Source organism: Anastrepha obliqua, chromosome 4 (assembly GCF_027943255.1).
Source record: "Anastrepha obliqua isolate idAnaObli1 chromosome 4, idAnaObli1_1.0, whole genome shotgun sequence".
Lineage (NCBI taxonomy): Eukaryota > Metazoa > Arthropoda > Insecta > Diptera > Tephritidae > Anastrepha > Anastrepha obliqua.
In genome coordinates, this window is record NC_072895.1 from 37,751,253 (window position 1) to 38,004,827 (window position 253,575).

A 253,575-nucleotide genomic window follows, 5' to 3' on the forward strand; every position below is an offset into this window, starting at 1 on the left:
AATAAAGAGTTAAACCTAGGAGAGTGAGATCGTAGTTCTTTTACGTCTATCGCCACAAATATTTAAAGTCCTATGATTTCAGAGTATGCATCTGGAATGCCTGGTTTTTAAATGGGAAGGCGCCCATACTCAGCTGATTGATGTTCTCGAGAAGCTAAAGGCTCATGTCATTAGTAAAGGGGCTCAAATTCAAATGAGATTGGACCCGTGGCTTCCAAGACGGTGATTTTACTGTTGACGACCGTCCGCGTGAAGGAAGGCCAAAAACCTTCGAAGACGCTGAATTGGAAGTATTGCTCAATGAGGATCCATGCCAAACGCAAGAAGAGCTTACTTCTGTATTAGGAGTTACCCCCAATCCATTTCCAAGCGATTGCATGCTTTGGGAATGATTCAGAAACAGGGAACTTCAGTTCGTCGTTTTTTTGCCTGTGAACAACTGCTCCACCGGCAAAAAAGGAAGGGTTTTCTTCATCGCATAGTGACGGGTGATGAAAAATGGATTCATTACAGCAATCCAAAGAAAAGAAAGTCATGGGGACTGCCCGTTCATGCTTCTACGTCGTCGCCTCGGCCGAATATTTACGCTGCGAAGGTTATGCTATGTATTTGGTGGGACCAAGTTGGTGTTATTTATTATGAACTGTTAAAACCAAGCGAAACCATCACTGGGGATCGGTATCGACTTCAATTGATGCGATTGAGCCGAGCATTGCGCGAGAAGCGGCCGCAATACGCGGAGAGGCACGAAAAAGTGATTTTACAGTATGATAACGCTCGACCTCACATTGCCAAACCTACCCCACCCCCCATATTCTCCAGATATTGCGCCGTCCGATTATCACCTGTTTCGATCGATGGCACATGGTCTAGCTGACCAGCAGTTCCATTCATATGAAGACATCAAAAAAAAGCTTGATCCGTGGATAGCTTCAAAAGATGAACAGTTTTACCGGTATACGAGATCTACCAGAAAGATGGGAAAAAGTAGTAGCCAGCGATGATTCACTTGTAACCATTTTTTTTAGAATAAAGTTGTATTTTCATAAAAAAAACAGGGAGAACTTAGTTGCGCACCTAATAACTTCAAATTTTCTTACTTAGCTTCTGCTCAAATATGAACGAGACGGTATCAATAAAACGGTCCGCGGATGACATATGGCAAAAATAAATTTTTTGTTTTTTGTTAGGACTGTTATAAGCTTACATGGCAAATTTCAGCGTGATATGTCACATAGTTAAGTTAAAATAGTTAAGTTAAAGTAAAGGAAATTGTGCTTGAAAATCGCACAAATCGCAAAATCGGTTAACGCTGAATATTATTTAGACGTTTTAAAGCGTTTGCGCGAGAACATTCGTCTTAAAAGGAAGGAATTGTGGGACAACAAGTCATGGTTCTTGCATCACGATAATGCACCAGCTAACACATCACGTCTTGTTCGCGATTATTTGAACAAAAATAATGTTAATATCGTTCCGCAAGCACCGTATTCGCCTGATATGGCTCCATGTGACTTTTTCCTGTTTCCCAAGCTCAAGTTGCCGCTCCGTCTAAAACATTTTGAGACAATTGAAGTCATAAAAAAGAATTCGAAGAACACACTCGAGCTTGACTTGTTTACAGTAGCACAGAAAACAAACTATGTGACATATCACGCTGAAATTTGCCATGTAAGCTTATATGTAACAGTCCTACCAAAAAACAAAAAATTTATTTTTGCCATATGTCATCCGCGGACCGTTTTATTAATACCGTCTCGTTCATATTTGAGTAGAAGGTACTTACGTTCTCTGACTAATATTTATGAATTTTGCTATTTTTCGTATTCTCACAACTTTATTTTTAGTTTATATAGTTCTTAAGTCCAAGATAGTTTTATGATATAATTTTTTTTGGAACGCAAAGCCTATTACTAATGACAAGATTCTTTATGTGAATAAAATCCAAGGATGCTATTATATTATCTGATATCTTTGAAGAAAGTATAAATAAAAACTTTAACTCTGGTTGTTGAAAAAGTTTATGAAGTGGAGAGAAACTTACCTCAGTGTGTCGTTTGCGCCAAGGGATTGCAAAATCTCAACTCCTGTATAATCGAACCTTAAACGTTAGAAATTCTGCTGTCAAAGTATTCTTAGCGTTAATTATGGTGGTTGAGGATATCATAGCCAACAAGAGTTCCATTGTGAGCAACAGGTGATAGAAAATTGTTTCTAATAGCGGTCACACAACGCATGCAGTGGCTACACCCCTTGGGTATTTCGGCCATGAAGAAAAGATTCGTTTTAAAATTCATTCAATGGATTCAACTAAAGAATTGTTATTTAATCATTAAAAGTTTAGATGTTTATGGCTCATTTTCTAAACGATTTTGGTTTATCTTAACATTTCGATAATGGCGGTATTCCTTTTGTATCTGACCTGTAAAAGAACACTAGGAAATTTAAAGAACTACGTAAAAACCAACAACTCAAAATAACCTACATGAGTTGATATAACGATTTTGAGTTAAAGGCGAAATGATTCGTTTTGTAGTAAAGTTAAGGAAATGGAAAGAACTCGGTAAATTTCAGCTAAACGTCAAACTACTGGATACACACCTAATAATAGCCTAGACACACCGCGCCATTAATCGGGACTACCTTCGCTGATTTGCTTATTGGATAGTTTTGTCAGTAAAACATTGATCGCAGGCAACAAATACGGATATTGCAATTTCTCAAACTGTTCCGAAATATCAAAACAATTGATATAATTTCGAACGTGTTAGTGTAAACACTAGCATTGCATCCAGTCTCTCTTGTTTTTTAAAAGTTTCATTATTTTTCATTCACAATAGATAACAACTGTAATTTTTCGCCAAATTATGAGAATTCAAAGTACGTTCACATATGCATTAATTACTAATAAATCTACAAAATTAATCTACCCTTTCACATATGGCAGATTACCTGCAAAACTGACCAGCTGTCAATACTGTTGTGAAAGATTTTCCCTCATAGAAATTATTTTGGTGTTTTTGGTTCGTTTAATTATTTTTAACGATATGAAGAAAATACAAGGATAAGATATAGCTAATTTAAATGCGCAATCGGCTGCTGATAATAAACAGTTGGAGGAAATCCGAAAACGAGGTTTACCGAGGTTTCAAAAAATTATGGCATGCGTATTGATGCGAAAGTCGATATTTCTTTTTATAATAAGTAATGAGAGGACACACGTTTGTGGACACACGCTTTTTTCCTATTATATGAATGCATAATTAATAATATTTAACAAAAATTTTATTAGAATTATGTCTAGAAACCTATTTTCTTCATCGGCATACATTTTATTTAGGTTTTACTTTGCCGTTTTTTCTTTACACTCGTAAAAATAATGATCTATTCCACAGAAAACACAGGGTTGTATGTCAAAAAGTATGGACTAGGATTATTTTATAATCTCAGATTTTGGGAGAGAAATTTTGTATGGGAAATCTCGCTTTTTAATTACGGATTGGGAGTTAAGCACGAAAAAGTAGATCATCTACTTATATGTGTACGTATTATAAGTCTAGTTGTCAATTCGCATGAGTTGCATTTAATTTCTGAGATAATTCCGAATCAAGTCTTTAATCCCGATTAGCGTTACCTTCTGTCTAGGCTATAAACCAAGGCGCATCCATACTAGGTGATAGCAGTATAACAGCTGATTACCGATTTGGTGGTTTCAATGTCAAAGTGATTTGCTTTTCTGTTGTTTCACTTGTATGTTTACATTTTGATTGAAATTTTGACACTCAAAAAGAGCTTTGTACTACTGTTATCTCTTTGTATGGATTTGCCTTGAATAATACGAAACGACCAACTGTTGAATACACAAATAAAACAAAGCAAAATGGAACAACTGTAAGTAAATGTAAAATATAACCAACTTCTGGTTTTCTTTTTGCGGCTCGAATGCAGCAAATGTATGTATTGAAAAATTCCCTGAACCGCATATTTTTATTTCTATTAAAATAAAATATTATGGCCTTACCTGGTGGTCGCCGCTTTACAAGCTACTAATTTCTTATTCCTTTCAGGTTCTTCCAAGGACTGAGACCAGGTAAGCGAAAAAAACTATGGTATATGGATAGAGACAAGATAATCGAATACAAGCAAACGATATAATCAGCATTTCCCGCTCAAAGTAAAAATATCCCAAAAATAGTTTTCGCCGTTTGGATTACATGACTGAATTTGTAGATATGAAAATTCAAACTTTCTGTAATTAAAACGTTTGTGAACAGTTTTCAGGACTTAAATTCTCTATACAGTTATATAACAACTTTCATTGAGCAACAAGAGTATTTATTTAAGTTAAATTTATGCGAAAGCGCAATAAGTATTTATAATACATTTTAATGCAGCTACGGTTGTATATGAAATGAGGTTGGTTTTAAAACTAAACATTTTCAAACCTATTTCACTGAAACAATGATCAAAAAATATATGAAGGCTCGTTTACAACTTTTTCATTCATTTGTATTTTTCATATTTAAATTTATTTAAACATATATTTACAAATTATATGATTTATGTAACTTATCTCTTTAACGTATATATAATCAAACAAACTCCTTCTAATTTTTCTTTATTATAATTTACAAATTTCTCTTAATTACTACTGTTGTTCGTTTGCTAAAAAGCATGGTAAGCATGTGTATCTTATATTGAATTCTCTAATTTGTTTTTAATATTTTTCATAACTTATGATTGGAAGTTAGCCATGTTAAACCTTCATAAAGGCCATCTCCTGTGGTTGCACATGATGGTTGAACATACCAGTTGCGATCTCTTATTCTAGTTAAACCTAGTTTCTCCTGAATTTCGTGTGGTTTCATTGCTGTAAAAGAAATAATTCACCAAGTATTAGCATAAACATGGTTTAATGGCAAATATTATATGAACTATGTAATTATATCTAACTTTGAATGTACGACACGTCGTATGAGACTAAATAAGTTTTTAAAAATTTTCTGTTGACGGTGGTATACATTTTCTCTATATAAGGAGTGCTTGAAATTTTTTCGCATGGGGAAAGTTCAGAAGACCACCAGCAAAAAAAAATTGTCAATAATCGACTTTGGAGCCAAGTTAAACTTGCACCTTATTATACCAAAATATAAATATAAAAATTTGTACTCGAAATTTTTTTTAAATTCTGATTAAAAAGGTTGATATTTTGATGAAGATTTGTTGAATTTTTTTCATTTTGTGCAAAAAAAAAAATTCAATACCAAATATCTACGATTTAAGGGATAAGAGATTTCAGATGTATAGAGTTTATCTGAATAAATCTGGCAACTACGCAAATAACGGTTATTTTTAGCGTCGTTATGTTTTTTATTAATAAAATTTTGCAACGATTTAGACGAAAATATATTTTTTATTATCTATGTGTATTTTTTTAAATTTTAGTTCGAGATTCTGATATTGAGAGCAAATGGAAGATTTGACAGTCATACAAAATTTTGTTTATGTTCTGCAAAAATGATTTCAAGTGCAACCAAATTTGTGAAAAATCCGGAAAAAGAAGAGGAAAACGTAATATTTTCCTGCAAGACAATCACAGAACTCCAAGGTCCCATGAAGTCAGCCATACTAATTGAAAAAAGAGGTGAACTTCAATTTTTCAGACTAAAAGAGTGCGGGAAGCTGGATTAGTAGCTCGAAACCTACGAAAAAAGCCGCTTCAGATACGAAAGCATAAGGCAAAACGTTTGGAAATATGGACTGACGAGTCTTAAATAGTTTTGTAAGCCACAATACACCCTAAAAACCATTAAACATAAGGGTTCAAAAATAATGGTATAAAGATGTTTTTCATATTATGGCCCAGGCCACATACACAAAATGGACAAGGACATAATGAACACCATTATTTATGTAGAAATAATGCCGAATGTTAAGTTGCCATATTGCAGAGAGGAAGTGCCAATAAAGAGTGTCTACCAGCAGGATAATGATCCTAAACACACGAGACGGAAAGCCAAGGATTGGTTTCGCGCAAACAAAATTTAGGTTATGGAATGGCCAGCTCAATCTCCCGACTTCAATCTTATAGGAAAATCTGTAGCGAACTTAAAAAAGCTGTACATAATACCAAATCGAGTAACAATCAACAACTTTGGGGAATTGTTAAAGATGCGTGGCTGAAGATTCCGAAGCAGCGATGTGAAAAATTGGTGGGCACAATGCCCCGCCTTTAGCTGCCGTAATAAAAAAATTGGGAAATTCAACTGCAGCGCACTCGCGAAAACTCGAACACACGATAACTCGAACATTCGGAAACTTGAACATTTTTTTTATCCATTGACTACTTTAAAACTCGAACAAAATGTAGCTACTCCAAAACTCGAACAATTATTTTCTTTTTTCATGGAAAAACATGCGAGAAACTGTCGTTTTGCATGTGCTGTAACGGCCAGTATTCAAATTTTTGTCGTTATGTGCGTCTTTTGTTTCATTCTAAGGCGCCGCACTGGCTAGGTTTCTTGCTAATTACGGAACTTTTCTTTTAAATTGATTGATATTTGTTAGTGATACACGGGATTTTGCGCGGTTAAGATCAAATTTATTTGCGTTTTATAATGGGACGAAAACTAAATGTTTTGAGTTTATCAAAAAAGGCTGAAATAATTAACGAGGCCAAGAATGGCGGTAGTATCACAGCTCTATCCAAAAAATATAACACTGCCAAGTCCACAATTTGTGGAATTGTGAAAAATGAAAACAAAATTTTGGAATGCGTTAAAACACGCTATCGGGACCCGAAAAACGTAAAACCCTTCGCGCTTCAGAATTGCCAAAAATGGAAAAAAGCTTTACATGTGGTTTAATTACAAGGCAGCAAGAATTATCCTATAAATGGATTAATTTTGAAAGAGAAAGCTAAGGAGTTACATGCCAAATATGGCGAGAATTGCTCAACCTTCTTTGCCAGCGATGGATGGCTACAAAATTTAAAAAAATGGCATGGCATACGATTGATTTCAATCTCAGGGGAAAAACTATCCTCGCGACCAGAGTTAGTGGAGCCTTTCAAAACTCAGTTACAAGCTAAAATTCAGGAGCTTGAACTATGCCCAGAACAAATTTACAACGCAGATGAATCCGGGTTATATTGGAAGCTCCTTCCGGGAAAATCATACGTTTATAGAATGGAAAAGCAGGCACCGGGAAACAAATCTGAAAAACAGCGCATCACATTTCTGGCGTGTGCGAATGCTACTGGGAAACACAAGGTTAAAATGCTTGGCATTGGAAAAGCCGAAAATCCGCGTGCATTTAGGCATTTTAACTGCCCAGTGGAGTACCGAAGCTCAAAATCAGATGGTGTAATTAGGGTGATGTTTATGCCGCCGAATGTAACTCCTTTGATTCAACCAATGGATCAAAACGCAATAAGAATAACAAAGCTACATTACCGAAATTCTCTCTTGGCAGCTATTTTCTCCGATGATTGCGATTTGATCCAATCATTCAAAAAAATTACAATAGCTTGAGAGATGCTGTTACATTTTTGGATAGAGCTTGGAATAAATTGAGACAGGAGACGTTGGCGAAATGCTCGACAAATATTTTAAACTTTACAAACCTGAAAGACGATGACGACGATGTCATTCCACTTAGTGTCTTGAAAAAGCAAATAGAAGCTGAAGCTAAAAGTATGGAAAAAGAAGCTGCCGAAATTCTCGAACACTTACATCCTGAGGTAATTATGGTTTTGATGTAAATAAAAAAATACACGATAACAATAATAAATATTTATTAAGGCTACTTTCACAGAAGAAGAAATAAGAGACTGGAATAACGACGACTTGATTGAAGAGGTTGAAGCTATTGAAGAAAGCGAATCCGAAGATGAAGTTGAAGCTACAGGTGGAAATGAACAAAAGCGCATAAGTTCATCCGAAGCCGTAACAATTTTCAACAAAGCTATAGCATGGGCAACTGCTGAAAAAATTAACCCGAGGAAAATTAATGTGCTGCAATCACTGCGCGAAAAGGCTGTATTGAATGCGGTAGAAAATAAGAAACATCAAACCAAGATCACTGTTTTTTTTTCTAATAATTTGTAATCATCATTCATATTTGCTAACATTTTTTATTAAATAAACTGGCAATGAACTACAAAACATGAAACCAGATAATCTCTTTGATTAACTATGCCATAAAAATGGGCAGGGTATAAAAACTGTTAAAACGAATACATATATGTATATGTAAAAATACATAACGTTCGAAGACTCGAACATTTCGATAACTCGGACAGGGCTGGTTTTCATTAGTTCGAGTTTTCGCGAGTGCACTGTAATTTAAAAACTTAAATTTTTTGTAAACTTAGGTACAATGCGTTACTTAAGGGGTTAGGGGTAGTCAGAATTTTCAAAAAAAATTGTTGTTTTTTGCATTTTCTTTAAGTATAATATTTTAAAAATATTGGGTAAGAATTTGAAGCGAATCTGACAAATACTTTTTGAGTTTTTCAACAATTAACAAAGGGCGTTGCGGAGCTCGATAGCAAAACTTTAAATCCCGCAACTATGGTTTTGAACTGGTGATCACTGTAACTTAAAAACCGCTTAGTAGATTTCAGTAAAATTCATACTGCTTTTGAAAAACATAAAAAAGTCGTGCCTGATCGAAGGATTTTTTTTCCAAAATTTCCTTTTTTTTAACAATTACCTGTCGGTTTTTTCTTGAAAATCTGAAAAATATTTCCTGAGGTCCTGATTATTAATTAAAATTTTGAAAAAAAAAGCTTAGATCAGGGACAAGATTATCTATTAATAAAACTAATTTCTCTTCTCCGATGGGTTTTAGATGAATATCCAAGGATTTGTGATGATCACCGCAAGGGACTTCTGGAGAAACGGGCTTCACACAAACAGCGGTAACTTTTACACAAACATGTTAAATTCCAATTAGAATTAGCAATTGATGCAATTGGTTTATATTCTCTAATTCATCAAACAATTAGAATGAGTTCAACTAATTCCCATTAGATAATTGAAATTTTTATTCCAATGGTAAAACTAATTGCAATTAGTTGCCATTAGCAAAAAAAATTGGTTTACCTTTACAATTAGAAATCTAATTGACTTCTGCTAATGCAATTAGATATTTAATTAGCTCGAATTAGAATTAACTAATTGAATATCTAATTGCATTAGCAGAAGTCAATTAGATTTCTAATTGTAAAGGTAAACCAATTTTTTTTGCCAATGGCAACTAATTGCAATTAGTTTTACCATTGGAATAAAAATTTGAATTATCTAATGGGAATTAGTTGAACTAATTCTAATTGTTTAATGAATTAGAGAATTTCACAAAAGAAGGCTAATTAGCAATCATTAGCATTATCTAATCATTATTTAACATCTATGCTTTTACATTACATTATTAATTTTTGTTTTTTCTTTTTGAAATTTTGCTTAAGTCAAGTCGAAACATGATGTACCTATTAATGCTATGTTTTTATTTTCGTAAAATAAAGCAATTGACTAGCAAAAAAAAAATTTTTGAAAATCATAATTTTTTCGAGCCTCAGACTACCCCTAACCCCTTCAATGGCCACTCCTTTTTTAATGTTAACCCTGTATTTCTATATTTTATTATAAAAAAAAAACTTTCAATCACATCATAGATTTGTTTTTTTAATCTAATTTTTTTTTTTTGGTACTGCTATTTTCGTGTAAGCAACTGTATTTATATCTCCCGAAACATATGTATGTGCCTTCTATCATGTTACAAATGCCTTCTATCATGCCACAATATTATAATGTTACACACAGGTACAATTCCTTAGATAAAAATATATGTTTACGAACACCGTGTTGTAGGATGTAGCAGGAAGTGAACTACTGAACAGCTAGAGCTGGACCAGGAGAATAAGGGTGCCAGACAAGCATGTGAAGAGGTGCTGAGTGCGTGTTTTTAAATGCGAATGGCGTTCAAAGCCGGTCTGCATTCATTCGGATCCAGTGGTTGCTTTATTTAAATCCGGACCTCATCAGTAGTCTGAAATTTCTGAAGTGCCTAATAAGTGGCACTAGCCCATCAGCTGCTAGTAAGACTAGTTTGACCTCCTTCGCACATTTCCCTATTTACCACATATAAAAAACCGCCTCCAAATTGCTTCTTAGCATCTCGCCCGCCATCGAGCAACACGCGGTCTCAAACAGCGCTTTTTGTACCGAATCGTCACGGGGACGAAAAATTTTGCCTATACATCAATATGCAGCAAAGAAAAGAGTGGGTAGCTCCAGGAGATACATCAAAGCCGAGTGTCAAGCCGAATCTTCATCCGAATAATCATGATATGTGTTTGGTGAGACTGGGGGGGAATGGTGTACTGTGAAGCGCTCACGGTCGACAAGGAGCTCTACATTGAATGAATGAGACTATTCGACTGAAAAGACCTGATCGACATGGTCAAACCATCCTCCTTCACGAAAACGCCAGGCCCCAAGTTGCACAAGTCGTCAAAGCCGCACTCCAATAGCGCGAATGGAAGGTCCTTCAACATTCACCGTAGTCTCCGCACATCCCACCGACCGATTACCATCTTTCTCACTCCCTCTCAAACTATATGAAGGGCGTTACCTTCGATAACAAAGAGGTCCTTAAAAACTGGCTCAACAACTTCTTTGACACCAGACTGGCATCAACATATTGGTCGAGAGGTGGGAAGAGGTTGTAAACAGCAACAGCGAATATATTATTAATTAACTTATTGATATAATTATTGTTCTTTGTTTAAATAAAAGTCTTCTGTAAATTCACCGTTAACTAATTCCCCAACCTAATAAATCAAATTTCAATGGTAAAAAAAAAGTATCGTGAAGAAGCATACGCGAAGTGCATGATTAAAAAACAAAATTTTGTGAGCGTGCGGGAACGTGAGTCAAACTGACTTCACGCTCATCTCTAATTGATACCTCCCTAGGTGTTAGACACTATATCTGTCATAAAATTCCGATGCCAAAAGACATGGTTTAATTAATCTATCAGCTCTGTATTCATTAACAGTTTTAAAGTTAATGTGAAAGAGAAGAAAGTAAGCAAGAAATCTTACCATCTGCAAGGTCCTGCTTGTTAGCAAATATCAGAATAATGGCGTCTCTCATTTCTCTATCATTAATTATTCTATGAAGTTCCGTTCGCGCTTCATCTATCCGGTCGCGATCAGCGCAATCAACTACAAATATTAGGCCTTGCGTACCTACAAGCAAATACGTTGATTATTAGTGTAAAACAAAGTGTAGGATTAATAACATACCTGTGTAGTAATGCCGCCATAGGGGTCGAATTTTATCTTGGCCGCCCACATCCCACACGTTGAATTTTACATTTTTGTAGGTTACAGTCTCGACGTTAAACCCTACCGTTGGAATTGTCGTAACAGACTGTCCCAATTTAAGCTTATACAGAATTGCTTTATGTACAATAATTATTAAGGAAAACGTCGAAAATTTAGGTTTTGAATAGAATTTATACTATAATCACAACCTTCGCAATTAAGGAATTTTCAAAAAAAAAAATTTTTTCTGGTACATTTTGTACCCCACTAATAAATTCAACTTGTAAGGTAAACTCGATATCGTAGATACATCAATATTTTCCAACCAAGTTCTTAGTTTTTGCTGCGTTTTCATAGCTCTAAAAATGTTCTGATTTCTTTCGGCTTCTGAAGATTTTCACAGATGGGAATTTGGTATATTAAATTTTTACCCTTAATTGCACAGTGCAGTAAAATAAAAAATTATTTCTGTGGTTTCATAGTATTTGTCCGATAGGTGATGTTCGACCGCCATAGCCGAATAGGTTGGTGGGTGACTACCATTCGGAATTCAGAGAGAACATAGATTCGAATCTCGGTAAAAGACCAAAACGAAGAAAAAGTTTTTTTTAATAGCGGTCGCCCCTCGGCAGGCAATGGCAAACCTCCGAGTACATTTCTGCCATGAAAAAATTTCTGCCGTTCGAAGTCGACTTGAAACTGTAGGTCCCTCCATTTGTAAACACCCAGAAAGGGTATACGCGACAATTACATATATAATCATATAAAGGGCCCGCCATCTATCGTTACGGATTTGAACTAGGTATTATTTGAAGAATGGTAACATTTAGCTGTAATCTGATTTGACAGAAAATTAGTTTTATTCTTCCGCTGAACGAAAATGGTTGTGTATACGCTCAAAGAACGCTGGGAAATATTGAGACATTACTTTGAAAATCATGGTAATGTTGCAGAATGTGTACGAAAATTATGTACGGCAATGGGAAGAAGAAAAGCACCGAATGAAGCGTATGTGCGTTACTTTGCGAAAAAAGTAAGAGAAACTGGGTTGCTTATTGACAAACCAATGCGTGACCGACCAAAAACCGCAACCAGCCAAACCCGCAACAATTGATGCACTGAAGACCAACATACGCGATATCATAGCTGAAATACAGCCGCATACAATCGAAAATGTGTTGAAAAATTGGACCGATCGTATGGGATGGTGCATGGCTAGCCGAGGCAGCCATATGGATGAAGATGTGTTCCATCATTAACCGGAAGGATTGTGCTTCAAAAAAGAAAAAATAACACTTTGGAAAAATATTGAGTATTTTCTTTTTTATAGCATTTTTAATTCCGTAAAGTTATATGGCGGACCCTGTATACTATATGGAAAATAAAAAAACACGTATTTTACCAAATATTTGTAACAGTATTTTATTCTTTCATTTTCTGTCACCTCAAAGTTAAGTTCTCATAAATAAAAGCCGGAAAAAGTGCGGAAAGTTAGTCAATAGCGAGCAGAGAAGTGGCAAATAGAAGAGGCCTAATATAATCAAATTTCGTCTTAATGTTTTTTCATAGAATAAACGGAATTTTGAACTTGAAATCTTGACATAAAGTCAATATCATATTTCCGCGGAACGTAATGGATCGTTTTAAGCTTGAACCGTGCGAAATTTACATAACTTGTTTCTAAAGTCAATGTTATGAACCCCAAAGAGTGCGTTTATTGAAAATAAGTCAAAATCATATTTTCTGACGAAGCGGATTTTCATACCGACTGCTATGTTAACAAGCGAAACTGACGCCAATGCATGCTCAGAGTGTGGCAGACAATGGTGGGTGCTACATAGGTATGATAAACGGTTCTTTCCTGCCGGAAATTGAGTTTCGCGAGTTTATATTTTATGCGCGAGGTTCGATAATCGAGTTGTCAGCCGTCTCGGTGATGTTAATTGACCACGTCGAAGCTGCGATCTGACACCGTTAAACTGTTTTGTGGGCTGTACATTCTAACTCATCATAATATGCTTACCTAGGAAGTATACTATCTATATTTTAATGTTTTAGGTACTTCCATACAATTATTTGTAATTTCAACCAATATGGGTTGAATAGAAATTTATGCAAAAAGGATACTTGTTTTGCCTGCGGCATCTAGACCAAGCATTAAAATCCGCATTTCCTTGTTGCCAAATATTTTAGAAAGTAGTTTCCCCATTGTGGAGCGTCATCAACTGCTGCAATATATCTGCGAATAAATATGGAGAAAAAAACATCCCCTGTGTGAAAAAATATATTATTATTACTGCAGAAGCTGAAATTAAGCCTAATTGACATTATGAAATTGGTTGCATAAAATTAATTTCATGGGTGAAAGTAAACATTTCAAAGCAAGCTGATGCCAAAACAGTTTTATGTCGGGCGCTATTCTGTAATAGAACAAATGAACGCAACTAATTCCACTGTGCAAAATGCGTCGAAACTAGTGTCGCGAAAGCGCGTGCGCGGAGTGGGCATATGGTTATCACAGTGCAGGCTATTATACGCTTGTGAAATAGTAGTAGTATATAAAAAAAATTGGAAAAGGACAATAAATTCCTAAAACTTACAAATGTACAAAAAGAAATCTGTATCTGTACTAAAGTTTCTTACGGTCTTATATTTAAAAAACGAAAAAAAAAAAAAAACAAATCAGCTGATTTACCGACACCACCTTTAATAGATCCGCCTTGATAGAACAGCTGATATGACTTTTTTATTTGTCTTGTATTCGGGGTTGTCAAATTGAGATGTTGATTTACATTTTATTCCTTTAAATTTTAATTTGATTTACATTTAATTATTCCTTTAGCTTTGAATTATGTTGGCATATTTTTATGAAAATTAATTTTAAAAACTTGTAATAAAAATATCGTTTTGATATGGGAATGGACCATTTTTCCTAGTTCCGTTGGTCCAGCATATATTAAATTATAACGGAAGAAGCGCCTGTCAACAATTTTGTGAATAGTTTATGAACCAGCCATACAAATTGCTCGTTTATTTGGTAATGTATCCCTGTACCTCATCCAATTCCTCAGTCGTTTACAAATAACCGCGGCATGCTTAATGGGTTGCGGCATATCTTCCGGTATTTATAAAAAATTTTATTTGCATTTTTGAATCCAATCATCAGTAATCAAGGCGCGTTCATTGAAGGTGGTGGCACTAGACCAACAACAATGTTCTGTACTTTTGATTGTCAAAGCAAAGTATTGAGAAACTAGAAAACAAATAATGAATTCGCAAAAAAAAAAAACTCAGCTGATTTACCAACACCACCTTTAATAGATTCGCCTTGTCAGCTTTGCTATGAAAATAAATCAATTCTGCCGAAACGAATTCATCCGCCTTAGACATAATCAGCTTGCTTTGACAATCTGAATACCAAAAGCAAAAACAAAATACATGTAAAATCGTAAAACTATTAATACCGTGGAAATATCTTTATACACTTTCTGCCAAGATTTGCAGAGGAAGATAGTAGTCAGATGTGACTAAAAAAAGAACACTATATGGACCATCCTGTATGTAATTTATTCCTGTTATTGTGGTAGCATAAACATTCCCCATACATATACGGGAAATGCTGCTGAAGTGACAGTCTTTGGTCGGATATAAATCCGGAACGTTGCTTTTGTTGTTGTTGAATCAGTTTTGAAAAGCTCTCTAATCCCACGGCGTATCACTATTCCTCGGGAATGGGCGCTGCATTATTTAAAATGAACCAAACGGTTGCCTTAAATATCGCCATTACGTTGTTTTATCTTTGTGCCAAGAGCTACTGGCTAGCGACTTGCGGACCTTCTTGCAGCCGGAATTGGCGTGTCGACGACTTTTCCTTCCAGTAAGTGTTTGACCTTGTTCTTCCAGGTGGTAAATAAGTTTCCCATGGATTTATTGAGAAAATTTTTACGATGCTCTCTCAAAAAAAAGTGAGAAGGATTGGAGATAGCTGGTTTCTTTTGATCACAAGTAAATCAATATCTTTGCCGAACGCCAATATCAAGCAACCATTAGCGTATGGGATCAAGCAAATTCAGTTCAGTCATTGAAGGAGCTTCGAGATGTATAAGTTGAAAAACAATGGATTAAGGACGCCACCTCTTTATTTATTTTTCTGTGTTTGGAAATTTGATTTCGAAATATTACAGACGAGTAATGACCACAAGAAGACTTTGGAAATAAAATCTTTCGCGGTGGAACTTAGGTTTTCAGATTGATTACCTAATTAGCTCTCTTGAACTCCATCGCTGGTGAAAGCAAGCATTGCACTGTAATTTGACAAATAGTGCAGTTTTCGGTGGCACAACACTTTCCCCTTCACACCTACACAATCACCGAATGGGTTTGGTAATGGTAAGCGGTCTGATGCCAGGGATAGGAACTTGTTAGGTCAAATGAAAGCTGCGATTAACAAAACTCTCCTAAACGCATTGAAGTCATTGGCAATTGTCGTCGTCTATCTCATCAACGGTAGGCCCAAGAAATGAAAGCGTGGGGCCAGAGGGAAGAGCCTCAGATGAGCAGGTATAAGTGGGCATGCGAAGAGGTGGTTAGTGTTATGCTGTGTGCATTAAAACCTGAAGTGGTCTTAAAATACCTTTGGTGGCATCTAACCGAAGTTTGGATTCACTTTGCATTTCCCGGACGCGCGATTTAAAATTTTGTTTTAACAGATTTAGTAAGTCCGTGAAATTGGAACTGCTAGAGCGGCCTTAATGAAAATTAGTAAACTACTGACACGCCCAAAAAGGGTGCACCCGCCAATTATACAAATATATGTAGAAGCCTTCGAAATGGCTGACAAAGTATCAAATGGCATAGTCGTAAATAGGCTGAAAACCTCAGGAGCCACGATAACGGTAACTAAATTACCTTGCAGGTGATACGGTATTTTACAACTGCTGATAACATAACAAAAAGGACGAACACGTATTGACAAGGAAAACTTGATTTGACAACAACATAGAGTGGACAGATACAGCGGAACTCAAATTAAATTATATCATTAATTACATGACTTGGCAACCGTACGGCCAAGATCAATTTAAGAGCTGGCTCTAATCGAAAAAACCGATTCTAACTCGCCTATGACTTATACGCTACTCACTTATACGCTACCTTGGCTGTGATTAAGCGTCTCTGTTTTAGGCTTATATTTGGTGTTCTTTTTAAAGTTGTTAAAAGGGGCAGTTACGGCCTACGACCTATCAAAGTGTGGATATCTTTTAACAAAGCAAAACATATTCAGAAATATGCGAATATGTTTTTTTACATGGCAATTTCGCTTTGTATTTCTAACACATATTTGCAAATTGAAGATATGTAACAAATACACAACCAAGTAAAGATAAATCCGTTTTTCATATGTATATTAATTGAACTTCCGGAAGCGCGCTCAGTTTTATCACTGAGCTCTTACATATATACAATTGTGAATTATTGGATGATTTGCTTATACTTCTTGGAAATGAGTTTTAATAATGATTTACATGAAACCTTCACAAATTATATGGAGTAAAAGACATTTCATGTCTTGCGTCAGCATGACCCTATATACATATTCGCGTTGTTTTTAGTAAATATCTACCAACACACCTGATAAACAATTTTCAACCTTAATACTCCAATGTAATGTTTAATGCCACCGATGCCTTTACACGTCACTTCAAATTCCAAAAAGTGATCGCCAAATTTAACAATATCTGCTCTGGCCCATACTTTTAAGGTAATAAATACATTAAAACTTTAATTTCTTTCATTAAATATTAATTTACATTTTCAATACTATCAGATCTCTTTTTTTCTATTAACATTCACTCATTTTCGACACACGCCTTTATTAAACTTCATAAAATACCACATTAATGAAATCGAGAACAGCACAGTGAACGAAATTGGAAATGGAATGAAACGGGTGAAGCTATAAACCCAAATAAATACGCTATCACAAATCCTAATAAGAGGTTCACACACAGCACCTATGCCAATCAGTGGAAAAGTTCTGTGGTGAATAAAACTTTTTACTTTGATGAGAAAATTCAACATTTTTGCTGCACCAGTTCCAAACGTTTCACTGTTGGATATTACTGACAGCTGCTTTGTTTCCAAAGATCAGTAGCGAGTTAAACGATTCAAAAATGAAGAAATAATAAGAAAATATGTATTTGACTTTGCTGATTTTAATTCTTCTGCCTTCTTCGTGATTATGCTTAAACTCAAATTTTTCACTAAAGCAGTTGCTTAGCTGAACGAAGTAAAAACTTCCAATCCTACAAAGTACTTTTTTATCAATTGGAATAGGCCCAGGCATGAAATATGTGGGGTATTCGTTTAAATGGCTTGTATGTTGAGTATACGTCCAGAGAGGTAGACGAGGAAAGGGGAGGAGCATTAAGTTGCTCATGTAACTCGCTTTATGTTTGTATTCTTCTCAATGTTGTTCTTGGCTGTAGACTAAAAACTAAAGCAATTATAAGCAACGGAGTTTCCCTATATGAACGACACGGACAACATCAAAAGAGAATTCGCTAAGTTAAAACAACACAAATTTCTCTGCATGAATATGATCTTAGCAAAATTTAAATATGTGAATGAAACACTACATTGGCCTGGTCTGATGTAAACAGCCAATCAATCAACCCCACTATTGTCAAATTGCTTTGCTTTGAGCATATAGTCCACATCAAGGTGGATTTATTAAGGTGACAGCATTCACCCAGCTGAATTTTTCACCGTAGGTATGGCTTACGTCAAAATGATATGCTTTGTTTGTATGTATTGGTATGTTTACATTCGTATGTTTACATTTGCTTGCTGATTTTGACGTGATGGTTGGACCAAACGCAACAACAAATACATGTAGGGTTTTACTTATATGAGTTTGCTGTCACCTGTAATAAATTCGTCTTGGTCCACATATACAAATGTATGTTTAAATATATCTTTAGGCGCCTTCGCTTCGCTACTTCTCTGCTCGCTCTGCTTGTTTGACGAAATATTTGCACGTGAAAGCAACAAGAAAATTATCGAGCAAGATACGCGCTAGCGAGTATGGCTATGCCTCATAAAACTGGCATAGCTAACTATTTTCAATGTGGCTACCTCTGTTTTCTGATATTAGGCAAGTTTCATAAGAACTTTGCAACTCCTTTGCTTGCAATTCTTCAGTTTTTGTTCAGTCAAAAACAACAACCACGTTGAGAAGAACAAGAACACAAAGGGTGTTGACAGAGCACGAACATCGCATTTAACGAGTTGAAGCAACAAATGCATAGATAATAAGATGGGAAACTTTTTCATTTTGAGAGAGAGCGCGCCCATGAGGACGTTTCAAAACTTGGCAGCACTCACACATTATGGGATTTTGAACAGCTGATAGGCGAAATGGCAGACTGCCAGAAGAAACGCGCCAAAAATAACAGACGAAAACAGTTCGTTTTTGCTTAATGGAGAAATGACGTGTTGAAATGTTTATAATTATTTGTCCTGAAACTAATTCAATTGAAATGTAATAATTTGAATTGAAGTGAGTTTGTAGAATCCAAAGCTCGGTGTATCCTTTTCGACTTCTACTTTTAATTAGTCTTATGTCTATGGTTGAAAAACGTAGGTAGGGGAATTGAATTTGTGTTTGAGATATTTTACAAAAATTAAAGGTAATCTGCTTTAACTTATTCTGTTCGTTGTTTGAGAGTTTTTTTTTTTTGTTACCCACTTTCTGTGTTATATTAAAAAATCGCAATAAGTAATGTTTTTAATTATAACTTATGTTTTTCGGGTTCATAACTTTATTATTGTTAAATTACTTATGTATATCAGTTTTAAATAATTTCATTTACATATACATTTTTTAAATTTTTTGCTTATTTATTGTACATATATCATACGGATTGTGCTTATTTTTAATATGTGTAGGTGTTTACGAGTGATATAAGGCTATTGGGCAACCCCACACTAAATACTAACCTCAATGGTGGTGTGGAAACTAAAATTTCCCAATTTTTGTTTAAAAAATACCCAATTCATGCCATTCATACCCAAAAGAGTTTCCCATCTAGTCATCTATGACAAATGTATCCCTATATGAACGCGCTTCTACTAATACTCATTAGGTGCTTCCAAACAAATTTAATTTATGGCCGCTCTTTTCCAGTGCATACTTATTTATATAAGTTTGAAGCAATACTACTATTCAACATTTGTCACTTGCTAATAGTGCCGACACTCACCGACGTGTACGTATGCCGTGTCTGCTTGGCATGAGATACACAAAATTGAGGATAACTTATGCTCGTATGGCTACGTAAACAACAGCTGATTTCGTTTGCTTACATATTTATAAACTACATCAGAGTTTGCTTGTATTGACACAATTTTGCTGCATTCATACATTTTAAGTGTGTGGCATTAACAATTACAATTTTCCATTCATTTCAACAGTGCTGGCTGGTTGCTCTGTCATCAGCTGATATGGCTATAGTGCAGATCCATAAGTAAAAACATTCTCAGCTGGTTGTCAAAAAATATCCAGAGCTGAGATCACCTGATTCCAAAACGCGATTTTTTGTAACATGGTTGGCATAATTCAATTTCATAGAAAATCGTATCAAAAAGCCTTAAAAATTACGTAAAAATGCATAGATTTCTCAATAAAATACATATTATAGTATAGCTAAGAAATATATTAAAAATATTTATTATTGTAAATTTTATAAAGCCAAAGATAATATTTTAGTTTTTTTTTTGTCGATATTCTATAGTTTTTAATGTTTAAAAATTCTAATTTGACCTAGCAACCCCGCCAATACGCTCAGCAAACTTAGGCCTGTCAAAAAATAGGAAGAAGAAGAGCGCGTTTACTTGTACTTTTGTACAATGGTCATGGCTTAACAGCAAAAATCAAAATTTCTCGGATTTCATATGTACTTTATATAAATTTTAATCACATATAAATGAAAATCGCTCGTTATCTTAACATTTTATAAATATTGATATTTTTCATATTGTAAGGGTGTCAAATGCTCACATCAATTTCAAAAGTTGAGGCACGCGTGCGCCTTTAAGCTTCACAAAACGCACGGTGGGCTTGAACGAGAGATGCATAGGTTTGACAAAAATGCCATACAAAACGGCCAGCGATGATTTTTTTACTGGCTACTAATATACATATGTGAAATCAGATAAATTTGAAATTAAATTTGGGTAAATTACAGTTCCCGATAATATGTACATAATATTGTAAATTCGAAGTAAGGGATATGATACAAATCGGTACATTCACTTACATATTTACTATACTCGTCATAATTATTTATATATATAATTGGCGCGTACACCCTTTTTGGGTGTTTGGTCGAGCTCCTCCTCCTATTTGTGGTGTGCGTCTTGATGTTGTTGCACAAATGGAGGGGCCTACAGTTTCAAGCCGACTCCGAACGGCAGATATTTTTACGAGGAGCTTTTTCATGGCAGAAATACACTCGGAGGTTTTCCATTTTTTTTAATTATTATTTTATTACTTATTAATAATCATAATAGACCACTGAAAACTCACAGTAAGTTTGGAGACTTTACTTTTATTTAAGAAAATTAAAACTTAAATGATAACATGAAAAGAATTATGTAAAATTTAAATAAATAAATCGTAAATACTACTTTATTCGCATTGTAAATAATGAAACAATAATTTTTAATCATCAAAAATATTTTAATTAATCAATAAGAAACTAAAACATTTGAATGCCTTTTTTCAGAAGTTCTCAATAAAAAAATGTATGCAATAACATTTGACTCAATAAATAATACATAATATTACCTTTTAAACATTGAAAATAGTCAAGCACTATAATAAAATAAGCCTAAAATATTATTATTATTTTCAAATTCTGTCAATATAAAATATTTTTAATTTTCGGCTTTTCGACAAAAATTTAGACATTTGAGTTTAGATGCGCGTAGAATTTCAAACTAAACTGATTTCACATACATATGTACTTATATGAGTAGCCGGCAACGAATGCCCGTTTTGTATGACATTTTTGTCAAACCTATCTCATTCTCAACGGGAGCAATTATCTATAATATTTTGTGTTCTTGCACCGTGTATGTTCGCTTTTGCAAATATTGAAAGCGTTTGCATATTTATTATTAAAAAAATTGAGTATGTATTAGTTTCCATTCAATTCTTGCAGAGACGTGACAAAACACTTACATATGGAAATCGATCTTATTTGTATTTTCTCTTCTTTTGCACATGAATGTATATTAGAAATTTCACAAAATTAATCAAACATTCGAATTTCTCTATATTTTTCCTCCAACCGCCGCCACTGTGATTTGTTTTGAATTCATGTGTCATTTTCTACTTACGACTACTTGATTTTGCCTTTCTTTATCTGATACATCCGCACTGTAATGTTTGTTGATACTACCAATATATACATTAACTTTCCAGCAGGCAATTCAGTGTAATAGTGCATCAAAGCAACAAGTTTATTTATAAGAAAATGGATGAAATATTTGCTAACATAAATGGAGAAATAAACATAAAGGAGTACAAAAAAGAGTACATGTGCCATTTAGAGCATTTACGTGATAACATTTTTAAAAGCTTAAAGAAAGATGCAGTTTTTTCAAGACTATATAATGGCGTGTATCTGAAAGGTAATATTCTCTTTGATAGAAATTTACACGTATGTATGTACTTACATATATAATGTCTGATAGAATGTGAAGCAAGTTCATTGCCATTTCTAAACAATGGCCGGCATTTCATAACACAAATGTACATACATATAATACAAGGTGGAGCAAAATGAATCATCAATTTGGTTTTTGATCATTTTTTTTACTAAATAAAGAAAATATTTTTGGTAATCTTTATTTTGATCTTTGCGCGCTCCATTGCTTGTATATTTGTATATAGCAGCAGTCTAGTTCAAAAGTGTCAAATATGATTGACGTACGACGCCATTTACAAAAATTATAAATCGTCCGATGGGGTGAGTAATTTTGCGCCAGCTTGTAGTATAAACAGAATCAAATCGCTGAGCGAATTTTGTTGTGCGGAGCGTTGCCGCCGAGTGATATTCGCCGCAGCATTTCGCCCAGTTGAACAGAACCAAAGCGAAATTCGTATCAAAAACAAGAAGATTAACCCCAAAATTCTTAATTAATATTCAATAAAATATATTAATTCAAATTATCAAAGACCTTAAGGGGTATTCTGGTCTAGATGCCTTAATTTTAGGTATTTTTAAAACTAAGATACAAAATGGAAAACATTTTTACTTTCCATTTTTTTATGGTTTTTATTAATATTGGAAAAGTATAAAAAAAATTTATAACAAAAAAAAAAAAATTGTGGAATTGTAGGCCGGCGGAGTGGGGGATACATAAAAAACAGTGCTCCATGGTTGACATGATTCCAACAAAATTCTAAAACAAACAAATTAAAAAAATGTTTTGCCTTATTTTTTACCTTTTCAATTTTTTTAAAAATCCTTCAAACTTAAATTTTTCAGAATCCGAGGCAGGCGTGATAGACAGATGTATAATAAAAAAAATCTTATCAAACTTTAAAGTGATCGGTCAAATAGAACTTGAGATATCATGACGACTATCTCAAAAAAATAGTTTTCAGAAAATCGCGTTGGAAGTTTGAGCAACAATTCCAATAAAATAACTTAGATCATAATATTTACTACTCACTCTGGATTAATCGGCGATATATTTCCAGGTATATATTATAGAAGTATAAAGTATATATATAGTAGTACCTCGATTCTTGCACATAATGAAAACAGGGCTCGGTGCAAGAATTGAGGTTGTCGCAAGTAGCGAGTATTGTTTTTTTTTGTATGAAATAAAAGTCAATTTCATGAAAGAATTTGGTTGGAAAATAAGTTCATTATTATTAATATGTATTTTAATTCAATACGCTTAAATTTAATTCGTTCATATACATACATAAATATAGAAAGACTCACATACTTTATGGTGAACTAAAAAAATTTGAAATTTTTGTTTGTTTTGTGCAAGCTCGGTTGTTCAGTACTACGCTGCTTCTAAGTCTCTGGAGCGTGATAATATCGTCTAAAGAGGCATTATTTTGATCAGCCCATTCTAAGCAAATATTGTATGCTGATATAGTCTCCTCCTGTGTAACTTTCTTCGTATCTACTACCACGTTGTTTGTTTCTTCACCATCAGTAAGGTCACAATTGATACAGGGATCTTTATTTTGTTCAAAAGACTCCAAAATAGGTTCAGCAATCTATTGCTCAATTTCAGAATCGGATATTTGCTGCAATGGTTCTATTTCTTGAAGCAAATTTGAAATTGCTTGAATATTGGATGTATCTTCAAAAAGCTGTAAGCGTAACTCTGAAAGAGGGATGAAATCTTCACTATCCCATTCGGATGTTACCTCAAACAGTTTTTGAAATGATGACTGAATGGAGGTCACATTAACAGCGAAAAACGGGCACATTACGCTATACGAGCTAAGGGCGACCACTTGCGCGATATCATATTCAAAAAGTGATGTAAACGAATCTCCTTGAACTAAATTAAATGTTTTTCACAATGAAACACAAAAAAATGTTTCTTTTTCCATATTTTTTTAATAATCACATGGGTCAGTTTAATATGGCCAACCCTGTACATCCATACTATTTATAAATACATATATATCACAATCCCGGAGCCAAACCGAACCGGTCTAAGCGTGTGGAAGTTTTCTTTGGGCACTTTCTTTTTCTTTGGATAGTTTCCTTTTCCTCCATTTGAGTACAACTATGGCAGCGCATATTGTATGGGATACCCATTTTGGCTGCCTACTCTCCCATAAATCAGAGACCATGACCGCTTTTTCATCTCTTTCAATGTTCCGATGTCCCGAGACCCAGATTTGAATGATCCCACTATTCGTATTAGGATACAGTCCTAATGCTATTACCACAACATCATCAGCATACGTCACCGCTTTTACCCCACCTCTACTAAGTTCAATCAAGATTTTGCTTACCCCACATAACAAAAGAAGTGGAGATATTACCCCTCGTTGTGAAGTTCCTCTATTTATCCTCTTAGTTATGTTGATATTTCCCATATTAGCTTTGATAATCTTGGTTTCTAGCATAGAGATTACCCAACTACTAATGCAATTTTCCACCCTAAATATAGCCTTAGTTTAAACACGCTTTGAAAATTTCCACTAGCCGTGAGAGAAAACAGTCACATGTTTCTTGGAATTATCCCATCAAGGTCCGGAGGTTTAAAAGGTGAAAGGTAATGCTCTTAAAAAGTATTAAACAGTTTCGAATATCATTACTAGTTTTAGAAAATATTCGTTTGTCTTTTTCTATAGCCGACGTGTTTTAGTACTACTAACCGAGTTGAACTTATGTATAAAAGTTATTAAAACGATTTTTACTTTTGAGGAAATTTGTTTATCTTTATTTTTTATATGAAGTGTGCCATATGTATTTGATTAATTTCGTATATTCTAGGAAGTTACGGCGACAACTTGAAAGTAAAGTACCCTGACGAGTACGATCTGGTTTTCCGCCTTAAGCTACCAGAAAGTCATCGAATTATTGTTGTAAAGGATCGAAACGTACCAGGAAATGTTATACTAGATTTGACAGAAGTGTTCCGAACTATTGCAAACCAAAAGCAACATGCTGATATCTTTAAATATTTGAAAAAATGGGTAACGGACAAGAATCTACTTTCAATAAAACTACTACAAAGTTGGCTAGAACGCTGTTTTACCAAAGCCTTGGACGATCTAAACAAGCAAATTATCTACAAAAATATCGTATCAACTATAATCTATAGAAAGCAAGGTCCAGCACATACGATCTTTATCTATACCCCCTACAAATATTCAGTAGATTTCGTGCCAGCGATTGTTTTGAACTCTTCGCAAGCTGTGTTAAAGAATATCCCGGGCAATTGGGACGCTGTGCCCAAACCGCTAAAGGATACACCAAGCATAACGTCATTTCGAGCTTCATATGACTCGCTCGAGAATGAAATTATAAAAGATAAAAAAAATTTAAAAAATGCGCTGAGGATTATGAAAAAATTTCGCGATAGACATCAAAATATGAGCAACTTAAAGAGTTACTATATAAAAACGATATTTCTATGGAGAGCATCAGCAGAACCTACTTGTTTTTGGAATAAGTCCATAAATTTCGTTATAATGGAAGTAAGTATAAACATGTAAAGCATACTCCTGTATTTGAACATATCACTCATTTATTTTGCAGAAATAACTATTAACTTTTGTTTTATCTTGTACCAAAATTGTATTATATTTTCTCTTTATCCTCATTTTATTTCGCTTATCCTATAAGGATATTTTAAAACCAATTTATGCTCGTATGCATGCACATTTAAATCCCGACTGATAGATTACAAGATTTGCCCCTCCGAAGCGAAATTGTGAGAGTAACTTTAGCTGCTACGTCATAGGGGACTTGACAGCAGGATTATCTGCTTATTTCACAAGGATTCTTACGAACTTCCAACAACTCGTTGTTCAGAACATAGACCACAATCAGACGGCAACGAAGTAACATGACTAGTAGCTACGTTAATTTTGCCGTTCTCAGTTTTTGAAGATCTCTGTTGTAAATAAGTCGCTGCCATCTCCCTTATTACGTCAGCAAATTAGCTGATTCGTTCAAATTCGCTGAGACCCGATTAACGGTTTGATATTGTCCACACCTTCTGTACGTCGTAGGTCGGTGATTCTGCTTCGTACTGTAAGCCCGCTTAGTTTATGCAACGGCTAAAGTTTGGTCGTGAAAAGGTTCACCGGTAATGTTAATCCCGTGATCCCTAAAATATGTGAAATATCGAATTCACAGAAGTATAAACTTATTTAGTACAAAATTTGATTGCAATAAAAGCGTTTCACTATCCAAGAAGCTTGTTTTAATTTATTTAGTGAAGCTTTATGCACAAAGAGTTGAATTTATACAAACATTATATGTTTACGATTAACTATATTTGTTTTATGGAATAAACACCCTTTTTGGGTGTTTGGCCGAGCTCCTCTCCTACAGTTTCAAGCCGACTCCGAATGGCAGATATTTTTATGAGGAGCTTTTTCATGGCAGAAACACACTTGGAGGTTTGCCATTGCCTGCCGAAGGGTGACCGCTATTAAAAAAATCTTTTTCTTTATTTTGGCTACGGTTACCGCCAGTAAGTATAGTGGCTGCCAATTGACGCACCTAGGCTCATTGTGATTACACCTGGGCTGTTCCCCTCCTCACTCTACGCTGTCTTCATTGCACTAGTCTTTGGCTTTGATGAATCTTACAATCTTTGCTAGTTTTAAATTGGCAATTTCTGCCAAATTATTCAAAAAACTTTTTCCGTTACAGCTCGTTACAGCTTCTGCAGTAGTCGTTATAGGGTGCTCCCTGTCTGCTGGCATGCCTGCCTATAAGACAATGCTGTGTTAGAACCCCAAAAAGATTTCTCACGTCCTTCCTTCGTTCCTTGAAACTTCAACAGTCGTTTTGTGCGGCCCATACTCGATTCTGGCCACGTCATCCTACATGTTTTACAGGTCAGGAACTGAGTCCATAGCACGTTCGAAGATTGGATGGTGTGCTTATCTTTTAGTAGCTTACAAGTTGGTAGAGGTATTAGTACCCAAGGTAGAGGTGGTACCCAAACTCGTTAGATCATGATTGTAGTGATTTCAGGGCCAATTGGCTTCTTAAGTATATATATATTTCTCTTGTAGTGAGGACACTTTTCTTTAAAACCAACAGGCTTTCCCTGATAGCCAGAATTTCAGCTTGAAATACGCCACAATGCTCCGGTAGCCGGAAGGAAATGCCTGCTATCACCTCCTCAAAGTGCAAGCCTCCGCCTTCGTCTTCATTGAGCTTGGAACCATCTATATAGATACTGACTCCACTTCCCTTGTCCATTACCCCATTGTCCCAATCTGCTCTCGTTGGGAAAGTTGTGGTAAAGAATGCATTTAAGTGTAGCTCTGTTGAGTTACAAAAGTATGTTGTGTGTGTCTGGGGTATGAAGGGGAATTCACCTACTATTTTTGCGTGTCCCTTTCTGTTAGTGCCTAAGTGAGAAGATTCTCTTAACTGAGCGCCGATTTTGCCGCCAGTAGTTTTCTGTGGGCCTCAATCGGTAATAGATCCAATATGAAATTCATAGCTGCCGTGGGCGTAGTCTTTAGTGTCCCGCCTATGCAGAGATTCGCACCTCTTTGCATACTTTCCATACGTTTACCATAGTCTTTTTCTCAAGTGCCGACCACCAGACCAATGCACCTTTTGTCATGACTGGATTAATAAATATGCCTGGAAGTATTGTTTTTGTTCCATGTTTTTTTTATATTAATTATTACGTGAAAAAGATCCTCGTAGTTACATCCTTTTTTGTAACATATTAAATCACATGGTTTTTAAGTAGCATTTGAAATATGCAATGCATTACGATTTGTAAATATGTGAATTTAAAATCAGTTTATCTTAAACTTCAAATGGTTTATTTCATAGTACGGTTAAATGCTTTCAGTTATTGCATTTGTACCCATATTTAAAAGCTTATGTCCCAGTGTGATTCCCAGAATGAATACCGGGATATTCCGAAATCCCGGAATCAAAATTTCTCGGTGATTAGGCATCCCTTCTTCTTCCCTTCTTAATTGGCGCGATAACCGCTTACGCGATTTTGCCCGAGTTTAACATAGCGCGCCAGTCGTTTCTTTCTCGTGCTAACCGGTGCCAATTGGACACACCAAGTGAAGCCAAGTCCTTCTCCACCTGATCTTTCCAACGCAGAGGAGGCCTTCCTCTTTCTCTGCTACCACCAGCTGGTACCGCATCGAATACTTTCAGAGCCAGAGCGTTTGAATCCATTCGGTCGACATGACCCAGCCAGCGTAGCCGCTGGATCTTTATTCGCTGCGCTATGTCTATGTCGTCGTAAGGCTCATGCAGCTCATCGTTCTATCGCCTGCGATATTCGCCTTTGCCAAACGAGTAAACGTCCAAAAATCTTGGGCAGAATCTTTCTCTCAAACACTCCAAGCATCGCTTCATCGACTGTTGTCATTGTCCACGCTTCTGCGCCATACGTTAGGACGGGCATGATGAGAGTCTTGTAGAATGTTAGTTTTGTTCGTCGAGAGAGTACTTTACTGCTCAATTGCCTACTGAGTCCAAAGTAGCACTTGTTGGCAAGATTTTACGTTGGATTTCAAGGCTGACATTGTTATCGGTGTTAATGCTGGTTCCTAAATATACGAAGTCTTTTACAACCTCGATCATAGCTGTCAATTATGACGTGGTTGCCGATGCACGAGTGCGCCGACTGTTTGTTTGAAGACAGGAGACATCCCTACTTACAATCAATGGTAACATCAGACACACATATCCCGGTGAAACGGCTTCAATCTCTAATTTCAATCAATAAATCCCAAGTGCAGGCAAAATAAATTTATGAGCTGGACGTACAAAACCCGTGTTTCTTTTGTTTCCAATTGTACGTTGCCTGCTCACGTATGGATGAATCATCAACTCTCATCATATTGGCAAAAGATGGATTAACCTAAAACACTGTTCACCAAATTACACTTCATTAAATAAAAATTTGATACTGCAACTCAAAATAACAATATAATTTAGACTTAAAAATCAACCTCTAATTTAGGAATTTAATTTTAATAATTACACCTAATATTATTAGAATAAATTAAAATGTATTATATATTAAAACATTTTTCTTTGTATTGCAATCATACGGTAACCTCCCACACTCTTCCGCAACTTTAAGGAATTCTCAAATGTTTCCCTGACTCCACATTGAGGAATCGCGGTTGATCCTCTACATATTCAACTGTACCTTCGCGGTAAAGCGCCTTCAACAGAAATGTGATCAATTGGACACCATCCAATGTTACCCATCCAACCGAAACTAGAAATAGTTGTTTTCTATCGTAACGAACAATAAGCACAATCTTTTGTAAAATTCTATATTAAATGAAACATCACAATGATATCTCCAATACATGTGACCTGTCTATGTATTGTACCCGACTAAAACGAGATAAAAGGTGATCAACATACAAAATATCCAATCTACCATATACAGAAGGCGGCGTGCAGCAGGACAACGTTTGCCCAGCCTACTAGTACATATACTCGTATAATACATATAAATACTTATAATCCGTATCTACGAAGGTGTAAACAAATTAAATGTTTCCGGTTTGTTTATTTGCAGATGTTTAACGACTTAAAAACGAGCCTTGTGAAATGTAAGCTTCCTTACTTCTGGGATGCTGGCTTAAACTTGTACGACAAAATTGGTGCGCCCGGATTATTAGAGATGAGAAAATGTGTGGAGAGTAAAGTAGTTGCTCTCGAAAGGTATCAAAGATTGCAAGTGAAAACAGATAATGATGCTTACAAGGTGTATGAAATATTCCGTAAGTAAATCTGAATTATTAATACTTAAAATTAAACTTCTTCTTAAGCGAAAATTTTTTAATATAAATGTTTTATGTGATTAGCTATAAATATTAATGGTATACAGTATGGTGTACAACTTAATTTGATTATTTCCTTAGCCAAAGGCTTGCTTTTATCTTTGTTTTAATTAATACCATTATATTTGTATTGTTTTTTCACCAACAATATTGAGAGAGGTTTTGCAAATTTACTAAACCTTAAATATTAAAAAATGATTGCGCAAAGGTATGTATGACTTGTTGCTGCTTTAGTGTTAGATCAAGCGCCTTTTGGATCTTGTAAGGCTTGACTTTGATATCATTTTTCAGTATGCGACGGATGTTACGGTCAGATATTTTCAATTCTTTCGCCATTTGATTGGCACTTCGTCGGTGATTTCGCTTAAGTTGCTTCTTCACTTTTTGAACCATTTCACGTGACGTTGCAGTCTTTTGATGACCACCTCCATGACGTTTCGCGATGCTACCAGTATCATTGTAACGAGTAATGGTGCGATAAACAAAAACGTTATTTACTTTAAGGTGCTCGAACTCACGAGCAATCGCTGGTAGTGATTTTCCAACCAAATATAATGCAATCACACTATTACGTTTGAAATCCATCACTGATTTTCTTGTTTTGCGTTTACTCTCGGCAAAATCCTTCCGCGCGCTTGTAAACAATAGTCTGGACTGTCATTTAGCCAACTAGCCCATGCATCAGCTGCGCGAGCGGTCTGAAGTTGGTTACACTTCGTCCGGCACTTGAATTCCATTTAATACTCATCTAAGCTACAACATTGCTAAGTCGTATTCAGTGCTTCCTCGCTTCCTACATCCCAATTTTTTTCTCCTGATTACTCCTTTGGGCAGCATAGGGCCTCTGCAGCTAGATGCTATCCTCTTAGCATTGTCCCAGCTTGTGGGCTGCACCTTCTGCTTCCCTAAGGATTCCAATTTAGGGCCATTGTTGTGATGCCGTTGGACGGTTTTCTAAGAGCGTGGCCCATCCAACTCTATTTTCTGCGTGTTAGCTGGCGTAAGTTGGACTCCTCGTTCGTTTGTCTCCAGAGTTCTTCATTACTTATTATTTTGGGCCAGAATATTCTGCATATTATACTCAAGCATTTGTTGGTGAATCATTGAAGTTTCTGCGTGATCGTTTTCGAAACAATATGCTGAGTTTGGTGTTTCGGAAAATTTGTGAGTTTGCTCAAATTTTCAAATTTTCCACAAGCGCCCGGATGTAGCCTTCGTCTTGCTCAATCTGGTGTTGACATCTTCCTCTACTCCGCCGTCCGCTGCTATAGTGCAGTCCAGGTAGCAGAAACTATCAACAAACTCCATTTCTTTGCAATCTATCATTCGTTTTTGTTAGTGTAGTTGATTCTCATTCCCATTGTGCTGTACTGCCAGTTCAGAACCCTCATACAGCGTTTTGATCAGGCGAATTATCTATAGATTCCTATACTCTTGAGCTATTATTTACATATGTCGCTCGTATGCTCCAAGCTGAAATATGCTCTTTTATCTTGAGACCTTATCAGTTATCTTAATCCAGCAAGTTTGAAAAAAGTTCGTTCTGCACTTCGCTCATTAAATTTTGTCATTCCAATTCCCTGAAAATCCTCCCTGAAACCATAGGAAATAATATTAAACTTCCTCATGCATACTAGATGCACTAATTAACTTTAAATCTCTGCAAAGCAGAAAAATTGTTTTCTCGCTCACTTTTATTTTTGGTATTATTAAGGGTGTTATTGATTCACAGAAGATATGGTGCATTTGTTGCTCTTTAATAGGGATATTTTTTGCACACAGTGTATCCGAACTCTCTATGCCTCTAACGCTCTTATTTCTACAGCCTTGAATGAGTTTAATATTCTCTGAAATTGTTTAGCCATAGATTTTTCTTTGCCTAAGTCTGAAATGAAATTTTGTTGAGTGTAAGTTTATAATGTGTAACTCCTTTCGCTGAGTAGTCTGTGAAAGTATGTTCACATAAGCAGCGATTAGCAATAAATCCCACGGTGGTGATATCAGTTACCCTTTCTTCATTTGAGGGTATATCCAACAAATACCCTCAAATGACATCAATTGCAATTGCATACATCAGAACTTGTTCGAATTTTGCTTCCCTAAAACAATTTGTTTGTAATTTGGCATAGTATGTAAAGGTCTATTAAATTTTTTATTTTCTCGGTCGCGAAGAGTTACTCGACAACATTCACATATACCCAATAGAATTTGGGAATTTGTAGTACAACAATTTTATTGATAAACTTACAAAGAGTTTCTTTCACGTGTAACTTTAGTATGGATCTTTTCTAAATACTAAAATTATATTTATTAAATGTGTTTTATTTTATTTTTATTTTGCAGTGACCGAAACGGAACGAAGGAAAATGGGTATACAAAAAATCAAATCACCAACTGTAGAAGACACAAGAAAGGATTCCACACAACCTAACGAAATAAAAAGCCAAAATGACTCAAATATGTCTAAATGTACAATAAGTTAAAATGTAATCGTACTTTAAAAAGCATGTATCCTTCATTTGGACCGGACCGAACTTTATATACACGCGCACATCTTGGTAAAATTTTATTTCGGCTGGCTGTTCATTTTTGGAATCAAACAAACTCAAAAACAATAAGAGTTATAGCTCGTAACATCAGATGGATGGACGCAAATTTAGTCTTAACCTATAAAAAGTGGGATTGGTTTCTATTCGGTATCAATGCAATTCATGACGCATATAAATGAGGAGGGAATCAAAACATGTACCAAATTTAACCGAGTTTTATCAAGTCGTTATCGAGATACATGCATTTATCCAAAAGTGGGCGCGGTACTCCCCATTTTTTCAAAATTTTATTAACAACGTTTTTCTATTGTTGGATTCATCATTTGAGTAGTTTCACTTCAGTTAACTATAGCAATAAGACAGTTCCGTAAGAGAATAGAAAAAATATTTACCTAGATTAAAATATTTAAAGGCTAAGCAGTTCCTATGTACTTTTCCTATTTATCTGCGACCATAGTAGCCTAGCTGTTTCGCATAATAATAATAATTTATAATTTTACTATCTGTATCCAATGCACGAGACTTCGACCTGAAAGATCTTTTGTGTTCTGTTACATATTTTAGGCGTTGTTTTTACTTATATAATTGGCTAGCACTACTAGTATTAAATGTGTTACATCAGGTTCTACTTAATCTACTTATAGATGTGCCCTGCCTCAGACTTTTGACCCATACTGTTGTCTCCTTAAATATTTTACATTCCTTTTTTTAACATCGCGTATTGGAGATTATATCGTCCTACATTGAGAAATTCGTCTGTACCCAAGCACATCGATCAGCTAGTAGGAGTAGAGCAAAAACAACAAGGCCAATGTGTTTTGTTTTTGCTTTTGGTCTATAGAAAGTCTAAATATATAAACAAAGATTGACAGTTTAGAGTAATTCAAAAGGAATTTTGTCATGCTGTACTATTACTATCTTTTCAATGTGCCTTGGCTTGTACTGATTACTGACATGCATATATAACTTTTATTTTTATTTTCAAAATTGCTATCAATTGGCAAATGGAGGTGACTATTGACCAATTTCACTTATTTTGCATAGGTGACTTTATTTGCTCATATAATATATATATATATATATATATATATATATATGTAATTGGCGCGTACACCCTTTCTGGGTGTTTGGCCGAGCTCCTCCTCTTATTTGTTGTGTGCGTCTTGATGTTGTTCCACAAATGGAGGGACCTACAGTTTCAAGCCGACTCCGAACGGCAGATATTTTTATGAGGAGCTTTTTCATGGCAGAAATACATTCGGAGGTTTGCCATTGCCTGCCGAGAGGCAACCGCTATTATAAAAAACTTTTTTCTTAATTTTTGGTGTTTCACCGAGATTTGAACCTACGTTCTCTCTGTGACTTCCGAATGGTAGTCACGCACCAACCCATTCGGCTATGGCGGCTTGCTCTTAGCCAAGTACTTTCTGTGCGTGTTGTTTGTATAGTTGTAAAAAGCTGTGCATTTGTAAAGGGTGATCAATTTAGAGGTATCGGATTTTAATTTGAAATAAAACAACAAAAATTCAAATTGTTGGGCAATCTTTATTATTTTTGTGTGTCATGACATTTATGTTTTAAAGATAATCCCTTTCAAAAGATGACTGCAACTGCACCGTAATTCGGCTATCCGCAAACAGCGACTTTGAATGACTCGCTAGAGGACTTCGGTCGGTATCTCGTGAATAACTTTAGTAATGTTGGCTTCCAATGTCTCAATCGAAGCTGGTTGGTCCACAAAGCATTTAGACTTCACATACCCCCACAAATAAAAGTCCAAAGGTATCATATCACACGATCTCGGTGGTCCGAAAGGAGAGATAAATTGCTCACCGAAATGACGACGCAGTAAATCCATTGTTTCATGGACATTACGGCGAGTAGCACAGTCTTGTTAGATAATACCCCACCCGTGTTTTAGAGATCACTGGTGTCAATTTCCGGCATGAAAATAGCGTTCGCCATTCACTGTTACATTAGCGCCAACCTCGTCTTTGAAGAAATATGGCCCAATGATTCCTCCAGCCCATAGGCCGCACCAAACGATTGTTTTCAATGGATGTAATGGCTATTCTTGAATAGCTCGGGTTGCTTTTTTACCTAGCTTTTTGCTTATTGACGTAGCCATTAAGCCAAAACTGGGCCTCAAAGCTGAACAAAATTCGAGTCCCAAAATGTGGATCTTCGACGAGTTTTTCAAGAACCCAATGATTGGAATTATGACACTTTGGAAGATCGGACTGCTTCAAGTTTTGGACTAGCTGTACTTTATACGCTTTCAAACCAAGATCTTTGCGTGCAATCACCATAAGTTGTTGAGATCGGCTTCGAATCGATTCTTCCGGGTCTTCGGCAAAATTCTCATTTACAGCCGCAATATTCTCTTCAGTTCGGACTGTAAGTGGTTTAATCGGTGTAGTATCATCCAATGATCCAATAATGTAAAATTATTTTCAATTTTGCCGATGGTTTGCCGAATAGTGCGTTCGATAGAACGGCTATGTACATCATTAGTTGGAGAATTTGTCGATTTGTAAACGTTGTTAAGACGTAAATCTTTCCATGATGAAATGTCAATGAATACTAAAAAAATTATGTATTTAGTTTGACAGTAGTCACGCGGGGTCCGTCAAAAAACCCCTATTGGAAAAAGTACCTCTAATCTGATCACCCGTTACATAGACCAACATTCGTTAAGACATCACAATTTACCTTTGAATTATTTGTTGTAAACTTGTATATAGAACGTACAAACAGACTTATCGACGGAAACAAAATTAGATTTCATTTATTTTCAAATTCAAATATTTTTAGTATCTATAGTCTATATTTCTATTGTTCAAACCCTCCCTCTTACGAAACTTAAGCAATTTTTAAAATTACCGTTACATGGTCATGACATAATTATTTGCCTTAGTCTAAGTAAAACTTTGGTACTACTAAACTTGGTTACCGTGCACGTAGACGGACAGCAGATAATAATACATTTGGTGGCCAGTTGTAAGAACCTAGTGGGTATAAATATAAGAATAATATTGTCAAATACATACATTTGTAATAGTATTAAGTTTTTCGCAAAAGTTTATTAGGAGATTTTGAAATCTGAAAAAAATATTTTGTGATGAGGCTAATTAACTCCCCTACCCACACAAGCAAATGCAAATCGGTGCAATCCGTGCCAAAATTTGAGGGCCAAAATATGAGGGCATTGGTAAAAAATAGCACGGATTTGCACTTGCAAAGCTACTGACCACGAAATTATTTATATAATATATATATATATATAGGCCGGGTCGATTTGTGGGGAGGCAAAAAAATCGCCCATTGCTTTGTGAAAATCATATTCTAGGGATCAAAATAAGAAACTTTGCCGAAGGAACCATACCTCTAAAACGAATTCTGATGTCCCCCAATTTGGGTCGAACTTTTAGTGTCTTTTGTGGGGAGGCAAAAAAATCGCCCATTGCTCTGTGAAAATCATATTCTAGGGATCAAAATAAGAAACTTTGCCGAAGAAACCATGCCTCTAAAACGAATTCTGATGTCCCCCAATTTGGGTCGAACTTTTAGTGTCTTTTGTGGGGAGGCAAAAAAATCGCCCATTGCTCTGTGAAAATCATATTCTAGGGATCAAAATAAGAAACTTTGCCGAAGAAACCATGCCTCTAAAACGAATTCTGATGTCCCCCAATTTGGGTCGAACTTTTTAGTTTCTTTTCTCATGTAAAGGCCAAAAATGGTGATATTTTGAGATGATTGTATGGGGAACCCCCCAGGGGAGTTCCAGGGGGTGTGCCACTGGCATGGGTGGATCGGCCGTCCAAAGTTAGTGGGGGTCGGTCATACATTGTTTGTAAAAGTAAAAACAAAGCTATCGAGCAAGATTCGCCGCTAGCCAGTATGGCTATAGCTCATTAGACTGGTATAACTCACTGTCGTACAAACAAATGTAATTTAAGGGAGCTCAATGACTGCGTTACTTCATCTATTTGCCACTTGCTAACTCTTGGCGAAAAGAAGAGGCCTTAAGACTAAAACTTAAAGACAATTACAACGAAGTTCTTTCTTAGAATTGTAAGCTTTAATTATAATGAATTTTTTACTGAAAACTAGATCTCATTTAAGTTACCCGTATAATGACACCCAATTTCAGTAGAAAATACATGTGGATGGCGCAAAATTAATCACCCTGTCGGAAGATTTACTATATCATTTTTGCAACTAGCAACAATCATCTATTTATTAGCAAGAAATTTCTCTATAAATAATTACATTACATGAATAAGGCAACTGGAACTATCGGCCTTACGTCAGTTTTATTTGACACTTATGAACTGACAGCTGCAGTATAGACAGTAGAGACAAGCAATGGAGTGCATAAAGTCAAAACTAAGATTTCCTTCACTAAAAATCATTTGTTTTTTTTTATTAAAAAAGTTATTCAAAAACAAAGTTAGATGATTAATTTTGCGCCACGTTACATTTTATTTAACTTACAAACTTTGTGATGTATTTTGGCGACCTTTCTGCCAATTTGTGTTGTGTGCCTTAATATTGTTCCACAAATAGAGGAACAGTTTTGTACAGTGCCACACAGATTACAAGATCTTCACGCCATTTGGAGCTGCCAAAAGCCCGAGATCATGCTCGATTATTAATGTAATAAAAATATATGTAAAATAAAGTAAATTTCAGGGATACAACAATTTGTTTGCATTTTATTTTCAATCAAGTTTCTCCACCTTAAAATAACACGTTCTGCAAAAGATCAACAGGCTTCGATGTGTTAGCAATTTTAGTGAATACTTTTCTTTGCCGTTTTTTACTTCAGTCTTAACCATAGATACTTCCAGAACTCTGTGAATATTTTCATTACAAATATTCCACGATACTCCTGTCAGTGTTTTAAGCATTTTGGAATAAAACATTTGTATTAAATCAATTTGTGTTAGCACATGCCATACCCCTGAGCTTAGTGGCATACATCCAGATTGTCTTTGTGAAGATGTAGCAGTTTCGCAAACAACAACGAACCAGCATCGAATACATAAATAAAAATTAGTTTTTGAATCGCGAGGCGCATTTATACAAGGTGATATCACTAGAACAGCTGATTTGTGTTTTTCTTCTTGCGATTTAGTATTTTTAATATCAAAATCATCTGTGTCCTTAGCTGTTACTTTGCTTGCTTTTTTGCAAAAACAAAAGGGCAAATTGTTGTTGTTGCTCTAGTGCCAACACCTGGTTTGAATTCGCCTTTTTTTATATGTTATCAATAAGTTAGAAAACGAGCATCGTTTAAGAATATAAAAAAGTTGCTTAAATTTTGACAACGAGAGGCATTTACCACCTTCGTGAACTCTCATTCCGCGAATGTCGTTTTCTGCATTCATCGCATATGAAGAGCTTCAGTTCCCCAGTGAGATCTGCCGTGTGAACATATCCGACATGTGAAGATGCTCCGTATGGCACTAACCACCTCATCACAAACTCACTCATCTAACACACAACTCACCCTGGTCCTACCTTGTCGAAACAGCTTGTTTCCGTTAAATAAGATAGACCACGAGCGATGACCTTATCGCGCTGGGCAGGGTTTAGTGAATTGCTGCAACAACAAGGACATGTCATGCTATTGCAATTCTTACCCCAAGGACTTCAGGTCAATGTAGCTGCCTGCATTGAGTTTTTACAAATACTTGTTTAGGGTACGTTATGAGAGGTCATGCGTGTTCCAAACAAGCTTCTAAATAGTTGGGAATATTACGTGTGGAGCTTTATTGAAAGGAATACTAAAAAACATCGATACAATACAATAACATCAATAACTGCAACTACAACCTCACATATGATAAACATGGACGAATACAGCTTCATTTAGGGAACCCATACGTTTTCGGCAAAGAATTGGAGAAGAAGATGGTGATTTTATTGAATACATCTTTAATTTATAAATTACGTTATTAACTAAAAATTTCCGGCCCTTCACTTTTTTGATGACCTGTTGCTGATACTCAGCTGACATGCCACCGCATGATTGCATAAGTTATTTCACCCCAAAAACATGTTGTTTGAAAATATGGAAACTTGGACCAATAACTGCGTTTCATTTCAACTTAATTTTACGCTAAGCCCAATACATAAACAATATTAAACTTGAAAGTAGTATTTATTAAATAAGAGCTAACTTTTCCTCTTCCATTTCAACTCCGCAGTTTCGCTGGGTTCTTCTCCAGAACAATTCAAGTGTTCAGCGTGTAAACTAAACCATGTGAAATGTAAAAAACTTTTATTTCTGACAATTTTGAAAAGGTGCAACTCTTTTTTCGCTTTTTTACATATGTACATTCAGCCCATTGCGACACAAGCCAATTTTCTTGACAGTTTAGTTTTGAGATTTTTTGGTTGTAGACTCCAAAAATACCAATTAGTAGAAACTTCACCCTAAGTTATAATGAGTTTGTTTAAGTATTATCGTCTTTTCTTTAAGAAACATATACATACATATGTATATTTACAAGTAAATATTTCTTTCGATTAACAATTAAATAATAAATATATGTAATTTTTCAAAAAAGTTCAACCAAAGTAAATATCGCTTATAATCCACCTCCTGAGCGATCAACACTGATTTTTTGCTTAAGTTGAGCAGCCTCATGTTTTTGTTCTTCCAATTCCGCCATTCTAGCAAAGCGAGAGTATGCCACATCTCCAGTCTTTATGGCCGACATCATCTGCAATAAAAATTTATATATGGTGAAGATCAATTTGTGATTTAAATAAAATTTTTGAATGAAGAATATGGGGGCTTAGCGGAAAGAACACCGCGGGTTGAGGTATTAAACAAAAACGCAAATTTTATTCCAATTATAAATTTACCTGCAAATATTCATCAAGTTCAACTTGTCCATTCATATTAGTATCGATTTCTCTAAGTATCTCGTGAAGTTGTTCTCCAGAAACATCGCCATCTCCGAAAGTCTGCCAAAATAATACAATAGAAAGTACGTATTTATTTATAAAAATATTTAATTATATTAAAAATGTTTATGCCTATTGTGAAAAGTTGTAAATATTTTCAAAACAAATATTTATGTGTACGAGTATACATATACACATATATTACATATATACATACATAGTTCGAGGTGAATTTTATCACTTAATTCTTACCTTAAGAGCTCGGCGAATATCATTGATTGACACGTAGCCTTTTTTATCTTTATCAATAAGTTGAAATCGTTTAACGTAGGTTTGAATTTCGTCTTTGGATAGTTTTATTGGTATTCTTTCCTTTGATGTTCTATTTACCATCTGACCCATTTCATGAGCTAAGAATTCGTTGGCGTGTTTCAATTGTTTCTAAAATTAGATAAGAGAAATTATGTAAAAATAATATTTTCTTTAAGGCGCAGGTATACTTTTTAATCTTTAAAAATATTAAAACGGAAATTGCTTCCCTCTATCGGAAGATAAAATACAACAAAAAACAAAAATTAAATAAAACTTTTTTAACTTGCCTCCAAGGTTCGGGTACATAAACAGATACAAGGTGACGCAAAATTAATGACCAGATCCTAAGACTTCTATAATAATTTTTGAAAATGTTGTTGTACGTCAATTATATATGTATGGCATTTGTGAATTAGACAGCTGCATCATACAAACAGACATTCAACGGAGCGCATAAAGGTCGAATTAAGGATTTCTGTCACTCAAAATAATTTGATGTATTTAGTAAAAAAGTCATTGAAAAACAAAATTGGATAATTAATTGTGTGCCACCTTGTATTCGAGTACACCTTTCTCCGAGTATTATTGTTGTTGTACAAATGAGAAGATCTATAATTTAATTTTGTCTTCGAAGTGCAGACGTTTTTTTATAAAAAGCTTCCGACTAAGGACCGCTGTTAGAAAATCTCTTTTTCTAATATATAATTTCATTTATTATGTACAGTGGGTTTTTAATCCGGGCCCTGTCGAGTGGTACGCACACACGAATCTGTTCAACATTAGAATCGTCTCCACTCATGCCACACTTCTATTTTTTGAATAACCAAAAATTCGTCTTTTAGTTTATCAAAATTACTTAGGACAGCTTATATTGGCGATTACATTCTTTTTGAATGTTTGGCCGAGCTCTTTTTCCTAATTGTGGCGTGCGTCCTGACGAGAAAGAAACGACTGCCGTGCTTTGTTAGGCTCGGCCAAAATAGCTTAAGCGACTATCGCACCAATCAAAAAGAAGATTTAGAAATATACCAAATAGGCAGCAATTTGGTGTGGTTTATTATTTTACTATCAATATTATTTTCATATAAAAACAAAGCATTTACAAATTTCTTCGTTCTCTGTTTGGATCAAACAATACGGCCATGGAGAAGGCAAGTACGATACTATCTTGATCAAGAAACCGACCTTAAAATAAACAACTAGTTCAAGTGCTTTTTTTGTTAATGAAGAGTAATTTTTACCACCAAGAGGTGAATGTTTATTATACCAAAGGTATTTTATCAAAAGAACGAACAGGGCAATATTGACTAACTTTCTTTCTTACCTGTATAATATAATATATTATATTAATCATATTTTATTCGTTAGTATAATTTTCATAGTTTTATTCTCTAACTTTTTCATATTTTTCGGTTCGAATTTTATTAAAGATTTTGTATTGTGGAAAACAACTTACAAATAAAAATCTTAGCAGTGCCCCCAATCTGCAATTTAGCTACTACTTTCAATGAGAGGGAAAGTAAACTCAATGCACGGCTAGTGAAGTGGCGGGTTTATCAAATAAAATGTATATTTTGAACTATTTCGCTAAATACTGAAATACTAGCTTTACTTACCTCTTTCTCGTCCTTAGACCAATGCAGTTCCTCACCCATTAAGTCAACAATAACCGGCAGGGCTTCTGACGCTGCTTGCACATTTAAAAATGCCAAACGTAGTCGCCGAGCAATCATATCCACTGCCGTGCAAGCGTACTCACGAACGCCATATCGTATTTCAGCATCAATGTAGGGAAACTCTGGATGTACGCGGTTTCCGATGATGGGCCAACGCTTGCCTGTCAGTGACGCCATTTTCGAAACAGCAAACGCCCTGTCACCATAAGATTTTGCCAAATGTTGTGCGACTTCACATTCTAGACCAAAATCTTGTACTAAACGAATATACATTGTAGGTGTCCAACCTTGTCCGCCTTCGATTTTCAAGTAAGATGTTACGGCTTCCGGACGTTCAGGCTTTAAGTTGCAAGCTATCAAAAATTACATTAATTATACTTTAAACATTATGTATATGCACTTGCATTCTTTCTAACCTTTGATCGCCGCATCAATTGTGTGTTCTGCCATAGCTCTATATGTAGTCCACTTTCCACCAGCGATTGTAACCAAATTCGAAGGACTCACATGCACAATGTGATTTCTAGCCAAGGATTGCGTGTCTTCTTTATTTGGGTCCGATACAAGCGGTCTAATACCACTCCAAGCCGACAACACATCACCACGTCGAACCTCAACGTCCGTATTTAAGTAATTTTTAATTTCACTTAAGATAAACTGAATTTCGTCTTCAGTCGGGCTTGGATTGTGAGTAATGTCACAAGGCAGATCTGTGGTACCAGCGATAGTTTGCCTCTGCCAAGGCAAGAAGAAAATGACACGCCCATCTGATGTGGAAGGATCTAGGAGCCCCATTTGATCTGGACTATAATAACCAGGAAGCACAATATGCACACCTGAGCTTGGACAGCAAATGGTCTTTACGTTGGGATCATCCATTTTACGTATAAAATCGGTAAATGGTCCAGTTGCGTTAATAATACACTTAGCTTTTACTGTGAATTCTTTTCCTGAAATGTTATCTTTGACTTTTGCTCCACACAACACTTGTTTTCCATTTTCGTCTTTTTTTAACAATTCTTTAACTTCCACATGATTGCAAACAGTCGCTCCATGTCTTGCAGCGGTAAGAGCCACCGCTAAACACATTCTCGCATCATCTTGCTGGCCTAAAAGTATAGGTAATCAAATTTTCAATAAAATTAATATATAAGACACACAAGACTAATAATCCGTCATTTTAAGTGGCAAGTGACCAGTTTTTAAGTGCAAGTTAACTCTGTTTGATATTTAAACCCATAATACTTTTTTTCAGTTAACCAAGTTTAGTCAGCTGTTCGACTTTGGCTGAGAAAAATTCTCTTACATCAAAATATCAAATCAATTTGTTACATCATTTAATTCGCTAATACAATATAATCGTATTCTTTTTAATCAAGTTGTATTTTAGTTTTAGATCGCTTTTTGTCATTCTATTAATATATTGCTTATGTTATATTAGTCCTTAGGCAGTAGTCAGTAAGAACATTTGCGTTTTGGACTAAATTTAAATAAATAAATAAATGATTCGCGCATCACTGTAAATGTGTCATACAAGCGCAAGACACATAGCCACCATAGGTTGGAATATTACAGTTTTTTACTGCAACTCTGAATCGATAAATATTTCAAAAATTCAAATTTTAGATCGTTGTAAATATCCTAAAAAATTTGATCAAATTCGAAAATTATTCGCACATACATATAAAAAATAAGAAACACGCATATGCATCTGCGTATATGTATGTACATATGTATGTATATGTATTATGTTATTATGAGTATAAATGCATAAGGTGACTTATGGCCAAAGTGATACAGCTAAATTTCTACACAAACACACATTTTTTTATGCTTTTGTTTAATTTATCTATGTATGTATGTATGTCCATCTATTTATGCATTTCGGAAAAATAATTAGATTTTGTGTACGTGACCACAACAAGCACGAAAAATGCACACGTTTGATGCGCAAGCTCTAATGTACGAGTATCATAGTTATTGTTGGTCGCGACAAAGCGGTGCCAAACTTTTAATGCGCGGCAATTGATTTTAGGCAGAAGTCAACGAACGAATTGCCAAAATTGTCCAATTAAGTCCCGCCACTTTTTACGAGTATTGAGGGTCATCTGCGCGAAAACAGAGTGTAAAATAACGCAAACATTGGCATAGCAACATTTCCAATGACTATTTACTGACGGATTGATTATAGATGCGCCACTTCGGCTGCCAGATGCCTTCTTAATTTAGGTTATGTTTTTATATACTGTATATTATTTAGTGAATATTCGAAAATATATTTTTTCATGCTTTAAATAAAAACATATTTCACTTCCGAGTGATATTTTGATTTTCCCAAAATAAAATTTTTTTTCCAGTAATCTCAATATTTGATTAAACAAATTATCTACACTCTTTTGGTTATTAGCCACAAGGTGGCGCAAAATTAATCACCTTATCCAAAGATTTATAATTTTGCAAATGGCCCCGTACTTCTTGTGACAAACAGACAAGCAATGGAGCGCGTGAAGTTTGCGGTAAAGATTTCCATTCAAACACCAACAATTGGATGATTAACTTGGTGCCACCTTGTATTAATGTTTTTTGTACGTACCATCATAGTACACTAAAGCGCCGCAAAGTTTATCTTTTTTTAGCATAGGAAATAGCTCCAACGCATCATTCTTTGTGAGATAGTATGAGCTTTTCACGTTTCTATCACCAGCAACGATATCATAACACTTGATACCTACCCAATAGTAGGGCACTTGCCACCACCTGAAAAAATGGTATTTTGTTAATTTTAGTAAAAGCCGTAAGGGTAACTAATATCATTTCAATTCAATAAATTCATTAATTTTGGACAATCAGTTCAATAAATATTGTGTAATACAACAAAATCAGTTTTATATTCAAATTAATTAGCCAAACTTCAAGCCATACCAACTTTCAGACTTTCAATAAACATAAATGGATTAAATGCAGTAGCGGGTTGTTTATAGCTTAGTATATTTTCATGAAATTACATATGTACAAATATAATGGAAAATTGGATGGTCGGGTTATGTTTTATGCTGTGATAGAATTCCAGAATTCCACGAACTTATACATATGGAATGAGTTGAAAATTAACGTATCTAAGCAAAATGTTGATGATTACTGACTTTTTGTGTACTGAAATGTGTCACAGACATTAATTTGCGCCCAAATTACGGCAAATAGCCGTTTTGGAGATTTCCATTTGCCCCCTTGCAGGTGCGATTTGACCGTAATATATTGGGTCGTTAACGATCGATATTATGCGAATATCCTAGGAATAATCTAAACTTGCAAAGCCTTAGGCGTGAAAATTTTCATACAACATAACTAATGCAATTTATAAAGACTGAAGTTGATTATTTTCAATTTTTTTTTAATGGGCTCGTACATTTTTTTCCACAAGAAATTCATTTATATTTTAAAGAAAGTGCAATAAGCTGTCAGAAAAAAATTATTAAAAATCCAATCGATTATTAGACGCTTCAAACAGGCGATTTCTTTGGGGTGTTGTAATAAAAAACAGACAATTCCTCAATTATTCTATATTTATCATATATATTATTTTGTTCGAAAAAAATCCTCTCAATGGAGCGTAAACAGTCCAGATGCATTAGAACACAAAAAATCCATTTCTTGGACTAAACAAAATGACGAAGTGAGAAAGTAACACAAAATGGGCAGTTCCGGAACGACTGCGGGCGAGCAAAGCAACAGAAGGAATAATACGGAAATATTAATATATAATACAGACATTAATAATACTACATACAATAACAGCTTCTCTGAGTTTGTTTGTTTTTTATCATCTCTTGTTTTACATGAAGCCTGTTCCAAAGGAATCTGCAAATTTAATAGATAAGTTGCTGCGTGACGGTCAAAAAGGCGAGCCAAGATGCATCGAGAGAATGGTAGCTACTAAAACACTCAAGCTAAAAAGGCCATTGTACTCAAAGCTGTGGAAAATAAAATGGTAGATAGTCAAGGTAGGAAAGGAGAGAAGTAACAGGTAGAAAGAGAAAGATGGCATAGAGACCAAGCTAGTCCTGTCAGAATTTCACAGATTATTTGGCAAATTTTTTCTCCAGTTTGAGAGAACAAATATTACTCATTCTCATGGCATCGGAGCCCTTGCCTAGTTTTGCTCTAGCAAAGACAGGACACTCACAGAGAAAATGCTTAGTGCTATCCGGTTGAGCTAAAGAGAACCTCAGTAGCAAGCGAGAATGCTTCTCACACCCTGCTTGTATGACAACCAATGGGAACAAAATAGTAAATATTTTTCTAAGAGCGAAATATATTCTTATTTTATTTTTATCAGTTAAACGGAAACTTGCTGAACATTTCTTTCTTTCCACTTCTTATAAACATTTATGACTGCGAAAATGTATTATTGACTTTTTCATAGCTTCAATATGAACAGGAATGAGCACCACTGATCCCTAGTGTGATATAGTCAAATGTAAACACTGCAGGATCTTCATGCAGAATTCGGTAATATTACTATTCGATAACTGAGTAGACTTTCTAAACTCGAACGCACTCTTTTCTCTGTTCCTCGGTATCCTAACAAATTAGTTGATTTACTATAATTTCTTCAAAGCAAACTAAAACCAATAATTATGTATATACATACATATGTTAAAATAAACTAAATGTAATACTTAATATATTATTTTAAAGATCTCGCAGAGGTTCACGGAACAAATAAGTTAATAAAATAAATGTCAAAACAAAACAGCTGATGCAATACCTAGTTGGTTTGCCACTTTATCAGGTTTGTCACCTCGGTAACTCGGTATTAGTTTATCCGATATACGGCACATTTTACAAAAACAAAATACGAACTCGATCTGAATACTCTTAGTGCTTTCCAAACATGCATACGAGAATGAATATGCGAAATTACATTAGTGCACACGCATGTGTATGTAAGTATACTTGTACATGTTAAATTTATTTGTTAAAATGATACATATGTAAGTATGGGTAGCATATAACCTAATATTACTTACTGATATACAGGCAACATTATTGGTAAAGGATGAGCAAGATGTGGTGCTGATTCAAGCATAGATGCTCGTTCTTGAAGCGCTTCTTTTACCATTCTATACTGTTCAAAGTCTAGCTAAAAATAAGATATTCGAAAGTTCTAGTTAAATATTTATAAATTTAATGGAGTTTAGTACTAAATATTCATACACATTCGGATGGAAACTAAAAAAGCATTTTCAGGCGTTTCCAAAAACAAAATAACAATGAATATAGAAGATAGCTTATAAAATAAAATACTTTTAAACACTTTGAGCTCTCATTAGCAAAAAATTATACTTGTTTATAGTATGCATATAGAAAAATTATGTTTGGAATTTTTAATATTCCCAGAAAATATTTTGGTTGTTTCATATCAGTCTGATTACATTACCGATATTAGTAATTTTATTTTTTTTTTATTAGTAAGCCTCGATATAATATAATATATTTTGGAAGTTGTCAAGCTTTATCGTTAATGCATATCCATGAAATCAAAGTGGTAAGAAAAAACAAAAGGGTATTGAAATGGAGGGGGAGTGGCTCATTGAAAATAAAGTGGTTGCATTATGAAAAATCTTATAAACGTGATATGACGTTTATTTCGAGTAACATTTTCAAAAATATGCCCAAATACAAAATAAATAATTATACTTTATGAAAATGTGAAAACAACAAATAGCAAGTCTTGTTTTTTTAGAGATAAATTTGCATATGTCCATATACATATGTACATATGTACATATCGTTACGAACCAAGACTATTCGCGAACAGACTAACGACTGGCAACAATAGCGAGCGAATGAAATATCAAAAAACAAAAAATTAATTCGCCGTGATGGCGACAGCAGATGGCGAGGTACAACAGGCCAGAAGATACGTGTTGCTACATCTAGAAATTACGGTAATTATTAAGAGGATTACGTACATGCAGAGGTGCATGCGCAAAGGGCATCCAGTCGTAAGTTAAAAGTGTAAGCGAGTAGACGAAATAGGAGGAGGAGCTCGGTCAAACACCCAAAAAGGGTGTACGCGCCAATTATATATATTTATTATATATATATAATACATGCAACAAGCTCAATGAAGCATTCCTTTACCTGTGCTTAGTATTATAAAAAATATGTAACGATTTATGCCTCGTAAGATTATGAATCTAGCAGACAATTTGGTGGAAAAAAAATATTATTGCCATTGAACAAGCTTGGAACGAGATAATGCTGTACTAATTGACCAAGTTGTATGATTCAGTACCAAGCAGACTATGTACATCTAAGTATTCAAGTATACATAAATTATTGTGTGCCATGCACTAAATATCAAGTAAACTAAATAAAAAATGCTTTTATTTGCTTATAATCTTTTTTGAAATTTTTGTTAGTTTCGCTGTTAATAGTTTTTTTTTTATTCAAACGAAATATTCATTTCAAACGAAATGAAACGAACTCTCTGTTTTGCCATGGTACACTTATCACTAGCAAAAACCGTTAGAAGACATATCAGCTGAGTTTGCTTAAAAATTTTTGTGTTGCCCAAAACAATTACCATTTTGTAGAAAATTACCGAACTTCAGCGAGGTTCGGCCACACAAGTTCAGTTGATAACATTGGCCGAACATTTCTTAATTTATATTCCTTCAGAAAAACTTCAAAGAAAGTATTCCGAATTCATATGATAGCGATCTAGTTTACCGTTATAATGTTGAAAAAAGTATATTTCATTAAATAATGAATTATATATGTACATATCTGGTCCATCGAGTGCGGCTGGTGGTAATTGTTCAGTGATGTAGGTCGACTCTATACTAGGGGTGGGATTATTTTCGAATAATATTCGAATAAACATTATTCGAATAAAACGAATAATATATTACTATTCGTTTCAAATAATTCGAATAGTTCATTATTCGAATACCTTACTATTCGAATACCTCACTATATATGTATTCATTTACATCAGGGAGAAAATGCTTTTAAAAATATAAAAATTACATTGGCTCTTCTCATAGTGCATGCACTTGTACATAAACCGATTAGTAGTCCGCTAATCTAAATAAATATTTACCAAAAATGTTCGAATAGTGAAGTATTCGAATAGTGATGTATTCGAATAGTAAGGTATTCGAATAGTAAGGTATTCGAATAGTAAGGTATTCGAATAGTAAGGTATTCGAATAGTGAGGTATTCGAATAGTGAGGTATTCGAATAGCATTATTCGAATAAACGAATAAAAAATTCGAATAAATATTATTCGAATTACGAATACCTCTCGAATAAAAGATTTTATTATTCGAATAGTCCCACCCCTACTCGATACCGATCGACAGTACTATGCAATAGTTAATTCAACTCTGCATTAAATTTCAATTTTTATCTGGGCATGTATGTACATACATACATACATTCTACTTTTAAGCTAGAGTGGTCGAGCATATAAACATTTGCATACATACTACCTACCCTACAAGACACTGCTGAGCACTTTAATGACACTGAGGAATTTATGATGGCAACAATGAGCAGTTGTTTAAATTTCTTAATTTTAGATATAAATAAAAATTATTAGTTGAATTGCCTGTTTGGAGAAATGTAGATATATTTTTCGCTTGGATTGCGGTATCAAGAATATACTTATACACATGTATATGTACATAAGATCACAAAGGGAAAATAAGTACTGTTTTTTCCGAGGCTAAAACAAAAATTATTGGTTTGCTAAGTATTTTTGCAATGACTTATAATGATAATATAAGCACCTATTTGATACTCAGCCGCCTTTCAGGGTATATTCATTGAAATACGCACATATGAATATATTCAAAAGGTAATTTGATTATACTTGTACTTGTAATTTGATTATACTTGTACTTGTAATATGTACATATGTATTTTTATACAATGAACGTGTTTTCTAATTAATTTTTTTTTTTAACAATCGATTCTTACCCCAAGTATAGCCTTTTGCAAATAACGAACACCTCCATGAATAAGTTTCGTAGACCGAGAAGAAGTTCCGCTAGCAAAGTCGTCCGCTTCCACCAGAGCGGTTTTCAAACCTCTGGTAACAGCGTCCAGTGCACAACCAGCCCCTGTTGCACCTCCACCAATAATTAAAACATCGTATTCTTCACCGCTTTGAATACTCTTCATTTGCTCAGAGCGTGGAGGTAGAGTACGCTTTCTCTTCGGCGCCCGTACAGTATCATTATGAACCTTTGATATAGAAACAAATAAAATATGTAACTTAGTAAAATGTTTTATGTTCAACTCGTATGTTTATTACATTTTCTTACCACATATGGAGAGTTCTTTCTGTCTGTACAAACCCAAGTGGCAGCAAGTGAGCCCACACAAGCACTCAAGGCAGTCACACCGAATTTATAAAAGCGTGATGTCATTTTTCCGGCAACTCCTGTAAAATAATAAAAACTTGCACTTACTATAGTTAAAAAAGTGTTGTTGGTGTTATGGAATTTATCTAAACATTATATACATGTGTATTGCAAAGGCTGCAGACAGAGTCAACTAAACTTAATTTATCTCTAAAAATGTGTGTTCACATTATGTTGATTTTTATCAAGCAACATTGCTCATGCGCATGTAGAAAACTTGGATACACAAACGCCATAAAGCATAAAGCAATTCACTGATAGATGTCTCCAGTTTTGAATAGTGTGTACGCAATCCCACAACAACGACTTGGCAGCATTGGTGTACTGCGAAAATTTAAACTTAAAACTTTTAATTCGAAAAACCAATACAAATTTTAAGATTTTCAGTATATTATGAATAGGGTATCAACAAAGGTGAAGCCATAAAGATGACTTCGGTAGAGTAACAAAAATATTTACATTGTATGTCTACTGTTTTTGCAATGCCGAAACTTTAATGAGAATGTAAACAAACAAACAAGGCAGTAACAAAGAAGCAGGGGCTTTTGCATTCCAACCAGCAAGTCGCAAGGAAATAAATAAATCAATGTCCTTTTCACGAAAATCGGTTCCAAGTTACCGGAACGACCCGGATTTGTAACCGGCCAAGGACTGGCACTCCAGCACCATTCCCCAAACATTTATGGGATATGTTATAAACATTACAGCGTCATACAATGTCATAAACATATAAACGTTACAACAACAACGCAACAACAAAATAAATAAATAAATCAGCTGATGTACCGAAGTCACCTTGCGTGGATTTGGCTTTGGTATAATTAGAAGGTGGCATAAGAAGAGCAATACAGACTATTTAACACTGCCTTAGTGGTTTCTCTTGTTTTGTTTTTTTATAGATAATGGAGCAAAAGTTCACACAAATGTTTCGCTTTTTAAGTAAGAATAGCATAATAATTTTAATTTTATCAAATATAATATTTTTACGGATAATGTCAAACAATTTTAAACTTCAAATAGCCTGTTATTTCTCGTTGCGGCTTACTTATGGCGTGTAAGTTGAACATTGAGCTTTGATATATTAAGACACTTATAATAGAATTGTATGGCAAAAATTGTCAGGATTTTTTACTTTCCCCAAAAAAGATGAAAAAAGTTCCATCTATTGAGGAACTTATTGTAGACAGACCTTCACGGTTTCAGTGCATTATTCAGCTGTAAGTTATGTTGGCTTAACAAAGCTCTGAAGGCGTCAATACCTAAAACGTTGGATATATAAATTCAGCTTATATTGTATTCCATAACAATCTGAAAAATTTTGATTTCGTTTTCTCCACTTAAATATTTATTTAAATAAAAAATTAAATACTTATTTAAATAAAAAATTAAATATTTATTTACAAAAGCCTGTTGTTCAAAAGTAAACATTCTCTTAAAATACTAAAATGTAAAGAAAGCGTGACCGGCAAAATTCAAACTTAGAGTTTCGTTATAAGAAAATGTGAATGCTGATATATAGATGTATCCCTTTGCAATGAGCTTTGGACAACTTATAAGTTCTGTGAGAAATTTAGAAGGAGTACTTTGTTTTTACAAAATTAGTTCCGCGTATGAAAGACGATTTGAAGAAGTGCTCCCATGTACACACCCAAAAAAAGGTCCGAAAATGTCACGGGCATCTGCAGCAAAATATTTGAAGAAGTCTAAAATATTCATAAATAAATAGGTGCAACGATAAAGATATTAAAAACGGTGACAACTTCCCCGGACGAGGTCAAAATATGTATCCAAAGCAAGATCAGAAGATCGCTGATTTGTTTGTGACAAAGCCGAACTTATAGTTGCGTGAAGCTGAAGCAGTTTTAAGGAAAAGTGGTGCTAATGTATCCAAAGACACGATCCGAAGACATTTACGTGCAGAAGACCTCAAATTCCGGAGCGCATTGAAAAACCACTGCTGTCATTATTATTATCATACATTTAAAAAATATAATACTTGCATGGGCTAAGGCAAATTCAGAACTGAATTGGGAAAATGTAATGTTCATGGATGGATCCTCTTTTTGGGCGAATATTTGCATAAGCTGGTCCTGGGGTACTGCTGATAATCGGTAGCTTAAACGGACTATTAAGCATCCAGTGAAGGTTCATGCTTGGGGCTGCTTCTCCGAAAAAGGATTTTGTCGTTTATTTAGATGTACCGCCAATTTGAATGCAGTTTGATAAATAAAATTTACCAAAAAGCATTATTACCGTCAGTTGCGAAGATATTCGGAAGAACTAATCAACCTTAGATTTTACGAGAAGACAACGATTTTAAGCATCGAAGTGGAAGGTGTATAGAGTGGAAACAGCAAAATGGGATTGAAATGTTCAATGGGCCTTTACAGTCGCCTGATGCTAAACCTAGACAATGGAGCATTAGATGACTGGAAATGAATTTCAACAATTCTCAATTCTTTGTTTTCTCGACTCAAAGACAAAACGATAGAACTATATATAAATTTATTCCCTCAAAAGCTTCAATGACTGGCGGCAGGAATTTTATACATAGTTCTAATTCTTCATCAAACGAAGCCCATCTCGAAGAACACAGCTTCCGTAAATCTTTTCCCATCATTTAAATTTCTTCATTCAAAACGTTTTGACCTTTCTTCTTGATTGGTGGGATAACGCTTACGCGAATTTGGCCGAGTTTAACAAAGCGCGCCATTCGTTTCTCTGTCATGCTAACCGGCGCCAGTTGGACACACCAAGTGAAGGCAAGTCCTATAGGAGCCCTTTCTCTATCTCTGCTACCACCAGTTGGTACCGCATCGTATACTTTTAGAGCCGGAGTGTTTGTAACAACTCAATGGCATGACCCAGACAACGAAACCGCTGAATATTTATTCGCTGCGCTATGTCTCTGTCGTCGTAAAGCTCATACAGTTCATTGTTCCATCGCCTGTGATACTCGCCATCGCTAACGGGCAAAGGTCCAAAAATCTTCCGCAGAATCTTTCTCTCAAACACCCCAAGGGACGCAATAGCTAAACAAAAACTCAAAGGAACACAAATATGGGCGCTCAAAAAGTTATCAAGGCGAATTCGGCTGATTTGAAGCCGATCACCACAAAATATGACTCCAAAATTGAAGCCATTATAGCTAAAGTTGTCGGCTATACATTTTATTGAATATATTGTGTGTAATAAGTATCATAAGCCCATACAATGCAGTTTGTTATAAAAGGTTTTTCAGTAAGAGCGCTTCAACTTTTGAACTTTTTTGAATAAAACACAAACGGTTTGACTTTTTGACTCGGCCAATATTGGCTCTGAGCTCACAAATCGTCGCCGGCTTGTTACTGTAGACCAAATGGACCGTAAAATGGCCGTAATGCTCTTAAAGTAGCAGCAACAGAACGATTATTTTCATAAAAAATTTGCACGATTTGCAATCGTTGCTCAAGTGTGTAGCGTTCTATGATGAAATGTATACTAATGAAGTTTACAAATGACAAGCGAAAAATAAAAAATATTGCGTCGTTCGCCCTCCCTATCGGAAAAAAGTTGAAGCGCACCTATTGAATAACCCTATATTTGAATTGATAAAATAGTTTCTAGGTTATGGCGGTCACTCTTTATTAGACAGACTGTAACTGCAAAAAAGGGGCTATTATTGTAGATTTAGTTGAAAAGCAGAAGTTTCATCACGAATCGTATTCAAATATGGGATCGGAAAAATGTACGTTTGTCAAAAACGTAAAATAAGCAATACCTATTATGTAATATTTATTATCATATTATAAAATTTATGTATTATATTAAATCATTAAATCTAACAAAATACAAGATAGCGCAAAATTAGTCATCCAATTTTGTTTTTGAATAACTTTTTTATTAAATAAATAATATAAATTATGTTGAGTGATGGAAATATTTATTTAGACCTTTACTCTCTCCCTTGCTTGTCTGTTTGTATACTGAGGCTGTCGAATTCGCAAGTGTTAAATATCAACTTTATATAATATATTTATCGCTTTAATAATACCTCTGTGGTAATAAAAATAAGTCATTATAGAAACGAATAATGTTTGTTTGATAGCGGAACAGACATCACAACACAGCGAAATGCTGGCATAAAATTTTCCATAATTCCAAAACAAATCGCCGTCTTAACACATATAATAATTATTAAATATATGGGTTTCAATTCAATTATTTTTGTTTTTTGTGACATGTGTGAAAGTTATTTAAAAGCGAAGCCTTTAATGCTGGCCTTGCCGAACTTTCGATTTTCGTTCAGTAATCAGATCTCCCAGCATGCATAAATTTTAGAACGCATGCAACGATTTATGCAAACATTTCTTAAAAAAAAGGTTGTATAATTTAAGTTCACTGTTTTGTAATTGCTAATTATTTAATACGAAATTGAACAAATGCAGGCATACGCCCAAAAAACACGAATAGATCACGCTTGCAATTTTACCGTGGCAGGTAAATCCCGATACGTACAATATTATGCATCGCGAAGTGTATAGATCTTAAGATAGACAATTATTAATTAATATATTTCGATAAAGGAGGGAAATTACAGAATGCTAAGCACGTGTTAACAGTTGAAATTCACGCATCCGCATGCTATGACTAAGTAAGTTTTATAGAAGATCCGAAAAATTAGCAAAAGATAAGATTATTAAATTGATGCTACCAACGATTCAAACTACAAAACACTCCACTGAAATAAAATTGCGTTCAGTATTTACATATGTATGTGTATGTATTTGCATGCTGTCGTTTACGTAAATGCGCTGATTACTTGTGTTTTGGGGCTTCGGAAATGAAATTCATGACCTTGGATAAAATTCAGTTAGTTATCAATTGAATTGAGCTCGAATTTTTCTGAACCGCTGAATTTCAAGAGCAGGATTCTATCAATGTGAACTGACTAGATCTACTCTTCATAATTAGGTTAAGTGATGTGTTAATTAATAATATCAATGATAACAATCACCTTAAAGTTTGCTCTAAAAACTCCAAATAAGAAGACAATGGAGCACTAGATGACTGGAAGTGAATTTCAACAATTCTCAATTCTTTGTTTTCTCGACTGAAAGACAAAACGATAAAACTATTGGATTCCATTATATGCGAGGTTAATATAAATTTATTCCCTCAAAAGCTTCAATGACTGGCGGTTGGAATTTTATACATAATTCTAATTCTTCATCAAACTAAGCCCATCTCGTAGAACACATAACCTTTTCCCGTCTTTTCAACTTCCTCATTCAAAACGTTTTGACCTTTCTTCTTAATTGGTCGGATAACGCTTACGCGATTTAGACCGAGTTTAACAAAGCGCGCCATTCGTTTATCTGCCATGCTAACCGGCGCCAGTTGGACACACCAAGTGAAGGCAAGTCCTATAGCAGGCCTTCCTCTATCTCTGCTACCACCAGTTGGTACCGCATCGAATACTTTTAAAGCCGGAGCGTTTGTATCCATTCAGATGACATGACCGAGCTAATGAAGACGCTAAATCTTTATTCGCTGCGCTATATCTCTGTTGTCGTAAAGCTCATACAGTTCATTGTTCCATCGCCTGCGATACTCGCCATCGCTAACGTGCAAGTAAAAAAAATCGAGTAATTATCATTGTGTTTTCATTCTTCTCCACTAAAATTATAACAGCAATAGTAACAACAGTAAAACATTAGCTGTCGTGGGCCATATTGATGACACTAGTCTTAAGCTGTTGCGGGCGGTATGGATGCCCCTAGCGGGCCGGATTTGGCCCGCCGGCCGTAGTTTGGAGACACCTGCTCTATAGTTTTATTCGTCGAGAAAGGACGATACTACTCAATTGCCTATTTAGTCCAAAGTAGCACTTGTTGACAAGAAAGATTCTACGTTGAGTTTCAAGGTGACATGATTATCGGTGTTAATGCTGGTTCCTAGATAAACCAAGTCTTTTACAACCTCGAAATCATAACTGTCAACAGTGACGTAGGTACGTGGGATGACGTTAGTATACAAATAATAAGGACGACGTGCCCCCAACACTTCGAAAATTACCACTGAATTCCCAATGGGGAAAATGCGCTTTTCTGTAAGTGTGCGATAAAACGTTTACAAATCGATATTATTTAATGGTCGTCTAATATATTGTACTCTATGGTTCTTTAAAAAAAATTTATGTAAACTGTTTTTATAGAGAAGTTCTTTAATTTCTAAAACTTTTTTAAATTTTAGGGGGTTTTGGAAGAAATGCCTCATTAAATTTTTTATTTCCAATCTCAGACAATCTCATTTTTTATTTCCAATCTCGGCAATGCTTCAGAAGCTCAACAAGTGCCACTTCGTGATATATGTATGTATGTATTTGTACAGATAGTCTTTAAACGGAACACTCCGCTGCTCTGTTATAGTAAATTTGCTGACTGTAGAATTGATCTCCCTATTATAGATAAGCGATTCGTGACAAGTACTATAATTCGTCGACGCAGACCTTATCATAGATGCATATGACATTAAAGATTAATAAGGTTGCACGTTTCTATGGTCGATATACTTTTGTTGTTGCCGCCGAAAAAGGAGTTTTTTTCCACCTACGAGTGGCGAGTTGTTATTGTTATTTTAAAATTATAAATTTGTACAACTAATGCTCGAGCCCAAGATTTGCTGCTTCTTGTATTTGTATGTGACCATAAAGTACACTACGGTACCGTGAGAATATTAGAGCAATTCGCAATTAGGTGTCTGGTATCTTGACATTTGTAAATTATGACGGCAAATGTAGGTATGTATATATATATATATATATATGCATATGTATGTGTGTATATATGTATATATAATGGCTCACAGCCAAAACCGATGCAGCAATCACTTATGGCAACATTAAGTTAAAATATTGAAAGTATATTACCTCAACAATTTTTTTTGCTATTTTTATTTAGTTTCATATAATAATGTATTTTGGAAATCAAGCACGAAAAATATACATTTGTACGTTCATTGACACGCAAATGTGTAGTCACAGCCAAAATTATGCACACTCATTTGCTGCCAGTTGTGTCAAAGCGATGACAAATTTTAAACGCGCATGTATGTATGTATCTAAACGCGTGAATTTGTATCTAAGAGCAAACCAAAAGATTGAAGTCGCGTGCGGAAAATTAAAATGTATCGTCAAATATCTGTTGACATGCGTGAAATAGTATTGAATTATTGTAAAGACGACAAAAGCCAACGAAAAATCTCGAAAATGATTAAATTAAGTCCCAACACACACATTATGTGAACAAATCCGTGCGCAAAATAAGGCTTAAACTGCGCATAAAAACATTTTCAATGAAAATGATTCTGGATGGATCTTGCGAGAGTGCATGAAAATCCACATGAAAGGGTTCCAACAATTACAAATGAAGGTGGAAAATATTCTTAATAGCACACAGCGTGCCAAACACGTAATACCAGGTTGAAGTTTGCAAGAGACATTTAATTAAGAATGAGAACTTCAGGAACACCTTTTCAGATAAGACGGCAAAAGTTGTGTTTAGAGAAAATCAAATGCAGAGCTACAACCACAAAACCTACAGTCAAACATGGTGGAAGCATGTAATGATATGAGGATGCATGTCATCTGAAGTAACCGAACATTCTACTCTTATTCAAAGTAATATGGATAGGTGTAAATATTTGGGTATCTTAAAGGTAAATTGGCCACAAAGTCCCACAAAATTACACTTTCGGAAAAATGTTCGCTCCCATCATGAGAATGATACGAAGCGATTGTACAGAATTGACTCTTTTGGAGTTATCCGCATATCGTCCATATACCAGCGCAATACCCAGATTTCATTGCTATTGATAACCTGAGGTCGGTTCTGTATAAAGAGATTCGAAAACATGAAATCCGAAACGAATTTGAGCTTAAAAAGGTGTTAAAAGAGGAATGTCAAAAAATTTCTTCGGAATATACTAAAAAGTAATCGATTTCAAAAGGGATCCAAGCTGTTATTGGCCAAAGGGAATACTCTACAAAATACTTATTTGCTACCATATTAAGGTGTTTATTACTATAATAGTTATAAGTAATTTTTTTTTGGAATGCATCATTTTAGCTGTAGGTTGACTTTTTATTTTGTGTTATGTTTTTGTACTATACTACTATACGCTTTTCTTTATATTTTAAATAAAAATATATTCTAGTACCAACTGGCATATCAAATTTGTCAAAAATGTGTTTTATTTTTCGTTAAACTTCTTGGGTTTAAAAATTTGCAAAAACTGTATCACTTTGAGGGGATTACTTGTGTACATACATATGTCTAGCATTATTGCACAACAGCATGAAATGCAAAAAAATAGTCAAGAGTACGAGAGTACAAATATTGCACACCGCAAAGTTACAATAAAAGAATAAAACCAACAACTGACAGAGGATCACATTTGATATACTGCAATTCACAGCGTGAAAATATACATAGGTACATGCGACTCGTTGTACCACACTTTGCAGCTATTGCAAAAATTATATCTTTTAGCATGCTTTGTTGTTGTGTGTTTGTGTGAGACATAATTCGTACAATCGGTGTACAGTTCAAGGGTTTTGTAGGACTGAGAGAACCCTCGAACAAAAAAATCGAATATTTTTGTTGTTATATTTATTTGCAAATGTCATAATGTCTGACTATTTTGCGCACATTTTTTAAATCTCTTAAGCAATTTGTAAATAAGCCGCATGTGGCTCTGCTCCGTATAATTGTGTGTCACTCTGTGTTGCCTTATCAATTCAATTCGATTAATTGTTGTCGGTGGCGTAACAGTTTCACCTGGCTTTAGAAGTACATACCGAATTACAAAAACACAAAACTCTAAGTTATAGTACAGGAAAACTGTGATGTGAAGAGAAATTTATGTTGAATCACTTTGCAAATTCATGCATACATTTGTATCTAGCGCCATCTATACACGATTCCCGGTTTTATAGATAGTACATTGCCATTTTATTTGCATTTCGGCATTTTAACCACAAGACTCCAACAAACATTTTTGAAACTTTTTAAACCGTTATGGATTTAAAGTCGGAACAAACGCGGCTGTGGAGTTTACTCAGATTAAAATCTTTCTGTTAGGTTTAATTAATTATGCAAATGCAAATGCAAACCATAATCGGGATGCTATTCATTAATTCATTTGCTTATCATTCAGATGCTTATTCATTAATTCATCCACACTTTCGACCACCACTTGACGCAGCCAATTCACATGTAGGTACACACTTACAGTTATATTTACATACTATTAGTTATATTTACCAACAGACCTACCGCAATAGTAGATGTCAGACACTGCACACTGCTTTCAAAATATTTCAAATACACAATATACTCTACATTATATTATATTGGCACTAAGCTTTCTGCTGTGATAAAGCTCAAATAATTTCCGGGCAAGTACACTGACGAGCTCACAGAGAGCATACATGTTTCAGTACTTTACTACACTTTAAAGATTTGCCATCCTTTGGGAATATCTATTTTTTATCTTGTAACTAAACAAAAAAAATCAACGTAGCTTATAAAACTTTGAGAGCTTTTGCTTAGTAAAGTTTCACACGTTGTGTTTTTTTATCACTGACTTGAAAATTTAATTTAATTTTTTAAAATCGAGCGGTAATGAATTTGTTAATTGAAAATACTTACACATGTAATACCACTGCGTTTATTTATGTACATATTTTAATTGTTTTAAATTTATGTTCAACAAATTATTGTCCCATTATTCATTGCAAGTAGCGGGTTTATGAAAGAACACAAAGTATAATACATTCATGTGTTTTCACGTCCTATGTGGTAAGTCTAGTCTGTAAATATGTACATATGCACATACAAATATATAGTATGTGATATATTCTCCGCCAACACATACATATGTATTATAGTAGTTTCTCTCAGAACATTTGCCGACATTTACGCATGATTATTCGCGGCAATCACTTCACGCATGAGAGTAATGTACAATTCACTCCCATATATGTACTTACATATGTACTTATGTATGGCAAATATTTAAATGTGTATGTAGCAAGTCTGAGTTTATAGTAACCTGTGCATACAAGCTTTCTTATACACTATGGCCGTAGATGCATATGTACACAGTGTATGTTTGCTCAACATGAATGATACATGACAATTTTTAACTGTTTATCTGACCTCTAAGGTGTTAAATTCTAACACATTTATTAGAAAATAAAAAATCATTACATAGCTGTTGCTACCAATAGCTTTTTTTATCGAGAATCACAAACCTAAAATTATTACATAAAACCGCGCACAAGTACATTTTATAAAAGTTCAGGTAGCACCGATTACATCAGAGCAAGCAACAGAATCAAAGCGGGGTATTGGAATAAGTATATTTAAGGCACTCACTTTTTAACTGTTATTATGCGATTGACTATACTTTAAAGGCAAACTAATAATTGCCTTAATATAATATATTTCTTGCTTTTGTAGGTACCGTTTCACTTGGTCGGAGAATGCAAGTCGTTGCAATTTGTGCACCTTCTCACTCACTAGCGGTTGTGCAACTAAAAAAGTAGCGAAATGGATTCACCAACAGTGGCTAATATTGCTGTTGTTAGCTTCGTGCGAAGCGAGTTGATACAGAAAAACGCCATTTGAACACAAAAGAGAGCTAATCAAATAACACTTACAATAAACATCATTATCTAAGATCATTCTAACAAATTTATATGCCTTTCATTCACAATTATAAAAGCTTTAGAATTCCGCCAATTTAGCCTATTTGCAAAGCTTCAAAGTAATTATTTATAAGCCATTGAATCAAAACTTACTTTTATTTAGATTTAGAAGATAAAAAGTTATATGACCTTGGCAGAAGGGTCACTCTCACCAATTTCGCTAATATTGAAGAGTTATAAGCGTCTGTAGTAGAGTTTTTAATACGAACAAAGTAGAGTTTTTAATATGACAGCAAAAATCTTAAGTGAATCAAGGTGCAAGGGCAAACGAAGAAATGTACCACATGTTTGTACCAATGTTTCAACTTTACGTGATACCACAATGGGGTAGCCAGTTACAGTACACCTCTATAGATAAAGTATACAACAGTCACCTCAACTTAACCTAACGAGTCAATGTGAAGTATTACTCAATTAATATATGCGGCCGCCGTAGCCGAATGGTTGATGCGTGACTACCATTCGAGAGTGTGTAGGTGCGAATTTCCGTGTATGAAGCAGCAAAATGATAGAAAAAGATTTTTTTATTAGTGGTCGCCCCTCGGCAGGCAATGGCCAACCTCCGAGTGTATTTCTGCCATGAAAAAGCTCCTCATAAAAACCGTTTGCCATTAGGAGGAGGAGCTCAGCCAAACACTCAAAAAAAGTGTAAGCGCTAATTATATTTATATAAATATAATATATAATATATGTAACTATTAAGGTAGGAAAAAAATTCTTTGTGAAAAAAAAAATTCAAAAATCACTACAATTAAAAAGTTCAAAATCTTGACGATAATTTTTTGGAATTTGTAAAATTTTTGTGAGTTTTGCACAAAGTTTGAAAAATATTAGGATCATTGTAAAAGGATCAAGTATCGTGTTCAAAGAATCAATTCCCGAAATTTGGGAATTTTCAAAATTTCTGCGTTGATAATTCAATGCCTCATTGTTGATAACATCGAGATATCGATGTTGAAGGTTGTTCAGCAACACTTTCCGCTACAGCAGCAATATTGAACGATTGATCATTTTCATAATATCAGAGTTTCAATAATTGTAACGCGTTGTAAAATTGTACATCTGCCTACTTGACAAATGTCAAAGGTTGCATAGAAAAAGATACGATTTGGGAATTATTCACTACTGGCATCCAGACGTCACTTTTGAAAGACCCTTTATAAAAGACTGTATAAACCTTAAAGTAGATCTTAATAGTGAACGCTGAATCACCTACATTTGAACACTGACAAACTCTATTTGATCACATACAAGAAAAACTATAAACATGTTTTTACGATTAATATTTAAATAATCGTAAATTAACTTAGTACTTAGGCATAATATACACAATATTGACATTAAACCCGGTTCCATCATAGGGTATTCGGAACAATTACTCATCTGACTTTGAAATTTGGTGTGACGTCATATCGATGGGAGATTCGTATAATAAGGCATATATAAATGAGTTTATAAGAGAGAGAGTAGCCCATAGGCGTGAAATTTTTCTAATCAACATGACAAGGACGTAAGACTTTCCTGAAGTTAGAAAAAATTAGCAAACTCCACTCATTGAAGCGTCTTTTGCTATTTCAGCAACTCTTCTGCCAGGAGGATGAGAAGAGCCCATGCTACTTTCAAGCTCCCTTTAAACTACAAAAATTACCGACATGCAATATTAGTAAAAGAACGGGCTTTGCAGAAGGGCTATAACGATGACGGACAGTCTGAGATGAATGCACTATGGCTCACAAAGCCATTAGACCGAAATTCGAAGAATATTTGCAGCAACAATTTGTTGAAATTTGGCAATAGTGAGCTACAAATCGGCTCTGAAGACGAACTTGATCTTGATCATTAAGGTCACCATTGTTGAGAAACTTTGATAATCTTGGAAATTTAAAATAATGCGCACTATCAATGGTTCCCTTATTAGCTGTTCTAGCTTAGAAAAATTTCACGATGAAAAACATCAACTTTTAGGTTCTCTAACAGGTCCATTGTACTGCGCGAATGCACAAATCTATGAATACTATACCAAACCAAGTGGAATGTGCACATTGCCCAGTGGAGTTTTTGAACTCACTCGAGCCCTCAAGATTTCCCCTTCCCATAATCTAAATTTATTAATTGGAACGCCTGCTATTCTTTCGCGTAAACCAGATCCATCTAAACATTGTAATGGAACAAAACTGCTAGTAAACAGTAAATGATGATCAATATAATTGAAACAATAATTATTTCTGGATGCTGCCAAGGAGAAAACGTTTTTCTGCTCTGCCAAGAATGAAATTAATTCCCACTGATCTTCCATCTAAATTTAAAAGGCTTCAGATTCCTCTGAAAACTTTGCCTAGCCATGTCGATAACCCAAAGGTAAGGCCAAATGTTTAAGGTTGCCGGCCTTCCGTTGGAATAACCCTGCTTTACCCACGGTCAATTGCATGTCGGATGCACACGAGTGAGAGACCGAGTAGTATTTATGTTTACGCCCACTAAAAATATTATTTATAAGGCCTTCAATTAAATAAAAAGAGAAATTTACCTCAGTTCTAAATAGTTTACCCTATATATAATTGACTGCTTTCTTCGACTTCAAAGGAGTAGTGCACCATGAGTGCCTTCCATCGGGCCAGACAGTCAATAAAGAATATTATTTATCGGTTTTGAAGCGTTTAAGAGATGCTGTACGTCGCAAACGGTCGGAAATATGGGCAAACAATTCTGGGATTTTGCATGATGATCACGCGCCATCGCACCGAGCCCAAATTGTGCTTGGTACAAGCACCGTATTTACCTGATATGTCCCCGTTGGACTTATTTTTGTTCCCCAAGTTGAAGTTACCACAAAATAAATTTGCCTGAAATTTAACTCTGTTTTGTTTTATTTAAACATTATCTTCGTGGGTATACCACTTGATCATAGGGTACACCACTTTTTAATTAATGCTAAAGGTAAGGTTTGCATTATTGTCCCCCCGAGCTTTGCTAATATATACACAGTGGAATCGCGATAATTCATAACAAAGTTCGGTAACTCGGATAATTCGTACAAAACTTATGTAATTTGCTCCCCCTCGTATTTTTTTCTCAGCCGAACTTCGTTAATTTTTCTCTAGTCACTATCTATCACTCGCTCTTGTTATTCGTGTGGGCTATTTCGTCGTGTGCACGCAATTGAAGCATATTTAAAGGCCAATCACCTTGCAATATTCGACGTTTACGTGATGCCTCGAGTGAATATTTGATTCGTTCATAGATGGAAGAATCCGGAAAACAAGATCGGTGGCAAACATCCCATAACCGCGGCCCAGCCGGACATCAAGAACAAAAGAAAATATTGAACTCGGTGCTACAACTTAGTCCCTGTCAGTCCATGAGGAAGAGAGCCGCTGCTCAGGGACTTCCGAAAATTATAGTGCATGAAATATGGTGGAAGGATCTTAAACTTCACGCCTTCAAAATTCAAATAGTGCAACCGTTTAAGCCTGATTACAATTTGCTTCAAAATTTCTGCAAGACAATCTTGGCGCGATTTCATACGGTAGTATGAAGTGGGCTTCATTACTTTTTTTTCATTTAAAAGCAAATATAAATAAGCAAATTGCCGTTATTAGTCACCTAAAGGACAGAACCCACACAGCAAATGCACAGTTCTAAAGTGTTGGTTTGGTGTGCGTTGTCGAGCAGTGGAAAATTTGAACCATATTTTTTTTTTTTTTTTGAAAATCGTTGAGGCCACGCAATTTCTGTTGACTGTGCCTTTTATATCGGCGCATGCTGAAGGATTATTTTCTGCCAATAATGAGAGAACATCCTTCCTTCAGTACACTCTGATGGTTTCAGCAAGATGGCACCACCCCGCACACGGCCGGAGAGACCTTGGTGAACCCGCGATTTCTTCCCTAACAAATTGATAAGTCGCTTCGATGACATATTCTGGCCACCCAGATCGGTCGATCTTACCTATATGGATTTTTTTTCGGTGAGGGTACCTCAAAAGTAAAAAGTCTATGAAACAAACCCAGCGACGATCTCAGCACTACAAGAAAATATCGTTCGCGAGGTTAATGCCATCCCGACATCACTTCTCCAGCGAGTGGTATGGAGTGTGGAGCCCGGACCCCAAGGGCGTTTCCGCCCAACAACATTTAGAGGAAATAATTAAAAAAAATAAAACCGCACTTGTCTTCTTTGAAAGAGTTATTGAAACGAAATTTTATCATTAGTTTTACTTTTTTAATTTAGCTTTGATTCCTAATTCTGACACTGGATACGCTGTATAAAAAAGTAGCTCAAAAATTAAGTTTTATTCCACCATGGGAAAAATAATAATTGGATTCCAACTCAATAACTATATTTATAATTAAGATGATCTTCATGCGTAGCACTACAGCTCGCTGTGAGCCTTAGCTTCCCCCACAATTGTTCTCCATGCATCTCGGTCCATAGTCGCACCACTCATCGTCCTCAACGTGGCGTTCCCACGACAGTCGGTTCTACGTTACCGGAACGACCCGGATTTATATCCAGCCAAGAACTGTCAATTCAGCAGCATTCCCCATATATGTATGGGAAATGTTTTTGCTACTACAACATGATGATACTACTGTGTTAAGGGGTAACACCACTGTAGAAATTTCAAAAAATTGATTTTTTTTTATAAACTTAAAAAAATCTTTGAACCTTTTAAAATACAGAACAAAAAGTTTTATACGTTACCAAAGTCTATTTCATAAATATTTTAAGCTTTTAACCAAGCGTTAGTGATTGCTACCTAACGACTTCTCCAAATTTCCAAACTTTAAACGCGTTTCTCTCAAAACACGTTTTCTGAAATTGGCACGCAGCATAAGTCAAACAATTTTAAATATTTTTAATCAGGTTTTTCACTACGTCTGTATATTAACCTTCTTAAGAGAAGAGCGTAGGGGATTTTCGATAGATTAATTTAAACGATTGTTATAATTATTTAAGTGCCGTTTTTTTAGTCCAAAATAGAGTTTTTTCCTTCAAATGCTTGCTAATTCCACAAAAATAAATATTTTTTAAATCCCCTACGTGTTTCTCTAGCTATTCTTATCTAGATTAAGAAAAAAAATGTTTCTTTGTTCCAGATTAAAATTTGCACCCTCTGTGCTGCGTGCCGCGGAGCTCCTTCAAGAGAAACCACATTACAAAAATGTCTCCAATGCCGCCATTTTGTAAAATTTTTCGATCAAACTTTGTAGTTTTGTATTTTAGTATATAAGTAATAACTTCCCAAATCAGAGTGATTGTTTCCCCTTTCCTTCTATACAAAAAAATTCTTTAAAAATCGTGTTTATTCTACGCGGGTACAGTGGTGTTACCCCTTAAGTGCATAAATAATGTTTCTTTAGTTTTTAGCTTTAGTACATATATTTCCAAAACCAATCGTATTTCATTATTAAAAAATAATCTGAATGAATTAATTAGGAAAAGTGTTTTTTAGGTTAGGGAAAATTTTGCTAAATTTATACAACTCACATTACGCTTCCCTGATAACAAAATAAAATAATTTTATTGGCCAAATTAAGAAACTTTATTTTTCTTATATTATATGTACATAGCATGTATGAATATTCTTTCGCCATAGACAAGTTTACATGGTCATTTAAAGCTAGGCATTATAGGTTAGATGAAGAATCTATGGCGGCTTCTGAAACTGTTGCAGAACTTGTTTTGTCCATGGATCGCATGCGCAACAAAGTATTAATCACATCCAGAATATCGGCATCTTTTAAGCTGATGCTACTCAATATTGTTTGAACAAACTTTAAGCGCTCCGCGTCTTGTTTGCAATGCTTTAAGATATCCGGAACTTGTAGCAATACATTTGCTCTACAAGTCGTATTAATTTTTGACTTTTCACATACGTATTCAATAACTGAGGGTAAATTCAGCCGATCGCATACCACCGATGCAAGATTTTCTCTTATTGCATGATCTAGAAAATCTTTTGAATGGTTTTCGGAAAGCGCTTCGAGAACGCTACCTTTTATCTTAGAATCGCCACTCATACCTTTCGATATCATTTTCGACATTGTATTATAGCACTTTAATTTTGAATCAGTACCAGAATCTAAGTATTTTTCCAAGAGTTCTTCTAGAGAATACTTTTGTATCGCCATTTCAAGTAAATTATTTGAATTTCCTAAGCCAATGTTATTTTCCCCAGCTATTTGATTATATCTGTTATGAGCAATTTCTCCAGCAGTTTTCTCACTAGGTCTGTTCTCTTCACCCAAAGGATCCAAGCAACAAACATTGTCATCTTCCAACACTTCTGATCGAACGCCAGAATTCGTGGGCTGATCTTGTGCTTTGCTAGATTGGTGAAATCCAAATTTTTCAATCTCAATAATGCTATCCAGTTTACTTCGCCGCTTCAGTGCATATTTATTTTCTGAAATTTTCTCAGCACTCGATTGAACTTTATCCATCATAAGGCATCTATAACGGTTAAACAATCGAATGGATATTTCAATAAATAGTAGACATTTATTTTATCATAGTGCACTAAACTTACCGCTTAGGTTTACTTTTGTTTTCATCATTGAATTTTATATATTCCTTGGTCACTGAAACCGGAGGATCATGAAAACTCACTCTCTTCTTCTTACATGCTGGCGAATCCATAGCTATTTCTTCCAGGCTATCCCTGCGAAGACTTCGTTTCAAAATACTTGTTGACGGGCTGGCAGAAGGCGACGGTAGTCGTTTAGTGAATGTTAAAATATCTTTGTTGTGCAGCGGGGTTGACGTATGCTCAATCCCTGCCATGTCCGCATCAGACACAATACGCTCCATACTATCATTTCTAGCCAAAGATAATCTGGGTATCGCAGTTTGCGGTGATTGTGCGTCTATTTTCCTATTACGTATCATGTTAATGAGCTGCGCACCTCGTCCGGTGAGGTGTGCTGGTGGCTTCGGTCGTAACTTTGGGCTACTGTTGTTATTTGTTAGTTTGCGATCTGGTGGTGATAGCTATAAGAGATAAAGATTTCAAATAAGGCAGACGTTCACTATACCACTTAGTTCAATTATACCAAGAGGGAATTCTTTGTTGAAGTCCTTTTAGGCGACATTTCCTTTGATGTTTCTGGCCCATAAGAGCTTGGCAAGTCCGCACCACCGCCATCAATACAATCCAGGTGCCGATCTTGACGAATATCATTGGATTGTCCCCTCGTTACATCATCAAGTGTACATTTGGCCGGTTCGTGAGCTATTGGCGCTAATAAAGAGAAGTAAAGTAATCAATGTATAAACGTACGATAGGAGGTAATTAAAATTATTATTTATTTATTTATTTATTTATTTAACAAACGCCAATCGGCAATATACATACAAATAAAAAGAGGGTACAGAAACAGAACTTATAGAGGGCTGGTAAGTAATACAATGATAAAGAAAATGGGCCAGACGGTTCTTGAGAAAAATCTATAGGATGATATTTTTGGCATTTCGCAGAAAAGTATCGTAGGTTCCACCATAGAAGTCGAGAACACCATGAAGTGAGTTGACACTGATGGCTATTCTATTGCACGGGCCGTGATAGACGTAGCTTTTGTAAGTAGCGACTGTTTTCAGTAGACGACTATTCCTAAGAGTGAGACCAGCCGGGGCAAGCTCGAAGGAGCTGCGTACTTCCGGGGCATCAATAATACCATTTACCACTTTATAGAAGAATGCCAGATCAGTTATGCGACGGCGAGCCCGCAGACTGTTGATGTTGTACCGAATGTAGATATCTTCTGTAGCTGAAGCGGTTGATGATGAATGTCGGAAGGCTAAGGTCTTGCAGAGCTTACGCTGCACTCTTTCAAGTCTAGTAATGCCTGCTTCAGTGTATGGAGACCAGATTATGGATCCGTACTCCAGTATTGGAAGAACTTGAGTTTTGAAAAGACAAATCAGGGAGTAGGGATTCTTGAAGTCCTTGCTATTCCTAGTTATAAAACCGAGTATCTTAAAAGCTCTCTGAGTTATTCCGTCTATATGCTTGTGGAAAGTTAGTTTTGTGTCAATCGTGACACCGAGGTCTTTGATGTCATCCACCTCCCTTATTTTATCACCATTGAGTGTGTACACTGCAGGTAAGGGAGTGCGCGATCTCGAGAAGCACATCACAGCACACTTTTTAAAGTTGAGATCCAGTTTGTTCCTTGCACACCAGCCAGAGAGATTATCGACGTCCTGTTGTAGTAGATGACTATCCAGCACACTAGTAATTGATCGATAAACTTTAAGATCGTCTGCAAAAAGTAGGTATTCCGAGTTGAAGTCGTTACCAATATCATTCACGAATATGCTGAAAAGAATCGGACCGAGGTGAGAACCTTGCGGAACACCCGAGTTAGCCACATATTCATCGGATAGGTGGCCATCCACTTTGACCTGCAGGTGCCTACCAGCTAGATATGACCTAAGCCAGTCTAACGCTTTGCCGCAGACGCCATATTTCCTGAGCTTGTATAGCAAGATGTCATGGTCAACTCGATCGAACGCTTTTCTGAAGTCAGTATAGATGCTATGAACACAGGTGTTGGTATTCAGTGAGTTCAATAGATAGTTGGTGTAGGCGAAGAGGTTGGTTGACGTTGAACGGCTACTAATAAAACCATGCTGTCTTGTGGTAATGATTGGACCAAAAGCAGCAGAGAGTTTCGGTAGGATCAGCTTTTCAAAAAGTTTAGCCAAGGCCGACTGAATGCAGATTGGCCGATAATTCGTGACTGTATTCTTTGGACCTTCTTTATGAATGGGGCTGATGTACGAGAGTTTCCAGTCTGTAGGAAAAACACCACACTGCAGAGACGATTGGAAAATGTGTGTCAGCGGTTCACAGAGGCCATTGGCGCAGTTCTTAAGAAAGGCATTCGGTAGGCCATCAGGTCCCGCACCTTTACTAGGATCTACCGAGTTCAGTTGCTTGAAGACATTGTCAAAGGTAACCTCAAAGTCATTTATTATGGGCCTGTAAAGTCTTAGTGAGTTGGTCGTACAGGCCAAATACCACCATAACCCAACCTAAACTTTACTTAAGTTTTGTGAATGCAAAAATTAGTATTTTTATTCTCATACGAATCACTTTTATATCTATAGAAGACTTTTTTCAATCATTGTTTAAATTTTTTCTAGATACTTAAGAATGATGCGTTAGCATGGATCCGTAATGGTACTTTTTGTGATCTAATACTTGCATTGATTTTTTACGTTTTAGTAGGAGCAGTCCATTTTTTTGGGCGAAATATACTTAAGAACGATTCGGTCTTCGTCAAAAATTTTATGAATGGTTTTTTTTTATATTGTAACTGGTAAAAAAAAGTAAAAAATTAAAAGGCAAAATAGCACCCTAGCTCTTCGAAAAGCAATCGTAGAGTTGAAAAAGACAGGATTGCACCACAGTGATTTTTCAACAAAATTAAACGTTTCAAAAACGATGGTTTTTAATGCTAAAGTAGTTTTCTGAGTATAAAACTGCAGAAAACGTTTCCAGAAAAAAAAGCACGAAATACTACTAGCCAAATTCATAGGATGATCATTAGAATGTTAAAACAGGATCCCAGGAAGAGTGTTGCTGACATCCATCGAGAAATGTTTGTTCACCTGGAAAAGCCAATAATGAAAAGAACACCTGCGTTTCGATTGGCAGAAGCTGGGCTTCACGGTCGATTAGCATTGGTAACAGCATCGCAACGACCTACCCGAATTGAGTTTGCTCGAGAGCACATATCCTGGACTCAAAATCAGTGGCGTTATATTCTATGCAGCGATGACACGAAAGCAAATAGAGTTGGTCCACATGGATGGAACCACGTTCGTCTCACCAATCATAAAGCACAGGGAGGCTCAATAATGGTATGAGGCTGCTTTTCGTGGAACGGTGTCGAGCCAATTCATCGTATTGAAGGTAATATAGATGCAGTCCATTACGTTCAGATACTTCAAAAAGTAATGCTACCTTATGCGGAAGAGAATTTACCGGTGATGTGGAAATTTCAACAAGGCAATGATCCGATCGTGTGGCAAAACAATTTTTCGAAGACAATTTGAACGATCACCCGACGCTGTGGCTAAATGACCCAAAATTACGAGTAATGATTGGAAACGGTCTGAAAGTACGCCTAAAAGGTTGAAGCCAGTTATCAAAAACAAAAAACTGGTCAATGATGTATTAAAAATAAATAAATTTGTGAAGATACACAAAATAACTGAAAGAATATTATTATAGTTTTTGTTAGTATATTTGGCACTACTTTCTAATGCGTTGGCGGTGAACTAAATATGCATCCACACATACATACGCGCATACATACATAGGTATACATGGTTCAAATACTTACATAATTCACGACTTAATGCCTGCGCGCTTTTTGGATCCGTTATATTTGCTTTTAAGAGTTCATCATCACATTCGTTAGTCTGGAAAAAATTTTGTTTGTTAAAAATGTATTATTGCGTTTGCGTGTCAGAACTAATATTTTTTGCGTTTTCTGCTATGAGTAAAAAATATTTTTTCCCTTCCTGTGATGTATTAATATTGCAATTTTATGTCTGTGATAATAACATCCATTAATTAGATTATCGCAGCTATATCGTTTTAAGAAACTATTTTTGGTACTTTTCTGTGGGATATTTGGATTCTTATAGTAATATTCAATGTATTTTACGATAAGATATTTTATGTCGAGCAAGCCTCTTACACTCAAAATGTGTCCCGTTTGAGTAAAGGAAATCAATCTTTGCCTCCGCATCTCAGAATTCAACAAAAATGTATATGGAGTGTTTTGCGCTTCGAAATATTACTTTTTGATTTTATCGTTTTGTATTTGTATGGCGGCCGCCGTAGCCGAATGGGTTGGTGCGTGATTACCATTCGGAATTCACAGAGAGGTCGTTGGTTCGAATCTCGGTGAAAGCAAAATTAATAAAAACATTTTTCTAATAGCGGTCGCCCCTCGGCAGGCAATGGCAAACCTCCGAGTGTATTCCTGCCATGAAAAAGCTCCTCAGTCGGCTTGAAACTGTAGGTCCCTCCATTTGTGGAACAACATCAAAACGCACACCACAAATAGGAGGAGGAGCTCGGCCAAACACCTAACAGAAGTGTACGCCCCAATTATTTATTTATTTTTTTTTTTTTTGGTATGTCACCAAAGCGACCATATCCGAGCCAGAACAGGCTTTATCCGAAAACAACCCCACGCCGCCTATCGGAATCATTATTGTTTTATAACCATACTGCCATCGAAATATGATGAAATAGGAAGGGAGTAACGCATGGAAAAGTTAATTTAAAATAGATTACAAAAGCGACCTAATAAAAACACAACCTCTACACGAAGTGTAACACAACAAATTCATGCGGCATTAGGTCAGCAGTGCATCGCAAAAATATATAGTCTATAAATATTTATTTAAACTATGTTTTTTAAAATATAGATTTAAATAGTTACAAAATAACCACTTACCTGTTTTGAACATTCTGATGGGTTCTTTTCGGGAATTTTTATGTCTTTTAATTTGTCCGTTGTACCGTTAGGCAAGTCTTGCACATTTTCTTTGTTAATAGTCGACGACAACAAAAGACTTACTTCCATATTCCGTTGACTTGCAGAATTATCCAACTTAGCCTTTGGTATACTGAATGAAGTGCTGCTTTGGAAAGCTTCCATTTTATTCGTATTAGTTTCTTTTTGACGCATATTCGAACCCTCTATAACTATTTCATTTTGATCTTCCTTCGCAATAACTATTTTTTTCGGCGTCCAAGGTTTTATTAGCGAATCCTGCGACTGACTCATGTCGTTATATAGAGCAGGAATATTAGTTTTCTCGGCTAAACGCTCCTTTTGCCTATCGGTTAATTTTTCAGGCTTAAGACTCCACACTGAGGGTATTATAACATACACATCATCTTTGAACAATTCCGCCACCTGACTTATATAATTTTTGTCCATTGAAGCACGTGCTATGTTTAAAATAGAATTTTTCCACTCCCCGAAAAATTTAGGATCCATGCTTTCTTTTGTTGAATTACGTATGGCATGTTTAAGGGTGGATTTAATTATCTCCATCAAAGAGCTACGCTCTGAGGATTTTAAACTATGCAGCACACATCTTAATATTGTGAGTAATTTTTCCTTTTCTTTCTGCTGCACATTTTTTTGTATTACTTCGCTTAGAATTGAAAATAATTGCTCGTACTGTTTTAAGAAGCTACTACAATCGTGTTTTATTACCTCCTCAGCGTAGGCGTTAAAAAGATTAATAAAAATTCCCCACTCGTAACCAGACTTTGAAATTGCATTTAAAACTTCGCCGACTTCTGTCAAATGTTTAGATCTGTGCATGGTATTATCAGTAAGTTGCAGCAAGTTATGCCAGAGTGAATAGAAATGCTCATCAAAAATAGAACTGTTACGACGTCCAGTAAATTCCATAATCATACGCAATGGCCACAAGCTCCAAGATATTAAAATATGAGCAAACTCCTCAGCAGATCGACCGAATGTATTACTCCTTATATGATGTACCATTTCAGATGAGATGTAGCGCCATATTAAAAATTTTACTTCAAAATGTACAAAACCTTCATCATTTGGCATGCTTAAAAGATAATCAGCTATGACTTCCACAGCACGATAGCAATGTCCTTTATCCAAAAAAGCATCCAAATTGAAAATTAGAGTAATGCAACGCTCAATAATACCAAGGTCTACAGCTTCAAACCCTGATGCCAAAAATTTTATTAGACATTGCAATACTTTAGCATAATTATCCAAATCTATTAATGATCGTGAAAAACGAAGACCTTCAGTTGCAATCACATTGGGGACTATTGTCAGCGGCCGGCAACTCTTTATGGCTATTTGCGTTAAGCCAGAACAAAAATACTCATATAACGGGGCCACATCACTCCTAATCATTAACTGAGTTCCACTTTTTATGAGCACATTTAAAAGCCGATGTTCAAGATCACTCTGCTTTTCACTTTCGACTAGCGAGCTAGTCGCCTCCAACACCGAGAATAATATTGGCTTCCAATGCTTCTCTACAATATTAAAACTTATTATTGGTGAGCGTTGACACGTTTCCAACTCATATTCGCGTAGCAATCGTTGTAAAAACTCGTCCTGCTCTGTGGTTACAATTGAAGCTAAACAAGTTAGTGCCATTTCCCTGACGGATACGTACTGCTGAGCCACGCCAGGTGTACTTTTCGATTCTGATCCAAAGCAAAATATAAGAAATGCCTCAACGACATTTTCAAAATGATCTTCTATGTGTGGACCCAAGCATGTTATCAAATACCACCATATACGTAACTTTACGGCTGCCACATATGGGGTTTTTGACTGCGACGATTTAAGGGGAATGCAAACCAGCTTTAGCCTTTTGGAGGAAGACAACTGATTATGATTAGCAAATATTTGAATTAGAAGATGCCAGCATGTAAAAGCTTCTGCACGCACATTATTATCCGGGCTACGAAATCCAAGCTCAACAATCGACAGAAACAAGTTTATTGTGCTGGCGCTTTTCAAAATTTCACGATCCAGCAATCGAATAAGTATACACCAAACTCGATGCCAGTATTGGCTGCGGTCGTCTCTCAAGCGATGTAAACGAGAAGCATATTCTTTCACAATTATGTTCTTAACACTATTCCACTCACTACAGCCTTGAATGTGCCCAATATCTAGTGTCGATAAACCTTGTTCCAAAGCTGATACAGCACATCCCTGTATAGACGGATCTTCGTCGAAAGCTAATGGTAGTACATCTTCTATCCAAAATCGAACCAAATCGTCAGCAGGCATTATCTTAGCAACCACTGCAGCTGGAGTACTCTTACTAGTGTTGGACAAAAGATCCAACATCTGCAAACATATAATTCGGTAATTAAATTCTCTCAAGTCATTTGCCTACTTACATTACAAAACAAATGCCTTTGTTTATTCTTTAGTATTTCTTTAGAGGAACAATAAACCTCATAAAATCCACGTCCTAAGTTAGAATCCATTTTCAAAGAATATATTATTGGGAGTATAGCTTTTTATATGTAAGCTAAATTTAAGCGCGCCAAACATATAGAAGGTATGTTCAATAGTTTGACACATGCAAGTGGTGCCAAGAGCAGAAAAACCAGAGCTGCCAAGTTTTGTGCGTGTTTACTCAGAAGGCGGAAGAGGGCTTTAAAAAAATATTTATGTGGGGAATTTATTTAAGACCGGATCTTCAAAATTTATGATTGGTTTCTAAATGAGCTTCAGCGACTCCCAAGTTAAATTTTCAAATACAGTTACATCTAAAACTAGAGCCATACTGACAAACCGATGGAGTTTAAAAGGCCACAATTAAGTTAGATCAACTATCAAAACCTTTCCACCCCCCCAAAAAAAATTCTTAGTCCGAATGTTATTAACATATAATGTAGTTTTTTTTTTATTGTAGCTATACGATTTAGAATGACATTCACATATGCACAATCATATTATTTTTCTGAGAATTTTATAAATACATTTTGGGTTAAATATTTTAAATTACTTACATTGCTTTAAATTTAAAATAACAGTGTTTGTAGATGCCATCTGGTTGTAACGATGTGGAAATAAGTAAACAAGAGAAGTGCCTACGTAAAACTAAAACATTAAATTTTCTAAAAACAACCTCGTTTTGCCAAATGAGCTAAGATAAAAAAACATCTTATATACATACTCGAAGGTGGGAGTGCCAACGGGATGAAGATTTTTTAAATAGGTCCAAAATTTCAGAACCATAAATTCTTATTTTTTTAACTTTTTTCGCACGGTTTTGTTTATGGCTTCTGTTTTTATTTTTCCAACATATTTAGCAGTAGTCCGGGAAATCATGAAAAAATGTGCCGGGTTCTCTTCACAAACTTTCTGCTAGAAAAGGCCATAATTTAATCAGTGAAACCTTTTGCAATAACTTCGCTTTTTGGTGGCAATTCAAAAAACTGGACGAAGATGACTTTCAGAAGTATATTTCATCAACACATACAAATCAGTCCCCATTGAAATAGAATAAATAATTAATATAGAAATCATCTAAAAAGTTAGTTTCGAAACGGATTTTCCATACTCGTTTCACCAAGCACAATTTTTTCTTAAATTCGAGACAATTTTGCATAAAACCTCTAATATAGCAGGTGCTGAATATTCCTCCCCCAGAGCAAAGAACTTGCATCAATCGTGTTGTAAACAAGAGCTGTGGTTATTCTTTGTTTGCAGTTAAATCCCAATAATATAAATCACTACTAGCCACGCAGCAAGAAAGGCTCGTATATAAAAAGTACTAAGGGTCAAAATATGCAGTTATAATTTGGAATATATCAGCTTGTCCTATATATATTTTAATCAACAGTTTAATAAAAATAAATTATAGAAATAAGTATTTTTCCACAATTCCGCTAAAAATTATTCTCTCTTCTTCTATTCGTTCAAAGATTGAATGTCTCTCTAAGTCCCTAATATAATAAAATTAATTTACTAGAGCAGATGAGTTTTCTCTCCATGGTCCCACACATTATTTCTATCATCCAACAATATATCCCAATTAAGCTTAACTCCTCAAATTGGAATGCACTATTAAGACACATTGTTAAGTTTAAAAAACAAAAGCAAGCCTTCTATTAATAAAAATATTTAATCTACACTTCTTCAGCATAATTTATAATTTTTATTTTTTTGGGCCTGTTGTCGCCGCTTGTGCAGCTACTTCATCTTCCTTAGCATGTAGTTTGGAGAGTTCCTGCTTTTTGGCAGCAATTCTCTCTTCACGGCGTTTTCTAGCTTCGCGAACTTTGTGCCTTCTGGCCTCCGCTTGGTCAGCAAGCATTTTACTGCGTTGTTTCTCCGCCTTCTTCTTGTGAATGTATTCCATCAACACACGCTTGTTTTTGAAAACATTACCCTTGCACTTCATGTACAAGTCGTGGTACAAGTGACGATCAATCTTCTTGTTGTCTCTATACTTCTTAAGTAAACGCCTCAAGACACGTTGACGTTGCATCCACAAGAACTTTGTAGGCATACGAGCATTTGCAGTACCCTTGCGCTTACCAAATCCGCAATGACGTCCTTTGCGACGAGCCTCTGTGTTCTTGCGTACCCGATAACGGGAGTGCACGACGACAGGTTTCTTGATAATTAGACCATCTTTGATCAACTTGCGGATGTTTTGACCTAAAATTATATTCGAAAATAATAAATCATATTCCTCACAATGATAGTCAGTTACTTACGAGAATTCGTGTTGGCGATTTCGTTAATTTCATTAGGATCCAACCAAACCTTTTTCTTACCGCATCGCATAACAGAGGCGGCAAGCCTTTTTTGCAACTTAAGGGAACTGAAAATAATGCATTGCTATAATTCACACAGGCAATTCAGAAAATGGTACATAAAAATAACACAGAACACAATAAACTACAATATATGAATATTTTTCGAGCCATACCTCATGTCGACTTGCTCTCGATGAATTTCGTAAAGGAAAGAAAGACAGCGAAACGGAAACGATAACCATGCTTGTTGGGGACCATGCAAACACACTTTACATTAGTTTCACTTATTTGCACAACACTGACAAAATTTCCGTGTTCATACAGGGCAACTTTTGTAGCGTCAGTTTGAGACATGCGAAGTGCAGACAAGGGGAAGAAGAAGAAATGTCAAAATATGCTTAAACTTTATACTTTAATAGTTTTGTTCATGCATTTGTTGTCACAATTTAACAATTTAACACAATTTAAATAGGAAACTTGGTGGAACTAACCATCTGAATAAGTGGAAAATTCAAGGGTTGGTGAAAAAATTTCAAGAACATACATATCTGTTGAGGATAGAAAAAGGTCTGGCAGACCAAAAACTGGACGTTCTGTTGATAATATTGCTGCTACAGCCGTAGTTTTGCTGAAAAACCTTGAACATCAATATGTCGACGTTCTCAACTAATAGATATTCATGGTGTACATAAAATATAATTCATATAATTCTTAACCCCCCATAATTGTTCACATATAAGTGCTAAGAGTCGTATTCTGAATAAAAATAATAACACCTTAAAGAAAGAATCTAAATTTGTACGTGTTTAATTTCAATACAACATCTAAGCCTGTCTTTTAAAGACTTTTTAGTTGCCCAAAAATTTTAAGGAAATGTATTCGGCATAGACAAAGGTTATAATAGTTGATCTGACTTATTCTGGGTATTCTAAATACATTGACATTGAAAATTAGTTAAGTCAAAGCGGAAAGTGTGTAAAGGTTGATTTTGTTAGTGTGTATTGAACTGTTCCAGTTTATTTCCATAATTAGCACATATTGTTTTCAACGTAATACATGATTCATTTTTCAATATGAAAATAACCATTTATCATTATTCTCGCATGTATCCGTTTTGTAATGAAGAAATTATACTCATAAAAATTGAACAAGACACCAAAATAACCAAACAATTCTGTTATTAATGTGATTAAGATTTATTATAAAAATTTAAAGTATTAAAACAATAAGAATCAAATTGTTATCAAAACAACTCAGATTTTTTCTACAAATACAATAGAAATACATTATTAAAATATTCAATCTTGTTATGTTGTTCCCCCACTACGTTCGACTACTAATTGCTAAATAAAAATTACAAACTATTGGCAACATAACGTGTTTGCCTCATTAAATTTCAATGCTTAATAACTTTATTTTAAGTTTACACTTTATGACTTGAGGCAGATAAAAAGAAAAATTTCATACATTGCAATTTTTCTTATGTGCCTAGAACAAAGACATACTGCCTTGGTTTGGTTTGCGCAAACTCGTAATTAGCGTCAAGTTATCTGTAGTGTGCACAAAATGAAATCCTAAATTTTATGAAAAAGGGCTTTGGAACCGCCGCCGAAGAAAATAGAGTCCGGCGTAAATTTGGCAGTGTTTATGAAATATACATAAGACATATTGATAAGTGTAAAGAGTTTATTTAAGTCAATTATGTTGCGTTTGGTACATTTTCGTCAAACTTTAATTACTGCCAGCAAATTAAAGGTTCTGTAAAGAAATATTATTTAATATTTCATATAAAAGCAATTTATATTTTTAGACCTCGAATCAATGCAATAGTTTGGTGGCTAGTACTCGACGCTATTCTCAAACACCTAATCCGGATCATGGTGATTTTCATATGGATGGATCACGGAGTCTACCTCGACTAATGGATTTCCCAGAAATATTATGGCCATCTACAATTAACACTTTAAAAAATTGGATCTTAATACAATTTATAATACGGCCTTACTTCGACAGAGATTTCACCATTAGAGATTTTGTATTTGGTGCTAAACATGCTCTTCAGGTGATCTAGATGGTACTTCTGAGATAAATAGTTATAACTTGAATTTCTTCAAATATTCCGATTTACGTACTTGGCACCAGGAGATCTATCGAAAATGTGTTTATTTAGGAAAAGCTTGTTTGCATTATTGTTGATTTAGCACTATCAATAATGGTCTGTCTTAATGGCTACAGAGTTAAGTAATTTTCATCTCCAGACGCTCATCTATTTGCTGGATTTTCGCGATTACGGATATACATTATTTGGATTCAAATATATTTGTCAACTCAAATTATTATATAGAATTTGGTGCTGCGTCTAACAAGTTCGCCGATTGTCTAAACGTATTCTGTGCATACACTTCATTTGTCTTCAAGCCAATTCCTCTAAGATAACCAAAATTATGTCAAGAAGATCCGATTTCAAACTTTGTATTGTATGTAATTTCCAGTGAAATATTGCTGATGATATTCTCTTTTTTACGTATACTCGTAGGCATCTTTTAATACACTTTTTTCGCACTAGACTATGTTGTTGTAGCAGCATAAACATTCCCCATACTTACATACGGTGAATGCTGTTGGAGTGACAGTCCTTGGCCGGATATAAATCCGGGTCATTTCGGTAACGTAGAACCGACTGTCGTGGAAACACTAGACTATCTTATCGGGCGGTGCGTACCACTGATGGTACGCATTCGACGCATTCGATTGTGCTATTAGAAAAAAAGAAATTAATGGAAATTTAAAGTATATTCATTAAAAACATTTATTTTTAATAACAACGCGCCGACAGATGAAGCGTCTCATAGCAAAAAACATGAAAATAGGCCCCGGTGTGAACGTGTTAAGTACGCTTACTTATAGAAGGTTCGTTGCAGGCAGTTTTATGTTTAAAATAGCATTTGAACATATCTGTGCTTAAATTGAGAACACGCTAATCGACAATTGACCATAACCGATGAAAAAGTTGATTTTATCCACAACTATTTCATAAGTGCATATAAAACTGTGCACTTATCGCTCTATACAATTAATTAAAAAACAGTTGGCCAAATTTGACTATTTTTAGCCCATAGTTAGGCCGAACAAACATTACTGCCATCAATACTCTTTTACAATTTTCCTTAAGTTGCCTGTGGGATTAATGTTTGGGACATTGTAGAGGTTATTCCGTTACGTCCACTTTACTGCTCTGGAACCACGATCTTAGGGCCTATGCTGTATGCTTCGAGTTATTGCCTTGGTGGAAACGCATTCTAGTGGCTAAGACCATACTTTTCTGACGTTTGGCCCTTATTTTGCTTAGCTAGGGGAAGGTGAATACGTAAATAAAAATGGAGTTTTCTGTAAATCGATTCTTGATTATTTCGAGCCCCTAATTGTCCATTGTATCATTAATACCATGAAGCGGTCCCAACCAAAAACATCCCCAGACCATAACATGGCTCCTATGTTTGACTGACTTAACACAGCACGGTTTTTGAAAATCTTTGTATCCTGGTCGTCGGACCTAGCGTATACCATGATTGGTTGGTTGGTTGACTCTCCAAGAATACAATTAGTGTTTTCTCATCAATTTGTTGCCACATCCTTGTTACCAACAAGTTATACGGGTTATTCCTTCACGACTACAGGGTCCGACACTCGAAGTGTAACCAATTAAAAAGGCCATACATTTAGTTTGGAAAATTACTTTTATTCAATTCAAAGTAAAAAATGTGTGAAAGTAATACAAAATTAAGAATCAGTTTACTTTTCCTCGATATGACCACCTTTTACCTTGACTATGGCCTTGAGGCAGTCCAAAAACGAATCGCAAGCCGGCCGAATGTGGTTTGCAGGAATTTTAGTCCACTCACGGACAATGGCTTTTTTCAGCGCCTCGAGATTGGTGAATCTTTTAGTTCGGACCTTGCTCTCCAAAATGGTCCAAAGAGAATAATCCATCGGATTCGCGTCTGAACGTTATGAAATTCGGACCATTTTTCTTTTGCCATTCTTGGTTCACTCGAGCTTTGTGAGACGGTGTCCAGTCCTGTTGAAACGTCCATGCTCTGCCACCGAAATGTCTGTCTGGGCACGGCTTCAAATCAACCTCCAGAATACTTTCCCGATAATATTTCGCATTTATCCTGACGCCAGGCTCGATGAAAACGATTGGAGAGCGCCCATCTGCGGTTACAGCGGCCCAAACCATTACCTGTGGCGGGTGCTGCCTCCCAATTGATGACTCAAATTCTCGTACGAACCGTCGGTCAAATAAACCCTATCGTTTTAGGACTTTCGAATTGCTCACTTAAAAAATTTTCTCGTCAGAAAACACAATGTTCGAAAATTTACCGCTTTCGGCCAAGCGAAGCAACTCCTTCACTTTCTCAAGTCTGACTTGTTGCTGCTTTGGTGTTAGATCAAGCGCCTTTTGGATCTTGTAAGGCTTGACTTTGATATCATTTTTCAGTATGCGACGGATGTTACGGTCAGATATTTTCAATTCTTTCGCCATTTGATTGGCTTTTCGTCGGGGATTTCGCTCAAGTCGCTTCTTCACTTTTTTAACCCTTTCACGTGACGTTGCAGTCTTTTTATGACCACCTCCATGACGTTTCCCGATGCTACCAGTATCATTGTAACGAGTAATGGTGCGATAAAAAAAAACTTTATTTACTTTAAGGAGTTCGAGCTAACGAACAATCGCTGGTTGTGATTTTCCAGCCAAATATAATGCAATCACACTATTACATTTGAAATCAATTACTGATTTTCTTTTTTAGACAACTAACAGATAAGTAATTTGAGCTCTTTTTACAAATTGTGGAACATGTTTAAAGTGATATTTCTTTATATTTCTTAAAATCGTGCTTCAAATTCATCAATAGCACTACAGTCTTGTGCCGGCCATTGCTTCCACAACTACGGTTCTCCACTCCGATCGATCCTCTGCTACTCGTTTCCAGTTTCCGCAAGTCGGCTGTGACCTCATCAATCCAGCGGTTTTTTGGTTTCCCTCGACCTTTCCGTCCAACCACTTGCCTACGGAACGCTCTACTGGCAGCTCTTCATTTGGGCATTCTGTGTATGTGCCCCAGCCATCTGATTCGTTGACTTTTTATAAGGCGTATTGCATATTTGGTCGATGTCTGTTGTTTTAAGTACCCATACCTCGCTGCTGTATGTTAGTATGTGTCGAACAAGTGCTTTATAAATTGCCATCTTGCTATGCAATATAGGAAACCAAACAAAATTGGAAATGTTTTAACGCGCAGTAATGCTTATTTTAAGTGTTCTTTAAATAAAACCGAAAAAAAAGAAAAATATAATTAAAGCTTTGCGCCACTGCAGTAAGAAACCATTTTAATTTTATGGTGTATTTTTAGAATTAACCAATCTTGTTTATCCTTCATAATCTCACATGTTAGGTGTCACTGCACTTTCAACGATTAACAACCAGTACGCCACCCATGTCCAAATTTAATACGACCGGAAAGGGCTAAAGAGAAATTTGGAAGTATGTTAACGAAAATCTGTAGTTTCTGAATCATGCAATAAGAAGAATTTCAAGCGGAAAAAATATTTGTTAGAGAAAAACTGCCTAACGATGTGTTCTAGTAGCAAATGTTTTGTCCGAAATTGTACATTTTTTATATATTACAGTATAATTGGTATAAGTTTTTTAATGAAAGTCGTTATTTGCAAACGACGCTTATATGAAAAATCATGCTTTTGCTTTTTATAATGGAAGATTTTACGCTAGAGGGTAGGATCATGTAAACAAGTTTTAAGTACCACCACATTTTGAAAAACGACACGAAAAATGAACTGATTTATTTATTTACTTTGCGCTTCTTTAGACCTTAGGTGTGAAGGTCATAAAGGTTTGAAAAAATATTAAAAATATACTTCATAATAACTTTTTTTTAACAAGTTATTATTTTTAAATTAGAATTAAATCTCTGCACTTTGAACCAGCTTCGCATTTTTGGAATCATGCCATACGACTGCTGATACATACATACATACATATGTGTGCATTCGTACAATGTGTTAGCTGCGGTTATAATCCCCAATTCTTGTTATTCGCTTATCAATTTGCTTCCTTGTTTTATGAGACTTTTAAATTGTATTTTACATTCTTTGGTGCCAATATTAAAAAAAACCGCACGAACTTATTTTTTTTTAATTACTCATAACTTAGTCAAAAATAAGCCGATTTGAATGATTCTGGGTTCATCGTAATTACTTACGCGAGTGACTTCATGCAGAAACAATTGCAAAAAAGAAGTTGAAAATGTTTTATTTTGCAAAAAACAAAAAGTGCGAAACAGGGTTTTTACTCAAAAATTCATTAATCAAAAACAACTCATTTTAGCTACTAGGCATTCAGCTCAATTAAAGTTTGAGATGTCCTTTTGATTTGGAAAAAGTTATAAAAAAAATACACTTTTTGAAATATTGAATTTCGAAAAAATTTCATTTTTTTTCTTTTTTGCTAAATAAAAAATTTTTAACTACTTTTTTGCAATTTTTTCTACATTAAGTCGCTCCTGTAAGTAATGACGGTCATTTTGAACCCAGAATTATTAAAATCGGATCATTTTTGACTAAGTTATGGGCATTTAAAAAAAAATTTTCTTATATAATTAAAAAAAATCGAGTTTGAGCCGAAAAACAAAATTGCCGATAACTCTTGAAAAAAAATTTTTTGGGGCGAACAAAAAAATACGTGTCTCATTATTTTGACCAGAGAGCAACATATTTGAGTTACATCGAAATCGAAGAACATGTCTCAAATAGCCCTTTTGAATTGAAATGGAAAGAATCTATATAAGAAAATTTTTTTTAATTACTCATAACTTAGTCAAAAATAAGCCGATTTGAATGATTCTGGGTTCATCGTAATTACTTACGCGAGTGACTTCATGCAGAAACAATTGCAAAAAAGAAGTTGAAAATGTTTTATTTTGCAAAAAACAAAAAGTGCGAAACAGGGTTTTTACTCAAAAATTCATTAATCAAAAACAACTCATTTTAGCTACTAGGCATTCAGCTCAATTAAAGTTTGAGATGTCCTTTTGATTTGGAAAAAGTTATAAAAAAAAATACACTTTTTGAAATATTGAATTTCGAAAAAATTTCATTTTTTTTCTTTTTTGCTAAATAAAAAATTTTTAACTACTTTTTTGCAATTTTTTCTACATTAAGTCGCTCCTGTAAGTAATGACGATCATTTTGAACCTAGAATTATTAAAATCGGTTCATTTTTGACTAAGTTATGGGCATTTAAAAAAAAATTTTCTTATATAATTAAAAAAAATCGAGTTTGAGCCGAAAAACAAAATTGCCGATAACTCTTGAAAAAAAATTTTTTGGGGCGAACAAAAAAATACGTGTCTCATTATTTTGACCAGAGAGCAACATATTTGAGTTACATCGAAATCGAAGAACATGTCTCAAATAGCCCTTTTGAATTGAAATGGAAAGAATCTAATGGTCTATGGATAAGTTCGTGCGGTTTTACAACAGATGGCGTAACTTGATTATTATTCCATCGATCCACATTTCCAAACATTCATTGGAGAGCTACTGTCGTAAGGCACAAACGTCAGTATAAGTTTTTTATTTGAAGCGTAAACAACAATATTTTTACCATACTTGAAAATGTCGAATTTCGTGCCAAATAATGTGTTTTTGCGGGGAATTCTTTAATATGAAGAAAAAAGCAGCCGAAAGTCATCGTATCTTGGTGGAAGTTTATGGTGAGCATGCTCTAGCTGAGCGAACGTGCCAGAAGTGGTTTGCACGCTTTAAAAGTGGTGATTTTGGCCGCGCCGCCAAAGTTCATGGATACCGAATTGGAGGAATTGCTCGATCAAGATCCGGCTCAAACGCAAGAAGAGGTTGCAAAAACTTTGGGAGTTGATCAATCAACCATTTCCAAACGTTTAAAAGCCATGGGAATGATCCGAAATTCAAATTTCGAAAAAAAACCGCACGAACTTATTCATAGACCTATATATATAAGAAAATTTTTTTTAATTACTCATAACTTAGTCAAAAATAAGCCGATTTGAATGATTCTGGGTTCATCGTAATTACTTACGCGAGTGACTTCATGCAGAAGCAATTGCAAAAAAGAAGTTGAAAATGTTTTATTTTGCAAAAAACAAAAAGTGCGAAACAGGGTTTTTACTCAAAAATTCATTAATCAAAAACAACTCATTTTAGCTACTAGGCATTCAGCTCAATTAAAGTTTGAGATGTCCTTTTGATTTGGAAAAAGTTATAAAAAAAAATACACTTTTTGAAATATTGAATTTCGAAAAAATTTCATTTTTTTTCTTTTTTGCTAAATAAAAAATTTTTAACTACTTTTTTGCAATTTTTTCTACATTAAGTCGCTCCTGTAAGTAATGACGATCATTTTGAACCCAGAATTATTAAAATCGGTTCATTTTTGACTAAGTTATGGGCATTTAAAAAAAAATTTTTCTTATATAATTAAAAAAAATCGAGTTTGAGCCGAAAAACAAAATTGCCGATAACTTTTGAAAAAAATTTTTTTTGGGCGAACAAAAAAATACGTGTCTCATTATTTTGACCAGAGAGCAACATATTTGAGTTACATCGAAATCGAAGAATATGACCCGAATAGCCCGGTTGAATTGAAATGGAAAGCATCTACATTTGAAATCAATTACTGATTTTCTTTTTTAGACAACTAACAGACAGCTGATGCCTATGATGAGTAATTTGAGCTCTTTTTACAAATTTTAGAACATGTTTAAAGTGATATTTCTTTATATTTCTTAAAATCGTGCTTCAAATTCATCAATAGCACTACAGTCTTGTGCCGGCCATTGCTTCCACAACTACTGTTCTCCCTCGACCTTTCCGTCCAACCACTTGCCTACGGAACGCTCTACTGGCAGCTCTTCATTTGGGCATTCTGTGTATGTGCCCCAGCCATCTGATTCGTTGACTTTTTATAAGGCGTATTGCATATTTGGTCGATGTCTGTTGTTTTAAGTACCCATACCTCGCTGCTGTATGTTAGTATGTGTCGAACAAGTGCTTTATAAATTGCCATCTTGCTATGCAATATAGGAAACCAAACAAAATTGGAAATGTTTTAACGCGCAGTAATGCTTATTTTAAGTGTTCTTTAAATAAAACCGAAAAAAAAGAAAAATATAATTAAAGCTTTGCGCCACTGCAGTAAGAAACCATTTTAATTTTATGGTGTATTTTTAGAATTAACCAATCTTGTTTATCCTTCATAATCTCACATGTTAGGTGTCACTGCACTTTCAACGATTAACAACCAGTACGCCACCCATGTCCAAATTTAATACGACCGGAAAGGGCTAAAGAGAAATTTGGAAGTATGTTAACGAAAATCTGTAGTTTCTGAATCATGCAATAAGAAGAATTTCAAGCGGAAAAAATATTTGTTAGAGAAAAACTGCCTAACGATGTGTTCTAGTAGCAAATGTTTTGTCCGAAATTGTACATTTTTTATATATTACAGTATAATTGGTATAAGTTTTTTAATGAAAGTCGTTATTTGCAAACGACGCTTATATGAAAAATCATGCTTTTGTTTTTACAATGGAAGATTTTACGCTAGAGGGTAGGATCATGTAAACAAGTTTTAAGTACCACCACATTTTGAAAAACGACACGAAAAATGAACTGATTTATTTATTTACTTTGCGCTTCTTTAGACCTTAGGTGTGAAGGTCATAAAGGTTTGAAAAAATATTAAAAATATACTTCATAATAACTTTTTTTTAACAAGTTATTATTTTTAAATTAGAATTAAATCTCTGCACTTTGAACCAGCTTCGCATTTTTGGAATCATGCCATACGACTGCTGATACATACATACATACATATGTGTGCATTCGTACAATGTGTTAGCTGCGGTTATAATCCCCAATTCTTGTTATTCGCTTATCAATTTGCTTCCTTGTTTTATGAGACTTTTAAATTGTATTTTACATTCTTTGGTGCCAATATTAAAAAAAACTCGATTTTTTCCTTTGCAGATTATTTCATCTAAACTAGTAAATGGAGAATTTGGTACGTTAAAGAATTTCGTAGCTAACGAAGCCATCAATGAATTGAAGCCCACAATACAGAAATTATCAGTGGCTCAGAGAAAACAGTTAGAAATTAATAAGGCGGATATATACTTTGCATTTCCTTATCAAGTGGGAATAATTTTAGATGAAGAGCAAGAGAAAGTTCAAAAACGCTGGGTTGAAATTACTATGGTTTTCCACGTACTTCGAGGACTAACAGAAATGCGAAATCGCGGTGAGGAAATTCCTTGGAATATGGGGTAAGTATTTCATAATCCTTTTTAAAAATCAATTTTCATTTTACAGGAAACAAATTAGCTGAGCACAGATTTAGGCAGGTATCATCTGTAGTATTTTATGATACACTATTTACTTGGAGTATTCTTTAAAGTATGTTAAAAAATTCATTCCAAGGTTTCTTTCTAAATTGATCTCCGTACGATACTAACCATCTATTCACATGCCTTCTCAAACGCACTCATCTAACACACCCAATCTATCGAAACGGCACATTTCCTGGGTATACTGTTAGATGAGTCAGACGATGACGATCGGTGACTACATCGCACTCGCAGGACTTAGTGAACTGCTACAATAACAATTTCAGCTATTTAACCCGTTTTAGATCTCGTCGGATCCTATTCTGCCTAGGAGTTGACGTAGGTAGCTTTTACGATTTTCGCTGCTGCATTTGAATAGCACAATTGGTAATCCGTCGGTTCCTTGAAACCTTTTAAAGCAGTGGAACTGCCTGATAGAATTAATTTTCGAGCGTTTTTCCTGGCGACGAGCATCTTCCAACTCATCTTCCTTTATCAATTTCTACGCATAATCGCAGTGTGGCTTTGAAGGCAATGCTTTTCAATGCGGCAGTGTGGTGTTCCTCGTCGTATCAGTTGTTTTTTGGGTTCGCCCACTTAGCTTTGTCTGAGAGCAAGGCTGAGTGTCACAACTTTTAAGTAACTAAATTAAACAATTTGAACAGCTCGGAGGGTAAAACAACTAATGCATGCAGAAGGGAATATCAATATGGTTACGCATTTGTTCACCATTAAAACTTAGGGTTTGGATAATGCTTTATAATAGGATTAAGTGTACAAACCGATTTAAGTAATCTCATAGATAAATTTGAGATTTACAATCATATCATTTTTTAACTATACTTTAATGATCTATTTTCAGGACACTCCCAGAATATCAGGATAAAGTGTTTGTGTGCAATTACCGCTTCAAAAAAGAGTTTACTAGCGAAAATGAATCAGACTGGACAGTTAATGCCTTGAATCATTTTAAGCCAATTGATTTGGTGAGAGAAAAGTAAGAATTTGGTATATTTTTAAATGCTAACAGCACACATTTTGTCACAACTGTTAGTTAAAAACTGTAAACTGTTTGCGTTAGTATGAGTTAATAAAATTTGTAATGCTTATTATAATTGTTGTTCCTTTTACTTATATTATTAAAAATATTATTGGCAATGGAGCCCACTAGTTTGGCTTGTTCAAGTATACCTTGAATAAAATAAACAAATAAAATTTTGTACCACGATTAAATGAAATTACAATTTTACAGCTTTTCAGTAAAATACGTCTTCCGGGAAACAATTTTTTTCCGCAGCGAACCCTAACTACGATTTTTCTCTGCTGACGGCAGCTGATTATAACACCCCTTCTTTGAACTAGCTTAGCTGGAGGTGCATTTGATATCATCTTCCCATTATTATAGGGTCAAAATTGTTCTAATTATACGAAGATAGTACTTACCATTTAACGACATGAGCTTATTGCTTAATTTATTGTATTTTTGACTCTTAACTTAGTTAACTATGGCAAACTCGCAGTTCGGCTCAAGGATGATAGATTACTAGGTTTGGCCATTAGCTATGGTCAAAAACGAAATTAAGGGTGTGACATCGGCTGCCACGTCACCGGGGACTCGGTAGAAGATTCCTTCAAAATTGTTGACAGCCGGTTAACAGTCTCATCTTGGTCATACCTCTAAATTTGTCATCATGGTTTGCCTAATGAAAAGCTGTATGCCAAAATTGGTTCTGCAAAAATGAATGAGCAACATGCAACTAAAGGGTGGTCAGATGGAAATGATAGTTTTTCTAATTGTTATTCCTCAGCAGCTGTCAAAGTTACCACTGAAATCCAGTGAGAGTTGCCATTTCATTGGGCATCGTTTCCCGCTTGCCGAACGTGTGGGAATTGTTGGAAAATATCGAAATTTTGACTCAGTTCTAATACACAACACGAATTTCGTCGTGGTGCTGTGGAAAAGTTTAAGCTTGAGTATACTCTTTGGGATCTTAAGCCACCAAGCACACAAAAAAATGGTGCAAAGGGAAGAAAACATAGCCCCGCATAGTGCTAGATTCGATAAATCTAGCCTCAGAATTTTGTGTAACTCCGAAATCAGACGACTTTCAACAATTGACTGTTAAGCTCATTTCGTAAGCGTAAATCAATTTCTAATTATTCTAATATGATATATGATTTCAGCCACAGCAATCTTACCACTTTGAGAGGACAATTGATACCATTCACCTGGGTATAGCACGTGGCATGACACTAAATAATGACCAGATTGACTTCCTTCAACATCAAATAAATTGACTTTTTAATTTACTTTCCGAGTCAGGTCCTAGGAAGACTTCTCGTATTTGCTGAATGGTGGCAATAGTGGATATCACAGAGAAGATAAAGACACACTACCTGACCATGATGATATAAGAATATCAACAACGCGGTAAAAGAACTACGAAGCCGCTGCAGCCGACGGACGATGGATGATTTTGTTAGTTCTGCCTTTTCTAAAGAAAGCGAATGGGTCTGGTGGTAGGCAAAGACAAGACGAAAGACCTCCTTTCATCAAATAAAGTCGGCGTACCTGCGTATCCGCACTCATGTCACTGTTGACAGTTTTAATTTCGGAGTAGTAAGAGACTTCGTCTATATAGGAACCAGACTAAATAAGAAAATCTTTTTTCCTAGCCTCATAAAACTAGTCTTGATAAGTTTTGATTTTAAAACTTTAGCCTAAGCCATTATAAACTATTTATTAGATTTGCAATGAAAGACATGGGTCGCTAAAACTGATTTACCATCCTATTCCAACCAATTAAGAAATAGGTGTGAAACTGAAATGGGTGTATCAAAATGTGAAAATAAAACAATGCAAGAAGAAGAAGAAATTACATAAACAACACACATGCACATTCTGGCACATTCACTGAGAGCGGGATAGAGGAACGACTCTCGTGCAATTGAGAGCGACACTAAATAGTTTTTGTTTCTCACTTCTCCAAGCACGCTCGGACTTTGAACGAGTTTATACAAACTGCCAAACGGACGAAGGCGATTAAATATTCAATTTTGTAAATTTTATTTATTATATGTATGTATTTATTTATAATTTATTCAGTTCAATACCCATCTCTTTTTCTACTTTTAATTTTAGAGAACTAAAATTTAATTTCAAATACGACAAGAAAGTCCCAGTTATTTCACACTTTGTAACAACAAAATTTGTGTTTCGAGATTCCGCGCAGTTTTGTCATGATAAAAAGATTTTTAGAGGTGTGCTCTTTAATATACCGTTATTCGGCTCTGAGAGAATTTCACAGAATCAGCTAATGTGCTAACGTTACTTGGGATGTGTTTTTACAAAAAAACTGAGATTGTGTTGCTGATATACGAAACAAATCAACCAATGACACTTCCCTGCTTTTTGAACAACGACTGATTGGACGAGTGTGTGAATATATGTGAAATGATCGTGCAGAATTCGGCTGCCGAGTAGGTACTCGGTGGCGTAATCTGGTAATCTAACAACCTTGTTGAAAAACACTCTATCAATGATTTAATGAACATTTCATGATGTACTTTACAAGTACCAAATCTCCGGATAAATTTTAGTTACTTAAATAAAAAAAATACTGCGGCATCTTACAAGGAAAAAGGTAGTCTATGGTATAAGCGGAAATATTTTCGAATGTAATCGGAAATAAACGAAATTTAAAAAAAAAATGTAATATAAATGTGAATGTATGTACATATGCGTGTATATTTTTTTACGCAAACGTCCGTTGGCCGATCATAATAGGCGCAGTGTGATAAAAACAGGTTAAAAGCAACGTATAAGTTCAGTAACCCGACTAATTAATACTTGTATATTAGGGTACTATTTATTTGCTGATATTATTTTCAATTTTAATTTTTCGTTGAACATAAACATATATGTATTTATATTTAAAAATTATTATTTAAACTTAAACCAGCTGAAAAATCATGAAAATGAAGTTTAACCTTGTTTTTCATATTTAGATCTATAAACTCCTTTCGAATCATATTTGTCCAGTAGTAATTTCCATTCTCCGGGTCGATTTGCTCGAAGAAAGTTAATAACTTTTTGAGAATTTTTCCTTTGAGTTTCGGTGCATTTCGAGCACTCACTTTGCAGGGCATCAGGTAACAGTTCTAGAAGAAAAAGTTTTCTTAGTTCACCATAAAAGGTCGATATGGATTAAAAACAAGTTTTACTTTTTAGTTCACGCCCCTCAGGAGTGCAGGGTCCTTTATCCATAAGGCATTTTATGTAGTTGGTTAGAATACGATTATTTGACAAAACTCCGTCCACGTCCACGTTATCAAATTTATTTGTGTACTGCTTTTGTGCTGATACCAGTTGAACGGCGATGATTGCCAATAATACTAAGATTGCCTTCATGTTGTCCTGAAAGAGTCGAGAAATAGCTATATCAATGGTGTAGTAAAAAATCTTAAAAATTCTGTGCAGAAAAAAATTTTAAAAGATATGTACTTACTATATGTACATATGTATGTAGAGAAAATAATTGTTTCTCCTAGCAAAGCAGAAAAAAACTCACCAAAACTGAAAAAGTCTTCCTAGTGATAAAACTGTCTACTAACAATCGCTTGTTTGCGATTTGAAAAAAACTGGGAAATTAGTGAAAAAATCTGTTACCATATCGTACACATATATGAATGGTGTATATGCTTGTATGTTTATGTATGTATGTATGTTTATGCATGTATGTATGTTCATTTCTTGATATTGCTAAACACTAACATAATTCATTCTCACCTACTACCAAAGCTTCAAAAAGTTCAACACTGTTTGAAGTAGAACATTTTTTTGCGATATTTTTGAGGTATACTCGTATATCCTTCTTGGTTATATTATTTAACAACTGCCCATACTATTGGGTGGGGAAATTATTGGTCATGGATTATTATAAGAGAAACTCCCTCTCTCTGCTTTCTGCATTGGCTTATGCGTCTTTTCTGGGAAGATCAGTTGCTCCACTTGCCATTTTCGTCGGACTTACAGTATCATAGGAACAGTAGTTCTTCCTTTTAAAGCCGTATTTATGTTTCATATACATACATACATACATGCCTGTATGTATAAGCCTAAGCATGACAATTTTATTTTCACATAAAAAGTGTTGAAATTCCAGTTTGCGCCGAGTGAGTCGATTAATTTTCAAAGAGCATATTTTAATGATATTCATTATGGCTTGTTTAAAACGGAATATATCAGAATTTTGAAACTTTTTTTCACATCTTGCAACATATGAAGCTGTGTATTTTGCAAACCAATACTTAACTGGTGAAGTGTTTGAGTTAATATCAGTTGATGGGAAAGAAATGATGTCTGTAAAATTGGTTGATTGAATGGAAAAAGTGATTAAAATAACACCTAAATAAATAAAAAATAAATAAATAAGACTAAGTTTTTTTATTTTAATATATAATTTTTTTAATTTGAGTTTTTTTGTATGATTTTAGTTTGATGTAAGAAGAAGATCCATCCTCCATAAACACACATAAACACGATAAACATCTAACCGCGTACGTTGGAGAAGCCTTGTAGAGGCCATATGATCCTCAAAGGAGTAATCAGGAGAAAAAAAAAATTAGATACTCTCACCATAGGTTCGTCGGAATTGAAAAAAACTATTATGCCCCGTTATATAAGCGTACTTTCTCCAATGACTTATTTCACTTATTCTTACAAATTTGTTGCTGATTTCGAAGGGAGCCTCACTTATTATCTAGCAACTGCATTTGAGACACTCGTTCCTTTATAGTTTTGTTTTCTTATATGTATTGCAAATTGTTACGAATTTCGAAGTAAATAGTTAACCAGATTATTTTCTGTTTCATTTGTGATGCGTATAGTATGTCTTTTATTGACGCCACGTGAATGTACCTGACCTTGTTAAGCCAGTATGCAAGAACTGCTTTGGGAACACATTTGAAATATGCAAATGTCATTGAATTCTAAATTTGGTGCACCAAAGATATGCTGAACCTTTGGAATAGAAAATCCAATTAGAAAATACCAGTTTTGAAGCACAATAATCTAATGTGAACAGTCAAACCAAGGCGAATCTATTCAAGGCGGTAGCATTCGAGCAACAAAAACATTTTTTAAATTAGAACAGTTAAGGGAAAGAGAATAAACGAATAGACGAATGGAATGAATGTCAAATAGATAAAATTAGTTTGTCGCGCATTCACAACACAACAACAACTTTTCGTCATTCCGTTTTACTGACATTTCAAAATTTAAGGCGAGTTGAAGAACTAGAAATCAAGTACGCTAATCACACCACCTTCTATTCTTATAGATACGCCTTGAGTCAAATCATCTAAATCTAAATATGTGTAAGAAAACGAAAAAAAAAAAAATAATGCCCTTTTAAAAATGTTTTGATTTTTTAAGATCTGTTTGTGCTGAATTCTTCACTAATGCAAAATACCGAATAACATTTAGTACTAGAAAAATTAATACTGTTGTTTTTTATGTTTTTTTTGGAAATTAATTGTTAGTTATTATGTGTTTTTTACTGCAAAAATTTTATAATTATTTATGTAGAAAAAAGTACGAAAATAAAAAACTATATATGTATGTATTTCAATGCATCAAAAAAGTGTTTTTATAATGAATTTTTACTAGTTTACTTGATCGTGATTATCGACGCACTTAATTCTGATTAAAATTGTGTGTGACAGATCGTTGTTATGCGGATTAATGCATAGCTGATTTGTTTATTGGATAGTTTTGTCAGTAAAAGGTGGATCGCAAGCGACGATTAGTTGCCCTGATACTAAAAAATAATTATTAAAAAAAATGTATATTGCAATTTCATAAACTGCTCCGAAATATCAAAACAATTAATGTAATTTCGAATGGGTTAGTGCAAACTAGCATTGCATCTAGTTTTTCTTGTTCTTCGCTTAAAAAGATTCATTATTTTTCACTCACAATAGATGTTAACTGTAATTTTGCGGTTATGTTGCCATCGAAAATTTCCCTAATCCGCTTAAATTCTGAAAACTAAGTCTAGTTGTCAATCCGCATTAGTTGCACTTAATTCCTGAGCTAATTCCGAAATAAGTCTTTAATCCCCATTAACGCAACCGTTCGTCTTCGCTATAAAACTCTCGATGCTGTAATTGACTAGAATTTTCTGCCATTTCGCCAATATTTTAGTTGACAACTCTGCTCGATTTAGGCACTTTTTCTTTAAATAGCGCGGGTTCTGTGTTGCTATCTCTCTAAATTTTCAGCAGTCGTATTGTAGCTTTATGCACCTTAGTTTTAGTATCCATCATCTTGATAGATGTTGCTTAGCAAAGTCGTAACTTTTAACACAATCTTTGGCATTTAAAAACTCAACTCTTCAACCCCTTTATAAGTGGAAATTATTTTACGATTTTCTTATGCTTTAAGTGTCTGTGCGGCAGCATTAATTGTGTAATGCGTTGAGAGTAGTTAGCCGACTTTGTTCCCCTAAAAATTTCACTATTCAAATGAATTCATTCCACGCGTATTTGTCAACAGCTGTTAGTACTCGTTGATATGAAATTTGTATATAAAGAAAAAATGCTAAAATTTAATTTTCTTTGAATTCATTATATGTATGTAATTACGGCGATATTTAGGATTACATGACTACCACAAGTATTATGTATTTATGTATGTTTAAGTATGCATTTAAGTATGAAATTTTTTCATATGAATATGAAATGTTTCGAATAATTTTAAGAGAAAGAAAATCTTGAACGCAATGCAATCGTTGCATAAGTTGAATTTATATGATAATATGTTTTTACATGTGTGTATGTAAATATAGAGATAAATACACATTAACTGAAAACAGATATTGTTTTGCCACCTTCAATTCGTTTTCTGATATGGCATATCCAAAACTCTGAGTCACATTCAGCAAAAACTACTTTTTATTTGAAAAATGTAAGCGTATATAAACAAATAGCTTTAAATATACATACATATGTATGGTAGATATATTTACTTGGTAGTCTACCATTTCGTACACTCTGCACTAAGTGCAAGCGCAAACATAATTTTGTATTTAACAGTCACAATTGCTTCATACATTTGGACTTGCATCCAATATATATATATATATGTATGTACATCCATATTACATGCATAAATACATGTGAATATTCAAACATGTTGTATGCAATACATGATGTACTACGTAGATGTATGTATGTATATGCCCATATGTATAGTGCTCATTTTATATAACCGGTAAGTTTTTTAGCAGTCGATATTGAAGCACTCAACACGCACCAGTATATCTCTATGGATAAATTGCTTAGAAGATGGGACGTGACAATTTTACTAATTTTTATCACTCATTTAAATTTCTGCACACATGTATAGCTACATAAGCACTATCTATGTACACGTGTACATATGTATGTGTATTCACTTTGTAGTGCATATGTACATACGCATGTATATACATATATAATATTCGAAAATTTCAACACATTCGTATGGCAATAAGATGTACTATCTAAAATATCTTTAAACTGACTTGAAAGGCGTAAAACTCTGACTAAAAAAGATCGCGTTGAATGATGCTTTATTCTACTTATTGACACTACCACTTCACTTCACTTTTGCAGAGCAGAAAACTTTAAATAAATACAAAAATTAACTTGAATCTCTTAAAATTTTGTTGTGCACAAACGATTTAACTGGTTACAACAGCTTTTCACTCACTTTTAAAATACGTACTCAAGGGCTTTGAATTTCACACTGGACAACTGGACAGCTGGTCTATAATTACATGAAGGCGGCATTTTACCACTTTATATAGCCCAAAAATTGGCAGTATGCATTACACGTAAAACAATGCCTACGAAATGTTAACGCAATCTGTTTATGTTACTAACTTGGCGGGGATTTTTTTCTGTTTTTTAGCAATTGGTACATAAGTAGTATATATTTATGCGTATATATGAAAATGTATATATGTGTACATAGTAAGTATATATAATTATATACATTAATGTTACATGCATATGTAGTATAAGCAAGAATTCGGTTAGAGGTTAGGTTAGGTTGGAGGGAGGGGTTGTCCACTGTGGGCCACACTCAGGTTCATAGCCCATTGTAATGTCGCATGGGGAACATGTCCTTATCGGTTACAGCTACAGGAGCTGTTTCTAATTGAGGTTTGATGTTTTTTGAGGTAATACACATATGTATAGAGCACAAAATAATTAAAAAAAAAAATTATTTACATAAATTTTACTAAACATGGCAATAATATGAGGGCGCACATATATATTATATATTGCAGCCTATAAGATATACATACACATATATGAGACTTGTAGCTACAGAAATTAACAGTAGGTACAAAACTGAAATGTTGTTAAATGTACTTTGAAAATATTCACAGTGTATAATGCTCACAGCCAAAACCGGATTTCAAAATAAATAAAAAAAAGTTTTTTTTTTTTTCTTTTTTCTTCCTTATGTAATTAAAATATTGTTTTCTTTACTTTTATTGTTTTATCTGTCTGTGCTAAAATGACTTGCCATTGAAATTTCGAAGAAAACATATATAATATGTAAAAGGGACTTTGACATGGAAGTAAAATAAAAGTAAAAAAACCTATTGAAATTTTAGTATTGCATATAATAAAATCGTAAGTACCAACCAACGTTTATACTCGTACAAACAGTATACATATGTATATAAGTCTATATGTAGACATACATATGTATGTATAAATGGTAATGTTCAAATGAAAGAACCGAGTTTTTGAACTGAAGCTCGTCGCAAGTAAGCCAGTGGAATTTTCCAAATTGCTTAAAATAAATTAATAATTAAATAATAATAAATATTAAACCAAATATGTAAATCGAGTTACATTCTTAATTTTGATCAATAAAGGTTGACACTCTGGTTACGTTGGTGGCAGCATCTTGGTCGAAAGACCTTGGGGATATCTTTACATATAAAGCATTTACATACACATATGAAACTGCAAAAGACTACAAATATACACAAATCATGTAACCTATGAAAACAAAAAACAAACAAAATCGTGAAAATACATGTACCTCTTACCTTTCTCTGGAAACATTTCATACAAATGGTTAATTCAAAGCGATCGATAAAAAAATTCGTTTTTTACTTAAAAATTTTAGTTAATTATACGCTGATGACTTGAAAATTTACTCGTTAATGAATTCCATTGAGGATATGTTGAATATGTTGAGATTGGCAGTCTTTATTCGTAGTACGCCAGATCTCATCTTTGCTTAAATGTAAAAAATGCCTTCAAGCTTACTCAAAATTGCGTTTCATTTCTGAAAACTCCTATATAAGATATTGCTAGCCATGCCCTGCAGACTGTAAATCAAATAAAAGACCTCGGCGTTATTTTTTTATACGAAATTTACTTTCATTAATCACATTAAGTTTATCATTTCAAAATTTTATGCGAGGACTGGTTTCATTCGGCGGAATAGTTCGGATTTCTCGGACACATTAAAATTGTTTAATTATACTCTCTCACCTTGAGTATGTCACTATTATTTGGTGGCCTTATCATCAATTCTCAATAAATAGTATTGAGAAATTTCAAAAGGTTTTCCTAAAGTAGGTTTTGCGGTCTTTACAATTTACTGAACCTCTTCCATCATAAAATGCTTGTTTACTTCTTTTAAATCTCAAACCTCTAGAAAGTAGTAAATCTGTATCTGTCTTAACTTTTGTATATGGCATTATAAAGGGAAATTTTGACTGTACCGCCCTTCTGGAAAAAATGAACTTTAATGTTCCAAGAAGACAACTGCGAAGTTCCTACGCGTTTTATGGAAGTAATAACAAAACAAATTATGCCCGAAACGCGACAATTAATGCAAAATGTACTGCATATTGATTCGTAGAACTCGCCTTTAGCCAATGAAAACTATTTTTAGAATAGTGGACAATTATTGTGTAAAATAGCTATAAAGACCACCAATACCTAATCTTGCTGAGGACTGGGAGCGATACCGTCATGCTCAGAGGAGCTACAAGTAGCTAATTCAGGGCTTCTTTTAGTGAATTATGCGACGGTATTGAATCTTTAAGCGACACGGCGAAATTGGTTAGGATCCTGAAAAGGAATCCAAGCGCAAAGCTTGGGTAACTTAGGAAATCTGATGGCTCCTTCACGGAGAAGCAAAGTGAGACATTCAGCTTGCTGATGGACTTTCCAGGTAATCAGATAAGCATTGGCCGGCAACAGTGCTAACCGATCTGTGGTGAATGAAGCCGCCATTAGATTTGCCATCAAATCTTTTGAAGGCTACAAGTCTCCCAAAGGCAGTAGAGTCCGTGATTGGCTGTATACCACGCTCTTGGAGGATGGTGAGGGTTGCCTTCATCCCTAAGGTTGGGAAAGATGACTATACCAGCCCAATAGGCTTTAGACCCATCATCCTGTGAGTCGGCACTGCAAAACCTTGCTGCTAGGGTAGAGCAGGCCATCGACAGTAGGGATACAGAAGGGGCTTTTGGTAGTGCCACTATCGACAGTTTGTGCAGCTCTACCAGTAGGCATGGGTCCTATTGAATTGGATTCGTTCAATGCTAGCCCGAAGAATCGTCACGGTGCGGGTGGATGAGGATCTGCTGGTGTCATCGGGGGTTAATAGAGACTGTCTCCATTGCCCTGGTGCATGGTAATCGATCCTCTACTCACGTGGAATCTACACACAAGCATACGCGGACGACATTGCCTGTTTGTTAACGACCCCTTCGCTTAGGAGCATCTGTAGAGAAGTGCAGAAAACTCTGGATATGATTGACAATTGGTGCTGTGCAAATGGGCTATCGGCAAACCCCACCAAAGCTGGTATTGCCCTCTTTACCAGAAAGAGGAAGCTTTATGGACTCGTTCTACCTTAGCTAAAAGGAGTCACAATCCAGCTATCCAAATAAATCAAATATTTTGGAGTAATCCTCGATAGTGAACTTCTTTGGAAGTCACACGTTGAAACAAAGACATCCAAAGCACTGACAACTTTTTGGCGGTGCAAGGGTGTCTTTGGGAAAACGTGGGGTCTTTCTCCTAGCAAGATCCTATAGATCTACACGGCTATGATAAGACCTATTATCACCTATGCATCAGGATGCGCAGACTCTTTCTCGTGGCAGTCAGGAGGATCTGATCAAGACTACAACGCAATGTGGCCATCTGTTGCACCGGAGCTTTTCCGACTACTTCAGGCCCGACATTAGATGCTCTGGTTGGTCTACCACCACTTGATGCTTTCATCCAAGGAGAGGCCTTGGAGGCCCTCTGCAGGCTGAAACACAATGGGGACTGGTACGGCTCCTGTCCGGCATTATAACATAGAGAAGGCATGGACTTCGATTTAACGATTCTCTCTCTACCACTCGACTCTATGCCATAAAAAGTCGTACTTGAAAAGAGATACAGTGTGGTGCTGCCAGAGGTTCATTTGTGGTCAAACTCTGAAAATGAGCCCGGCAAACACTGTTTTCGCATTTTCACGGATGGCTCCAGGACCGAGCACGGCTCCGACTCTGGGGTCTATGTGGAATCCAGCGGGACTAAACTGCACTTTGCTATTGGAATGCATGCATCTGTGTTTCAAGCGGAGGTCAATGCTGTTCAAGAAGTGATGAGCTTTGCTGGGGAAAACAGATGGAGAGGCAGATCTATATGTGTCTGCAGTCACAGCCAAGCTGTGCGCATGGCCTTAGACAGCCCCCCAACCACATCAAAGATAGCCGAGTCCTGTAAATCCAGGCTGAACTATGTCGGTAGACATAATAGTCTAATGCTAACATGGGTCCCGGGACACGTGGGTATCGTGGGTACCTCTGACTCCTTAGCTAGGATGGGCTCTGAGGACAACTTCTTTAGCGCGGAGTCCGTTCTACAACCCACAAGTGAGCTTGGCAGGCTGAGAGAGGCTGCAGATGGACTAAACTGATGTTACCTGTCATGTTCAATCGACTGTCGCAAATTCTCCTGTGATTAAGCAGAAGGGACTGCAGGCAACTGGTTGGACTGATCACGGACCACTTTCTGTGGGCGATGCACATAGAAAAGGTAGGCCCAGCTTGTGAATAGGAGGATGAGACGGCGGACCAATTTCTGTGTGTTTGCCTTCGCTCGAATCAGGCTTGAGGTCTTTGGTACTAATGTGTTAAGAAGCGACCACCTGGCTCCTTGGCACCACAAGATCTACTCAGATTTCTTCGGAAGTCAGGTAGATTTAAAAATAATATATTAAAAGGGAATCCGCAGTACAATGGACGTAATTGCGTCTGAATGCTGTACTTGCTACTTATTCCGACAAAAAAAATGTTTTGTGGGAATACCAAATGTAGACATGGCGACAGTGAGGCAACTTCTTCCCGTGCTGTTAAATGGGGCTTTTTAACCGTCGAAGAGATGGTGTGGGTCGATTTTGCTTTCATGGATATTTTCCAAGGCTCTGCATATTGTGAATATCTGGTCAATTGTGGATTTTTCAGGTCTAAAGCCACACTGATATAATGTTGTTGTTTTTGTAGCAGTCTCTAAACCTTGTCAGTGAAATGTAAATCACCGGTCGCTTTCGTCTATCACATCTAACGGTAGGCCCAGAAAACTTGCTGTCTCGACAGGTTGAGTCCAGAGGGAGAGAGGTGTGAGATGAGTGGGTTTGGTGGAGCATGTGAAAAAATGGTTAGTATCATGCGGGGTGCCTTCACATGCTAGCACACTGATATGATTCAATTAGTTGGTTGATAGTGGGCTTCAGCCTTTCGCACAACACGATCGATAGAACCTTGTACACGATGTTTGAAGGGCATACGCACTGTTGGCACTGATTGCAGGATTTTACTTCTTAAATCGAAAGGTGTGCATTAATCCGACCATATTTTGTTTAGGAGCTGATGGATGATGCACGCATCTTATCAGCTTCTCGCCGCCATGTTTAAATAGCTCAGTTGGCAGTCCGCCGGCTTCGGTTGATTTGTTGTTCTTTATTTATCACTATTGGCACTTCGTCATGATCGGTTAGCGGAACGACAGTCCCTCGTCAACGATTGGGGGTTGCGATCTTCGCATTAGGATCTATCTTAATGATGTCAAGAAACTATGAATGAAGAATATGAAGAATGATGAGAAATTTTTAAAGCACAGCTGGCTAGATTTAAAGCATCTTTAGTTTCGGAAGGGGTTTCATTTAGCTTATGCCAAAAAATATTGCCTTTTCACTGCCCTTCTCTTTTTTCATGCTCGATTCTAAAATAATTTTAATTTAGCAAAAAAATATGTGTTTGACTCTAAAAATGCCACACTGAACGAAGGCGAAGGTGCGAAATTTTCTCCATTGAGAAGCTTTCCCAGGGGAGTTTGTTGCCCTTAAAATATACACCGTTAATCGGCGCTAAGCGAATTTGAAACTACCAGCTGATTGGCTGACTTAAATAAATGCGAATTCGCGGTAAATAATGCAACTGATGCGGCAAACATTCAAACGGAGATGCAAAGGTAAACTGATTATTTGGTGCCAAAAGTCTCGCCTATAACTAAATGTTATATTAAAAAATGCTTTCGTAATAGTTGGGTTGAGATCATAACTTCGAGATCGAGACCCACATTCATTTTTCAGGACAACTTGGTTAAGCCTAGCCTTTTCTCTACTCTTTCAAGCCTTTAGAGTGCATTTGAATTGTCTCAATTAATTTAAATTCCATTTATGCATTTATTTTGATATAATAAAAAACACCATCGATTAAAATTTGCGCGACTGTTCTTTTTTTAAACAGTTGTCATTTTCGTCACACTTGCCGTACGGCACAACTAGAAAGTTGTATATTCCGTGACGGCCCTATAAGAGCCCACGAAATGTGGCATTCCATTGTCTGAACGTTAATACGGACATACTCGCTAAAAAAAACGACTTTAGCGAAATTGCGGTCTAATGCAAATAGGAAATTCGATGGGGAAGAGCAACCCGATTTCCTTTGGAAGACATTTGTTTAGCACATCGCATTTCTTTTCGTTACGTTTATTGTCTCAATTTATTTTTGCAGCTGCACTAATCAAGAACAGATAGTTAGTTTTCAAGAGTGACATTTAGGTTAAAATATTTTGACATCTGTGAGAGCATTTCTTCCTGTGATGTAACAATTGAATAAACAAGAATAAATCCGCTCGTGAATAGCAATAAAAATGAAAAACAATACAACAATAAAATGTATACAAATCTTATATTAATATGGCAGCAAATCAGCTGATTCCATCAAATTCGCTGAGAGCAGGTTAACGTTCGAGGATGTCTCCACCTCTGAATTCTTTCCACCGTGGTCAGTTTTTGCTCTATTGAATTGTTTCCTACAAGATTTTCGGATGTCGGCTGTATGTCGTTTCCCACTTAAATAAATAAATGAATAATTAGCGCATACACTTTTGTTAGGCGTTTGGTCGAGCTCCTCCTCCTATTTGTGGTGTGCGTCTTGATGTTGTTCCACAAATGGAGTCTTAAGCCGACTCCGAACTTCAGATATTTTTTATGCCTAGCCTTTCGGAGGTTTGTCATTGAGATTCGAACCTACATACGTACTCTGAATAGTAGTTCTCGAGACGAAGGAATGATGCTAAACGAACGCAGCAGCAAGAACAACTGCCGTTTTGATAAAACGCAGCAAGACGGACAGCAGATTAATGTAACTGACGATTGAGTTTATTGCTCACGACGGCCTCCAGACGTGATTACCAAATTGGTATCTCTGTAGGATGACTACTGCACAGTCTAAGACTTTCGAATACTTTAACACCTCGTAAAAAAAATATAGGTTACTAGAACGATTGTTATGGGCTCAGACCCTAAATACATTTACAGAAATAATATATTATATGTGTAATAAGTGGGGGCCGTGGCCGAATTGTTTGGTGCCATTCGGTAGATTCCGGGTTCGAGACTCCGGGCATGAGACCCCAAACCGGTCGGCCCTCGGCACGTAATGGTAAATCTTCGAGTTGGCGTAAGGTTGTACAAAAACATCATGGTACGCACCTTAAATAAGAGGAGTAACTCGGCCCAACTCTAAGCAGCGGGTATTTAATATGCAATAATAATTATAAGCAAAACTGATCACATGGAGATATACATATGTAGATATAGAATCAGTATGCATTCGATTATTGGGAGAGAGAGAGCACATCCTATGCATACTTCGTTTAAAGCAGATTGCTACGTTTAATTTGAAATATTCGTGTTGTACTAAGTATAACAAACTACAAGTAAGCTGGCATAGAGCATGAACACGACTCTAATCTTTTCATCTAACCTTATGATACCACTTGTACAGGGTGTTAAATAATAGCGTGGCGTTTCAGAGTGGCACTTTAAAGTTTGCCGGCATATGTATAACGGTAAGCAAATGCGAATATTAGGCCTTTTCCATTCGCCACTTCTCTGTTCGCTATCTCTCTTTGAAAGCAACAACTATGGTATCGAGCAAGATACGCCGCTAGCGTACTCGTAAAACTGGTATAACTCACTATTTTTAGGCAGCTCTATTTCAGCGCTGTCAGATATGTTATTTATACCAGTTACTTCATCTACTCGCCACTTGCTAACGCTTGGCGAAGAGAAGAGGCCTAAAATTATATAAGTTTAATAAAAAAAAAAAAAATTAATAGCACTGTTTCTATATCCGTTCTATGAATAAAGTGGAAATCTGTAGGTAGTGTGCGCTTATGACAAATATTTGGTTTTATTAATTTTTCCTAAAATATTGTTTCATTATTAAAGCACCCTGTTCAATAATGTCTAGCTGAGATAAGAATAATTCGTGATTTCTTGTAAAACATTTACGAACATCTCATTCATTTGATTTTCGAAGCCATTAGGCAATTAAATGCACTACCAATTATCGAATTTATAAACATTTTGTGTATAAAAGTATATTTTTTCTATAGCGCATATTATGCCAGTGAATACGTGTTTTTGGTGTAAGGAAATATTTTTTCTAACTTTTATTAGCAATTGAATTCATAAGTTTTTAAATACGCAGGTAAAATTTTAACAGTGACTTTGTTGGGCGCAATCAGCTCCATCCTATTTGTTGTTTCGCTCAAAGCTAACTATCAATGGGCTCTATCGCACGAGCACATACGTTTTCGCAAGGGCTTTCCTTCGCAAAAAAATTGGATAGATTCGCCGTATGGGACGCTTAAAAGTTACTTGTTTAACGTTACAAACGGCGAAGCATTTCTTAACGGTACCGATGCTAAACTTAAAGTAGAAGAGATAGGACCGATCGTGTATCGCATCAAGGGGAGAAATGACATTTTGAATCAAACCGACGATACTCTTACATATCAAAAATTACCTTATGAGGATATACAGTTTGATCCGATTGCCAGCTGTGCCCCCGATATACTTAATCAAACCATTATTTTGCCGAATTTCATTTTATTTGGCACTGCTGCGAAATTCCATGACTGGGTTTTTCTAGTCAGACACGCCTTCAACGCTATCACTATTAATGAGCCAGTTTTAATAAAGCAATCAATTTATTACTTCTTGTGGAATTTTACAACGCCTGCCTTGAGTTCGCTTTCGAGCTATGTACCAAATATCGTTTCCAATTGTGGAATGCTGCATAATGTAAATATGGCGAAATTTAAAAACTACTTTTGGTTTCCATATATTGTATTATATTATTTTTAATGCCATTTTAGGCGCTCAGGAAGAAAGAGGAAATATACAATGTGAAGATAGGAGACAAAAATGGAGTGGACAACTTTTTTCAAGTGAATACCTTAAATAATAAAACTTACTTTCCTGAGCAAAGTAATCGACTGAGGCTTGTGAAGCAGAAAAAATATTACACGTATTGCCCGATCGAGGTGCCGGGTACCTTCGATAATTCATTGTTCACACCATTTTTGGATCCTGAACGCGAATTAACAATTATCGCTAGCGAAGCGTGCAGGACACACCGGCTAACATACTCTGATATAGCATATCATTTAGGCTTCAGAGGTTATCGCTACACCATTGCTGACAACGCTGAAGAGTCGAGTTGTTTAGATAATGCCATGGGTATAAAGCTGCACAAAGGAATGTTTGATGTTTCGAAATGTCTTTTCAGTAAGTAAAATTTTACATCCTTTTCATCCATTGAGCAACTTCTCATATTTGTGGTGTGCATCAATTTGTGATTTTATAAATTTTTCGTGGCAATATGTATTATATGTATTATAGTTTCGAAATAAGATGTGTAACCAATGTTTTAGTTATCTACCAATCCAATTACTTCGATATTGTGTGTTCAATATGTGCATGTGTTCTCAATTGAAATGTGTACATATAAAAATCCAACGAAAATATCGGCTGATCTGATTTTCGTTATCAGGATGTACTGAGGCGAAATGCTGATTTTAAATGAAGGTTGAAAAAATGAGATCTTAGCAATCATTTCGTTTGAAACCGCCACGTAATCTCCGATTTGAAATCGCTCTAGATCATTTTTATATCGCAGACACCAGTATGTGGCAGCGGAAAATGCAAGTGCATGTGTGTGTGTGCAATTTCTGCGAATAAGTTGGGTATGCGTGTGCAGTAGGCTCAAAGCAGAACCGATTGCAAGCATTGTACGACAGCTTTCTGGTATGGCACAATCTGTAGTGTATATATGTATGTGTAAGAGCTCATGAGCAGTTTTCGCTCGTGAGCTTAAGCGCTGGGCATACCTGACGTACAGTAATGTGTATACTTCTTCCTACAGTTTCTATCTTTATTTTGATTTATGCTTTGGGTTTATTTTCTCGTTTAAAACCTTCAACTCTCTCGTCAACCATTGTTTTCTGTTATTTAAAGTATCAAGTTTTATTCCGAGTCTTGAAGGGCTTTATTGCGACAGCGAGTATGAGCTTTACGAGCTCATAGGCTTTGTTTGCTGGGTAATGTCGTCCGAATGGATTCAAACGCTCCGTCTCTGAAAGCATTCGATGCGGTACCGGCTGGTGGTAGCAAAGGAAGTGGAAAACCTCGTTTGCGTTTGAAATAGCAGATGGGGAAGGACTTGGCTTTACTTGATGTGTCCAACTGGCGGCGGTTAGCACGAGAAAGAAACGACTGGTGCGCTTGGCTAAACTCGGTCAAAATCGCGTAAGCGTTTATCGCAACAAGAAAGAACAATAGAATTTGTTCATTGTATTTTCAAATAACAAAAACAACGAACGAGCAACGCTGTCGTTGTCAACAAACACTTGTCAAATTGGCATAAAAAGTCGGAAAAATCTACAATGAAAATGAAGAAGTTGAAGCTGTTGTCTTCCATTAGGTTTCTTTCATTACAACCAGCGACATAGTTTTATTTTCATATTTTAATACAATATATATGTATGACTTTTCCACCCTTTATTGAGTGTTTGGCCGAGCTCCCCCTCCTATTTATGGCGTGCGTCTTGATATTGCTCCACAAATGGAGGGACCTACAGTTTTAAGTCGACTTCAAACGGCAAATAGTTTTTTGTGAGGAGCTATTCATGGCAGAAATACACTCGAAAGTTTGCCATTGTTTGCGGAGGGGTGACCGCTATTAGAAAAAACTGTGATATGTAATTTGGTGTTTCATGAACGGAGATGCGAACCAGTGCACTTCCGAATGATAGTCACGCACTAACCATTCCGCTACGGCGGTCGCCTCGAGCGAAAATATTTCTCCTCGTTTCAAGAGGCTGGAGACTAATTAGAAGCAAACGTGAATTGTAAGAAAGCTGTCGTAGTTTTATTTACTTTTAGATATATTGTTATTACTTAACATTATATTAAATACGTATACATATATATACGATATTTAATGCTAAACATATTTATGGTTGCAGATGATGTGCCCTCTGCTTTTTCTTCACCACATTTCTATGGTTCAACATACAATTGGAGTGAACATTTTGAAGGATTATCTCCAAATCAGAAGGACCACGAAGCTACAGTAATAATTGAACCAATAACTGGTATACCTATTGAAGAAAAATACAGGTTCCAATCAAACATTCCTCTACCGGATATGTCTGGTTACAGCAAGGAGTTGCAGCGCTTCAGTAAAATGGTTATACCAACCTTTTGGTATGAATACGTAAGTAAAGCATGGTGTTATTAATGATGGAATAATAATCAGTTTAAAAGCCTACGAGTAAGATTTCTTCTTCATCAAATTGATGTCAGGAAATTGAAGGAAAATTGAAATTTCCTAATAAGCGATCATAGTGAAAACATCTAAAATATATTGAACCCGGTACTTTGGGTTGCGTCAAGATGTGAAGTGGTGTTAAATTTTGCTCTGTGTCTTTTTAATTTAAAAAATGTATATGCCTCTACCTAAATACAACAGCCTCATTCTCTATTAGGAACGAAATCGTCTCCCGCCTCCCGACGATTTCGTTTACCTTGGCATTCCGTACGTTGTTCGCCAACGCTTACGTTGTAGCAGAATGTGAGACGTAAGCATTTCTCATAAGCGTAGTTACCGTATGTAATTAATTTAAGTATTAAAAAAAATCAGTATTCTTTTCAAAGTTTGTATCTTTTTTAAGCTAACTTTTGAATTTATGGCAGGGCTCGTCTGCATTGTTTACATGTGGCCTCTTCTTTTCGCAAGGCGTTAGCAAGTGGGGAATAGATGAAGCAACTGGTATAAATGAACATACATTGGCAACGCGGGAATAGAGCCGCCTTAAATTACATGTGTAAGGCAGTGAGTTATATCAATCTAAAGAGTCATAACCACACTCGCTAGCGCCGAATCTTACTCGATAACTTTGTTGTTGCTTTCGCATGCAAATTTTTCGTCAAGTTAATCGTGCATAGAGAAAGCGAGCGGGGAAATGGCGAATAGAAGAGGTTTATACTTATTTCTTTATACATATAATCGTTTGTTTACATACGCTTTTGCTTGTTTTCATTATTGGCGGTACTATGCTTGTAGAAGCTATTGTCCACAGTTGTTGGTTATAAATGGTGTTGGACTCCATTTCAAATATGATATGTATAGCACAACGAAAGCAAGATTACTTTCGTTTGAATTTGACATTACTCTTCGTTGTTTTGCCCACTATTGTCATAGGGAATGTTACGATATAGCCTCAACTAAGGCGGATCTATTCCAGGTGGTAGCGTTCAAGTAACAACAACATTTGAAGAGAATAGAAGAATGGAATGAATGACAAATATACAAAATTAGTTTGTTGCAACACAACAACAACTTACTGTCATTCCAGTTTACTGACATTTCTAAAGGCCAGTTGAAGAACAAGTAATCAACTACTTTAATCACACCACCTTCTTCTCCTTTACCCCGCCTTTTTTTGTGTTTGAATTGCGGAGTACAAACACGAAACGAACGTTCGCTTCGCAATAGAAAATGATGGCATAATTATGATTAAATGTAGTGAACAACGATTTGGACCCATTCAAACCTAAGATGGATCTTATATACTGACCATCGAACTGGTGGAAACATGAATAAAACGAATCAAAATGAATAAACTAAGAAAATCGCGCATTAATTTCGAATAAAATAGGATTTATATTTCGGAATTTATTTACCAAATATTTTAATCGGAATTAAAAAAATTTATTTTAAAAATAGGTTCTTAAGAAGCTCTCATTTCGTTTCGTTTTCGTTTTACAAATTTTACAAACAGCCCAAGTTCTTTGACAGCTGACACCATGGTTGAAACCTTGTTGTTTTTTGTTGTGTTAAAGGTTTGATAAATGTTGACAGCTAAGCTCCCTTACAAAAAGTTGCATTTGCGAAGGGAAATTGGAGTTTACTAACGCTTTTGAATATTTCTAATTTTTTGCGTTTTGCTCCAACGCTGGTGATCTTTATTAGGTTCTCTTGCTGGGCACATGGGATGCTAAATGTTCTGCGATTCGTCCCTTTCTTCCTCACCGGTGGTATTTTAAGTCCACGACAGTACTTAGAGTAGGTAAAATAAATAAGCGAAACAGTTGAAGTTGGGATCACTTGTATCGTCTGTCAATTGCAAATTTCTGCAACCTTCCAGCGAACGATTGTAAATTTTTGTTAATACCTTTTTTTTATTGAATTTGATTTATTATATATATTTCTTTGATTACAGGATCTGGATGACTTGCCTGCGATTGTACTATTTTTGATGAAATTCAACATTTATGTAGTGCCAATAGCACAGCCAATTTGTATCGGCGTTTTCTTTATTTCGACGCTGTGGTGTTTTATTTATGTATGCCTTACTCTCAAAGGTATTAAAATGTCTCATTTACTTTTTAGAATTATAAGTGAAAAAAATATAAAATAAAATAACATGCCAACTCAAAAATGTGTTAGTAAATCCTTTTTCTTGCTGAAAAGGAGCCGTACATCTTCGGTGTGGTGATTATTTGGGTCTTGACCGGAAAAAGGAGAGTAGGTAATGTGCGCCAGAGCCGTTCCATCTTACTTCAGCGAATCCCAAGATCTCTAAATTTAGGCGCTTAAGTTCAGCTGCGTCCTGTTGTAGGTTGCCGCATTGGAAAAGAGTTCTGACGTTCCACGTTGCGATGTTTGGTCGAAATTTGAAAGATACCGTGTATTTTAGGGTTTCAGTTATATTTGAATTTTCGTTGAGTATACATACCGCCGCGGTCGCCGTAGCCGAATGGGTTGGTGCGTGATTACCATTCGGAATTCAGAGAGAACGTAGGTTCAAATCTCGGTGAAACACCAAAATGAGGAAAAAGGTTTTTCTAATAGCGGTCGCCCCTCGGCAGGCAATGGCAAACCCCGAGTGTTTTTCTGCCATGAAAAAGCTCCTCATAAAAAATATCTGCCGTTCCGAGTCGGTTTGAAACTGTAGGTCCCTCCATTTGTGAAACAACATCAAGACGCACGTCACAAATAGGAGGAGGAGCTCGGCCAAACACCCGAAAAGGGTGTACGCGCCAATAATATATAATATTATATATATATACATGAATTTCGCACCCCCAAATCCGTTGTGCTTGCTACCGAAACAGGGGGACTCCTCACAACTTGAGTACCCCTTGGAGACAATTTTCCCGTAACGTTTTAATTCATGTTTGCTAAACTAGATTACAAGGCTTAGACGAGCCTCTTGCTGAAATACCGACGCCCGTTTTCAGCCGCATCTAACATGGTAAGCCGCGCTGCAGTCCTGATAAGCCCTTAAACTGGATATGTCGGAGTGGTCTCATCAGGATTACCTTCTTCCGCCTTCTCACATTAGTTTGCTCTCGAACGGATGTTCGGAAGCTACCCAGCGGATACTTGGGAGAAGCCCGGAAGTTGTAAGCTGCTTGGACCATATGCAGAAAAAATGTCCTGGCCACTCTCAAGTGAATGGCGATCAGGGACTTTCTCCACTTGCGGGGACTTCTACACCTAGTCTCCAGTGCGAGAAACAGAGGCAATTGGTAGAAATGATCATATGTTTATTGGCAATGCTGGAATGCCTTAAATTACATGTGTCTGTACGACAGTCTAATGAGCCATAGCCATACTCGCTAGTGGCGAATCTTGCTCGATAACTTTGTTCGTGCTTCAACATAGAAAATTTTCGTTAAGTTAGCAGAGCCCGGAGATAGCGAGCAGAGAAGTGGCGAATCGAAAGCACTTAATGTCGTAGAGTAAAAAAAAAACAATTCTGAATGGCCCGCTGGAAAGTACTTAAGAAGTTTCAGTTAAACAAGCCAACAAATTACAAAAACAAAATATGTGCAAAAAGGCTTCTAAATTTTAGATTTTGTACTACTGGCATCGATGAACTTTAGAATTGGGGAATTGGAATAGTATTTTTCATGCAAAAGTTCTCTGGGTAAGGGGAGCTTGCAGGATAATTAGAAACCATCCACAACAACTATTAAAAGTATATATTGTTTCAGATAGTCAAGCAGCCCTCTTAGCTTTAAAGTCACCTATAAACAATTCAAAAATCGTCAGACAATGCAAAGAAGAACTTCATGCTTCAGCCTTCACGACAGACATCATTCTCATCTGGGTACCTGGCCATAGAAACACAGAAGGATATGAGAATGTTTATAAACTGGCAAGATAGGGGGCGTCCTATAACGATTCCAAAGCGGTAGAAATAGGCTGTCCCCAAGGCGTGCGCAAAAGGGTGATCTTCTCGCTATTTGAGAAGAGGGCCGTTGACAGATGGGCTAACGCGGATACCTGCAATATAACTAAAGATAATGACGAGTTGTTAAGAAGGCCACGAGCAGACATATTCAGAATTACGTAATAACTGCCGACTGACCTTTGGGAGACCTTCCTGGAAGACGAGGTAGCCGTACAACGATAGATGTAGAAGCTGGAAAGAGTATTTCACTATCTGTGTGAGTGTCCAAATCTGGGAGGTTTACGACGTAGAATGATGGGAGAATTCTCGATGATTTACTTGAAAAAAAATTGCAGAAAAGAAAATAAACGACATAGGCAGATAAAAATAATAATAAAAAGAAATGGTTCTACAAGTGGCGTATCCAAATGGCACCTTTTAATTACGTTTTAATTAATTATATAAAATTATACATGCTTTACTCGCGGAGTTAAGATATGGGCCTTCGGCACCATTCACAATTATTTTTGAAACAAAAACTTCTTTCTTGCTAATCCGTTTTATCACCAATTACAATAAAGTCCATAGCTAACTGCTCTAACATTTTTTTGGGTATCAATTTTTTTTTGCGCAACTAAGTATCTATCCAAGCTCATTTTGGAGACGTTCGACTGTAGATCCATACACAAATGGGTCAAATGGGTTTTAGTGGTGTTTCTGCGGTATAGTCGGTTTACGTGAGACGATAACAAGCCCGCGTGGAGCCATATGCCACGCTAGAAAGAGAAAGAGCTTTAGTGGGGTTACTACGATTCATTTGGTTTTAGAGTCCAATAAAGTAAGCATCGCCTGTTTACCAAGAGGTGCCGCTGGCATCGGCATCGAACGTCTGTGTTGTAACTATATAAAAGGTTACCCGAAATTTGGATCTCCCTGAGTTTGGGACTCGCCATGTAAACCAACTTTCCCGTAAAAATAAAAACAAAGCGGCGGATGACAACCCAAAAAAGCCGATTCGACCAAATACAGCTTCTATGAGCGCCTGGAACTCACCTACGAGCGCTTATAACCATTTTTCCAAAACCTTCCATAGAGTTCCTCAAAAAACTTTGATCGAAAACTTAGTCTGAAGGGGGTTTCTTAGCCATTTCCGGTGTCTCTCAAGGTACCATTTTTTCAATGCCATCTTATTCAATGTTTTTTTCTTTTGTTGACCACCTACTTTATGCGGATGACCTTAAAATATTATCGGTAATCAAAGTACATCCTATACCCTTTTGCTGCAATTTAGATTTTAATTTTAGTGTTCGAAATCGTCCTCCTTAAACTATTAATACATTTTTTAGTACAGGGATGCACATTCAGAAGCTTAGTTGGTTCCCATTGGTACACACACAATCTGATCGCCAGCCGATTTCTGCACAATCATTTCACATCTATTCACACACTCGTCCAATCAGTCATTGTTCAGATATCAACGAAGAGACATTGTGTTGATTTTTTTCGTATATCACCAACACAATCTCAGTTTTTTTATAAACACACTCCGGGTGACGTCAGTCCATCAGCTGTTTCTCTCAAATTCGCTCAGAGCCGAATATTGGTCTAATAATCTTTTCACCATGAAGGAATGCGAAAGCATGCAAGCGCGATGCAAGAATCCGACGGGGAACTTCTACGTTTGCTGGGAGAGAGAATAAAAGGGCTTATCAGCATGATGGAGGTACAGAGGCATATCAATGAGAGATAGCTTCAGAGAACACTGGCCATGCGAACAGAGCAACACTACCCGCTGTGTACACCAATGAAAGCATACAAACCAAATTAGCTGAGAACGACCTCAAAAAGAGGCGAAAGAGAGCACGCATGGCTCTCGATAATGGACGTCATGCAATTCGCCACAGCAATCCTTTAGAATAGCCAAAAGGATCAATAGACGTGAAACCCAGGCAGCAACAACGGCGACCTAACCAATCAAAAGACGAGGAGGAGGTTGCTGTAGGGGAACAAAGAGTGGCGACTACATGCATGAATGCACATATAAAAGTTGTAAGGTCAAAAGTAAGAAAAGCCAACGCCAGATACCTTAATCTTGAAGAAAGTCAGTGAATATTCATATGCGGAAATATTGAAAAATACTAACTAATCTGAGTTAAAGAAGCGTAAGGAATATCAGAGATATGCAAAGGACGAAATCTTATATTAATTGAAACGGCTACTGAAAAACCCAAGGAAGCAATAGAAATTTTTTCGCACTTTGGTTAACTCCGTAGCTCAAGAAACTGCCATTGAAATTAGTACATCAATGAAGTCACTTCTAAGGGGAAATTCGTTAGAGAAAGTTCCTATTTCGGCAATTCGCTAAATGCGCACAATATACGGTGTAACGCATTCACGGACAATTAGTATGTCATCAGTTTTCGCACAAAAACTTTCCTACTTTCCCTATTTCTAAAAAACAGTAATAGCGCAGACACGCGGTAATAGCGAAGTCCTCAAATTTAGTAAAGTCCTCAACCATCTGTGCGATCTTTCTGCCAGAAAATTTTGAAACACAGATGGCACTCCAAGCAGTAAGAAGGCGTTGTTCTTAAGCAACACCAGGTGAGCATTTCCACCACTTAGGACTGGTAGCAGGCTACCCTGTCAGAAATCAAATAGATTAACGAAACCAACTCAAGACAAGTCTTGCCGAGGAATGAACAAGGAAAAAAATAAGAAAAAGGACAACATGTTTAAACTGGACATCCGCGTATGTGGTGCAACCAACATGTCCAGCTCTCTTGATCCAAATTATGCGATAGCTCGGACTTCGTTAGAAACCCGAGTAATGAATCAGGGTAAATTCCAACGGTAAATGCGTACTCGAGGCAAGTTACTTATTGCCTTGAAAACCTCAGGACCTGACGGTGTTGAATATTGAGCTGAAAGCGGTGTCACAAGATCCGTCCATGCAGATAAAGTCCTGTCAAGCAACCAGTTCGGCTTTAAAAAAAGAGATACGATTCCGGTCGTAAAAGCAATTGCCGAAAAGGCGATTCTTAGGTGGCAGTGATGAATACTGTCTGGTGTTCACGTCAGGTGTTAAAAATGCATTCAACAGAGCTAGTCGGATGGAAATATTCCACGCTCCCCCATGCCGCAAGTGCTTAGCTGTGTGCTGCATAAAATCTCTAGCTATCTGCCCAATGGAATGCTGGGCTACGATAGTGGATGGATATTTCAATTATTGTGAACACAAAGATGCTCGCGGAAGTGGAAAACATTGCGGAACATGCTATAGAAGTGGCTCAGGAATGGCTGGCGTGAAAAGTCTAAGGATGGCTGCCCATAAGACGGAAGCCGTACACAACAGCAACCGTAAATGGGTCGAGCTTAGATTTGGTGATACGACGACAGCGACATAATACAGATAAAGATAAAAATTCTGTGGAAAGTTTTTGGACTATTGCACGTTAGTTGAGTGGAGTAGAGTATCGTAAGCGATGAAAGAATAAGCTGTATGAGCTTTACAACGACAGCGACATAATACAGCGAATAAAGATCCAGCGTCTTCGTTTGCTGGGTCATGTCGTCCGAATGGACACAAACGCTCTGAAAGTATTCCGGTTAGCACGAGGAAGAAACGAATAGTGTTATTTGTTAAACTCGGAAAAATTAAGCGTTAAATTCAACAACCAGAATAGATCAGACATATCGCATTGCATAATCTTTAAACAAAGCTTGGTTGAGAGAAGCGCGGAAATCAAACTCCCAGAGCAAGTGTGATTTTTCTTTTTCAAGTGTACGACTCAGTCGCGTACGAAATGTAGGCAAATCCTGAAAAATCCCGAAAGCCAAGCAATGTGTTATAAAAAATTAATAAAAACTAACCTTTGAATATACTTACACACTTTGATTCTTTTAACTTTGTTATATAATATATTTACATATATACATAAAACAACGTCTCTGAAACACGACTTGGATGTTGATGGTAATTTGTTGGAGGTGCTTGCTAAAAATACCTGAATTCAAAATTCGGAACTAAAAAGAATCATCTGCAAAATAAATATTATTATGAGTTTTTATTGCAGAACTAAGCGCTATTAGCGACCCATTCAGGTGTTTTCCTTGTTCACTCCGTGTGGGAGCAGAGAGCCTCGACAAGGGTCTTCCATCGCACACGGTTCTGGGCTGTTGTTCTTGTGCCGTCCTATGTGATCGACCTTCTCTAAGTATTCTTTGGCCGACCGGGATCTCTGCTCCCTTGCGGGTTCCAGTCCAGTGCCAATCTCGTGATACTATCTGGTGGTTCTCTAAGTGCGTGACCTATCCATAACCACTTTCTGCGTTTGATTTGCCATTTCTCATTCGAGCGCGTTGTTGCTGACGGCGTTCGGCCAGAATATTCTACAGATGACATCTTCATCTGCTCTACCGTTTGCCGTGATATTGCTGTCGAGGTAGCAGAAGCTTTCCATCGGGCCACCATCATATGTATTGCTTTATTATAAAGGGTGAATCGTCTTTCAAACGAACAACGCTTGCAAATCATTGAATTTTATTATAAAAATGCGTGTTCTGTTAAGAAAGTTTTAAGTCGAAAAATTGTGTTCAGCGAAGAAGCTCATTTTTGGATCAATGGGTATGTAAATAAGCAGAATTGTCGCTTTTGGAGTGAAGATCAGCCAGAAGAATTTCAAGAACTACCAATGTATCCAGAAAAGGTCACAGTTTGGTGCGGTTTATCGGCTGGAGGTATCATTGGACCGTACTTCTTCAAAGATACTGCAAATCGTAACGTAACTGTGAATGGTGAGCACTACCGTGAAATGATATCCCACTTTTTTTTGCCCAAAATGCAAGAGCTTCACTTGCATGACATGTGGTTTCAGCAAGACGGTGCCACATGCCACACACACATAACAATGGACTTGTTGAGAGGCGAGTTCGAGATTGAGCCACTAATGAAAAGCTGAAACGTCTGGCACACATCAATTAGCCTGCTGCCGTTGTTGTTGCGTGCCATGCACGCCCATACTTTAGACCAAAGTTATTGTTACCTATTTTCGCGTTGAAGTCACGCATCAGGAAGGTTATGCTATTTCTGCGGCATCCAGTGTAGGCATCCATAGACCGAGCTTATTCTTGTGATGAGCCTTATCTTCGAAGCCACCGCACTGGTGTTGCATTTGGAACAGTATTCAACTAAATATATTGTAGCTTAGCGCAGGTTTCGACTTTCCTCCTTGTCGTAGTGGTATTGGAACTCTGGAGAACAACAAGCTTCATTAAGCATAAGAGTTTTTTTGAAATATTAGTTTGGGGGAAAAAAAATCCATTATTTTTACGCAAATGGTTTAAAACTGTTTTATGGTCGATTTTTAGCTCCTGGGTGGTGCTACGACCACTAACATGCCGATAAAATTCGATTATTTCTGTGAGTTTATCGACATTATCGATATTTTCTTTAGCATCATAAACACCTGAACGGAATTAACGAAACCGAAATTGCTCGTAATTAGCTGTTACAGTATCGGCACCATACACACACTTTCAGCGGCCTATCTTGCATTTTCGCCATTATCAAAGCAAAACTGTAAAATGTATCAAATTTTCTCCTTGTTGACTTCCATTGTTACCACCCTGTTATCGTGTAGCTCTCAACTGAATGAAACAAACAAAAAATGGGAAAGGAAATGTGAAATGCTACCTTGACAAGGAGGATAAACTTTAAATATTTTGATCGATAGTTGACGAGATATCGATCACTACAGCCATCTACCGAGAAAATAATGGATTTCTTTTTCCCCAAATGTATTTTAGCGCCTACTTCGACTTTCCTCCTTGTCGTATTGGTATTGGAACTTTGGAAAGCACAACTAGCTTCATTAAACATAAACGAGTTTTTGAAATATAATGTCACCTTTAAATCGCCATATTCTATAATATGATCCGATTCATTGTATACTCGTATGCCCCTAAAGACATCTAGCGGAAAATGGTCAGAACTTCCCACTTTTTGGGCATGAGTAGTGCTAGTTTGATCAAATTATTGTTTTCCTACACTTGACTGCTTGAATGAAATTCCTAATTTTTAATGAAATTTCTCGAAAAGATATTATTTCCACAGGTGACATGCCCATTTCAGTATTTAAAAAGTTGAATTATAGATCCTAAATACAAAACAAAAGATTTCAATAAAGCGACAAACTTGTTATGATGCGTAAGTTTTCTTAAATGTGCACCAAAGTTATACGAGTGTCATATCAGTAGAGATAGAGAGAAAAATACAGTATAAGAGAGTTTACAAGTAAATAACTAAAAGCGAGCTTACTTTAAATGCAAAAATATTCGACATATTAATTAATTTTTATTTAAATGTTTAAAAGCTCGAGCGCTTACGCTATGCCTATGCATGTATGGGTATGCGTAATTATCTCTTATCCAAAACTACGGTATTGCATGATAGTCGTTGTAAAAGTATTGAGCAAAGTACAACCTGCCGAGCTGGTTTTGATTTTCAACACTACAATGTTCAATCTGCAACCGACGTCTTGTCTTTAGTCTTTCAGAGACATCGGTGGCATCGTATGCCAAGTGGTTTTGCTCGCTAAAGTTATTTAACGTGTTTCTGAAGTGTACACAGTTTCTAAATTATTGTGATCCGCGAGAGGGGAAATATCTTAAGAAATTGCTTAAGCAGAGGTAGATTTATGTGCATTATCGTATTGCATGTGAGATGTGCCAAAAAATATATACATATGCATATATATATATATATATATATTTAAAAACCAAAAATTCATGGCTGAAAGCCCGGAAAATTTTCGTATAAACGAAAAGCTTCATTTATGCACATTTTACACGGCTTAATATTTTCACTTTTGTTCATTTTTTTATGTGCATACTGCAGTATATAATACAACGTCTACACATGTGCACATATGTATCTATATGTATAGATAAGTGCACTTAAAGACAGTGCCTGACTTTAAGAAATACTACTTGCATATGTGCACAATTCGCGAGTACATGGGCAAGCATGTATTTCTCTGTATTACATTCAATAGAAAGGTGTAACTATGTGTGCATGTACATATATCTGCATATGTATGAACTTGTTATTTATTGAAATTAAGCTTTCAGTCGTATTTCGATAATAGTCGATATGTACGTTTTTGTATATTATGTGCCATACAAAATGAAAAGTTCAAGAAAGTAAATATAAATCATAGAAACTGCGAGTAAATATACGTTTGTTTATACATGTAAGTATGTATGCATGTACGTAAATGTACCCGCTTACTAAGGGACGGTCCAAAGTCTTTCCGAGACAACAACTAAACCTCTTTCGTACGTGAAGATCATTCTCTGAAGTGAATTACCGAACACACTTGCCCGCACATACAATTCAATGTAGTATGTGCCTGTAAGCCAATTTAAAAATATCTACATTTGTATATCGCATAAGTTGTGTTGAAATGCTTCTTGATCACCTTGGAATTTGATTGCACACCACTTTTGTTCGCTTTTGGCTTTCTTCTGTGTCGCTTCTTTATTCATAACTTTTTATGAGTATACATACATAAATGGTTATGCATATGCATGTATGCATGTATATGTAGCTTTACTGATATTGTCACTTTTTTGCTTTGTGCGTTATCGTAAAAGATATTGAGCTGAAACAAAACGTACTCAGTTGGGAATTATAAACTTGAGTCACAACCTCGAAGGAAACGTGATTAGGATACAAATCGTGTTATATCAGCCACATAATGCAACAAATACAATAAAAATTCCTTTAAAGCCACAAAAATCAACTTGCGAATAAACGGATGAATATTTTTATTATGTATGGCTATGAGTAGATTTTAAAATATTCAAAATTATTTGCTTGATGAACGCGAATTTGTGACCCCGGTCAAGGTGGTCAATACGCATACATATTCATTAGACATAGCACCTTGTACTGATGTTTTCATGTTTTTATGTTTCTACTGATTCTTATTTCAACATATATCACATACATGCATATTCTCGTACATACATATACATTTGTGTGTGCTTTTATTGTGCTTATATCGTTAGTTTGTTATTAGCTTATTTTTGTAAATTAAAAATTCATGCTTGCTCGTGGATACGAGTTAAATTTTTAGCTCTAAATTTTCCTACTAGGCTTTTAGCTCGCATTTATTTATTTTTAACTGAGAAAAATTGTTTTAGGATTACTAACATGCATACTTACATAATTAATGGATGATCTTTGAGCAAAAAAACCACCTGTAACTAATGATAATGTGGGGCAAGTGACCCTGACATAAAAGGTCGAGATTCTCGCTCTAATTTTTATTTTATTTGTACTTATATAGTAAATTGTGGGGTCCGTTTCGTGGCGGAATGTTACCCGGAAGCTCATAAGATTTGTTAAGTGCTGCAATACATGAATGGGGTTGTCTCTATGATAGAGTGAATCAAAATGGTATTGGATGGTTTAGATTCGTGTAAATCATCACGTAATCTTGAATTTTACATTTCGAAATATTTGTGTTTATTTGCTGGCATAAAATAAATACCATCCGCTTTTCACCTTCTTATGAACGCTGATACGTTTTTTCTTTGAAGTCTGGAGCGCAAAATTTCATTAAGCTTGGAACACATAAATTAATTTGAAGGCAAAACTTTCCATTGATACTTGTAAAGGGATATTTTAAATTTATAAATCTTTTAAAAGTAGATGGCATCTCTTTGTTCAAGCTAGAGATCGAAACTAAGAGTTATTTTTAAAATTTCAATTCAAAAGGCAGTCGGAAAAAATTTTTCTATTTAAAATTTGTAGCTTCGTGATACTTATTTTTTTTTATTTCCTAGACAATAAATTTAATACAAAAAAATAAATGAATATAACGTTACAATTTATTTGTCGTTCTTAGTCGGAACATAACGCGAAGACTAACGCATTTCATCAATAACGATTTTGTGCAATTTCTCGAATACAAGGCCAGCTACCAGTTTGTTTACACTCAGCTTGTACCGTGCTTATCCATGAACTTTTGGGTCGTCCTCTCTTGCGTAAACCTTGGGGGTTCCACTCCAGGCCATTTTAGCGATGCCATTATTTTTCTTTCTAACGCCATTTCCGGCGTTTAATCTCGACATTAGCAAGTTCTGGTTCAGGTTGTCATTCATTATAACTCTGGGTAGGAAATTCGGAAAGTTCGTCGACGACATTTGTTTACAAAATTTTGCATACTCTGGCAAATTTTGTTAGTAACTTTCCAGGTTTCACAACCATACAAGACGACTGATTTTACATTTACACTCGTACTACAAAATTATAGTTTCGTACCTCTACTAATATTTCGTGAAGCCCAAATTTTGTTCAAATTATAAAAAATTATAAAAATTGAGCAAAATTTGTGATGCTTATTAGACAAGGAATATTACTCTCATTTGATTTGATTTTTTTATTTTTTCCAACAAAGTCAGCAATTACCGTTATTTTGAGACCGATATTTTTTTAACAAAAAGAAATCATTTAAATTTTGACTTTTATGTTTAAAAAATTATATTTGACTGAAAATTAAAAGTCAGATTTTAACTTAAATATTTGATCGAAAAAATAAAAGTCAGATTCTAACTTAAATGTTTGACTGAGAAAATAAAAGTCAAATTTTAGTAACAACATTCTTACCATTATCATAAATTACTAGTCTGGAATATAGGGCCAGTGTGAACTTCTTCCATTCGGGTATGTTTTGCGCAAATCTTTTAATTTCATTCTATCGAAGGCACATGGCGCAAGTTTTTGAATTCAGTAGGCGTCTCCAGGTGTTCGCTGACAATTGCATCCCTCCCCTTGTTATGTCGGCAACATTTTGATGCTTTCTTCTATATTTTGCTAATAGCCGTTTTTGCATATTTGATTTTTTCTATCGGGTAGAAAATGTTGCACTTTAGCCCGGTTAGTGCGCATAACTTCCAGAAAAGCACGCGAAATCTTATGGATATGCAAAAATTTTACAGCCCTGACGCAGAGCAGAATAAACTAGAAAAAGAAACGCTATAAAACACTAGAATCCTTTCTGCCGCCTACGATAACAAATCGACTTATTTCCATTTTTTTGCTTACTTGAAATATCTTTTAACAGACGACTTCGCTGACAAAGGCTTTTTGTTGGAATCTGAATTTATCGATTGTTAGGCCAAAGGCCCTTTCCTCATTGCCAGAACGCTCATAAGTGCTATACAAGTACTTGTAGAAGTTGTCTTGTGTCGTGTCTTTCTTTTTTCTTTTCTATCGTGGCGTTGACAAAAATGAACAACCTGTAGAATAAAATCAGCTTGATGAAGATTGCGGCGATGTGATCCGTCACAGACGTGAGCGGCACAAAATCTATCTACGATTATGAAAGCCCCACATTAAATTGCGCTGTTATACTTAGTTTTATAAAAAGCTTTAGTTAATTTTTTCAATTAGCATCAATCGCATTGCCAACCCAACAACTAGATAAACAGAAGACAAATTAAGCCCGACGTTTTTGAAGTTCAAATTGTTGTTATTTCTTAATAAATAAATATATATATATATATATACATATACATATATATGTGCATTTAATACTATATATTATGACGAAAATCGTATATGTAAAGGCTGTCAATTTTTATTTCTAGGAAGCTGCAATGCAGGGCCGAAAGCACAAATTTTGCACAAAACTTTACAGTACTTATCTGCGGAAATGGTGTAAGTATCGGCATTCCTTAAAATAAGTTTTTATGTTTCCGCTTTAACATATTTATTATATAATAACTAACAAATTTGTAGTAATATTTATGATAGAAACGAATAATCTTTGTATATCAGTGCTGCGAACACCCATAAAGAGTATGCCCATCATTGAAGTGGGAATAGACACTGAGATGCCTAGCCGAAGGAAGCACACTGTAAGGAAGGAAACAAGAGGCATAGTTTTTAACACACTTTTATTAGGTCGGGTTGTATGTATGTATGTATGAATGTAGCTATGTATGTAACGGAATCTTTAAGCTTAATTTACGCGCAAGCTGCGCACTCTTCTAAAAATCTGATCGACTTGAAATTTTGCCCACCTATCAAGGACCGATGACAATGCAATAATTTGATAAAAGTTTTCCACTATCCTTATTAGGATTGCCAGGATTAATATTTTCTTTTTTTCACTGTGGGCAAAAAGTAAGGGGAATTTGGTTGTAAAATGAAAAATCTTTATTTATTCTTGTAAATCAGTTTCTCAGGCTCCCTCCACGAAATAAGTTCTTCATCCCGATTACTTCTTTATCACGGCCGATAACTGCATAGCTTTAGACTCACAGTCGATAAGAAAGGAATTAAATATAACACGAATATATCGAATCATTTATTCACTGACTGCAATGATAACAATAATTTTCATTCATAATAAAAAAAAATAGTTTAAAGAAACTAAAAAACACGATTTTTTGCTAATTGAACTAAAAAGTAGAAAATAAATTTTAATGACAAAGAGACCTATAATGAAGTAATAGCAAATCGAACGATCAGTCATAGTCAACTACCTCAGAACAAAATTATAACAAAAATTAAGATACAAATAGAATAATTAACACACTTTTATTAGCTCGGGTTGTATGTATGAATGAATGTAACGGAATCTTTGAGCTTAACTTTCACTGGCTTCTAAAAATCTGATCGACTCGGAACACACAACATAGATGACTAGATGGGAAACTCTTTTTCTCGTGACAGCGCTGAAAAATGTGCATTTTTTATAACATTTGCCAATATTGCCACACCGGTAGAAACATGAATTGGATATTTTTTTAAACAAAAATTGGGAATGGTGGTGTGGACCATTGAGGTTAGTATTTAGTGTGCGGTTGTGTAATAGTATATTACTCGTAAACTCCTACATATACTAAAAATAAAAAATAGTTAAAAAAAAATACCAGTCTAACGGTTAGACGCGATAGAAGTGAAACCTTCCGTAAAACAAACTGAGAGAGAATGAGACGAAAACAGCATTAGGGGCGGGATAATTATAGCTTCATTATAATATTGATATAAAGTTCATATTTTATTTTCTTCATTTTATTATTATTCATCCTCAATGTTTTCAATTTCAACAAATGATACGAGTGGCTTATGATAGCTAAAATATGATACAAATGCTTTGGTTTCGATGTTGTCAACATATCTTTGAAATACCGCGTCAATTGTTGTTTTTGATCGTGTTGTCGATTCAGTGCGATTGTTACACATTTTTAAATTGAATGTTGTATTGAGAAAGTCAATTGAAGAACCGCTGTGTCCAATGCAAAATTTACGTTGAAATCACCTCTTAAAATCATTGGAACTTTATCGTATCCGCGATACTTCTGGTGTATACTTTATTAAATTTTCGTGAATGAATTCCGTGATGCTATTTATTGATTTTGGTTCTCCGTCACCTTTGGAAAATGTGTAAACAGTAAGCAAACTTTATTCAAATATTTTCCCTCATTTTTGCATCAGTAAAATTAAACAAACGCCGTAGCCGAATGGGTTGGTGCGTGACTACTATTCAGAATTCACAGAGAGAACGTCAGTTCGAATCTCGGTGAAAACACCAAAATTAAGAAAAACATTTTTCTAATAGCGCTCACCCCTCAGCAGGCAATGGCAAAACACCGAGTGTATTTCTGCCATGAAAAAAAGCTCCTCATAAACATATCATAAAAAAAAAAATAACTGTATAAAAAAATTTTTTTTCTTGTGATTCGAACCAAGGATTTTGGATCGGAAGCTCACATTGCTAGTCGCTCGGCTACCGCGCCATGCTGTCGGCGCTGGCCTAAAAGTTATTTAGTTCGTCGCTACGTTTATATCAACATATAATATAACGCTTCGTAGCTAAATAACTTTTAGGCCAGCGCCGACAGCATGGCGCGGTAGCCGAGCGGCTAGCAATGTGAGCTTCCGATCCAAAATCCTTGGTTCGAATCACAAGAGAAAATAAAAGTTATTTAGTTCGTCGCTACGTTTATATCAACATATAATATAACGCTTCGTAGCCAAGAGGGTCGCTATTTCCGTTTCACTTTTTCTCAAATCACTCCCAACGATTCTAAAGAAGTTTTCACTTCAAAAACTAAAAAACACGCTTTTTTGCTAATCGAACTAAAAAGTAAAAAATAAAAAATAGTTTAAAAAAACCAAAAAAACACGCTTTTATTGCTAATCGAACTAAAAAGTAGAAAATAAATTTTAATGACAAAGGGACCTATAATGAAGTAATAGCAAATCGAAGGATCAGTCATAGTCAACTACCTCAGAACAAAATTATAACAAAAATTAAGATACAAATAGAGTAATTCAAATTAGAGTTAAAAGCGTGGGATTCTTGATATAGTAAATATTACAATCATTCTATTGGCAACTACCTATGTACAGAGGGTTATGAAAGTGAAGCAAAATGCAAAATGTTTTTTGGTTTTTTTAAACTATTTTTTATTTTTCAATCTGTTGTTCATTCTGCGTGGCAAAGCAAAATTCTGGGTTTTACAGACAAAGATCAATCATCACATTAAGTACAGTTGATTTCCTTTATTACGCGCAAGCTGCGCACTGTTCGTCTTTGTTCAACATTTATCTGTGTCGGACTAAGAGTAATACAACGCACGAACAAATTATAAGACCAAGATGATTCTGATGATATCTACTAATGCCATTATAAAATCTCATATGGAAATTATTCGGCACTTATTGCTGGTATTTTACTAACAGACAAATTCTTGTTCTGTGCGAAACGAAATAATTATAAAACCAAAAGCGCTTGCTTTAAATTTAAAGGCGTACAATGCAAGTTATTACGAAATTTATTATATAAAAAGTGTTTTTGATAGCTTCATCGCGTTCTCATATTTATGTGCTTGTTTTGGTTTAGAAACAAAAAATATGCCACGCGGAAATCTCTATTTGAATTGGAGCAGGGACACATTTTTGTATGGACAGAGAGTTTAAAATGCGAGTGATTGCTTCAAAATTACAATAAAAAAGGCAAAACTGGGATTTTCTATTACTTCCATTTGAAAGAAAAGTTCGAATGTACCAAAAGAAGTGATAGAAAACCAAAACTAGAAATGCTAGAGATTTTCGGGAAATCAAACGTTTAGCTATAAATAAATCAAATAGGCTGCTGAAATTCAATTCATTCTTAATTTGGAAGTTACCACCAGTCATGTGCAAAGAATTTTGCAAGTATATTCCCGCCTCGAATATGTAAAACGGGTACCTAAACTTAAGCTAGCCATACGACACAAGCAGGCCAGATTGACATTTGCAGAAAAGTACCAATTTTGGGAGGATTAATGGGAAAGAAAAATTTTTTCCTATGTAAAAAAATACAATCTGGACGGATCAGATGATTCCCAAACGCATTGGTATGATAAACGGAAGAGAAATGAGGAGAAAATGGCGCTTGATTTCGGAGGGGATTCTGTCATGGTTTGAGTCAAAGACAAAACGCCTATATGTTTCTTCTAGACGAAGTACTTATTACTTTTTTGATGATATTTTCGATGAGGACTGGATTTTCCAACATGACAACGCAGTCGTTCATGCTTCCAAAGCAACAAAAGAGTTTTTGGCAACGAAAAGAATACCAATTTTCGAATGGCCAGCCTGCAGTCCTGACCTCAACCCAATCGAAAATGTATGCGATATATTTGTCAATCGGTTGCAAAAATGGAAGACAAATCGATAGCGCTAAAAGCCTTAGAAGTGCGACCAATGTCGAATGGTCAAAAATTGATCAAAATATTATAAACAACTTAATCAAATCGATGCTTCGACGACTTCAACCAGTTGTCAAAAGAGGATCCCACACAAATGACTACGCTCCAAATTATAAACTAACCCGAAGAATTCTATTTCTTAGTTAAAATATAATTACGTTGGTCTTATACTTTTTTCGTTCTGTAGATTTTACATTTCTTAATAATTAATTTAAGTTTCGTGAAGTGTGCACTTATTTCTGGATATTTTTAAAACATTTATCGTTAAAAGTTTAAATATTAAAAACATAAATTGTTAGGCATAAACTGATAAAAAAATATAAGAAATATAGTAGGTCTTATATATATTTCGTGTGGTGTATGTGTATCAAGTTTCTTCTAAATACATTAATATTTGCTCGCGTTATGTCGACAGATGAACGACAGTTATGACTAGAGCGATTTCTCTCGTAATTCTTGGCCTTTTTGTATATATGTATGTCCAAATTCCTCTACGTTGTTACATTCAACTGTTATATGAACAAAATCAAAACACTCTTCTGCACACTAGAGCTCGCCTGTGTACGAAGTTATGTAGTTAAGTTTTGTGTTTTCGTTTTGTATTTTATATTCTTACTTAAGTATATTTAATTCAAATTATCGTTTATTTCATATTTATATTGTTGCAATAACATGTTAGCTATATATATTTTTTCCTTTTGTTTTTTTAGGGATTACGATAGCTATTGCAATATGCTTCCTTATTCTTGGAATTTTGGTCACTTGTGAATTCACTGCGTTAGTAAATTTAATTATTAACTACCAAGTTGCACTTCGACCAGGCAGTCAAACTTTTGGTTGGTGGGCTAAACCTCCAGTGGAACCTAAAATTCAAGTTTATGTGTATAATGTCACAAATGCAAACGAATTTTTGAACAATGCATCTAAGCCAATTCTGGATGAAGTGGGTCCATATGTTTACACGTAAGTTATTTGAAAGAATTAATAATACTAGGTTGTTCAATAAGTTTAGCGGCTCGCTAACTACTACTTGCTACTAGTCTAAGTTCTTTTTTTGTTATGTTTGTTATGAACGGATGCGAAGTTTCATTACAATCTGTCAACTCATTCTTTGTTTATAAGCCATTTACTACCGAGGTATTCCAGTACGTTCTACAATGCAAAAAATCAAATGTCGGGCAGTGATAGAATAGATAGAATAGAATAGATATTTTTGGAAGGTTTAAAAGTAGAAGAAAACTAAGAACGAATGTTCAAAGAATTTTTCACCATTAATTAGTACAGTAGAAAAAATAATGGGTTGCTGAATTTAAACGTGGTTGCACAAGCCCTGAAGTCAATCCACGACAAGGACGTCCAAAAATAGCAACAATAACAGAAATTGTAGGAAAAGAGTCGAGTGACTGAAAGAAATTTAGCAGAAGCCCTAGGCATCTCATTGGGCAGTGTAAGCAATATTTTCACTGAAAACTGAAATAAAGGATGCCAGGAAAGAGCAGCAAAATGTTAGGGTTTGGAAATAAACGAAGCCAAAACTAAAGCGCTAGTTTTAACTACATCGGGATCTGTCAGACACGATGTGGGTCAAATACTAAAAATCGATGACTATTGGAAGTAGTGAAGGAATTTAAATACCTTGGAGTAATCATTAATCATGATAACAAAACTTTTGCAGAAATCGGCTATCCTTATGGCCAACCGCTGCTATTTTTCGCTGTGTCAATACCTAAAGAGACGCCTCCTAGGCAGAAAAACAAAGATTTCACTGTATCGCTCAATTATTATTTCCATCTTGCTATATGGCAGTGAAACGTGGACATACGGATAAACAGATTAATTTTCGAGAGGAGAGTTCTGCGAAAATTTTTTGGCGTGATATGTGATAAAGGCGAGTGGCGCAAACGGTACAATCATGAACTAAAAACTATATGCGCACCCATCTGTGATAACCACAATCATGATCAACAGATTCAGATGGACAGGTCACATATTGCGTGCTAATACGGATTACGGGCTGTCCGCCGCTTAGATGGATTGACGGTGTAGAAGAAGACGCCTATTGGGATTTCGGGCATGGGGGACACAGGCACGAAACCGAGACAATTAGAGGCATATGCTACAGCAGGCGAAGATCTGACCAGGGTTATCCAGTCAACTATGATGATGATGAAAGGTTTAAGAAAGCCGGGAACAAAAACACATTCGAACGCAACTTTCTCAGAAACATTTAGTGCATTTTCGAAAGGACAAAGTGGATTTTGTACGTCGCTTCACCACTATGGATTAGTCTTGAGTCCATCAACATGATCCTAAATCAAAACAAGAGGCTAAGGAGTGGTGTGAACCTGCTTCTTCGAGTTCGTATCCAGAAATAACCCAAGAATTTGTTAGCATCAGTTTTTGTGATGCGAAAGAAATTTTGTTTGTGGATTACTTGCGAACTGGTAAAACAATCAATTTTATTGTAACCTTTTAGAACAGCTGAAGAAAAAAATTCGTGAAAAAAGACTAAGTTTGCAAAAGAAACAAAATATTTTTCATCAGGATAATGCACTGTGACACAAGGTCATTTTGAAAATGGTCAACAAAATAACAAAATCCATGAATTAAAGTTCGAATTGTCAGAGCATCCACCGTATTCATCAGATTTGGCCACTAGCGACTTTTATCTGTTTCCAGACGTTAGAAAAATCATGCGTGGAGAGAGTTTTTATCAAATGATCATCAGAACAGCTGTAAGCGTAACGTATTTGCTGCCCTTCCAGATTCTCACTTCAGAGATGGAATTTATAAATTAGAATCTCGTTGGAATAAGTATATAAATGTGCAGGGAAACTGTTCAGAATAATAAAGTGTATTTCAAACCATAAGTGTGTATTTTTCTTATCGAACCGCAAAATTTATTGAACAACTTAGTATGTAGTAGATTTATGTACAATATTATATTTAAGGAAAAATTCCTCAATAACATTTTGCTCAAATTTTATTAATTTTTTTATATTAATCTATTTGTAATCGTACCATCGTCAACAGTTTTACGACACTAAATCTATTATGCGGTCTTTCAAATTGTTCTACAAGGTGACGCAAAATTAATCAGAAGATATCAACTTTTTACAAATGGCGTCGTACGTGAATTATATTTTACATTTGTGAACTAGACATCCGCAGTATACAAAAAGTCAAGCAATGGAGCGCGTAATAGCCTAGTGGCGTTAATCGTTCACTCAAAATTATTGTTTTTCATTTAGTAAAAGTGTTATTAAAAACAAAATTTTATGATTAATTTTGCGCCACCTTGTACATGCGATAAATATATGTGTGTAAATATGTATGTATTTTTGTAGATGTAAATTTGTAAAAATTGTTTCTCTTTTCACAGAGAGTCGTGGGAAAAGGTCAACATTGTGGAAAACGAAAATGGTACATTAAGTTATAACTTGAGAAAGATTTACACATTCCGTGAGGAATTATCAGTAGGAATGGAAGACGATGTGGTAATCGTTCCCAATATTCCAATGCTGAGTGCAACATCTCAAAGTAAACACGCTGCACGGTAAGTTTTTAGTTTTGAAAAATAAGTTTGACCTTTATTTTAAGTGAAATACAAAGAGTTTTCGCCGCATTCATTTCACTCTACGCTCACTCACTTGTCGACTATTAAACTAGAAATAATTAAATACTATATGTACGCACCCTTAGTTCAATCGTTATATTTATAGTAGTTCATTCCCCAGAATTTCTATTGATATTCATGAACAAATATATTTTCATTTTATTTAATTAATGTTTCGATCCTAACACAACAAGGGTAAGCCTTATAATTATATATTATTATATTAATTATATATATACAAGTATATATATATATGTATATATATATATAATTGGCACGTACACCCTTTTTGGGTGTTTGGCCGAGCTTCTCCTTCTATTTGTGTCGTGCGTTTTGATGTTGTTCCACAAATGGACGGACCTACAGTTTCAAGCCAACTCCGTACGACATATATTTTTTATGAGGATCTTTTTCGTGGCAGAAATACACTCGAAGGTTTTCCATTGCCTGTCAAGGGGCGACCGCTATTAGAAAAAACCTTTTTCTTCATTTTGGTGTTTCTGCGAGATTCGAACCTACGCCACCGTAGCCGAATAGGTTGGTGGGCGTGATGTTAGATTTTAAGTTCGCGTCGAAATGAGTTCATGCTACTTATAGATACTAAATTTTGGGTAAGGGCATTCCAAAATCGAGGCACCAAGAATTGTCTTTCTGAGGTTAGTGTTTTGTATCTAGCAGCGAGATGTTTAGAGTTTCTTACTGATTTCGTGACAGTTATTTTGAGGGCGAGTTATCCAGGGTACTTTCGAGTAGTAGATTTTGTGCAAAAGTAAGAGGGATCTAAACTGGAAAAGCTTCTCAAAGGACATGGAGTAGATCACGTTAGAAAGATGAGAAACGTGGTATTTTGCCTTGATCCCGAACACATAACGAGTAATAAAGGGGTTTTCAGTAAGAGCGCTTCAACTTTTGAACTTTTTTGAATAAAACACAAACGGTTTGACTTTTTTAACTAATTTTTTTTTTTATTATCGAGTTTGAACATATACATTTAAGTATGAAATTCGATTTCTTTTGCATGACCACCGCGTGCACGTTTTACGAAGTCCAATCGTTGAACCCAATTTTCGACCACTCTTTTGCATAAATCGGCCGAAATTCCAGCAATTTCGGGTTCAATATTGGCTCTGAGCTCACAAATCGTCGCCGGCTTGTTACTGTAGAACAATGACTTCACATAACCCCAAAACGTGACGGCTTGTTAAATGGACCGTAAAATGGCCGTAATGCTCTTAAAGTAGCAGCAACAGAACGATTATTTTCATAAAAAATTTGCACGATTTGCAATCGTTGCTCAAGTGTGTAGCGTTCCATGATGAAATGTATACTAATGAAGTTTACAAATGACAAGCGAAAAATAAAAAATATTGCGTCTTTCGCCCTCCCTATCGGAAAAAAGTTGAAGTGCACCTATTGAATAACCCTATATTATTAAACAATACATTAAACTTGTGTTTACACGCATAACCACAATTTACAATTTAAAATTAAACAACCATCCATTAACGATGGCATAACATATGTTTTGATAATTAGAATACTAATGCGTAGAGGAATAAGGGGTTGCATAGTCCAGAGCGCGCAACGCCTTACGCACAACTTACGAGTACTTACGACTAAATTAACAAGCACATAAGGCTTCTTAGGATTAAGCGGCAGTACCTGTCGGATGTCCATTTGTATAAATTTTGGTTGATTTTAAGAACACGGTCATTTACTTGTATATCATTGAGTTTGCAAGATCTATAAGTCTGGGCATCATTTCCATATAAGTGAGAATGTATTTCAGTAAGAATTGCTGGTGGGTTGTTGATGCAACGAGAACCAAGAATATATTCTTGCGGAACTCTCCTGTGCGATTCTAAAACAGATGATGTCAGTGGCCCCCCCAGACCTTCCTTGTGACCTATTTTTTTAGAAAAGTAGTAAGTAACTGTATAGAAGTAGAGGAAACCCCAAGAACTTTGCCGAGTTTTGGCAATAAGATACTCTGGTGAACTGCATCGCATGCCTTTATGTGTTCATGTAGGGTAAGGAATGTGACGCTTTCCTCTTCAATGGACTCACGACTATCTTCGTAGTTAGAAGCGTAGTTATACAATTTTTTCCTTTTCGAAAACCTGATTGCCGTTTGTGTAACAGGGAGTTCTTAGAAAGAAAAGCGGCTTATGTTGTAAGTAAACACACATTTTATTTGTAACTCTGCCGCAAGAGTAACAACATGTCAATCGTTGCTTGACATATTGTAGAAAAGTAAAGCTGCAAATCTTCTTTAGTTGCTCACTCTAACATTTGAACTTCTACGAAAATGTCATCGATCTGATTATTTATACATTTTAATATTATATCCATATTGAAGCAATAAAATTATTGCCTTGCAATTGTGGAACCAGCAAATTAGTCCACTTTTTAAGGGCTATGGTCTCTAGCTGCTGGTACCTTAGCTTTAAATTTACTTTTATAACTTATTCATACAAAAAAATGATAATAATAATAGCCCACCATTTTATACAATATTTTATATTTCAGATTTTTGCGACTAGCAATGGCCAGCATAATGGATATTTTAAAAATAAAACCTTTTGTGCAAGTCTCGGTTGGACAATTATTATGGGGTTACGAGGACCCGCTTCTCAAATTAGCTAAAGATGTTGTACCAAAAGAGCAAAAGCTACCATATGAAGAATTTGGTTTAATGTATGGCAAAAATGGAACATCTGCGGTAAGTACATAATTTTATGAGAAGTTATTCTTTCGCAAAGCCCATTCGGATACGGCAATGGTAGTTTAGTTACGTATGTATATTATATTCGGTTGGGGAATAAGTTCGTAGCGTTTTTACGGAAAACTTTTATTTAAACAAAAAACAATAATTATATCAATAAGTTAATCAATTATATATTTATCTTTGCTTTTTACAATCTCTTCCCACCTTTCGACCAATTTGTTGATGAGTGTCCGTCAAAAATCGCCTGGTCTGGTGCCAAAGAAGTTGTTGAGCCAGTTTTTAAGGACCTATTTGTTACCGAAGGTAACGTCCTTCATATGGTTTGACAGGGAGCGGAAAATATTGCAATCGATTGGTGCAAGGTCTGGGGAATACTGCGGATGCTAAAGGACCTCTCATTCGAGCTCTTGGAGGGCGGCTTTGCGACTTGTGTAACATGGGACCTGACGTTGTCGTGAAGGGGTATAGTTTGACCATTTCGATCAGGGGTTTTCAGTGTAATAGCCTCATTCACGCGGTGTAGCTGGGCAATGTAGAGCTCCTTGTTGCCCGTGACATTCTTTTCGAGTATTTCCCAATACACCATGCCCTCCAAGTCCCACCAAACACATGTTGTGATCTTCTTTGGATGAAGATCCAGTATGACTCTCGGCTTTGACATATCTCCTGGAGCCACCCACTCCTTTTTTTGCTTCATAATGATATATAAGTGCCATTCAAAGGTCTCATCTTCTGTGATGATTCGGTACGAAAAGCGCTGTTTATGACCGGGTGTTGCTGGATGGCGAAAATGTTGAGTTTTGCCTTCCATTTCAAAGCCTCAAAACTAATAAAAAATTAAACAACTCAACATACAATTAACATAGCTTTGTAGAGCAGAAAGACTTCTATCGAATGAATGCTTACCCTTTACCAAACAGCAATGAACTTATTCCCCAACCCAATATTAAGTATATAATAGGACCTGTGAACCATTGCTCGGGCTTGGCCGATCATCTCCTCCTATTTATAGTGGGCTTCATAATGTTTTCCCAAAAAGAGCCTAACGTTCTATGCCGCCGCCGAACGACAGATGGGTTTTCATGGCAGAAAAAGCTTTTTCTATCATTTGGTATTTCACGACCGGAGTTTCGAACGCAGGTACTGCCGAGTGGTAGTCGCGCACGTACCTATTTGGCTACGGTGGCTGACTTGTAATTTAATTAGAAGCATAAACTTATTAAATAATTAGGTTAATAAGTTTTTAATTTTATTCGCAAGCAAATTAAATGCAATCATGTAGATTTTATTGCGAATAATAATTAATTATTCGATAAACCAAATGGAAGTGACTAATCGAAGTCTTCCACGACATTAAGCCGAACCAGTAAGCACCAGTGCGCCAGGCCAAATTCCGTAACTTGACTTAAGTATTTCAATTATCTCTGAAATTGAGAAAGTCATGTTTAGTAATTTCTAAGATATTCGATTGTGAAAATCGCTTATTTGTCTTCACACTCATCTGAACTATGATGCACTTCCATACCAAATGAAAACTGTACATTTTTACATTTTTACGGAGCTTCCCACGCAAATATTTCAGGGCTGAATAGACCAATTTAATAGTATCGGACAAATGCACTCGTCAAGGACTCTCAAAAGCACTCTCAAAGGGCTTATGAAATGGTACATTTAAAGCGTTCATACTCCAAACATGATAAATGTACTAACACATCGCCTTATGAACCACCTCTACGAGCATAAACGTCCCAGGAGTCTCCCAAAACGTAACAGAACTTTCCACATTGAAAAAATAGAATAACGAATAAAAATTAACTCAGCAAATGGGGAAGTCCATTCACAAAATCGACAGATGATGGTTTCAGCGAGGCAAATATTGCTTTTGTGGTATCTCAGGCTACAGTGGCCCGTAAAGTAACCAGATGAAGGTCTTAAATGTACTCTGCTGAGTGAAAGTAGCTATTCAGAAATTCCTCTGTCCGGCGTTAGGAATTGTACCTGACCAATAGATTCTCGCTAGTGTTCAACGAGTTTCTTCTCCTCCCTACTCCTGAGAAATTCACTAATATAGACCTTTGTAAGTCCCCAGAAAGGCATACGACCTATTAGAGTCATGTTTGCCTATTTTTTAGATAAATGGTCCGCTATTTAATTTTCCTCATATCCCCCTTATCCAGGAGCCCGACATATCCATTATTACCTATCCATTAGTGCGATAGTTGATATCATTCCCGGGCACTACCTAATGGGAACCGATGGAAATCGTGTCTAGTCTCTTACAATTTGGATGTCTGGCAAACTTAGAATCCAAAGCCTTTCACAATATTTCATATATTATTGGAGGGATGAAATGAGTCCAACCAAGCGCCATCACAATGGATGGCCTGGAGATCAATGTTGATCCATTAGTATGCCCCTCTATATGCAGAGTGGCAGCCGTCGTAAACTAACCTGGTTAATAGTCTCATTTTACTTTATGAGATAAATTTTAAGCGTATTGCAAAAAGTTAGCACTGGTAAAACCAATTGAAATGCAGCGTATTCACTGCTGGAACGGACAAAGGTCACAACAGCAATGTATGCGTCATTACCAATCGGCTGGTTTGTGGCCAATCAAAAAGAGGGCTCTCGTTCATAAGAAAGCTTTCATTGCGGCATCTCTCCACGTTTTATACCGACCTAAAGCATCCGTGTTCACTTGAAGCCGTGTTTCGTACCAGTTTTAATTATACGAGTAATTAAACTGTAATTTTATAGTTAACATATCTACACCTCTACAAGAAAACAAAATTATAATAATTAGTCTATAAATTAGAATATTATAGCACAAGTCGACAACAACTAGTATATATATATAATATAGATATCAAGGCACATTCACAAGGGTGATTTTGACATTTCTGTATTTTGCACTGCATGTTCGCATATAATTATAATATATATATAATTAAATATATATTATAATTAAAAATCTTAATTTTTTAATTTTAATTTCAAATTTTGAGCTACGTGACTGATTTTAAATAAGAAAATGAAAAGGAATTACGAACGATGTGCTGTATATGGTAAGGGCCGTACAAAGTGCCTAATTGTCAAGTCAGCGGTAACGGCGGACGAATAGCAGCGATGTTTCATTAGGAGACTATTCGTATAAAAAAAATAGAAGTAGTTATTTATAAATTTAATGGAAAGAAAATCTCGCGTTGTAAAAAAATAATAAATAAAATAATAAATAAAATTGTTTCAGTTAAGTTCTGAAAGAATAAAAACATGTTTTTATAAATTTGGAACTCAGTATTTAAATAACAAATTGAATGCTCAAAAACATTCTTCTTCTTAATTGGTGCGTAAGAAAAATTTACGCGTTTTTGGCCGAGTTTAACAAAGCGCGCCACTCATTTCTTTCTCGTGCTAAACGACGCCAGTTGGACACACCAAGTGAAGCCAAGTCCTTGTCCACCTGATCTTTCCAACGAAGAGGAGGCCTTCCTCTTCCTCTGCTACGACTAGCTGATACCGCGTCGAATACTTTCAGAGCCGGAGCGTCTGTATCCATTCGAACGAAATGAAGCCGCTAGATCTTCATTCACTGCAGTACGTCTATGTCGCGAAATTTTTCGAATCGTAGCTCTTTTTGAAGCTTAATTATCTTTAAAAATAACATACATATGCAAATATAATTTTATATCTGTAATTACAACGTAGTCACTTTTCCTTTCAGGATCGCGTAACAATATTCACTGGAGTAGATGACATTACACAGTACGGAATAATCGATAAATACAACGGAAGATCATTTTTGCCTCACTGGTTAAGTGATGACTGCAACAGATTAAACGGCACAGATGGGTCGATATTCCCGCCACATATTGACACAAATCGGGTTCTGTACATATATGACAAAGATCTGTGCAGACTTTTGCCGCTTGTCTATGAAAAGGAAGTTGAAGCCAAAAAGAATGTAATTGGCTATAGGTTCACGCCACCACAAAATGTATTTTCTGACGTTGAAAGTAACCCGGAAAATATGTGTTTCTGCCCAGCAGGCCCACCTTCTTGTTCACCAAATGGATTGTTCAATGTCTCACTTTGCCAATACGGTAAAAATAATTAAAATATTTGTGTTTGTATATATGTATGTATATATATTTTAATGCATTTAAATATGTGTTTTAGATTCCCCAATTATGCTAAGTTTTCCTCACTTTTATTTGGGAGATGAAAGTTTACTAACTGCAGTGGAAGGCATTACTCCACCCGAGAAGGAAAAACATGGATTTTTTATAGATGTTCATCCTGTAAGTTTAATTAAATATGATACATCATTAAAGTACCTACCATCAAACAAAAATTTAGCAGGGACAAAAATAACTGTTATTTAACATTTCAGAGCTAAAAAATTTGTCAAAATTTTGGCATATAAAAAAATTGTCTCATAAAAGTGTCTCTAATAAGTGTTAGTGAATAAAGTTTTTACGTGTCTATAAGTCATTTTCCAACTCTTATTTTTTACGCAGCCTGATAAGTGTTATGCGGAAGATTTTTTTTTTTTGTGGTATTATTGATTTGTAACAGTTACAAAAATGTTATTTTTAGAATTTCAAATCATACATATAGTATGTATGTGTGAGACAAATGCCACATCGATTCAGAACTTTGAATTTCTTCTGAAAATATTTCCTGTTCATATTTCTCCTAACACAAGAACTAAATGTTGAAAAATAACACAATAAAAATAAATTAACGAAGTGAAATTCCTCGTCCGCTGAAAAAATCCACATAATTCTTTTTCTATCAAGTAGTTTTTGTAATATCACCAAATAAAAGATTTTGGATTAAAGGAAACAGAGCCATTTTGAAAATGAAAATTTGAAATTAAAAGAATATTTAAGCAGTCCATCGCACATGAAGAAGGTGGTAGCAGTAGAGCAGTTGATCTGATTTTTTTATAACTTTATATGTTCTCTAAATAATCAAACTCTGCTTAACTTTTACTTTGTTGTTGTCTAGAGAAATAGAAAAGAAACAACAAAATGCACACCAGTGACAAATTTGACATTTCGAATTTGATATTAGGATTGTTCATGTAAAAATTATCCAGTAACTTGCCAGTAACTTAATTTCCGAGAATTCTCTCTCGAAGAGAAAAATATCAAAAAAAGTACATGAGCGCAGTAACAATTCGCAAGTTGTACGAATATGTTAATGCATGTATGTACTCGTATATATATTGTCAAATTCGTTAATAACCAAGAAGTAAAAGCATAAAACACGAAAGACACCTTCAACGTTTTCGATTTGTATTTCGGAAACTGCATTAACGGAGACTGGTGAAGTACATACCACTATATCATTGGTTGATTCCGATTCGAATATATGACTTCAAATAAAATTTATAAACTTTATCTAAAATATATTTATTTACATTCTCCACTTTAATAACCTTTTTTATTCAAATTTAGAACTTTGACTCAATTCGCAAGTTTTAATTCCTGTTTAGTTTTAATTTGCGATCAGCCGCTTTTTTCACTTGCAAACTCTTAGAAGTAAAACTGTGTACAATAAAAAATTGCAACTTCCCCTGCAAATGAAAAGTAATTTTGGGTTGTTAAATAACGCATGCAACTATTTGAGAGTGAGAAAAAAGTATGAAATTAAAGCAATAAGGTTTATATGAACACTTTTGGAATCAATTTTCTTTGCGTTGTAGCAGTTTTACCATAATATTTTTCCGCTAGATGTAGCTTCTCTTTTTTTGCGTTTAGTCACAAAAATTTTCACTTTCTCTGGAACGTATATTAGTGTTTTTAAATCCTGTATATGTTTCTTACACGCTTAAATTCAACTCTCTTGTAAAAAATGTAAAAATGTTTAACCTATTGATATTGCTTAATATTTACTACAAAAAACCATCGAAAAATTCGGTGTGCAAAGCCAATCAGATCCGATACAAATAAATTTCATTATTAGAACTTAAAATTATAAAACTGAAATTATTACCAATATTTTTTAACAATTCAGAAAACAAAATTATCCTACTCTACAAGAAGTACCTGAGGCAACAATGTGATAATATTCATCCTTAGGCCAATCATATGCTTCTGATTTTTATGGAACCTGTTTCTTTGGGGTTCTGCTCACTTTTCGAACCGAAAGCATTATCACCAACCTCTCACAGTATCTCAAAAAGCAAATCCGAAGTGAAATCACCCGACCCTAAAATAATGAATTTCCAAACTAATAAATATATGTATACGAGTATATGTATGTTAGATATTGTCCCATATATGAAGGTTTCATGGCAGAAATGTGTTACACTTGGGGGTTTGTCATTGCCTGCCCAGGGGCACAAACTATTTTTATGATTATACATTTCACACAAAGGTGATATACTTCAGCAAGACTCATATGGATATATAAATACTAGTATGTTGATATGTTTCTAGCTGGATTATAATAATATTTTTTTTATGTGTAAGAAGCTTTGAAATTTGTTTAAAGAGGCGGCTTCAGGTATTCATAAGCATCTGTATAAAGCTCATGTCACTACCTTTTTAATATTTTTCCATCTAAACAAAAGTTAATTTTCACTTTTTACTTCTTTGCAGACTTTGGGAACTACTTTGAGGGCCCGTGCTCGAGTTCAGATCAACTTGGCTGTGAGTCAAGTTTTCGATATAAAACAAGTGGCTAATTTCCCAGACATCGTGTTTCCCATATTGTGGTTTGAGGAAGGTATAGAGGGGCTACCGGATGAAATAACCGATTTAATGAGCTTCGCTGAGACTGTGCCGCCGAAAATACGTTTGGGCTTCATAATTGCCCTATTTGTTTTGGGTGCTTCACTTCTCTTGCTTTCTCTATTTTGTTTAATAAGAAGTTCGCATAGACAAAGTACGCTGCATTTAGAAGGTTCCAATTATTTAGCAACGGCACAATTCGATTTAACGAAAAAGAAGGCCAAGGAACCTAAACATTGAAAATACTCTAATCTTGATATGTATATTTACAATATTTAGTAGAAAGTTAGATAAGGAGGCGGGACATGTACTATACCTGAATTATTGCAATTAAGAAAATATACAATACATACATACATACATGCATATGTACATTGTATATGCTTAAGATGCAAACATTTGCGTATAATTTACTTACCTATATAATTAAAGACAGGAATAGGGACAATATTTTTAAATACAATTTTGAGTTACGATCCGTTTTACTATAGAGTATTGTGATGATATACGTACATACATATACCCTTTCTTTTTAGGTCTGCATACACATGTACGCTTGTCGTACTACACATTTTCCAACACTACCTATACTATGCAATATATTATATAATATTTCATACAAACGTTGTAAATAAATAATTATTCTTTTAATTGTCCGAAACCATGGGAAGGAAGCCCAAAAATGCAACATGTAAATTTGAAATTTTTTTATCAATCCTAATTAAGTCTACTGTACTCCAGGGTATTAGAATAGATAAGTGTGTGCTTAAATTGTGACTGTAAAAAAAAAATAAAATATTCAAGACTGAATTATTAAAGTGAAGGAAAGGGTCGCCTCTTTTTTCTCTCTGCACTCGTTTTATTTTGTATGTATGTCAAAGCATATGCATACATACAACTGTACATATATTTTTGTACACTGTCTTAGCAATGCTTTATAGTGAAATGATCAATATCTATATAAATAAGTGTTTTTGTTTTAATTTTTGTAACTTTGTAAATAAATTTAGTTGAATTCGAATATATATTTAACAAATATGTAAAATATGCTGTATCCTGAAAATATTGCTTCAATAATGGACCTTGAACGCCGCAGGTACACATACATGATGCAAAAGCACATTAATATTCCACCATAGTCTCAAGAGTAAATGAGGTAACGGTTTCCACTTAAATACGTAGTGAGAAAATCGAAGTTAAGGGAAAAGTCAACAATTCACAAGATAGAACGCGTCAACGGTTGCCACTTAATTAAACTTAAGTGAAAAAGTTGAAGTTAATGGGAAAGTCAACAATTTTTTTGCTGACGGTGTGTTTTCTTCGATACAAAAAAATTTCTAGTATTCGCTGCGTACAGAAAATGCACAATAGCGCCAACAAAAAAGAAATCCCAAAAATCAACGCGATTTTGAGTTGCTTGAAACTTGCACTTTATTATACCAAAATTCATTTGGTTATAAAACTGCATACCCGAAAATTTTCTTGGGTTTATATCATTTTTGTAGGAGAATGAACTATATAAATAAAAAGAAATAAATTGTTAAAACTTGTCAATAAATCTAGTGCTACAGTTGTTTAATGCAGTGTATTTTACTGGACTTATTTGGAGTAGATTAAAAAAAATAACCATTAAAAGAGTAAAGAGAGTGTATTTGTGTGTATGTGTACCTACTTTTATGCAAAAAAAATTCATTTTATATAGTACCTGTTTAAAGTGTTTTTGAAATATGCACAGTAGTAACTGTACTTAAATATCTGCATATAATTATAAAATCCGTATATCTCAGTAGGAATGAAGAAATCTTCATTCTGAAAAGTATCAAGCAAGAAAATAAAATTTCAATGTAGACTACTTTCAAGAATGCATAAATGCTACTCTCAAAAGCTATGCGTATGTGTACTCACAAACAGGAATATGCATGTATTTACATATGTATGTATACTAAATAAGCTCTTTATTATTGGTACATTTGTATGATTTACTATAAGGAATTGAGGATATCTTAATGTATAATATATCTGTTTATAATAGCAACTCCTTTAATTTTTAATGGTTGTTGTTTTACAAGACATGGATATGTATGCGTATTAGCGTGCCTATTGCACATGGTACCATTTCTCTGCAAATGTATGCACATATGCATCTATGTCTGAATTTTTTTTTTAATAGAGCAAGTAAACAGTTTCTAGTGAATTTATAATGTGGGATTATGTTTTATGTACATACATATTTAACTAGAATAAATGTTGTTTAATTTATTCAAGATTTTGGTTTTACTTTCATACTCGCTTTACATGTCTCATTTCATATGTAAAACACTTCAAACCTCATAAATGCCGTATTGTGATTCCCCCCGAAATGTCAAAAAAATTCACAAGTAAGTATAAGATTAATGATCTTTTTTTTCCTAATAAGCTCTTGTTGTAATATATATATTTACATGTATAATATTATATATTTGAGAGTTCAAGTTTGTGTGTTGTTCTTTTTCATTGCAAATCGTTTTTGTACTAGACAAGTGTTGGTGAGTATTTTTACACCTATTAGAATGCCTTGTATGAGAAAAGAAACTATTGTTGTAGTGAACGACAACGTTTGGCGTCTTATTTGGTTTTGTGCAATTCATTGGCCGTTGACCCCCAGAGATAGGAAACAATTTGATTTGACCGATTTAAATGTCTAATACTCGGTACTGTCAAAATTTCGAAACCTTATTTTTATTTTTAAAAATACTTACTTGAGAAATGCATGTATTCTCTGTCCATCTGAAACTCCCAAAAGAAGAAATGTTGTACACAATATTCTATATTCATTTTCAAGGAATGAATTTTTTTTACAGAAAGTGTGAGTACCAAGTGATCCATTGCTATAAGAAATCCTTTTCACCTTGTTAATGAGAACGATGAACACAAATTATTGCTAAGATCGTATTTTTAAAGTGTTCGTTATCACTGAAAGAAAACTTGTTTGCCTTAAATAAGAGCTGGGGTAAGTCATTAAGTTCACCGATTCTAAATATATAGTGAGTCAAAAACGTATTGGCACATTCGACAAAACAAAGTTTTCGGTGCCATAACTTTTCTTCTAATGAAAGTATAAAAAAATAAAAAACGGTATTTTCTAAATATATATATTTACTAGCAAACCCCGCCCGCTTCGCTGGGCACACTAAAATAGAATAGATATGGTTTAGAACAGAAAAGATATGGTTTTCATATTATTTATTGCTTTATTCTTTATTCCAGCGCTTTGGCATACACAATATTTTTTGTTTTTCTATTTGTTTTTGAGTAAATATATAATGCTGTTGGCTTCCCAACACGTGAACAGCCAACGTATAGTTGACCATGGGTGAATACTGGTTCTTCTAAATTCATCCCGCATATTTCTAAAGTTCGCCCTTGTGATTTATTGATAGTTATTGCAAATGTTAAGCGAATGGGTAGTTGCAAACGCTTGAATTCAAATGGCAATTCAGGTGGAATCATTGGAATTCTCGGTATTAGAACGTCTTCATTTGATGCCCATATTGTACATACACAACCAAAGGTTACCCGGGTCCACGTTTTGACCTATATCTCGAGATCCCAGTCACGGAGCGGCATGAAAAATACTCAGAACTAAAGCATTCACCAACAGCTTCCATTTGATACCCATATTGTACATACACATTCTAGGCTCCACGTTTTGGTCTCTATCTCGAGACCCTAGTCACGGAGCGGCATGAAAAATACTCTGAACTAAAGCATTCACCAACAGCTTCCATCTGATATCCATATTGTACATACACATTCTAGGCTCCACGTTTTGGTCTCTATCTCGAGACCCTAGTCACGGAGCGGCATGAAAAATACTCTGAACTAAAGCATTCATCAACATCTTCCATTTGATACCCATATTGTACATACACATTCTAGGCTCCACGTTTTGGTCTCTATCTCGAGACCCTAGTCACGGAGCGGCGTGAAAAATACTCTGAACTAAAGCATTCACCAACAGCTTCCATCTGATATCCATATTGTACAAACACATTCTAGGCTCCACGTTTTGGTCTCTATCTCGAGACCCTAGTCACGGAGCGGCATGAAAACTACTCTGAACTAAAGCATTCATCAACAGCTTCCATTTGATACCCATATTGTACATACACATTCTAGGCTCCACGTTTTGGTCTCTATCTCGAGACCCTAGTCACGGAGCGGCGTGAAAAATACTCTGAACTAAAGCATTCACCAACAGCTTCCATTTGATACCCATTTTGTACATACACATTCTAGGCTCCACGTTTTGGTCTCTATCTCGAGACCCTAGACATTTTCCAGGAGACCAAATTCTGAATCTAAACCATTCTCGAATCCCATTGAACACACACAAAAAATTTCATCAAAATCGGTTCAGTCGTTTAGGAGGAGTTCAGTGACAAACACACGAACATAAGAAATATATATATAAAGATTACGTATCTGAAGAAAAAAAAATTAATTTCGGCTTAGGTTTACAAGGTAAAATAAGGGATAAATTCACATCAAAAAAGTTATTTGCAATGGTATATCAGCCACTCCTGCACAGAATAAGACGAATGTTTTGGGTCCATTATCTTGTTCAAATTGCCAAGTTGTCCCACTAAGGCCCAGTTTTTCGACACTTGAACTTAAATTTTCTTTAAGTATGCCGCGATACACATGCTTATCCATTGTCCCATCTATGAACACGAGCTTTCCGCCACCAGATGCCACGAGACACCCCCAAACCATCACATTTCCTCCACCGTGTTTAACTGTTTTGAGCAGATTGTTCTTTTGAAGCTCTTTATTTGGTTTTCGCCAAATCTTTTGTGCTCCATCTGACCCAAATAAATTGAATTTTGATTCATCACTAAATATGGTGGTGTTCCAAAAAGCGTTGGGCTTATTGAAATGCTGTTTAGCAAATTCTAGTCTCTTTTTCTTACTTACCTTCGAAATGAAGGGTTTGCGGCGAGGAATCCGACCATGACACCCAGCCTTATATAGGGTATTCCGAACATTTTGGGGTTTGAAATTGATTTCAAATGAATTTTGCAGGGTCTCGCACAATTTGACAGCCGAAGTTGTTGGATTTTGTGCCACCGTGGACACCACAATTCGCTCCTGTCGTTCGGTTAATTTTTTTGGGCGACCAGATCTGCTCTCCGGAGCTATTTTGCCAGTATTGCAATAATGCATAACGATGTTTCGAACGCTGGGCCATGATTTATCGACAAGTTTGCCAATTTCGCGACAGGATTTTTCTCCAAAATACAGTTTTATCATCAATTGACGTAGTTCTAGGGAAATTTCAGCACCACGGCCCATTTTGGCCCATGTCCGTTGCGACCTTATGCAATTCCTAAAACGTTCGAATAAGTAAAAAGCAAGAGTGAAAATAACGGGAGTTGACCGTTATAACGCCAAAAAGCACAAAGAATTTGCCAATACTTTTTTTATGTGATTTTGTGCTTTATTTTACCTTTCAAGGTTGAGCTTGTAAACCTAAGTCGAAATTAATTTTTTTTCTTCAGATACGTAATAAATAAATACATTTAGAACATCCCGTTTTCAATTTGTTTATACTTTCATTCGCAAAAAAGTTACAGCACAGAGAACTTTGATTTTTCGAGCGTGCCAATACTTTTTTCACTCACTGTAAATGGAAACGCTTCATGGCGTTAACGAAAGGCGTTACTTCATCAAAGAGCACATGAAAATAGCATTCGGCTTACCAGTTTCGTGTAAGTTGCGGTGTTTTGCTGCAAACAAACTAAAAATTGTGAAAATAGAGTTACGGAAAATGGTACTAGTTGGAATCGTCTGACCATCAACCAGCCCAAACCTCTCTCAAATGCATCTAACGCCTACTGTTCACTAAATGGTACTACATTTGACAACTATCCAATCAGGTTTTTCGACTACTTCACCACTTTATTAAACGAGAGAATAGCATTTTTCGTGTTGGATTTGGTCCACGCATTTAACTGAATACTTGTCGCCGGCGAAGACATACCTGTAACTAGATAAAATAGCGATTATTACGTTAAGTGGTTTGCTTGAAGTTCCATAAATGACGTTAGATCCTGCTACACAGATGCTTCAACGTTTCATTGATGTAGCTACACGGTTCCAATTCGTTTTCGCATACATTGGTGACTTTCTTGCTGCACCTGAAAACGAAGAGCAGCATCTGAATCACCGCAAAGAACTTTTCTATGCTCACAAGGCCACGAATTAAAATTCCTTGACTACAGCATCAGCGGCGAAGTATCAAGCCGTTGCCTAACGATAATTAATTTTAAATGTCTATCAATTTCTATAGCTAATTCATTAAATGAGCTGTAAAAATATTTGCAAACTTCCTCACCAAATCTCAGGAGTAAACAGGACGTTTGACCTTCTAACCAAAACAAAAAAGTCGAGAATGAACTAAAACGCCTTAAGTTGTCAGCGAAATAAAATTAATTGAAACGCAGCACCGCATACAACCACCGTAGCCATATACTCCAGGTCATTGAATACCAATACATCAAAGCCCAGGGACTTTTCATCAGAAAAATTAAAATTCTCCACTTCCAACTACAATCCTTCGAATAGATCGTCTTCACTTGGGTGTATTCTGAGTAATGTCAAATGATTTGCATCTTAAACCTGAACGGGGACGACTCTTACTTTCGATGATCATTACGACTTTTACTTAAGATTCGGATTTTAAATTTCACAGGTAATGGTTGCGGTATTCTGCCACCTGAGTTTGTTGAGATGAAACTTAGCAGAAAAGGCTGGTGGGTTTTTCCCGAAATAACCCCGGTTCCGCTAAAACCTTGGCAGGGATGAGATAACATTCAAATCCGTGGCATTGAGTTGGTGATGGAAGTGCGCTTCAGATGATTCCGTCCTTGCACCTGAGCTGGCTCTGAACGTATGCTCCCTTAAACAAAATTGCAGGGGACAGTGGGTAACGGGTTGACGAGTACCCGTCGGTTGTTTTTACGGACGGGTTCTATTTTTTCAGACTGGTTGAAGACTCAGAGTTGCTTTTCTAATTACTTGATGACAATTTATTTGGCAAATAACAAGCAAAAAATATTCGGTTTGCACAATGAACCCTGTAAGTTATCAATAATTTAGAAAAAATTGTTTTTTGTAACAATGAGCTTTAACGAGTTGCTTCCAAAGTATAGCAAACGAAAAGATTTCACTACAAAATTAATTTTATTGTAACCACAAAATGTCAGTTGAAAACTAGGCAGTCGCAATTGTTTTTAAGCGACCGAATTTTCCGACGGAAGTGGATCAGCTAGCCACCACCCGTCAACCCGTTAAGAGTATGCGTCAACCCAGCATGATCTCCATAGTACTATTCAAGTTTTTTAAATATTATATTTATATTTCATTCATCATAAATTTCATCATTCAGATTTTAACTGATAACAGTTAGGCGCCGTTCTAGTAACGCACAAAATAACACGTGGGATGCAAACCCACTTCTCACTTGCATAGCAATAGCCATACTTGTTCGTGTATTTTCATAGTGCGATTCATTCTAACGTACACTACAATTCACGCTCGCCATCATGCGAATACTTCAAACGAATATGTTAAATGCTTCAGTGTGAATGTAGCAAAGATGGTTCGGTTTTTGGTTATGACACTTCCTGTTTATTGGATGTTTTATTTGAATCAAAGCGAGAGAAACATTACCTACTCATGAGCGGAAACAAAACATGTATTTTACAATAGCTGTTTTCTTTTGCATTCGGCCTGCAACAAACGCTCATAACCGCTTATATTATATTTTACACTCGTGCCAAAATATAAGTAGATAGTCTTTTTTAAAGTCTGTGAACGAAAATGAAACGAAACGAGTGAATCCGAAGATTCTTTCTACTTCTATTTTTTCAATTCTAAATAAAATATTTGGTAAATATATTTGATATTTCTATAAATAAAAGTACATTTGCAATGCGTTGTTTCATTTCATTTGTGTGTCCAGCAGTTTGGCGGTTAGCTGTACTTTCCATAGGCCATTGATAATAGTGGCTTTGGTGTTTTGCTTTATTCCTATTTATGAACATATTTTTTGAATTATTTGAGAAGATATTTGTATATTTGTAATAATTGTATGTATAAGTATGTAATTTTCAAGGCCGAATAAGATTGTAGAAGAAATACAATAATTTAATCCTCTGGCTTATCAATTCATAACTCTTACTATGTATCTAAGGCCCCGAAAATGTGTACAAATTTGTATGTATGTACATGAGTTATCAGTATTAATAAAAGTATATCGAAAATATGTACTGATATTTTAAAGTTCATTAAAGCTATCGCCATTTACAATACATAAGCCTACATGCATACATACATATGTATGTGTATACCATATATACATACAAGGACTGTGAGAAATACTGTATCAACACTTTCAAAATAAGTTTGAATGATAAGAGATTCATCTGAATCGGGTTCAATAACTTGACTTCGGAGCAGTGTTGCCAGGTTTTTTTCAAAATAGAGCACCCTAATTCCAAAAATGTTTAAAAAGTTCTTCAGAAACCTTCAAAGCAAGTGCCTAGATTTAGTATTTAGTAATAGGGTGTAAATATTGTTAAGTACATAAATAATTGCAAGAGCCAACAGCTTGGTTGGGCAACGCAACTTTGTAGCGATGTTATTTGTTACATTGCAAACAGCGGACCAGTTTTCTTTTGACTCAAGCATAATATCAACCAGGTTGTTAACTTTAATTGGTTTCCCTACCTTATTTCTCAAATCAACCATTTCGGTTTCAAACTGTGGACAGACAAAAAAACAATGTTCTGTATAGTTAAGGTGCAGTATGGGTCGTCTTCAATCCCGAATTTATGTATAAGTAAAAAAAAATTTGAAGCAGCCGTGTCCTAATGGAAATATACATCTCCATGTCGTCTGTCTAGCCAACTTCGTACAGAAGGAATCAAGCTATAGTTCCAACGTCCGTTCGCGAATTGCTTCACCGACACAGTTTGACGACTCATCTTACTTCTTGAGAATTCGACAATCTCCCGTACCAAAATGTCTATTGGGCAAAGCCCAGATATTACAAACGCTGCATCTTCTGTTGTAGTTCGGAAAGCTCTACATTCCGCAAAGCCGGCACAAGAATCTTATTTCGCATGCATATTAAGTTTTATCTAGCGCATCAGACCAGATAGGTGCCCCGTACAGAAGAATACTTCTGAACAAGTATGCGTACAGCAGCCAACGTTGTTGTCTGGACCCTCGTGAGTTCACCATGAGCCGAGATAGCGCCGCTGCTACTTTTTCGGCTTTTTCTACCGCATACTCAGTATGTGGCTTAAATGTTAAAAATAAATAAATAATTGGCGCGTACACTTCTGTTAGGTGTTTGGCCGAGCTCCTCCTCCTATTTGTGGTGTGCGTCTTGATGTTGTTCCACAAATGGAGGCACCTACAGTTTCAAGCCGACTCCGAACGGCAGATATTTTTATGAGGAGCTTTTTCATGTCAGAAATACACTCGGAGGTTTGCCATTGCCTGCCGAGGGGCGACCGCTATTAGAAAAATGTTTTTATTAATTTTGCTTTCACCGAGATTCGAACCAACGACCTCTCAGTGAATTCCGAATGGTGATCACGCACCAACCCATTCGGCTACGGCGGCCGCCGTGTTAGCATAGCATAAAACATAATGCCCAGATAGTTGAGGGCAGCTTTTGAGACGATTTCATGCCACCGATTGTGATATTAGCAACAACACGCACCTTTCTGCTGCTGATTAGCACGGCCTCTGTTTTATGTTGCGATTTAAATCTTATAATTGCCGTAAGATCATTGTGAAACTTCTAAGCATAATAATTGCACGGCAAGAAGGAAAAAACGTCATATAGTAACCCTGGCAACACTGCTACAAAGTAGAGTATATATGCACAGAACGAAAAGTTTGCCATTTATGTAATATTGTGCACAGTAAATACGTAATGTGTAGTTAAAGATTTGAATTTAGGATTTAATAGGTTAACCTAAAGCAATGTTTTCGAATAAAATGCCCTGATGTCTCTTTCTTCTTCTGATGCATTTCTGACCGAGAACCAAAAACTTCGCTAATGCCTCTCTTCTTTCCGAAGATGTGCCAGTTATACATACTTTGTGCTGGCAGGGCCTTCTGAGTTTGACCCTTACATTGCTTTCGTGAGGCCCTTGCTTTTGTTGTCGATCCATGAGTGCCAGAATCGAAGATTATTTTTACCGTGCATCGTGGTCCATACGTTATTCATACCCATACCAATACAGTCGTGGTTTTATTATGCGTTTTGAAATATCCATTTTATTATTAAGCTCGTAGTTCATCACTCGAATTTCTGTGATGCCCGTCGCTTATGCGGGCAGGGCCGTAGTTCTTGAGTGTAAGAGTGATTTCGAAAAAATTACAGAAATATATACATACGGATATGTACAAAAGTTTTAAATATTAATACAAGCATGTGAATAATTTAGTACATGCATACATATATATGTATGCGTGTGAATATGTTTATAAATTAAAAAGAAATACGTTTTTTTCTTGTGTACGCTTATTCACTTATCTGCAAGTATAAGCTATACTATATTTCATACTTCTGCATTTGTTATTGGGCATTCATACATATGTAAATATGATTTTGTATATGTTTTCATATACCTTAATCTGCTATCTGCTTGTTTAACATTCCTCTTACTCTCATTCCTGTACCATGGAATAATCTATAGTCAGTTGACGTTGGGACCTTATCAAATACTAAATACGAATTGAAACATGTCGGAGTCAATTTTTAATTATTTCCACTAAGTCGTGACTACAATAGCTCTAGTTTTCAATACACCGTATTTGTAAAACTGTTTAAAGCTCGATGATTAGAAAACGTCAGAAGTGAATTTTGGTAAATGCTACATATTTTAGTAGGATTTGTGAAACTAAAAAAACGTCGAAAAATACGGTGATAATTTAATTTTCTATATTTTTAATATGTAAGTATGCTGGTGGTTGTATTAAAATTGAAAACTATTTAAGAATATAGTATGTGTCGGTTCTTCAAAAGTTAACAAAAACAAAAAAAAGCAGAAACACGTGTAAATGGGAGCAAACTCCTTAATCCCAAAACTTTAGTATTTAAAAATTAGGCTGTGCAATGTCCAGAGGAAGAAAATGATAAGGTACAAAAAACGTCCAATGATTTATTTTTTCTTCAAAATGTGGAGCAAAAACAGAAGTAATACAAAAACCAGTTCAAAGTTCGTATGTAATCGTACGCTCGATAAAAATGTTAAGACTCCTTTCAGTTGACACCCACACATTGTAAATATTAAGTGATTATTAAATGAAGCGCAGTAGTTCAAAAACTCGTTCGATGATATTTTAATATTTAATTTTTTTTATCCTGCATCGGTTAAGATCGGCCGCCGTAGCCGAATGGGCTGGTGCGTGACTACCATTCGGGAGTGCGTAGATTCGAATCTCGAAACAGCAAAATGATAGAAACAGTTTTTTTTCTAATAGCTGTCGCCCCTCGGTAGGCAATGGCAAACCTCCGAGTGTATTTCTGCCATGAAAAAGCTCCTCATAAAAACTATTTACCGTTCGGAGTCGGCTTAAAACTGTAGGTCTCTCCATTTGTGGAACAACATCAAGACGCACACGACAAATAGAATGAGGAGCTCAGTCAAACACCTAACAGAAGTGTACGTGCCAATTATTTATTTATCGGTTAAGATCAAAGAACTATATTTGGTGCCAACACTGCTTATTGCATATTAATTCATTTATTGTTTTTTATTTTTGGTATTGTGCTGTCGCCGATTTAGTGGCGCGAATTTAAGAAGACCCAATTGCCTATAGGTCCGTATTATATATAATAATTATTATAACAAATAAATATATGTATATAATTAACAAATACCCACCGCGATGCGACTACATAAAATATGTTTTCACCACATTTATATACAATTTTAAGTGAACGGTTTCACAAATTGCATTTACCGTACATTAATATAAGGAGCCAGAAAGGCAGAGAAACGTATCCCGGTTTACAAGAACGGTGGTTATTATATTACATAAAGTAGGGAAATAATAAACAGAAAATTTACAGTAAAAAACGAGGAATAACATAAATACCTGCGCAACGAAATAAGCGGAACTCCGCAACAATGAATTTTCTCCATTTTATCTACATAGGTATATGGAAGAAACCTGCTAACATCATCACCGAAAAAAATTGTCAAAAATCAATGTGATTTTTCAGCTATTTGAAACTTGCACTTTTGCACCAAAATTAAACTCGAAATTTTCCTAAAGATTTTAAATAAAAAGTTTCGAAATTGATGAAAATTTTCCGAAATTTTATAACTATGAATTGTATGAACTATATCGTTACAAAAAAATAATTGAAATTTAAAAAAAAAATAAGTAGTCAAAACTTGTCGATTTGTGGCGTACACTTTATTTTGACGCTGACAGTTATACCATAAAAGGTGATCAATTTTGAGGTATCGGATTTTAAATTGAAATAAAACAACAAAAATTCAAATTGATTGGGCAATCTTTATTATTTTTGTGTAGAACCATTCATTTATGTTTTAAAGATAATCCCCATCCGTAAACACCAATTTTGGATGACTCACTGGAGGGCTTCGGTATGAGTAGCTTCAGTATTGCCTCTTTTGAAGCTGGTTTATTCCCAGAGCATTTAGACTTTACATAACCTCACAAGTAAAAGTGCAAATGTCTGATATCACACGATCTTGGTAGCCAATCCACGGGTCCGAGACGAGAGATGATTTACTCAACGAAATGGCGACGCAGTGAATCCATTGTTTCACGGGCAAGTAGCACCTTCTTGGTGGAACCAATAATGGGCATGTTGGGGAGATCACGCTTTTCAATTTCCGGCATCAAAATGTCGTTTATCATAGTGCGATAACCTTCAGCACTCAATGTTATATTGATGCCAGCCTCGTCTTTGAATAAATATGGTCATATGATTCCTCCAGTCCATAAGCCGCACCAAACTCTTGTTTTCAGTGGATATAATGGTTATTCTTAAATGGATTCAGATTGCTCTTCAGCTCAAATACGGCAATTTTGCTTATCGACGTAACCATTAAGCCAAATCGGTGAGCAACATAAGTTGGCCTGAGCGCGATGAACACTTTTCACAGATCGTCGAGTTTCGTAATACAATTGTACGATTTGTAAACGTTGTTGAGGCGTAAGTCCTTCGATGAAGAAATGTCAATGAATACTGAAAAAAATTATATATTACGTTTGACAGTAGTCACGCGTGGTCACGGAAAAAGTATCTCTATTCTGATCACCCTTTACAACCTTAAGTTGGAGCAGGATCACTACTTATGCCAATCAAAGTGGTGTGCGAACTCAATCCGATTCGTTTTGTTAAATAATCTGTTTAGGCAGCATTTCGTTATCTAACAAATTTATTTTACATTGTTTTATTTGCCTACTCCGACAAATCGAGCAGCGATTTACTTAGTAAATAATTTGGCATTGCAATGTGTTGTATATGTATGGGAGATTGTTATATAATATACAGAAATTTTGTTGTTGGTATAGTTGTTAAGGAGTATACTCGAACGCGTATTAGAAACAAGAACAGCTTGTTGAAATACATACACACGCTGAGTGTCTTAGCTCATCAAAGCTAGTGTTATAGTTTATCGAAAATCGAGGCGATCAGTGAAATTACAAGTGGTAAATGCTGGATACAAACTTTCCGGCTGTGAAAGTATTGGATACGATGCCTGGTGATCGTAACAGAGGGAGATGAGAGCCTCCACTTGGCGTTTCTAATTGACGTCGGTTAGCACATGAAAGAAAAGACTCGCGCGCTTTGTTGAACTCGGCAAAATCGCTTAAGCGGTTAGTGCGCCAATACGAAAGAAGAAAAAATACTGAGGGAGGCAGTGTCAAGAGATTTATACGCCAAACACCGACAGCTACAATACCCTAATAAAATTGTCTACGAACTGGGCATTCTTTGAATTGGTGTATTCAATATTCGTACTGCTCAAGTGTAAACTACTACTGAAGAACTGAAGTGCAGAGGAGGACGAAATGTCTGGTTTCTCGAACATTTACTGGGTAGTTTAGAGTACTGCTCATGGTGTCAGGACCGACTAGTGCGGTAGCATCCCTGAAGGATATTGAGCTAATGACCCTAAGATCGAGGACTCTGTATCAACATACTTTAATTTTGATGATATCAAATGGTGATTCCTGTCAATTGCAAAGAATTGTTCAGACAAGTTTTGGTTGCCCCGGAGCACTGTTTCTACCAAATGATCATTTTGGAAGAATCTGCTTTGAATTATGTATATGTATATATCTTTTAAGTTCATTCAACTACGGTAATAGCAATTTCTCGCTTGGTCGAACTTGGATCAATAATTTCTGCTGCTGTTGCACTTTTTGGGCGTCTAATATATGGCTCATCTTCAACGCTTGCATGACCACTTTTAAAATCTAAAGCCCTCCAACGCACAGTTGGAAATGTAGTTGGAAGGGGAGCAGATCTCATCCAAAATAAAGGGTTTTCCATAAGAGGTGTTATTTTGATATTCAAAGAAAAATGCTTTTTTTAATATAAATGATCGGACGATTATTTTATTATAAAGAGGAAGGTATGCCGTTAATAGTGAAAAATAACATCAGGCAAATGACCACCACGACCACGCTTCCAGGACAATATCCTTTTCATGAAATTTTCCATAACCGAAATGCAAAGTGGCTGCCCTATGTCCTCGATAGCCTCACGAATTCCTTCTTTGAGGTCTTGAAGCGAACCTGGGCTGTTGGCGTACACCTTCTCTTTCACGTGGCCCCAAAGAAAAAAGTCACAAGGTGTTTTATCACAAGATCTCGGTGGCCAATTGTGATCACCTCTTCGAGAAATAACACGGTCCGAAAACTTTTCCCGTAAAAGATCAATCTTTTCGTTGCTTGTGTGGCACGTAACGCCATCTTGTTTAAAATAAACGTTGTCTAGATCAATACCATCCAATTCCGGCCATAAAAAATCGTTAATCATCTCTCTTATTGGAAAACCCTTTGTATTCTTTTAAGGCGAAAGCCTGCTTTAAGAGGCATAAAACATCGATTTTTAGTTCACTTCCACCGATTGTTAATACATTTGAGAATGCACACACAGAGTTATTTATTTATTTTTTTCATTAGTTAACTTATGAAAGATTCCTACTTTTAAAGAAGCTATAGCTACTAGGACTTAAGCTTCATAACAAGTAACATACAAAGATACAGAGACTAATTCTCAATGTTTTGTAGACACGAAGCCAAAAGCAGATGAGCGTCAGTGGCTACGCTGCAAACAAACGGCTAAAATAAATCTTTGAAGGTGGTTTTCTCGATTTTTTTTAATGATTTCCTTGAATTGGTGTAATTGAAATAAAAAAGTCTCTTCAGAAAATGCTCTTCAGTACTAAATTCTCTTATATTTTAACTAAAAAGTCTTCGAAAATCTTCGTGCATTTACACGATGACTTTTTGTTTGCGGCTTTCCTCGTGTGTTTTTGACGTTTCAGCAGGCAATTTCCTTTGGTTATTTGTTCGCTGAACGCGAGCCCAAAGTGGACTTGAATAAAATTATGAAAATGTAAAAACGAAAAAAGCAAAATGCCAAAAAAAAAAATCGTGATTGTGCAAGCATGTCTTCCACCGTTCACCCCCAGTGTGAAAAGTCAACATACAAATTGGCTCTAACTGAATATTTTTTTTTTTGCACATTTCATATATAAATGCATTGAAAAACTATAGCACAGGGACCTATCGACAAATTTTGATAATTTCTTTGTTTCTCATTTAATTTTAATAAATTTTTGATAAAAATATATAAAACCATGTAAATCTAAGTTTCAAACTATGTACAAATTAAAGAAATATCCATTAAAATTTCACACTTCTTTAGTCAGAATTTTTAGAAAATTTTCGGGAAAAATTTCTGAATTTTCTTCCAAAATTCACCGTTTATCGTCCTGCTCTACTACGATAATTACATTTAATTGCTTTTCAAAAGGATATTATTTTAAAAATATGTCAAAAATTCCAAAGTTACTATTTGAATTTATCAATTTTCTTTTTATTTTAGGGAGAAAATTGAACCACAACAAAACTTCAATGACATCATAACATATGAGGAAACAATTCAAGAATATTCTATACAATGCAATGACAGTAAAATTAATTCCTTAAATAGGAAAAATTCTATATCTTTAAAGAAGGAATGTAATAAAGGCAATGGAGTGCAGAATCAAGATTTATTTGGCGCCGTTTTTGAATTAGCTGGACTGAAAGAAAAAGAAGGCGCAAAGGAATTCGGAACATTAATACGTAAGTTCTCAAAAGCTGGTTCCTGGTTGAAAACCATTTGATTTTAAGAAATTGAGATTTGTATACAAATTTACTTTTATATATAGTTTTAAGCTTTATTTAGTATTCTTCCTAAGCAACTCAGCATTCCTTTGGTGGTTAAGAATGATTGCAAGAAACTTCGTCAATTACCTCTCTGTGTGTCAGTTAATCATGTCCAATACGGACATTGGGTTTGCGCTTGCAATGTTCATATCACCATAAAGCTCGTAAAAATGCCATATCATGGGACTTGTATGTAGGTCTTGCTACTATTACTTTCATGGGAAGTTAGGAATCTTGAAGTGATACTTGTCTTTAAACTCCAATGGACTGCTTTTAATGGCATCACCGGAACATGTAGAACTTTTCCCAGTGATGGCCTTAAAATTGCTTTGCACTTACTTCCCATCGACTTCCACGTTATTTCCATTGCTGCTTAAAGTGCAGTCAGGTTGAAGGAGGTTGGCCTCTAAAGGCAATCTCTCAAGAGATATGGTATCATTTTCAGGCGGTTAATACCACATTTCTAACTTTGTACAGAACTCTCTATCCGAAAACTGGAGTTTAAGAGTCGTGCCAGAAGCATCTTTACAAGTAGGCAGGATTGGAACGAGAGAAAATCTGTTCCGATGCTGGTAAATATGTTTTCATTGACGGTTCCAAGATGGAACGACGCACAGGTTTTCTCTTATTCAGCCAATTTAAATATTTTCTTCAAACTGCTGAATACTGCTAGTGCTTTTCAGACAGAAGTCTTTGCGATCCTGCAGAATACTAAGGTAACGCAGGAGCGAGGGGGATATTAACATTTTTTACGATAGTCAAACTGCGATTAAGACACTGACGATCACATAGCTCAGATCCAAACTCGTCAACTCCTGTAAGGAAGAGATCAAACCTCTTAGGTGTACAGGTAACATCTGTCTGATCTGAATTGCAGAACATAGGAACATAGATTTTAATGAGCTTGCTGGGAAAAAGTCACCTGAATTGATCTCAGAGGTCTCCTATCCAGACATCGGCACCCTCTTAACTGTTGTTAAAGGGGAATTGCACAACTTATTTCTCAGGAAGGCGGCTGTCCTCGATGGAGCTCCATTTTATCATCAGCTATTTCGAAAACGCTTTGGTCCTAGTATAATAGACGGAGAACGCAGAAAGTTCTAGGGACTTCTCGCCATTCAACTTATCGATCGACACACATGCAGAAAAACGAGGTTTACCATTTGATCCCCGTTACAGAAACTGTGGGGAGTTTTCCGAGAAGGAGACTGTTAAATACTTTTTTTCAAAATGCCCTGATTCAGCAGTTAAAGGATTAAGGCCATTGGATGCTCTTTTCTCCCACAGCTTGGGGCAGTACTCCAACCTAAATCCCATCAACTTTCTGAATTACATCGATAACTCTGGTTGGCTGTAGATATCTGCCCGTCGGAGGTCTTACAAACTTCCTTTTAGTGCTACTTGGGGAGTCCCGGACTAGTGCTTCAACCATTTCACCCACCTACCTACTATAGGTTATACCCAGCTTTTGTTTGCGAACTGATCTTCATATAGGCTTTCTTTTATTCTTTTCCAAAGATGCCCACTTTCCACTGCGGTACGTAGAGGATCCATTGCTCTAATATTTCCCACAATACGGAGTTACTTGGTTAATCAAAGTCGGGTACAAAAATCTATAGCAAGCACAATCCTCAAAAGGGGTCAAAAATTAGAAGCTTTTTTTTAATTTTGCTTAAAATATTTTAAATACCAACAAATGATTATTTCGATATCAAAATTAAGCTGGCATCTTTATCCGCCATAATCGAATTCTGGATTCCAATGGCATCAGATACTAGTGAATAACTCAATTGCCGCAACACAATTGTATTGCCATACAATAATTAATAGAAAAACTCTTCAATCTTCATGAATTCAAATTTATTACTAACTATTTCATTCCTTTGTTTCAGTTCTGGGAGTAATGCTACTACTTTTTATCATAAGTATTAGTGGATTTTTCATCATGTGGTTCACAGAGTACTATAATAATACAATGCTTTCGGTAAATGTGGATACGAAGTTTTGTAAACATTTCATAACTTTTTTTTTTTTTGTATTACAGCAAATAGTCTTAAAAAATGATTCCGAAATAGCTAGAAATTGGATGGACCCAAACCCTAAATATGACACATTACTGAAAGTGCATATATTCAACTATACAAACATAGATAAATATTTGGCTGGAATAGATGATAAAATCAAGGTGGAGGATATTGGGCCTTTAACATATAAAGAACATACAACAAAAGTAAACGTTTCGTTTAATCAAAATCATACCGTTACTTTTAGGGTGAGTATCTATCACTGAAAGGACTTTATTGATATTGCATAAAGGGTGTGACGCTGGATTGTGTCTTTTTACACATGATTAAATTTTGTAATGATTCTTGCTTTTGCCATTTGGATTAATTCAAATAAACGTGGATTTTGTGCAATACCACAATTTTGCTTGCTGATGATTGTTGCCGGGATGAAAATGCGCTTTAGTCGCAGAGTTGTTTTTTGAAGCATATGACCATTCTGCTTGAATTTTAGAGTCGAGATCCTTTAGAGGCGAGTACTGAGGCGTGTACTGAGTTAAACTCAGGTTAGGTTAGGTTAGTCAGGTTGCTTGTCTTAGACACCCGGTGGGCCTAAGATCCATTGTGATACCTGCATTTGATTTCCATCCTCTAACTAACTTGCTTTAACAACTTAGATCTTTTCAAGAAGGCAACTAGTCCCTCCAGTGAGACATTTTGCAATTTCCCTGGTCTTCAAAGAAATAATCGCCAAAGGAAGATTATTTCCTCAATTGAGCGTGCTCAAGCAGCATATAAAAGTTGAAAATATTTTAATTGAGATTCAAAGATATGGGGAAAAATTTAACACGAAAATAAAGTTCGTAAATTGACTTGTACCTCGCTAGCTTAGAAAAGTCATCTGCCATCGCTACGTATGTATATGTGTGTTAGCATTTGTTCATTGCCAACTGCAAATCGTGGAGAGCGACTTTATTACCCTCATTCCATTTAGTTGTGGTGCAATCGTAACACAAATTTTAAATGAAAAGGAGTCCAACAACAACAACAGCTCCTTCTCCTATGGTGGGCGTCTTGATGTTGTTCCACAAATGGAGGGACCTACAGTTTTAAACCGACTTCGAACGGCAGATATTTTTTTTATGAGGAGCTTTTTCATGGCAGAAATACACTCAGAGGTTTGCCATTGTCTGCCGAGATTCGAACCAACGTTCTCTCTGTGAATTCCGAATGGTAATCACGCACCAATCCATTCGACTACGGCGGCCAACATGAACATATAAAATATATAATTGGCGCGTACATCCTTTTTGGGTGTTTGGCCGAGCTCCTCCTCGTATTTGTGGTGTACGCCTTGATGTTGTTCCACAAATGGAGGGACCTACAGTTTCAAGCCGACTCCGAACGGCAGATATTTTTATGAACATGAACATACTTTCCTTAAAAAATGGTTTCGCTTCCGATTTGGTTTTATTAGCTATCTCTTCTTCGTTTGTTTTCATGGCATTTCGTTTTCTCATTGAAAAGACACACAAATGTCATGTTCCATGTTTTGGACAGAGATCATAATACTTGTCAAAGGTGGATGAGTCTATACGCGAGCTGTCGCATAAGATATATGTTGCCGTTTTCCCGTCATTCCACAAAACCTGCAATCCGGAAAAATGGAATTTGCAGTGTCCTGCCAGGTAACCAGTAAGAGTCCTTAGACTGAACTAATCGAATAGCGAAAATTACTTAAAAAAAACCGGTAAATAAGCCGGTTATATTGAGTAATGACTTTACCGGCTTATTCTTGAATTATTTCTAAAGGTTTGAACAATTGTAGTGTTTTGTGTTCTATATTTGACAACAGACCAGCTGATTTGTTAGGATTAAACAGCGTGAAACTGTCTAATAGTCTAATATTTAATAAGAAAAAAGTCAATTATAATAATGTCTTGTAGAAGTATCCATTATTCAGTGCCCACTATAGCTACTAGGCGCTAGTTTTATGTTAAATTTAGAATTAATTATACTTAATTTAATCCAATTACTTACTATTGATCTGATTTTTGTTTTATTTGAAGGATCATAGGTCGTACGAATTCCTTGCTGAAAAATCTAGTTGCGGAGAATTCGAAAAATTTGTGCTTCCGAATGTTCCGCTCATAAGTGCGTCAACTAAATTGGAAAATATGAATATGTTTAAAAAAATTTTGGCGGTAAAATTAATTAATGGGATTAACGAAAATGCTTTTAAACTTCTTAGCGCGCACGAACTTTTATGGGGCTATCGCGATCCCATAGTGTCTATGGATATTGGAACCGGCTTAACACACTTCGGTTTATTAATGACTGTAAGTATCCAAATATTATATTAGTTTTTTTTTTTAAAGAGTGACAGTTTAATTTAATACTTATTATTTACCATATATGTATATATTTATATTTGATATATATTTTGAAAAATTCGAGCAAATTGCCAGTAGAAGATTTAAACTCAATTATTTGGTGTATATAATTAAAAAAACAAAATCTACCTTGTTTTAATTACCTAGTGAGAATCTATACATTTGAATATGAGTGAATCTGTAGAAAATTCATTCACATTAGATCTCGCAATAAAAAAAATAAATTTCGAAATGAATATAAAAAAGCATAAAAAATATATATATTTAACATAACTATTTTGTTAATGAAAATGTTGAGAACCGCTCACTGTACGTATAACGATGTTGGTTCACTAACGTCACCGGTTGTTGGAACCCTCTGTTCTGTTGGCTTTGCACAGCACGTACAAATACAAGAAGCTACCAAATAACACATTTTTGAAATACATTAGGAAAAATATATGCGATTTAAAGTTTCTAATTATAAGACTACCACCGTATATACATTATATTGACATCAGGTTGCGACAATCGGTGTTGAACCAACATCACCATATTTACAGTAGGCGAACTTACACCTTTTCATAAACAAAATAGTTTATTTATATATTTATTAGTCTCAGTACGAAGTTTACAAACTACACAAAAATATAACAAATAAGCCAAATTGTGCAGTTAAAATATTAGCAATCTTCTTCTTCTTGATTGCCGTGATAACCGCTTACGCGAATGTAGCCGAGTTTAACAAAGCACGACTGTCGTTTCTTTCTCGTGCTAACCGGCGCCAGTTGGACACACCAAGTGACGCCAAGTCTTTCTCCACCTGATCTTTCCAACGCAGAGAAGGCCTTTTTTCTGCTACCTCCAGATGATACTGCGTCGAATACTTTCAGAGCTGGAGCGTTTGTATCCATTCGGACGACATGACCCAGCCAACAAATCCACTGGATCTTTGTTCGTTGTCCTATGTCTATGCCGAAAGTAAAGATAATACAGTCATTGTTCCATCGCCTGCGATATTCGCCGTTGCCAACGTGCAAAGGTCCAAAAATCTTCCGCAGAATCTTTCTCTCAAACACTCCAAGCGTCGCTTAATCGGATGTTGTCATTGTCCACGCTTCTGCGCCATACGTTAGGACGGGCCTGATGAGAGTCTTGTAGAGTGTTAGTTTTGTTCGTCGAGAGAGGACTTTACTACTCAATTGCCTACTTAGTCCAAAGTAGCACTTGTTGGCAAGAGAGATTCTACGTTGGATTTCAAGGCTGACATTATTATCCGTATCCGTATCCGTTCCTAAATGAACGAAGACTCTTACATTTTCAAAATCATAACTTGACGTGGGGGACGAAACACCAGTGCGCCGACTGTTTGTTTGATGACAGAGGTACTTGGTTTTGTCCTCGCTCCCCATCAGACCCATTCGCTTTGCTTCTTTTTCCAAGTAGGAAAAGGCAGACCTAACCGCGCAGTTATTAAGGCCGATGATGTCAATATCATCGACATACGCCAACGTTACAATTGTCTTATACAAAATTGTGTAAAATATTTTTTTGTGTGAGTAATTAATGATCAGAATTAAAATATAGATTCAATTTTTGGAGATAATAAATCATATCTATGCCCCGTGTCAATAGTCATTGATTTCTTTTTACATGGTGAAATCAGCAAGGTAGGGGAGTTTAGGTAGTCTGCATCTTCTTGTACTTATTTATTGAAAATGATTTGCGTGACGACTGAGTAGTAGCGATTCTGCAAGGATGATAGATGTGCCACGTTTCCTATTTAGCTGTGGTGAAAAAAAAAATTGTGAGCGGAACTTTGGCTACAACGTCACTTGTGGATTCGGCAGCCTAATTCTGCACGATCATTTCACACACACGTCCAATCAGTCGTTGTTCAGACGGCAACGACGTCTCATTGGTTAATGTTTTTTTTTTTTTTGTATATTACTAGCACAATATTAGTTTTTTCGTAAACAAACCGCTTCGTGACCACAAGTGACGTCAGTCCGTCAGCTCAGAGCCGAATAACGGTCTGTTAAAGAGCTCACCTTTGAAATCTTTTCACCATGGGCGTTCTGGTAGAAGGTGGACCGAAAGTCTCTATTTTAAACAATCAGCAAGTAAATAAGGATTTACCTTTCATTTCATAATTTTTCTAAACATTTCAAATTTGAATACATGAATTTATTGTATATACGTATAACTAATTTTTTGACACCACATTTTCAGCGAAACGGAACCAGTGTCGATTCTTTGCAAATAAATACGGGCGAAGACGACATTCGCAAATTTAGCATAATAACGCAATTTAATGGAAAACCCCTTTTGGATTTCTGGAGTGATGATGAATGCAACCGTATTGATGGTTCAGATGCAACAATGTTCCCACCTCATATCTTAGATAATAGAGAAGACTTGCAAGTTTTTCTACAAGTACTTTGCAGAAAAATTCCATTACATTTTGAGAAGGAGGTGACAATTCTTAATAACATTGACGCATTACGTTATCGCACCACATTGAATGTATTCTCTAGGCCAAATGAAAATCCAGAAAATACATGCTATTGTCGTAATACCCAGCTTTGTTTACCTAATGGAGTAATTAATGCTACAAAGTGCTACAATGGCGCGCCAATATTTCCCTCTTTTCCACATTTCTTCTCGGGTGACCCCGAAATTTATAAGGATATTGAGGGAATAAAACCCATACAGGAACTCCATCAAACATATGCCGATATCCATCCACGATTTGCATTTCCTATAAGTGGAGCATCCCGAATACAAATAAACATTGCAGTTCACAAGGGTCCAATTTTAAGAAGTAAGTAAACGAAAATTTTAAATTAGCAAAACTGGTTTCTTTGTACATAATTGGGCAGCATCATGGCTCAGATTTTACAAAATATTTATAATACTTCGATTTGAACAAAATAAAATTTGTATACTGTAGATTATTATAAGACAGTAGAGTAACAAGTAAAATGTAATTTTTTCAGATAAAATGGATCGAATAAAAGAAGGAACCATCCTGCCGCTTATATGGATTGAAATTACGTCAGGTGACTTTACCGATGAAATTATTGATAACCTTTATATAAGCACATTTGGGTTAAATGCAATTCAGTATGCTTTGAAATACGGCACCTTGTTTGCTTGTATTATTTCATTTGCACTAATCGTTGGTGGATTTTATAACTTAACGCAAAAACGAAGGCAGCACTCGGTTTCAGTTCAGAGTAAAACTTCAACCTAAAATAGATATTAAGTATTAATAAAACAAAACCAAACTATGTAAATATAGAAATAATAGTTTTTAATTAATTTTGTAATTAGAATGTGTGGAAGCTGAGTATTTTGTTTTATGTAATTTGGAAACCCAAAATTAAAGTAATTTGGAAACTCAAAAAAATCACTAAAAATTCAGCTCAGAGGGAAGTGTGTTTATAAAAAGAACAGTACTTTTCCCAAGTAAATATCAAAATCTACATACATATGTATGTACATACGTGCTCTATTAACCTATGTAGATATTTTACTTCGACATTTTTTATGTGTACTATATGTCCTTGATATATGTTGATAGTTCCTGTACTGGTATCCGGTCATTTTCCCGAATCGAATTTCCCGAATGCCGCTGGCCCGAATGTCTAAAATTCCGAATAACCAAAATCCCGAATGCCATTTTCCCGAATGCCAGTTTCCCGAATCCATTTTCCCGAAAACCAATTTCCCGAATAACTAATTTACCGAATATTTTTAAATAATTGACGCATAAATGGTTCCAACAGAAGAATAATGTTACCATAGAAACGAATGCAACTGTCATAACCGATTCGCGATAGTAGTGGGAAAACACCACCCAGATTTGTACTCCCTTCTGACAGAAATACAAAAAGAGCAAGCCGATACAGAGTGTGCTATTGCGGAGTTAAGTTTAGGGAGATCGGTAAGAGCTGCACCAAAGAAGAAATGGTATCAGCTTCAAAGCAGAATCCAAGCGATCACAGCTTCCTACGATAATTATAGAAGAGAAAACAGAGTATTGGACTATTTAAACGCAATTTCTTATAATATTGTGCTCTAATTGGTTTACAAATATGTATATGTTCACTTTTACAAAAATTTATTGCAGTAAATCCTTTATTACTAATAAAAAAAAATTTTATTTTTCGGGAACATAGCCATTCGTGAAACTGGCATTCGGGAAAATGGCATTCGGGATTTTGGTTATTCGGAATTTTAGACATTCGGGCCAGCGGCATTCGGGAAATTCGATTCGGGAAAATGACCGGGAATCCCTGTACTATGTGCTATGCTATGTATCATTACGAATCTCGCTTAAAATCCAAATAAATCTCTCACAATAATTCCTCTGAGTTCGATCACTGGATTGTAAAATAAAAGTCACAAATTAATGGCAATACAACTGGCTTTACGTCACATGTACACGTTCACGTTTTGCGAGTTTTGATATCTCATTCGCTTTTTTGTAACAATATTATGTTAAACATAACACGGCTAATTGAAAAGTTTTAATTTTTTCGTTCCCGGTATTTTAATATAATGAGCAGTTATTGAACTTCATTGGCTCCTCAACTACATTTTCTTTGGCAGTGAAGTTTTCTTGGCTTTCCTGCTTGTTTTTCAACTCTTTCATTTAATTTGTCTAAACGAAATAAACAAATAGTTTTCAAGGAGGAGTCTTTAGTATATGGTTTGATTGGCCATTTCGAATCATCAAATGGTAAGCATAAAAATCCAAGTACACGAGCCCAAAAATGTATCAAAATGTGATTAGCGGGACTAAAAACCGTTCGGGCAATTAAGTTCAATTAAGTAAACCCGTAGAGCGAGCTCACCCAGAAGATCAGGTAACACTTCCTCATTTCTCGGTTCCACACTCTCCCGATGCTAAAGGGAAGTAAGAAAACACAATTTCGTTATGTACAGGGCCCGCCATCTATCGTTATGGATTTGAATTAGGTATTATTTGAAGAATGGTAACACTTAGCTGTCATCTGATTTGACAGAAAATTAGTTTTATTCTTCCGCTGAACGAAAAGGGTTGTGTATACGCTCAAAGAACGCTGGGAAATATTGAGACATTACTTTGAAAATCATGGTAATGTTGCAGAATGTGTACGAAAATTACGTACGGCAATGGGAAGAACAAAAGCACCGAATGAAGCGTATGTGCGTTACTTTGCGAAAAAAGTAAGAGAAACTGGGTTGCTTATTGACAAACCAATGCGTGACCGACCAAAAACCGCAACCAGCCAAACCCGCAACAATTGATGCACTGAAGACCAACATACGCGATGTCATAGCTGAAATACAGCCGCATACAATCGAAAATGTGTTGAAAGATTGGACCGATCGTATGGGATGATGCATGGCTAGCCGAAGCAGCCATATGAATGAAATTGTGTTCCATCATTAACCGGAAGGATTGTACTTCAAAATAAAAAAAAACAGTTTGGAAAAATATTGAGTAGTTTCTTTTTTATAGCATTTTTAATTCCGTAAAGTTATATGGCGGGCCCTTTAATTAACTTTTGCTTGTTTAATATGAATTTATCAGACAAATATGTCGTAAAATGTTTAAATTGTTTTCATCTTAGTTTTCATCGTAGTTATCTGATGGCCATTTTTTAATAAACGTACCAACTCGTTGCGTTTGTGTTATAAATTTTGTTGGTCTAAAATAAGTTCCATTCTCATAGTCTCCATCGGGAAGCGGAAGAAGGCTACCAATTTCGTGGTATATGTACTTCACTCTGTATTTTGAAGGTACCTCCTCGAACAATGGTTAAGTGGCTTGGATGGGTCATGGTGGTAATTTTAGTTTGAGCAACACTTCCGAGCGTTTTTTTTCAAACCGTGACAATATGAACACTTTTTCTATTTGACCGATCACAACACTCGATGCTTATAAAGACCATAATCATTTAGCTTGTTGTAATTATAATACTTTTAACTCTAAGTCCGTCCTCAGAAGTGACATGCCGGTTTTGATTGGAATATCTCAATTTATACCTTTCCCTGATCATGGTTTCAGTGGTTATTGAACAGTAGGCCTAATAAGTCAAGCCAGCAGAGAAGTGGTGAATCGAAAAGGCTATGTAACAAAAAGTAATAAACAACTGAACAAAGTTAATGTGTTTGTATATCGTATTATTCCACAAATAGCTACATAGGTATATAAGATTAAACCGTAATATCAAAATTGATTTAGTGAGGTCGCCATTTACACTCCGCCGAAAATCATGTATTACGTATTTTAAAGTTGGGAATGGGCTTTCTATGCTAACTTGAATAGCAGGAGCTGCAAAAACTATTTCATATATAGGGTTATTCAATAGGTGCGCTTCAACTTTTTTCCGATAGGGAGGGCGAACGACGCAATATTTTTTATTTTTCGCTTGTCATTTGTAAACTTCATTAGTATACATTTCATCATGGAACGCTACACACTTGAGCAACGATTGCAAATCGTGCAAATTTTTTATGAAAATAATCGTTCTGTTGCTGCTACTTTAAGAGCATTACGGCCATTTTACGGTCCATTTAACAAGCCGTCCCGTTTTGGGGTTATGTGAAGTCATTGGTCTACAGTAACAAGCCGGCGACGATTTGTGAGCTCAGAGCCAATATTGAACGCGAAATTGCTGGAATTTCGGCCGATTTATGCAAAAGAGTGGTCGAAAATTGGGTTCAACGATTGGACTTCGTAAAACGTGCACGCGGTGGTCATGCAAAAGAAATCGAATTTCATACTTAAATGTATATGTTCAAACTCGATAATAAAAAAAAATTAGTTAAAAAAGTCAAACCGTTTGTGTTTTATTCAAAAAAGTTCAAAAGTTGAAGCGCTCTTACTGAAAAACCCTATAAATTATACAATACATTGTGCGTGTATTTCTTTGATTCACAAAACTCGGCTAGGTTTATTTTTTAATCACAGTTTTCGCTAAAATTCTCTGTTACTGAAAATGGTTCGATTGCGTTTGCCTGACTTGATTGCGACTGGCATATCTGGTTCAAGTCTTCGCCAAACAAGTCGCCTTTCAAAGAATACCTTATGCCTTCTAATCAAGGGGGTTTTCTAATTGCTTTACAAATAACACTTCACAAAATTTGCACGCAAGTTGTCTCTCTTCAACTCGAAAGCATTTTTCAATTTTATCTATAAAGTTTGCGGTAGATAAGGTCTTTAGTGTTATTTTTAAAATCAACTATGCCAGCCACTTTTTTGTCGTTACTCAAACAGTTCTGCCAAAAACTTAAGGTTAAAATATCTCACTTTAGCAAACCATTGCGAGGTAATTTCACCAAATATGGAAAATCAAAAAACTTCCAAAAAAACTAAAAACACACCAACAGGAGCTGCACAGCCCCAACAAGAGGCACTGGCCAACTCTGGCGTTTCTCCTACCGTCAAATCTGCTGCCTTTGCAGAAATACTAGGCGGCTCATCTGGATATTTTAAGGGGTCTAATTCCCGTAAAAAGCCGATCGAAAACGTTACTGAGATCAAGCAGAAATTTATTGCCTCTGCTACGAAAGCTGATCACCCAGAGCCATCTCGAGAGCATAAGAGCCTGGAATGCAGGAATGCGGTAACTGCGGGGTGTCTGAGGGTACCAGTCCTAAAGCACACTCCCTGAAAAGGTGCGAGGCTGAACGCAGTCTCGGATGTCCGACCATGTCAGAGTAGTGGCAGAAGCTGGAAAACTCTTCCAACGAAAGTCTGCGGACGATGGAATGAAGGATCATCGATATAGCCCAAAAATAGGGAATGATGGAAATAACTACCGCCGTCGAACCACTGTCCGCCGACGTAATTCAGCAGCGAGACTGCTACCTGAATTACGTGTTTACTGCCTACGGCGACTAGGAAAGCCACAGGAAGCGCCTAGGCAGCCACTAGCTGAACTAAAACCTTCATACCGACACTAAAACCCACGCTGACGCTCAGATCGCATAGAAAGAGTAGCAGAGATTTTCTGTGAGACGAACAGTCCGATCTCCTTTTCTAAATAATGCCAAACCGTCAACGAGGAGGAATAAAGGGACATAGGCTATGCGGACGAAGAAGCCGTATGATGGAAAGCAATTGAAGGAGGAAGATGGCTGCTCGTGGCCTCAAACAATACAAGTAATATTCTTCAAGTGAATCTTCACCACATAAAAGCAACATCTGATGTTCAGGTGCAACTTGCAAATCCCATCTTCAACTGTCAGCTGAGATGTCACTTTGAACTGACGCTTTAAATACAACAGCCGGCTCAGTTGCGCAACAATCCACTTACCGAAGCACATTGCAATACTTGGGACATAAATAGGCTCCATCCATAAATATTGCAGTTAAGCTTTTGCGCTTTTAATAGAGAGAGGATCTTGTTGCATTCATATGGTTCACAAGCAGCTCATATTCGCATTACGCCAAAAAGTAGAAAAGGTCTCCGATCGTCCGGCACGCCAGACGTCACCTGCTTTTACGTCAAGGTAATGAGCAGTCGTCAACCGTAAACGTTTTAGTCTTCTTTTTTCTGACGCTTCACTTGCTAATCTCGACTAAATTTGTTGCGACCCACTCACAACATGTAGCACGGCAGTACTAAAAAGCGACTGATGAGCGAAAGGGCTAACCTGCCATTCAACGCAGTAGTGTGCAATTTGACCGATGCTGTTTTAATGAAATTCATCGTCGCACTTCCACTCCATTCGTCTAAAGAGATTTACTATTCTATCGCTTTGAGTATATTCCATTGTCGCTCAATTCACAGGACTCTAAAATCCGCTATCTTTTCTCTCAACTAGACGACGTATCTATTTGTTGGATTATTGCCCTTACGCCTCCTTGGACGTGGCCGTAAAATGTACCCCAGCGGAAATTGTTTACGTTGTCACCGTAAGATTACTGACCGATTGAATTCGAACAATAATTACAGCAAGTAAGGCAAAACGTGCGTTCTATCTAATTTTAACGACTTTAAGTTTAAGAAAATCCAAAGGAGTACCCCCTTGACAACCACAAATAAAAATGTCAAAATTTTCGTCAACTGGAAACTACGGTTCGCTCCGTCAAACCTCGACTTTCAATACAATTAGGCGAAAACTTATCACTCGCTAACGCTTGGCGAAAAGAAGAGGCCTACTATTGAATTTTGAATGAGTGCACAACATACAGCGTTACCGAGAGAGCCGTGATAGATACTTAAGGACATTATTACACAGCTAATTTCTGATTAATTTTTTACATGGCATCCAAAACTTAACCGTCTTCGAGATATTAAATTTTAAAGTTTATTAAAAAACAAAAACATTCACTTTTTTTATAACTGATAGTTCTTGGGTCCGATTTTTTTTTATTTTTAGTTGGAGGGCATGTAAATTAATAAAAATCATCAGCAAAAATTTAACCAAACCCAGACAGTTAAAAATGACTACTTGAAAACATTTTTAACTTACGATTTTTCACTAAGTGTTTAATAAAAGAAATCTCTGTAAATTGTTTTACAAATTGGTATGTATGTATTTTTAGCCACGTCAAGTATTTTTTGTTTTAGGACATGCACATTATCGATCGGAGCCATCATTATATACGTAGGCGCTTCATTTGACCCAATCCATCGGCGTTAAGAGGCGGCTTCTCGCCGGCCATCTTTTCCAATCCATTTGTTGGGATAATTATAGTCGCCCTATTCTCGAGTATCTCGCGTATAGTGACCTGGGCTGTCAATACATGCTTTGCCCTACAGCGAGATTCGCTTTCATATTGGTTATATGTGCAAGCAGGATATTTTCTGTTGTTGGTATACCTGTAATTCGTTAAATTTTCTAGTATTCTTTTGCAGGGGGAAAAAAGACATGAATGGTGGATGGTATTAGCTAATTTTATTATCGTGCACAACTATTTTCACATATATTTGGTACACAAGTATTGGATCACTCATATACTTTATGCTTTCAGATATTAATTTGATATATATATTGTGCATTTAAGAAATGCTTATATCGGGTGTTCACAAGGTGGTGGCAGTAGACCAACAACAATGTTTTGTACGTTTGATTGTCAAAGCAAAGTATTGGGAAAGTAGGAAACAAAGAATGCTTTCGCCTTGTTTCATTTTGGGCTGACAGCCATATGGACACAGCGAAAGAAAAAAAAATACCAGTCTAACGGTTAGACTTGATAGAAGTGAAACCTTCCGTAAAACAAACTGAGAGAGAATAAGACGAAAGCAGCATTAGGAGCGGGATAATTATAGGTTCATTATAATATTGCTATAAAGTTCATATTTTATTTTCTTCATTTTATCATTATTCATCCTCAATGTTTTCAATTTCAACAAATGATACGAGTGGCTTATGATAGATAAAATATGATACAAATGCTTTGGTTTCGATGTTGTCAAAAAAAATACCCAAACGGACCGAAGAAACAGACTTACAAATTTCTTCCATTTTCGTCTACTTGTATTCATATAAAAATTTATGTCTCTTCCCACCAAAGCTAAATGTATTAGTATATTTCTGCTTGTATTTAATCAAAGCCGAAATCCCGGCGGTACTGCAATACCGGGTCAACCCGTGGCAGAGAAGGAGCAAGCCCCTAAAACACTCCGCCCATTTCCAAAAATTAGTTTAACATTTGTTGTCCTCCGATGGAGTATCTATCAGATGTTAACCTGATAACCACACTACCTAGCCATTCAATTTGAAATAATAAACCTAATAAAACTCTTGAGAATTACACGCTCACAAAAATTATTTATATCAACATATAATATAACGCTTCGTAACTAAATAGCTTTTAGGCCAGCGACAACAGCATGGCGCGGTAGCCGAGCGACTAGCAATGTGAGCTTCCGATCCAAAATCCTTGGTTCGAATCACAAGAAAAAATAAAAGTTATTTTTATTTAGTTCGTCGCTACTTTTATATCAACATATAATATAACGCTCCGTAGCCAAGTTGGTCGCTTTTTTCGTTTCACTTTTCCTCAAATCACTCCCAACGATTCTAAAGAAGTTTTCACTTCAAAAAACTAAACAGCTGATTTACTAACACCACCTTTAATAGATTCGCCTTGGGTGTTCACATGAGACCATTGTGCAAAAATACAAGTAAAATCACTCTTGTTCTTCTTATTAACCCTTGGTGTGAGTTTGACAGACAGTAAGTATGTGATTGCTTGGTGTTTTTGTTTGAGCGAGGTTATTATACCAAATTAGAGATTAAAAACGATAGAAATCACTTGGAAAATTTACAATAAAAAATATTTTTAATACACTTCTTAACTATAATAATGGTATTTATAGAGCAATATTTGAATTTTTACGTAATTGTTTTAGAATTTTTCGATTCGATTTTCTATGAAATTTAATCATTCTTTATCCAACCATGTTACATAAAAGAGTATTTTGGAATCAGGTGGTCTCAGCTGTGGGCATTTTTTGACAACCAGCTGAAAGTGTTTTTACTAATGGATCTGTAAAACTTACGAGACCGACGGATGTTTAGACGAGACGATTTTTTGTTGAACAACCTTTCGTGTAAAAAACCATTCCATCTGGTGAAATTAAATTGAAACACTTGGCATAACCTCCAAGTGCATTTCTGTCATTAAAAAACCCTCATTAAAAAATATCTGCCGTTCCGAGTCGGCTTAAAACTGTACGTCCCTCCATTTGTGAAACAACAAAAAGACGCACACCACAAATAGGAGGAGGAGCCAAATAATCAAAAAAGTGTGTACGCGCCAACTATATATATATGTATATAAACAAACTCGGAATTATTTGAAGGAAAAGTTCAATGGCTCAAAGCTGAATGGAGTTAAGTAATTTTCTCTCTCTCAAGCTAAAAGATTCATACTCAGGTTTTTTTAATAAATTAAAAGTTAGAATCAAAGTTTCAAATATATGATTATAATATGTGGAGCATTCTACATTTTAATGTTGATAGCAAAGTTTGGCCAAGAAGCTCACTAAGAGATTTAATTTTGTCAATACGATATGTAATATACGTATTACTGAGCGTATTATAGCTCGCAAACACGCTCATGCATGCATGCCCAGCACCTTATGTGTGCGTGTCGGGTGATACACGTACTTGCTTCGTGTCACACATACTTGCTATCGGCTTTGTATGATGAAAATAGGGAAGTTTAGATCTTTTCGCTTTGCATGACCGTGTCGTAGTCTGCATGACATCGGCTTTGTATGATGAAAATAGGGAAGTTTAGATCTTTTCGCTTTGCATGACCGTGTCGTAGTCTGCATGACATGCAGTATGGTCTCAGTTTGTGCTGACATTCGATATATTCGACATATTTACGTGCGTACGCTACAAACACTCAATTCGAATCGCGCATGATATTTTTTGTATGAACGTTTGCGGGCAAGCGTCATGGACCTGGCGCGCACATATACAAGCTGCTGGACATGCATGCATGAGCGTGGGCTGGCGCTGTTAGTGAGCGAGCGAATTACACATTTCCGATAACTATCGGCGTAGTTCTCAACGATAACTATCACTCATTTCGTAGTATTGTAAATTCAGCCAGCTTCTTATTAAAATGCATCAAATCTCTTTAAGCAATTGTGGTTTTAAATCAGAAAATACATTGTATATTCAAAAGTCTCGTGTTCTTAATCGAAAAATCAGTCATCTATTGACATGCAAAAAAAGATTTATTTCGAAAGACAGTGATATTATTAAGTTGGTGACAAAAAGGCTGATGAAATAACTTGGGACGTGATGCCCTTGAAATTTGAAATTATTAACTTTGTTATTGCTTTCAGAAGGGTACTCGGACACTTATGTACATCTTCTTAAAGCCAGTTATTGTGCAATGAAGGCGTTGGAGTTGCCAAAAAGTGAAGTTACGTGATAATTCATCGCATGTTTGAAGTAAATAAAATATTGACTACACAACTTCCTTGTGTTTCTAATCATGTTTAGTTCGTTCAAAAATATAAATAATCTATTCTGCGAAATCCCTTTGTTTACCGTGTTAAATCAAGAAAAGAAAAATTTCTTCTCAGACTAAACGTATCGGGCGTAAGTTTTTGCAGAAATATAAACCGAAGACCTCATTTGGATTGAACCATACAATCCGTATATTTGTAAAAATTTTTGTAAACATCTCCACTAAGTTCTATTGCATAAACATGTCAAGCAAGACAGTATCATATACCTGTGATAGGACAGAAAATACAGGATCGTCCAGTCAAAGTAATATTTTGAATGTAAAATCTTCGTTCAAAGAACCTGGGACCAAAAACATACTTCAACATCTCTTATCAACCTTCAGCATGCCGTTTTGCGATGAAGTAAATAAAACTGCAGCCGCCGCACTATCAGCGGAGGGAGAAGAGACATCGGGCGATGATAGTGCGAATGACACTAAGGCGCATCCGATTAGTCTTGGATGCCCTTACTGGACGCAACGGCGACGCACTATTTCTGAACAAAGTGATGATATTTGCTTCTTAGATGATGATGGAAGTACTTATCAAAATTCCGATTCGTCCCCTGCGTACTATGATGATAGCGATGATGATGATGATGAGAATGATGATGAAGATAGTAGTGATACAGAAGATGACGACTGCACCCGCGAAAACAATTTTGATTTAGAAAAATATCACTCAAATGAAAGTTTGGATGAGAAAATTTCAACCAGCAACGAACCTGCAACTCATGGAAAAATCAAAAAGGTGAGAATATTTTAAAAGACAAGTTTTCAATTTAGGTTTCTTAACATATTTTCCCCAAGCAACCTGCCAAATCCCTAAAGGCAAATGCTCCTTTTACTGTATAGATACACATATTTTCCTTTAAAGAACCATAGTATGTTTTAAAAATTGTGAAAGGGGAGAATTTTTATGTTCACACCCAGATAACTGCTTTAGTTTAAACTAATTATTATTTATTTTTTTTATTTCAATCTACAGATAAATCTTACAAACTACATTAAACATGTTCTTGAGTATTTAGTTAAAGATTGCACATAATTGTTGCTTGTGATTATATGAACTCGACTAAAGTCTAGGTTAACTGTTGATCTACAAATAAATCATGGTGCTTAGTTTGAAGTTGAATTAAATTCAATAGTTCACGGCAATTTATATTTCAATTTAAAAGGATATACATATATATATATATAATTGGCGCGTACACCCTTTTTGGGTGTTTGGCCGAGCTCCTCCTCCTATTTGTGGTGTGCGTCTTGATGTTGTTCCACAAATGGAGGGACCTACAGTTTTAAGCCGATTCCGAACGGCAGATACATATGTTTATGAGGAGCTTTTTCATGGCAGAAATAAACTCGGAGGTTTGCCATTGCCTGCCGAGGGGCGACCGCTATTAGAAAAATGTTTTTTTTTTCTTAATTTTGGTGTTTCACCGAGATTCGAACCGACGTTCTCTCTGTGAATTGCGAATGGTAGTCACGCACCAACCCATTCGGCTACGGCGGCCGCCACGAAGATTATATTCAAGGCTTTGCATTTATATCTATTTGCGTCTACCTATACAACTATGAAGACCTTTGGGCAGGCACAGCTTATACAACGCATATTTAGTAAACATTTTTTGGATTATTTCGATTCTATTTATATGGTAATGGTAGAATGGGTTCCATATTAATGAGCAACTAGATTAGTCAGCTTCGAACTGAGGAGACGTAGAGTGCTTTGAAGGTCAAAGGTTCAGAAAAGTCTTCCTATCACGAGGTGAAAATCTAATCTAGAAGATTTAATATATGCATTTCGATAAATTAATCTCATTTTATTAAATATAATCGCTGTTGAGCAGTCAAAAACTGAAATATAGACGAAAAATAAGAGATAAAATACCAAAAGCACGAGCCACATATTTATAACATATTATTTGTTGTGGAACAAATGAAAGTTAATATTTTGCATTTAACCAACGCTTAATTTCTTTTTATAAAACATATATTTTAATATTGTGGAAATTTTTTCTGTTGTGTCTGGATATCTGTGGATAAAAAAGATAAATAACTATTATCGCCACGCCCTTTCCTCTTGGCACTCCATCACATAATCAGTGGGTAAAATATTAAACATTAGCTAATACCAATAATAACTTTAGCGTGAACATTATTTCGAATATTGTAAAACGATCCAGTGACTTTACTATGTGAGCACAAGTCTATTTACATGCGTCTCAGCCATCTTGAATGTATGTATGCATATTTTACCTATTCATGAGAAGCAATATACATACACATGAAAGTACTTTTACTTTGTTTATTGTTTGAAAACATACAAAATAAAAGTGCGTGCAGTTGTGCATGCAGATGTTAAAGGCCAAATATTAGTAAAAACTAAAAAGCACCGCAAGTACATTTAAGACTGGTTTCAAGTAATTTGATCATTTAATATACCACTATAATGTTCTGATCTTAATGAAAAATGCAATAGCACAGCACGCAGAGAGTCAAAGAAAAACCCAGGTGGGAAAAATTATAAGGTGTGACCAACATCAGGCCAGAAACCGTCTCAGCGATTTTAAAGGAATCAGCTGATGTGCTAACATAACTGAACATGTGACTGTAGTTTGTTTACGGTAAAACTAAGTTTGTGTTGGTGATATAAATAAATCGACGCAGTCACTGTGTTGTTGTTTGAAGACCGACTATTTGAGCGAGCGTAAGAATACGTGTTGTTGTGGATGGCCCAACCTTGTAATCTATCAACCTTGCAAAGTCAATGCTCGCACCCCCATTTTGTTTTCGTACGCATACATTTTCCAAAATGATTGCTGGCCTTTGCTTATTCATAATGCAAAGTATATACGCTCTGTTGGAATGTGTACGTACATACTAAAAAGCCATCCAACTCATTGTACAACGGTTGGAGCGTGTATACCCTATATAAGAAATTATAGCCGAGCAAAAATTTCAGTTGTATTATGAAAACATTTTTGAACAAATACAATTCAGCAGTCGGTATTGCTGCCATAGATGCTGCGGTACCTGCGTTTATTATTTTGCTTTTGTGTTACAAGATGACAACATGTGTTTTTTAGGTTAGGAAGATAGTAAATCTCGTTGCTTTTAAAGGTTGTTGAAGGGTGTTCTGGATTTCAATAACAAAATGTACATGAAAACACAGCCGTAAACAATATTGTTCGAAAACTACGCAATACTTACCAGTGAAGTTGCCAAAACCTCTGTTCTCATTCAAAATCAATTTACTCACGTTATGCTTCTTTTGTACAGGATCCGCCATATAACTACGGAATTAAAAATGCTATAAAAAAGAAACTACTCAATATTTTCCAAACTGTTTTTTTGACGTGATAACGTCTTATAATTCGATTTAGCCGGCTGCACGCACGAACAAATGTGTCGTTACCTTGCTTATTTGTCGTTACCTTGCTCATTGCCGTTACCTTGCTCATTTGTCGTTACCTTGAATGAACTGCAAGCGAAAGCGCGGAACGAACGACAAAGCAAACGAACGGCAACGCTCGACATCTTGCTCTCTCCTACTTAAGTGAGCGTATATATGTATCTATATGCGCATATGTACATATATAAATTCACGTATTTGTATTTGCATATGCCTTCTTATTGATTATTATTAATTTGATTTACTTGAAGAATTTAAAATAAAACCCAGTTTGTTAATAATACCTGTTGTTTTAATGTTATTATTATTTTTTGACGTGATAATAATGATTCTATGTAGCCGGCTGCACGCACCAAAAAATGCGTCGTTATCTTGCTCATGCGTCGTTACCTTGCTTGAACAGCATGTTATGTTATGTTATGTTATGTTATGTTAAAGTATACTATGTTATGTTAATGTTACCTCATTCTCTATATACATACAAAATATCTATCAAACAAATAAAATTAAAATTTTCTTTTGAAAAATGCAACCATTCAATCAGTATTTTCTTATGACGTTATCACGTTAAACTATCGTCAGTAAACCGACTTTACAGACAACCTCTTTTTTATTTTGAAGTACAATCCTTCCGGTTAATGATGGAACACAACTTCATTCATATGGCTGCCTCGGCTAGCCATGCATCATCCCATACGATCGGTCCAATCTTTCAACACATTTTCGATTGTATGCGGCTGTATTTCAGCTATGACATCGCGTATGTTGGTCTTCAGTGCATCAATTGTTGCTGGTTTGTTGGCATAACACTGGTCTTTGACACCACCCCAAAGATAATAATCCAACGGCGTCAAATCGCAGCTCCGAGGCGGCCAAACGATATCAGAATTTCGGCTGATAATGCGATCTTCGAAGACAGTGCGCAAAAGATTGATCGTAGCATTCGCTGTGTGGCAAGTAGCGTCATCTTGTTGGAACCAAATGCCACCAATATCCTCCTCTTCAATTTCTCGGAACAAAAATTCGTTCAACATGGCCCGGTAACGCTCTCCATTGCCGGTTACGGACACTCCTCGCTCATTTTCGAAGAAAAATGGACCAATGATGCCTCTCGACCAAAATCCGCACCAAACAGTGACTCGTTGTGAATGCATCGGCTTTTCTTCGAGTGCGTGCGGGTTTTCTGAGCCCCAAATGCGGCAATTTTGCTTGTTAACATATCCGCCGAGATGGAAATGAGCTTCATCCGAATTTGTACTTAGTCTCGCCATAAATTCTGTGACAAATTTTACAACGCATAAAGTTCCGTTATATTATAAAAACCCCCCTTAGAAAGCAGAAAATCATGTCTAGGTAAATGAATGTATCGAACAGATCTATGTCAAGTCTAATTAGAGATAATCTCCACAAGGAAGCCTTTCGTCGCTCAGCAGGTCATCTTTTGACAACGTGCTTGAAAAAAAATTGAGCTCGGCAGATGCAAGCAGCTTCTTCGGCACGCGGTCAACGGGAATGAAAATATTATTTTCACAGATGAGAAAATTTTCACTCTTGAAGAAAAAAATCTATACTAAAACTTCTAAAGATGCAAAAATGTTGTTCCAAGGGTTCAGCGTGGCCACCTTCCAGCCTCCGTAATGGTTTGGTGGGGAGTGTCTTGTAAAGGCGTTACATCTCTTAATTTCTGCTAAAAAGTGCTTAAGACCGGTGCAAAAGTGTACCAGGAAGATGTCTTAGAAGGCGTGGTGAAGCAGTTATGCAATACTCTCTTCAATGCAGTGCGTTGAATCTTCCAGTAAGATTCCGTTCCACCTCATTAGACAAAAACCACCCAGCAGTGGCTATAAACAATATTCCTGGGGTCATAGCCACAGAAGATTTTCGGTCTGGAAGTCCAGATCTGAATCCGTTGCACTACAGTTTGTGGTCAGAATTGGAGGGCATGACCTATCGAAGAGCTCACAGAAATTTAGAGAATCTCAAACCTTGAAAACCCATGTGTATGTTACACAGTTGTAATAAATAAATAAAATAAATGTGATAAGTTCTTACAACCAAATTTGGTGAAGATAAAAGACAAAGTTTATAAACAAATAACTAAAAAACTATTATTAGCCACTACTCAGTTGGGTGCTAGTTTTAGCAAAATAAAGATTAATTAACGTTCCAGCTTTTTATTTTGTTAGCCCAGTCAGATGAGGCATAAAATGTGCTAAGTATAATATATACGTAGTTGCTCCCCAATTAAACTATTTCTTAAAGGTTGAATCCCATTCTTTCTATTAACTCATGGTTTCATATTTAAAAGGCTAATGTACTTCTCCGTCCCTCTTCCCATATTTTATTTACCTTGTAAACGATTATAATTTGGTGTTAATAATGTATCTCTTCATTTTCAGGTTCGCTTTAACTTAGCTCCGGAGATTCATACAATGTATGCTTGGAGTTTCGCCTACCAATCTGCCAGAAAGGGGCATTGGGAAATTTTTGCCCGTGATCGAGATCGTTTTCGCAAGCGAATTGAGAACACTTCCAAATACTTAAACCCAATCCTAACACCTGAACATCGTAATATGATCTATAATACTAGGTTTAGCAATGAAATGTAATATAGTTAAGCATATATTTTAAGTAAAGTTACATTTTAAGTATACATTTTTTAATTTTAACTGAAAATAAAAAAAAAGCTAGTACCTAATTACGAATGGTAATTATTTTCTATAAAATATCTATTGGATCTAGTTCCGGCACCTTACTTCACTCTGACTCACTCGATCCCAGAGCAAAATAAATTGTGGGGCTTAAATGCAGAATGCCTACATTTTTCAGACTAAGAAGGTCCTTATGGCCAGCATAATAGAATGGTTTTTTAACGGTAATTTTTGATGCCATTGTTTGTGTAATAAAAATTTTTTTAACCTTTGGTAAGCACACCTTTTATTTTTTGACGTAAACGACACACGGCGTTGTTGAGTTTCAAATCAAAAAAAACGGTTAAAGTTTTTATTTATACTTTTTTTGTAAGTATTTAGAAAAAATGAATTTCAAATGAATTGCTTAATTTAATTTATTCAAAGATATCAGATAATATATATTACTAACATTCTTGGATTTCATTCACATAAAGAGAATTTGTATCAGAAATAGGCTTTGCGCTGTGAAGAAATATGTCGGAAAACTATCTTGGACTTCAAAAAATAATATGAACTAAAAATAAAGTATAAGAATATGGAAAAATAGCAAATTCATAAAAGTTAGTTAGTGAATTATTAGTAAGTTAGTTGCATTATATGGTTTAAGTAGCACTATGAACTATATTTTTATATAAAATTAATCAAAATTCAAAAAAATAAATAATCAAAACCTATCAATATTTGGTGTACACTTTTCTTTGACGCTGACTGTATGTACGTATATATTATATATTTAGTTACTTTTGTCAAACGCGAATTTTTATATATATATTTTTTAATTTTATTTCTATTAGGAGTTATTTTTTTTAGAGCAAAAATGGCAATGTGGTCTAGAGGTGTGCCCCTAAAAGGAGTCGAGGTGGACAATTTTTTATCTGCTTTGTATGATAAAATAATTTATTTTGATTACTATGATAATATCTTAGACTAGTCAATATATGGTGTACACTGTATTTTGACGTTCACTGTATTGCAAAAAAAATGCGAACCACACACTGAGGTAAATTTCACCCACTCACTTTTTTACTGAGGACTTACTGCATGCATTCGAAGAGTAAACTCGGCGTCGCTATAATACAGCTAACAGTATATTTCCATATGTTAGGAATAAGCAAACCACAACCCATCAAACATTTTGTGGGGGGACTCACACCTCAACGTGTCTACCGAAGGTTAATTAATTAATTAATGAGACAATTGGTTTGTATATAAAAATATGAAAATATTCAATAAAGCAATTTGCTTAAAATCATCTATTCAGGGTTTGATGGTATTAAAGTTAAACTATAGGGCTGGTCGTCGAAAGTGACCTTTTCCGCCTCTCAATATAAGTCTGTTTTTTCTTCACTTCAACCGCACTGTTGGGGAACACACGAAGTGGGTTATAATATTCACATTCATTTCTTTATTAAGTCTATGGTTACAAAAATTTTACAGACTCGATGTAGAGAAAGTTCTTAATATAAGTACAAAAGATTGTTCTTATGAATAATAGGAAATAAGCCTAGATTTAACTGCCACAACATAAAAGAGGTAATGGAAGCGTAATGTTCTTTTTGGTACATTGAAACTTATCTGCTGAAGTGATGATGGACAGTCAATTAAATGAATACTAACATCCTAAATAAACACTAAAGATTGAACGTTTCGCCTACTTGCAAGGGATTTCTGATTTATCAGCGAGATGGATACGGATCATCAAAATGAAGCGGTTGGAGGCAAAACGAGAGAAACTGCATTGTACTCGCTTAATTCTATCAGAGTGGGATACATAAAATGGATTCCAGATCATAGAATCAAATTCTAATTTGAATCGAACTAGAGAAATAAACAGCGATTTCTAGTATAAGGATCTTTAAAATCTCTCGTATGGGGTTTTAAAAAAACTAGATTGGCGTAAGCCTTGGGAATACGAATAATTTTTGATTTTGAGCTTTCGACAAAGCCATATGAAAATATTTATTAATGTTAAGCGACAACTTATTTCTGATCCTCAAGTAATGTACATTGCTTAAGTCATTTTGAAGTAGAAGAACATTTGACAAGCATGTAATTCATGTAAAGGGTTTTCCAATAAGAGGTGTTATTTTGATAAAAGATCAATGGTTTCGTTGCTTATGTGGCACGCAGCGCCGTCTTGTTGAAAATAAACGTTGTCCAGATCAATACCATCCAATTCCGGCCATAAAAAATCTTTAATCATCTCTCGCCAGCGCAATCTATTCACCGTAACTGTTGCTCCAACTTCATTTTTGAAAAAGTAAGGTCCAATGACTCCGCCGGACCATAAACCGCACCAGTCACAGAATAGAGAGACTTTTCAACAATAACTCTTGGATTTTCTGAGCTCCAGATCCAGCAATTTTGCTTGTTGACGAAGCCACAGGTGGAAATAGGCCTCATCACTCAAAATGATTTTTCGATGGAATCCCGGATAATCTTCATGCATTTCAACAACCCAATCAGCAAAGAGACGACGTTGTTGATGATCGGCCGACTTGAGTTCTTGTGTTAACTGGACTTTATAGGCCTTACGACCCATATCTTCCAAAGAGCGAGGAGGAATGAACAAACCTGGGTTTTCTTCAACACTTTCGGATACAACAGCAATATTTTCGGCTGTTTTTGAGCGACGTGCACGGGTTTTATTCTTCACATCACTAACTTGTCCTAACAGCTCGAATTTTTTCACCAATTTCGGTTTTGCGGTCCGACAAGGTGCTTCACGATGACCCAAAAATGTTCGAGTTTTACGAACCGTCTCTGCCAAATTTTCACCATTTTTGTAGTGAATTTTAATAATTTCAAAGCGTTGTTTAAGCGTGTATCGTTCCATTTTTATTAATAGCGTAGTAATCCGCGTAAAGGACGGATTTAGAATGCTTAAAACAGGTTACAATGTTATTAATAAAGAGGACAGAGTAGAGTACAAGGCCATACAAGCTTGTACTGCAGAATATTATACGAGACTTTATCAAACGCTTCCGAGAAATCAGAATAAAAGGGGTACTTGGAGAAACCTGGCAAATTGGACCCTGTGGAACGACCACAGACAAAGGCATGTTAATTTGGTTCAATTATTCCTTTAATTTAACACGTTCCCGCCGGCGCTGTTATTCATGGTCTTCGCCCACAGACGGCAATGTTTAAGTCTTTTCGCTCTATCGGAAGCGATTGCAGGTCATAAAACGAAATTTTTTCATAAGAGTAGTCGTTTATGGCATCTCATCTCATAGGTACCGTTTAATAAAGTACCATTGGTGGTACGCGCTGCCTAAAGACGCAATCTTGTGCGGGCCACCGCTGGTACACGCCGCCCCATGAAGCAGACTTGTGCGAGCCACCGGTGGTACGCAACGGCGTGAACGTGTTAATTAATTATTCCTTTAATTTAATTAAAAGGAATAATTTCTCTTTAACCACCTTTTCGAAAAAATGATAAACTACATTTCTTAAAAAACCACCTGCGGACTCATGCTCTTTATTTATGTAACTAATTTTATTTACGAATAAATAATTTTTTTATGTATTTTCTTTATTAAATATATATAAGTATATTATACCTGCTTTAAAATGTAATGTGCGTATATATAATATTTGTACATAAGAGAATAGAATTTGAAGTACAGTGTACTCTTTCCTAGCAGGCACCTCTCTTAAGCGGACACTTCTTTCATTACATACCATAAATCCGTAAACATTTTTAAAATTTTTTTATCTTAAGCGGAAAACCCTCCCGCAACATATTAATTTTTTTTACTCTTTCTTCTAAGCGGACACCTCCCAAAAGCGGTCAAATTGTTCAGTCCCTTTGGTGTCCGCTTAAAAGAGGGTACACGGTAAATGAAATGAAAATACATATGTACATACATATTCCATGTAAATCCCGGTATATTTACTCATTTCCTTCGTGTCACAAGAAATTTGTAGGGAATTGTACCAACAAAATGCGATGCGCCGCAATCGAACTTACTAGATAAATAATTGCCAAAAAATGCAGTGTTTAAACGCCCCCTCATTCAACTTTTTACTCAAGTGGACATGGCCATGTAGGGACATGAACACATTGCAAGGACAAAAACACCGCTTTGATCGAACGCAAAATACTTGAACACTGCATTATACTTGATTTGCGATAATGTAGCGTTTTTGATATGAGAGTATAACGAGAAAAATTTAACACTTCCACAAATTATAAAAAAATACACATAGCTCATAAAGTCTGCGTACACCTTGCAAATATTTTTAATCTGATTCCTTCGATCAGGCCCGAGTTTTTTATGTTTTTCCAAAGTAGTATAAATTTTATTGAAATCTGCCAAGCGGTTTTTAAATTACAATGATCACCAGTTCAAAAAACATAGTTTTGAGAAAAACACATTTAAAGATTTGATATCTGATATTTGATATTTATGTAGAGTTATATGAATTATTTAATTATTTATACTGTGTCATCTATTCCTGGAGCATACTCGTATAATGGTTCTTCAGCCGCCATAGCAGCTTCCAAAATACCGATTTGCTGTTGGCTACCTTCTCGAGTGTTATAGTTAGCGCGCTTATCTGCCACTTTCATACGTGCTTTCTGCTAGCTACTTGCTCTCGAACGCTCCGGAGCGCCCTTTGTTAATTGTTGAATAACGCGAAAAGTATTTGTCGGGATTCACTTCACATTTTCATACAATATTTTTAAGATAATATACTTTAAGAAAATGCAAAAAATATATCCAATTTTTTGAAAATTCTAACTACCCCTAACCCCTTAAATTACAAAAGCAATAGAAAATAGCAAGGTTACTCACTTCATTGTTTACGTAACAGTAAGTGACTGCATCAACATGAATAGCAACCAGAAAATCTGCGTACATTTGTTTCTTTTAATAATACCGTTACTTTATTAGGATTTGCGCACTTTTGATTATTGATTATAATTATTGATCGCTTAGCGAACTCAGTTGCAAGTTTTATTTAAAAGTGGTAATAATATGAAAACATGGAAACCACAGGAAAGTAAATTCGTGTAGATACCGAAATATTGGCAGCGCTATTGGGAGAACGTTTTCCTCTGTTCAACGCGTAGTAAACAATTTCCAACAAACTGAAATTTTAACATCTAAGCCCAGGTATGGGCGTATAAGGGCACTATCGGTCCGAGAAGAGTGCAGCATAATCTTCTTCTTCTTAATTGGCGCGATAACCGCTTACGCGATTTTGGCCGAGTTTAACAAAGCGCGCCAGTCGTTTCTTTCTCGTGCTAACCGGCGCCAATTGGACACACCAAGTGAAGACAAGTCCTTCTCCACCTGAACTTTCCAACGCAGAGGAGGCCTTCCTCTTCCTCTACTACCACCAGCTGGTACCGCATCGAATACTTTCAGTGCCGGAGCGTTTGTATCCATTCGGACGACATGACCCAGCCAACGTAGCCGCTGGATCTTTATTCGCTGCGCTATGTCTATGTCGTCGTAAAGCTCATACAGCTCATCGGTCCATCGCCTGCGATATTCGCCGTTGCCAACGTGCAAAGGTCCAAAAATCTTGCGCAGAATCTTTCTCTCAAACACTCCAAGCGTCGCTTCATCGGATGTTGTCATCGTCCACGCTTCTGCGCCATACGTTAGGACGGGCATGATGAGAGTCTTGTAGAGTGTTAGTTTTGTTCGTCGAGAGAGGACTTTACTACTCAATTGCCTACTTAGTCCAAAGTAGCACTTGTTGGCAAGAGAGATTCTACGTTGGATTTCAAGGCTGGCATTGTTATCGGTGTTAATGCTGGTTCCTAAATAATACCAATATGGCAAAAGTTAACTCTCGAATTACATCGTCAAAAATCGTTAAAAACGTAAACCAAACATTTAAGCAAAGTATTTGTGCGGAAACTGCTCGAAAAGTTTAGATAAAGCTGGATATTATGGTAGCCTCTCGAAGAAGCCATTTATTTCACTTAGGAACAGAAAAACCGATTGACTTTGCTAACAATTATATAAAGTAACTAAACCCCCAGAGTTTTGGAAACAAGTCATTTTTTCAGACGAAAGTAAATTTTGTATTTTTGAGCGCAAATCGGGCATATGTAGCTCTTGAGAAACAAAATCTGATTGGTACAGTCAAACTCGACCGTGGAGGAGTTATGATGTGGAAATGCATGACGGTAAGCGATGTGGCTCAGTTAGAATTTATTGAATCGACAATGGATATATGAGGATATTTGAACATTTTCAAATTGAATGAAACAGAAATTGAATTTGACACAGAGTGCCTAAAATCTTGGTTTATCAAGAACGTTATGGTTCCAACAAGATAACGACCCGAAACACACAACATAGATCGTTAAGCTTTGGCTCTTATACAACGCTCCAAAACAGCTCAAAACACCCGACATTCGCCAATCAATCCTATCGGGATCTCTGGTATTTATTAATAAAATTATTACAACCTAGGAAGCAGGCTTATCTATTTGTAAAGAATAATTCTTTATAAAACTTTTTCCATATGTTTTAAAACTGTACACAGACTTTCTGGTTGCTATATTTAGATGTTGCTATAATTACTTACCATTATGTAAACAATGAAGTGAAGTAGCCTTGTTATTTTCTTTTGCTTTTTTAACTTAAGAAAGAATAAATAAATAAAATATGTTTTCAACTATAAATTTGTATTGTGTTTGCACCGAATTTAAAAGTATTTGTTAGGTGTACACAGACTAGTGTATATTTTAACACCGCTTCCTTAATTTCGTTTCATAACTCACCAGTAAAATTGCTATTGAAAAGAAATAAACCGCCTTAAATTCGCAAGCAGGTTGAGGACAAACAGAATAAAAATATTTCAAATTTTTAGAGTTAAATGTATTTATTTTTGTTATTTATTTTGTTATTTATTTCCTCAAATGTTATTTTGGTTTGAAAAAGTAGTTCAATTTTCAAAATTGCTTCCCCAAATTCTCTGATGACCAATATAAAGTTCGAGCTACATTAATAGATTTACACGAATCCGCGAGAAAAAGCACAACACTTATAAAAGAATTTGTATACTGTTAGCCGTTTTGTATATGATTTCTAAATTTCTTATTTATATAACTGATAAACACCTCCAGAGTATATTAGCTTATGTTCATGCACTTTACGTTGAAGAAAATTTTTGAGTTCGTCCTGTGTGAATTCTATTCCGACGCCGTGCGAAGCAAATAACTTTAACATCTGGTGGATGCGATCAAGTGGTAATGAGTCCAAATTTGTCAGCATTCCTACTATGTATGACCAAAACACCTGCAAAAATGGTTAAAAATTTGAAATTATTAAAATTTTATTGAATGTAAAAGGTCTTAAATTAAGGGCCTTTGCACATTTCGCGCCTAATCATAGTAATGTAATAGTTTCGTCCTACGGAAAAGAATACATGACGGGTTTTGCTTTCAAATTGAAAGTACTTCACAATATAAAAATATATTTTTATAAAGTATAAGTACTCTGACAATGTTAGTCGCTTTGTTTTTGCTGCTTTTATGATTAGGCGAAAGCTTGATTATGAAATTTAATGCAATGAGCTCCATTCAAATGCATGTCTCGGCACATGCTGAAATGATTAACCTACTGTGATGAGGCGCATAATGTGCATTAGGCCGATGAGAACTCTTTCCTTGAGCCATTTATTAAATTGGTTACATAACCTTACAGACTAGAGGTAGAAAATGACTTAAAGTCAAGACTCAAAAGTAATTTGATTTTAGCTTAAATAAAAATGGGATCTAGGAAGGGCGAAATTAATATCGAGACTATTAAAAATTCTATTAATTTCATTAAGAGACCTAGTAAGTAATGGGCGAAAGGAAAACGCAAAACCCTTTGCGAAATATTGAAGTTTATCTACTCCAGTAGATCTGGACAGTTAACACACAGACAATGTCATAGATATTGTAGGACTACTTGGAGCCATTTGTCTACTTCAATAAGCTAATAACTATTGCAGTGCTTGAAATCAATATCGTTCCTTCCTTTTCTGACTACAAAGGCGCATCCATTAAGGTGGTGGCAGTGAGCCAACGTTTGATTGTCACGGCAAAGTAGAAAACAAAAAATGGCCTCGCCTTGTTTCTTTCTGTGCTGACAGCCACATGGACACGGCGAAGGAAAAAAAAACTGTGGATATACCGATACCACCTTTAATAGATTCGCCTTGTTCTATCTCAATGAGACATCTTTATGAGCAAGGTATGGGGAACGGAGTAGGTTGAATTTGATGCTTTTGCTTTTTATGTCAAAATTACTCAAAGTTCAAATATAAATTTATTTACTGAATTTTTCCAAATTCTCGTAGGTATGTAAATGTATGTATGTTACGAATGAAAAATCAGACATTTTCTGAGACCCGCAATTTCGCCATGGGTGATAGAAAATTTAATTACGGCGGTATTAAACCATTTTGAGCAAAAATTTCGATCAAAACTTTTGAATAAATACACTTTCAGGTAGTATGCTTTGAAAAGTAATAGCAATTTTGGTTTCGTCGATTCCGTTCAGACATTTTTGACATGTAAGTAGTGGTAGCATCGCCCAGACTGTTATTTGGCTCTGAGCGAATTTGACTGAAAAACAAAAATTTGTGTTAATAATATACGAAAAAATCAACCAATGACATTTCGTTGCCGCCTGAACAACGACTGATTAGATGAGTGTGTGAATACATGTGAAATGATCGTGCAGAGTTCGGCTGCCGAATCTCCCAAATGACGTGGTAGCCGAAGAACTCCTCATAATTTTCGTTTTTCACCATAGCTAAATAGCAAATCAAATAATCTTTCATCCTTCTTACATATATATTAACCCTTTGCACTCGAGAGGTAAGTCTCGCTCACCGCTTTGTTCGGTGCGGAAATTCGATAGGCATGCATGCCGGCAGTCGTTGCATCAAATATGATACAAAACAAAATTACAAAGACCAATGTTTTAGAAATTATTTTCGTAAAGGTATATTAAATATTAAAATATAAAAGATTTATGTGTTACTTTATGTGTTTAAACGTTTTACGTTAGAGGCAAGGCATTAACCAAAAGTACTACGAGTTGCTGGTTTGTCCGCTCGGAAACGGTCTCGAGTGCAAATGATTAAAGATTAACAGCCCGAGCCTGGGCTAAATTCTTTGTATTTTATTTACTATTCATCAAATTTTTATTATTTATCAGGAATTGGTTACATCGAAAACCTCTCTACCTTTATTTATAAGATTTCTGGAGGAAGTAAATTGAGATATTTCGTTTTCAGAAATAGTTTTTTGCTATCGAATAATAATCACAATCTCCGGCATGTGTCCTATGCAATTCATATGCATCAAATATCCGAGAACAAAAACACACACCTCGAGCTCGCGAGCGAAAGTGATAAAAATATATATGTATATGAGCCCGTGGTGAATATTTTTAGAGGTATGCTCTATAGCAGACCGTTATTCGGTTCTGAGAGAATTCGACAGAATCAGCTGATAGGCTGACATCACTTTGGATGTGTGTGACTGATTAGACGAGCGAGTGAATATGAGGTTCAGCTGGCGATAATATTGTGTTAGCGATATACGAAAAAAATTAAACACAATCATATCTCATGTTGCTCTTAAGCAGGGACTGATTGGACGAGTGTATGAATATACGTGAAATGATTGTGCATATACGAAAAATATTTCAACACAATCTCTACTTATGTTGCTTTGTTGCCATCTGAACATTGACCCATCTGATTGGACGAGTGGATGAACCAGGGATGATAGATTACCAGGTTTAACCAATCTGCTATGGTGAAAAACATAATTGTGCGACCCACTTCGACTGCCACATCATCTGGTACTCGGCAGCCGAATTCTGCCCGCTCATTTCACACGTATTCGCACACGCGTCCAATCAATAGTTGTTCAGACGACAACAAAGCAATATGGGCGGAGATTGTGTTGATTTTTTTCATATACCACCAACACAATCTTAAATTTTTCGTAAACAAACTGCTGCCTTGACCTGGTGGCGTCAGCTGATTCTTTGAAATTCGTTGAGAGCCGATTAACGGTTTGATCTTAACAAAATGGAGTTTTTTTTTACGGTCTCAATGTACGTGCACCAAATTTGGGTGAACATTATTAAGTCATTATCGAGATACAGGTATTTTCCAAGAAGTGTACCTGACACGGTCCATATTGCAAGATTATTACTTGTGTCGCATTTATTTTATTTTATTTTTTGAGTTTATCATTTGTACCAAATTTGAGTAATTTTCTTTAATTTATAACGGAGATATTACGTTTTTTGCTTTTTTGAAAATTACCGTTTTGTGCAAGGTGGGCGTGATTAATTACCGATTTCGCCTATTTTCAATACCCACATACCTACCTGCAAAGAGTAATATGTGCACGAAGTTTCATTGAAATATAGTATATTATTTTTGCTCGAGTTATCGGGACCACGCCGGCCAGACGTGGCCAAATAGACACCTCTCCTTCTTCTGAGTATTTTGGTATATACATACATCAATACCTATATCTATATACATATTTAACAGTTTTGTGAATAAAATTATAATACCCTTGGGCACAGTTACGGGGATATAAAAATAGCCCCCCTAGGTGACGCTAGAGTATAGATATTTGTAAATGGCAAGTATTGGCAAACCAATTTTATATTTATGAAGTTTAGTATTTATTGAAGTACACATGCCCCACAAAGTCTGCGTTCACCCGAATAGCCTTCTTAAATTTATTAAAAACAAAATAGAATATTATGATTAAATTGAAATCTTTACAATTTGTTTATTCACTACATTCCCAGCTTTCAAGGGTAAAAAAAAAACAAGATTCCTCACTTCACTTTTTAGATAACGGGAAAATAATTTCAGCAGCATGTAAATGTGGTACTAAAAAGTCTGCGTTCAGCCTGTTTATTTTAATGATACCGTTAATTTTAAGATATTTTTCCTTATTTATATTAATTTTTGATTGCGCATTACTTCGACTGAATGTTAACAAAGCTTAGTTAAACATTTTATTTATAACTGGAGATAATTAAAGAACATGGAAGGAAATGGAAAAGAAATAAGGGTTTCTGAGAGGAAAATAATTATAAAAATGTGGAAAGACGGAAAAAGTTTCCGAAATATTGGAAAATCTATTGGAAAAACGTATTCCTCTATTCAGCGAGTTGTAACAATTTTTCGGCAAACTGGAATTTTTACATCTAAGCCCAGGTCAGGGCGTCCGAAAAAATTATCGACCCAGGAAGAGCGTTCTATAATCAACTTGGCAAAGGTTAACCCCCGGGTTACATCCTCAAAATTAGTTGAAAACATAAATCAAACATTTAAAGAAAGTATTTGCGCTGAAACTACCAGAAAAGATCTACGTCAAGCTGGATACCATGGTAGAGTCGCCCGAAGAAAGCCTTTCATTTTTCTTGTGAACAGACGTAAACGCATTCAGTTTGCTAATGAGTACATAAATAAGCCTCCCGAGTTCTGGAAAAAAGTAATATTTTCAGACGAAAGTAAATTTTGTATATTCGTAATAAAAGGCCGTCAAATTGTTTGGCGAAAACCTGGAACTGCTCTTGAAAAGCAAAATCTTGTCGGCACGGTTAAGCACGGAGGTGGCGGGCTTTTGGTATGGGGCTGCATGGCGGCAAATGGAGTGGGTCAGTTAGAATTTATTGATTCGACGATGGATAAATGGGGATACTTGAACATACTAAAACGGAATTGTTTCATTCACTAAAAAGTTATTGTAGGGTGAACGCAGACTTTGTGGGGCATGTGTATATGACCAATTTATTATTTAGGGTACACACCTGAAGTTCTTCTTCTCTTTGATCGCTTGCGGAAGCCATAGCCGATTCGACATCCTCCTCGCCCACCAGCACTTGATTTAGTTGCTTGTGGTCGAATTGTGACTTCTTTCCGTCGTCCTCCAGAAGTCTAAATATACCCGGCCGTATTTCGCCTATTATGCCATGTGTTATCCAAAACCCAATTCTCCGGCGTAAAATAGTAGATGGAACTTTTGTTATTTGGCTGAGATCCTCCAACGACCATTCATCTAGAAAAATATAATACATATGTATATGCATTATATATAGATTTGTTAAGTGATTAGCGTCTACTCATATATGAGGGTTGCCACTTAATTTTTAGATAGACAAGTTAAAACAAGTAAATGTTATAATCAAAAAGAACTTTTTATTTTGCATGCGTTTGAACCAACTTTCGAACACAATAGACAAAAGCCAGCATGAAATTTAAATTCCGCAGAGTGGTTGACTTCACTGGGCTCGAAAAAATGGTAGTCTACAACAACAAATTTCAACACAAAAGGATTCAAGCTAAGTGTCTGTCTCCTGGTCGGAAAACGCGAACCCAAATCAATCATGTTGCGATAGATGGAACACCCGCTCCTAATGTTCTAGATTTATGTACGACCCACGAATTCAACATTGGCTCGGCTCATTACCTTGTTGCAGCAAAATCCGCAAATGCCTCTGTGCAGCCAAACACTTGAGTCTAACTTCATAAGACAAGTTCGATATCGGGTAGGTCTCAATGAGTTAAAATCAGTTAGGGGTTTCGCAGATTAAACCTTTAAATTAACACCAAGGTCCACTCTGTAAGTTTGTATAATTAACGCATAAATCCTTTGCTGTAATCCAAGTGTGAATCTTTGATAATGATTATTGAGAATTAAATAATCGATATTTTACTGCTGTGAACGAGTTATCTTAGATTTAGATTTATTGGATGTTTGCACTTCGAAATCACGGTCTTTTTTTCTGCTCTGAGTTATCAGTTTGGTGCCAAGGTTATAAACTTTTTCTTTGTCGTTAATGATTGTTGAATTGATTCCTTTAAGATTAATAACGTCGTCTTTCGTGGGATAAGCTCAAAAACCGCCGACACGTTTTTGACAAGATGCACTACTGCTAAGTCAGTCAGGTATTTGAAATCCTGCCCCATAATAATAGCAATGTTTGCTCTTTTTTTACTGAAAAATTTAGCTTTGTTATTTTAATTTCATTCTGAAAATGATAGTTTAAGTTGAACCACACGTTATATGTTTTCGTAATTATTATTTTTATAAAATTAGTGGCTTTAAATTTTTAAATTCAGTCGCTTTATTAATGTAAGCGAAACTTTATTAGACTTACCTTTGTACTGAAAGTGATAAAGTATGATTGCCTGTGTCGGGGCTACTGTCATTTCAATAGTTCGTTCTCCTATTTCAATTACAATATTAACTCGACCTGTTACTGTTCGCCAATTTAAAGTTCTATTTCCTTTGTATGCTTCATAAACTTTGGTATATTTTTCGAACTCATTGGCGATTTCTTCAGGTAGCTCCAAACTTTCCTTATTGAATGATGGCCAAAATTGTGCTGATATTATAAAAGCTGATATATCGAACATTTTATCTGTAAAAATATTGCATAAAGAAAAGATTAAAAACAATTTTAAATAATCAGTACAATAACTAAAATATAATTTAATCCCCCTTTTTTTGGAAAGCTAAAAATACATAATTAAAATAATTTTCAGAATAGTTTCCATACAAAATTTTGGTTTTTAATGAGTTGAAGTAGGAAACACTTAAGGAGAACTCGTAAATACAAAACTTCATCAAGATGTTATTCAAATTTTATAGATTTTAAGAAACTTCTGGAATTTTTAAAGCTATTGTTACTCACTGGAGAAGAGTGAATCGATTTATTACGAACCCAAATTTGAAAAATTTCATAAACAAAACCTCCTCAAACCCCCTTTAACATGTTTTGTAAGAAAATTAATTATATATGTACTTTCTTGGGCTCAATTGGGTACTTTCATCGAGTTCGAAATGGAATTCGTAATTTTGCACCACTAGGCGTTAGAGTGAAAATCTGTTCAGTAGTTTTTGAAAAGAAGCTGTTTCTTGCTACACTGGGAGGTTTGCCTGCGGAAAGACAAAAAAACCTTTTCTATCATACGGTATTTCATGCCCAGAGTAGGTCTCGAACATTTGCACTTTCTTCTAGAACTGGTTCTCTCAGGTTTGTGACGACTGCATTCTAGACGGATTTCCTCCGGGACTGTGCTTATGGCGTTGTATAATAGCAGGCCCTAGAGAAGAGACCGCAGAGTTATGTTTGCTTTCAGGGATTCGTCTCTCTCCTTGTTTTTGATGATCCTAAAAGCCGCTGATCCTAGGCGGCCGCCGTAGCCGAATGGGTTGGTGCGTGACCACCATTCGGAATTCACAGAGAGAACGTAGGTTCGAATCTCGGTGAAACACCAAATTAAGAAAAACATTTTTCTAATAGCGGTCGCCCTTCGGCAGGCAATGGCAAACCTCAGAGTTTATTTCTGCCATGAAAAAGTTCCTCATAAAAATATCTGCCGTTCGGAGTCGGCTTGAAATTGTAGGTCCCTCCATTTGTGGAACAACATCAAGACGCACACCACAAATAGGAGAAGGAGCTTGACCAAACACCCAAAAAGGGTGGCGCGTACACCATTATATATATATATATATATATATATGTGTGATAAAATATATAATAAAGATTAAAAACAATATATATATATATATATATATATATATATATATATATATATATATAAAAGCCGCTGCCATATTGCACGTTCGCCCAATATTTAATGCAACTGCTAAGTAAACTGCCATACTGCAAAGTTCGAGCGTTCATGATAGTTCAACTAAACGTCCCTAGATAACCCGAAGAGTTTAGTATTTTCTCCTGTCAGTAGCTACAATAAAAATATTAAAAGTATATTTCACAGTGGTCTTTTATTTAAAAGGTCTCGAAATGTAACCCCTAATTGGAAAATAGTCTATCAAGTTTTAGTTGCTATTGTATTAGTAAAAGCTTAGAAAAATGTTGGTGACCTATTTTTTGCTTTTATTGCAAAACAAGAAAAACCCCGTCTCTATTCAATTCATCAGATATAAAAATAAATTGTTTCTATATTAAAGAACTCAAATATTCAAATACTCACTTTCATTATATTTAGAGTCACTTGAAATATGCGAATTAATTCTTTTTGAATCCGTGAGGTCTTTCAACATAACTTCACAACTGTGAAGTAAGGAATCTCCAAATCTAAGTTTAAGTAACTCCAAATTTCGGATTTCCTTATCGGCATTAAAGTCCAAATAAGTAAGCAAACGATCTGCCATTAAATTACGATATTCGTTCATGAATAATTCCTTACTTCCATATATATCAACTACCATAGATATTATATCTGCTGAACGATTCATATTGGTAAGCTGAATACGGGCCGTCTGGTCGATTCCATAAGAGTCTGGTAACCAGTTTTCCCAATTGCTTAGTTCCTCGTTGACATCAAGTTTTTCATTTTCTTTTAGAGCTTCGCCTTTAGCTAATTCCTCCGTTAAGTCAGTAGGACCTTCTTCCGTAAGTCCTGTTACTACTCGACGCACTGTATCACTGCGTTTGCGAAGATAGTCTCTGATCGGAGCCGTGACAGTTTCCAATATAATTCCACTGTTATCAAGATATCTTATTGCCTTGATAGCTGCGATGTAGCCTGTTAAAATGTCCATTGTATTTACGCCGGGATGCAGTACTCGCACTTTTAGAGTGTTAGTAAGTGTTTGAATGAAATGCTTTCTCATGTCTATTTTTTCCATGCAAATTTTTAAATCATCTATTGCGGGAATAGATTCAGGAAAATCTAAAAACAAAGATAAAATTTTTTTCGTAGATACTCGTATATGGGCTACGTTTTGTCAATGTATAAGAATAGTTAGTAGATATTAACTAAAACTAGCCATATTATCTAAGCCGCTGGTCTCAGTTTGATGTAAAATAATGTGCAGTAAGCAAATATTGCAGGGCCCTAAAAAGCTTCAAATCAGAAAACAATATTCCAAAAACGATAATGCATATTAAGAAGTAAAATTGTAGTTATTTTTATATAAAATTAAAATTATATTATTTTATATCCCTCGTATGTTTTAAATAAATTGAAGAAAGACATATCACTCTTGAACTTTACACTCAAACAGATCCGAACAACTCACGGACATATATCAACACAAAGTGTTGAGAATAAGTGAAAAAAAAATATCAAAAAACAGGACGCTAAACACAACAATTGGGGATCATAAAATGTAAAAAAGTAGAGGAAATAAAAAAAGTGAAAAATTACCTACATCGATGCGATATACGAATGTCTGATGTACAGAAGATGTCAACTACGCCAAATAATCAAACGGTAGGGCCCTCCGTTGGATGGTTCCATGTGTAGAAGTCCACGCAAGTGGGGAAAGTTACTGATCGCCATTCACTTGGGAGTGGCCAGGACGATTCTTCTACATATGGTTCAAGCAGCTCACAACGTCCGGGATTAGCCCACGTATCCTCTGGTTAGCTTTCGAACACCCGTTCGGGAGTGAGCTAACGTGAGAAGGCGAAGCATCCCAGCATAGCTGGTTGTGCGCTGGGTTTGGGACCCGCCACTTAAAAATCCCCCCCAATGAAAACAGCAACAAAGCCTCGGATGAGAACTTCCAACACTGATGACGACCCCTGCAAACGAAATAAGGAATACGATTTGAGGGCATGCACCTGGAATGTCCGGTCCCTTAATGGGGAAGGTGCCTCTGCCCGGCTGGTTGATGTCCTCGTAAGAGCAAAGGCTGACATCACTGCCATCCAAGAGATGCGATGGACGGGGCAAGGCAAGAAAACTATAGGACCTTGCGACGTCTACTACAGCTGCCATGTAAAGGAGCGCAAATTCGGTGTCGGATTTGTTGTGGGAGAGAGACTTCGTCGCCAAGTACTGTCGTTCACTCCGGTGGACGAGCGTCTCGCAATAATCCGCATCAAAGCACGTTTTTTTAACATATCGCTAATTTGCGCCCACGCCCCGACGGAAGAGAAGGACGATGCGACCAAGGATTCCTTCTATGAGCGCTTGGAGCGTTCGTATGAGCACTGCCCCCGCCACGACATAAAAATCGTGCTTGGCGACTTCAACGCCAGGGTGGGCAAGGAAGGAATTTTTGGTCCCACAGCCGGAAAATTCAGCCTGCACAACGAAACATCCGGTAACGGACAGAGGCTGATCGACTTCGCCGGGGCCCGAAACATGGTAGTCTGCAGCACCAGATTCCAGCATAAAAAAATCCACCAAGCTACCTGGCTGTCCCCTGATCGAAAAACGCGAAACCAGATCGATCATGTTGTGATAGATGGAAGACACGCTTCTAGTGTATTAGATGTACGTACGATCCGAGGACCCAACATCGACTCGGATCATTACCTTGTTGCAGCCAAGCTGCGCACCCGCCTCTGTGCAGCAAAAAACGTACATCTACCTACGCAAAGAATGTTCGACATCGAAAAGCTGCAATCACAACAGACAGCCAGAAGATTCGCCACTCGACTCTCACTCCTGCTCTCGGAGAGCACTGCCCAACACACCGACATGCGCGAGCAATGGAGCAACATTTCTCGTTCCCTACGTACCGCCGCCGAAGAAGAAATCGGATTCCGGCGAGCCCGAAAAAACAATTGGTACGACGAGGAATGTCATGCTGCCGCCGAAAGAAAAGATGCCGCCTATAGAGCCACGCTGCGATCGGGCGCAACGCGAGCCATGTGGGATCGCTACAGAGAGCTGAAAAAGGAAGAGAGACGTATTATCCGACAGAAGAAACGAGAGGCCGAAATACGTGAGTGCGAGGAGCTTGAGATGCTGGCCAACAGGAACAACGCCCGAAAATTCTACCAGAAAGTTCGGCGGCTTACAGAAGGTTTTAAGACCGGGGCGTTTTCCTGTAAGAACAAAGACGGCGATCTGGTGACTGACGTACAGAGCAATCTTAAATTATGGAGGGAACACTTCTCGAACCTGTTAAACAGTGACAGCTGCGCATGTCGTAGAGAATGTGAAGATCCCGATACCCCAATCGATGACGACGGAATTGTAGTTCCGTTACCCGACCATGACGAGGTGAGAATAGCAATATCACGGCTAAAGAACAACAAAGCCGCGGGCGCCGACGGACTGCCGGCTGAGCTATTCAAACATGGCGGCGAGGAGCTGGTAAGGTGCATGCATCGGCTCCTATGCAAAATATGGTCGGATGAAAGCATGCCTGCCGATTGGAATTTAAGTGTGCTCTGCCCAATCCATAAGAAGGGCGACCCTGCAATTTGTGCCAATTACCGCGGGATTAGTCTTCTAAATATCGCCTATAAGGTTCTAGCGAGCGTATTGTGTGAAAGGCTGAAGCCCACCGTCAACCAACTGATTGGACCTTATCAGTGTGGCTTCAGACCTGGAAAGTCTACCATTGACCAAATATTCACAATACGCCAAATCTTGGAAAAGACCCATGAAAGGAGAATCGACACACACCACCTTTTCGTCGACTTCAAAGCTGCATTCGACAGTACGGAAAGGAGTTACCTGTATGCCGCGATGTCTGAATTTGGTATCCCCGCAAAACTAATACGGCTATGTAAGATGACGTTGCTCAACACCAGTAGCGCCGTCAGAATTGGGAAGGACCTCTCCGAGCCGTTTGATACCAAACGAGGTTTCAGACAGGGTGACTCGCTGTCGTGTGACTTCTTTAACCTGATGTTGGAGAGCATCGTACGAGCCGCAGAACTTAATCGCTCAGGCACAATATTTTATAAGAGCGTACAATTGTTGGCGTATGCCGATGATATCGATATCATCGGCCTTAACAACCGCGCTGTTAGTTCTGCCTTCTCCAAACTGGATAAAGAGGCAAAGCGAATGGGTTTGGTGGTGAACGAGGACAAAACGAAGTACCTCCTGTCTTCAAACAAACAGTCGGCGCACTCGCGTATCGGCACCCACGTCACTGTAGACAGTTATAATTTCGAGGTTGTAAAAGACTTCGTTTATTTAGGAACCAGCATTAACACCGATAACAATGTCAGCCTTGAAATCCAACGTAGAATCTCTCTTGCCAACAAGTGCTACTTTGGACTAAGTAGGCAACTGAGCAGTAAAGTCCTCTCTCGACGAACAAAACTAACACTCTACAAGACTCTCATCATGCCCGTCCTGACGTATGGCGCAGAAGCTTGGACGATGACAACATCCGATGAAGCGACGCTTGGAGTGTTCGAGAGAAAGATTCTGCGTAAGATTTTTGGACCTTTGCACGTTGGCAACGGCGAATATCGCAGACGATGGAACGATGAGCTGTATGAGCTTTACGACGACATAGACATAGCGCAGCGAATAAAGATCCAGCGGCTACGTTGGCTGGGTCATGTCGTCCGAATGGATACAAACGCTCCGGCTTTGAAAGTATTCGATGCGGTACCAGCTGGTGGTAGTAGAGGAAGAGGAAGGCCTCCTCTGCGTTGGAAAGATCAGGTGGAGAAGGACTTGGCTTCACTTGGTGTGTCCAATTGGCGCCGGTTAGCACGAGAAAGAAACGACTGGCGCGCTTTGTTAAACTCGGCCAAAATCGCGTAAGCGGTTATCGCGCCAATTAAGAAGAAGAAGAAGGGCCCTCCGTTTGTGGTACGGTGCTCGGCTAAGCACCTAACAGAAGTATACGCGTCAATTTTTTTTTTTTTTTTTAATTACATTTATATGTATATAAATCAAGTATTTATGATATTGAGTGAGATTTTATTGTTGGTCATGAAATATAATCTACGACGGCAAATATGTTGAACCATGAACAGGCCAACACAAACGGAACGATGTATTGTAGCAAATTAGAAAATGAATGCCGTATCAAGAATGATAGAGAAAGAGATTACGCCTTCCAAAACTCGCCGTGTCGTAAGAGTCCATCAATAAACAAACAAAAGGAAGGGGAATTACTTGTTTGTTAAGAAGAAGAGTAACGCAAAAAACTGCATTTGAAGGCTTTATATTCATTTCTGTATTAACAATTTAACACGCAGCACTTCGTTTGCATTAATTTGTTAAGTTTTTATCTCACAAATCACAATAAATTTATCCTACTTTTGTTTGTTTTGTATTGCGAAAAGCGCTGACGTCAGAGTAAAATAACTGTTTTTTAATGGCGCCACCTTCAGTACTCAATCCGCCTTGATACCGTATCAGTAAATTAGTCTTAAAGGAATATAGTTGCCACAAAAATAAGATCTAGCCACTCTATAAATTTAATCTAACGCGCAATACAAGTTTTGGGCAGATATTTTTCAAATCAATGTTGTTTTCACTTCACTTACTTACCGATAATAATACTAAAAAACTGCTCAATAATGCTTAGTGCCACATTTTCGTACAAAAAATATGTTAGCTTAACTTTGAATCCCTTTATAATATTGATGGTATTTGTGTCTTTAGCCTCCGAGTTTGTGCAGGTGTAACTGAAAATCTTCTTCAACCAGTTGATTACAGTTTCGTCCAACCACTAGAAATATACGTAAATAGATAAATTATAGTTGATGTCATTTTTTTACGCACAGATATTTATCTAGATTAATAGTCGCCCTTGATAATTAATGAAAAAACTTGGATAGAGATACATATATGTATTTAGAGCAGTGAAATGGCTTTGCTTTCACGGAGAAGATAAAATTTCAATGAAACATTCAATAATAAAGCCTAGTCAAAGTCGTATTTATTTATTTTTCTTGCCTTAACAAAAAAATTTTAACACTTTTTCAGTGCTATTTTCCATTCGTATATATTTTTGCTTAATTATGTTAAATAATAGTGAATAGCTATGACACATTACCTTAAAACGGATGACTTCTTAAACGCACTTCGAAACTATAAGAAAAGATATATTTCAGAAAAAGTTGAGCAAATGAGACATTTGTGTGTATCGTCATCATCCACCTTTACAGAGTTATGGGCATTGTTAAAGACATTAGATGATGCTCATAAGGTGCGCACGGAAAAAGTTTTTATCTTCTCGTACAGCCAAACAGCCTGCAAGCTCTTAAAAACAATTGTTCCGTTAATCACTGTACCGTTCTGTTTCACGTGAAGCTCTCAGAGTTTGAATTCTTAAATGTTCATGTGGATTGGTTTCGGGCCATTCTGGTATACCAATAAATGAAAAGGCAGATCAAATTGCAAAAGAAGCAGCAGTCATGACACTCTCATCGAAGTTGAATACACGGTCGAAGAAGCTTTGAGAATGATTCGTAATCGCATTGTCTCTGAATGGTACAATGGATTTCTGTCATAAGCAAGTAATCGACCTAACCTTTTTACCCAAATTTTCACAAAGTTACCAGCAAAGACCTGGTTCAAAAGTTGTATATTCGATGTTAGAGATACAAAATTGACCAACAGAATATTGTTTGGCCACAACTTACGATGGCATTTACTTTCACATGGACATGGACGTGCCATCTACTCGAAGCTATGTGAGTACGGGGAGCTAAACTCTTATACTCGTACCCACCAACTTTTCATTGTGTCAAACCAATAAGGAGTAAATATAAACTATTCGATAAATATAAAGACTTTAAAATCAATGTTAGCACATGCCAATGAAAAGTTTACAGTAAATTTGCTTTCGTTTATTAAAAAAGCTAACATTGCATTTGGCGGACACCGTACCCGAATGGGTTGGTGCGTAACTACCATTCGGAATTCAGAGAGAACGAAGGTTCCAATCTTGGCGAAAGACCAAAATGAAGAAAAAGTTTTTTCTAATAGCGGTCGCCTCTCGGCAGGCAATGGCAAACCTCCGAGTGTATTTCTGCCATGAAAAATCTGCTCATAAAAAATATGAAATATATATATAATGTAGGTCCCTCCATTTGTGGAACAACATCAAGACTCACACCACAAATAGAAGAAGGAGCTCTGCCAAACACCCAAAAATATATATAACATTGCAATTGAGCATTGCCTTACACAGCAGTGATCTCACAGACGGTGGACTCGCTTGGCGTTATGTGAATTTTCATCACGTCATAAAATAAAAACAAATACAAAAAAAGAGACTGATGCGATTAGGAAGTCACCCAATATAAGCGTTATCATGCGAACTAACAGATGGTCGAACATAAGAAAACCTAAAGAAACTTACCTAAAGTCAATTCTGCTTGCTTCTTTTTTTTTTATTTTCCTTTAAAAAATTTTCGTTAAGCAGGCAGAACCGATCTTAAGCGGGCAGAAAAATGGTGTATAGAAAGGAGCATACATATATGGTCACATTAAAATTTTGACTCACAGTCTCAAGTTGCATCAGAAAACTCTTGTCAAAGATCCCATGACAAGTCACCTTAATATGATCTTGTATGCATTTCTGTACCAAGGTTGTCAAACTTTGTCCCGCGATACCATCCAAGAGCTCCATTTCCTGTAATGCCTTGTTTGTTTTGTCTATTGTCATATCTAAACTTTCGCACTGACACATATTTAATTTACAGTTGCAAACGCAATATTCTAGTTGTTTTAGCATTATATCAGCATCTGCAAAAATAATTTTTGGACTTGTTTATATAGATCGGCCCGTGTGTGCTCTAAATGCAGTAATAAAGAATCATTTTTAAATATATTTTAAAATAAGTTGTATTATATTTACAGTTTTATTCTGTTAGGACCTACTTTACCAGCAGAGCCGATAGATAAACTATTTCTACTTTTAAAATGCTTTGAAGCTCCGTTTTCCCACCTGCCTGGCTAGGATAAATTCTTGGACTAATTGTTAACTATGCTCCGATGAACCTTAAACATTTTACTTCAAACCATAACAACACATTTTAAAGGGAATTTGACTTTGAATATTAAAGCTTAGTTGAGAAAAAGTTCCTTAGGCCCTGAAAATTATAAAGTAGTAGGTGTTACATATAACTCGGGAGCTTGACAACATTGCGACGCTCGTAATCGAATGACTGGAGAGAGAGCGTTTCTTTAGATCCAGTCAAAGTATGAAGCCGACGGCTCGTTTTATCCGTGTTCTACGCGTGTTTAACAGAAATTATACTTCGCTGCAAAACGCAATATTTTTATTGGTTAGTATGGTTTTATGGTTGGTAGGACAACTGTCACTAATCTTGCTGTTTTGTTTTTTAGATTTTTATACGTCGGCTTACGATAACAGACTTCCAGTTGATACGGTTTATACGGATTTTTCCAACTAATAAGTTTTGGGTTTCACTCTATTTTTCCTAAATGGATAAAAGCCTACAACTTCAACCGATGTGTACCGTTGTCGATAACGTGTCTTCTTTTCTTCTGTTCTATCATATTATTACACCCTCCGGTGTCCCTTAGGCCCTTAGGGTAGTATTTTGAACCCTTTGTTCTTTTGTAATTTTTATTAATTACATATATGAATGTTTATATTTCTCTGAGTTTATGCACTTTTTTGTATTGATTCCACTTTCATATTCTAGACATGCCTTCACTCGGCGTTTTGTATGGTCTAAGCTGGAGTATGCCGTCTTAATTTGGACCCGCATACAAAAGAAATTTCTTCGTTTTGCACTTAGATCTTCGCTGATTACTTCATACAACGAAAGGTGCGGATTATTAAATTAAAAATAGATACAAAGTAGAAATATACTTTCACTCTGCTTTGTTTTCGATATTATAAATAGGACAGTTGACTCGGAATTACCTTGGCGCATTCATTTTTACATAGCAATGATTACGTAGTAATGATTCATTCTTCCTAAAGCGGGTTAGAACTGTTTATGCTTCGAATGCTCTTTTGATCAGAACATTAAATGTTTTCTGGATCTACTTGAAATTATAACGATCGCTTAGCAGATTTGGTAAAGAGCTAAAAACCCGCCGAATAACTGTCACCTTTCTTCAAAGCGCTTCTGTGCCGATTGCATCAAATGTAGACTCAATAATTATCTTGTTTTAATTTTAGTATATCTGCTGTAAACTATAAATTAGTTAGATAGCGAAATTCTTCAGTGTAAAAATGTTTAGAACAAAGGATGCCTAACGAGAACTTGTGGTGAAATTACATTTGACAAGTGCAATGCCAAGTGGAGTCATTAAAAAATCCTAAGATTATCAAAATGTTTACGCTTCGTTGACTTTTTAAATTTATTTTTTATTTGCAACAAAATTTATAATTTGAGCTCTTGACTGAACACGTTCGCGGACACTAAAAATTTCAGGGAGCTGCAAAAATAGACAGGCAATTATTTTTTAAACTAGTTGTAATATTCAAAATCCGATTATACATATATTATAATAGTCAAAACATCGAATTTTAACTGTTATATGAAAGTACTTAATGAATCAAGTGGTCATTACTTTGAAATTGTAGTATATTAATTACAAAATCTTAAAGTTACATAAAATTAAATGAACAAAACTTGGCTTTAAAATTTGAATGCTGTAGCATTCACGTCATTTTGTATCACTATAAAAATGAATGCTATAGCATTCACGTCCGCGAACGTGTTAATGAAAAATTATAATAAAACTCACTTCTAAATATTGAAAAGAAAATTGTAATAATTCATGGCGTACTTAAATGTAAATAATTAAAGTAACATATAATCAAGGAATTCTACTAAAAGTGGTGTTGGTAAATCAGCTGATTTGTTTTTTTTTCTTTCGCCGTGTCCTTATGGCTGTTAGATCAGAATGAAACAAGGCGAATTCATTATTTGTTTTCTAGTTTCCCAATACTTTTCTTTAACAATAAAACGTACAGAATATTGTTGTTGGTCTAATGCCACCACCTTTAATGAATGCGCCTTGCATATAATGAAGTAAATTAAGTATTTATATCTTATAAGAACTGAAAACCAACAAATATTGCTTTAAAATTGTTAAAAAGACCGGTGAAAAACACACGAACAAACAAGGAAATGGCGAAATAATCCGTCGAAATTGCAAGCTTCTGCCAAGAAAGATCGCCAGAAAAAAACATGGATTCGTGGCCTTACGGAACGACACTCTAGCTGTAAAATCCCTTTCAGTGACGAAAAAATATTTTCCTTAGAAACAAGTGTGGTTGAAGTCTGCACATATAAAAAAGGTTGTTGAACTGTATTAAAACGTATCAGATGATCTCAGAGAAAGCGAAGCTTATTGAAATTGGCTTTAAAATTAACGCAACTTATTATTACGGCGGATGCTGTAGCCGAATCGGTAACGCCCGGGTTCGGGTCTGTGGACATGAAACACCAAATGATGGTAATGTTTCTTCTAATATTGGAAGCTTCGCGTAGGCAATGGCTGGCCCCTAATGCTTTTCTGTTATGAAAAGGCTCCTCAGAAAAGCCTTCTAGCGTTAAACTGTAGATACATCCATTTATAGAAAACATCAAAACGCTGACCACAAATTGGAGGATGACTTCGGCCAAATACCCAACAAAGGATGTAATTGCCACTTATGTATGTATAAAAGTATATACTCTAAACAAAAAATAATAATTGAGTAGGTTTACAATCAGTACTGTTTAGATCCATTATTTTTTTTTACAGTCGAAAAGTGAGAACTCTTTACTTATACGAGTTTACAATTAAATTAAAACTTATATCAAGTATAACATTTAACTGCGGTTAGAAATTGTCTAAAATAATTTTAAAACACTTACCAGAGGATGCAACATTTTGTTTGGTGTGCAGTTGAATATAAATTTGAAATGACACCTGGTAAAAAGCAAAAACTACTTCATTGAATTCAGTTGGTATTTGTCCCAGTAATGTTTCCAGTAAAATTTGTTTCAAATTAATCGTCTTAAGATTTGCCTGTGGACACAAACTTCTCAAACGCACCGAAAACAACTCCAAACAGCTGAAACTCTTTCTCAAATTTTCAACTGCACCGACGAATCGATGAAACAACTGAAATCGGTAATCATCGTCATTTTCGGCAGGTCCAACCCGTTGTGGAAAATGTGACCAAAACAATGGTACAATTTTATCTCGAATTGAAGATTGCAACTCGAAGCATAATATTTCGCATAGGATTTCCCCTAGGCCAAGATAAGCCACATCTTCACACACATTTTCAAAGGAATCATCCTCAGTTTCCGTTCTATAAAACTATTAGAAATCTGGTATACAATCCTGTATTAACTGTTTTCTTATTTACTTACAGTTCCAGATAGCACCGGGAAATGTTTTGATAGTTTTAACCATATCTCCTCAATATCAACCATTGCACGGCACTGATAAGCAAACGTATTTAATAAATAAACAATCTGCTTTTGTTTATTTTATCAGCGATAACATATCGATATATCGATAATAAAGCAGGAAGCACACTAGTCAAACGCTCGTAAGCCATGCCAGAACTTCTTTTAATGATATGTTCACATATAACTAGATGATCTACTTTTTCGTGCTTGACTCCCAATCCGTAATTAAAAAGCGAGACTTCCCATACGAAATTTCACGCTGTTTGTGTTTTATATAGGAAAATTATCTCATTAATCACAAAATTTTCATAGACTGACGACAATGCGGAGAGTGAAAATACAGGACGAACAGAAGAAACGCAATAATAGAAATATTGGTACATATATGAAGATAGTACTATCTTTTTTGGTTATTTAACGTGCAACACAGTTTTCAAAATCGTTCTGAGATTTACATATATAGGTACATATTTTAATCCTAATTTTAGTCAATTTTCCCCAAGTATTGCCGTTGCTTAACAACTCTTTCCATATTATTTCTCTTTATTGCGCTATTTTTTAAGCTTTATAATTATGGCATGCAAAATTTACTTATTTATTTTTAGAGCCTAAAAAATTACCTCGAATAGCGCAAAGTAACTCACAACTAATTACATGCAGAATTATAAATTATATGAAAGAATTATTTACTTTGGTTATGAGAAGAGTACGCGACAAAGTCTTCGATTCTAATCAATAACATGTATGCGCGAAGGGTTTATTCTTAAACCTATGTTTTTATAACGTTGTAACGAACCGAGAAGCTTCGCGAACCGATTACCAACAATACCGAGCGAATGATATACCAAAATAGAAATCTGAATTCGCCTTGACACTAGCTGGCGGGACAAAACTCGGCAGAAGATACGAGTTGCCAAATCTAGAAACTATGATAATGTTCAAGCACATGTATATAAGCAGAAGTTCATGTGCATAGGGTGTTTAGTCTTAAGTCAAAGGTGAAAAAGAGTAAACGAATTGTAAAGATAAATTGATTCACTTCGGCAAAAAGGTGTATTGCCATTAATTTATGACTTTTATTTATCAATCTAGTGATCTAATTGTGACACGTTTTACTGAGATAAAAGCGTAACAATATTAATTATCCTAAAACTCAACGACTAATGTGTAGTGGTTTTTATATATTTAAGGGGTAACGGTGTGCACATAAACTTAATGTTATTTTATTATTTGGTTTATGAGATAAGCATAGAATTTGCCAATTAATTTTTAAAATTCAATATTTCAAACGAAAATTACATTAAACGGTGTAACACCCGACACATTGAGGGTATTATGATCCTTCAATCCCTGTCGGAATATGGCGAGCTTGTGGAAGGTCGCTAAGATATGCCCGCTTTGGTTGCCATGTCTACTGCTCGGACCTTGCTATCTTTTCCTGATCGACTGCGGCGACACTGCCGAATTCAAATTGCTGCCGAATGTTGTCCTCCAGGGCTAGGTCGAGGCCGTTGAGCTAGAGATTGCGCTGTGGATGCAACCACCTGCACTTCTGTCGGAGTCATAACAGGTAATGCTTGGACAACCATCGCCAAAACTGTTGCTTGAGTCAGCAAATAAATTGCCGTCTGTCGCAATAGCGCACTGGGTCAATGGCAGCGCTGGAAAAGCGCACCCAAAAAATAAGTGCGCCAGTGTTGGTACCTCATCATCGTTACTATCTTGACTCTAAATAGATAAACTCTTGTCTAAACAGAATTTTTTGTAACATCTTTTTCTTTTTAAATATTTTGTAAACTTAAATTGATACGATTTATTTCTTTATAAATGAAGCTTTTAACCCGAAAACTTGAAAATCACTCCACCTCAATCAAAACTGCATGAAGGTTGCACACATTTAGCCAGTTGTGCTCGCCACTATATCTTGCCAGGTTCTCCAACCGTCTTGTTCCAAGCATCACAATTGCGTTCTACATGGGCTCAACTAGATGTCTACTCTTAACTCACTAAAAATTTCCTCCGCCTAGGTCATTAACAATACACAGCGAAAACACTTTATCTCTGTGAAAAGATTTCAAAGGTGAGCTCTTTAACATACCATTATTTGGCACTGAGCGAATTTGACAGAATCAGCTAATGGACTGACGTCACTTGAGGTGTGTTTACAAGAAACCTGAGATTGTGGTGGTGATATACGGAAAATATCCACCAGTGACACTTCTTTGTCGTCTGAAGAACAACTGATTGGACGAGTGTGTGAATATGTGTGAAATTATGGTGCATATTTCGGGTGGCAATAAGATTGTGTTAGTGGTACACGAAAAACATATCAACACAATATTCACTCATGTTGCTTCGTTGCTGGCTGATTGGGCAAGTGTGTGAATACATGTGGAATGATCGTGCAGAATTCGGTTGGCGAATTCCCCCTTGACGTGGCAGCCGAAGTTCCCCTCACAATTTTGTTTTTCACCGTAGCTAAATAGCAAACCTGCTAATCTATCATCCTTGATTGTATCCAGAATTTTCCGTCTTTTCAATGTCTCTATTGAATGTTGCAATCGAAGTAGTAAAGCACATGATATTTACACTTTGCCACCAAACTTTAAATATGAAGAAAACTTAATAGGAAGACTTAATTATAATGCTTTTCGGTATTATTATGGCGGCCGACGTAGCCGAATGGGTTGGTGCGTGACTACCATTCGGAATTCACAGAGAGAACGTTGGTTCGAATCTCGGTGAAACATCACAATTAAGAAAAACATTTTTCTAATAGCGGTCGCCCCTCGGCAGGCAATGGCAAACCTCCGAGTGTATTTCTGCCATGAGAAGGCTCTTCATAAAAATATCTGCCGCTCGGAGTCGGCTTAAAACTGTAGGTCCCAGGGTGTACGCATATATATTTTGGTATTATTAATGCATTTTTTTCCGCATGACTAATTTATTCCAGCTGTCTCAATAGTAATGCTTTGAACACGGCAGTTTGGAAAACCTGGCAGGACTATCTGCCTGTCAATGCCATTTTGCAGTGTTTGCAATGTCCTACTTCGTCAAAACGTCAAAACGTTCTGCTAACTTTGCATGTTGTCTGGTCCCTCCATCTGTATTCCGCGATTTGTAGATGTTTTAAGGAAATAGCATTCTGGATGCACCCAGTAGTGAGAATACCGATTCTGTAAGAATATTATTCATGGCAGATCCCCCTCTTGCCAGTTTGCCCGCTTTTTAATTTCCTTCAATGTTCCGCTGTCCCGTATCCCAGATTGAGGTAACTTTACGGTCTACACTCAAGATGGTAAGGCTGGCTATATCTGCTCTGTTCCACCTGTCCTAAGGAATAGCGATATTGCACTTAAAAGAGAAGTCTGCAATTGGTAGCCCACATGCTTCCCCTATTGCCAATATTTCCGCCTGGAAGACACTGCAAGTATTGAGAAAACGCACAGATTTTTCTATTCTAGGTCTATGAAAATATTATATATACCAGCTCCAACACTACAGTCCATTTTTGAACCATCTGTGTAAACTTTAGTGTCGAAATTATTTAGTAAAAGGAGTAAGGGAGCTCCATTCTTCTCGAGATGGAAAGGGGTGGTGAAATTTCTATTGAATGTCACCGTTGGGATGATATAATCAGTCCTCCCTGAGGTGAACTCAGTTCGTAGCAATAATAGACTGGCATGACCATGAGTTTTTTCCCTCCTGCGTCTCGCTTCATTTAACCTAAATGATCTCATGGTAGCCATCTTCTTGATATGGAGATCTGCCGGAATAACATGTGTGAGTGCGTTAAGAGCCTCTCTAGGACATGATCTAGATACACCGTTCTTAAGTAGTTTGGTACTGTAATCTCTTTCAAGAGCTTCCCACCCACTACCGATCAGTATGTATGATAAAATTGGTCGTACAACTGCCTCATACAGCCATAAAGTATACTTAGGTTGAAGACCCATCTGCCTCCAATCTTCCATCTTTGCTTTGCTGACATGCGCTTAAAACTACCTTTCGAACAATTAATTTGAAATTGTTTACACCTTTTTTTTTAATTTCAATGCGATAGACGTATCACTTCTTTATTAATTTCCCACGTTTTATAACATTTATGGCATTTATGTTGAAGTTGGCAGCATCCTAACATATTTTTATTAAATAAAAAGTTTACAAAAGAAATTGTATTTTCCTTACTTTTGGTTTATTTTAAGATATAAAAATATTTATATTTATACATCTACATATATGTGCACAAGTGTGCCGAAGTATGTATATATCTACATATATGTATGTAATATTTAAAATCACACAGTTCATATTGAATGTACCATACACGTTTTTATACTTACAATTAGAATATCTTGTTTAAAATATATTATTTTTTATTTTATGTTATATAACGAATTATTAAATATATTACGTAACATTTCGTTATTTAATGTTTCTGTCTTTCATGGAATTGATTTTCTTACATTTGTAAAATCTGCTCTCATATTAGATATACAAACGTACGTATAAATATAATAATATAGGTAACTTCCTAATCCTTTATGCTTGAGGTACTCTCAGGTTTTATGACTTATTCTGAGGATTTTTACTTAAAGCAATTTGAAGCAACATGGAGTTTATGTTTTAATATTCCATATGCGTAAATATATATTTTTATAGTACTTTTATGATTATGTATGTATACATATACATACATATAATTATACATATACGTAATTATATATATGCGCACATATACTTGTATATACTTACATATATCTATCTATATATACATATGTACATGCAATGCGATCTGCTCTGAATGCTTACAATAACATTTTAAACTCAAACGGAATTTATAGATCCACATAATTGAGTTCATACAATTTGGCTTATTTCTAACTGGTACTCAATCTTCAGAATTGCATATAATTATGCGTACATATACTCGTACATACGTGTATATTTGTATAAGTAAAACACACTACATTATTTTCAAATTACATATTTTCAACGAAGGCTGCCTTCGCGTACAAATTTTAATTTTAACACCTTAATTATCCTCTTCAATTCCGAAACTCTTTGCTCCCTTTTTTAATTCTTCTTCTTAATTTTTTACGGCCTAATTTCCTTTAAGTTTTTATCTTTTGTTATTAATTAAAAAGTTTCAAAATAAACAAGGAAATTAATATTTGTATATATGTATCTACATAAGTTCGTTTCACGATTTAGATAGTGGGTTGCAAGGCGAGTGTATTAAAGGTGGTATCGGTGAAACAGCTGATTTGTTTTTTGCTTTCGTCGTGTCCATGTGACTGTCAGCACAGAATGAAGCAAGACGAATTCACTTTTTGTTTTATACTTCTCCAATACTTTGCCGTGACAATCAAACGTACAAACGTACATTGTTGTTGGTTTAGTGCCACCACCTTTAATGAATGCACCTTTGGTTGTGTAGCAACCAACCAACTCCATGAAACTACCAACAAATGTTTTAAAATGTGCCCTACTCTACAATTAATGCATTTTTGTATGTAAATACATACATACATATATGCACACATTTTTGTTGGGTCTTCTCAATATTCGCTCAAGTTCGAACTCGTTTTTGGCATTTGATCAGATTTTTCGATTTTTGGTGATGAGACTGATAGCATGAACACATTGACAAGGACACTTCACGATGTAACGACAAGAGAATTTCCTTGCCTGTAAGTCTCATCTTACCCCACGTATCGATTTACAGCGAACTGTCAATTTCAGCACATAAGTTTTCATTACAAAAACTTCCGCACAAAGCACTCTTGCGATTTTGAGCAAAAGAAAAGTTTTTTAAACGAAAAAAAAAAAATCGTTAATAAGTCTATTTGCTAAAATTGTTAAATGGGCTAGTGGGATTAGAAGAAAAACTTCGTACTGAAATTTCTCTTTTGATTTTAAATTGTCACTACAAACATTTCATGTAAATGAAAACACCAAAGTGACAATCCAGCTCTGCGATTTATTTCATGAGGTCTACGATGAGCGGTCTTCATTCGCATTATATCGCAAGAGAGCGAAATTTTTAAATCTTTTCAAAGTGACAGCGACATAGCAAACGTTTTGAAAGCACCTTGGCGAATCTATTAAAAGTGATGTTAGTAAATCAGCTGATTTGTTTTTTTTTTTCTTTCGCTGTGTCCATGTGGCTGTCAGCTCAAAATAAAGCAAGGCGAATTAGTTGTGCGTTTCCTACTTTTCCAATACTTTGCCGTGACAATCAAACGAACAAAATATTGTTTTTGGTGTATTTCCACCACCTTTAATAAATGTGCCTTGGGAAGCACATACTTTCATTGCTGCCCCAATAAAATATTTCAATTCTATAAAATTTGAATATCTTCTTGAGAGTGATAATTACTATTACATTAAAAACGGCGGCCGCCGTAGCCGAATGGGTTGGTGCGTGACTACCATTCGGAATTCACAGAGAGAACGTTGGTTCGAATCTCGATGAAACACCAAAATTAAGAAAAACATTTTTCTAATAGCGGTCGCCCTTCGGCAGGCAATGGCAAACCTCCGAGTGTATTTCTGCCATGAAAAAGCTCCTCATAAACATATCTGCCGTTCGGAATCGGCTTAAAACTGTAGGTCCCTCCATTTGTGGAACAACATCAACACGCGCACCACTATTAGGAGGAGGAGCTCGGCCACATACCCAAAAAGGGTGTACGCGCCAATTATATATATACATATATATTAAAAACATATAATTATTTTATCGCGTTTGGTTTTGAATAACGTGAAATTTATATAAAAAAATTTCGCAAATTTTACACTTCATATGTTAATGTAAACGTTTTAGTATCTCGTTCGGTGTGAAATTCTAGCAACTCTGGCAAAAGTACATATAACGTTCCAACTGCCGGAAATTTGGCCATTGTTGCGCGCAAAGTCTTTTAAATCAGAATCATAAAAATTTTGTTTGCACGATTGCTTCATTCTTCTCTTTGCCATTTTCAATAATAAATTAATATCAATATCGAATTATCAACTTTATTTTAATTTTTATTTACGTATTCACCTTCAGGGCCGAACATCGGAAAAGTATCAGTTTAGCATTTGCAACAGGGTTAGAAACTTTTATAAGTGCTGCAATGCTGCCGCTTTTATTACGTGCCTCGAACAGGCCCTGCATCTGCTCATTGTTGCCGACCGAGTTAGAAATTGATTTGGTTTGTTTAAATAATTGCGTTCACAAGAACTGTGTCAATGTGTTTATACTATGAGAATGAATGCTTTAAATTGAGAAAATAATAATTTTTTCCACCCTAAATGGTAAAAAAATAACAAAGTAACTCAACATCTCGACACTCAATTATTCATTTTATAACAACTGTCAAATTTTATTGCGCTAGCACTGCCACATTATGTTATCGTCATTTCAAAAATGTCGTCAAGTAAGCTATTAAGTTGTGCTCGCATTATTGATTGTTGGATTTATACAATTAATAGGAAAGAGGACGCCGAGATTCTGAGTGAATCCTTCTTTGCAAAAAAGAGAAATTCACAGTCTGGAAATGATCAAAGGCCTTGACAATGTGAGCTTCACAAAAAATACCAATTGCAAAATGACAACCCCTGGATTTACAGATGTTGGCAATATATGACTTAAAGTATTTCATGACATGAATTACCAAATTCAGTCAATTTGCTGTATCGATTGGCAATAAAAAATTTAGTTTCGAGATGCCTAGTAAAGACAATACATATGACCACTTACGCTTTCCATGTTTCGGTCTTGCTTTGACGGGTGCGGAAAGGGAACAAATGCATAGCTTTTATCGTACTTCTAGTAGAAAAAATTATTTAAATATCGGGTTTCATATGCACGCAATTTTAAACTAAGCACACAATCTTTTATAAATAATTTTCTTTATAAGAATTGAACTTTTTAGAAATCGTGTAATTAGAGGTTGACATGACTACTTACATATTTACTTTTTAGAATGAGAATTGCTTAAATAGTTTGGATTTTGAAGTTGTCTGTTAATTTGAGGTTATTTAAGGCTTTGTCTTTTAGAGAAATTACATCTTCTATAAGTAATATTTAAGTTTTTGTAGAAGTGTCACGATGGAGTCTTTTACTTTAATTGCAATGATAACAGCTTTTTTGTGACAAGAAAATTACGAGTAATACAGTGGAGAGCCAGATTTTTATAAATTATAACTCCAAATCAACTTCTGAAAGAAAAACGATTTTAAAAGGTTCACATCACTTGACTATATAGTATAGTGTCACTATATAGTATATTTGTATATTTATTGAAAATGTATTGGATACAAATATAAGTATATGTTTTGAATTTTTTTTTTCCTTTTTTTGTGTATAATATAGGACGTAAAAAGAATTATACTCGTTAATATTGCTTCTCGTACAGTTACATGAATGAATATTCCTGATACAATAAACTTGCATGAACATTTTTTTTTTTTTTTGTAAAAATATAATACAAATAATTCATTAAAGTCAAGTTTTTCTGAATAAAGACTTTTCGTCCATTAATTAACTAGCCAGACCATTGGAGGAACGTCAGCCAAACTAAATAAATACATTGTAATTCAAGCGCCTAAACTTTTTTGCTACACGTGTTTTTTTTTTTTTTTGAATATAGTCCTTACTTTAACTTAAACTTACGCGTACAGGCTAAAGGGGTCAAGCGTAACTAAATGCATATATAATTTTGTATAAGTTTTTTAAATAATAGTTATATTTTTGAGGCGATTTGGCATTGAATTCTAAAAATGTTGATAGTTTTTTATCGTTAGACGCCTTACAAAATAACTTCTATATCGCCTATATCCAGTTTGTCTTTACTTCGGTCGAAATTTGTTATGAAAATGAAAATAAATATTAATTATTTATAAAAATTATAAGCTTTTCCTGAAAAAAATCCTTGGTAAAAAGTCTTACGCGAGGGAAATTGTTGATTCGAGTTATTTTCCATATTTTTATTTTTGACCTTATGAGTGAGAGATATTTTAAATATTCTCATAACTGTATTTCTTATGTCGGCGGGCAGGACAGGTAACGGGCGTAGCATAAAAAAAATTCGGTTCCACTCAATATGCGGAACAGATTGGGATTGTAGTTCCCTTCTGTTTTTTAGTTTTCCGATAAATATAAGCTGAGTTAACATGGCACAAGATCTTAATCCGGAGGCAAACGCATCGCGCCTACATACATACATACATGTGTGTGTATACATATGTTGATTTACACGTACGAATATGTACATATGTATGTGGATTTAGAAGGCGATGAAGAAAGTGATGTGAGTGGAAAACTCTTTTCTTTTTATAACAACTATGAGGCCATGTAATATAAAAGTTGGAAAATAACTCTTATCGACGACACAAAAAATATTTTCCACAAATAATTGTTATGATTAAATTTTTTGTTTGAATTCTAAATATTATGGCCTTTTTTTGGTTGTAAAATTTCTAATAACACTCATTTTTGATATCAAATTCAAGCTTCCAGAAAAGTCGGACGAGAAGGAATATAATATTTCTTGAGTTCCTCTTTTAGCTCACTCATTTGTCAATATCATTTTATAGTCATATGCCCACAAATTAATTTTCCTATCAAGCTTACAATTACTATAGAAAAGTGGAGCAATAGCGCAACTTTTTTTCTTATAAACTGAGTATTGCATAAAATATAATGGAATTAGAAAACTCGTTGGATATGTTTTTCTTGTGTATGCGTGAAAGTTGAGTACCAGTCTTCAAGTCCATATTCAATATCTTCTATCACATAAATTCATGTACATATGTACATATGTATGTATATAGAGAAAATAGGGACAATAGAGCTCATTTTTAAGAATACAATCATGTAACTTAAAATTAATTAAAGTATATGACAAACAATTTTAATTTATATACATACATATTTATTTAAATTAAATTTAAAAAATATAAACAAAAAGCATATGAAATCTAAGAAATCCAATCACAGTATTTGCACTAATCCAAACGTAGCGAGTCCAAAACACAATGCTAACATAACAGTAATTCCTAATAAGAAACGTGTGTGCAATTTTTCTGCCACTTTCACCTTTCTTTGGACACCTTTTTTAAAACCTTCGGTTGGGCACCCGGGTCTGGCCTTTCTTTCGTTCTATTCGAGTATCCTTTTTAAAAGGTTATATCCATAAAACGATAAAAACTTAAAGTTTAGAAATCACCTGGAAGCTCATGTCGTTAGCTTTGTATAACAGAAATACATATGTATGTTAAATTCATGTCCAAAGTCGAAAAAGCAAGTCTGGTTAACTTCCATAGTTGGTAGTAGTGGCATGATTGACAAAATTTGGAAGCGCATATGATCAATTTCGACGTAAATAGCCATGCTTTTATATTATTATTTCACGCAAGGCGCATCAATAAGGTGGCAGCAGAAGGGCTGATTTGGCCTTTTCAATTTTATGTGTTTTCCACACTGTCGAACTTGGTTTACCTTTTACTTTGTTGTTGCAAAATACGAGCCAAGTGTATTTACATTTCTCTTACAATTCTCTTTTAGAGTTTGATATTCTATAGAACTACTACTGCTACTTATCTTATTGATGCCCCTGATTTACCGTTCCTCTTCCACGGCGTTCATTTATTTCAAGGAAATGAACGGTAGTTATGCAAAATACAAATATTCAGGAAAGCTATGTATGTATGTATGTACACAATATATAAAACATATATATATATATATATGAATGTATGTATGTATATAAGTGGTCGAATTGCGGCTTTGGATTGAATTATTGTAACTTTTTTTTTAAACACATAAGCCTTAGTCTAAAGTGTTTTTGCAAGCTAAAATGATGTTTTTATCTCGAGAAGTTTTTGTTCCAAAGTTCATTGGTCTCAATTAACCTTTTCTTGTACTTATCTACCAGATAATCTCAACTTCTACAACGTGATATAAAAAAAAATAAAAAAATCAAATCAAGATTATTTCTAAATGGAAATTTTAATCGATAAAATTCCTGCGCGATTCAACTTGACCGTATTTCTGACGTTATTCGTAGGTGGCCGATATGGCAGATTCATGAAATACAATAACAAAACGCTCGTTGTTTTAAGAATAACATTCGTAAAGCGATCTGAACGTACTAGCGGATCCGGGTACGTTATCACGATTAACAAAATATTCTCGGGGTAGGAAAAGTACGCGATATTTTGGAATTTTCGATAAGCGGATGGACGGATGAAAAGTACAGTAGGTTCTGTTTTTATGCGGCTTTTTTTTATGCGGTTTTGAAATAGTGCGGTTTTTTTTTAAATTACAAAATGCATGTCGACCTATGGGGAATTGTACATATAAACAAGATTCTAAACCAGCTAAGCAAAAACTCATCACAGATTGCATCAGAAATGCTAACCCTACAAGTATGGAAGATATATAAAGATATAATTTTCAAAGATACAATATTTTGTTTATGCGATTTTATTTAATTATTTCAGATTCATGCGGTCTATGGAACGTATCTATAGTAATAATATGGGACTAGTGCCCTTTTTTATGCGATTATTTCAGATTTATGCGGTTTTAGCATTTGAAACGTATCTATAGTTTTACTATAGAACTAGTAGCTTTTTTTATGCTGTTTTTTCTTTATGCTGTTTCTTGCGGAACGTATCTACCGCATAAAAACAGAACCTACTGTATTTGAAAACGTCCCAACTTCCGTGAATTGCCAGACTAATTTCAAACATTTATTTCACAGACAAAACGAATAGCAATACTAAAATTAAGTAATAAAGTATTAAAAATTTGGTAAGTACTAGAACGTGGTACTCGAGATCAACAAACTTTGAAGCAAAAAAACAAAACATGTCTCGAGACAATAATATGGATATACTATACTTTAAGATCCGACTGTAAATGCCGAAGATATATGGAAAAATATAAAAAGGGGACTCGTACGTACAAAAAAAAATTTTCTTTCTTACAAAAATACTTTAAGACTACACGGCGAACTTTGTTTCGGTGCGCTCTAATGTACATATAAGTACAATATGTTAAAGAAATTAGTTTCCTTAATGCGTCAGACGTGTTATGCAAATTAGCTTTATATTTATATACATATATTTTTATTAACTTTAACTGAAATATCTTTCGAAGATCCATAATCTTTCAAATTTTTTTCTGAATAGGTTACCCAAACTATGCAGTCGCAACCGCAACAAGACGGCGTAAATTTTAAAAAATGTTCACCCCTATGCAGTAATCTGTTCGTAGCTCTAGCACCGCGTCGCCAAGAAAGAAAACTTGTTCAAAGTTTTTAATCGGCTGTTTTAACAGAAATAAATAAATATTATTGAAAGTAAACAGTGAGCTTTAAAACCAGCATTCCATAATCATGTGTAAAGAAGTTTCGTCATTAATTAAAATAAAATGTATTCTGTAACCGGTTCACTTTTGTCCCAGGAAGAAGAAAATGTGCCATCCAAAAATTCCGTGAATATGATGAATGGTTAAAGATGTGTGAAGATATTTCCCCTCAACAAAAACGCACTCAAAAGCATTTTAGACGTTAGGGAGGAAGAAATTGGGCAAGTGTAAAATTTTCGTAAATAACTCCTCTATATCGATTGGTGGCAGTTTTATGGATCTTCGTTGAAGAAAGTTGTCAACAAGGTGTCGGAAATGACCATGATGTAGGATTAGCCCAGTCTTCGTTCTGCAAAGCACTCAAAATACCGTTATGTATTTTGGGGCGCCGAAATTGTGTCCAGTCTAGATAAAGTTTAATGACGAACGAGGAAGAAAAAGTGCCGAAATATGTTTTTTTTGCGATAAAGCTAAATTTCCTGGTTAGTGGTCCCAAGAAATCTGCCCAACCTCTTTAGAATCTTTCGCAAATCCTTGAGCAATGCCTGGCATTTTACTCATCTATTCTATATTTTTTTCGCACTGCATCCGATTTGCTGTGACCTTCGATTAAGAAACGTTTATGTACGATTTAATTTACATAATTTCGTTAAAATACTTTAAAATGGAAGCTACGTTGCGTACTATGAACGAATTTCGAAAATGGTCTACGAATCTCGAAATTACGATACGGCATCTCGTAATTGAGCTTACCGATTTTCAATTCGTAGCGAAATCGAATACACACAGGGGCAGGCCCGACGAGAGGGGGAGCGATCGGATACTTTTTCCCCCGGGCCCGGAGTTTTCAGAGGGGCCCGGACTCGAGATTATACGTATTTATATAAATTAGACATAATTGGAAAGGGCCCGCATTTGCAATTTTTCCCCGGGGCCCGGATATGCTCTCTACGGCCCTGCACAGGGGTGATCATTTTCTTACGAAATAATGTTTTTTATACGAAAACATGTAAATGCGAATCACAAAAAATAAAATAAAATAACTTTCTTCAGTTGCAAATGTTCACAGGCTTATATTAGTGCACACTTTGTGTATGCTTTAAAAAAATTTTAATTTTCCAAAGTAAGCAGACATTTTTACTGCAAGTACATTTTTGGAAGATTCTTTAGTTACAACATATTTTTCGAAAAATTATAGTAATTTTGCAGAATACTAGAAAAATGATTGAAAAAGTTATATTTCTCTGATATTTAGAATTGTATGTTGTCAAAGTAGTTTAATTTATCCATAAATATATTTATATTATACCTATGTACATACGCATACCTTTTTTATCTGAATATTTCATGATCTACCCGTTATAACAGTTGCACCTCTCTTAATAACTCTACTTATCTGGTTTCGTATATGCAAATGTTACACGGAAATAAACATTTACTTAAAAATATACTTCATCTTATCTACATATGCATGCAGAGTATAAAGATGTCTTGATATAAAATATAAAACAAATGTTGGATTTGTCGCCCTTTAAAGACTCGAAAACTCATATCTGTTGCTAAACTCCAAGTGGCTGCCTGTGGATTCCGGTGGTAAGTCGTCATAGGTAAAAGCAAGCAGTGCTCCATTGGTATCATAAAATTTGTAGTTCGAAGAGTTGAGAGTATCCGGTTGAGGTTGTTGATTCGTGTTTAATAGTGGAAACATATTGGCAATATTCGTATCCACCACCACGCTGTTAGTACTAATATTATTTAACCCAATTTGTGATGAATGTGGCGATGTTAAAATACTACAATCGCTGTCAACACTTGCACAAGGAATTGATATTGCATACATATCATCGGCAGTTATAAATCCAGTGTTCCCAACATTTCCGCAAATACGATTGCTATTGTGAATTTCAATATTCATGGTTACGGTTTGTTGTTGCATAGCAGAATCTTGATTTTCAGATATGCATTCATCCGTGCAATACAACGATTGGTTTATAATGTCACTATTTGTATCGTCAGTTGGGTGGTTAATAATACTTGAGTGATTTTTGTTATCTCGGGAAGATAGTATAGAATCAAAAATAGGAAGTTTAACAGTTTCATATGGATATTGTATTTGATGCGAATGGTGACTGGCAAGATGTAAATTAGCATCATTTACAATGCTGTCTTCTTTTTCTATTTTAGCCTTTTCGAAACATGAGATCTGAGAAATATTATTTATATTAACTTGTTGTTCATGGTTTTGTGCATTGTCATGAGAAAACTCATTTTTGTTATTTTGAAATTCAAATTGCGTTTCAAAAAAGTGATCGGGATTAATGATTTTCAAAACGTCTTCAAGTTGATATTCCGCACTATTTTTGAGTTGATTCAAATCGGACGGGTCATTGGGATCTATGCTAGGTAAATTATCTACAATCCCTGAGTTGATATCACAGATAATTGCATCATTGCAAAAGTTCCTATCACTTGAAGTACTTGGTAGATAATTTAGTGGATTATCTTCTTTACAAATTTTAGCCGGATCATGAAAAGTAATCGCGTCTTTTAATTTGTTAAGCTTTCTTGTATTGACGGAGGAGCCCTTGCCCAAATTTTTTCTCGAGTTTCGGTTCCGCCGGTAAATTCCGTCTTGATTGCTGCAAACTATACTTTGTTTACTTTTTCGCTCGGTGGAAGATGGTGCAGATGGTATTCTCTTTTTTATACTGTTTTGACTCTGTTCTCCGCGTTCGCGTTTATCATTATTATTCCTAGAAGTAAAACATCTCGATTGCTTCTTCTGGGGTCTATATTTATAATCAGGATATTCTATCATATGCAGTTTACGTAAGTTTTCCGCTTCAATTATATAAGGCTGCTTTTCTTCTTTGCCTAAAAGTTGCCAACACCTACCAAGTTCTTTTGATATTTCTGCATTGTGCATGTCGGGGGTCTTTTCGCATATTTTTCTTCTTTCCATTTGGCTCCAGACCATAAATGCGTTCATTGGTCTTTTTATATGGCCTGGATGGTGTTTTTTTGTCTGAAAAAAAAAAATCACATTTATAAATACATATGTAACTATATATATTTAATATTATATATGTATAAAGTTAAATCAGACATAAATATAATTGAGATCGAATAAAAACCATGCCCATTTCTTATGTGTTAAGTCTAAGTTTCTGTCCACCCGTCCGTTATTATAAGCCATAACTCTCATCTCTCAGGCCCAGGCTTTTTAAGGGAGCCAAAAAGTTCGGAACCTTAACTTTTTTATTCACACTTTAATTTTGAATTAAGCAATTAAGAGGCTGAAGCCCAACAAAGTCACGGACGAAGATGACATGCAGCTAGAACTACTGATCGCTGATCCGAAAATTGTACTGGAAATTCTTCATCCTCATAGCACCGCCGTCTGAGATAATGAAACACTGCCTACGGCCTGGACAAAAGGCATAATCGCGAAGCTGCCCAAGAAAGGCAATTTGCGTGACTAGGGCAACTGGCGAGGAGCAACCCTGCTCAACGCCATCTACATAATTCTAGCCACGATCATACAAAGCAGACTTTAATGTATCGAACACTCCTCAAGGGACGAGCAAGCTGAATTGCACCCTCACCGAAGCTGTGTTGACCAACCCAACACTCTTTACATCATAGTAGAACAATAAGTTGAATGGTGCTCCCCGCTTTACGTGCCGATCGTTGGCTTTAAGAAACATTCGTCTTGATCAAACGATACTCATTATAGCTGGCCTGTTAAGATAATCCGCCTTTACGGGAACTAGGGAAGCGTCCTTTGCAGAAGCTCCGAACGAAAATATCAGCGACCCATTCACGATCTACGCAGGCGGAAGGCAATGTTATCCTGTCGACTCTTCTTTTCGCCATCGTCCTAGACGATGTCTTGAGCCAATTCACCCTGCATAAAAGCGGCATCGTATGGAGTTTCACCAGAAATCTTCCGGAGCTGAACTGAGCCGATGACATCTACCTCTTCTCTCACAAACTCACTGATGTGCAAGCGAGAGGGGACTGACTAGTCAAGCGGGCACGCACTGTCGGGTTGGAGGTCACTATCGCCAAGACGAAAGCTATGAGAATCAACCGCAATGGTAGAATTTGTCAAAAGCTTCTGCTACCTCGGCTGCACTATCACGGCAGACGGTGGAGCAGATGAAGATTCCAACTGCAGACTAAACAAAGCAAGGGCGGTGTCCCGGGCGAATGTATACAGTATGGGTGAATTCGCAAATCCCCAGGCGTTCTAAACATCGAATATTCAGCTCATGTGTGAAGCCAGTATTGTTGTGCGGAAGTGAAACATGGTTGGTCTGTAACACCATCACACAGAGGGTACAATTTTTCGTTAACAAATCCTTCCGCATCATATGTAGAATATTCTGCAACTACGCGCTGTGGAGATTGGTAAATGAGGAACTCGTCCATCAAATCAAACGCATAAAGTGACACTGGATAGGTCACACGCTTAGAAAACCACCAAATAGCATCACGAGAATGGCCCTGGATTAGAACCCGCGAGGGAGCAGAGTTCGGAGTCGGCCAAAGAATACTTGGAGAAGGTCGATATTGCGCGAGCTAGCAGATACCGATATCATATGGGAAGGCGCTAAAAGAACAGACAGAGCTGTGTACGATGGAAGAGCCTTTTTAAGGCCTTATGCTCCCAAGCGGATTGTTGTTAATAACGAAACCAATTTCAAGATATTTCCAATTTAGGATGTTTAATTCGATTATTGTAGAAATTTCTAATCTCTTTCATGTTATGTAAAATTCTAATGATACTTTTTTTTTCTTGTGGCAATTCAAAAAATTGGGTGAACATGAGATTCGAAAGTCTGTAGCAAATTTCATCAGATGTGTCCCCTGAATTGAGAGATGCAATAATTCATGTGAAGATATCCACAAAGCTAATCCCAACATGGAAATTACATGAAACATTACATGCATCTATCAAATTTAATTAAATGTATTTATAGAGGCAGACAGGGTTTTTTATTCACGCACAGGTTTTTTTTCTCCTGGCGGTCCTGGCTGCACCTACAGGTTATATTTAAAAAACTGTTCGTCAAAACTAGCGATGGAAATCAGATGATTTCAGCTATGCAAAATTGTAACTATCAGCTATAAATATTTTAATTCTACATCTGTACAATGCGGTTCCGGTCCTTGCCCGAATTAGTCACGCAGTTCGGTGCCCTGCTCTAATGAAAATTTACGAGTTTACACACTCATACATAACCATGTATGTCCAGATGTACTTGTATTAGTACTTACATACTTAAGTCTGCACATATTGTTCTCATTTGAAGTTCACTGGCCGCGATAGAAAAGCTCCGAATTTTCTATGTACTGTAGGTATACATTCAAAAGGTTAAAGCTTCTGCTGCAAGTGAATGCTCCTTAGCAAGCGAGTATATACAAGTTGTATTATGTACCACGTGTAGGTGTACAACTATACCCTGCATGGAAAGCTTTAGCCAGAAAAACAAATACATAGTAAAGAACAGTATGAGCACGGTACAAAGGTCATTCAATCTACCAGAGCCTACAATTCAACAGATGTGTACACCTTTACATACATATGTATGTAAGTACTCGGGAATGTGCATTCTCCATTATTTTAAATCCGAAATAGCATAAGTATATAAGTAAATACGCACCTGACAATCAAATCAAAACTAGTATATTAATTATTAATGTCTCTCCTTATTTATTAAATTTTCAAACCACATGTTTTTTTTTAATATTTTCAAAGTATATGTACGTGCTTGAGAGTCGTAAAAAATATTTAAAGTTTTAAAATCAAAAACGTTACTCTGCTTTGGAAATAAAATTTTTTGTCATTAAAACTTTTATAAACATATTTTTGGCCTGAGAATAAGAATTGAGTAATGCAGAACATAAACGATTATAAAAATGAATCTTATTTGTTCCCCTGCCCCAAATTTAAATGTTTGCTGTTTTGTTTAGAATGGGAGAATATAAGGTGATGAGGAAGAATAAGCGAAAGCAAAGTAATAACTGCATTCATTATCATTCGTGCTTTCACAATTTAACACGCGGTACTTCATTTTTATACCCATTTGTGCTCAAGGGTACCTATTATATTACGAGTCCGGTTTAGAGGATTCAGTCACAACTTAAAGGAAGTCATTCCTTTACTCAAAAAAGCTGTACCTGGAAAAACTTTTGAGAGAGTAACTGAGCAACTCTTCCTAGTCAGAAGTTACAAGATTTACTTCGAAGTATTTCTTCTGGCAAGTTTATGAAGAGTGTCAAACGATTGTGTTTGCCAACAAAAACATAAAGCGGTGAAGCTAAATAAATTTCCAAAAATTAAAATAAACAACGAAATATGGTATTTGAAAAGAAAGTAATTATTCTTTCAGCCAAGTGAGTGTGGTATTAATGCAGACGCTGGGAGGTTAGCATTTAAACCCTAGTATTGTAATAATTTGTAAACAAGCCGACTGACGAACGATGCAGAGAATAACAAGGTGGCACCCATCGTAGTACCGTTACTTTGCTCTAAGCGAATTTGTCAATATTAGCTGATATTCGTGACGTCACCTTTGTGCAATTGGTGCGACCAGATTACCATTTTCGTAACTTGATTTAGCATTTTTTTCTCTGGCCTCGGAGTTTTAGTTCTTTCTTCCTGACATTTTTCTAGCCTCTTTTCATTAAAATGTGATGTTTATAATTGTATAAAAAGTATGTATTTTTTAATTAGTTCAATTATTTACTCAGTTCTATTTAACTTTACTTTTTATTTATCATCTGGTCACATTATCGATTGCGATTATTGTTTGTGTTGGTTATTATTATAAATTCAACAAATTTTCTATAGCACAAAAATCTTCTCAGAATGGCCTGTTTAAACCTTTTTTTAATTATACAAAATTTTGTTTAAACTGATAGTTTTGGTAGTTTTAAATTAAAAAAGAAACAAACACCAAACTCAAAAATTTCGGGTCTAAAAAAGCACTAAACTTATTGCGAAGAGCAAATGCTTGGCACTGCAAAACTACACCAATGTGACGTCACGTAATCTCCGATGGGTGCAATTTTGTTTTTATCATTTTTGGACTGACGTACAAATTGTAGTTGTACGCAGTAAACATCGTTTTTAAATTATTTTAATATAATAAAAATTTAAAATTTTGTAAGCTTATTTTGTTGATGATTTTAAACTGTACTGTTTGGCAACACTGTGTGGTGAGAGAGCACTCAGTTAACACGGCTTTACGACTAAAATCAAAATTTCTCATTTTGCACACTTACACTGTACACGGACGACGGCAAAAATTATCAATCTTCCCATAAAGTGATTCATTTTGCGCCACCTTGTACACATGTGTACGACAGGTTTTACAGAAATATAAAATGCACGAATAAGTCGATGTTTGAAATATTTAAAATAATTGTTTCATTTTTAAATCAACTCATTCTTTGTAATTTATTTTTGTACTATCAGGACCATAAGGATCAGCACGTTTTAAAAATTTATATGAAAGACAAAATCAATAGCCAAAGACTTCCCCATTCATTTTGAAGGTTAGAAGCGGTAATTTGCGTTTTCTAATTGATCCTCAAAAATTTTCGACACAATAATAATAATAAAATATTATAATAATAATAACAAGACATTATAAACTTTAAACTTCGTGTTCAGCAAATCACCTAATTGAGTTGACTCATGACCTCATAATTTTTTACCAAAACGTTCTTCTGGGGATCCTCGCTTTAAAAACGCGTCCGAATGTTTATTATAATGCCAAAAGAAAACAAAATCCAAACAAAGCTATTGACCGCATAATGAAACATTTTATGGCGTAAATCAAAAAAGTATCATAATTAAAAAAGACCGTTATAACGAAATGAAGTATATAGAGCGGTCATATAGCGAGGTATGGGTGCATAATTATAACCGCGCTCACGTGCAAGTGAGCTAACTTTTCATATTTCACGGGCAACGTATGTATGTATGTATATATATTTTATTTTCCATTTTTTGCTTATTTGTGTTGGTACACACGTCCTGAATACCGTATATGTTTACAATTGCAACTATTTTCTTCTATCGAAAAAAACGGTTAAAAAATCTGAATTTTTCTCATTTTTTCTTGTTCCTAAAACAGAAAATACCTATGAAGAAACGGAGATTGGCTACAATTGTGGTGGTAAAATCTGCTTTATTGGAAAAACTCAGTTTAATCAAAGAGCTTTTTGGTCAGATAAGGGTAATGAAGTAGAAAAAGCATAAGAAAGATTACTTTGGACGGTCTGAACGAAAACATCTACTCAACGCCAGTTTGCTTAGAATGAGAATTAGAGTTCAAAATTAGCATAAAGCTTTGGTTTCCTCAAGAGCGGAGCCGCCTAAAAGCGGTCGAACAACAACCTGACCTGAGGTAGGTCTTTTTTCTTTCACCGTATGCACTAGAATGTCAACACAAAATAAAATGACAATATACAGCGTGGATCGTCCCAAGGTGTATAGAAGGTGCTGTGATTAGAATAGTTGATTTCTTCTTCCTCAATTCGCCTTTAATTTAAAATGTTGTTCTTATGTCGTGAACGCACGACAAACTAATTTTATCTATTTGTCACTCATTCTTCTATTATCTTTCCCTTGACATTCCTAATTCGAAATATGTTGTTGTTGCTCGAATGCTACCACCTTATATAGATACGCTTTGGTTGGTTTTTCTTTTCTGCTTTATATTGTAGTGAGATCCTAATGTACAAAACGTTGTTGTAAGTCTAGTGCCACCACCTTTAATGAATTCGCCTTAAGCAGGTGGTTAATCTCATTGTTTTTAAAGAGAGGTTATAACATCCTAAGGTCTTACTTGGTTGTCTTGATTTCATTGAAAAATATACATGAAAACACTCACATATTCACAGAAATGTATGTACATATTTTGAAAGTCAAGCCATAGCTCCTCGACGGCCTAAGAGCTCCTATGGACTCGAATCGTCATATCCTTGAAAGTATCGGTAATCGTACGAAAAAGATACGGGATACAATTTTGATTGGGTTTACGAATGTAAACTTATCATAAAATCTTTTCAACTCACAATAGTTTTCAAGTTCCATTGCGATTTGGATTGTATTTTTGAGTCACAATAAATGTAGAATTATCAAAATAATTAAAAAAACTCGTTGAACTATCAAAACGGACTTTGTTTTTCTATTTATGTTCAAGGCAGCTCAATTTATTATATAGAGGGCGGCGTCGATTCGAATTACCGGGGCAGTAAATTTTGATTAAAATTGTATAAGTACATACATATATAGTATGACAGACGGTTATTACGCGGATTAGTGAACAGCTGATTTGCATATTGGATAGTTTTGTCAATAAAAAATGGACCATAGGCAACAAATACGGATATACATAGTTGCTTTAGCACTTCCCCAAAATATCAAAACAATTTATGTAATTTCGAACGTGTTAGTGCAAACTATCATTGCAACCACTCTTTCTTGTTGTTCCTTTTAAAATTTAAAAGATTTATTATTTTTCATTCGCAATATATAGTAACTGTCATTTTTCGGCAATGTTGCCATCGAAAATTCCGATTAATCCGCTTAAATTATGAAAATTAAGTCTAGTTGCCATTCCGCATTAGTTGCGCTGGAAAGTTCATTTGTAAATCATTCATATCATATCATTGGCATGTGTCCGAGCATAGTCTGTGAAGTATTAAATAGGCGGCCGCCGTAGCAGAATGAGTTGGTGCGTCACTACCATTCGGAATTCAGAGAGCCTACGTTCTCTACGAATCTTGGTGAAACATCAAAATGAAGAAAAAGACTTTTCTAATAGCGGTCGCTCTCGGCAGACAATGGCAAACCTCCGAGTGTATTTCTGCCATGAAAAAGCTCCTCAGAAAAAATATCTGCCGTTCGGAGTCGGCTTAAAACTGTCGGTCCCTCCATAACATCAAGACGCACACCATAAATAGTCCGAGGAGTTCGGCCAAACACAGAACAAAACAGAAAGGGTGTACGCGCCAATTATATATGTATATGTATGGTATATATACATATATACATATATGTATATTATAATATCGACCATTCTCCAACTCAACTCCTTTTACTTCGGATTTATTATTTTCGGAAATTATTTTAATTAGTCCTACAATTTCCAAAGTCCAAAATTTATTTAAAATTTTCATTTATTTACTACAATTTCAGTTAACTTAAATTGTTTCTGTATTTCTGTGTATAATCTTAATTTTCATTAGTATCAATATTTTAAATCACCTCACAGATTTTCAAGTATTTAAGTTTTTAGAAGCATACGTTTAATGATGCGTTTGCGAATGTCGTAACACCGAAACCTGTGAAATGCAGTACGTTCACGTATTACGTGATCTGAAATATGAATATTAGCAAATGTGACGGGGACTCTGACTTAACACAGAACCGGGACCGCTGTTAGCGCCCGTAATTTTTTGAAGATGGCGTTCCGTAAGTTACGGTCATAATATTATGGCACCGTTTTCGAAGCAAACCGATGTCTGCTGTGCACATGAAGCATGAAATGATCGAAAAAGTTTATTCTAATGGCGTCAATGGCAAACCTCAGAATGCAGACTTGTCACAAATTGTTTTATCGTATCCGAGGGCTAAATATTGGATGATTAAAACATAAAATAAATTAAAATATATTATTTATTTATTTTTCGTAATCTTATAAATGTTTTCTTATTGCACCAATTTTTAGTAAAAAAAATAGATGTAGAAATAAATTATTGCCCTCAATATAAACTCAAACATACATACATACATATGTATGCATTAACTCCCTTACTGCAAACAGTTTGATATTGGGCGTTTAAATCTCGTAATAAAGTGTTTTATAAATGAAAACAGCTAGGCCGGAATAAATTGCTATCGCGCGCTTACCTGTGTCGCATCCGAATAGGGGGTGCTTGAATTCAGATTTACACGTTGGGACCCAAAAACTAACTCATTGCTTTTGGAGTTTCCATTATTGTACTCGTTTTCCTGAGGTTCACAAGGAGAGGTCATGTTGGATTTCAAAAGAGCGTGCAAGTTAAAATCATCCATTTCGTTGAAACTCAAATTTTTAATGTTCCATGCTCAGCGATCTTCGGTTTTTCACAATAAACTTAAAATTGAATTGTGTAAAAATTGTTTAATCGGAGTTTTATGTTGATATTTTCCAAAGTGTTACTGTATGCTTAGATTTGGCAGTGTTGATTCATAACGTGCATATGTGTTTGTTGTAAGATTTCACATAATATATTTTTTTCCACTATATATGTAGATATAGGATTTAGTATACGTATGTATGTAGATATGCATTTACACGAAGTAATGTATGTACATACATATGTATGTATAAATGTAGGCACATATGTGCATATACATACATATGTATGCATATATAAATGCATACATCTATAAGCACTTTAGCGATAGCTGCTTATAAGAAATGTATGGGGTAAAAAAAATATTTATAAACAAAAGTACATATGTATGCATACATGTCGTGTATATGCACATAGATACATATATATCACACATAAACTAATATATTTAAACATGCGCAAATGTATGTGTGCACATACTATTTCGCTTTAAACAAATCGACAATGCTGTGAATTTGCAGTTGAACTGATAAACGACGTCATAATAAGTCAAGGTAAAGTACGAGTATTTGTATTCATTCCATATTCACTCTATGTATGTATGTGTATATTTGTACGTATGAACTTGTAGACACATCTATATATGTGTATGTCTGTGCGTGCAGCTCTCTGAAAAAAAAAACACTTTTTGCAGTACTCAACGAATTTATCACTTTGTACTCTTTTGAACACATGGTACCTGCGCTGCAGTTGATATAGTATATGCACATAAAGGCATATTTATATGTATTATAAATGATTTCGACGCACATATGTATGTAGTCAAACACTCTTTAGTTTTGTCATCTTCATTTGCTTGTTTCCATGCATTTTTTCTTGCATGTCTATATACTAGGCATTTGTGAAAATGTATGTGCGCACCTACATGCATGTGTATGTGTAATTTTGCATTCACTGGCCCTATACAGCTGAATTTGTAACCACACAAATACTTATTTATGTTTATAAAAACATACATATGTACATACGAATGAGTAAACACAAGAACGCGTACGCGGAGCAGATATACGTAAGTTGTTTTAATAATTATTTAATTTGCAGTTCTTTACTTTATTCATTTAGGTACATATGCACACCAGTCTAAACTTTATACATATCTAAATCCAAATACTGATGATTACTCCATTATTTATTTATTTACATTATAGTGCATTATTTAGGTACATATTATAGTATACACATATGTACATATGTATAAACGAACGTCGTAGGTTTTTATTGGCTCGTTGGCTTTAATTCTCATTTTTAGAAACCAGCACTACGTGTTTCAAAATAGTTGCACCGATTTAGTAACAATTCAACTCGACATTTAATTTGAAATTTAACGTATTTACAATAAGAACACTAATAATAGTTTAGTTGCGACTGCAGTCCGCCGTACATATGACAAGTAAAATAATCAACAGTTTCTACTGCAATTTTGTGACTTTGTAGAGCGTTGTTGTGTTGTTATTCGATGCTTTTGCACTGAATCAGCTGTTTAACGTTGTATATGGTAGAAGTAATCATATGGTATCATTGTCATTGTGTGTGCTGCAATGCCCCATTAGGGAAAGCCTACCCATACACTGTTCGTTGAACTGTGCTGCAGATATAATTACGGGTACTTATAGTTTTTATTTGCGCAATGATATTTGAAAACATTATTTTATATACTCCGGCACCAAACGTTGTTGCAAGGAAGAACCAAGAGCAAGAAACGTGATTTAGAGAAGACCGGAAAACGGTTCAACTCAGCGTATGATGGTAAGAACTGAAGGCATGTACATATTTCACAAAATTTGCATATAAGTAAACCATTTGGAAAACATTACTTTAATTAAACTTTAACTGCAACTGAAATAATTGGACATAAAAACAATTTTAGAGTCCACAAATTTTCAGCATTTTTTCCACAAGGGTAATTTGAAAGAATAGATACAAACACATATACCACTATGGGTGCAAATAAAAAACAAGATGGTGTGGACCGTGTGGATTATATATGTAGAAATGACAAAGCGTTTTGTAGCAGAACGCACACGAGTACATGCATATGAGCGTGGTATATGTATGCATGGCAGCCACATCCATCCGCATCCATACACTATAAGTGTACAAGTTTTTGCATGTGTTTTTCGTATATACATAAGTAGTATACAATGCAATCGTAAATACAGACGCAAGTTGTGAATAATTTATAAGAACGCAGTAGTTTAAGACCTTTGAAAAACATATGATTTTTAATATAGTATTCTATAAAAAGTAATGAAATGGATAAGTTCATCTGCCGTTGTTCAAATTTATTTGTACGCATTTACTGTGGGTAGATATATATAATATATATAATATAATATATATATATATATATATATGTATATATACTTATGTACATACTTATATACATGCACATGGCACGCTCATATACAAACGCATACATACATTTGTACATATACAACTGTCCACTCTAACCAGTTTACTTACGTTATTATTTTATGACTCTAAAGCTGTGTAGACTTCTCAACCAGGGCAATGGCTTGTTACGTACATATATATGTATGTATGTATATTAGATTAATACAACATTGTAAATACAGTGAAGTCTTGGTCGAATGAAACTCTTCTCGGAAGAATCTGTACAAAAACGGTATAGGACCTATGTACATACTACATCCTTTGCTGACTTTCTGCAACAACTTATGCCGTATGTTTTGGTGATTCCTTTTACGATGACCGAATGACATATAAAAAATTTGGCCGTCCTCTTCATCTTCTTGATTAGTGCAATGGCCGCTTAACACATTCGCATCGGGCTATTTTTTCTTAAATTTTCATATAAATCGGGGTATTTTAGCAATGCAAAGATATGTGAGATTTTAATACAAATACATAGATTAAAACTTCGATAATTATTTTTGTAACTAATAGATTGTATTTAATTTGCAGAAGTTGTACATAAAAAATATTAGTATTTTTTTAGTATGATAGTCAGTGAAACAACTTCCTTTGTTCAATGGTACTTCACAGAATTTGCGTATACGTCGTGTTTTACTCCTTACCCCATGTGTTTTACATACTAGACATATTCTTGTGGGATACTTTTTATTCTTTGTTGGCTTTATTGTCTCCAGGTTTCGACTTTTCATGTCACCAAACAATCTACCAGGTGGTGTTGAATTTGGAGCAGTAACTAACTCGTGATGTTGTGTGCTGCATTTCATCAACCTTTTAAGTTAACCAATTTTTTTATTTGGATTTATCGCTTTGTATATTACAAAACTGTTAAATTGTGCAATATTCATTAAATATAATTTTTGATACATTTGGTTGTTTTTCGTATGATAGAATAATAGGATCATGTTGTTGTTCATGAATTTGTTATATTCTATGTTGCATAGTGATTTCACAATATTCTCATTGGTTTTTTTATTATGTTTTCTAGTCGATACTACTTCAGCAGAATGAATTGTTTTTATCATTTTTATGCCTCTTTTATCCCTAAATATCAACAACAGAATACTACGTTAACTTTTCTTATTTTTTATGTTATTTTTTAAATCTATCGATAATCCTAAGTTTTCTTGTATAGTGCCGCAAACTCTAGACCTATGTTTTAATAATAACTCTGCATTTTGAACACTATTATAATAGTTTAGCTGGCATAAGTGATAACACTTACCTAATATCGGACACAACACAGATAACACGGTCTCTTGTAATTTTTAACCTTTTGCACAGTATATTTCTAGATTTCTTAGATATCCGAACTTACTTCCACATACTGCCCGTACGAGTAACCAATACTTTATATTCTTAGCTGGATTATATGTTCTGACTTTTTATTAATCAGTCAGAATCATTTTTTTTTTTTTTTTGGTGTTTCCAGTAGATTTCAAAAACGTCTAAAATTGTTAAAATCTTATGCGAGCCATAATTTTTGCAAATATCTGTGCTTCTTTCAAGGGATCTTTCGTCCAATAGTCTAGAAATGTGCTCTTTTTTACCTGCCCCATTAAAATTATTTCTATTGTAGTAGCATCAGTCCACTTTAGCGCATTTTTGTAAGCTTTATACTTAGTTACTCTTTCGTTCTGATATTTATTTGTTTCAATTCACCCCAGAAATCACTAATACCAATTTCTGCCCCACAGTATTTTCATTTTCCTCTGATTCACAGTTACTATCAATTTCATCCTCCTCTAATTAGTTTTCCTAATACAGCTACTGCTTAATCACGGTTCCTGAGTCAGAGCTATCTTACTGATTTCCGACTCTCGACTGTGACATCCCCCTTAGTAGCGGTGCGGTAGCCTTCAAGGACTCTAAAAAAAAAATAGGTGACGACCTCTTGTTTCGGCGATAAGATTCCTTTAACTTATCCAGTTTAATCACCTTACAGTTGTGCGTGTGAGCTTTAGAATTGCACTCAGAGAGCCAAACACGGATTCGCGGACCCAGAAGCAGATCCTTTTTGTTCAACAACTCCAGCTTTGCGACTTCGAGAAACGACAGTTGTAGATCTTTTCTCGAAGGATACATTCTCTTCCTACAGTTTTTTTCTTTTGATTCCCGATTCCAGTCGTGGTGTGCTCTGTCATATACCTGAGAAGGGATTTTGTTCGTTGATCGGAGAAGGCCCTCGTCTTTTGCTTAGCCGCCTAGTTAAGCTTAGTAGAGGTCTTCTGAAGAGGCCCCTCGAAGCTCTCGGAAAGCTAGGCGAACGATTACTTAAAACGCCAATGTTTCGTTTTTGTATTTTTTATTATATTGTACGTGTTGATTAATTCGTTTTTTATAGTGTCCAACGAAATACATTTCTTGAAATATAATTCCTACGTACATTTGCTTTTAAGAATTATGAAATCAAACATATGGCAAACTAAATTTTCTCATCGCTCTTAATTTGCATAAGGTCCGTTGATAATTCGTATGTGTTTTACACTATAGTTATGTTAAACCTCTTATAATTCCTAATACAAAAGCAAAATCCTGCTGATATATAGATAGTAGAAGAAATTTTAGCTGAAAACTATTAAAGTGATGACAAAAATGTCGACAATGAAGATAGCCGACCAAATCCAGCAATAAAAAACTATGTTTTTTTAAGTCATGTAATTTCATGAAGTAAATCGCTTTTATTTATTTATTTAAATTTAACGAAATGCATGCCTATAACGCTTCAACAGTCTCCCAGAAAAATTTATTGGTCGGCCTGGCATAACCTTAAAATGTCCTTAAGTGAATAAAAAAAAATTATATTAAATTGTTTGACCCGGTTGTGCTATTAGTGCTTTGATTACATACATAAATACACCTGTTAAAATTTATAAAGTCTTTGATTCGGATCTACCCACACAAAAATAAAATTTTAAATCAATAATTACTACTCTGAAAGTGAAATTGAAAGATTTGTATATTTATTCATTTATGTCTAAAGTTAGATGGAACAGACATTAGGAAAAATTATGAAATACACAGTGTTTTTTTGTTTCAGTATAATGCGTTGGGCAAATCCCAATAACATTATGCTAAATTATTACACAATAAATAATGCTTCAATCTATGTATTATAGAGCATTGATTTTAAATCTAAAAAAATCGAGAAAGCATTTAACTCAGACTAAGACTATTAGTAGGAACATTACCATTATAAAGCGTTTTATATACATAAGCCTATACGAAATGCATCGAAACAACGACTGTTTCTAAATGCCATTTAAAATCTATTAACCCGAGAAGGGCCGGGCATTCAATTTCACCCGAAAAGATGTCGAAAAGAAATGAAAAAGACAAAATTGATCGGTTGTTATTTAATGATCGTAAGCCAATTAATTGGCGACGAGAGTTATAAAATGGAATTGGCTCAGAAAATTTTAAGGAGTGCAAACCACAACGTAGGAATATTTTCTGCTCTATCGATTTATATGAACAGCGTGATAGAATCTTTAGCAGCGTATTCAAATTTAGATCGGAAAAATTAAGAGTATGGAATTTCGAATGTATATGGGTCAGAGAATTGCGAAGAATGACCCCTAACAAATGCCAGCATGGCAAGTGACTTTGAAATAATATAATATATGCCGAGTAAAATTGAATTTTTAATAAAAAAAAACTTCTAAGTCCTTAATCTCATTGATCGATTGAAGACGGGTACTAGATAAATGTTACGGGGAACATGTGGCTTGAGCAACTTAAAAAATGTTACTTATGGCATGAGGGCTCCAATGTTAAGAAGTGGTAATAAATTACTTGGGTAATTTCCAAAAAGTCAGTCAAATCATCTTCAAGTAAGTCCTCATCAGTCACAAAATTAGACGAAAAGAAATCTGCAAATAGATTGGACGCTTCACTCACAGAGGAGGCAGTAACGCCGTTATATCCATAATGATTCAATATAATATCAAGTAAATGCATCTCAAATTAATAAAAACAATACTACGGAAATAAAGCTGTGAAAAGTGCTGTAAGTAGTTTTCGCAATGTTATTGCCTATAATAATAACGAAAGCGTTAGTGAATGCCGCTCGACGGCTGATGTCGAAATTCTAAATGTTGCTTCGTTACAAAATCTTACTGCTGCTCTCTTGCCTTCTGTATACAATGTAAAGAGGTTGTGTCAAAAGTGTGTAACGCACAGCCTATTGATCGAAATACATTATTTTGTTGCACCTTACATATATTTGTATGCTTTTTGATAATTTCTAATGCACAGCCCAAAAATGGGAAATACAAGATTGCTCCTTTTTACTGCGACTAAACTGCAGCAAGTAAAGAAAGAAAGCAAGAAAGAAATTATACACCCACATTTTCTTGCCAAGGCGTCATCGACAAAAACAGAAGAAAAAACTGCATTTGAAGGTATTGCTATGAAGCGTGCTTTTACAATTTAACACGCGACATTCCCCTTTTATTATTTTTTTATGTAATCTTAAAATTACAATATTCGCCGAGACATTTATTAAAAACAAAAACTTGGAAACAAAGGTTTATTTATTTAATGTACTGACGTCATCGATTGTCAAAATCACGAAAAATAAAGTAGCGGTCTTCGAAGGCGCCATTTTCTGTTTTCTGTACATTGTTTGCACAGTTTATGGATCCTTCAAAAACAAAAACTGTGGGTTTGAAAACCGTTTGCAACAAAGGGCTCTGTAGACTATTGCATCTTACATCTTGTTGTTCACCGGCTAGCAACCATGATCCCAAAAATTTGAACAAAATTTGCCACGGTATTAGTTTAACACTTCTGTCTTAATACTCATCTCGTTTTATTTCCACAATGATGGCTGCATTTAACCATCTCTATTAGTTCTTCAAAAAATGTTTCAAAATCGCGAAAGAAATGACAAAAATCGTCAACTTCGTCTTACACACGCCCACATCTAAGCCTTCTATAGATTATGTTAAAAAAGATCTGTAAAAACAGAAATATCGAGAGTTTATGTTAAACAAGTTAAATGAAACCAGAAATGTTAGGTGGAGACCTCGGATTTGACTGTTAAAATATATCTGTCTTGCCGTCATTGCCTTATCAGTAGCTGTAGCCATTTTGAAAAATAAATGTTAAGACAGCAAGTTGCCCCCATCAAAAAGTCATAACAAAAATTTGACAGATATTGAGACACATTTAATATGTATAGATGTGGGGAAATGGAATGGCTTGGCATATTGTTATATATGAGATTTAAATTCAACAAACTAATGAAAATGAAAAGCCGCGTATTAAAAAACTTTTTTTTTTTTCATTAGTTTGTTTAATTTAAAATTCACAAAACTCAAAAACACAATATTCACAAGCCATTCACTGAATATTCACAAAGGAATTTTATTCTCTTCCTTTTTCTTTTATTTTTATTCGCAGCGGTGATGTCATCGGTTGTTCAAGTCGCGAAATATAAAATAACAATTTTCGCATCCTTCTATACTCTGTACACCAGCCCCACGGCGGGAATAACTTTTTAAACATTCAATTTATTTTCAACTTTCAATTTGTTTTGTAGCCATTCCACCCACACTTTAACTGTAAAAACTTTAACAACACCATGATTTCGTAAGTATGTATCACCAAACCATTGTACAGTTTATCGATTAACGATATATTTTGTTATTATCTATAAAACTTTTTGCTGTCGTGGGTGAAAAATTTGTTTTACGTTTGTATCAGAGTACTAATTTTCATTTTGAATTGTTTAATCAGAAACTAAATTGTTAACGAGTTCATGCTGTATCAAAAAACGTTATAAGCCATGGCTACTAAAATTTTCATACCGCAGTTTCGTCACATGGATATATTTGTGCTGATAACAGTTTTGTTTACGTTGCAATGCCCAGCATATGGATTGGTTTCATACGATTATATAGAGGATAATCACTTAAATGATGAAAGCACGTCAGACCGTACATCCCGTTTTGCATTGCTAATGCCACAAGTCTCTCCAAATATGGTAAATAAAATTTCCAGTATATTTTAGTGGGAAATAATGAGTTATTCGAAACTTGATTTTCAAAATAATAAACTTGATAATTCGAAATGTTTCTATAAACTGGTGGGTTCAGTGGGTGTTGCGTTAAATCCTGAATCTTGCCAGTTAAGTTGAAGTGGTGCCTTCTTGCAAGTGGCTGAGCCTCCAGCAATGGCATTCAGGAGTGATTCGTATGGTAGCATCTCAGCAGAAATTGTTTGGTGAGAATTATTTTTTGTTCCTTAACCGAGAGAATAGTAGCCTCTCTATGAAGATGTTGTAAAGTCGACATCAGGAGACAATACGTGGTTGTCTTGACGGCTGAATTTTGATAGATTTGGATCTTCTACCCCCTGGGAGCAATTCAAACAGGTATGCAGTACATAATTTAAAACCGGCCGATTAATTGTTTTATATTTCGCCAGCAACATTTCTTTGTCCTTGCCTCAAATGCTATCGTCTAGCGATTTGAGGATCTTGTGATTTTAACGGTGGTGGCAATTGCCGCCCAATGCAGCCAAGAAGAAAAGCAAATTATCAAAGGAAACGGGGTTGTTGACAGAAGGTCATAGACTGTGGCCTTCACTTTACCTCCTGCGTTAAGGGTTCGTGTCGTTTTAGTGAGTAAGGTTGAAGATTCCTCACAAGTGCGAACGTTTGGAGAGATAATCATTTACTTTTGAACACAAGCCATCGATCTCATTGCCGTACGCCAATATCGAGGAATTGTCAGCGTATGAGATCAGTGAAACTACCTCTGCTGGTTGAGAAAGCTTCCAGATCTACAAGTTAAAAAGGACATCATCCTGCGGCACCATCACTGCGGCCGTATTTTATTCTCCTCCTGTTTGGCGGGTTTGCCAGGTTACACTAGTGGGACCACTATTCCTATTTTGCACTTATCAGATATGCTACGAGTGACCATGGACAAGTTGTATATCAAAGTGACATCGGACCAATATTTTTCAACATTAGCACGATGGCACCTGCATCAATGGCTTTGGAAGGTTTTGCTACCTAATGGGCCCTGCTGTTTCGCAGTCTGTGCAACCGCCGGGTAACACGAAGCTCTGTCAAGGATGCAGATCAGTGTGATAATTTTTTTTTTTTACTTTTTGTGATTTTGACGAAAACTTTAATATTAGCTTTGTTGTTGTTGTTGTTGTAGCAGCATAAACATTCCCCATACATATACGGGAATGCTGCTGAAGTAACAGTCCTTGGCCGGATTTAAATCCTTACCTAAAACCGATTGTCGTGGGAACAATACTTTGAACATAAGGAAATTATTAAGCAAGTTATTTCCAAATACAAAACAAAAACCAAATCAAAAGATTAGTTTTGTCTATCCTATACTTTTCACATAGCTTCTTCAGTGAAACTGTTTCGACCGAGTTTTTTTGTTACTATATTCCCAAAGTACTTAAGGGGTTAGGATCTGAAGATTTGAAAGCATCCGCTCCGCTATCGTTTCTTTGTGCTTCGTATCATTAGCGCTTGGTCTTAGTCCAAATCAAGGCTGACTTTAGTTGGCAAAACTGTAAAGAAAACCCGATTTTATTATTAGTATTGCCAGAGTTGCATAATTTAGTGCATGCTGCTCAGTAGAAGGTTGATAAGGTTTCATATTAAATTATCTTGGAAAAGCAGTTTTAAAGAAACGGAGATAAACCTTTTATTCTTTAAGATACCGCTATGTTGAATATTTCTCGTTTCCATACTTATGCGACCGCCATAGCAGTGTGCGTTGGTGCGTGATTACCGTTCGGAATTCACAGAGAGAGCGTCGGTTCGAATCTCGGTGAAACACCAAAATTAAGAAAAACATTTTTCTCATAGCGGTCGCCCCTCGGCAGGCAATGGCAAACCTCCGAGTTTATTTCTGCCATGAAAAAGCTCCTCATAAAAATATCTGCCGTTCGCAGTCAGCTTGAAACTGTAGGTCCCTCCATTTGTGGAACAACATCAAGACGCACACCACAAATAGGAGGAGGAGCTCGGCCAAACACCCAAAAAGGGTATGTATATGTATATGGGTATGTATATATATATATATATACTTATGCAAATATCCAATTAAGAAATCAAGATTTGCAAACCAAAATAATTTAAAATGAAATAATTTAACTGAAGGTTATACAGCTTACCTCTTCTTATTATAATTATTCCAAATCCCAATTTTACATTATTTGGAGTACTAATTTTTTCGTTTAATTGAATCGTAAACTGAAAAAAGGTGCAAGTGAAAAAGGTGTGACCCAAATACTTTTCATAGTTTTCACCAAATTACTTGGTATCATTAATCCTGGTTTACCAATTTCATTAAATTAGCTCTTTCAAGCGAGAAAAATTATTTGTAATATGTCATGTTAACTGTGTGGTAAACTGAATCACCAATGTTTTGGAACACAGTCTATTAAAATACATACATATATTATATATGTTGTTAAATTTGTTTGCTATTTTAAATTAGCCGTATATATTTTATATATTTTCAGCCTGAACTTTATCTTTGCACGCCAGTAAAAGTTGACTATACAACAAGCTATTACATAGGTATGTGCTGAAAATTACATACTTTTGTTGTAATATCTATGATATTTATTACATTAGAACACATACCATAATACTCCCAATTTTGTTTTTCTATCTATTTCTCGATCATTTCATTTTTCATACCGAAGATAACCGGTCCACATTTAAAACATTTTTTTCTTTCTATCATTTACCATTTCCCCCTATTGTAACATATCACTGTTTTATGCGAGAGATTTTAAGGTTGATGACTGTGTGAAATGGAGTCGTTAATGGCAATAAAAATCAGCTGAAGCTAAAAAAGTTTATGTTGAAAAAGTTAGTTAATAACTTTTGCAAATGGAATGAAGTAGAACTAAATATAAAGAATTATTTCCTATTCTACTGTTTTATTTAATATTAGATTTCTTTGATAACTAAGAAACTAAAACTTTTTTTTAAATCAAAAAAGGTTCAATTCGGCAGAACTGAAAATATTTGGCCAAGTTTCTGAAAATACATGTACAGAAATTTTATTATTGTTATTAAAGTTAAAAAATGCTCGACGTCTACTTTCAATTAGTATACTATACAAATTAGAAGCAAACTGCCGAAGCACTCCACTCAGTATTTTCCTAAAACTACAAATCAAATAAAAGTCTAAAGCAGATAAGCTGATAATTTTAAACAACAGTTATAGCGGAGTTCAGAATTTCCACCTAAAATTGCCGAAGTCGGCCGCTCATAAATAAGAAAAACGATACTGGTGGTGCATTCGTTGACAACAGGTGCCCTGTTTCATTTAAAATTGTCTTACTCTCATACTTACGACATTTGCTTCTGTTGTTCACACTAACTTTATTTTCCATCGGAAAATCTGAATTTATTGCTTGCAGGCTCAGTAAAAATTTAAAATTATTTTTCTCACCTTCCATCTCTCTAACAGTTGACAGTGTTGTAAGTTAAGATTAGTAGCCTCTTTGTAATTTAGAAATTTGTTTACATATTCATTTAATAGCGTTTTCTCACCTTACGAAACGAAAATGATGCTTTACACCCTACCACAACGTTGCATATGTATTACGTATAAGAAAAGAACAAGAAAAGTTAAACCCTTCCACAAATTTCATATTGAATATAATAAAATTGAACGATCAGCTGGGTAAAGCTACCCATCATGTTCTGTATAAGGCAGAAAATTTTAATAAAAAAGAACACGAAAATTTGAGAACGAAAGGCAGAATAAATGCAACAACATTGCGAGAAAAGAACATGCTATAATATTTTATTATACAAATACATGTAAGATGAACTAAAAAGTTCTGACCATTTTTCGCTAGATGTCTTTAGTGCACTACATCACTAGATGAGCACATTGCAGCAAGCCATATCACATGGCGATTTAAAACAAAGTTCTTCGACATTTTTGTGTTTGGCTTTGAGCTGCTGCTATCAGACCATATACTAAATTCGGACTTCCAGTGTCAATAAGTGACCGTATTGAAGCAGAAGATCGACCAGATTCGGTCACAATAAATTCACATGCTATTAACTGCATTCGTATTTGTCGTATAGTCCAGACCTAACACTAAGCGATTGCCAATTTTTCATGGATTTGCAATATTTTCATGTGGTATAAATCTGGGCTCAAAAGAGGCTGTGAAAATAAACTGCTTTGTTTTTTTTTTGCTAATACATCGAAGAGGCACCATCCGCATTTCTTAAATATAATAAAGTCCTAAAATGTCGTGACTTCAATCTTCAACTAAAAATGCGCTTCATAAAATGCTATGTATAGTCAGTTTTGCTATATGGCATGGAAATATGGACCATAAAACTCTTTGACATAAATAGACTGGAAGCATTTGAAATGTGACTTCTCCGGAGATTGTTTAAGATACCATAGACCGGCCACGTTTCTAATGGAGAAGTGCTGCGAAGAGTTTACGGCAACAGACAACTAATCAAGTGCATCAAACATCGAAAAACTTCATATTTGGGGCATATTCTACGAAAACCGAAATATGAACTGTTGCAACTCATATTGCCGCGCAAGATTGAAGGAGGAAGAGGTATCGAACGTAAGCTGTTTTCTTGGTTGAGGAACATAAGGCAGTGGACCGATATAGAATGGAATGCTCCCTCTTGGAAGCAGCTAGAGACCGCGAATCCTTTTGAAATATAGTTCAAAATTTAAATTAAAAAAAAAAAAAACAATGTAAAAAAAAATTTATTATTTTTAAATTGTATAATCGCTTACATTCGATTACGAATAGCAAATAAAGAAGAAGAATAGAGACAAGAATTTATTCCTTCAAACGGCGTATAGTATATTTGATTTAAATAATATAGCCAGAATTGTTAATTTCATCGTCGAAATTAAGCAAGAAAATACCCAGAACTTTTTCATTGACCTAATAATTTCACTTCTCTCTGGAGCTAATTATTGTTTACTTCTACTGAATTTTAATGTAATACTTACAGTTCCTGTTTTAAATATTTTTAGTTGGCTATGAACCAAATGCAACAATGAATACGGCACATCACATGTTAATATATGGCTGTGGAGAGCCTGGGTCTACGAAATCTGTTTGGTGAGTTTTGTATGTTAATATTATTTAATAATTTAAAAATTTTGGTAACAAATTTGAATAAAATTACAATTGCTTAAAGGACGCTAATATATCAATTATGGATTTGATGCCATAAATGCATCAGTGTAGATCTTGTATATTTTCCGAGCAAAAAGCTTGTGTATGTCTGGTTTGTAGTCATCTATAGAATGCAACTTAAATTGATTTTTTTTCGCAGGAGCAAATATGTCTTTAAATATTCACATCTTATTTTCACAATGCTATTTCTTCGATGGCAAAATATTACACCAACAAATTACAGTAATAGCAATGTTACCCAGGTATTTGGGATGAGGGAATGATGATTCAATTGTTGATGGTCTTTATGAGAGAGACAAGTTTTTTAATTAACAAAAAAAAAAAAGAACAAACAAAAAAAACCAAATAAATAACCGATTTAAGATTTAAAAGATTGCATATTTTTTATTACCCGAATAAATATATATGTAATTATTTTATATATGGAGTATGGGAATAAGTTTCTGTCGTTTCTTAGCCAAAGTTACGAATTATTTCAACAATTAAATAATACATGACATGATGTGAAGTATGTGCCACTTGAAGCAACAACTTTACCCCATCTTTCAGGCAACATACGGATTCCTCTGACGAAAAATTCGAGTTCTTTTGACTTGATCCATTCATTGAACCAGTTTGCGATGGTCAAATTCTCTCCAATAAGGGCTGACGGCATTGATCGGAACAGAAGGTATACCGAAGGTGCAATGTCTGGGGAATACGGCGGGTGGGGCAAGATTTCCCAATTCAGTCCCTCTATATATTTCTGAACCGATTTATCAACGTGTGGCCTGACCTTGTCATGCAGCAAAATCAGTTTATCATGTCTACCGTCCCATCCGGCTCCTTTTTTTTTTGAGAGCTCGGTTAAAACGCATTAACTGCAGTCGGTAACGATCGCCACTGATGGTTTTAAATGGTTTAAGGAGCTAATAATAGATGACACCCTTCTGATCCCACCAGATGCATAACATAACCTTTGAACCATGAATTTTTTTTTTTCGCTGTCGATGGAACTGATTCACCTGGCAGGCTCCAACATTTTCGACGCTTAGGGTTATTATAATAGATTAATTTTTCATCGCCAATGACGGTTCGATGCAAAACACTTTTTCTTTTATACCGTTCAAGAAGCATCTCAATCGTCACCAGACGTCTCTCGATATCCCTCCCCTTCAATTGATATGGCACCCAGTTACCTCCTTTCTGGACCATCCCCATCGCGTACAAACGTTTACCGACGGTTGATCTGTCAACATCCAACTCTTCAGACGTATTTCTGATGATTACCGTTACACGTATCAGCTGCACTTTTCTTTAAAAGGTAATAATAAAGCATGTCGTCCCGCAAATGCTGTTTTTTCGGGACGAACGTAGACATTTTTGACGTCAGATAAAAAAGGATCCTTTCGAAGGAATACATTCGATTTTATAAATAAATACGAGCATTTTTTTATTTTTTTCTACATATGTTAATTTCTCGAAAATGTTTAGTTATAATGAAAAATGAAGCATGCACGAAATATGAATTATATATGTATTGTAGATTGATAATTGAATTTCCTTAATTTTATATATCACTTGTTTTGTTCGGTTAATTGATTCCACATACATTGGAATTTTATGATCTACCGTTTTTCTTTAATCTGAAACCGATATTTAGCGATCTCTCGAAAAATACATTACAGCGACAGGTCCAGGTACATACGTATGTGTACGTTTTTAGAGCCGCTGTTATTCCTATCGTTGTAATTTCTATTTCACATTTCAATCAAAAAAGAAAAGGGGGAAAGAATTTATATTTGTTTCTTTATGAAAACCGTCAAAATAAACTATGTAAGATTCACATATATGTGTGTGTACAGAGACAAAGTGAACTTTTTTGTTTTTAGATTTTCCGCTGTTGCGTTGCCTAATGCACTCAAACAATCCCTGGGCTGATGAACAGCTGAACTATTCTTATTCTCCTTGATTCAACTCGTAACACTTCAAGTCTTTCTTCCCATCTTAATTATGGGCTATACATAATTTTAGAATAATACAATAAGCGTCTTCATTAGTCCAATTTAAACTTAACTGACTTATTCCTATTGATCTTGAAGTACGATGGCTTATTTTGAATACCTTTAAATGATTCTCTTAGTTATGTTGCATGCATTCATATTTTTGCTTAGTAAATGAAAAGCTAAAGTATTTATTTTTACTTGAACAATCCCTATAATTTTTTTAGATATCCGGATTGATCTTAAGATCTCAATCCTTACTGCAACACCGAAAATTGAATGATTAATTGAAATCTTTACGTCATATATTATTATTATTATTTATAGGGAATATACATATACAATATCATCCTCATTTAATTAGCACACTGACTACTAGGGCCTTAGAGCTTCATATGATATATCTATTTTCTTTGGAGTATTTCAAAAGTAATCACGCTCAAAATGAACCAAGCAATGAAATGAGCAATTTAAATAAAGTCATTATTAACATATTTCAAATATCAATTTTATTTTCAGGAATTGTGGAGAAATGTCAGAGGCGCACTCAACAGATTCGGCCAGCCCATGTGGCCCTAAAGCACATTCGCAGGTAAAAACTTCCGTTAAGCGCATTTCTGAAGATACATATATTCTAATAAAAACAAGAAAATTGCCAAGTAAATTTGGTCTGTAAACTATAACAGTGATTACTATACTAAATAGTAAAAATGGTACACTTTAAACCACATTGAAACAAACATTTATCATCGGGATCGTGATCATCTAATAAATATGGATGATAGATTTTCGATGTTTGCTCTTTAACTATGATGAAAAAGAAAATTGTGAAGGGAACTTCGGCTGCCACGTCACTTGCGAGATTTAGCCGAATTCTGCACAATCCTTTCACACATATTCACACACTCGTCCAATCAGTCGTTGTTCATACAGCAATGAAGTGTCATTGGTTGATTTTTTTCGTACATCTTTGTGTTGGTCAGTGACGTTAGCCTATCAGCTGATTCTGTCAAATTCGTTCAAAGTCGAATAACGGTCTGTTAAAGAGTACACTTCTAAAAATATTTCCTCCATGATATACATATGTATCATTTTTATTTTCAGGAAAAATGTAGAGATTATACTTAGTCCTGCCAATAATACCTTTCTTAATGAAGTTAGTTTTATTTAGTAATATAAATATTAAAAACAAAAAATTAATTTTTATTCGAAATGGTCAACATTTGTTTTTACACAAGCCTTCAAACGATTAGGCCATTTAGCTATTGCAGCACGCACGGTTTCCATCGATATTGACGTCGCTGCTCCAACCAAAAATTGTTTGAGACTCTCTAAATTTCTGTGTGGTCTTCGGCAGGCCATGTTCTCCAATTCTGACCACAAACTGTGGTACAATAGATTCAGATCTGGACTTCTTGACGGCGATTTGAACCCAGGAATATTGTTTTTCACCCACTTCTGGGTAGTTTTTGCCTTATAAGCTGAAGCGAAATCTTGCTGAATATCTAACGCACTCCATTGAAGAGAGTACTGCTCAACTGCTTTACCACGCCTTCTAAGACATCCTCCTGGTAATCTTTTGCCCCGGCCTTAACATCTTTTTCGCAGAAACCAAGAGATGTAACGCCTTTACAAGATACTCCCACCAAACCATTACGGAGGCTGGATGGTGGCCACGGTAATCCCTTGGAGCAAAATTTCTCATCTGTGAAAATAATATTTTCATGGGCGACGGAAGGCTTTCTTGTGGAGATCATCTCTAATTAGTCTAGATTTGATTGAGATGATTTTCTGCCGGAATTCCTGCGAATTTTTTCTCTCCCTTCACGCACCCACTTAAGCTTTAAGAAACTTTTTGTTCATTGCAAAAAATTGTATTCAATGGTGTACAAAGATTTGTACATTATTCTATGCTTATTACGAAATTATTTAATAAATATATTTTCTAATCTCTACTTAATTTTAATAGGTCTTATATGCATGGGCGAGAGATGCACCAAAACTCAATTTGCCGCAAGGGGTTGGATTTAAAGTTGGAAAAAACACTCCTATTAAGTATATCGTTCTACAAGTGCATTACGCGCACATTGATAAATTCAACGGTAAGATCTAATTTTTTAACACCATCTTTGTGCAATCTTCGGTAATAATTTAATACCGGGATTTTGAAAATCTTCTAATTTTTCCATGTAAACATTGTAAATGTTGTCGCGTTTGTTTTGACCGAATGAAAGAGCGTAAGTAATCTGGAGTTGAAATATTATGTCCAATTTGCCGCGCGATTGCCCAAAAGTCCGGTGTTGATTTACTTTCAAAGTATTGCTGCCACTTCTAATTTAGTTTTTTGATCCATTTCTAATCAAGTTTTTGTTGGATTTCAGTAAAAGATATTGTCTCCCTTATGCCAGAAGTATGTAATTACAGCATGGCCCCGTATAATATTGCTACGGGGATAAAATGCAGTTCCGAGTAGAATAATTAGCAGACTGCTAACCCATTTGTAAATTATTAAAACATTATTTCTACGTGTCCTTTTGCTTATGAGTTATATGTGGGTTATTTGTAGTTCCACTGAGGTGAAACAATTCCTTAAAAATGATTGACAAGCGCCACTCCGTAGTTCGCAATCCACCCGCATAAGAATGCGGTTGTTGTGGGCCGATATCTTGTTAAGGTATAATTGTCTGCTAAAGCGTGAATCGGTCGATACACGTAAACAGTACCTAATGCCATTGGACAAGGGCATTGATTCTATAAAATCAATGTTTGTGTGATGGGGGCGGGGGGAGCGTATGGGGTATTTTGAACCTTTTGAGTACTGCGCAGTTTTGTTTGCCAACGTAAATTTTTTGGCACTCATGCAATACTTAGCAACTCTGCTTAGGTCTCAAAGATACCTTCTATTGATTAATATATGGACGAAGTAACCCTTGGTGCCAACTGTGCTTTGGATGACACCAGGAAATAGTTTCTGGCGTAAATGGACGCCGATGATTGCAGTCTGGACCTGGACTCTTCACTGGGAGTAGGCATATAAAACCGGCGACATATTGCTACTGTTACTAAAACAATTTCTGTAAATACTGGGAATAAATATAAGTTTTACCATCTGCGACCACTTTCTTAAATGCTTGCTTAAAGGTGTGGCGCCGTATCCGATTGCTTGGTTCGTGACCACTATTCGGAAGTGCGTAGGTTCGAGTCTTCGTGTATGAAACACTAAAATGATAGAAAAAGCTTTTTTCTAAAATCGGTCGCCCCTCGACAAAAAAATCCAAATCTTCGAGTGTATTTCTGGCATGAAAATCATGAAAAAATATCTGCCGTTCGGGGTGGTCTGAAAACTGAAGTTTCCTTCATTTGTGGAACAACATTAAGACGCCCACCATCCGTTATCCGTGACAATGACTGCCTGACATCGGCAGAAAATATATTTTTTAAGGCTCACTTATGCTCGTCATCTTCGATACAATACAGCCTACTGTTTTGAAACGGTCGTGCAAAATCCAAGTGTATGTGTTGCGAGGGACGTTTAGCTACAGGCAAATTTGTATATTCCCGATTTGGTGAAGATGTGCATTGCTGCTGGCATATTCGCATTGTATTGGCGCGCCATTCCCCTTATGGCGTCATACTCTACAGCCCTTCATGCAGTAATTCAAGGACGGCTGCCATTAAAGATAGCATCACCCGAGTGTATTTAGGCCTCATTATATAATCCCCATTTTAAGGCTACGTGGATGCCAGAGAGCGAAATACGATTGTAGATCGCGATGATTTGATAGAAGCTTTTCAGTGTCTGAGGTCTTCAGGTCAGCAGATATTTTATAAATGATGTTTTGCAAAAATTGTTACTACACACGAATCTACACACGAGCTCTCTGCTATGCTTCGCAAATCCGTAATCCGTTCTGAATATTTTTGGCTTAGTTTCATGTTTGATGACACAAATTCAAACTTTGAGACCAGTACGTAATATTTTCCTTGTAGTGTTGACTTTTCGTTAACCCGTTTTTACTAAGAACATATTTTAGAATAACACTTTCTTTAATGCTACACTAATAATTTGGGATTTGAGATTTAAAAATTTTTAACTTTTTATAATTTTCAGATGGCAGCACTGATGACTCTGGAGTCTTTATCAAATACACTCTTAAGCCGTAAGTACATTTCACGAAAAGGATTTTAGGGGAAAGACAATTTCAACAAAGATAACACATTTTGTTGGTCGCTAGATAAACGTAATTATCCGCAAAGTTGGTTGTTACCAATTGAATTCTTTGCAAGTTAAAAACATTATTATTTTAAAATTAACTGTCGATTTGATAAATTCTCATTTGAAAATAATTCAGTTGAGAACGCCTATACACGTATTAGGGTCAATGTAGAACAGTTTTGTTCGTTTTCAGCTCTCGAACTCGTGATACAATTACATCTGAATTCTATTCATCAAACCAAAAACATTACACGGTGTGATGTGTAAGAAATGCTACTCTGCAGCGCCACCTGGTGGCGAGTGGCATCAATAAGCATATTCTACAAACCGTCTCCGTGGAAAAATACATACAGTAGGTTCTGTTTTTATGCGGTAGATACGTTCCGCAAGAAACAGCATAAAAAAAACAGCATAAAAAAGCTACTAGTTCTATAGTGAAACTATAGATACGTTTCAAAAGTGCTAAAACCGCATAAATCTGAAATAATGTAATAAAATCGCATAAAAAAGGGCACTAGTCCCATATTATAACTATAGATACGTTCCATAGACCGCATGAATCTGAAATAATTAAATAAAATCGCTTAAACAAAATATTGTATTTTTGAAAATTATATCTTTATTTAAGAAACGTCAGAATCGAAAAATAAATTTAATTCAGAAATAGAATCAGACAATACCCACATGTTGGCGTTCGTTTAGGATTTGGCGTAAAATCACTTTCGTCACTTTAGGAAAAATACACGTCTAATCTAGATGGTTATGCAGGCGGTTCCATACTTGTAGGGTTAGCATTTCTGATGTAATCTGTGATGAGTTTTTGCTTAGCTGGTTTAGAATCTTGTTTATATGTACAATTCCCGATAGGTCGACATGCATTTTGTAATTTAAAAAAAACTGCACTATTTCAAAACCGCATAAAAACAGAACCTACTGTATATGTATATACCAATTTTTATAATAATCGGTTCAGTAGGTTTCGAGTTCATCGATGACATACAGACAAACATTCATTTTTATATATTTATAAAAAAGATTATATCTATTTTCCGCTCTATATATTTGTATTATCTATTTCTGTATATATCATTTTCGTAGTTTAAATAAGCTTGCTGGCGTTCTGCTTCTGGGGACTGCTGGAATGATCCCACCGAAATCAGTGGAGCATATGGAATCTGCTTGCGAAATAAGTGAGAATAAGACAATATATCCAATTGCTTATCGCACTCACACGCACAGCCTTGGAAAAGTAGTGTCGGGATACAGAGTACGAACTGATGAGCATGGCATTCATCAGTGGACCCTTTTAGGCAAAAGGGACCCGATGACACCTCAAATGTTTTATCCAATTGAAAATAGTGATCCTATTGTCGCCGGCGATTATCTAGCTGCTAGATGTACCATGGTTAGTTTTCGGAACAGAGTGACAAAAATTGGGTAATTAGTAAAATATTTATTCAAACATAATGGCTTTTATAATCGTTTTCATTTATAGAGCCACGAACGAAGATGAAATGTGCAATTTTTATTTGATGTACTATGTTGAAAATGACGAACCTCTTAACATGAAATATTGCTTTAGTCAAGGACCACCAAATTACTATTGGAGCAATCCCGATGTAGGGCTTCATAACATTCCAAATATAGAAGCTAGCACATTGTGAATCTACCCCAAAATGAAAACTTAATTTTACTTTATAAAATGTAAATATCTAATAATTGTTGAACGTCATTGTAAATAATTTAATAAAGTCTATGAATGTATGTATATATTCGTGTAAAGTTTGTAAAAGCTTCTACCAGGTCAATGAAAACAAAAATTAATAATTAAAAAATGGCACTAAAGTTGACCCTCCAGAAAAATTGGACCTGGACGGTGTTGTCCATTTCGGCTCTTCTATTTATCTGAAGCACAAAAACCAACTTTAACTATGGTGAAAAAGAAAATTGTGAGGGGAACTACGGCAGCCACGTCACTTGGGAGATTCAGCCGAATTCTGCACGATCTTTTCACATGTATTCACACACTCGTCCAATCAGTCGTTCAGGTAGCAGCGAAGCACATTAGTGTAGATTGTGTTAATTTTTTCGTATATCACTAACACAAATGCACAATCAGCTCACATGTATTTGCACAATCGTTTCACATGTATTCACACACTCGTCCAATCAGTCGGTCATACGGCAACGAAGTGTCATTGGTTGATTTTTTTCGTCATCAGCTGAATCGATCAAATTCGCTCAGCGCCGAATAAGGGTCTGTTAAAGAGATCAACTTTGAAATCTTTTCACCAGCGGGATTACTTATGTAGGGGAATGTGTACAGGTATTGTAAATATTTTATTAATTAACTTAATTTTGTTTCAATTTTTGCTCAGCCTTCAACAGAACAAAAACAAAAGTAAAAATATAAGGTACGGTAACGTCACAGCTACCAGCTTTTTTAATCTTTAATAATTCGTTCATGGAGTCTAATGCCTGAAGCACGGTTTTTGTCATTCAAGGATTCTATTGAAACTATTTGCATTGCTCTGGCCTTGAGGTTGTCATACAATCACATTGGGGAAAGATTTAAAAGAAGTTCTATGCTCCTGGTGGTGCTGAAGGGCAGTGCTCCTGGTACAAGAATAAATACTGATGATCGCGGTCTTACCATTTCTCTGGCTTTTTTCAGCACCTCGAGATTGGTGAATCTTTTAATTCGGACCTTGCTCTCCAAAATGACCCAAAGAGAATAATCCATCGGATTCGTGTCTGGTCAATTTGAGAGCCATTGTGTAGACGTTATGAAGTTCGAAACATTGAGTTTTAGCCTTTCTTGGTTCTCTCGAGCTTTGTGAGACTGTGCCGAGTTTTGTTGAAACGTCTATGGTCTGCCACCGAAATGTTTGTCTGCCCACGGCTTCAAAGCAACCTCCAGAATACTTTCCCGATAATATTTCGCATTCACCTTGACGCCAAGCTCGATGAACACGATTGGAGAGCGCCCGTCTGCGACTCTCAAGTCTGACTTGTTGCTGCTTTGGTGTGAGATCAGGCGCCTTTTGGATCTTATAAGGCTTGACTTTGAGATAATTTTTCAGTATGCGGTGGATGCTACGGTCAGATATTTTCAGTTCTTTTGCGATTTGATTGGCTTCTTCACTTTTTTAACCATTCCACGTGACGTTGCAGTCGTTTGATCTCCATGACGTTTCGCGATGCTACCATCATTGCAACGAGTAATGGTGCGATAAACAAAAACTTTATTTAGTTTAAGGAGCTCGAGTTAGCGAACAATTGCTGGTTGTGATTTTCCAGCCAATAGTTGTATAATGCAATCAGACTATTAAGTTTGAAATCCATTACTGATTTTCTTTTTTCGCGTTTATTCTCGGCAAAATGCTTCCGCGCGTCTAAACAATACTCGGGACTGTCATTTAGCCAACTAACAGGCAGGTGATGTACGGGCATCAACTGCGCGAGTGGTCGGAAGTTGGTTACACTTCGAGTCCGGGCCCTGTATATTCTGCTAATTTCATGCCAACATCCGTGCTGTGCTGATGGCTTGTTACGTAAATAAATGTGAAAAAGTCCACTGAATATAAAAAAAAAAAAATTATTTAGGATCTTTGTTTAATTTTCCCCTCGTAGTTGAGCGGGAATATGGCTGACTACCCATTCTCAGGGTAGCTATTGTAGCGTGCGGACGTGTCGAATGTTGATCGCTGTTAACTTTCCGAATTCCCTTTTGTGTGTTATTCTACGTGACTATACCAACATACGAGTATTGCGTGTGGGTACCGCTAGTTCGCAGTGCGTGACACCGTTGCGTGCGTGTCACTTTATTTTAGTGTGGCTATACTTACCCTAAAACGTGTCTACACCGATGCTTTCCGGTGTAATAAGTACCGCTAGTAGTTAGCATGCTGCGCATTATACAGCGGGACGCTGAAGTGAGAGCGTTTGCTATCACGGACATAACCGTACGCGTGTGCTGTTATCTTTTGGCGTGGCTTCTCCATGTGTTGACTAGTGTATCGTGCCGTTATATTGCCTGCCCTTGGCAATTGTAAACAGGTGCATCTTGTTGTGCGTAGGTATTATACTTCGTGAGGTTTGAATACTCTGTGCGGCATTTAAATCCACATTGATCGAACCCTGTGTTTGCTTTTGGAGGAGTTCAGGAGTGCACGATTCCCGGAATGGATTGGGGTCGTTCAAACGCGCAAATCTTGGAATTGTGGGAAACCAGTGAAAGTATTAAAGGCGATTGCCGCTCATTTTAACGTGGTCGTCTTTGGTATGGAGGGTGTGACCATGGTGGGCGCAAAGCATACTGCTAAAGAGGTGGCCCTATTATGGGTGTGCGGGTGTAGACCATTAACGGATTTGGGGGGAGATTATTCGCACTCCCTCTGTTGCTAGTTCTTCCTCGAGGAAGAACTGATGATAAATGCCAGATTTTCGAAGGTAAGGCTCGATGTGATCGTAAGGCGAAAGCTGAAGTCTGGGTTGCGGTCCAAGGAGTCCACACGTAGATCTCTCCAGATGAAATCATTAGGGAGCTGTATAGTTTGAACCTTAAGGAGTTCAGCCCTAAGTGCCTTGAAAAGGACGTGAGGATGGTCAGTAGTCTTTGGATAGTGTGCTCAAATGGGGCTACCAATGCTATCTTTTGGGTTACGGTCAATTTTAGTTTTTGCGTAAACAACCCCCTTCTTCACCCCGGTTACGTCAACCTATCAGCTGACTCTGTCAAACTCGCTGAGAGCCGGATAACGATCTGTTACTGGCCATATCGCATATCTTTCCTTAGGTGTTAGTGAGCGTTA

At 35.6% G+C, this 253,575-nt stretch overlaps 14 protein-coding genes, 1 long non-coding RNA gene and 1 pseudogene across 34 annotated transcripts; 7 read left to right on the forward strand and 9 right to left on the reverse strand.

Moving 5' to 3' along the window:
* Nucleotides 1-4,538: 4,538 nt before the first annotated feature.
* On the reverse strand, nucleotides 4,539-17,231 carry LOC129245448 (ADP-ribosylation factor 6). Of its 4 annotated transcripts, XM_054883620.1 has the most exons (6): nucleotides 17,143-17,231; nucleotides 16,964-17,085; nucleotides 13,460-13,602; nucleotides 11,312-11,467; nucleotides 11,108-11,254; nucleotides 4,539-4,870 (listed from the first exon to the last, which is right to left on the reverse strand). In XM_054883620.1, exons 3-6 carry the CDS (start codon nucleotides 13,539-13,541, stop codon nucleotides 4,728-4,730), a joined length of 528 nt encoding a protein of 175 aa, XP_054739595.1. In that variant the 5' UTR covers nucleotides 13,542-13,602; nucleotides 16,964-17,085; nucleotides 17,143-17,231; the 3' UTR covers nucleotides 4,539-4,727. The 4 variants fall into 4 exon arrangements, with proteins under 4 accessions (XP_054739595.1, XP_054739594.1, XP_054739592.1 ...); XM_054883619.1 differs by having other exon boundaries at nucleotides 13,460-13,571; nucleotides 16,964-17,231; XM_054883617.1 differs by having other exon boundaries at nucleotides 16,964-17,231.
* A 4,456-nt stretch (nucleotides 17,232-21,687) lies between these two features.
* Nucleotides 21,688-37,170, forward strand: LOC129245328 (cyclic GMP-AMP synthase-like receptor). Its single transcript, XM_054883412.1, has 4 exons — nucleotides 21,688-22,030; nucleotides 24,880-25,586; nucleotides 29,651-29,855; nucleotides 32,259-37,170. Exons 1-4 carry the CDS (start codon nucleotides 21,874-21,876, stop codon nucleotides 32,396-32,398), a joined length of 1,209 nt encoding a protein of 402 aa, XP_054739387.1. The 5' UTR covers nucleotides 21,688-21,873; the 3' UTR covers nucleotides 32,399-37,170.
* Nucleotides 37,171-38,614: 1,444 nt separating this feature from the next.
* LOC129244504 (glycerol-3-phosphate dehydrogenase, mitochondrial) lies at nucleotides 38,615-60,402 on the reverse strand. 2 transcript variants are annotated; one of them, XM_054882165.1, is made up of 10 exons: nucleotides 60,234-60,402; nucleotides 49,714-49,832; nucleotides 49,367-49,633; nucleotides 46,404-46,516; nucleotides 43,967-44,130; nucleotides 41,790-42,482; nucleotides 41,314-41,726; nucleotides 39,638-39,826; nucleotides 39,344-39,445; nucleotides 38,615-39,198 (listed from the first exon to the last, which is right to left on the reverse strand). In XM_054882165.1, the coding sequence occupies exons 2-10, from the start codon at nucleotides 49,816-49,818 to the stop codon at nucleotides 39,064-39,066; spliced, it is 2,181 nt and encodes a 726-aa protein (XP_054738140.1). In that variant the 5' UTR covers nucleotides 49,819-49,832; nucleotides 60,234-60,402; the 3' UTR covers nucleotides 38,615-39,063. The 2 variants fall into 2 exon arrangements, with proteins under 2 accessions (XP_054738140.1, XP_054738141.1); XM_054882166.1 differs by lacking the exon at nucleotides 60,234-60,402 and adding an exon at nucleotides 49,914-49,961.
* A 5,684-nt stretch (nucleotides 60,403-66,086) lies between these two features.
* LOC129244644 (telomere-associated protein RIF1) lies at nucleotides 66,087-74,663 on the reverse strand. Its single transcript, XM_054882388.1, has 6 exons — nucleotides 74,514-74,663; nucleotides 72,049-74,460; nucleotides 70,921-70,999; nucleotides 67,621-67,808; nucleotides 67,098-67,558; nucleotides 66,087-67,021 (listed from the first exon to the last, which is right to left on the reverse strand). The coding sequence occupies exons 1-6, from the start codon at nucleotides 74,601-74,603 to the stop codon at nucleotides 66,196-66,198; spliced, it is 4,056 nt and encodes a 1,351-aa protein (XP_054738363.1). The 5' UTR covers nucleotides 74,604-74,663; the 3' UTR covers nucleotides 66,087-66,195.
* Nucleotides 74,664-76,230: 1,567 nt separating this feature from the next.
* On the reverse strand, nucleotides 76,231-77,132 carry LOC129245363 (60S ribosomal protein L19). Its single transcript, XM_054883475.1, has 3 exons — nucleotides 77,063-77,132; nucleotides 76,848-76,954; nucleotides 76,231-76,788 (listed from the first exon to the last, which is right to left on the reverse strand). Exons 1-3 carry the CDS (start codon nucleotides 77,065-77,067, stop codon nucleotides 76,283-76,285), a joined length of 618 nt encoding a protein of 205 aa, XP_054739450.1. The 5' UTR covers nucleotides 77,068-77,132; the 3' UTR covers nucleotides 76,231-76,282.
* A 1,399-nt stretch (nucleotides 77,133-78,531) lies between these two features.
* Nucleotides 78,532-88,449, forward strand: LOC129245886 (m-AAA protease-interacting protein 1, mitochondrial). The gene is made up of 4 exons (XM_054884320.1): nucleotides 78,532-78,644; nucleotides 78,700-78,951; nucleotides 86,979-87,274; nucleotides 88,197-88,449. The coding sequence occupies exons 1-4, from the start codon at nucleotides 78,591-78,593 to the stop codon at nucleotides 88,333-88,335; spliced, it is 741 nt and encodes a 246-aa protein (XP_054740295.1). The 5' UTR covers nucleotides 78,532-78,590; the 3' UTR covers nucleotides 88,336-88,449.
* Nucleotides 78,747-79,598, reverse strand: LOC129245887 (uncharacterized). The gene is made up of 3 exons (XR_008582436.1): nucleotides 79,022-79,598; nucleotides 78,895-78,969; nucleotides 78,747-78,838 (listed from the first exon to the last, which is right to left on the reverse strand). It is a non-coding gene; the product is annotated as an uncharacterized LOC129245887 (long non-coding RNA).
* Nucleotides 88,450-91,197: 2,748 nt separating the features above from the next.
* On the reverse strand, nucleotides 91,198-151,549 carry LOC129244625 (ejaculatory bulb-specific protein 3). 7 transcript variants are annotated; one of them, XM_054882358.1, is made up of 3 exons: nucleotides 151,482-151,549; nucleotides 91,559-91,751; nucleotides 91,198-91,495 (listed from the first exon to the last, which is right to left on the reverse strand). In XM_054882358.1, the coding sequence occupies exons 2-3, from the start codon at nucleotides 91,743-91,745 to the stop codon at nucleotides 91,320-91,322; spliced, it is 363 nt and encodes a 120-aa protein (XP_054738333.1). In that variant the 5' UTR covers nucleotides 91,746-91,751; nucleotides 151,482-151,549; the 3' UTR covers nucleotides 91,198-91,319. The 7 variants fall into 7 exon arrangements, with proteins under 7 accessions (XP_054738333.1, XP_054738328.1, XP_054738329.1 ...); XM_054882353.1 differs by lacking the exon at nucleotides 151,482-151,549 and adding an exon at nucleotides 96,090-96,191; XM_054882354.1 differs by lacking the exon at nucleotides 151,482-151,549 and adding an exon at nucleotides 96,105-96,163.
* Nucleotides 104,251-109,718, forward strand: LOC129244624 (scavenger receptor class B member 1). The gene is made up of 5 exons (XM_054882351.1): nucleotides 104,251-104,356; nucleotides 104,419-105,014; nucleotides 105,089-105,500; nucleotides 107,240-107,490; nucleotides 109,499-109,718. Exons 1-5 carry the CDS (start codon nucleotides 104,332-104,334, stop codon nucleotides 109,694-109,696), a joined length of 1,482 nt encoding a protein of 493 aa, XP_054738326.1. The 5' UTR covers nucleotides 104,251-104,331; the 3' UTR covers nucleotides 109,697-109,718.
* On the forward strand, nucleotides 117,959-141,580 carry LOC129244623 (scavenger receptor class B member 1). The gene is made up of 8 exons (XM_054882349.1): nucleotides 117,959-118,147; nucleotides 122,117-122,186; nucleotides 126,943-127,195; nucleotides 129,615-129,788; nucleotides 132,378-132,570; nucleotides 136,298-136,676; nucleotides 136,753-136,874; nucleotides 139,185-141,580. The coding sequence occupies exons 2-8, from the start codon at nucleotides 122,126-122,128 to the stop codon at nucleotides 139,554-139,556; spliced, it is 1,554 nt and encodes a 517-aa protein (XP_054738324.1). The 5' UTR covers nucleotides 117,959-118,147; nucleotides 122,117-122,125; the 3' UTR covers nucleotides 139,557-141,580.
* Nucleotides 150,068-163,510, forward strand: LOC129244627 (lysosome membrane protein 2). Its single transcript, XM_054882360.1, has 7 exons — nucleotides 150,068-150,334; nucleotides 155,485-155,726; nucleotides 157,703-157,794; nucleotides 157,855-158,082; nucleotides 159,883-160,152; nucleotides 162,418-163,009; nucleotides 163,185-163,510. Coding segments are annotated over exons 1-7 (1,683 nt in total). The 5' UTR covers nucleotides 150,068-150,332; the 3' UTR covers nucleotides 163,442-163,510.
* Nucleotides 163,511-170,737: 7,227 nt separating this feature from the next.
* Nucleotides 170,738-170,921, reverse strand: LOC129246574 (U2 spliceosomal RNA; annotated as a pseudogene).
* Nucleotides 170,922-172,727: 1,806 nt separating this feature from the next.
* Nucleotides 172,728-179,953, forward strand: LOC129245770 (protein phosphatase 1 regulatory subunit 15A). Its single transcript, XM_054884150.1, has 2 exons — nucleotides 172,728-173,918; nucleotides 178,982-179,953. The coding sequence occupies exons 1-2, from the start codon at nucleotides 173,370-173,372 to the stop codon at nucleotides 179,189-179,191; spliced, it is 759 nt and encodes a 252-aa protein (XP_054740125.1). The 5' UTR covers nucleotides 172,728-173,369; the 3' UTR covers nucleotides 179,192-179,953.
* Nucleotides 179,954-186,157: 6,204 nt separating this feature from the next.
* On the reverse strand, nucleotides 186,158-205,452 carry LOC129245384 (anaphase-promoting complex subunit 2). Of its 2 annotated transcripts, XM_054883502.1 has the most exons (8): nucleotides 205,330-205,452; nucleotides 204,826-205,276; nucleotides 201,483-201,724; nucleotides 199,520-199,700; nucleotides 194,285-194,986; nucleotides 192,442-192,705; nucleotides 191,092-191,339; nucleotides 186,158-186,543 (listed from the first exon to the last, which is right to left on the reverse strand). In XM_054883502.1, exons 1-8 carry the CDS (start codon nucleotides 205,390-205,392, stop codon nucleotides 186,343-186,345), a joined length of 2,352 nt encoding a protein of 783 aa, XP_054739477.1. In that variant the 5' UTR covers nucleotides 205,393-205,452; the 3' UTR covers nucleotides 186,158-186,342. The 2 variants fall into 2 exon arrangements, with proteins under 2 accessions (XP_054739477.1, XP_054739478.1); XM_054883503.1 differs by lacking the exons at nucleotides 201,483-201,724; nucleotides 204,826-205,276; nucleotides 205,330-205,452 and adding an exon at nucleotides 200,617-200,699.
* An 11,623-nt stretch (nucleotides 205,453-217,075) lies between these two features.
* LOC129243947 (putative transcription factor SOX-14) lies at nucleotides 217,076-231,481 on the reverse strand. Of its 6 annotated transcripts, none has more exons than XM_054881438.1 (3): nucleotides 231,401-231,481; nucleotides 228,669-228,894; nucleotides 217,076-220,760 (listed from the first exon to the last, which is right to left on the reverse strand). In XM_054881438.1, the coding sequence occupies exons 2-3, from the start codon at nucleotides 228,831-228,833 to the stop codon at nucleotides 219,267-219,269; spliced, it is 1,659 nt and encodes a 552-aa protein (XP_054737413.1). In that variant the 5' UTR covers nucleotides 228,834-228,894; nucleotides 231,401-231,481; the 3' UTR covers nucleotides 217,076-219,266. The 6 variants fall into 6 exon arrangements, with proteins under 6 accessions (XP_054737413.1, XP_054737410.1, XP_054737409.1 ...); XM_054881435.1 differs by lacking the exon at nucleotides 231,401-231,481 and adding an exon at nucleotides 230,142-230,533 and having other exon boundaries at nucleotides 228,669-229,041; XM_054881434.1 differs by lacking the exon at nucleotides 231,401-231,481 and adding an exon at nucleotides 230,126-230,533 and having other exon boundaries at nucleotides 228,669-229,041.
* Nucleotides 231,482-237,019: 5,538 nt separating this feature from the next.
* Nucleotides 237,020-250,529, forward strand: LOC129245648 (peptidylglycine alpha-hydroxylating monooxygenase). 4 transcript variants are annotated; one of them, XM_054883955.1, is made up of 9 exons: nucleotides 237,020-237,046; nucleotides 237,189-237,359; nucleotides 239,876-239,933; nucleotides 242,398-242,485; nucleotides 245,065-245,137; nucleotides 246,515-246,647; nucleotides 248,657-248,705; nucleotides 249,860-250,198; nucleotides 250,257-250,529. In XM_054883955.1, the coding sequence occupies exons 2-9, from the start codon at nucleotides 237,198-237,200 to the stop codon at nucleotides 250,423-250,425; spliced, it is 1,071 nt and encodes a 356-aa protein (XP_054739930.1). In that variant the 5' UTR covers nucleotides 237,020-237,046; nucleotides 237,189-237,197; the 3' UTR covers nucleotides 250,426-250,529. The 4 variants fall into 4 exon arrangements, with proteins under 4 accessions (XP_054739930.1, XP_054739928.1, XP_054739929.1 ...); XM_054883954.1 differs by having other exon boundaries at nucleotides 237,043-237,068; XM_054883956.1 differs by lacking the exon at nucleotides 237,020-237,046 and adding an exon at nucleotides 237,047-237,050.
* Nucleotides 250,530-253,575: the final 3,046 nt, after the last annotated feature.

Bases quoted from the DNA above. Each gene is read 5' to 3' on its own strand.
- LOC129245448 (XM_054883620.1), bottom strand. From the start codon at position 13,541: ATGGGGAAACTACTTTCTAAAATATTTGGCAACAAGGAAATGCGGATT. The intron at 11,468-13,459 runs GTATCCTTTTTG...TTGTACATAAAG, and splicing joins AGATGCCGCAGGCAAAACAA to CAATTCTGTATAAGCTTAAA. The intron at 4,871-11,107 runs GTAAGATTTCTT...TTTCTTTTACAG, and splicing joins CAAGCAGGACCTTGCAGATG to CAATGAAACCACACGAAATT.
- LOC129245328 (XM_054883412.1), top strand. From the start codon at position 21,874: ATGGATGAAATATTTGCTAACATAAATGGAGAAATAAACATAAAGGAG. The intron at 22,031-24,879 runs GTAATATTCTCT...CGTATATTCTAG, and splicing joins TAATGGCGTGTATCTGAAAG to GAAGTTACGGCGACAACTTG. The intron at 29,856-32,258 runs GTAAGTAAATCT...TTTATTTTGCAG, and splicing joins CAAGGTGTATGAAATATTCC to TGACCGAAACGGAACGAAGG.
- LOC129244504 (XM_054882165.1), bottom strand. From the start codon at position 49,818: ATGACATCACGCTTTTATAAATTCGGTGTGACTGCCTTGAGTGCTTGT. The intron at 49,634-49,713 runs GTAAGAAAATGT...TCTATATCAAAG, and splicing joins GAAAGAACTCTCCATATGTG to GTTCATAATGATACTGTACG. The intron at 42,483-43,966 runs GTACGTACAAAA...CTATACTTTTAG, and splicing joins CGCTTTAGTGTACTATGATG to GCCAGCAAGATGATGCGAGA.
- LOC129244644 (XM_054882388.1), bottom strand. From the start codon at position 74,603: ATGGATTCTAACTTAGGACGTGGATTTTATGAGGTTTATTGTTCCTCT. The intron at 71,000-72,048 runs GTAAGTGGTTAT...AATTTTTTCCAG, and splicing joins CATCAGAATGTTCAAAACAG to ACTAACGAATGTGATGATGA. The intron at 67,022-67,097 runs GTAAGTTTAGTG...TAACCGTTATAG, and splicing joins AACAAAAGTAAACCTAAGCG to ATGCCTTATGATGGATAAAG.
- LOC129245363 (XM_054883475.1), bottom strand. The intron at 76,789-76,847 runs GTAAGTAACTGA...ATATAATTTTAG, and splicing joins AATCGCCAACACGAATTCTC to GTCAAAACATCCGCAAGTTG.
- LOC129245886 (XM_054884320.1), top strand. From the start codon at position 78,591: ATGTTGCGTTTGGTACATTTTCGTCAAACTTTAATTACTGCCAGCAAA. The intron at 78,645-78,699 runs GTTCTGTAAAGA...TTATATTTTTAG, and splicing joins TTACTGCCAGCAAATTAAAG to ACCTCGAATCAATGCAATAG. The intron at 78,952-86,978 runs GTGATCTAGATG...TTTCCTTTGCAG, and splicing joins GTGCTAAACATGCTCTTCAG to ATTATTTCATCTAAACTAGT.
- LOC129244625 (XM_054882352.1), bottom strand. From the start codon at position 94,663: ATGATGGATACTAAAACTAAG. The intron at 91,752-94,642 runs GTGCATAAAGCT...CGACTCTTTCAG, and splicing joins TGATGGATACTAAAACTAAG to GACAACATGAAGGCAATCTT. The intron at 91,496-91,558 runs GTAAAACTTGTT...TTTTTCTTCTAG, and splicing joins TGAGGGGCGTGAACTAAAAA to AACTGTTACCTGATGCCCTG.
- LOC129244624 (XM_054882351.1), top strand. From the start codon at position 104,332: ATGCCAGTGAATACGTGTTTTTGGT. The intron at 105,015-105,088 runs GTAAATATGGCG...ATGCCATTTTAG, and splicing joins ATTGTGGAATGCTGCATAAT to GCGCTCAGGAAGAAAGAGGA. The intron at 105,501-107,239 runs GTAAGTAAAATT...TTATGGTTGCAG, and splicing joins TGTTTCGAAATGTCTTTTCA to ATGATGTGCCCTCTGCTTTT.
- LOC129244623 (XM_054882349.1), top strand. From the start codon at position 122,126: ATGCAGGGCCGAAAGCACAAATTTTGCACAAAACTTTACAGTACTTAT. The intron at 129,789-132,377 runs GTAAGTTTTTAG...TTTATATTTCAG, and splicing joins CAAAGTAAACACGCTGCACG to ATTTTTGCGACTAGCAATGG. The intron at 136,677-136,752 runs GTAAAAATAATT...TATGTGTTTTAG, and splicing joins TGTCTCACTTTGCCAATACG to ATTCCCCAATTATGCTAAGT.
- LOC129244627 (XM_054882360.1), top strand. The intron at 160,153-162,417 runs GTAAGTATCCAA...CCACATTTTCAG, and splicing joins ACTTCGGTTTATTAATGACT to CGAAACGGAACCAGTGTCGA. The intron at 163,010-163,184 runs GTAAGTAAACGA...TAATTTTTTCAG, and splicing joins CAAGGGTCCAATTTTAAGAA to ATAAAATGGATCGAATAAAA.
- LOC129245770 (XM_054884150.1), top strand. From the start codon at position 173,370: ATGTCAAGCAAGACAGTATCATATACCTGTGATAGGACAGAAAATACA. The intron at 173,919-178,981 runs GTGAGAATATTT...CTTCATTTTCAG, and splicing joins CTCATGGAAAAATCAAAAAG to GTTCGCTTTAACTTAGCTCC.
- LOC129245384 (XM_054883502.1), bottom strand. From the start codon at position 205,392: ATGGTTGATATTGAGGAGATATGGTTAAAACTATCAAAACATTTCCCG. The intron at 192,706-194,284 runs GTGAGTATTTGA...ATATTTTTACAG, and splicing joins TGACTCTAAATATAATGAAA to ATAAAATGTTCGATATATCA. The intron at 186,544-191,091 runs GTGTGTACCCTA...CCATTTTTGCAG, and splicing joins AAAGAGAAGAAGAACTTCAG to GTGTTTTGGTCATACATAGT.
- LOC129243947 (XM_054881438.1), bottom strand. From the start codon at position 228,833: ATGGATGATTTTAACTTGCACGCTCTTTTGAAATCCAACATGACCTCT. The intron at 220,761-228,668 runs GTAAGCGCGCGA...TTTTTTTTTCAG, and splicing joins CCTATTCGGATGCGACACAG to ACAAAAAAACACCATCCAGG.
- LOC129245648 (XM_054883953.1), top strand. From the start codon at position 237,162: ATGGCTACTAAAATTTTCATACCGCAGTTTCGTCACATGGATATATTT. The intron at 239,934-242,397 runs GTATGTGCTGAA...AAATATTTTTAG, and splicing joins TACAACAAGCTATTACATAG to TTGGCTATGAACCAAATGCA. The intron at 248,706-249,859 runs GTAAGTACATTT...TCATTTTCGTAG, and splicing joins ATCAAATACACTCTTAAGCC to TTTAAATAAGCTTGCTGGCG.